Raw genomic sequence first — 288,358 nt, forward strand, 5'->3', positions numbered from 1 at the left:
AACAGCCTCATGACACAATTGGTTGCGAAATGAAACATTGACTGCTGCATATAACCGAAAATACTTGGTTTATTGCCGTGAATCCGCGTTCCTGGGAAAGAAGCAAATTAAAATTAGATGTATTTCGGAAATATCCTTCATTTGTTGAAATATATACACGAAATAAAAATGCAACCAGTACATGTCTGAAACACAATAAATTCCGTAGATGCGCAAAATCTCGAACAACATTCAGTGCCGGAGAAATTCAGTAAAACAAAAGGCACTTACTATGATTTGCACCGTGATGCCCAAATCAGCTCCCCGCCAACCCAGAGGTTGACGAGGTGGAGATACGTCTCTACCAGAGGAGGTGTAAGGTGCACCTTCCATCCGCTAGCCTGTGGGTTACCCTTGGGCAGGGTGTAGTACCTCAAACACGAGAAAATCTGCAGATGCTGGAAATCCGTTTCTATTTCCTGAGGAGACTGAGGTCCTTTAACATCTGTCGGACGATGTTCTACCTTTCTGTGGTGGCCAGTGCGATCATGTTTGCTGCTGTGTGCTGGGGCAGCAGGCTGAGGGTAGCAGACTCCAACAGGATCAACAAACTCATTGGTAAGGCCAGTGATGTTGTGGGGATGGAACTGGACTCTCTGACGGTGCTGTCTGAAAAGAGGTTGCTGTCCAAGTTGCATGCCATCTTGGTCAATGTCTCCCATCCACCACATAATGGACTGGTTGGGCACAGGAGTACATTCAGCCAGAGACTTATTCCACCCCACCGAGATGCAACACAGAGCGTCATAGGAAGTCATTCCTGCCTGTGGCCATCAAACTTTACAACTCCTCCCTTGGAGGGTCAGACAACCTGAGCCAATAGGCTGGTCCTGGACTTATTTCCTGGCATAATTTACATATTACTATTTAATTATTTATGGTTTTATTACTATTTAATTATTTATGGTGCAACTGTAACGAAAACCAATTTCCCCCGGGATCAATAAAGTATGACTATGACTATGACTATCCAAGGCAACACAAACAAAATGCCGGAGCCAGGGTGTATCTATGGAAAATAACGCCTATGGCAAGCACTGAAATTGAGTTACTGTCCAAACATCTGACACCCATCTTTTAGATAACTTTACCATAATATCAGAACTCAAAAATACAAGTCAAGCTTGTTAATCTTTTAATCAACAAACTATGGCAGTGCTGTACATGAAAATTATAACTGCGCCTTCCTTGCTTTCACTGATGCAAATTGGTCTATGATGTGATCAAATTCAGTTTTTTTCAGTTTCTTCTCAGAGTCTGCCTTGACCCATGGACGCTCTCAAATACGAAAGTAACACACATCAAAGTTGCTGGTGAACGCAGCAGGCTAGGAGGCATCTCTAGGAAGAGGTACAGTCGACATTTCGGGCCGAGACCCTTCGTCAGGACTAACTGAAGGAAGAGCTAGTAAGAGATTTGAAAGTGGGAAGGGGAGGGGAGATTCCAAAATGATAGGAGAAGACAGGAGGGGGAGGGATGGAGCCAAGAGCTGGACAGGTGAATGGCAAAAGGGATATGAGTCAACTGTACCTCTTCCTAGAGATGCTACCTGGCCTGCTGCGCTCATTAGCAACTTTGATGTATGTTGCTTGAATTTCCAGCATCTGCAGAATTCCTCGTGTTTGCGTCAAATACGAAAGTATTAGTTTTAACTTGCTGAATGATCTCTCACAGCTGGCGATGGAAACTGCGATGGTTAGCATTATCTGAATAGCAATGCGAAGATTGGGGAAGACGCTCTCATCTCCATACCGAACAATAAATTCAAGAAGCTCTTCACGTCTTGATATTTTCATGTTGACCCGCCTTGATAGCAACATTCTGCAATCCAAAATTTCTTCATATATGGTGGCATGCAAAAGTTTGGGCACCCCTGGTCAAATTTTCTGTTACTGTGAATAGCTAAGCGAGTAAAATATGAACTGATTTCCAAAAGGCATAAAGTTAAAGAAGACACATTTTAAAAAATATTTTAAGCAAGCAAACTTTTCTATTTCCATCTTTTACTGTTTCAAAATAACGAAAAAAAGGAAAAGGGCCTGAAGCAAAGGTTTGGGCACCTTGCATGGCAGTACTTAGTAACATCCCCCTTGGCAAGTATCACAGCTTGTAAATGCTTTTTGTAGCCAGCTAAGAGAAACATACCTTTGCTCATTGTGGCCAAAAAGTTCTATTTGAACTTTATCAGTCCACAGGACTTGTTTCAAAAATGCATCAGGCTTGTTTAGATGTCCTTTGAACCTTTTGAATAGAACTTCTTGGCCGCAATGAGCAAAGGTGTGTTTGGAGAGAAAAGGGTGCAGAATTTCATGAAAAGAACCACTCTCCAACTGTTAAGCACAGGGGTGGATCGATCATGCTTTGGGCTTGTGTTGCAGCCAGTGGCACGGGGAACAATTATTGATAGAGGGAAGAATTAATCAATTAAATACCAGCAAATTCTGGAAGTAAACATCACACCGTATGTAAAAAAGCTGAAGATGAAAAGTGGATGTTTTTTTGTAGCCAGCTAAGAGAAACATACCTTTGCTTATTGCGGCCAAAACGTTCTATTTGAACTTTATCAGTCTACATGACTTGTTTCAAAAATGCATCAGGTTTGTTTAGATGTCCTTTGAACCTTTTAAATAGAACTTCTTGGCCGCAATGAGCAAAGGTATGTTTGGAGAGAAAAGGGTGCAGCATTTCGTGAAAAGCATCCCTCTCCAACTGTTAAGCATGGGGGGGTGGATCGATCATGCTTTGGGCTTGTGTCGCAGCCAGTGGCACGGGGAACATTTATTGATAGAGGGAAGAATGAATTCAATTAAATATCAGCAAATTCTGGAAGTAAACATCACACCATATGTAAAAAAGCCGAAGATGAAAAGAGGATGGCTTCTACAACAGGATAATGATCCTAAACACACCTCAAAATCCACAATGGACTACCTCAAGAGGCACAAGCTAAAGGTTTTGCCACGGCCCTCACAGTCCCCTGACCTAAACATCATCAGAATCTGTGGATAGACCTCAAAAGAGCAGTGCATTCAAGACAGCCCAAGAATCTCACAGAACTAGAAGCTTTTTGCAAGGAAGAATGGGCAAAAATCCCCTAAACAAGAATTGAAAGACTCTTAGCTGGCTGCAGATAGCGTTTACAAGCTGTGGTACTTGCCAAAGGGGGTGTTACTAAGTACTGCCATGCAAGGTGCCCAAACTTTTGCTTCTGGCCCTTTTCCTTTTTTGTTATTTTGAAATTGTGAAAGATGGAAATAAAAAAAAGTTTTCTTGCTTAAAATATTAAAGAAATGTGTCATCTTTAACTCTATGCCTTTTGGAAATCTGTTCATCTTTTACTCGCTTATCTATTCACAGTAACAGAAATTTTGACCAGGGGTGCCCAAACTTTTGCATGCCACTGTAGCTGCTGTCTGTCAACATCAGAGCTGTACAATTCGCCCAAATTGTCACACTTCTTCTTTTGGTCGGTACTGTCGGTGCCATAACACAGTCCCTCAACTTCGAGAAGGAACCCAAACTTGGTGTCAGTGTCATGTAAACGAGCGAACCTTTCGTCCATTTCTCTGTGAAGACGGTCGAGTGTTCCCTTCATGACTCTTTCTATTTCCTCCTTAGCTGTTAACCCAGCGTCTCTCGAGTTCTCATCAGCCACTCTTTTCTTTTGTCTCTGACATCTTTCAATTTCCATATTCCATTCTTGACAGAGACCGACTCCTTCTTCGAATGACTCACTGACCAACACTTCTCTTTCATCATAAAAGTGATCTCGGAGGGCTTTCAAATCTAGGGCAGCATCGTGGAAGTTCATGCTAGGATCCTGCAGCCTCTTTTGAATACGGTCAATGCGAATGAGTACTTTGTTCCAAAATCCTAGCAAAATCAGAAAATCGTAACTCAACATGCTGTTGTATATCTGCCTTGCATCACTTCTTGCTTCACTGGTCTTGTTTTCATTGTCTATCATGTTCTGGAGAACTTGAAGTACTTCCTCATGTTGACGGGCTTCACTGCTTCTGTCCTTGCACTCCACCTGGTTTCGGACTCCAATTTAACAACCACAAGCACGGCGTTTTTGAGTTTTTCCAGCGCTGTTTGAATGACAGAAAAACACGTAGAGAGCTTCGATGGTTCCAAAAAACATGAGCAACATTGTATCCTGCTTGGCTGCACGTACACCCATCAAGTTGAGTGAGTGATTGTCGCAATTCACAGACACTGCCAGGTTGTTTTTCTCATTTATTCTTTGATGAACACCACTTCTGTGTCCAGCCATCATTGCAGCATTGTCATAGCACTGTGACCGACAATCTTGTAGCTCCATTTCGTCCTTCTCTAGCTGTTTCAAGATGTCTTCAACCAAACTCTCAGCATCCTTCTGGCTTATCTGGATAAAACCAAGGAAGGACTCTCTAACACGGACTGTATTCCTCTCAAGATCAACTTCCACATACCTCACTACTTCTGACATCTGCTCATGGTGTGCCTGATCAGGAGTCGAGTCGAACATGAGACCATAGCCCTTGGCTTTATGAATGCTTCTCTGTAAACTCTGGGGAACAGTGGATGCCATCATGTTGATGAATTCGTTCTGGACACCGGGTGAAAGATAAGACGTGAGTCCAGGATGACTTTTCAAATGAGTGAGGTGTCCTTTTATGACAGGGTCAAAGATGGCCAGTAGTTTCAGTAAGCCAAGGAAAATTCCCGCATTGGAGTCATCGTGAAGTGATCCCATGTCCATGCAAAGCCATGTTCTGAGTGGCAAGGAAATTTTATGTAGTGAAGGATTCTGGTCAAGCTATCACACACTTCTGCATTCCTTCTCAATCTGTGACTGAAATACCGCATCAGTAACTCCTCTATTTCCAGCTAAATTTCTTTCCATTTCTTTTCACTGTGTGAAGCATTCCCGATGATTCCTGACATTTTCATGAACAGTAATCCTTTCAGGTGCTTTCCACTGGTTGAATCTACTTTCCTGCTCCAATGAGGATTGATGGTCTAACTGGGAATAGAGAAGACAACAGATACAATCAGGTTCAATCTCGTCAGGTAAAATCCCGTCAATAAACTCAACATCACCACCACCACCATCGTCTTCCCCTCCTGTCATGTCCACGTTCTCTGTGGCAGCCTCACTCTTAATCTCGTCATACTCAGATTTATCCGACTTGGCTTCCTTCTCGGCTTGTGACTCATTTGTACTTGACCCACCTTCGAATTCTAACAGACTTGTAGCAGCTGCAGGCGACTTCATGGAACGTGTCAAACTACTTGTTCTGGGCTTTTCAAAGAAGGGCATGAAGAACTTGCTTGACTTCTTGGCTTCCTCCACCTCCAGCTTTCGTCTCTTCCGTCCGTCAGCTCCACTTTCCTTCTTCGTGAAGAAACGTTTCTTGGTCTTCTGACACAATGCTCTGAAATAAGGCCATCCTAGTGCTTCTCACCCATGATAATCAAAGACAGATCTTACATCTGATGAAAATTCTTTTTTCACTATCCGAGGATGGTTTGTCTGACTTTACTAGAAACTGCTCAGTGGTCCCCAGGTCACGTGCCATACCTTAGATATGCCACTGGCTGGAGGAAATTAGCAGACCAGGCAGCACTACTTGGCCGTTCCCCCCCTCCCGCCAAAATCGGGATTATAGGAAGCTATGGAAGCAGGTGGTGAATGGTCATATGAGCAGATGGTGCATATCACAAGTCCTGGCTATGCAACCATTAACGCCAGGCAGACAATCTCTGGATAGTATTGATAATATCTGGGATCACCCATCTTGTGAAGACACTGTCCAGAAGAAGGCAATGGCAAAGCACTTCTGTAGAAAAATTTCCCAAGAACAATCATGGTCATGTTAAAGTCGAATCTGAATAAAACTTGGGAGACCAGCTTCTTATAGTTACAACAGTTTATTGTGCACCCTCCTGCAGGAGTTTGAGACCCAGTTGTCAAAGGGAAGGCACATAAGTACTGCCACCATCGGACAAGTGGGCCCACTTAGTGAGGTTACAGCCACATATTTATACAAAGTAAGCCCCATACATTACTGTTGCAAGATGTCATTTGTACTGGTATGCCCACCAAGTCTGTTGATGCAAAACTTAGTTACAGATAAGAGAGGCTGCTAGATCAGGGCTTAATTACAGATGGATGTTCATTCCTGTCCTTATCGGTGAGTCCTCCTCCCCTACTCAAATGAGGGTACAATTTACAATGTTATCAAACTCCCTATGTCTCTCTGCATGTCACGGTCCGGTCCGTTGACTCCTCATGTCACGGACCGGTCCATGATGTCCACATTCCGGTTCATGGTCCAGTCCATGGATTCTGTAAACCAGTTATTCCATTTTTCCCTTTTTCCGTTGGGTACCTTAATTGAGGCACCTGATTCTCGTTTCAGGCTAACAACATAAATAGCTCTGAGGTCCAATGATTCCTTGCTTGACTGTCCTTGGCAGTAGCCTCGATAGTGTCCTCGTCAGTAAACTCGTCAATAACCTCGCCAGTAACCTCGTGTCCGCTGGGTAGGTCCGGCCGTTTTGCCGCTACACTGAGTGGGGAATTGTCTCTTCATGTTCTCATCTATGCTGAGTAGGTCCAGCTGTTTTGCTGCTACTCTGAGTTGGGAGCTGTCTTTTCATGTCCTGTATCCAAGGAGGTGCCCCGGCTCAGTGTTCCATGTCCTGTGTCTAAGAAGAGTCCCGGCTCTATGTCCTGTATCCAAGGAGGAGCCCTGGCTCAGTGTTCTGTGTCCTGTGTCTAAGTCAAGTCTGAGCCTAGTCTAAGTCAAGAGTCAAGTTCCAAGTCCAAGTTGAGAGTCAAGTTCCAAGTCCAAGTCGAAAGTCCAGTCCAAGCAAAGGTCGAGTCCAGTCCAAGCCAAGGCCAAGTCCAGTTCAGGCCAAGCCCGAGTCAAGTCCAAGCCAAGTCCTAGTTCCAGCCAAGAGCCAAGTCTAGCCCCTGGTGCCGAGTCCCAGCCAAGACCCGGGTTCCGAGTTATGTCCTGAGTTCCCTGTCGAGTTCTAGTCCCAAGTCCAAGTCCAAGTCCAGGTTTCCCGATTTGTTACTCTTCAACTTCCTTCATACTATCATTTTGTCCTCACTCCTTGGCTTCCCTAGCAATCTTAATAATCATAGTCCACTTCCTCGTACTTCATTGTCTGTGTCCGGCATTAGGGTCCGCTTCCATTGCCCTCTTATGACACCTCATTTCAGTTAATTTCCTTTTCCCCGTGTTCTACCGGGCTCCTTGATTAGGGCACCTGATCCTCATCTGAACCGGCAACATAAAAACTCCATCTTTCATCTACTCGGTGCTGGACCATCACACCAAAGCCTGTGCGGCAATGCACGTTCCGGGGCCGCTGAGAATGGACTCCTCAGCCAGTGAGGCAGTGCATGTTCCAGACCACTGAGAATGGTGGATTCTAGGTGGCTTCGGTGCCTGGGGTTGCTTCGGGAATTCTGTCTCTTTGTGTTCAGCTAAGTGATTGCCGGCTGTCTGCTGCTTCATGTGCTACCCCGTGTCAAGATACAAATTGTCTGTCATTGTTTGGTTTTGTCGTCTCGTGTCCACCTGAGGATTTCAGGCCATTTGCCGCTACTCCGAGCCAAGATATGAATTGACTGACGTTGTTTGGTTTTGTCGTCTTGTGTCCAGCTGAGTTTTGCTGGCCATTTGCTGCTGCTCCGAGACAAGATATGAATTGTCTGTCTTTGTTTGGTTTTGACATCCTGTGTCCCAGTCCGAGTCCAGGCTCCATGTCCAAGTCAAGTCCAAGACCAGGCTCTGAGGTACCTATCCGTGCCTAAGTTCAGGTTCCGTGTCTGAGTCCAGGCTCCATGGCCAAGTCCAATCTAAGACCAGGCTCTGAGGCCCCTGTCCGTGTCCAAGTTCAGGTTCCGTGTCTGAGTCCAGGCTCCGTGTCCCCTGTTCTGTCCAAGTTGAGGTTCCGTGTCTGAGTCCAGGCTCCGTGGCCAAGTCCAAGTCCAGGTTCCTCTGGTTTCTTGTGCAACGTTTACATCCATGTAAGCATCTTATCCTAGCCCTCCGGCCTTCCTGGAAACTATTAATAAAATACACTTCTGTTAATGTTACCTCTGTGTCCGTGTCCTGCACTTGGGTCCGCTCTCCAACGCCCAACTGTAACACTGCAAACCAAGGGAGAACTAGTATAAGCCGGTTTTAGCTAACTGCTGAAGACAGAGTTTACTTCAGTTCAAAAATTCCTATTCAGTCCCAATTATTCTTTTAGCCAGAGGTTATATAGGTTCAAAATTATTTTTTTAAATATTCCCAATTCCTCATTCCCTCCTCTTTATCATTTCATGATAACTCTCAGGGCCCAAAGGTTACAATCGGATCCTACGGCTGAAGCAGCTAGCCACCAGTGGCCACAAGCATCGCAAGACAAGAATGACAACAATTACAATAAGTACAATACTTCCATAATGCAATAGCATACCACCGATATTCCCAAAGAAGCTCCCAAATGACCACCATCCTGTCCTGCTGCCAAACCCATGCAACCTCTGTCCTACGTTATGAATCTTTTGTATTTCCTGGGTTATATGCTCAGAAAGGGATGATATGTTACTAGATTTGTCGGGTATGTAGGTACAGCATTCTTTTCCCATAATGGCGCATGTTCCTCCTTTTTCTGCCGGAATGAAATCAAGGGCCATCCGGTTCTGTAGGACTGTTACATTATACATTCAACATCTAGATAGACAGTCAGCAATCACATCTTTACCTTTAATATGAGTTATCAAAATATTATACTCCTGTAACACCAAACTTTGTTGCTGAATTGGAGTTTGATTTATTTCCTTAACTGAGCCTCGACCTACAACATAACCAAGGTAAATCACAGTGGCATGACCAAATTCACTTTTAGCTAAGTTAATAGTTAAGTTAGCTTTTGAAAGCCTTTCAAATAGTTTCTCCACCGCAGTAATACGTACTTCCCAAGTATAATTTCCTGTAACTAAATCATCAATATAGGCATCTGTTTCTTTTAACCCATGAATCACAGAATTAATCATCCACTGGTAAGTACCTGGTGCATTCTTCATCCCAAAGGGAAGAACATTATAGTCATATAACCCAGATGGGGTTACAAATGCAGAAATCTCTCTACCTCTATCTGTCAATGGAGCACACCAATAACTTTTTAACAAATCAATCTTTGTAAGGAACTTTGCTTTTCTCACTTTATCCACACAACCATCCACTCTAGGGATTGGATATGCATCAGTTTTTGTCACAGCATTCACCTTCCTGTAATCAGTACATAACCGAATACTGCTGTCTGGCTTAGGCACTGTCACCTACCCCGTGATGGGTTAAAGATCCAGCAGAAATGGAAAACACTTTGGACAGTACAGTACTACTATTACCTAATGGTATTTATTAGTAACTATGCAAAACAGTAATATAAATGCAGATAAATCAAACAGGTTAGCAATGATTATATATAAGTAAGTGTGGAAATATACGAAAACCAAGCTTCTTTGAGTCTATAGATATTCTTACGACGATGAGTAAAGTTCAGTTCAGTTCGAGGTATTGAGTTGAGTAGTGATGGAGAGAGTGAGCGGGAGAGATTTGAGTCTTCAGGTGAGCTGATGCTATCGATCTTCCCGTTGTCCTCCTAAATCCTTTAGAAGTCACTGACTGTGACCACAACCAGGGGGACCGTTCTTCTGTGGTGGAATTATCAACCCAGGTGAGGGTTGGCCACACAAATAACTCCCCACCGGTCACACCCTTTTCACACTGTGAGAGCCACTGATTGATCCACCTGATCAATCCTCCAAAACCCACCTTTTCTGTGGGCACAACAAAGCTCATTCAGTATCCAAAACCATGTGTCTGTAGGTCTAACAGCTGACCTTCTATTTATCTCCCCGTGCTGAATACTAGCTGTCCATCAAGCAGCTCCTTCCCTCTATCTCTGCAAGAACTTGGAAGCTGCCACTGTCCTTGTAAAAGTGTAAACATGCTGCCGAAAAACCATAACACCATCTCAAAGCGGGCTTCACCTCTCCCTTTCTCTCTCTTGCTTTCTCTCTCTTTTTAACAAGGTGTCTGGATTGGACATCCCTCTCTCTCTCTCTTCAAGAGCACAGTTCATAGGGGTAATTCAGGACACCGTCACAGTCACCATAACACATGGTGAACTCCAATTCAGGTCTAATTAGAAGGTCTAATGATATTATTCTCTAGCATATACTTAATTTTTTGTTCAGCAAGTTCACATTTTTCCATGTTCATCTGATATGGATGTTGCTTTATGGGTTTGGCATCTCCAACATCTACATCATGGGAAGCTTCTGTGGTTCTTTTAGGAACATCTGGAAATAAATCCCTATATCTAAAAATTAACTGCTTCGTCTGCTGCCTCTGTTCTGGCTGTAAATGTGCTAATTTCTCATTAATATTTTCCAGAATTGTTGAGTTTGGTGACCTGGCAGAAATAATGCTGGGTTTTAAATGAGTTTCAGATGAATCATCCATTAAGTTCCTAGCGGGATCAGACTCATTATTATTAACCACAGCAGTCATAGTAGCAGACTGTTTCTCATAATATGGTTTTATCATATTTATATGACAAAGCTGTGTTGGCCTTCTTCAGACTGGTATTTTCAATCACATAATCCACATCATTAACTTCAGATATAACTTCATAAGGACCATGGAATCTAACTTGTAAAGGGTTCGTTTGCACCGGTAAAAGAACCAACACCTTATCTCCAGGTTTAGATGACCTCATTCTAGCTTCCTTATCATACCAAGTTTTCATTTTCTCCTGAGCCGATTTTTAATTTTCACTTGTTAAGCTACAAGCTTTATGCAATCTTTCCTTAAATTTTAAAACATAATCCAGCAAATTAGTATGTACATCTTTATTAATCCACTCTTCTTTTAACAAGGCCAAAGGTCCTCTAACTCTATGCCCAAACACGTTAAAAAGGACTAAAACCTAGGGATTCCTGCACTGACTCCTGTACTGCAAATAGAAGTAAATGTACACCCTCATCCCAATCATTTTCATTTTCCACACAATACGTCCTAATCATAGTTTTGAGGGTAGAATGGAACCTCTCCAAGGCTCCTTGCGATTCTGGATGGTATGCAGATGACGTAACCTGTTTAGCTCCCAGTTTATAAACTATCTGCTGAAACAATCCAGACATAAAATTACTACCTTGATCAGATTGTATTTCCTTAGGCAACCCAAAATAAGTAAAGAATTTTATAAGAGCCTTTATTACAGTTTTAGCAGTTATATTCCTAAGTGGTATTGCCTCTGGAGACCTAGACACTGTGAACATGATAGTCAGCAAATATTGATGGCCAGTTTTGGTTTTTGGCAATAGGCCTACACAATCTACAATAATTTTGGAAAACGGTTTACCAAATGGGAGTAGGCTGCAGTGGGGCCACTGGAGTAACTTAATTAGGTTTTCCCACAATCTGACAAGTATGACACGTTCTGCAAAATATCGCTACATCTTTTCTTAAACTAGGCCAGTAAAAATGTTTTAAAATCTTCTTTGCAGTTTTCTTCACAGCTTGATGGCCACCCAAGGGCATACTATGAGCCATAGTTAAAATCTCATTCCGATAAACTTTAGGAACTACTACCTGGTTAAAAACCTTCCATTCCTCACTTGCAGGAATTGTAGGTGATCTCCACATCCTCATTAATACTCCCTTCTCAAAATAATATCCTACTGGCACCTTCTCAAGTTCACTCCCTGGAAGAGCTTGTTCCTTTAATCTGATAATCTCAGGGTCTCTACTCTGCTCTACTATCATCTCCTTCTGAGACAGAGAGAAATCTTCATGGTCAGACTTACTACAGGAATCTTGATCAAACAATGAAGGTAAGAAAGTTTCTGACATATCCTCAAAATTCGAACCCTGAGTTGAACAGTCATGGATAACAGACCCATCCTGAACATTAATCCTTTTAGCCATAGCTGGAGTTATAACACAGGAGGAATCCATGTTAGAATCCATCTTTGATTCCTCAGAAATGTGCTTTATTGTCAAATGCACTTCAGGAAAATCTTGTCCATCTGCTAAGTCATTTCCTAACAATAGAGAAACATCATTCACAGGTAAACTGGGTTGTAGTCCTACTTTAACAAGTCCTGTAACTAACTCTGACCTTAAATTTACTTTATGCAAATGTACAGGCATAAGGGCACTTCCAACACCGCGTATATAGTTTACCTCACCAATATCAGACTCATCACCAAACTTTAGAACACTGTCTAACATAAGTGACTGAGAAGCTCCAGCATCCCTAAGGATTTTTATTGGCACTGGAGTGGATTCCTCTTTCAAGGATACAAATCCTTCCATTATAAACTGATCATATCCCTTCTTAACTTGGTCAGACTCTGACAAAGCTTCATTTGTATTTATCAAACCCTGTGGATTTACAGGTGTTTCAATATGTTGCACACAAGCATCTGGGACTGCCTCTTTCTCCTTCTTTTTCAGTCAGAAAGAGTTAGCTATTACGTGACCAGGTTACTTACAATAATTACAAATAGAACCAAAATGTCTTTCCTTCACATGTTTCCCTTCATCCTTACTTTTCTCCCTAACTTCTGATTTAATTTCTGGTTTACCTAGACTCTCTGTGCTATTTTTCCTTTTAAAAGTTAACCTGGAGCAAATTTACTCTTATGGATTAAAGCATACTCATCTGCTGATTTAGCAGACTCCTACAATGTAGCAGTGTCCTTCTCATTTAAGTATATCCTTACTTCAACAGGGACGCTCCTTTTAAATTCCTCCAATAAAATCAACTCTTTTAATTTATTATACTCCCCATTCAAATTTTTAGAGGAAAGCCAACACTCAAAACACACAGATTTATTGTAGGCAAATTCATCCTAAGTTTTTCCACGGATTTCTTCAAATTTCTGAATCTTTCTCTATAAGCTTCTGGAACCAGTTCATACGCTTTTAGTACATGCTGCTTCACAATATCATAATCACGTGCTTGCTCAGCAGTTAAAGCTGTATAAACTTGTTGTGCCTTACCTCTAATTACACTTTGTAACATCACTGGTCATTTATCTGTCAGCCACCCTGAAATCAGAGCAACAATTTCAAAATGTTGGAAATATATGTCCACTTCTATTTCATTAAATGGAGGAGCCAATATAACTTCCTGACTAGCAACAAACTGCTTACTAGAACCAGAGGACTGATTCTCGGACTTTAATTCTGCCATCACAAATTCAAATTCCCTCTTTTAATTTGCTTCTCTTTTTTCAAATCCTCTCTGTTTATCGTAAACACAAAATACTCTGCAGATGCTGGCGTCAAAGCAACACTCACAAAATGCTGGAGGAACTCAGCAGGTCGGGCAGCATCCGTGGAAATGATCCGTCAATGTTTCGGGCGGGAATCGGCCCGAAACGTTGACTGATTGTTTCCACGGATGCTGCCTGACCTGCTGAGTTCCTCCAACATGTTGTGAGTGTCCCTCTGTTTATCAGCTTCTCTAGCTGCGAATTCCTTCAGTTTATTTGCAGCTTCTAACCGATTTTGTTCCAAATTGCTTTAACTTTATTTGTTCAATATGTAACATCTAACACTTCTTCATCAAAAACACCCGACTCTTCATAGTATGCCGTGATTTTTCTCTGAATTACTGGCTTTGTTGTAACCTTTGTAAATCCTTTAAGGTTCAATCTTCCAACAATCTCAGATACATCACTCTTTTTCACCTTCGCTAATAACTCCGGGTCTGGCAATGCCGTAAGCTCATCAATATTCATTGCTGCCGAATACCACCCACAGACCAATCAAACAAAAGAATCTGCTATTTTCCTTTTCCAAATCAGATTGATAATTAAACAAGCACAAGCTCAAAATCAGAACAATTCAGGACTAGCCCCCAATTTTGTCACATGACCAGCAACAATGAATATATAATTGAGTCAAGTTTTATAAACAAACATAAACATTTATTAAACTCTGCTCAACAATAGTGAAAAGTATTCGAACGACTAACTTAACCGGAAGTTAACTGCTATACGGCAATTCTGGAACAGTTCTTAAAGTGATAAATTTACTACTTTAAGAACTGTGTTTGAATTTACCACTTCAAGAACTGTTCCAGAATTGCCGTATAGCAGTTAACTTCCGGTTAAGTTAGTCGTTTGAATACTTTTCACTATTGTTGAGCAGAGTTTAATAAATGTTTATGTTTGATTATAAAACTTGACTCAGTTACATATTCATTGTTTCTGGTCACGTGACAAACAGCAATTCAATGATATCAAGTCAGAGCTCGCCAACGTCAATCATAAAATAGCGGTGGCAGAGACTGAAATTGAGAAGGTGGAAGATCGCGTGCAAAACGTGGAACAGATACTAAGTAAGATGATAAAAAGATTAAATCAACAAGAAAGTAAGCTGATTGACCAGGAGGGAAGATCACGATGGAAAAATATTAGGATAAACGATGTTCCCGAAGGAGCGGAGTGTTTGTCTATGATGGAGTTTGTAGGAAAGTTGCTGCGGAATGCGCTAGAGATTCCCTCTGCTATGGAGCTTGAAACTGAGAGGACACATCATGTGCTCATCCCAAGGCCTACAGGAGACAGAGAAGATAAGCCATGCTCAGTAGTAATTAGATTCCTTTGATAGAATACCAAGGCTGAGATCCTTCAAAGGGCCTGGGGTAAGAAGGGGGTGTTTTTGGATGGGAAATTAATATATTTCGATCAAGATTACCCCCGCCCGCGCTCCTGCAGAAACGTAAAGAATACTCTGCAGTAAAGCGAATATTAAAGCAAGGAAAGATTAGATTCTGAACTCCGTACCCTGGTAAACTGCGGGTATTTTATGAAGATGGTATGCAACTGTATTAGACAGTGGAAGAGGCGACTACAGACATGAGGAACAGAGGGCAGCCCGTCAGCGTGATCAAACCGAGGGAATGCCTGGCTGAGCAGTTATCCCGATCTGCTCGGAAAATAGTAAGAGAACCGAGAAAGCAGGGAACAGGGGGAGGGCGAGAGAATATCAGGAAGTGACTGTGAGTTTTCCGAAGATAGCCCTCACCCCCTCCAGAAGAGCCATAAGGTTTGGCTAACTTTAAAAGTGTTGATAAGATAAACAGAAGAAAAAATAGATGGTGCTATACCTATTTCAAGAAATACTTATTATAATGTGGATTTTATATTACTCGTTGTGTTGACATGTGGCGAAGTGGTTAAGGTGTTCGTCCAATGATCTGAAGGTTGCTAGTTCGAGCCTTGGCTGAGGCAGCGTGTTGTGTCCTTGAGCAAGGCACTTAACCACACATTGCTCTGCAACGTCACCAGTGCCAAGCTGTAGGCGTCCTAATGCCCTTCCCTTGGGCAACATCAGTGGCGTGGAGAGAAGGGACTTGCAGCATGAGCAACTGCCGGTCTTCCATACAACCTTGCCCAGGCCTATGCCCTGGAAACCTTCCCAAGGCGCAAATCCATGGTCTCACAAGACTAACGGATGCCTATAGTAGTATATTACTCATTTCTTTTTATTCATTCATTCACTCATTTTTCCCCACCTAAATGAGAATATATATATGGGAGGAATACACAAGGAAATCTTTTCTGTGTAATGGACATAGACTTTTTCAGTTACTTTTATGGGTACTGTAATGGGGGCCTCAACTCATGGGGGGGTGCGGGGGGGGGGGTTATCCCCCATGGCTAGACGTTTCCTCTAGCTCAACCCAGGGTCATCTACTAGAGACCTCAGCCTTGCAATCACACCTTTGTTGCCTTTTTTTTTATTATTTGTGTTTCTTGGTTCTTGTTTGTTCAGGTTTTATACTGCTAACTTCAATGATATGTTGACAGATAAATACAGATGGCTAAGGACAAAGTAAAATTCATTTCTTTTAATGTCAATGGGCTGTTAAATCCAATCAAACACAGTAAAATTCTATCCAAAATGAAAAAAGAACAAGCCCATGAGGTACATTTACAGGAAACTCACTTAAGTGATAATGAGCATGGAAAACTAAAGAGAATAGGCTTCACTAATTTGTTTGTCTCCTCATATAAATCAGGACACAGGAGAGGAGTTACTATTCTTATCTCAAGCAAGCTAAATTTCGAAAAAGTATTCGAAATGGGAGATAAGGAGGGCAGATACATTCTGGTAAGGGGGAATATAGATGGAAATTCAATTACTCTATTGAATATATACGCACCCCCGGGAAGTGATATTAGTTTCTTTCAGAAAATTACTGATATTATGGTAAAGGAAACAGAAGGTCTCTTGATATGGGGGTGGGGGGAGACTTAAATTTACAATTACAACCAAAGTTAGACTCTTCCAATAGAAAAACCTATGAAACAAAATCCTTACATAAGAGAGTTAATACACTTTTTGAGGATGTTGGTTTAATTGATATATGGAGGGAACTTTTCCCCGACAGAAGGGATTACTCTCATTATTCTGCCCCTCATTCTGTATATAGGAGAATAGACTATTTCATAACATTTGGAAAAGACAAAGACAAAATAAACACCTGTGGAATTGGGACAATAGATGTAAGTGACCATGCACCAATATATTTATCTGTTGATTTTGACCTACAAGCAAAGAATACTAATTTTTTTTTTAGATTATGAGAACACTCAGTCCTCTTTTATTGTCATTTGGAAATGCATACATGCATTAAGAAATGATACAATGCTTCTCCGGAGTGATATCACAGAAAACAGGACAAACCAAAGACTAACACTGACAGAACCACATAATTATAACATATAGTTACAGCAGTGCAAAGCAATACCATAATTTGATGAAGAACAAACCATGGGCACGGTAAAAAAAAGCCTCAAAGTCCCCGAGTCGATCGACTCCTGAGTCCCCAATAGTGGTGGCAAAAGGGAGAAACTCCCTGCCATAAACCTCCAGGCAACTTGCCGATGCCTTGGAAGCAGCCGGCCACAGCCGACACTGAGTCCGTCCATCCGAAAACTTTGAGCCTCCGACCAGCCCCTCCGATACAGCCTCCCGAGCGCCATCCTCTGCTGAGCGCCTTCGACCTCACCCCGGCCGCTGAAACGAGTAAAGCCGAGGATTCAGGGCCTTCTGCTCCGGAGATTCCGGTTACCACACAGAAGCAGAGGCAGCGAAGCGAGCATTTCAGAAGTTTTCCAGATGTTCCTCCATACTTTCATGTCTGTCTCCATCAAATCAGAATTGTGCATGATCCCCTACTTGACAGATAACAGATATTCATCACCAGAGAGGCCGCGTGCCGCCATCTTCTCCTCCTCCTATTTGGAAACTAAATTCATGTCTACTCAATGATCCCTACTTTAAGGAACAAATTAAAAGAGAAATTGGTCTTTACTTAGAATTCAATGATAATGGAGAGGTTTCACCTCCCATTCTATGGGATACTCTGAAGGCTCTCTTAAGCGGAAAATTATAGCAATATCTTCATATAAGAAAAAAATAAGGAATTTAACATTAGAGGAATTACAAAATAAGCTGAAGGAACTAGAAAAAACACAAATTGAATTTGGCACAGTTATATTAGAGGAAATCTTAAAAATTAGGAATGAAATTAATAGTTTGGCTACGCAAGAAATCAGGAAATTTTTTATGTTTCTGAAACAAAGACATTATGAAAGTGGATCTAAGTCTGTGCAAATATTGGTGTGGAAACTGAAGAAAAAGATAGCAAAAAATACAATTCATAGATTTAGGTACCCAAGAGTTGGATATGGTCCAACTCTTAGATTTGAGGGTGCCACCCTTGTGGCTACGGGGGTCAGGGGGTATGGAGAGAAAGCTGGGGCGGGGTTCTGAGTTGGATGAAGAGCCATGATCATAATAAATGGCGGTGCAGGCTCGAAGGGCCAAATGGCCTACTCCTGCACCTATTTTCTATGTATGTTTCTAAGAACAAAAATGATAAAACAAAAGCTAAGTGAAACTCAAGAAGCTTTTGAAGTGTTTTACAAAACTCTATATTCCAAAGTTCCGGGGGAAGCATAACCCAAATTGACACTTTTCTGAACTCTGTAGAGTTACCCACTTTAAGTGAAGAACAAAATAGATCGATGACAGCTGACATAACCGAAGTTGAACTAAAAGCTGCAATTAGTAGGCTTAAATTAAGCAAGTCACCAGGTTCAGATGGGTATACGGCAGAGTGGTACAAAGAATTTAAAAATGAGTTAATTCCTGTCTTACTCCCCACACTGAACTGGGCTCTAAAAAAGGCACAAATGCCACCCAGCTGGAAGGAAGCGATAATCTCAGCTATACCGAAAGAAGGCAAGGATAAAATGGAATGTGGGTCATTTAGACCAATATCTGTTCTTAATATAGATTATAGATTATTTACCTCCATCATGGCCAAACGATTAGAAGAGTTTCTACCCATACTATACATAAGGATCAGACAGGTTTTATACAACAACGCCAAACACAAGACAATATACAAAGGACATTTCACATTATGGATCATATAAAAAAAATAAAATCGAAGCGATAGTGATAAGCGTGGACACTGAAAAGGCATTTGATTTGGTTAATTGGAATTTTCTTTACAGAGTTTTACATAGATTTGGTTTCCATGACACAATTATTAAAACTATACAGGCACTATATGACAACCTTACTGCTAGGATTAAAATCAATGGATATTTATCAAATAGTTTTACCCTAGAAAGGGGCACGAGACAGGGTTGTGCATGGTCACCGCTACTCTTTGCATTATATCTGGAACTATTAGCTCAATACATCAGACAAAATGAAGATATCAGGGGAATTAGTATTAAAGGGACAGAGCATAAATTGGCCTGTTACGCGGATGACATTTTGATCTATCTAGAGCAACCAACATACTCTTTACCTAAATTGACGCAATCCTTTGAACGATATGGTCAATTATCAGGATACAAGATCAACATAGATAAAACCCAATTACTTCCATATGACTATAGCCCACCAAGAGAAATTGAAAGTAGATATCCTTGGGCATGGCAAACAGAGTATGTCAAATACTTGGGCATCATTATGCCAAAAGATTTGTCAAAATTATCCGAATGAAATTATCAGCCTACATATAAAAAAATTAAGGAATTATAACAAGATGGAACCTAATTCCTTTTTTCAGTCTCAGTTCAAGGATTGAATCTATTAAAGTGAATATATTGCCCAGACTACTATATCTCTTTCAGACCCTACCGATAGAGATTAATCAAAATCAATTCAATGAATGGAACATAATGTTATCAAGATATATATGGCAAGGTAAAAGGCCTAGAGTTCATCTAAAAACTTTGCAATTAGCCAAGGAAAAGGGGGGATGGGGCCTACCTTCTCTTAGAGATTATTATTTTGCAGCACAGTTGAGAGCTGTGATATGTTGGTGCAACCCATCATATGATGCTCAATGGAAAAACATTGAGTAGGGGATACTACCCATCCCCATACAGGCAATTTTGGCTGATAACAACCTACAAAGGTACATAAATACTATTGATAATCCATGGGTGAAATGGACTCTTAAAATATGGAAAACTGTTATAAAAGAATATAAACTAGAGGGAGATATTGCAATTTTTAAATGGCGTGCATATGACTCGGATTTTACGCAGAATAAACTGGATGCTAGATTTAAGGACTGGGCAGCTAAAGGAATAACAGTTCTTCGCAATATACTGAAAGAAGGAAAACTTCAGTTTTGAAATGCTTAAAGAGAAACACTTATTAGAAAAACAAGACTTTTATTGGTATCTAAAGATGCGACAGTATGTTGATAGGAGGGTTAAAAATGTAACCAAGGCAAGTACATGTTTACGGTCCAGCAGGTGGCGTGGCATGGCAGCAGCGGCCTTTCAGATCTGGTGCTACTTTAATTTGGTTTTTTAATCTAATTGTAAGGCACAATTAGGGTTTAGGGCAATGGATAACAGAGCGACTATCTACCATCACCAGATACCGCTACAATACGGAGATCGCCCAAAAACAAACCTTCATGAAGATCTGCTGGTTAAATTGCGCGACCTCGGCTCGCTGAGAGAATCAGGCCCACAGTCATCGGAGTCGCCTGATGCCAGTGGCTGGAGGTGGGGACGTTGTAAGCAGTGTGCGAGGAAGTGGAAGCGAGACGAGCGGGCAGGAGTCCGTGCCAGGCAAAAAGCAAGCCCTAGCCGGCCGGCTCTCCCGTCCATTCTGCTCTCCAATGGACAATAAATTGGACTACATCCGACTCCAACGAAATACTCGGCGGGAGTACAGCTGTTTGTTTATGTAACAGTTTTTCCCTCAAGCCATCGGACTACCAACCTACTGCCTTCCGCTGTGCCTATTGTCTTGTTTATTATTTATTGTAATGCCTGCACTGTTCTGTATACTTTATGCAGTCCTGGGTAGGTCTGTAGTCTAGTGTACTTTTTGTGTTGTTTTACGTAATTCAGTGTAGTTTTTGTATTCTTTCATCTAGCACCATGGTCCTGAAAAACGATGTCTCGTTTTTACTGTGTACTGTACCAGCAGTTATAGTTGAAATGACAATAAAAAGTGACTTGACTTGACTAGATAGAGCTATTTAGAAAAGCATATAATTCAGATAATTGTAGTAGAATAATTTTAAGGGTGAATAAGGGTTTGTCAAATCTTAAAACACATTCTACTTCATACATTAAAACAAAATGGGAGAAGGAAGGAGGGATAATTATATCTGAGGAAGAATGGACAATAATATGGAGGTATCAATGGAAGTGTACCAGTTCACAGAAATGGAGGGAGTTTGGATGGAAAAACTTGATATTTTATTAGACACTCTCAGAAATCCTATTATGATAGTAACCTCCCTGTTTGCTGGAGAAATTGTGGAAAGCAAAATGCAAACCATTATCATATTTTCTGGGATTGTCCTGTTATCAAAGACTATTGGAGTGGGATACACAGTACCCTACAAGACAATTTTAAATGTGAAATACCTTTAGAAAGTAAGACCATATATTTTGGGTGTGTACCTCAAGAATGGTTGAAAAGAGATAAATATTTCCTGGTATCTGTTAATCAGGAGTTAGAACACTTTGATTCATACTGGAAAAATGGTTCAACTACATAACACCTCATAGGCCTGATTTTATTCTCACAAATCAATGAATATGTTGTAAAAAAAAAGATCACTCCCTACTTGTACATAATTTTCTCCATTTGCTTGTTCTTTCTTTCCTCACTTTTCTATAGGTAAATATTATGTGGAGATTTGTGGCAAATATGATTATGCGATATATATGTACAATATCTGAGATACATCTTATGGAAATGTTTGTTTGATGATGAACTTCAATAAAAAAAACGCTCATTCTCAGTTATACCTCTCCGCTGCCTGTTCCAATGGAGGTGATCCTGCAGCTGGGCCAAGACTCTCAGATGGGGTATTAAATATGCTAGGTAACAACAGCCAGTCCACCTGCTGGGACTTTGCTGATCCCATCTGCTGGCAGTTTCCCTTGGGAGTCGATTTCCACACACCCAGTGGGTGCCATTTACTAGTTGGGAGGGACTGCAGTGGTATGGGTGATACAGCTGCGATTTCTCAGAAAAAAATGCATCTTCCCCTCCCTGGAAGTTACAGTAACAGGTGGCATTTACTACTCCGCTGCTGGGCACCTGCAGGATGGCCAGGATCAGTGGCCAATCTAAGGTATGGCAGGTATGGCACGTGCCCTGGGTGCCACTTGAAGGGGGGGGGGGGCGCCACTGAGCAGTTTCTATAAAAGTCAGACAAGCCATCCTCGGATAGTGAAAATAGAATTTTCTTCAGATGTAAGATCTGTCTTTGATTATCATGGGTGAGAAGCACTAGGATGGCCTTATTTCAAAGCATTGTGTAAGAAGATCATGAAATGTTACTTCACAAAGAAGAAGGAAAGTGGAGCTGAAGGATGGAAGAGATGAAAGCAGGAGGTGGAGGAAGCCAAGAAGTCGAGCAAATTCTTCATGCCCTTCTTTGAAAAGCCCGGAACAAGTAGCTCGACATGTTCCATGGAGTCCCCTGCACCCGCTACAAGTTTGTTAGAATCCGAAGGTGGATCAAGTACAAATGCGTCACAAGCCGAGGAGGAAGCCAAGTCAGATAAATCCGAGTATGACAAGATTAAGAGTGAGGCTGCCACAGAGAACGTGGACATGACAGGAGGGGAAGACGATGGTGGTGGTGGTGGTGATGTTGAGTTTGTTGACGAGATTTTACCTGACAAGATTGAACCTGACAACACTGAAGCTAGTGAAATGGATGGTGTCAAACAGCCTCGAACTGTCAAGTGATTGAACAGCATGACATTGGATTTCTGAAGTTCGATATGGATACTGGAAAAGCAATTCTGACTGACGCATTGAGAACAGAAATAATAAAGCTGGGTTCAAGGTATTTCCAGAACAGTGAGGGGCCTTTCCTACCAACAAATAACCGCTCAATGAACAAAACTTGGTTCAAGGGGAAATTGAGAAATGGTCATGGTGAGGAAGTGACTCGCTCATGGCTGGTCTATTCCCCTTCTAAAAAGTCTGCATTTTGTATCTGTTGTCTTCTCTATTTCCGGTCAGACCATCAATCCTCATTGGAGCAGGAAAGTGGATTCAACCAGTGGAAAGCACCTGAAAGGATTAGTGTTCATGAAAATACCAAGAATTATCGGGAATGCTTCACACAGTGGAAAGAAATTTAGCTGGAAACAGAGGAGTTATTGACATGGTATTTCAGTCACAGATTGAGAAGGAAAAGCAGAAGTGGCGTGATATCTTGACGAGAATCCTTCACTGCATAAAATTCCTTGCGACTCAGAACCTGGCTTTGCGAGGACACAGGGAGTCACTTCAGCTAGATGATGACTCTAATATGGGAAATTTCCTTGGCTTACTGAAACTACTGGCCATCTTTGACCCTGTCATAAAAGAACACCTCACTCATTTGGAAAGTCATCCTGAATCCACTTCTTATCTTTCACTGGGTGTCCAGAATGAATTCATCCACATGATGGCATCCACTGTTCCCCAGAGTTTACTGAGAAGCATTCGACAGCCAGGTACTATGGTCTCATGTTCGACTTGACTCTTGATCAGGCACACCATGAGCAGATGTCAGAAGTAGTGAGGTATGTGGAAGTTGATCTTGAGAGGAAAACAGCCTGTGTTAGAGAGTCCTTCCTTGGTTTTATCCAGATAAGCCAGAAGGATGCTGAGAGCTTGGTTGAAGACATCTTGAAACAGCTAGAGAAGGACGAAATAACATATTCTGCGCAACATTCGAACAGAAGAGGAGCGTCTCACTTCCTCCGGATGAACTGGACCTGGTGGCATTGAGATTCATCATCACCAAGGAGGATGTTAGAAGGGTCTTCCTGAAGATAAATCCAAGGAAGGCGACGGGCCCAGATGGTGTCCCAGGACGGGTTCTCCAGACCTGTGCAAGCGAGCTAGCTGGAGTGTTTGCTGACATCTTCAACTGCTCCTTGCTTCAGTCTAAGATCCCCTCATGTTTTAAGAAGGCAACAATAATCCCAGTGCTGAAGAAGACCAAGGTGGCATGCCTGAATGACTATCGACCTTTGGCTCTGACTTCAATTGCTATAAAGTGTTTTGAGAGATTGGTTATGGCACACATCAACCACAGCCTACAGGTCAACCTCGATGCTTTGCAATTCGCCTACCGGAGCAACAGGTCAATGGCAGATGCCATCTCTCTGGCCCTACATTCCTCCTTAGAACACCTGGAGAATAAAGATGCATACGTAAGGCTCCTTCTCATTGACTACAGCTCTGCCTTTAATACCATCATTCCAAATAAACTGATTCCTAAGCTCCGGAACCTGGGCCTTAGCACTCAGATCTGCAGCTGGATCTTCAACTTCCTCACAGACAGGACCCAGGATGTAAAAATAGGGGACAAGCTCTCCTTTACAATCACTCTGAGCACTGGTGCCCCACAAGGCTGTGTACTCAGCCCCCTGCTGTACTCACTGTACACCCACCTGTCCTGACGAAGGGTCTCGCCCGAAACGTCGACTGTACCTCTTCCTAGAGATGCTGCCTGGCCTCCTGCGTTCACCAGCAACTTCGATGTGTGTCCCGTAATTGTATAGCCAAGTTTCCATCAAACTCAATATGTAAGTTTGCTGATGACACAACAATTGTCCGCATCTTGGGTAATGATGAGTTTGAGTACAGAGAGGAAATTAAGAACCTGGTGGCATGGTGCGAAGACAATAACCTATCCCTCAATGTCAGCAAGACGAAGGAATTGGTTGTTGATTTCAGAAGGAGTAGCGGACTGCACGACCCAATTTACATCGGTGGTGTACAAGTGGAACAGGTCAAAAGCTTTAATTCCTCGGGCTCAATTAATAAAATTTGCCTGCCTTATACGAGTCTCCCAGCAGATTCTTTCCCGATCCCGTCAAGGTTATGTGATCAATCTTGGGCGAGGGACCGTGCCTCCAAAGGAACTAACAGAGAGCCACAAAAGGTAAAATACCTATTGGGCGCCCGGTCAGTCTCTGCAGTCCCGAGAGTGGTCCAGCCGCTTACTCAGCCCGTCGGCTTGGATATCCCTCTTTTGGGATCCTGTTCGTGACGCCAAGTTAAAGTCGAATCTGAATAAAACTCGGGAGACCATCTTCTTATAGTTACAACAGTTTATTGCACACCCTCCTGCAGGAGTTTGAGACCCAGTTGTCGGAGCCAAGGCACGTAAGTACTGCCACCATCCGACTAGTGTGCCGACTTTCTCTGGGGATTGTGGTACAGTACTGTAGTCCTTTGGATTGGAAGAAGACAAGTTGTTGTGCAGTTCATCTGTGGACACGGAGGTGGCTCTGCAGTCCCAGTCTGGAAGCGCAGACTCTAGCACAATGGGGGCACTGTTAGTCCGTTGATGTAATAATTGTGGCTGCTGTTCTGTGACGCCGCTTACGGTTTTCCATCAGTTTTTGGCAGTGCCTGTCTTCAAAACTGGTGTAGGCTTCATAGCACAGGGCTCGCTAGCGGGCTTTGTCAGCAGCCGCAGCTTCTAGTTCCCTTGGCTGGATGTCACAGTGGCGTAGGATTTCCTTCATAGCGTCTTTGTAGCGCTTGCGTGGACGACCTTGCGGTCTCTTTCCGGTCTCCAGTTCACCATAGAGCAGCTGGCGAGGCAAACGGTGGTCGTCCTTTCTGATGACATGTCCCACCCACAGCATCTGGGCTCTGATGATCAGGGACTCAATGCTGGTGGACTCCGCGCGATCCAAGACCTCCAGGCTGGAGACACGGTCTTGCCAACGAATGCCAAGGATGGAACACTCTCTGGTTACCGAGATATATTTATACATAGTAAGTCCCATACATTACTGCTGCAAGATGTCATTTGAACTGGTACGCCCACCAAGTCTGTTGTTGCAAAATGTAGTTACAGATAAGAGAGTCTGCTAGATCGAGGCTTAATTACAGACGGATGTGCTGTCCAGTCTTTATCAGTTATTCCCTTTGCTAGGCCCTGACTTAATTAACATATGGATGTTCATTCCTGTCCTTATCGGTGAGTCCTCCTCCCCTACTCAAATGAGAGTACAATGTACAATGTTATCAAACTCCCAATGTCTCTCTGAACAGAGGGTTAGTAATGAAAATTAAAAAAGGGCCCAATTCAAGGAAAAGTCAAAAGTGCACGTTGGAGCTCACTCAGTCGCCATTCTTCCACCATTGGTCTCCTCCGAGCTTCGCCTGCCTTTGGACCCTCAGATCCCAGTCCACTCCATCTGGTGGTCTACCAGCCCTCTCCACACATGTCTTCCCTCTTCATCTCTCCTTGACAAAGACCGTGAAAAACCTCCTTCCAGATTCACAAGACAGAGCAACAATCTCTGATTGGCTAACATGCATAACCACAGTCCTGTTATCTCCAGCCATAACCCAAACATTGCTGCTACAGAGAAACTGTTACCTCAGCAGTGAACATTACAGAGAAGCCATTACATTAGCCTTAGCAGTGAAACATTGCAAAGAAGCCATTACATTAGCAGTGAATCCTTACAGTGCATCACACATACTTGTCTTAATCTCAGTTTAAGCTTGTACAATATAAAGGATCTCCCCATCTATAACCCTTCTGTCCAGATGAAGGACTCAACCCAAAATGCCTACAGTCTATTTTGCTCCATAGATGCTGCCTGGACTTCCATATTCTGGCATCCACAATCTCATGTCAACTATTCTACTTTGGGAACTTAATGTTAAAAGAGGGCCTCCTTTTCCAAATGCGATTGTTTTTTTAAACACAGTGTTATTGCAGAAAACAGCATCCATCATAATGGACCCCCACCAACCAGGTCTTGCTCTCTTCTCAATATTGTCATCAGGAAGAATATGCAGGAGCCTCAGGACTCACACCACCAGATTCAGGAACATTTATTACCCCTCAACCATCAGGCTCATGATTCAGAGGGGAATAACCTCATTCAACTTCACTTGCCCCAATTACTGAAGTTTTCATAACCTATTGACTCACTTTCAAAGACTCCTTATCCCATGTTCTCAATATTTATTGTTTCTTTTCTTTTCTTTTTGTATTTGCACAGTTTGCTGTCTTCTACACACTGGTTATCCACCCTGTTGGTGCAGTTTTTCATTGATTCTATTATGGTTATTGGATTTACAGAGTATGCCCACAAGAATATGAATTTTAGGGTTGTATATGGTGATATATATGTACTTTAATAATAAATTTACTTTGAACTTCGGCACTCTGGCTCCATTGCCATGGATGCTACTTGAAGATGAACATTGATGCATATTTTCTGAGTACCACACTGGCAGGCCTGGCATGTGGGCATGGGACAAGGGGATTCCTGATCCTAGGCCTCTGCTCCATACTCCACAAGACCATAAGAACTTAGGAGCAGAATTAGGCCATCTGGCCCATCGAGTCTGCTCCGCCATTCAATCATGGCCGATCCTTTTTTTTAATCCTCCTCAACCCCAGTTCCTGGCCTTCTCCCCGTTTTTTTTTTCCCCATTTTGAAAATAGTCCATGCATTTATTTCTACCACCACAATGCATTACCATGCATTTTCCAACATTGTATTTCATTTGTCACTTTCTTGCCCATTCTCCTAATCTGTCTAAGCCCGTCTGCATCCTACCTGTTTCCTCAACACCACTTGCCCCTTGACCAATCTTTGTATTATCTGCAAACTTGGCAACAAAACCATCTATTCCATCATCTAAATCATTTATATACAGCATAAAATCTCAACACTGTCCCCTGTGGAACGCCACTACTCACTGGCAGCCAACCAGAAAAGGATCCTTTTATTCCCACTCACTGCCTCCTGCCAATCAGCCAATGTTCTAACGATGCCAGTAACTTTCCTGTAATACCATGGAATCTTAACTTGGTAAGCAACCTCATGTGTGGCACTTTGCAAAGGCCTGCTGAAGGTACAAATATACAACATCCACTGCATCCCTTTATCTATCCTACTTGTAATCTCCTCAAAGAATTCCAACAAGTTCATCAGGCAGGATTTTCCATGAGACCGTAAAACCATAAGATATAGGAGCAGAAGCGGGCCATCCAGCCCATTGAGTCTGCTCCGCCATTCAACCATAGGCTGATCCAATTCTTTCAGTCATCCCCACTCCCCTGTCTTCTCCCCATACCCTTTGATGCCCTGGCTAATCAAGAACCTATTTATCTCTGCCTTAAATGCACCCAATGACTTGGCCTCCACAGCCACTCGTGGCAACAAATTCCACAGATTTACCACCCTCTGACTGAAGTAATTTCTCCGCATTTCTGTTCTAAAAGGACATCCTTCAATCCTGAAGTCATGCCCTCTTGTCCTAGAAGACCCTACCATGGGAAATAACTTTGCCATATCTAATCTGTTCAAGCCTTTTAACATTTGGAATGTTTCAATAAGATCCCCTCTCATTCTCCTGAACTCCAGGGAATAGAGCCCAAGAGCTGTCAGATATTCCTTATAAGGTAACTCTTTCATTCCTGGAATCATTCTCGTGAATCTTCTCTGAACCCTCTCCAATGACAGTATATCCTTTCTAAAATAAGGAGCCCAAAACTGCACACAATACTCCAAGTGTGATCTCACAAGTGCCTTATAGAGCCTCAACATCACATCTCTGCTCTTACATTCTATACCTCTAGAAATGAGTGCCAACATTGCATTCGCTTTCTTCACCACCAACTCAACCTGGAGGTTAACCTTTATGGTATCCTGCACAAGGACTCCCAAGTCCCTTTGCATCTCTGCATTTTGAATTATCTCCGCATCTAAATAATAGTCTGCTCATTTATTTCTTCCACCAAAGTGCATGACCATACACTTTCCAAGCCTTCCCTGAAGGAAACCGGGCTGACTTCACACCATCTTGTCCTGTGTCACCAAGTACTCAATCACCTCATCCTTAGCAATTGAGTCTAACATCTTCCCAACCACAGAGGTCAGGCTAACTGGTCTATAATTTCCTTTCTGCTACCTTCCTCCTTTCCTATAGTGAGTAACATTTGCAATTTTCCAGTCCTCTGGCACCATGCCAGAGTCCAATCATTTTTGAAAAATCATTTCTAATGCAACCACAGCCTCTAATGCTACCTCTTTCAGAATCCTAGGGTGCGGTTCATCTGGTCTGGGTGACTTATGTATCTTTAGGTCTTTCAGCTTTTTGAGCACCTTCTCTCTGGTAATAGTAACTGCACCCACTTCTCTTCCTTCACACATTACATCAGGCATCACACATCAAAGTTGCTGGTGAACGCAGCAGGCCAGGCAGCATCTCTAGGAAGAGGTACAGTCAACGTTTCAGGCCGAGACCCTTCGTCAGGACTAACTGAAGGAAGAGTTAGTAAGAGATTTGAAAGTGGGAGATCCAAAATGATAGGAGAAGACAGGAGGGGGAGGGATGGAGCCAAGAGCTGGACAGGTGATTGGCAAAGGGGATATGAGAGGATCATGGGACAGGAGGCCCAGGGAGAAAGACAAAGGGGCGGGGGTAAACCCAGAGGATGGGCAAGGGGTATAAGTCAGAGGGACAGAGGGAGAAAAAGGAGAGTGAGAGAAAGAATGTGTGTATAAAAATAAATAACGGATGGGGTACGAGGGGGAGGTGGGGCATTAGTGGAAGTTAGAGAAGTCGATGTTCATGCCATCAAGTTGGAGGCTACCCAGACGGAATATAAGGTGTTGTTCCTCCAACCTGAGTGTGGCTTCATCTTTACAGTAGTGGAGGCCGTGGATAGACATGTCAGAATGGGAATGGGATGTGGAATTAAAATGTGTGGCCACTGGGAGATCCTGCTTTCTCTGGTGGACAGAGCGTAGGTGTTCAGCAAAGCGGTCTCCCAGTCTGCGTCGGGTCTCGCCAATATATAAAAGGCCACATCGGGAGCACCAGACGCAGTATATCACCCCAGCCGACTCACAGGTGAAGTGTCGCCTCACCTGGAAGGACTGTTTGGGGCCCTGAATGGTGGTGAAGGAGGAAGTGTAAGGGCATGTGTAGCACTTGTTCCGCTTACAAGGATAAGTGCCAGGAGGGAGATTATTTCTTATACTACGCACATTTAGATGCAACACCTTGATACAACACTCAAAGCTAGCAAAGTGGATATGTGCAAAGAATATCCATGGATGTTGGGGTGGCATGCACCATGGAGGAGGATTGGCGAGGGCAAGGGCTGGTGGCCCTCTGGTTCAGTAAATGCCCTCAAGTTGGCGTGTCCCAAGATCGGATGACCACCTAAGAAGGGGGTACAAGGGCCAATGACCATCTGAGTCTCCAAGTTGGTGCATTTGGAGTGCAAGGCCTGGAGTTTGGGTTGCTATCATCATCTAGTTTTGGAGTTGATACTAAATAATGAAAGCCTGAAGATCGATCTGAAGAACAGAAGTTGAAGGCTGGTGGCCGAAGCCCTGGTTCTACAAATCTGAAGTCCACCGGGGAGCTTAGAGGCCCGCTGTCTGAGAGTCCACTAGAGGCTGCAGGCTGGAGGCCCAGAGGCCTGTCGCGCTGTGGGAGGACTGTCTATGTGCGTGAGAGTGGATAGGAGGGAGGAAAAGGACTTGCTTTGCTGTTTCCTTCCACCCACTTTCTGCAAGGATCACTCCCTACGTGACTCCCTCATCTGCTCATTCTTCCTGGCACTTATCCTTGCAAACAGAACAAGTGCTACACCTGCCCCTTCGCCCCAAACAGTCCTTCCAGGTGAGGCGACACTTCACCTGCTAATTTGTTGTGGTTGTCTGCTGAATCTGGTGCTCCCAGCGTGGCCTCCTGTATACTGGTGAGACTTGACATAGATTGGGATACCACTTCGACGAGCACCTACCAGTCCGCGAGAAAAAGTCGGACCTCCCGTTTGCCACCACCCATTTCAATTCTACTTTCCCCCTCCCATTCCAACATGTCAATCCACGGCCTCCTCTACTGCGGCAATGAGGCCACACGCAGGTTTGAGGAACAACAGTTTATATTCCATCTGAGTAGCCTCTAACCTGATTGCACGAACGTCAATTTTTTGAAACCCTTTCACCATTCCCTGTTCTTTTTTCCCCTCTTTCACCTCATCTCCTTACCTACCATCACCTCTGTCTGGTGCTCCTCCTCCTTCCCTTTTTTTAATGGTCTTCTATCCTTTCCAGCCTTTAATCTCTTTCACCAATCATATTCCCAGTTCTTTGCTTCAGCCCTTCTCCCCTCCTGGTTTCACTTATCACCTTGTATTTCATTCTCTCTCCCACCCCCGCCCCGCCACCTTCCAACCCTGGCTTCTCCTCTTTCTTTCCAGTCCTGATGAAGTGTCTCAACCTGAAACATCGACTGTACTCTTTCCCATAGTCTGCCTGGCTTGCTGAGTTCCTCCAGCAAGCCAGGCACCCTGTTGTTGTTTTGTTGCTTGTTGTGTTCTCTGTAGTCATGCCAAGCATTGCGGACATGCTACATTGGCACTGGAATGTATGGTGACACTTGGAGGCTGGGCTGCCCCCCAGCACATCACTAGGTTCTAGTACAAAGGACACATTTCACTGTACATTTTGATGTATATGTGATAAATGTATCTCAATGCAGTGAAATCTAAACTCCTATGTACAAACAGTTGTGTGCACATATTTAATGTTGTTTGGGTAGCAGAAAAGCAATGGCAAAGAAACTTTTTTCTGTTAGATAAAAGAAAACAATTTATATTAATTGATAGTTATTAGCTTTTTTGAAAAAATTAAGGCAGTAAATATGAACCAAATAATTAATATAGCTGCATAAATTAACCTTCAATTAGCTAAGTCAAAAACATTTTTTTCACTAAGGAAAACAGATTCCTGTCACTCGGTGACTTGAGGAAAAAAATGAAATGAAAATCCAACTAATTCCTGGTTTCAGACAATGCCAAACTGTTTTAAATGTGATCTGATAATCTTGCAGTTTTCCTTGGATATAACGAGTAGTGATAACAACAAGGTGTTAAAGGCTAAAGATGTACATTTCAGATTTCTCGTTGATTTTGTGATTTAACAAAAAAAAGCGCACGCTGAATTAATTGAAAAACAGCAATAAATGTTATATGTTTACTTGTCCTTATTTAATACAGAAAAACACCCTGAAAAATCCATTAAATACAGACATTTAATGCTTCAAGGCAAATACATTTGTTTAAAAAGTTCATAAGGAGGAACATTTAAACTAAATATTTAATAACTTCTGGAAAACATATTTAAGAACTTAAGATCAGAAAATAAAAATGGCAGCGCAGATTTTAAGTGATCTTTCATAACTGGACTTTAGAGTTTGAATAGTGGGGAAAAAATCAGAATTTTATAAAAGATTTAATGCCATCATATTTGGTAAAGTATTAAAGGTGAAACATTTTGTATTCACAAATTGAATAAAAGTTGAGTAACTTACATGTTGTAAACATGAAAAACATAATCTAGTCAGGTAGTTTCTGCAAGTCCATAAAACAAAATTCTGTATCTCTTTATTACTCACAAAAGTCTCAAATGAAAATCCATAAAATTTCACCATGTAGCAATAGGAGAACAATGCTTGGAAACCAGGTTCATCGCCTCTTGATGCTTAAGTATAGTGGTTGGCCCCTGCAGATTTCCTCATCTTTCTTTTGTGCAAATTAGGAGGATCCCAGATACCCCATAGTGTGTGAAAGTCATGTTATTGAATGTATTGGAAACTTCCTCCAGTCGATCCTGAGATTTTTTTTTAAAAAGGTTGTTTTCCTTTCAACAATAAAATAGTCGCTGACAAAGTCATCACAATGGGGAATTCATCTTGCATTGGCACCAGCTGTTTCCTGCGTCCAATTGCTGATACGTAGTTCAGGGCGCGCTTTCTTACGAATACTGCGACCTGAAGAAATTAGATCAGCATATCCTTGTTGATGTGAAAACGCATAGGCTGATCGACGAACTGATGCATTCCGTTGGAAAGCAGTTGGCCGACTTGGTTTGGGCTTCGGTTCAATCTCATATTTTTTGCGGTTAATTTGAATCTATTAAGAACAAGATGATATTACTTAAAACACTGAGCCTCATCTCCTTGTAGAGATAATTCAAGTATAACAGAGCTAAGATAATTAAGACCATAAAATATAGGAGCAGAATTAGGCCCAGTGGCCCATTGAGTCTGCTCTGCCATTTCATCATGGCTGATCCATTTTAACTCTCAGCCCCAATCTCCTGACTTCTCCCTGTATTCATTCATGCCCTGACCAATCAAGGATCTATCAAACCCTTCCTTAAATATACAGAATAATTTGCTCTCCACAGCCACCCATGGCAAAGAATTCCACAGACTCACCACTCTCTGGCTAAAGAAATTCTTCCTCATTTCAATTCTAAAAGGATACCCCTCTATTCTATTCTATCCTCTGGTCCTGGACTCTCTCACCATAGGAAATATCCTCGCCACATCCACTCTATCAAGACCTTTCACCATTTGATAGGTTTCAATTAGGTCACCCCTCACTCTTCTGAATTTTAGTTAACTCATTGTATCCATGCTGTCTAAAATGTAGGTGCTAAGTTAGTTGTATTTCAATGCCCTCTACATATCATGGATCATCCCAATATAAGTGATCAATGTTTCTAATTTCATTAGCCACTGCAATTTTGGATGAGAAAGATTTTCCCCATTCAGCACCCTTAACCTTTCCCTTCCCATCTTCCAAATCTCAACACAAATGCTGCTTCCTTTGATGTAACATTCCTCCAACATAGCCCTCCATTTTTAGAGTCATAGAGTTATAGAAAAGTATAGCAGAGAGACATACCCTTCGGATCATCTAGTTCATACCAACCCATTTAAATCGTCTATTCCCACTGACCTGCACTCGGGCCATAGACCTCCATATCCCTGTACCTATCCAAACTTCTCTTAAATGTTAAAATCAAGCTTGCATGCACCACTTCTGCTGGTGGTTTGTTCCACACTCTCACAATCCTCTGAGTGAAGAACTCTCTCCTTGTACCCTTAATCAATGCCCTCTGGTTGTAGTCCCACCTAACCTCAATGGAAACAGCTTGCTTGCATTTGCCCTATCTATATCCCTCATAATTTTATATACCTCTATCCAATCTCCTCTCAGTCTTCTATGTTCTAAAGAATACAGTCCTAACTAATCCAATCTTTCCTTATAACTCAGGTCCCATCATTCATTTTTTTTCTATCATCCATGTGCCTATCTAAGAGTTTCTTTATTTCGCCATTGTATCTGCCTGTTCCATTACCACTGACACCAAATTAACCACAATAGCCATTTATGTCCTGGGTAAAATCTATGGCTGTTCACTCCACCTGTGCCTCTTATCTTCTTGTACACCTCTATCAAGTCACCTTTCATCCTCCTTTGCTCCAAAGAGAAAGCACTAGCTGGCTCAAACTATCCTCAAATGATATACTCTCTAGTCCAGGCAGCATCTTATAAGACCAGGGCAAGTATCCTGTACACATTTCTATAACCATCTCTTCCACCTGTCCTGCTATCTTCAAGGAACAAAGATCATTCACTCCCTCATCGTCAGCATTTTTTCTCTTGTTTGCATTCTCCAAACTTATTGGATGTTAATTACTTGAGACTGTCCACTTTTTAAAGCAAACAGTATTAGATTAGCAGTCTAGTCTTCCAGAACAACAACTGTAATACAAGAATAGTGATTGTAAATTTCCTCTTTATGTTTTGTTGAACAGAGCCTAGATACATTTTCTCTACTTTGGCAATTTATCCACCTTTAGAGATATCAGTCCATGTTTTCTTTGAAATCAAGATGGCGACACACGAATACAGCAGCCACTCTGGCTCCTAACAACGGCAACATTTCTTGTCTTGTTTGTCTTTTCTTCTACTGAAAAATGCTGCTACTGTTTAACTGCGTTGCTACATTTTTAATGATATATTTTTAACTTATTTATGGTAATATTTTGATTTATATGTGTGTGTGTGTGTGTGTGTGTGTGTGTGTGTGTGTGTGTCACACATACAGAATCATATGACAATAAACTTGAACTTTATATTAATCAATTTTCTGTGCGGAGTATTAATTTAAAACTGGTGCAGAGTATTAACTTAAAACCGTAAATCATTCCTATCTCGACACTTGGGCTACCACTTAACATTCCACTAAATGTTGCCCACCAGTTGGCAAGACACAAAAATAAAATCAAACTAAGCACTTGGATCTAGTTCTAGAGGGTTAGAAAAGTAAAATAAAGATGTTTTGTGTTAAACTTGTATAAGTTCTGGTTTGATGTGTATCCATTTCCATTTTTTGAACCTTCTCTATATTTTGTTCATTTCTCTTTTCATCCTTCTGCAGTTGCAGTTCAGCCTCACTCATTGATAGTCTGTTGAATTCACCGTGTGAATGAACCACAATCCAAAAGGTACACCAAGACCACAAAAGGAAATTTTGCCTTAAACCAACTCCATAATGAAAGGTCAACCTGCAGGAAAATTACTCCAAAGTTCAGACTGGTCTTCCTATGTTCTTATAATCCTCATTCAGGTCAAAGCCCTTATTGCCTGCAGGTCTACCAATTAGAAACAGAAGTTGGGCATTCAGCTCCTCTAGCTATATTGTAACATTTAGAAACATAGAAAACCTACAGCACAATACAGGCCCTTCCGCCCGCAATGCTATGCTGAACATGTACTTACTTAGAAATTATCTAAGGTTATCATTGCCCTCTATTTTTCTAAGCTCCATGTACCTATCCAGGAGTCTCTTAAAAGACCCTAACATATCCGCCTCCACCACCGGCAGCCCATTCCACGCACTCACCACTCTCTGCCTAAAATACTTATCCCTGACATCTCCTTTGTACCTACTTCCAAGCACCTTAAAACTGTGCCCTCTCGTGTTAGGCATAATGGTGTCCGTCATTTTCTGGACCAACAGAACAAGTCTGACTGAGTGGTTGTACAACCTGTTCTTAGCCTCCTGCAGGTTCTCAAACTGACCAATGCATGGTTGTACTGAGTGGGTGGGGGAGATACAGTCTCTGCATTGGAGCTTCACCATCAGTCAGTTACAATTGGACAACCCAGGGATTTAGTATCATGCCTGATCTGATTTCAACTTCAACTCCACATTCATGTCTATCCACTGCAATCTTTCTTAAGTATCTACCTCTGCCTTAATTGGATCACATGATCTGGATGCCACACTCACGTCTCCCCAAGGGTCAGTGAGCCCTTGGTGAGCAAAGGAAATGCTTCAAAGATAGCATCAATATCAGCCTGAAGAAATTCAACATTACGTCTAAAAACTAGGCATATATTACGTTCAATAGACACAGCCGAAGGAAATCTGTTCAACAGGGAGCTGGCCCTCAGGAGAACGACCTCTGCTTTGCCGCAGAGAACAAGTGGCAGCCATGAAAGGAGAGACTGAGCAACCAAAAGACCCGGCCACTTATCACAATCGCCACTTACTCATGCCTACACTGCACCAGAATATGTGGATCCCGGATCGGCCCCTGTAGTCATCTGAGGACCCACCCAACAGATAATCCATTAGGAGAACATCAAACTCAAAAACTCGACTCGAGTGATCACACCACTGCTAACTATATTCAGAGCTCCTGCTTCCAGCATGCCTCAGAAAGGAATTACGACACTCAACACCCACAGAAAAATCTGCTAAAATGGATAACTTTGAAACAATCACCCTTAGATTCTTACGTGAAGGGATGTATCATCTCAATATCTATCCTGTCACTGCCATTCATAAACTTACAAAGAGAACTTCTCTGTAAATTCATGATTTAGTTATTTGCTCTTTTATTTTTGTTAGCAAAGCACATCAAATGAAAATAAAAAGTTTAATAGATTCTAAAAATGAATTGTAATTGTCTTTATGTAAGTTGTATGAGGATAAAGTTATTGCTCAAACTGCGGGAGCAACCTAGTTACTTACTTTATCTGTTTCTGAGGGGCTCACAACCTGAGACATGAAACGAATAGCAACAACAGGGAGGAGACAGATTGCCACAGTTAAGATGATAGTCAACCATAGATATGGCTGTCGAAGGGCATTAGGAGCTGCACCTGTGAAGAAAACAGTTATATTATTACGGCAGTTCAATTTTAAAAAAGTGCATTTCTCTGACCAAATTTTGTAAATTCCACTACCCATTTTTGCCTTTTGTTTATTATGATAAATGTCACATCTGTTAGTAAATTTAAAATATCTACTTGGATTTTGTTTAGTTATTCTTTGATGCAAAAAGGTAGTTGGAAAGAAGAAGTCTGCAGCACAGAAACAGGCCCTCCAGTCCATCCCAAACTATTATTCTACCTAGTCCCAGCAACCTGCACCTGGACCATAGCTTTCCCATCAATATAATTATCCAAACTCCTTTTAAGTGTTGAAATCGAACCTACATCCATCACTTCCAGTGCCAGTTCGTTCCACATTCTCACCACCATCTGAGGGACACAGTTCTCCTTCATGTTCCCAAAAAACATTTCACCTTTCACCATTAATCCATGACCTCTAGTTCTAGTCTCACCCAATCTTAGTGGAAAAAGCCTGCTTGCATTTACCCTCTCCATACCCCTCATGGAAGGAGAAGATGGTGCCATGACAGCAGCGTGCGTGGCCTCTCTGGTGAATGATATCTGTAATCTGTCAAGTAGGGGACCGTGCACAATTCTGATTTGATGGAGACGGACGTGAGAGTACGGAGGAACATCTGGAAAACTTCTGAAATGCCCGCTTCGCTGCTGCTGCTACTGTGCAGTAACCGGAATTTCCGGAGCAGAAGGCCCCGAATCCTCGGCTTTGCTTGTTTCAGCGGCCAGGGCTAGGTCGAAGGCGCTCAGCAGAGGATGGCGCTCAGGAGGCTGTATTGGATGGGATGGTCGGAGGCTCGAAGTTTTCGGACGGACGGACTAGTGTCGGCTGTGGTCGGCTGCTTCCAAGGCATCGGCAAGTTGACAGTGCCTGGAGTTTTATGGCAGGGAGTTTCTCCCTTTTGCCACCTGCTATTGGGGACTCGGGAGTCGATCGACTCGGGGACTTTGAGACTTTTTTTTACCGTGCCCATGGTTTGTTCTTCATCAAATTATGGTATTGCTTTGCACTGCTGTACTATATGTTATAATTATGTGGTTCTGACAGTGTTAGTCTTTGGTTTGTCCTGTTTTCTGTGATATCACTCCGGAGAAACATTGTATCATTTCTTAATGCATGTATGCATTTCCAAATGACAATAAAAGAGGACTGAGTGTTCTCATAATCTAATTCTCCTGCACACCAGATTGCAAAGGCCCAACCAATTCAACCTTTCCCAATAACTCAGGTCCTCAAGTCCTGGCAAAATCCTTGTAAAATTTCTCTGTATTCTTTCAATCTTATTAATATCTTTCCTGTAGGTAGCTGACCAGAACGGCATATAAAAACTGTCAGCCTCAACTCAGGATTTCCAAATATTTGTACTTATTATATGTAATATTTTACATTTACTTACACTAAATTTCATCTATTTAGCTACCCACCGCTGGATTTTGTATAGATCTAACTGTATTGATTTTGCTGTCTGAACATTTTCAGCCCGCACCCCCCCAATTTTGGGTCATCTGCAAATTTTATTAGTTTATTTGTTTTGTACTTATCCATATCATTAATGTGAATTAAAAACAGCAGCGGCCCCAAAACCCATCCACATGGAACCCCACTTTTAACATCTTTTAACTATTGGAAAGTATTCCCTCACTTCAAAAACTGTATAATACTTCATAATGCTACTAACCAGTAAATGTAAAGGTCGACGGGAAGAGGATATGGATTCCTGCACTATGAAGGTCAAACATGATTGCAAAATATAACACAATGCTTCCGAAGACTGAAAAGGCATTGACAAAGGTCCAGTAAGAGGTGTCCAGAGCAATCTGGAAGAAAATAGTTAAAATATTTGAGACAAACATTCTGTATTGAATATTCTGCACTGAATACACTACAAAACATTCCGAGCAAAACACAAAATGTAGTTTCTGATTATGTAATGTTGGTCTTGATGAAAGTCCTTGGCTTGAAACATCGACTCTTTACTCCCCTCCATAGATGCTGCCTGACCTGCCGAGTTCCTCCACCATTTTGCGTATGTTACTTTGGTTCTGCCATCAGCTGTTTTCAATAATGAAGCGCACAAATCCAGGAATTCATTGCTCTCTGCATGTCCTCCCTTTGTTTCCCAGTATAACGCTTAAAGAATATAACTGTCATCAGAATATCCTTGCCAGGGAGCTACATCCTATGTTGTAGGATGTTATATAAATGACTACAAACAAAGTTGAGAGCTTAACATCTTTTCTCCTCTTATGTCTTTTTAGTTGCCTTCTGTTGCTTTTTAAAAGCTTCCCAATCATCTAACTTCCCAATATTATATGCCCTCTCTTTTGCTTTTATGCTATTTTTGACTGCATTTGTCACCCACAGTTGCCTCATCTTCCCTTTAGAATACTTATTCATGTTTGGTATATATCTATCCTGCACCTTCCAAATTGCTCTAGAATCTTCAGCCATTGTGGTTTTGCCATCATCCCTGCTAGTGTCCCCTTTCAATCAACTTTGGCTACTCCTCTGTAACAAAAGGTCAGGTAGAAAGGTCAAGGGGTTGGGGAGGCTCTGTTGATTAAAAAAAAAAATGAAATCAAATCCTTAGTGACAGAGGATCAGAAGATGTAGAATACTTGTGGGAAGTATTAAGAAACTGCAAGAGTAAGAAAACCCTGACGGGTGTTATATACAGGCCCCCAAATAGTAGCCAGAATGTGGGATACAAGTTACAAAGGGAGATGGAAAACGCATGTAATACGGGCAATATTATGATAGTCATGGGGGATTCAATATGCAGGTAGAAAGGGAAAATCAGGTTGGTGTGCGATCCCAAGAGAGACAATTTGTAGAATGCTTATAAGATAGCTTTTTAGAGCAGCTTGTTGTTGAGCCCTCTAGGGGCAAGCAATTCGAGACCGGGTGTTGGGTAGTGATCCAGATTTGATTAGGAAGCTTAAGATAAAGGAACACTTAGGAGACACTGATCATAATATGATAGAATTCACCAGGCTGTTTGAAAGGGAGAATACAGATGAGAGAGGAGCTGGCCAAAGCTGATTGGAAGGGAACACTAGCAGGGATGACGGCAAAACCGCAATGGCTGGAGATTCTGGGGATAATTTGGAAGGTGCAGGATAGATACATCCCAAACATTCTAAAGGGAGGATGAGGCAACCATGTCTGGGAAGGGAAGTCAAAAACAACATAAAAGCAAAAGTGCGGGCATATAGTATAGCAAACATTACTGAGAAGAGGGAGGATTTGGAAGCTTTTAAAAACAGAAGGCAACTTAAAAAGCTATAACAAGAGAAAAGACAAAATATGAAGGTAAGGTAGTCAATAATATAAATGAAGATACTAAAAGTTTATCAAACGTATAAAGAGTAAAAGAGAGGTGAGAGTGGATATTGGTCTGCTGGAAAATAATGCTGAAGAGTTAGTAATGGGGGAGAAAGAAGTGGCAAATGAACTTAAGTATTTTATGTCAGTCTTCACTATGGAAGACACTAGTAGCATGCCAGAAATTCAAGAGTATCAGGGGGCAGAACTGAGCGCAGTTGCTATTATTAAGGACAAGGTTCTTCAGAAGCCTAAAGGTAGATAGGTCACCTGGACCAGATGGACTGCACCTCAGTGTTCTGAAAGAGGTTGCTGAAGAGTACATGGCAGCACTAGTAATGATCTTTCAAGAATCATTAGAATAACCTGCTATTTACTCGTCAGTTAGCATCAAACCTGTAAGGTTGAGCTATTCAATTTTCAATTCACATCACCAGGTTCAAGAACAACTATTACCCCTCAAATATCAGGCTCTTGAGCCAAAGCAGATAACTTCACTGCACTTCATTTGCCCTGTCATTGAAGTGTTCCCACAACATATGGACTTATTTTCAAGGACTCTTCATCTCATGTTCTCAATATTTATTGATTATTTATTATTATTATTTCTTTTTTTTGTATTTGCATAGTTCATTGTCTTTTTCACACAGGTTGAATGTCCAAGTTGGTGCGGTCTTTCATTGATTATATTATGGTTGTTATTCTATTATGGAGTTATTGAAGCATGCCCACAAGAAACTGAATCTCCAGGTTGTATATGGTGACATAAATGTATTTTGTTAATAAATTTACTTTGAACTTTGAAGATGGTTCAAGGAGAGAGGGTAATGGGAAAACAGCTCCCTGGCTGTTAATATTGTCCACCCTTTAGTGTGGGCATGTGGCCAAGTGGCTAAGGCATTGGACTAGCAACCTGAAGGTCGTGAGTTCGAGCCCCAGCCGAGGGAACGTGTTGTGTCCTTGAGCAAGGCACTTAATTACACATTGCTCTGTGACGACACTGGTGCCAAGCTGTATGGGTCCTAATGCCCCTCCCTTGGACAACATTGGTGTCGTGGAGAGGGGAGACTTGCAGCATGGGCAACTGCTGGTCTTCCATACAACCTTGCCCAGGCCTGTGCCCTGGAGAGTGAAGACTTTCCAGGCGCAGATCCATGGTCTCGCAAGATTAATGGATGCCTTTACTTTACTTTACCCTTTACAATTTAAACAGGATGCTCCCTTTTTTCCCCCCACGTTTCAAAGGCCATTGTATTAGTGGGTTAACTGGTCACATGGGTGGCACAAGCTCACTGGGCCAGAAAGGCCTGTTACTGTGCTGTATTGCTAAATAAATTAAGTAAAAAATCTTCTTGTGATACTAGCATAACCAAGTTATAATCTGTGTTTGTATACCACATCTTAATCAGTAAATAAGAAGTCTCCATTTCTTACTGTGCATAGTCTGGATGTTAACAAAATATATATATTTTGCTATAACTTATCCCAAGGCACAATGCTTTTAAATTGAATGAGGTATTAAAGAACATGAAGACAATCCAAAAAATAACAAACGCTAAAATGTGGTGTAGGACTATAATTTACTTAAGAGCTCCACCCTGGTGTATCAGGACACAACCTGATGTGATAGCAAGTTACAGGCGAGGGAGGAGGTTCCAAAGCGTATGTATTTTCCTTTGCTGATGTCAGTCAGAGCTACAAACAAGATATGTTTGGCCTTGACAGCTTTGGGCAAGGGTGGAAAGGAATTAAAAAAGCAATGCTCAGTGAAACCCAGGGTGACATAGTCGTACAACAATGAGTGTAAGGCGTTACAGTGTCATCGGCCGAGGTTCAATTACCACTGCTGTCTGTAAGGAGTTTGTAATGCTCTTCTCATGACCATGTGGGTTCCCTCCAGGTGTTCTGGTTTCACACACTTTCCAAAGACATATCAATTAGGGTTAGTAAGTTGAGGGCATGCAATGTTGGAAGCATGGCAGCACTCGTGGGCTGCCCCAGCACATCCTCAGACTGTGGAGGTTGTTGACGCAAACATTTCATATTTCGATGTAGATGTGACATTTCTACTGGAAATCATGCAGAATAAAGAAAGGATATTGATATTGACCTCACATTCTCAAATGCTGCTACCACTGGTAAGGAATTCAAGGGCAACTGCACTTCAGATCATACCAAGAGTATATAACTTTGGAAAGATAGTGGAAGAAATCATGAAGCATCTACTTACCTGGAAATTCACAGCTATAATTAGAGCGGAGGCTGTGGTGACTGCAAATGACTGGTAATCTGTTGGTGCTTCACCATCTTGACCCATTGTTTGAAGGAAGGCTCCATATGGTACAAAGAAAATTATCATGGATATAATAATACCATGAAGCAAACTGAGAAAGAACTTTGTAAAATTGAAGTACGAGCCTTTTTGCCCTGCTATATAAAGCTTCGGAAACTGAAGACTCAATTTATCGGTGACATCCTAAAAAGAAGGGCAAAGAGGGGAAAACCGAGTTAAATAGAAAACTGTAATTGAAATCAATAAAGATGCACAAAACACAGTGGTATTGAACATTTGGATGGAACGTACCTGATCAAGCACCCCAACCACCAACACTGGAAGACTGGAGTACAGAACATTGTATAGTGTGATAAACCAATTCTCATATGCAGTCTGTGCATAAGAAGACAAAGGAAACATGAGATTTATTTACCTCTCTAACTTCTACTAGAAACATAAGAAATTAAATGTCTATCTCAGTGCATAAAAGTAAACTTACAAAAACTTATATTTACAAATTTGAACATTTAGTCTGTGCATGGAACAATTAGCAACTATTGAAATTATAAAAAAATTTATTTTCCGCAAGCATAAAAATTCAACACAAAAGTCTATGTCATCATATACTATCCTGAGATTCATTTTCTTGCAGGAATTCACAGTAGATCAAAGAAATACAACAAAATCAATGAAAAATGACACCCAAAAAACTGCCAAACAAACAGTTTTGAGCAGATTGAAGCCCTATACAACATGACCATTCCTGCTCAATGAATGACACCAATATTTAAATAGTCCTTGATGCCAGTACAGACATTGCCACAGCAAGCCACTAGGTGGATAAGTTAGGAGTTAACATGTTGGGCAGTAGGGCACTGAGGAGTGTGGTAGAACAGAGGGATCTGGGAATACAGATCCATAATTCCTTGAAAGTGGCATCACAGGTAGATAGAAGTTGTAAGGAGATCTTTTGGCACATTGGCCTTCATGCATCAAAGTAATGAGTACAGCAGTTGAGATGCTATTTCAATGTTGTGTAAGACATTGGTGAGGCCAAATTCACAGTATTGTGTGCAGTTCTGTTCACCTACCTACAGGAACAATATCAATAAGACTGAAAGAGTGCAGAGAAAATTTGCAAGGCTGTTGCTGGAACTTGAGTACCTGAGTTACAGGAAAGGATTGAGTCAGTTAGGATTTTATTCCTAAAGTAATATGCATAAAATGCTGGAGGAACATGCAGCAATGACGGAAATGAATAATCTGGCAGAGGATGAAATGTCAGACAGATCCATGACAGCGTGTAGCAGTATGATTGGAGATTTGATAGTGGTATACAAAATTATGAAACGTATAGGGTAAATACAAGTGGGCTTTTCCCCACTTAGATTAGGTGAGACTAGAACTAGAGGTCATAGGTTAAGGATGAAAGGTGCAAAAATTAAGTGGAACCTGAAGAGGAACTTCTTCACTCAGCCGGTGGTGAGAGTGTGGAATGAGCTGCCAGCGGAAGTGGTGAATGCTTACTTGATTTCAACATTTGAGAGGAATTTGGATAGGTACATGAATGGGAGAGGTATGGAGAGCTGTGGTCCAGGTGAAGGTCAATGGGAGTAAGCAGAATAATAGAATGGCATGGACTAGATTGTCTGAAGCATCTGGTTTCATTGCTGAGGTGCTCTATGACTATGTACATTGTTTAATTTTTTTGAAGGCTAAATAATCATTTTCCTTTACCATTCTAACATTTTTTCTGTTTAGTGAATCTTTCCAACTCTTGATACTGAAAGAGCTTTCTACCATTTGCCTTTACCGTGAGATTAAAAGACAATTAAAAACATAACTATTACGTTGCAGAGCTTTTTTCAAAAGAGTCAGTTTTTTAAAAAAATACTTTTACCTGTGCAGAAAATCCATTGAAAAAGGAATACCAGAAATGCACTAAAGTAAATGCAAAGTTTTTGTAGAAGAAGTACTTTAAGAACTTGCACATGCGGATGTACGACCACCTTCCATGAACCAAGAGCAGTCGCTGAAGGAACCGAAACTGTCCAAAGGCATAGTCACTCGACATGACAGCCTGCATGCCTTCCTGGCCACTGATTCCCACTCCAATGTGAGCAGCTGTAGCATTAGATAAAAGTCTAGAGTAATTTCAAGCTTCAAGTAACTTACACAACATTTTAACAAGTGATCAACATGCTCTCCAACCACTAGGTATTGGTGCATTAGGATCAAGGACCAACTTTACTCGCCATATACACTCAGTTGCCCCTTTATTAGGTATACCTACTTGTTAACCAGCCAACCATGTGGCAGAAACTCACTCCATCAAAGTATACCACTATCAAATCTCCAATCATACTGCTACACGCTGTCATGGATCTGTCTGACATTTCATCCTCTGCCAGATTATTCATTTCCATCATTGCTGCATGTTCCCCCAGCATTTTGTGCATATTGCTCTAAAGGGACCTTTTGGAAAAGGCAGTTTGCCAGTTGGGTTCATCTGCAATAGCTTTTCCTGCTCATTACTTTGTCCTGGACGCGTACAAGTCTCGTGGTGCTGATAAACCGCAGCCAGTGACCTTTTCTGCCAACTTGACAGTTCATTTGAAGTTCTTGTGCATTGTCAGAGGATGTTACACCAATCCAGACAATAATGACAGATAAGAGGATGCTCTCTATATCTGAAAAAAAAAACTCGTTTCCAAAAAAAAAAGCTTTAAACATTTTGTTTTTTCTTATTATTATTGATATACTGTTTAGCTTGGCTAATAGTTTGACTCTTATTACACATATTGATATATTGACTTGATTATTTTAATGTATTTTGTTTTGTTGTCGATTTTTAATAATAATTAATAAAAAGATTTAAAAATGACTCGTGTTGCATACTTTCGATAACAGATCTGTCCAGCCCAGTGAAGCTGTGTCACCCAATTACACATGTGACCAAGTAACCAACTCACTGATACGTCTTTGGACTGTTGGAGGAAACCAGAGCACCCAGAAGCAGCCCACGCAGTCACAGGGAGAACAGACAAACTCCTCACAGAGTGATGGACTTGAACCTTGGTCGCTGGTACTGTAATAGCATTTTGCTAACTCCTAGGCTACCCTGCCACCCATGCAATTTATACACTGCTTTCAAACATGCGATCAAAATGATTTCCTACCGATATTTTTTTTAGCACAGTACTGGTGCTGAAATGTACCTTGTGTTGTATAGTTTTAATTTCATAACATTTAAGTGAAGGATTAAAATCTACTGCTACCAATTCTGGAAAAATGAAGCGTATAAACTAGATGATATCTAGTTAAAACTGAATGTTCGTTTATATGGATTCCACTGATATAAAGTGCTGTTGAAATGCGCAGTGCGTGTGCTATGCCAAGCCGTCCCATACCCTTGATCTTATGGAGATGGCACCCATTAAAGTGCTGAGCATGGGTTCCATCGCATCACAGTCTGGTGTGGAGGGGCAAATGCACAGGATTGGAAAACGCTGCCAAGGTTTGTAAATTCAGCCAGCTCCATCATGGGCACTCGCCTCCCCAGCAGCCAGGACACCTCCAGAAGATGATGCCTCAAAAAGGTAGCATCCATCATTAAGGACCCTCACCAACCTCTTCTCATTACTACCATCAGAGAGGTGGTGCAGGAGCCTGAAGACCCACCCACATTTTAGAAACATCGCCTACCATTCTGCCATCAGATTTTCGAATGATCCATGAGCCTTGGACACTAGCTTGCTAGTTTTGCTCTCTTTCTGTACTACTTATAATAGATTTTGTGATATATGTTGGTCATAATAAACCTGAATCTGATTTTTCTGAATTGTGGGGGGGGGGGTGGCAGGAAGCGAATCCTCCTAGGGCAGTTGGAACATAGAACAAAAATTAATACCCAGGACATTGGTTCTGTACGGCACCTTTGGTCTTTTCAAAAGAGGTAGAACTGCAAAGATTTTTAAAGCTAATTTTGTGAAGTGAAATAATTGAGGAGATTGCAAGCCAGCCAAACAGCAGATCTTCACAGCAGCTAGTCACATTGAAGCCAAAATGGACAATATATTTAGCACCCAATCTAAAAAGGACAAAAATTAGGTTTCTGATTCATAACACAATTTATAACAATGCTAAGATGAGGAGGCATAATGTAAAAGGGACTGGAGGAAAGTATAGGGGAATGTCAGAGGCAAGTTGTTGTTTTTTTTACAGAGTGGTGGATGCTTGGAATAGCCTGGTGGGAGAGGCTGATACGTTAGGTACATTTAAGAGTCTCTTAGGTTGATCTTAGGGTAGGTTAAAAGGTTGGCAGAATATCTTGTGCAGAAGGGCCTGTACTGTTCTATGCGCTGTTCTGAAGTATGTTCCCCCATTTTCTAACGATGAGCAATTTTGCATCAAATTTAATTTGAAACTGAGTCTAAAACAATGACACAAGGTATTTTTGATGTCAATAAAATTGAGAGAGTATAGAGTTTTACTAAAATGTTGCCTGGGTTTCATCTCCTAAGTTACACAGAAAGGTTGAACAAGTTGGGTCTTTATTCTCTGGAGCGTAGAAGGTTGAGGGGGGACTTGATAAAGGTGTTTCAAATTATGAGAGGGATTGATAGAGTTGACGTGGATAGGCTTTTTCCATTGAGAATGGGGGAGAATCAAGCAAGAGGACATGAGTTGAGAGTTAAAGGGCAAAAGTTTAGGTGTAACATGATGGGGACCGTCTTTACTCAGAGAGTGGTAGCTGTGTGGAATGAGCTTCCAGCAGAAGTGGTTGAGGCAGGTTCGATGTTGTCATTTAAAGTTAAATTAGATAGATATATGGACAGGAAAGGAATAGAGGGTTATGGGCTGAGTGCAGGTCAGTGGGACTAGGTGAGAGTAAGAGTTCGGCATGGACTAGAAGGGCCAAGATGGCCTGTTTCCGTGCTGCAATTGTATATGGTTATGTGGTTATATTTTTGCAGCTACTGGAAATCCAGAGCATTACACACAAAATGCTGGAGGAACTCAGCAGGTCAGACAGCATCTGTGGAAATGCATAAACGGTCGACGTTCCGGAGCGTTATGGGCTGAATGCAGGTTGGTGAGACTAGGTGAGAGTAAGAGTTCGGCACGGACTGGAAGGGCCGAGATGGCCTGTTTCCGTGCTGTAATTGTTATATGGTTACGTGCTGAGACCCTTCGAGAGGACTGGAAAGGAAGGGGGAAGATGCCAGAATAAGGAGGTGGGGGGAGGGGAAGGAGAAAATGTTAGAGAGTGAAGCCAGGTGGGTGGGGGTGGGGAGGGGATGAAGTAAGAAGCTAAAACAATTATATAAATATTATAATTTTCTTTCCTTTTTTAAAAAACACTTTTTATAATGCTGGTTATATTGTAAATACGAGTATTTATTTATTTATTTATTCACACTTTATTGAATACCTGCCCTTTAACCTCTAACTTTATAAGTACAATTCTTTTCTTTATATTATTTTTGGTGAATGTTTTTTTGTTACATGTCGTGCCCTGACCAACACAGCACAGCAAACTGTTAATACATGTAAATGTATACGGTGAATAAAGTTGATCCTTGATCTTTGTTGGAATTCATATAACATGAAAGACATCAAGAAAAATATGACTAAAAATATTAGGTTAAAGTAAAAACAAAAGAAACCCATTTCAATTCATTGGGTAATGAACTGCGGTCAAGTCATAGGGTATACAGTGGATTCTGGTTAATAAGGCCATCGGGTAACCCGGGCAACCACTTATTTGGAACAGCACTCAAAGAACAAAAACTAATTGAGAAAATAGCTCAGTCTCAATGGGCCGAATGGCTTAATTCTACTTCAATGCCTCATTGCACTCACTTTTTATCATGTTAACATCATTAGCTCCATCTCCAATTGACAGTGTAATTGCTTTCTTGTATTTCTTCACCAAGTTGACAACCATGGCTTTCTGCTTAGGAGTGACGCGGCAGCAGATTACAGCCGAGCACTGACATGCCAAATCCACAAAGTCTCTCTGCCTCCGTTCTTTAGCAGCTTCATTATTTTGATCCATCTCCATTTGCATCTTCTTCTCATTCTCAGTTTTTGGTCGCTTGAACCATTTCTTTTTTCTTATTTTCTTTTCTCTGAGTATTTCATTCTGGAAAAGAAACGCACAGAGAAATGTGGGAACTGGACTAATCACTCTGGCCAATCAAGCCTATACTCCTAATTATTCTTCCCCCAGCTAGTTAATCTGATCAACCTGAAGCAACAACACCCAAAATGCTGGAGGAACTCATTCAGGACCTGGCCTGAAACGTCGACTATCTAAGGAGGTGTGAGGCACTCCTTCCCTCTGCTAGCCTTCAAGTCACCATTGGGCAAGGTGTAGCACAAGCTTAGCCCACAACAGAACCAACCCCCCCCCCCCCAATCAGGGCACTAGGTTTCCTCCCATGTAGTAGATTGTGTGGTGGGGTGGAGGTACGTCTCTACCAAATGAGGACAAGGTGTGGCACTTGCTTAGCCCCCTGGTCAGGGTCACATGTAGCCATGGGAGCAGGTGGTGGATGGTCATATGAGCAGCTGGTGCATATCACAAGTCCTGGTTACGTGACCACTAATGCCAGGCAGACAATCTCTGAAAGGTATTGCTAAAGGGTGGGGTCACTTATCTTGTAAAGACACTGCCCAGCAGAAGGCAATGGCAAAGCAGTTCTGAAGAAAAACTTGCTGAGGCCAATCATGATCACGGAGAGACCGTGATCGCTCACATCATCGACACGGCACAGAAGGAATGAACGAATTAACACCATCCCCATTTCTTTTTGATCTCATTTAATTCACCTTAAAGGTGTGACACTCTCATAAAAATAATATTTTCTTATTAAACATATCCTGTGTTTTAATATTACACCTTCCAGATAGTTTTATTAAACATGTTTAATTATAAGAGCAAATCACATTCTGGATGTCGATACACCCAAATTTATTCTCCGTCTACCTCAACGCAGAATAATTCCTGTTGGAACCTGCATCTAATCTATTCATCTTTCTTAAAGGTGGGTTAGAAATAACAAAACATTTCAATTTGGCCTGTAAGTTATCCACATGATCTACAAGTACTTGGATAGACATGGACTGATTAAGGATAGTCAGTATGGCTTTGTATATGGTAGGTCATCTGTAACCAATCTCAGAGTTTTTTGAGGAAGTTACCAGGGAAGTTGACAAAGGCAAGGCAGTGGAAGTTGTTTAGACGGATCTTAGCAAGGCATTTCACAAGGTCCCACATGGGAGGTTGGTCAAGAATGTTCAGTTGCTTGGCATTCAAGATGAGGTAGTAAATTGGATTAGACATTGGCTTGGTGAGGCCTAATTTGGAGTATTGTGTGCAGTTTTGGTCACACATCTACAGGAAAGGTGTAAATAAGGCTGAAAGAATACAGAGAAAATTTATAAGTATGTTGCCAGGTCTGAAGGACCTGAGTTATAAAGGAAGATTGAATAGGTTAGGACTTTATTCGTTGCAACGTTGAAGACTGAGGGGAGATTTGATAGAGGTTTACAAAATTATGAGGGGTATAGATAGGATAAATACATGCAGGCTTTTTCCTACTGAGGTTGGATGGGACTACAACCAGAGCTCATGGGTTACGGGAGAAAGGAGAAGGGTTTAGGGGGAACATGACGGGAAGCTTCTTCACTCAGAGGGTTGAGAGTGTGTGGAAGGAGCTGTCAGCACATGTGGTGCATGCAAGATGTATTTCAATATTTAAGAGAAGTTGAGATTGGTACATGCATAGTAGGGGTATGGAGGGCTATGGTCCTGGTGCAGGTCAATGGGAGTACATTGTTAAAATGGTATGGCATGGACTAGATGGTCCTGTTTCTGTGCTATACTTTTCCATAACCTTATGTACCGCAGCAGGCATTTCTGTGAAATGTAAAAAGTGAACAATGTCTATCACGTACCAACCAAGAGCCAGTGATTATCATTGCAGGGTTTCCCTCCTTTTTGAAGACATCTTTTATGTTGGCATTGGTTTCTCCAAGTGTCAGTTTTGTTCGTTGCATTTTGCTGAGCATGGAACTGAAAAAGTAATTAAGACCATAAGACAATGGAGCAGAATTAGGCCATTTGGCCCATCGAGTCTTCTCCGCCATTCAATCATGGCTGATCTTTTCTTCCTCTCCTCAGTCCCACTCCAAGTCTTCTCCCCGTAACCTTTGATGTTATGTCCAGTCAAGAACCTATCAAGCTCAGCACCTGTGGTAATAAATTCCACAAATTCACCACCCTCTGGCTAGAGAAATTTCTGTTTTAAGTGGATGCCCCTCTATCCTGAGGCTGTGACCTCTTAGTCCTAGACTAGACACCATGGGAAACATCCTTTCCACATCTACTCTGTCTAGGCCTTTCAACATTCAAAAGGTTTCAATAAGACCCCCCCTCACCCTTCGAAATTCCAGCGAGTACAGACCCAGAGCCACCAAATGTTCTTTGTATGATAACCCTTTCATTCCAGAAATCATCCTTGTGAACCTCCTCTGAAACCTCTCCAATACCAGCACATCTTTCCTTAGACAAGGAGCCCAAAACTGATCACAATGCTCAAGGTGAGGCCTCACCAGTGCCTTACAAGGCCTCAGCATCACTTCCCTGCTCTTGTATTCAAGACCTCTTGAAATGAATGCTAACATTGCATTTGCCTTCCTCACCACCAACTTAACCTGTATGTTAACCTTCAGGGTGTTCTGCACAGGTACTCCCAAGTCCCTTTGCATCTCAGATTTTTTGATTTTCTCCCCGTTTAGAAAATAGTCTGCACATTTATTTCTTCTACCAAAGTGCCTGACCATGTATCTTCCAACATTGTATTTCATTTGCCACTCTCTTGCCCATTCTCCTAATCCAAGTCCTTCTGCAGCCTACCTGTTTCCTCAACACTACCTGCCCCTCCATCAATCTTTGTATCATCTACAAACTTGGCAACAAAGTCATCTATTCCATCATCCAAATCATTGATATACAGCATAAAAAGAAGTGGTCCCAACACCGAACCCTGTGGAGCACCACTAGTCACTGGCAGCCAACCAGAAAAGGATCCTTTTATTCCCACTTGCTGCCTCCTACCAATCAGCCAGTGCTCTAACCATGTTAGTAACTTTCCTGTAATACCATGGGCTCTTAACTTGGTAAGCAGCCTCATGTGTGGCACCTTGTCAAAGGCCTCCTGAAAGTCCAAATATATGACATGCACTGCATTGCCTTTATCTATCCTATTCCATCAGATTCACCAGGCAACAGGCAACATTTTCCCTTAAGGAAACCATGTTGACTTTGTCTTATCTTGTTCTGTGTCTCCAAGTACTCCATAATCTCAATCTTAACAAATGATTCCAACATCTTCACAACCACTGAGCTCAAGAAATCTAGTCTATAATTTCCTTTCTGCTGCCTTCCTCTTTTCTTAAAGAGTGGAGTGACATTTGCAATATTTCAGTCCTCTGGCACCATGGCAGAGTCCAATGATTTTTGATGGATCATTACTAATGCCTCCACAATCTCTACTGCTACCTCTTTCAGAACCCCAGGGTGTAGTTCATCTGGCGAGGTTGACTTATGTACCTTTAGGTCTTTCAGCTTTTTGAGAACGTTCTCCCTTGTAATAGTAACTACACTCACTTCTCTTCCCTCACATCCTTCAACATCTGGCACACTGCTTGAGTCTTCCACAGTGAAGACTGATGCGAAATACTCATTTAGTTCATCTACTACCTCCTTGTCCCCTGTTATCATTTCTCCGGCCTCATTTCCTTGCAGACCTATATCCACTCTCATCTTTTTTTTTTACATACTTGGAAAAGCTTTTACTATCCTCTTTGATATTGTTTGCCAGCTTGCTTTCATAGTTCACCTTTAACCTCCTAATGATTCTTTTAGTTGCTCTCTGTAGGATTTCAAAAGCTTCCCAATCCTCTGTTTTCCCACGAATTTTTGCTCTGTTGTATGCCCTCTCTTTTGCCTTTATATTAGCTTTAACTTCCTTTTGTCAGACACTGTTGTACTAGTTTGCCATTTGAGTATTTCTTTGTTTTGGAATGTACCTATCCTGCACCTTCCTCATTTTTCCCAGAAACTCACACCATTGCTGCTCTGCTGTCATCCCTGCCAGCATCTCCTTCCAATTTACTTTGGCCACCTCCTCTCTCATACCACTAATATCATTTAAATTTACACCTAAAATTCTGCACCCTTGATACTAGTCACTTTGTACACAAGACAGGTTGGGGTGGAGACAGGTATCTTCTAAAGGAGGTGTAAGGGACTCCTTCCTTCCACTAGCCCGCAGTTCACCACAATCAGGGTCACGTGAAGCCACGGGTGCGAGTGGTGGATGGTCGTATGAGCAGCTGTTGCATATCAGAAGTCCTGGTCACAAGACCACTGATACCAGGCAGACAACCTCTGAAGAGTTTAGTTAAAGGCTACGGTCACCGATCTTGTAAAGACATTGCCCAGAAGAAGGCAATGGCAAGCTACTTGTGTAGAAATTTTGCCAAGAATGATCATGGTTATGGAAAGAGTGAAGACAAGGCAACAGTGCAACTTACACCTGCTTGAGAAAAAAAATAAATACAAGAGATTCTGCAATGATAGAAATCCAGAGTAACACACACACAAACTGCTGAAGGAACTCATCAGGTCTGGCAGCATCTATGGAAAGAAATAAAGAGTCGACATTTTGGGCTGAGACTCTTCATCAGGACCCTTTCCTCTCCCACACCCCCCACCCCACCCAAAGATGCTGCCTGACTAATATTTTGTGTGTGTTACTTGACAAAAATTTTTACAAAGTGGAAAATGCTTTAAAAAGATGCTATGTTACACACTCAGGTTATAAATGAGGAGTGCCCTTATGAAACAATTGGATATAACAACATTACTTAGCCTAAAGATGGAGAGTTGATATTTAATCCAATTCTTGAGAGATGAAATGTGAATTTTAAGTAAAGGTTATCAGAACAATATCTTCTGATACATTCATGCCATCTGCAAGCCTTTTACCTCTGAATAATAACACCTTGAATTCCACTGAAAAATTTCTCTCTAAGGTCCTCTAGGTTGATATTTATTGACAATTTAGACGAGACAAACAGTGGGTTTTAAAAAACTAGGCAACAAGATTTGGACATCATTAGTGGTTATCGGAACACTATATAAAAACACCAGTGATTGGAAGAACTGTTCAACTTGCATCGCCTTCACGCCAGAGTTAAGGGCACTCTTACTTCAGTCATTAAGCAAAAGAACACAGATGATTCTTGTGCTTACATACAGTCTAAAACAACTCACTGAAGACCTATTCACTTCAGCATGCAAGAGGACAACCCTTACACTAAACATTCACAGAAGTGAGCTTCCCTACCAAACTGCACCATATTCAGTCATCTGAAGGTTCGTGACAAGATTCTGGAAGACCTCCCTCACCTCTGGAATCACTTCTCAACTACAGCATACATAGACAAAACTCAACACTAGCCTTTGGCCATCTGTGGAAAAGAACATCTGAAGGCTGAGATCTCTAAGCCTCAAAGTCCATTACCTGCTTGCCAGCAGTGACGCTTGCTACCCGAGATAGAATCTTTCTACAGCAGATACCTTTATGCATTGGAAGAATTTTTTCAAAATCCTTCACACTTACAGGGCAACCAGATCAACAATATTCTCTTTAAGGTTAATAGTTCAACAAGAAATACTTAATTACGCTCATTTGGCACCAATGGAGCACTCATGTAGTGCACATACTCCTGAAACAGACTCTCTATTCAGACTTCCATCTTGGCAGAAGAGTATGAGGTGGACAAGAGGAAAATTTTTCTTTGAAAAATTCAATCATTTCTTACTTGTGACTGCTCAGTTGAAAACACCCAAGTTCATATTGTTTTTATTTAGCAATAGAGCCTGGTATAAAAAAAAACCTTCCAACCAAACAAGCCCGCATCATCCAATTGATCCAGGTTGCTGGTACTGCAATAGCGTTACGCTAACCACTATGCCAATCTATTGGTAGTGCATAGGAGCCCCTGGTAAATGGCACCATCTCTCAACCAACCCACGCCCTGCCTTATCAAGCACTTCCTGGTGTAGTTGTCCCCAAATGGCCTCACCAATCACCTCTGAGCTCGAGTGGAAGTTATCCTTAACCCTCAAAGCCTACCAAGGAGAACAGTAACTGTACTTTAAAAAGCAATCTCATTTCCTGTACAGTGCTTTGAAAATCCAAATACTAAACAAAAATGCCTTGTGAGTGAGCAGCATTTCTTACATTAAAGCTAAAAAAAAAAACTTACTTAATTTCCTCCCCATCATAAAGGGTCATGTCATTAGTTAGCAGTTGACAGGAAAAGCCAATGTTTTCAGCAGTTTCTAGTTGAGGGAAAAAATAATCTTTTATTAGAAATGCAATCTTATCTCAGTAAGATCATTGAAGAACATTTAGCCACAGGAAGAAGAAAAAAACTTGAGGTCCTTGTTGTGTGTTTTTATTTTTAAAGAATTAGCAGTTACCAGTAGGTCCAAGCTTTAGTAAAAACAGCTGCCTCTCCTCTCTTCACGCTGCTGCTAATGGGAAGGAGGAGAATTAGGCCCCACACCAGGAGGTTGAGGAACAGTTATTACCCTTCAACCATCAGGCCCCTGGACCAGTATGGACAACTTCACACACCTCAGCGCTGAACTATTCCCCAGCCTATGGACTCACTTTGAAGGACTCTACATCTCACGTTATCAATCCGATTTATTATTTAGTTATTATTATTATTATTATTATTATTATTGAGTGGGATGTGTGGGGAAAACATGACTGTGGGATAGTGGTCTAGGTGAAGACTGGCACAGAAGGCGAGCAGAAGGATGGAGGTCTTGGCCTCACAATTCTTGGACACACCTAATGTTCAATCAAAAGTACAGAAGTTGAGACCTGGAGGTCAGAACCCCGAGTCTGCAAATCTCCACGAGTCCACTGAGGAAGGAAGAGGCCCAATATCTGTGAATACACCAGTCTACTGACGGCTGGAGGCTGAGGAAGATGGCCTGACTCAGGGTTAGAGGACCGTGGACGTGCATAGGTGAGTGGGTACGTGGGATGGAGGGATAGGGCTTGTTGTTATTTAGTTGCTTGATGTGTTCTGTGTGGCTCTGCTGAACATTGCGGGCATGCCATATTGGTACCGGAATATGCAGTGAAAATGCGGGCCGCCCACAGCACATCCTTGGGTGTGTTTGCTGTTAATGCAAAAAGACGCATTTCACTGTATGTGTGGATCTATGTGTGATAAATAAGTGAATGAGTCTAAATCTCAGTGCAGAATCAATGGTCTGGGCCCTGCTCATGAAATAACTCCGAAACAGGTCTTCCGAGTGTTGTGAAGGGGCTGTTTTTGCATGAATGGCTGCTGAACACACCATTCCATGAAAATCTCATAAGTGACACACATCTGATAAGTCCTCAACTAGACCTCGACTATGCATGTCTTGTTTCCTCTGTGTTTTAGTAATAGCGGACCGGTGAGAAAAATTATAGACCTTAAAACTCACAGAGAGGTGGAGGGTCAAATAGTGTTGAGGAAGCAGTAAGGGAGGCTGCAGAAGAACTTGGACCGATTAGGATAATGGGCAAAGAAGTGGCAGATGGAATATAGCGTAGGGAGGTATATGGTCCTGCACTTTGGTATAAGGAATAAAATGTAGACTATTTTCCAATTGGGGATTGAATGCAGAAGGTGGAGGTGCAAAGAGATTTGGGAGTTCTTGGGCAGTTCCTCTTATTCATTAACCCTAAAGGCTAACTTGCAGGTTGAGTCAGCAGTAAGGAAGGAAATATTAGTGTTTATTTCAAGAGGACTAAAATATGAAAGCAATGATGTCATGCTGAGGCTTCATGAGGCATTGGTCAGACTACATTTGGAATATTATGTTCCGTTCTGGTCACCTTACTATAGGAAGGATGTGAAAGCTTTTGAGAGGGTGCAAAGAAAGTTTACCAGGATGCTGCCTGGATTGGAGAGATTGTCAACCTACAGCAAGCTAGAGCTTTTCTCTTTGGATCAAAGAAGGATGAGAGGTAACTTCATAAAAGTGTACAAGATGATAAGAGGCATGGATTAAGTTGACAGACAGACTTTTTCTCAAGGCTGAAACGGCGAATATGAGGGACCATAATTTTGAGGTGATTGGAAGGAAGTATGGGGGGCGGGGTGAATGTTCGAGATAACTTTATTTTTGCACACAGAGTGATAGGTGTGTGGAACACACTGCCAGGGGTGGTGGTAGTGGCAGGTACGTTAGGGCCATTAAAGCAACTGTTAGATAGGCACATGGATGATAGAAAAATGGAGGGCAACATGAAAGGGAAGGGTTAGAGCAGATTAAAAGGGCAACATGACATTGTTGGCTAAAGGTCCTGTACTATGCTGTAATGTTCTATGTGCTACATTGTTAACAGAATTTTAAATGTCCAATATCGATGTTGGAAATTTGAACCAGTGGTTTACAATCATCACCACAAAAATGCAAATATAATGCATAGTTACCTTTCTTGTCACCTGTTAGCACCCAGATTTTAATATCACCCCTTTTAAGAACATCAATAGTCTCTGGAACACCATCTTGCAATCTATCCTCTATCGCAGTGGCTCCCAGAAGCTGGAATAGATGATAAAATGAAAAATATGTTTGAAGGTGATAATCAAAAAGGCCCTAACATTGTCTGGAGGGTTACTGGCGTCAAATGTGTAATATCTAGAATTATACATAAATGATCGTTCAATTGAATTAACACAGACAAATGCTGGAGGAACTCAGTGGGCCAGACAGCATCTATGGAAAAGAGTAAACAGTTGACGTTTTGGGCCGAGACCCCTCATCAGGACTGGAATTCAATTGAGTTAGCCCACATTTATTTTCATCGTTATAAGGGAATGAATAGTGAGGGTTAATAACTCGTAAATAGGGATGTAGGTTGCGCTAACATGGTATCAGGGAAACACAGACGAAAGCAGATATATGAACATGGTATTGGAAACACAGACAAAAGCAGAGATATGAACATGGTATCGGAAACACAGACAAAAGCAGAGATATGAACATGGTATCGGAAACACAGACAAAAGCAGAGATATGAACATGGTATCAGGGAAACACAGACGAAAGCAGAGATATGAACATGGTATCGGAAACACAGACGAAAGCAGAGATATGAACATGGTATCAGGGAAACACAGACGAAAGCAGAGATATGAACATGGTATCGGAAACACAGACAAAAGCAGAGATATGAACATGGTATCAGGGAAACACAGATGAAAGCAGAGATATGAACATGGTATCAGGGAAACACAGACAAAAGCAGAGATATGGACATGGTATCAGGGAAACACAGATGAAAGCAGAGATATGAACATGGTATCAGGGAAACACAGACAAAAGCAGAGATATGGACATGGTATCAGGGAAACACAGACAAAAGCAGAGATAGGGAATGCAGCAATGGCAACACCCAAGTTTCAAAACTTCACTGATTACGTTATCACCCACATTACCTATGCCTCCCTTAATTACTATAAGGTCACCCTATATTTTCCAGCGTTCCAAGAAATAAATATGCAGCCCGAGCAAACCGGGTGATGCGAGTGTGGAATGAACTGCCAGGGAAATGGTGGACGTGGGCTTGATTTCAACACTTAAGAGAAACTCGGATAGGTACACAGATGGGAGGGGTAAGGTCCGAATGCAGGTCAATGGGACTAGGCAGATTAATAATCTGGCACAGACTAGATGGGCTGAAGGGCTTGTGTCTGTGCTGTAGTGTTCTATGCCTCTAACCTCTCCTTATAACTCAGGATTACAGCTTGAACGATTGCAAGCAGATCAGATATTCAACTGCATTCAATTTAAAGACCACTTCATTTCTTTTTTGTAAATTAAGTAATCTCCATTAAAAACTAAATCGAAGCAAAAACAAAAGCAAATTCTTAAAATCCTTCCACTTTGTAAATTATTTAAAAAGGTAAATTGCTTTGAACAATTTCTGCCTCTGGAGAATTCAGGGCCGGAATGTAGTCAGAATGATAATGGCAATCAATTGTGTGGAATATTGAGACTTTTCAACCTAATACACATTTTTTTTGTGATTCCCTAGCTTGCTGACAATTATAGGTGTAAATATTAGCATTTCTAAAAGAGCTGGTCCATACGGGGTAGTCAGCCAGTTTGAATTAACCATGGTATATTAAAGACCATCAAAAAGAAAATTATCCAAAAAAGCACAAGTACCAACAAATCCTTCTCAATTTCTTCATAGACTCTATCAAGTGTCTCATCACGATTGTTTGTGGAAATGCTGGCAGCTTTAAACTTTATATTCCACTTTGTAAATTCCCCTTCACTGATGTCCTTGTATGACAGGCACAGAGTTCTGAGCGTCTCATCAGCAAATTCCTATAAAATATAGTTATATCATTATTATTTTATTTTCAGACAAGAAATTAAAACATCACTTCTACCTCCAGGTGGAAGAGAAGTGCAAGTAAATTTGTTAATTTGTACAGTTAGTGAAATGAGCAGACCAGTGGTAGGTTTTACTGTGGAAGAGAAATGATTTGGAAACTTTAGTCCTTTACAAACTCGACCCATCTAATTATCAGGAAGATCTCTCTTGTGAACAGGTTTTCTGCCTCAGTTTCTCTCCTCCGTTTTAGGCAATTGTGACAAATGACATTAATCTTTTAAAACAGATTATTGAGTGCCCTGCATTTGCATTAGCATGTGCTCTGTGAGCACTGATTGAGAGGTGAAGCAGGGGGTTGAAGTGGGAATGGCCCCTGTGGAAGAGGTGGATATATTCCAAGGTTGTTCCAGACTGGATCCTTCAAGAGGACCACAACCTTGTCATGCTTTGGAGGATTGTCTACCTCAATGACCCAGAGAGCTATGTTGACTGGAGTCAGGGTTTTAATGCTTTGTCTCTTGGTAGGGTCACCCATGCCGAACAGGTCAAAGGGTGGAGGACAGACTCAGAGTGGTCCACCAGCCCTCCGGGTTTGGGGGTTCAGCTCAGGACTAACAACCCTGACCGGTAAAACAAAATTGTTATGGAAATAGCAATGAAGAATTCTTTTACATCTGAGTGCGATGGTATACCTGAGTCTCCACCCGGCACTTGCATGACCGACAGTAGTGAAAACCGAGAGGAAGCTACTGACATGATGAAGGAAGCCCTGAACACCACCAGAGTTGGAAGACCTCCATTGCTGCCCTCAACGGCAGTGGCGTAATGGGCAGTAAGTCCACACTGGATCTTTACTGGCTCGTGCATGTCAAGACACAAGAGAGCGATTACCTCCTCCACAGAGCTTCCTTCTTTCTGCAGCAGTGTCAAACCAGGTTCCAGCCAAATGCAAAAACATCATAACCATAGTATAATAACAGCTTTGTGATGCCCGGTTACACTAAGTTGTAATTAGGCAGAGCAGATTGCTTCATCTGTAAGATTCATGAGGTTTGCATTTACCTTGCCCTTTGATAGGCAAGTTCACCTCAGAGAAGTGTGAAGTGATTCACTTTGGAAGATTGAACTTGAAGGGACAGTACAGAGTGAACGGAGGGATTCTTAGCACAGGGAGCACTCAAAGTTCCTGAGCAAGTTGATAGGGTTTTTAGAAAGGCATATGGCGTGTTGGCCTTCATTAGTCAGGGGATTGAGTTCAAGACCTATGAAGTAATATTGCTGCTCTATAAAACCCTGGTTAGACTACACTTGGAGTATTATGTCCATTTCTGGTCACCTCATTATAGGAAGCACTTGGAAACTTTAGAGAGGGTGCAGAGGGGATTTACCAGGACATTGCCTGGATTGAGAACATTTCTTATGAGGATAGGTTGAGTGAACTACAGCTTTTCCCTTTGGAGCAAAGGAGGATGAAAGGTGACTTTACAGAGGTGTACAAGATGATTAGATGCTTAGACTTAGTAGATAGCCAGAGGTTTTTTCCCCAGGGTGGAAGTGGCTAATATGAGGAGGTATTATTTTAAGGTGATTGGGGGAAAGTATAGGAGATGTCAGAAGTGAGTCTTGCTTACACAGAGATGTGTGGGTGTGTAGAATGTCCAACAAGCAGTGCTGGTATGGGCAGATACAATAGGGCCATTTGAGCTCATGGGTGATAGAAAAATGGAGGGTTATGGAGGGGGAAAGGCTTCGATTGATTATGGAGTAGATTAAAATGTTGGCACAACATCACGGGCTGGAGGGCCTGTTCTATGGTCTATGTTTAAGCCTTTTTATCATTCCAGAATGTTCAGTATTCTATCCTCTATGTATTATGTACTATTATTGAAAGAGTACTGATCACAACAGGGAGAAATATGGAGGTTTGGGGCACGAACAGATCAAATCAGAGAACACAACACCAACAGAAGAGATGACAACAGCAGGAACAGAGGCTATAAGATGCATCATTAACTCTTCTATAGCCCAAGCCCTCTTTCAGCAAGCATCTTTGGCCTTGATAATGAACATTATGCATTAGCATTGTATTGGGTGGGATTGTAAAAAATAATGATTTTTCTCTATTCTACGCAATCGTTGATGCCCGATGACCAGAGCCCTGGGTTTGCGGATCTGTGCACATCCGCTAGGAAAGTCCAAGGCCCAACGATTGCAAATCCCTGAGTGCGCTGGTTGCTGGAGGCCAGAGGCTGCCTGTCCTGGGGTTCAAGTACCACACATGTGCATGGGTGAATGGGAGGGAGGAATGGGGCTCATTTTGCTATTGTGTTCTGTGTTGTTCTGGTGGGCATAGTACGTTGGCACTGGAATGTGTGATGACAATTGAGAGTTGTCCCCAGCAGATCCTTGGGTGTGTTAACACAAAGAACACATTTCACTGTATGTTTTGTACGGATGGAAAGTGTGCTCGGGGGGTGGCCCGACTTGGATTCGAACTCAGGAGCCTCCACTCCGAAGTCCGGCGCTGATGTCACTGCGCCACCAGCCGGCCATAAAATAATGAAATAATGATTTGACCACAGAATCAGAGCTTGCTCTTAAGTTATTTTCCAAAGCAGCCTAAATCTTTCACAGTGTGGTCCTGGCCCCCAATTGGGTTGCTTACACCTTAAAACTTGTACACGTAGAATTGAATCAACCCCTGCCAAAATCATGGATGAAAGTTTTCTCATTACCCCCCAGTCCCCAACACTCATTTAAAAAGTGGCCATCAGTAAAGTACGGACTTGTCATGTTCAATTCTTCTATGGACTGGGTTTCAATGGCTGCCCGTTACCTCTTCAGTGACATTAAACATGAACAAAGACTATTTTTGTTTCAAGAGGGCAAGAGGAATTATAACTCAGTAAACTCTCTCTACAATACAATGAGCTACAATGTGAAGCATATCAGGGTCATAGAGCCAATGCTTGTTTATCTTCTCTGCACTTTCAATCTCATTGACATCTTTCCTGTAGGTCAGTGAGCAGAATTGCACACAATACTCCAAATTAGACCTCAACAACATCTTATACAACTTCAACATAACATCCGAATTCCTATACTCTAGACTTTGATTTGTGAAGGACAATATGCGAAAAACTACTAGATTGAATTTTGTAAAAATAATTGAGAACCCTTCTAACTTCAACCTCTAAAGAATTAGATTTTAAAACCCAGGTAAAGTGTCATTCATGGGCAATTAATCCATGAATCTGTGATACACGAAATGAATGATACATTTCTGTGGTACAAGAAATGCATTGGGGTAAATGAATATATTTGTAAGAAATTTAGTTCTTTTCACCTTCAAAGCTTCTTCTGTAGTCTCTTTACTTGGGTTGTGCGGATGTAATCTCTCATAGATGACTGTATCAGCCCCTTTACAGTAGAGTTTGATTTTGCCCTCTGGCTCTCGCACTGCAAAGATACAATAGTTTGTAACTCACCTTCAGGCAAAGAAAGCATTTCAAATCAAGTTATAAGACTGTATCATAATGCTAAGTTCAATCGGATCAGAAGTGACTATCTTTTCAATGTAGCACACAAAATGCTGGAGGAGCTCAGCAGGTCAGGCAGCGTTTATGGAGGGGAATAAACTGTTGATGATTTGGGCTGAAAAGGGTTAAGAGGTGTTGCTCCTCCACCCTGAGGGTGGTCTTATTGTGGCAGGGGCAGATGCCATGACTGACATGGAGGAATAGGTATGGGATGTAGAATTAAAACAGGGAGCCACAGGCAAAACCTATCTGTTATGATGGATGGAGTGAAGGTGCACAATGTAGACTTCATGGAGGCTCACCAATGTAGAGGAGGCTGCATCAGGAGCACCGGATACAGAATATTGGATTGCTGCTTCCTCCTACAACTTCCATGTATTGAAGACTGGCATATTAAGTCATTTCTTTTAAATATAAGCATGATATGTTGGGCCCAGGATCTAACCAATAAATTTGTTGGAATTCTTTGAAGAAATAACAAGCAGGATAGATAAAGGGGGATCAGTTGAGGTTGTGTACTTGGATTTTCAGAAAGCCTTTGACAAGGTGCCACATATAAGGTTGCTTAACAAGTTAAGAGATCTTGGTATTACGGTAAAGATACTAGCATTAATAGAGCATTGCCTGATTGGCGGGAAGCAAAGCGAGGGAATAAATGGAGCCTTTTCTGGATGGCTGCCAGTAAATAATGGTGTTTCACAGAGGTCTTTGTTGGGATAGCTTCCTTTTATGTTATATGTCCATGACTTGGATGATGGAATTGATAGGTTAGATCACTTTGTGGCCAAGCTTGTGGATGATACAAAGATAGGTGGAGGGGCAGGTAGTGTTGAGGAAGCAAAGAGGCTACAGAAGGAATTAGACAAATTAGGAGAATGGGCAAGGAAGTGGCAGATGGAATACAGTGTTGGGAAGTGTATGGTCATGCACTTTGGTAGAAGAAATAAAAGCAAAGTCTATTTTCTGAATGGAGAGAAAATTCAAAAATCTGAGGTGGAAAGGGACTTGGGAGTACTTGTGCAGGATTCCCCAAAGGTTAATTGGCAGGTTGAGTCAAGTGTGAGTAAGGCAAATGTAATGTTAGCATTCGTTATGACAGGACTAGAAAATAAAAGCAAGGATGTAATATTGAGGCTTTATAAGGCATTCATGAGGCCTTACTTGGAAGTATTGAGAGTAGTTTTGGAACTCTTATCTAAGAAAGGATGTGCTAACATTAGAGAGAGTTCAAAGGAGTTTCACAAAAATGATTCTGGGATTGAAAGGCTTATCATATGAGGAGTGTTTGATGTTTCTGGGCTTTTACTCACTGGAATTCAGAAGAATTAGGGGGAATCTCATTCAAACCTATCAAATGTTCAAAGGCTTCAGTAGAGTGGATGTGGAGAGGATATCTCCTATGGTGGGGAAGTCTAAGATAAAAGATCTCTGCCTCAGCATAGTGAGATGTCTATTTAGAATGGAGATGAGGAAGAATTTCTTTTGCTAGGGAGTGGAGAATCTGTGGAATTCTTTGCCACAGGTATCTATGGAGACTGTGATTGTCTATATTTAAGGCAGAGGATGATAGATTCTTGATTGGTCAGGGCATGAAGGCATACAGGGAGAATACAGGAGATTGGGGTTGAGAAGGAAATGGATTAGCCATGATGAAATGGCACAGCAGACTCGATGAGCCAAATGGCCTAATTCTGCTCCTATATCTCATGGTCGTATATCGTTGCAGTTACTAAGAAGGTATGACAGCGGCTATATTTCATTAGGACTTTGAGGAGATTTGGTATGTCACCAAAGACACCCACAAATTTCTATAGCTGTACCATGGAAAGCATTCTAACTAGTTGCATCTTGGTCTGGTTTGGTGGGGGGGGGGGTCACTGCACAGAATTGAAATAAATTGCAGTTAGTTCCACCACAGGCACTAGCCTCCCCAGCGTCCAGGACATCTTCAAGGTGGAGTGCCTCAAAACAGGTGGTATCTATCATTAAGAACCCCCATCACTCAGGACATGCTCCCCTCTCAATGCTACAATCAAGGAGGTGATACAGGAGCCTGAAGGCACATACTCATCAGTTCAGGAATAGCTTCTTCCCCTCTGCTGTCTGATTTCTGAATGGACATTGAAACCATGAACACTACCTCACTACCTTTTTTCCCCCTCTTTCGCACTACTTATTTAATTTAACATTTTATATATCTATATATTACTGAAATTTACAGTTTTTATGTATTGCAATGTACTGCTGCCGCATACAACAATTTCATAACATATGCTAGTGATATAAACCTGGTTCTAAATTCACACTTCATTCATCCTGCTATCAAATGCACGTATCCTAATCTGCAGCAAAAAAAAACTTTTTTTTTGCATGGAGATGCACTCTAAAACCATATTTACTTCGAGTTACACAATTTGTCAGATTTCACTTAACTTATTGTGAACCACACTCGATATGCAACTTGGTGAGATTTGATCATATTTAGACTCTATCTTCAAATGTCTATTGCAAAGTGAGAAGCAAAAATAACGAAATTTCCTGACTTGTAGAAAATTTCCTCTGGCATTTAATACAACAACAGCAGACTTGCTCCAAAAGCAGGTTGCGCTTTATAGCGCCAGTTGTGAGATTGGAGTTGTAGTCCCACCGCTGTCCATAAGGAGTTTGTATGTTTTTCCCGTGATCACTTAGGTTTCCTCCTGGTGCTCCAGTTTCCTCCCACATTCCAAAGACGCACAGTTGGAGTTAGCGAGTTGTGCCAATGCTGTGTTGGCATCGGAGCATGATGACACTTAAAGGCTGGCCAGAACAATCCTCACTGATTTCATTTGATGCAAATGACACATTTTACTGTATATTTTGACATACAGTACTATACATTATACAGCTAGAGTGCCTAAGACTTTTGCACAGTACTGTATTTGCCAATGTGGAGCAGAAAGCGAGTTCGTAAATCTGGCAGGAGCAAAAGGATGTTGGGAATGGAGAGAGTGGAGCACTGTGGGAGGGGTGTGAGACAGGGGGCAGAGAAGGTGTGCCGGTGGTTGGGGAGGGGGAGGTGTGGGTGCAAGACACCAGGCAAGGTCACTTGATTCCAAACAATTGGTTTATTGATCATTACAGAATGTCTCTCTGGTGCTCCCCACTCCCTTCCCCTCTCCATGCCCCTTCCCACTCGCAGCCCATAATAGAGACCCATATCAGAATCAGGTTTACCATCACTCACATGCATGAAAATTGTTTCTATCTGTGGCATTAGTGTAAACATAAGATTTTTGTACAGTGCTGTAGTAATCTCTCTCTCTCCCCCCCACCCCCCCCAAATGTCAAGATGACAATCGAAGTGCCAAATCAGAAATAATTTTTTCTTCAGAAAATAGGCCTTTGCTTCGTTCCTGAAATTGCCTAAAACGTAGCACAAAGTTGATCAAGTGCCTGCAGCTGTATTTTAAATTCTAATGAAAGAAAAACAATCCTTCTTGACACTGACTGGTTGCAATGTATAATTCTTTACCAAATTGGTAGCCTAGTGGCTAGTCTAATTGCTTTACAGCGTCTGTGATCATCCATTGGGGTTCGATGCCTGCCACTGTCTGTAAGGGGTGTGAGGGTTTACTCTGGGTCCCTCAGTTTCCTCACACATTTCAAAGATGTATGGTTAGGGTTCGGGTTAGTGGGCATGATACGTTGGTGCCAGAAGCATGGCGACACTTGCCCAGGACAATCCTCACTGATACGGTTTGGTGCAAAATTACACATTTCACTGTACATCTCAAAGTATTGCAGGAAGGGGCCAGGGAAAGGAGAATCATGGTTGAGAAAAGGGGAAGGTGAAGGGGAGGGAGTGAGAAGCAGCAGAGAGATATTCTGTAATGATCAATAAACCAATTGTTTAGAATCAAATGACCTTGCCTGGTGTCTCAGGACTGGGGGTGTCTACACCCATGCCAACCCCTTGCCCCGGCACTCTTTCTCTGCCACCTATCCCACACCCCTCCCGCAGTGCTCCTCCCTTGCCAATCCCCACACCCTTTGCTCCTGTAATGAATTATTTAATTAAATAAAGCTCATCTTTCAAACACAGAAAAATTTCAAACAAGCATCTGTGTGAAATTCTACTTACAAATGATGGACATTCGCTTCCTGTCACTATTGAAATCTAAAATGGCGAGCACTTCATATGTCCTTTTTATCCCCAGTTCACTTATTGTGATGGAATTCTGTGTCCGGGAGAGAAAGGCAAATCCAAAATTCCTGGCTGCTGTGACAAGGGCTCCTTCATCAGGAGAAGCGGCTTGGTAGACAATTTGCCCTGTTTACAGAAGCAAAATAGAAGGTGATTGAGCTCTAGTTTAACACTAACTGTCACGATGTGCGCTGGCAATTTCGGAATCCAAGTGCGGAGGAAAAACAGACTCCAATGTAGTGATGGCGACCAAAGTTTATTCTTAAGAATTCTAACAGAATATCGGTGCCTTGGCTGAGTGACACTGCGCAACGTATCATTCTCTAAACTAGGACCCTGCATTAGTGCTAATCAGACATCCACTTAAATGGTACAAGGTACATAGAATCTCTGAGCCTATCAAAATAAACTTAACAAACTTATACAGAAATCACCAGGAGACCACATTACAGAGAGTGAATCACTTGAGAAAACCACAAGTAACTCTAAATGATTAATGATTCTCATTAAACAACTAATTAACTCAGGTGCCCTAAAAACATTGGAGTCCAATGTTCTCCAGCCTGAAGAGCTTGTTACAACTAACGTATACAATACCCCTGGTAATCCTTCATAAACTGATGGATGTCACAGGTTGGCCATAGTTGGAAAGATGGATGCTTGGAACTGAGCCAGGGGTGTGGGTGGCCATCATCATTCTGACCGCTGGGGAGGATGGTGGGACTGTTATAAAGGGCAAATTTGCAAGTCAGACTGCATTGGAGTATTGCAACCAGTTTTGGGCAGGAGGGCTGGTATTTGAGAGGGTCCAGAGGAGGTTCAATGAATGATCCCAGGAATGAAAAGGTTAACCTGTGAGGCGTATTTCATGGCTGTGGGCCTGTACTTGCTGGAGTTTATAAGGATGAAGGGGATCTCATTGAAACCAACCAGAAATTTTAAAAGCAACACATCCAAGATGCTGGAAGAACTCAGCAGGTCAGGCAGCATCTGTGGAAATCAATAAAGTTTACATTTCAGGCTGAGAACCTTCATCAGGACTCTAAAATTGAAAGGGCTGGATAAAGTGGATGTGGAGCTGATGTTTCCAATAGTGGGAGAGTCTAGGACAAGAGGTCACAGCCTCAGAATAGAAGGATATTCCTTTAGAACAGAATAAGAATGAGTTTCTTTAGCCAGAGGGTGGTGAATCTGTGGACTTTATTGTCACCGATGCCACTGGAGGCCAAATCATTGGGTATATTTAAAGCGGAGGTTCATAGGTTCTCAATAAGGGTGTCAAAGCCTATGGGGAGAAGGCTGGAGGAAGGGGGCTGCGATGGAAAATAAATTAGCCATGATCAAATGATGGGCTGAATGGCCTAATTCTGCTCCTTATGTCTTATAGATCTTTGTACAATACTTACCATTATTATCTTCCACCATCACAGTGTGACAGAGAGCAAGCAATTTAAAGAATTCTCCTGCTGATGGATCACGTCCTGAATTAATAAGTTGAGGCAAATAATGGTCATAAAATCTGAGTTTCCCATCAGCATATTCGTTCCAGCTGAAGTCCACAAGCTGCAAAAATATTTCAAGTGAAACTAGTTCTTTATCAGCTATTTTAAGTATGATCAGTCATAAGAACATAATTGCTTTGATTATTACAATGTTTAACTAGAAGCAATTTCACCTCATTCATACGTAGGTATACAAAAGCGTGAGAGATATAGATTATGTTATTTCTGTAACTCGAAAACATCAATCTAATTGAAAGCAAAAAGTTGGGAACCTAGGAATAATGTGGCTAGTTTTATTTTTACTTTTAGTGAGGTGCACACGTATGACATAATGGTGTGATGACGCAGGCCATTCACGTACTTTTACATATAACCCATAAAGAATTATTTAAACAAACAAGAATTCTTAATTTAATCAAACAATACATTTACAATATTACTGAAATATTAAATACACAAAAGACCAGGTTATTTGAAGTAAGTATTTTCCACCGAGGTTGGGTGAGACAATAACTAGAGGCCTGAGAATAAGGGTGAAAGGTGAAATGTTTAAGGGGAACATGAGGGGAACTTCTTCACTCAGAGAGTGGTGAGAGTGCGGAATGAGCTGCCAGTGGAAATGGTGGATGTGGTTTTGATTTCAGCATTTAATAGACATTTGGACAAGTAAATGGATGGGAGAGGTATGGAGGATTATAGTCCCAGATAATAAGACTATGTAGAGTAATAACTCAGCATGGACTAGATGGGCCAAAGGGTCTGTTTCTGTGCTTTAGGGTTCTAGATGGTGGGCAGAAGGAGTGGCAAGAAAATGTTATTGGCATGTATGTGACATCTGAAAACACTTCTCCTATGATTGTACCAAGGAGAGGATGTACATGAGCAAGAGGAACAGAAGCAGATTGGTTTGTAATTACTAAGTGCATTACTAAATCAGCCCTGCCTGTCAGTGCAGACACCAGATGGGACCAGACAAGGACAAATCTAGAGCAATACACACAAAACACTGGAAAAACGCAGCAGGTCAGGCAGCGTCTATGGAGAGCAGTAAACAGTTGATGAGAGTCTCAGCCTGACATGTGACATCTATTCCTCTCCATAGATGCTACCAGTTCCTCCAGCATTTTGTGCTTGTTGTTCTGGACGCCCAATATCTGTAGAACCTCTTGTGTTAAGGGTAATTCTAGTGAGCTTGATGATAGAAAAGGGGCACTGCAGGAAGAGGGCATGCTCTACAATGCCACTATCCTGCTGAATAACTCAAATACAGTGAAACCCCAATTTTACGCGCCCCGATTTAACGCAAATTCGGATATAACGCGATGAGTTATTGGACTCCATGTCCATGTCAATCCATACTCCCCCTTCTCCAGCCTTGTATCCCTTTTGCCAATCAACTTCTCAGCTCTTGGCTTCATCCCTCCCCCTCCTGTCTTCTCCTATCATTTCGGGTCTCTCCCTCCCCCTCCCACTTTCAATTCTCTTACTATCTCTTTTTCCATTAGTCCTGACAGAGGGTCTCGACCAGGTGCTGCCTGGCCTGCTGCGTTCCACCAGCATTTTGTGAGAGTCATTGGACCTTTTTTTTTGCTCCAAATAGAACAAACTGCTAGAAAAAGAAAACCTTTTCTGTGAAAGGTAAGCTTCACGCACTTGACGCGATCAAGACTAAAAGTCAAACTCAAGTCGCATGAGACTTCGAGATACCGGAATCAACACTTCGTGGCAGGAAATCTCACGAAGAAAAGTTACGCGCGCCGCTTTGCGAAGTTGAAGCAGGACTAAAAGCCAAACATATGAGCATCTGATGGACGCCGAGATCGTCTGTAACGTAACTATAGCATTGGCGGAGGCAAGTGTACCGGTTCTCAAGCCACAAGAAGATGATAATATAGTGTAGTGGGGTTTTTTTCCCTTCTCATTTTAAAAATTTAAAGTTTTTTTTCTCTCTCTCTCTATGAATTGATAAGAGGAGAATTAGCTGTCTTTTTTATTATATACTACATATTGCTTAATACTATGTACGATTTTGATAATGTCTATTTCACTTTGTATTGTTATTGATATATATATTTGAGATAATTCTCCCCTTGTTTGTATATATGCTCTTTTTAAATCAATAAAAAGATTAATAAAGAAAGAAGGTAATGAAGAGCCTCCACCCCCACCCCCGAAAGTGTCTGAAGCCATTGAATATCTCAAGCCCAGCCTCCGCTGGCTGGAGACCCAGGAGGTGGGCCACATAAAAAACCTCCAGCTCAGAAGTATTCTAGATTTTGCTTGCAGCCAGTGACATGATATGTTCAAGCAAGGAACACTCGATCACCTTTTTAAGAAATAAACTGTAAATGATGATTGCTAATATTCTTGAATGTTTTTATTTGTTGTTTTGTGTATTAAAAAGCTTTACTAAAAATTAATTTGTGTTTTAATTTCTACAGTAACAACAACCCTGATTTAGCGCGACCCCGTTTTTTTCGTGACGACATTTTATGGACCCAAATGATCACGTTATAATGGGGTTTCACTGTAGTTACAACATGCTTTCACTTGTATTCCTCACCAGGTAACTGTTTAATACAAATACAAATTATAATCTTCATATTTTATACTTGCCTCCACTTTGTCAGTTCTGTCTCCTGTGGCATTGCGCAATACCCCTGCAGAAGCAGCAGAAAATTGGATTTAGAACTTCATGTCAATCATTATCAGCCATCTACATGTAACGCGCTGTAAGGTTTCACCGCTAATGTAATGGCCTCTCTGTAATGTTTCATGCTGACGTAATGGTTTCTCTGTAGCAGCAATGTTTGGGTTATGACTAGAGATAACGGGGTTTTGGAATGAGAGCGATGTTGTTCTTTCTTGTGGGTCTGGGAGCAGGGATTTCGTAGTCTTTTCTCAGGGAGAGATGAGGAGAGAAGACGTGAATGGAGACAGTTGGTAGACCGCTGGATGACGTGGACTTGGAGCGAGGGTCCGAGGGTCGGCTACGCTCGGTGGAGATCGACGGGGAACAAGTGGACAGAACCGTGAGCTCCAATATTGCACATTAGACTGTTTCATGAGAATGGGCCCTTTTCTTTTTTGTTTCTTTACTAACCCAAGTGTCAAATTAAGAACTATAAAGCTCAATCGTTTAATCACATATTGTGTACTGTTTGTTATTTCGTGGTTCTGATTTGTAACAGGGGAACACATCATGCAGCATCCACCCAAACAAGATTTCTTAAGTTTGGCCGGGCTGAGGGATGTCTTCCTCTAGATTAAGCCGCTAGCCGAACCGAGAGTTACATACACACAAGCTCAACTGATAGTTCATCTGCGAAGATAAAGCTCTGCCTACTCTACTTGTATCTTTTCTAGCTTATAACACCTTCAGGTTGATAATACAAAAGGTCTTATGTCGGTCAGACTGCACTTGGAATATGGTGAGCAGTTCTGGGCCCATTATCGAAGAACAGGCGTGCTGGTATCAGACAGGGTCCAGAGGAGGTTCACAACAATGATCTTGGGATGGAATGTTTACGCTCAAGGAGCATTCAATGGCTCTGGGCTTGTACTTGCTGGAGTTTAGAACAGAGGTTCCCAACCTTTCTTATGCCATGGACCAATACCGTTAAGCAAAGGGTCCATGGAGCCCAGGTTGGGAGCTTCAGGTTTAGAAAAAAAATGATGGGGTGGGGGAGGGGGAGTGGGATCTCATTAAAACCTACCGAATATTGAAAGGCCTACACAGAGTGGACGTAGAGGGGACGTTTCCAATAGTACCTGAGTCTAGGACCAGAGGGCACAGCCTCAGAATAGAAGTACATCCCTTTACAACAGAGATAACGAGGAATTTCTTTAGTCAGATGTTAGTAAATCTGTGGGATTGATTGTCACAGACAGCTGAGGATGGAAAATCATTGGGCATATTTAAAGTGGACTTTGATAGGTTCTTGATTAGTCAGGACATCAAATGTTATGGGGAGAAGGTGTCGAATGGGATAATAAATCAGCCATGATAGAGTGGTAGAGCAGACTCAATGGGGTGATTGGTGTAATTCTGCTCTTAAGGAATATGGAATATGATGTAACTGGACGGATATGGATGATTAACAGGAAAAGGGTTTCAGTACAAATTGGCATCAAGATCAGCACGTGATGGGCTAAATGGACACTCCAGTGTTCTGTTCTACTGTTCTCTGTTATATCCAGGGGTTGGAGTAGCATTGTATGCACGTGGACCACAACTGGAGGAGAAGAGAACCTTGGGAGGAATTAACTGGAGATGGTCAAGCGTTGGAAGGTGAGAAGAAACCACATGACAGGGTGAAACATACCGTATGTTGTGCCATTGATACTACACTTCTTAAACGCCATGATGTTCTGTGTCAGAGTTCCTGTCTTATCAGAGAAGATATACTCTATCTGTCCGAGTTGTTCCGTCAATGTGGTCGTGCGGGCTTTGGCTGGCGTATCCTTCTCAGCGTAGTACATCTGGAGGTCCCAGTTTATCATGTAGCTTTGGCCCATACGGATCACTTCAACACTGAGAGAGAAACATTGCGTAGATCATTAGGCAACAGGTAACCTGCTTGCTCCTAATCTCCTCAAATAAAACGGTCAAGTAAAATATACACCCAGTGGCCACTTCATTAGGTACATCTGTACACCTGCTCACTGATACAAATATATAATCAGCTAATCAATCATATGCCAGCAACTCAGTGCTTAAAAGCATGCAGACATGGTCCGGAGATTCAGTTGTTGTTCAGACCCAAACATCAGAATGGGGAGTAAATGTGATCTAAGTGATTCTGACCATGGAATGGTTTAAGTATCTCAGAAATTGCTGATCTCCTGGCATTTTCACACAGGACACTCTCTAGAGATAAACAGAGAATATGCCAGAAACATATGCATCCAGCGAGCAGCAGGTCTGTGGGAAAAATTGTCTCATTAATGAGAGAGCTCAGAGGAGAATGGCCAGACAGATTCAAGCCGAAAGGAAGGTGATGGTAACTCAAATCACCACGCATTACAACAGGAGTGTGCAGAAAAGCATCTCTGAATGTACAACACGTTAAAGCTTGAAGTGAACGGGCTACAGCAGCAGAAGATCACATGGGGTTCCACTCCCGAATCTAATAAAGTGGCCATCATGTGCATTTGGCAACTTCATTTTTCCATCATGAACTAATACTGAAATCCAATGCTAATTAGTATTTAGTATGAATAGACTGGCTCTTAGCACTGACGCAGTGCCATTCAAAAACAACATTCCTAAGAATTTTAATAGAAACATTATTAAAGCTACACACCAGAGGCACATGAAAAGAGATAGTTAAAACATCACACACAAAATGCTGGAGGAACTCAGCAGGTCAGGCAGTATCTGTGGAGGAGGAGAAACAGTCGAGTTTCGGGCTGAGATGCTTCATCGGGTCTCAGCCTGAATCGTCGACTGTTTATTCATTTTCATACATGCTGACGTTTTGGTGATATCCAAAAAGAAGGAGAATCCTATCTGCAGGCTGAGAATAAACGGGGAAGACATAAAACAAGTACAGAACTTTTGCTACTTAGGAAGCTGGGTGACATCAGATGGCAGGTGTGACTTGGACATCAAAAGAAGAATAGGGACGGCAAAAGACACCTTTACGAGAATGAAGAGTATACTGACCAACACTAAACTAGGCATGACAACCCGCCTCAGAGTACTGAAATGTTACGTTTATCCAGTTATGTTATATGGCTCAGAATGTTGGACAATATCTAGTAACATGAGGAAACGAATCGAAGCAGCAGAAATGTGGTTTTTGTGGAGGATGCAAAGAATATCATGGACGAAACGAATATCTAACATGGATGTCATGAACAGAGCAAACACAAAAAGAGAAATAATGTATGAGATCATGAAAAGGCAACGTAACTTCATTGGACACGTGATTAGGAAAGAGGAGTTAGAATGCATGGTAATTATGGGAAAGATTGAAGAGAAGAAAGCAAGAGGAAGACAAAGACAAATGATGATGGAGACAGCAGCCAGAGAACTGGAAATGAATACCAATGAATTGATCCACTGACCCGAAACAGGAGTGTGTGGGCCATGGCAGTCAAAGCTCCGATGATGATCAGATGCTGCCTGACCTGCTGAGTTCCTCCAGCATTTTGTGTGTGTTGCTCAGAAATATTTCAGGTCTAAGAACCTTCATCAGAATAGCAACTGCTTCACATCCACAAATTCTGCCCAAGTATCTCTAGTACTGTCTGCTGGTATGATGTTAGACCTAGAGGTAGAACTAATATCACTTCCTTAGCATTGAGAAGGAACGTACCTTTCCACAAGACCATAAGACACTCAGGCTCATATGAATCAGGAACCATTTCCTTATATGAAGGCACAGTGTCAGTGGTGGAATGAGCGGCAATACTTGCAGGCTGCCCCCACCCCCAGCTCAACCTTAGGTTGTGTTGATTGTTAGATCAAACAACACATTTTACTGCATGTTTCGATGCATGTGTGATAAATAAATCAATTAACCTGAATCTGAATCTGAGAAGCAAGTCTGAAGCCCACCATTTACTGTGCTCTCAATCCAATCCTAGAACATTTTGGGCATGAAATGTTGGCCGTGGAATATGTGGCGGCACTGCGAGCTGTCCCCTGTACATTCTTGGGTTGTGTTGGCTGTTAATACAAATGATACATTTCACTGCATCGTTTGATGGACAGTACTGTGCATATGTATAGCTAGGATGCCAAAGGCTTTGCTCAGTACTGTATTTGCCAACATGGAGCAGAGAGCAAATTTGTAAATTTGACAGGAGTAAAGGATGTTGGGAATCGTGAGGGTGGAGCGCTGTAGGAGGGGTGTGGGACAGATGGCAGAGAAGGAGTGCCAGGGTGGTGGATGGCATGGGGGCTGACAGACCTACCCCTGAGACACCAGGCAAGGTCATTAGATTCCAAACAATTGGTTTATTGATCATTACAGAATGTCTCTCTGGTGCCTCCAGCTCCCTCCCCTCTCCCTTCCCCTTTTCCCAAACATGATTCTCCTCTCTCTGCCCCCTTTCTACTCTCAGTCCACAACAGAGACCCATATCAGAATCAGGTTTATCATCACTCACATAAGTCATGTCTATTTTTTGTGGCAGTAGTTCAGTGCAATCCATAAAATTACTACAATACTATACAAATGTCTTAGCCACCCTAGGTATATAAGTGTGCCTAAGACGTTTGCATAGTACTGTACACATCATAAATAAATGAATTTAGAACCGAACACAATTCCAACACTTACCTTACATAAAGTGAAATGGGTACCATGGTGTTCAAAACAATGATATAACCCCAAAAAGTAAGGAACCCTCTATACGTGGGTGTGTCCGTTTCCCCATCGTCGAGATACCATGACCGGCTGAAGTTGCCCAATTCACTTTGCCAGAATGTATGCCCAATGGCAAGACCAGTTGAGGAAAGTATGAGTAAAAGGAAGATCTAGAAGAAAATTAAACTGCCATGTAGGTCATTCTTTCCAGTGAAATGGAGATACATCAGATCTGCAGAGTAATGAGCATTTTTGTTACCATGTAGACCATGTAGTTCATCAGCTGGTCAATTTTGGTCCTCTTGAAGTTTGTTTTCCCACTGTTCCTCATGATTTTGGTGTCTGCCCCTGCCAGGTTTAATACAATATGCATCAGGATTATAATCTTTTTAAACAGATGAAGGCTTTTGACCAACAACACAGTAGTGTAGTGGCTAGCATAACACTATTACAGCACCAGCAACCCGGGTTCAAATCTCAGCCGCCTGCAAGGAATTTGTACGTTCTTCCTGCGACGGCTTGGGTGTCCCCGGCTTCTCAGGTTTCCTCCCACATTCCAAAGACGTACAGGTTAGTACGTTATTTGGTCACATGGATGTAATTGGACCGCACGGGTTTGTTGGTCCAGTAGGTCTTGCTGCTGTGGTGTCTCTCTAAAGCCTCCGTTGGTCTGGGTTGACCATGGATATTGTGTCCTCGCTTTCGAGATACACAGTTTGGCACCAGCAAGACGGTGAAAAGAATGAGAAGATACACCTAATATATCACTATTTTTGGATTTCAGTGTCCTATATTTTTATAATGTTTTGCTAAATTAAAGAAAGAGTAATGAAAATAATTCATAATTCACATAATGTTTGATAAACACTGAAAATTCCACCTCTAATCCTTAAACTATACTTGAAACCTATCTCTTCCCCATCCCCTGAAGCACAGGAGAATAAGGAGAAATCATAGACCGTTAGCCATAGGAATAGAGTTAGGCCACTTGGCCCATCAAGTCTGCTCCAACATGTGATCATAGCTGACTTGTTTTGCCATTTTCCTGCCCCCTCCCTGTAACTTTTGATGCCCTTACAAATCAAGAACCAATCAACCCCTGCTTTAAATATACCCAATGGTTTGACCTTCACAGCCGTCTGTGGCAAAGAATTCCACAAAATCACCACCCACTGGCGAAACATCGAATGGGCAGCCAGAGACTTCTACCCAGGCCAGAAGTTACTGACACCAGAGGGCATAACTTTAAGGTGATTGCAGGGAGGGAGGGGAATGTAAGAGGTGTTTTTTTAACACTGTAGGTGGTGGGTCTGTGGAATGCTCTGTCATGGGTGGTGGTAGAGGCAATTACATTTGCAGCATTTAAGAAACTCTGAGATAGGCACATGGATGATAGAAAGATGGAGTGCTATGTAGTAGGAAGAGTTAGGTTGATCTTAAAGCAGGATAAAAGGTCGCAACAACATTGTGGACCAAAGGGCCTGTGTTGTGCTGTAATCTTCGACACCCTATGTCCCAGCACACTACATTCCTTGAAATGACATCCCAGAGTCCACCATAAAATTAAATACCTGCAAATATTACAATTCCATGGGTTGTGTCTGTGTTGCGGACCGTGCAGCCACGTAGTAGGATTGAATTTACATCAAGCGGGTAACTTTGGTTCCTCCAGTACAGGGTGCCGGCAAACTTGTCCAGACGATTATTTGGCTCTTCACATTCAATCAAACCTGGAACAAAGACAATACCTTCTGTTTCACATTAACCAAAAATAATAACTTGTGGCACAGTAGCATAGCGGCTAGTGTTAGGGTTCTACAGCGGCTGTGACTGAAAGTCTGGCATTCAATGCCTGCTGCTGTTTGTAAGGAGTTTGTACACTCTCTCTGTATCATATGGGTTTCCTCTGGGTGCTCCGTTTTCCTCCCACATTCCAAAAGACAGATGGATAATAGTTATTAAGTTGTGGACATATTGTGTCAGTGCAAGAAGTGAGGTGACACTTGTGGGCTGTCTCCTGCACATCTTCAGGCTCTGTTGGCCATTGACGCAAACGATACACTTCATGGTTCAATGTTTCGATGTACAGGACTGTGCAAAAGTCTTAGCCGCATATATATAGCTGGGGCGCATAAGACTTCTGCACAGTATTGTAGTAATTTTATGTATTGCATTGTACTGCTGATGCAGAAGACAAATTTAGTGACCTATGTGAATGATGATAAACCCGACTCTGATAATGGTCTCTGTAGTGGACTGAGAAGGGAACAGGGCAGGGAGAGGGGAATCATGGTTGGGAAAAGGGGAGGGAAGAGGGGAGGGAGTAGGAAGCACCAGAGAGACATTCTGTAATGATTAATAAACCAATTGTGTGGAATCAAATGACTTTGCCTAGTGTCTCAGGGCTGGGTGTGTCTGAAGGCACATCAATACCCATCCCCGACACTCCCCCTCTGGCAGCTGGCCCACACACTCCCGCGGCACTCCACCTTTGCCACTCCCAGCATCCTTCGTCCTGCCAGAATTACAAACACCATCTCCGTTCCACACTGACAAATACAGTACTGTGCAAAAGTCTTAGGCACCCTAGCTCTATACAAGTGCCTAAGACTTTCGCACAGTACTGTATATGTGACAAATAAATTTAATCTCACTGATTTGATTTGATGCAAGCAAAGCAGCTCACTGTATGTTTTGATGTTCGTGTGACAAAAAACTGAAAAGTTGCAAAAAAAAACGGAAAAATTACACGTAACACCACCAAAGAAAGGGACAAAAATCTTGACTGCTTAAACCTTATATTTGTATTTCAGCTATGGAGAAAATATAGTTCCCAGTAATCAGGAAAGAGAGGCCAGGAGTTTAGAAACACCTAATACTAATCGTTAGAATTGAGAGTTCATCCACCTTGCTGTCAAAGCAAAAACAGACTTGCTCATTTCACGTGCCACGTGCCGCTTGGCTTGTGACATCATTAAGGGGCGGTGAATCAGGAAGGGCCTTCCCCATCCAGGACACGCCCTCTTCTCATTACTACCACTTATCATTATCATGTGATGTGGCCGACCATGGCTTTTCTAAGACCGTGATTGTTCTTGGCAAAATTCTTCTGCAGAATTCTTTGCCTTCTTCTCAGCAGCGCCTTTACAAGACGGGTGACCCCAACCATTATCAATACTCTTCAGAGGTGGTCTGCCTGGCGTCAGTGGTCGCATAACCAGGACTTGCGATGTGCACCAGCTGCCAATGTGACCACCCATCATCTGTTCCCATGGCTTCACACGATCCTGATTGGTGGTAAGAGGCTAAGCAGGTGCTACGCCTTGTCCAAGGGTGACCTGCAGGCTAGTAGAGGGAAGGAGCTCCTGACACCTCCTTTGGTACAGATGCATCTCCACCCCGCCGCTCCAATTACGACCATGAAGGTGGAGAAACTGAATCCTAAAGACCCACACTCAACAAATCAGAAACAGCTTCCTCTCCACTGCCATCCTATTTCTGAATTGTCCATGAACACCACAATGTTATTCTGTTATTTTTTTGCAGTATTTGTTTCATAATTTACAGTCATTTTATGTCTTCGTGGCATGGTAGTGTAGTGGTTAGCACAATGCCTTACAATTCCAGCGACCCGGGTTCAATTCCTGCAGCTGCCTGTAATGAGTTTGTACATTCTCCCTGTGAGCACTTCACCCAGTTGACAACAGATGGGAAAGAATTCCTGCTTTTCCATCTCACTCTACTGAGACAGCCTCTGGAGAGTTTACACCAGAGGTTCCTGACCTTCTTTATGCCAGGGACCAACACCGTTAAAAGTGTTCCATGGGCCCCAGGTTGGGAACCCCTGGCTCAGGTTTACCGGTCTTTGCTAAGTAAGGAGGCTAATTTCATTCCATTTACTTTTTCTAAGTAGAGGCAAGTGGAGTGAGCTTTGGGGATTGCAAGGATTACTGCGTGTACCTTCCCTGTGCTTGTGTGTTGATAATGAACCTGACACTGATTGTGGTCTGTTTTTAAAGTTCACTTTTTCAGATCACCTTGGAAATCCTTTTAAAGGGCCACAATAGGGGCAGAATTCGGCCATTCGACCCATCGAGTCTGCTCAACCCCGTTCACTTTAACCTTTGACATTCTAACTAATGAGGAATCTACCAACCTCCACTTTTGCTTGAGATTGAACTGCCTTCACTGAATTGATCCCTCTGGCTGAGGAGCCTCGAAGTTGTTTTCTAGCTCCAAATACCTCCCCGCAGTCTTTTCCGAAGTAACTCCACCAAAAAGATGTGCAATTCCCACTCAAAAGTATGGAATCACTGAAGTGTGCCAAAGAGCGAGAGCTCATCCTTCACCAGTAGCCACCGGGGCAAACTAATTAAATAAACATTTCTTGGAGGTTACACTGCTTTCAAAGATGTAAAACGTAGTTGCCCATTTGATGACTAATTTAATAGATTTAGCACAACATTATGGGCCGAAGGGCCTGTCCCTGGGCTGTACTGTTCTAAAGAGTCTGAAGGCCTGATGTGAGTGATTTTGTGTCACAACTAAAATGATCCCTCTACATACTGGGTTTTGTGAACATGTTCTGACCTTACTTGAGTAAGTTAAGATGCCCTGTATTGCCCACTAATAAAACCCATACTGAAAATACGTACTTCCTTACATGCTTCTTCATAGTATCATCTCTTACTCAACAATAAAAGACAAGAATAAGATATAGGAGCAGAGTTAGGCCATTCAGCCCATTGAGTACATTCTACCAATTGATCATTATGTTCTATGTGTGTTTAACCAATGTGACCACACTGATAGCTGTAAACATGCTCACCATCAAAAGTCTCCAAGTCCTTTTCATTCTTAAGTAGTCTGTCTGTAACTTCCAATGACATTTTAAACTTCAGATTAGTTTCACTGAAACATTAACCACAATTGAGGTCCATTAATCACACACAGCAATGGAAAACTTTCGACTTTGCAATATTAGATAATTTCCCCAAGTAGAGAAATATAGGTGGAACTCAAGATTAACACCCTATTTCTTTTATGAACTTTATAGCCCATTTTCTCCTGTTACGTGATAATCTTTTAATTGAAGATGAATTTTATGTGGCACTGAAAGGAGAAAAACACACCTTTGTCTCCAAAGGCAGCATGCTGGCACAACGCTATTACAGCACCAGCGACCAATGATCAGGGCCAGATTCCTGCCACTGCAAGTAAAGAGTTTGTACGTTCTCCCCACGAGGAAGATCATGTAGATTTCCTCCAGGTGCTCAGGTTTCCTCCCACATTCCTAATACGTACGGGTTAGGGCTAGTGAGTTGCGGGAATGCTAATTTGGTGCCAGAAGCATGGCGACACCTGCAGGCTGCCCCCACAGCACCTTCACAGACTCTGTTGGTTGTTGACGCAAGAGACGCGTTTATCTATGTGTTTTGATGAAAATATGACCAATAACGCAAATCTATCTCCAAAACTTAAAAAAGTCCTCATAATTCTATTGGCTGCCATTCAGTACCTGTGGGAACCACATTTTACAGAAGACCTGCACATTTGTGTCAATCGTTATGTCCCGTCAAATACATACTTGACCAGGCTGCCACAACGGGGATAAAAGGGGTGAGGAACCTTAGGGTTTCTAGGGAGTGTGTGAGGCACTCATAATCGATGGCAAACGCTGACAGGACTCTAAAAACAATGCCAACCAGCAGTGTGAATAAAACACTTCGTGGGTTGAATAGAACTGCCAAGAATGTAAGACTCGGTTGAAAGATGGCAATTACTTCGACCTCTAGACTAGTAGAAATTGTCAAAGAACAACACCATAAATAGATAACTTAAGTAACTGACTACATTGCACTATGTGTCAAGATACCACTCCCGGTTAAAGGCTTGGTCAAACAAATATTCTTACCCATCAAGTTCAGCTGTCTCTACGTAGCATAAACTGTTGGGCTCTGAACTCGACAGTAGCAGGATGTCAGCCTAAGTAAAATTAGAAATTAATTTTTATTTACACCATACACTAAAATGATCAAATTGTGAGTAACTACTTAATAATATAGTGGTTAGTATAACACTAGTCTGTTATGGTAGGGGACCGTGCACAATTCTGATTTGATAGAGACAGACGTGAGAGTACGGAGGAACATCTGGAGAAACTTCTGAAACGCCTGTTTCGCTGCCGCTGTTACTGTGTGATAACCGGAATCTCTGAAGCAGAAGGCCCCGAATCCTCGGCTGTGCTTGTTTCGGCGGCCGGGGTGAGGTCGAAGGCGCTCGGCAGAGGATGGCACTCAGGAGGCTGTATCGGAGGGGCTGGTCGGAGGCTCGAAGTTTTCGGATGGACGGACTTGGTGTCGGCTGTGGTCGGGTGCTTCCAATGCATTGGCAATTGTTGATGCCTGGAGGTTTATGGCAGGGAGAGTTTCTCCCTTTGACGCCTGCTATTGGGGACTTCGGAGTCGATCGACTCGAGACTTTGAGACTTTTTTTTTTTACCATGCCCATGGTCTGTTTATCAAATTATGGTATTGTTTTGCACTGCTGTAACTATATGTTATAATTACGTGGTTCTGTCAGTGGTTTGTCCTGTTTTTCTGTGATATCACTCTGGAGGAACATTGTATCATTTCTTAATGCACGTATGCGTTTCTAAATGACAACAAACAAGGACTGAGTGTTCTCATAATCTAATCTATTGCGGTGCTAGCAACCCAGTTCAATTTGGTGACTGTCTGTAAGGAGTTTGTATATTTTCTCCAACACAGTCTAGGTTTCCTTCTGGTGCTCTGGTTTCTACCTCCATTCCAAAGATGTACAGTACTGTGCAAAAATCTTAGGTGCTTCTATATAGCTAGGATGCCTATGGCTTTTGCACAGTACTGTAGTCATCATTGTGGAGCGGAGGGCGAGTGTGTAAATCCGGTGAGAGCAATGGCTGTTGGGAATGGAGAGGGTGGAGTGCCATGCGAGGGGTCCAGGACGGGTGGCAGAGAAGGCAGGTCAGAATGGGGTTGCTGCAGGTGCAGACATACCCAGCCTGAGACACCAGGCAAGGTCATTTGATACCCTGGTGTTTCCCACTCACTCCCCTCTCCCTTCCCCTTCCCCGAAACATGACCTCCCTCTCCCTGCCCCCTTCCCACTCTCACTCCAGAATAGGCACCCATATCAGATTCAGGTTTATCATCACTCACAGATGTCATGAAATTTCAAGCAACACACATCAAAGTTGCTGGTGAACGCAGCAGGCCAGGCAGCATCTCTAGGAAGAGGTACAGTCGATGTTTCGGGCCGAGACCCTTCGTCAGGACTAACTGAAAGAAGAGCTAGTAAGAGATTTGAAAGTGGGAGGGGGAGTGAGAGATCCGAAATGATAGGAGAAGACAGGAGGGGGGGGGATGGATCCAGTTGATTGGCAAAAGGGATATGAGAGGATCGTGCGCTGTCATGAAATATGTTTTTTTTGCGGCAGCCCTACAGTGCAATTTAAAAATTACTACAATACTGGTTTTAAAGTCTTAGATATTCTAGCTATATACAGTGCCTATAAAAGGTATTTACCCCCCTTGGAAGTTTTCATGTTTTATTGTTTTACAACATTGAATCACAGTGGATTTACTATGGCTTTTGACAACAGAAAAAGACTGTAACGTCAAACAGAAAACAGATCTTTATAAAATGATCTAAATTAATTACAAATATAAAACACAAAATAGTTGATTGCATAAGTATTCACCCCCTTTAATATGACACACCAAGTCATCACTGTTGCAGCTAACTGGTTTTAGAAGTCACATAATTAATTAAATGAAGATCTGTTTTTAGGGACCTGCGCATAGTTAAGGTGTTTCAATTGATTGTAGTGAAAATACACCTGCATCTGGAAGGTCCAACTGCTGGTGTGTCAGTATCCTGACAAAAGCTGCACAATGAAGACAAAAAAGCACTCAAAGCAACTTTGCAAAAAGGTTATTGAAAAGCACAAGTAAGAAGATGGAAGCAGGAAAATTTCCAAGTCACTGAATGTCCCTTGGAGTACAGTTTAGTCAGTCACCAAGAAAGGAAAGAATATGGCACAGCTGTAAATCTGCCGAGAGCAGGCTGGCCTCAGAAACTGAGTGACCATGCAAGAAGGGGACTAGTGAAGGAGGCTACTAAGAGACTAATGACAAGTCTGGAGCAGTTACTAGCTTCAGTGGCTGAGATTGTTAGAGACTGCACATACAACAACTGTTGCCCGGGTGTTTCAACAGTCGCAGCTTTATGGGAGAGTGGCAAAGAGAAAGCCATTGTAGAAAAAAAACTCACATGAAATCTCAGCTAGAGTTCGCCAGAAGGCCTGTGGGAGACTCTAAAGTCAGCTGGAAGAAGGTTCTATGATCTGATGAAACCAAAATTGAGCCTTTTGGCCATCAGACTAAACACTATATTTGGCATAAGCCAAACACTGCACACCATCAAAAAAAAACCATCCTGACTGTGAAGCATGGTGGTGGCTGCATCATGCTGTGGGGATGCTTCACTGCAGCAGGCCCTGGAAGACTTGTGAAGGTAGAAAGTAAAATGAATGCAGCAAAATACAGGGAAATCCTGGAGAAAAACCCTAGTGCAATCCTTAAGAGAACTGTGACTTGGGAGAAGATTTGTTTTCCAGCAAGACAATGACCCCAGCATAAAGCCAAAGCTACACAGGAATGGCTTAAAAACAACAAAGTTAATGTCCTGGAGTGGCCAGGTCAGAGTCCAGACCTCAATCCAATTGAGAGTTTGTAGCTAGACTTGAAAAGGGCTGTTCACTCACAATCCCCATGCAATCTGACAGAGCTTGAGCAGTTTTGTAAAGAAGAATGGAGAAAAATTGTAGTGTCCAGATGTACAAAGCTGATAAAGACCTATCAACACAGACTGAAGGCTGTAATTGCTGCCAAAGGTACATCTACTAAATACTGACTTGAAGGGGGTGAATACTTATGCAATCAATTATTTTGTGTTTTATATTTGTAATTAATTTAGATCACTTTGTAGAGATCTGTTTTCATTCTGAGACAGAAGAATCTTTTTCTGTTGATCAGTGTCAAAAAAGCCAAATTAAATCCACTGTGATTCAATGTTGTAAAACAATAAAACATGAAAACTCCCAAGATGAATACTTTTTATAGGCACTGTATATGTGCACTTCTGCACAGTACTATACAGGTTAGTAAGTCATTTGGTTACATGGGTGAAATTGGGCAGCGTGGGCTTGTTAGACATGAAGGGTCTGTAGATCTCCAAATTTAAAAAGTAATTTGCAGAAATGAAACTTACTGGAATAAAATCATCCCTCTTCAACCGTACAATATCTCCAACCTTGATGTTCCTCCATTTTGCTGGCTTAAATCTAAAAAGAAATGTTAAAATTAATTTGCATCTGAGCTGGACTAAGAGAGTTAGAAACTATCTGACTGAAACAGAGCAACACACACAAAAACTTCAACCTTGTAACTTCTATTTCATGGACAATATGCTTAATTGTCATTAGGGGAAGCCATCCTGTTCCCAGCACAGTCTACAGCTCTGCTTGGCTGTCTTAGTCAATTCTCTACCACCCACCCCACCCCCTCTCCTACCACCCCCCCCCCCCCCACCCCAGGCCCATTTCAAAACAAAAATGAACCCTTTGTGCAGGGGCAATTTACCTTGGCATTTAGAGTCCAATTTCTTAAACATTTTCTTGAAGACATAAATTTGACTCATTTGGATGTAAAGCACACTTTATCGTTGAGAGGCTCGAGAGAGAAACACCGACAACTGTGCACTGAGGATGTCGCCTCGACTAGTGATGAAACATCTGCAAGTTTATCACCATACTTGGCGAACACCACAACATCAAAACTCTTCAATTATTTTATACACAAGCTATGAAGATTATAAAATACCTTATAAAATGGAATTGTCCCATTGTGGATTTTTTTTAATTTGAGAAAGAAGTTAATAATAAAATGTTAATTCAGTGCAGCTTTGATGTACTTGTTGGAGAGGAATTATGTCATTTCTCATTGCGGCACCAGAGGGCAGCAAACACCATTGGTTTGAGACACTAGCTAAATGCGGCGTGCTGACTGGAATACACACTCTGATCCTATTGCTGGTAAATTTATATTCAGATAAATCTGGAATAAAGACCTAGGGCTGGTGATGGTGGCAAAGAAACTTGAGGAATTTCTGCAACAACTCTGCCATGCCAGTGTTCTTTAGAAAAAAAAGTCTACCATGTTACAGAGGCAGACAGTCATAGAGTACTACAGCACAGAAAGAGGCTTTTCAGCCCATCTAGTCCATGCTCACTTGATCTTCAGCTTAGTCCAATCTACCCATATCAGGACCCTATCCCTCACATCCATGTACCTATACTCTCTTAAATATAACAATCTGCACTTCCACTGGCAGCTCGTTCCACACCTCTCACCACCTTCTGAATGAAGAAGATCCCCCTTAGATTCTCCTTCAGATTTTCACCTTTTATCTTAAATCTGTGGCTTCTATTTCTATTCTCATCCAAACACTGGGGGGCGGGGGGCATGCATTTATACCCCTCAATTTTGTATAACTCTTTAAGATCTTTCTTCATTCTCCTGAACTCCAGGAAGTAAAGTCCTAACCTTTTTAGCCTTTCCTTATAACTCAGGTCCTCAAATCCCAGCAACATCCTTGTACATTTTCTCTGCACTCTTTCAAGCTTATTGATATCGTTCCTGCAGATAGGTGACTAGAACTGCACACAATACTCTAAATTTGTCCTCACCAACATCTTGTGCAACTACAACATAACATCCCAACTCCTGTGCTGTGTGTAATGGTGAGCGTATTGACTGGCTGCATCACAGCCTGGTATGGAAACACCAATGCCTTGGAATGGAAAATCCAACAAAAGATAGTGGGTTCGGCCCAGTACATCACGGGTAAAGCCCTCCCAACCACTGAACACATCTACAAACCCCATTTCCAGAAAAGTTGGGATATTTTCCAAAATGCAATAAAAACAAAAATCTGTGATATGTTAACTCACGTGAACCTTTAGTTAACTGACAAAAGTACAAAGAAAAGATTTTTGATAGTTTTACTGACCAACTTAATTGTATTTTGTAAACATAAACAAATTTAGAATTTGATGGCTGCAACACACTCAACAAAAGCTGGGACAGAGTTAAAATAAGATTGAGAAGTGCACAGAATATTCAAGTAACACTGGTTTGGAAGACTCCACATTAAGCAGGCTAATTGGTAGCAGGTGAGATATCATGACTGGGTACAAGAGTAGCATCCATCAAAGGCTCGGTCTTTGCAAGCAAGGATGGGTTGTGGCTCACCCCTTTGTACCAAAATTCGTGACAGAATTGTTAGTCAGTTCAAAAGGAACATCTCTCAGTGCAAGATTGCAGAGAATTTAGGTCTTTCAACATCTACAGTACATAATATTGTGAAAAGGTTCAGAGAATTCAGAGACATCTCAGTGCGTAAAGGGCAAGGTCGGAAACCACTGTTGAATGCGCATGATCTTCGAGCCCTCAGGCGGCACTGCCTAAGAAACCCTCATGCTACTGTGACAATTATAGCCACCTGGGCTCAGGAGTACTTCGGAAACATTGTCACTCAACACAGTCTGTCGCTGCATCCAGAAATGCAACTTGAAACTGTGTTACGCAAGGATGAAGCCATACGTCAACTCTACGTAGAAACGCCGGTGAGTTCTCTGGGCCCGAGCTCATCTCAAATGGACCGAAAGACTGTGGAACCATGTGCTGTGGTCAGATGAGTCCACATTTCAGCTAGTTTTTGGGAAAAAAACAGGCGTCGAGTTCTCCGTGCCAAGGATGAAAACGGCCATCCAGATTGTTATCAGCGAAAGGTGCAAAAGCCAGCATCTGTGATGGTATGGGGGTGCATCAGTGCCCACGGCATGGGTGAGTTGCATGTATGTGAAGGTACCATTGACTCTGAGGCGTATATTAGGATTTTAGAGAGACATATGTTGCCATCAAGGCGACGTCTCTTCCCGGGACATCCATGCTTATTTCAGCAGGACAATGCCAGACCACATTCTGCACAGGATACAACAGCGTGGCTTTGTAGACACAGAGTGTATGTGCTTGACTGGCCTGCTGCCAGTCCAGATCTATCTCCTATTGAAAATGTATGGCGCATCATGAAGAGGAGAATCAGACAACGGAGACCACGGACTGTTCAGCAGCTGAATATCAAGCAAGAATGGACAAAATTTCCAATTGCAAATCTACTACAATTAGTATCCTCAGTTCCAAAATGATTAAAAAGTGTTATTAAAAGGAAAGGTGATGTAACACAATGGTAAACATGCCTCTGTCCCAACTTTTGTTGAGTGTGTTGCAGCCATCAAATTCTAAATTTGTGTATGTTTACAAAATACAATTAAGTTGGTCAGTAAAACTATTGAAAATCTTTTCTTTGTACTTGTGTCAGTTAAATAAAGGTTCACGTGAATTAACATATCACAGATTTTTGTTTTTATTGCATTTTGGAAAATATCCCAACTTTTCTGGAAATGGGGTTTGTACATGAAACACTGTCGTAGGAAAGCAGCACCCATCGTTGGAGATCCTCACCTCCCAGGCCATGCTCTTTTCCTGCTGCTGCCATCAGGTTGAAGGTACAAGAATCTCAGGACTTGCACAAGCAGGTACAAGAACAGTTCCTACCACTCAACCATCAGGCTCTTGAAGAAAAGGGGATAACTAACTTTACTCACTTGTCCATCCATTGAGATGTTCCCATAACCAATGACCTCACTTTAAGGACTCTTTACCTTGTTATTTCATGTTCTCGTTATTTATTGCTATTTATTTATATTTCCATTTGCACATTATAATGCCCTGGTTAAAATTGTATTTCCACTGCTATGCTGGTAGGCATTTTATTTGAGCAGTTTTCTACAAATGCTGCGTGTTCTGTTAGTTAAGCTTCATAGGCTAACGTTTTGGCTTTGGGTGAGATAAGAAGCCATTTGCCCAACTTAGGAATGTTGTGTCAGCCAATTGGGTTTGTCTCGGTAACATGTTGTAAGAATTGAGAAGGCTGGGTGGCATTAGATTTCTGAAGGACAGTAGTCTGGTTTGGGGTCTTCTGTTAGAGGTGCTGAGAAGAGCACAAGGGAAGGTGCTTGGAGGATCCCACGCGAAGGGGAGACCCTGTTGCAAGAATTGTTTTGTGCAGATGAATGGTTTCAAGGAGGAAGTGCTGATACTGTTGAGTGAGCCAGTTTGTTCATGTTGTTCTTTGAGCAAAGTTCGATCTGCGGCTGGTGATGAGGATTCAGCGCTGTGGGTAAAGCAATCCACCCAACTAGTTCAGAAACTAGCTCCAGCGTTTATGTGCACACTTGGATTGGCTTAACTGGACTGGGCCCATTTTCATGCATTTATGGACCTATGTTTCCCAATCCCTCTGTTCTACCCCTCATCATGCAAGTTATACCCTGTATTTCCCTCCCAAAGTGTAACAGACAATTGTCTCCATCCAATTCTATTGGCCATTTTTTGGCCTGTTTTGCCAGTTGGTCCAGATCTTACTGCAAGATTTGATAGTCTTCCTCACTGTCCACTACATCCCCAATCTTGGTGTCATCGGCAAGTTTGCTGATCTAGTTCACCACATTATTATCCAAATCATTAATATTGATGATAAACAGCAACTGGCCCAGCTCTGATCCCTATGGCAGCTGACTACTGGCCTCCAGTTAGTGAGACAACCAGTTACTACCACTCTGGTTTCTGCCAGTATTAGATCCAATACAGAGATGCCTCTCCAATGTCAGTCCTGAATCATGGTTTCAACTGAAACGTCAACACATTTTTTCCTCACACACGTTCATTATCCCACTCGCACACATCACCTTCTCTTCCTACCCTCCCGAGCTGCTGTTGCTCACATATCCCTCATTGTTTCCTCTCCTCACCTCCTTCCATTGATTCATGGTCCACCATCCTCTCCTAACCAAATCCCATCTTCATCAGCCCTTTGTCACTTTCACTCGTCACCTCCCAGCTTCTTACATCTTTCCCACTCTCCTCTTCCCTCTCCTGGATCCACCCATCTCCTACCAGCTCTTGCTACATACATACACACACACCCCTTTTATACTGACCGTCACTGTTCCCTCTAAGCTGCACGGGTGTGTGGCCGTGCAGTAACTGAAATGCTCCCACGCACATAACTCTTGTTGCTGTGGAGCTGGAACTGAACACAACTAAAAAGTTTATGATGTGTGAAAAATTTTCTTTGTTGTACTATATTTCATTATACCCTTCAATTAATAAGCATGAGACTTTTCAATTTTCACTGTAAATATTCATGGAATGCATAATACAAAAAAAAACATTTAAAGTGCTGCACAACTTGCAGGCCGCGTAAACATTTCCTGCTCAGAACAATAGTTGGTCCATGCAGCTGTTAAAAAAAACTAGGGGGAGTATTCCTGGCCACCTCCCTTCTTGCTTTCTAGTCCAGGTGGAGGGTGTTAACCCAAAACATTGGCTGTCCATTTCCTTCCATAGATGCTGCCTGACAACAGAGTTCCCCCAGTTCCATCAAGTGTTGCTCCAGATTCAGTCACATTCATAATCATTTGCAAACTTAAACAAAGCACAAAGCTTTCCTCACTGCCTGTGATGAATCAGAGAATTTCTTGCAAGAGTTCAGGGTGCTTTCTCAAAAGCCTTGCAAAAATCCACAAAATATTCTCCAGCTATTCTGCCTCTCCTCTCCCCTCTTCGCTTATCCTCACCTGCCCATCACTTCCCTCTGGCGTCCCTCCTCCTCCCATTCTCCCATGGTTCACTCTCCTCTTTGTTACCTCTTCCACATACCAGTTCCAGGATTCTTACTTCATCTGCTCTACCCCACTTGTACTCCTTCCTCTCCCTCCCCAACCCTCTTCCACTTCCTTTTCCTGACCTGAAAGTTCTCGCTTCAAACACCAGTTCATTTCTCTCTGCAGATGCTACCTGAGAGCATTTTGTGTGTTACTCTCAGAGTATTATGTCGTCTACAACTGATACCTAAAGAGATGATATAAATGAGACACTGCTAGGGTACAGTGTGAGTGACAAGGGTTCAATTCCACAAGTGTCTGTAAGGAGTGTGTACACTCTTACTGAATGTGACCACATTCCTTCCATATCCCGGAGACTATTGTTTAGTCATGTGACGACAAACCAAGTCATCAGAAGATTGATGCTAATGAGAGAGGGATAAGGGAGATAATGGAGAAACATTCAAAATGCTAATAAGAGAGAAGAGAGAGATTAACAAGAAAGAAACACATTTCAGATATTGACAGACCAATTGCTTTGAACCTGAACTGTTTGAAGTTTGATGGACAGGCGATACCCCAGCAGGGAGATAAAAAGAGCAGGTTCGCTAAGGCACGACACACCACGAGATCACGAGATAATAAGACCCTGGAAGAGCAGTGTGCCCCCACAAGTTGGTAGGAGTTTGGAGGTCTGATTCGAGGGAACTGACCATAGACTGACAGGGTGAAAAGGTACGATCAGCGGGAACCTGGTGTGTGTGTCTGCTCTTGCCTGGGTGCCGGGATCACCGTGGAAGAACGGTCGTATCCGGAACGGAGGGGTCACAGTCGGTGACCACAGCGGGATAGAAGACATAAAAGGGTCTGCTCGAAAGCCAACTACGAAGAACATCACGGTCTGCTGAATCAGATTTGCACATCTCTCTCTCTTTCCAACAGCAATTACTGCGAACTGTACTCAGCTGAACTGAACTCTGCGTCACTTGAGACTGATCATTTTACCCCTAGACTGCGACAGAGCTTGGTTGATTCCTATTACCCTAGTTCTGTGTACATGTGTATTTTATCATTGCTAACCTGTGGCATTTATATCCTTACGATTAGATTACTGTGTTACTTATTTCTTTAATAAAACTTTACTAGTTTCTAGTAAACCAGACTCCAACTAATTGGTCCATTTCTGCTGGTTTGGCAACCCAGTTACAGGGTACGTAACAGTCAGTTCACGGTCACGGGTGTAATTGGGTGGTGTGGGCTTGGTGGGCCAGAAGGGAGTGTTACCGTGCCGTATCTCTAAATTATTTACCACAGTATGTAATTTAACATCCTCCAAGAGAACCACAACCTTATCGTCAGGTCCTCAATGTCCCTGAGAGCTATGCTGGCTGGGGTCAGGGCTTTATGCTTTGACTTGGGAGTCTTTGTGCAAGATATCCTAAAAGGTTAACCCATTCCCATTCTGACATGTCTATCCACGGCCTTCTCTACTGTAAAGATGAAGCCACACTCAGGTTGGAGGAACAACACCTTATATTCCATCTGGGTAGCCTCCAACCTGATGGCATGAACATCGACTTCTTTAACTTCCGCTAGGCCCCACCTCCCCCTCGTACCCCATCTGTTACTTATTTTTATGCACACATTCTTTCTCTCACTCTCCTTTTTCTCCCTCTGTCCCTCTGAATATACCTCTTGCCCATCCTCTGGGTCCCCCCCCCCCTTGTCTTTCTTCCCAGACCTCCTGTCCCATGATCCTCTCGTATCCCCTTTTGCCAATCACCTGTCCAGCTCTTGGCTCCATCCCTCCCCCTCCTGTCTTCTCCTATCATTTTGGATCTCCCCCTCCCCCTCCAACTTTCAAATCCCTTACTCACTCTTCCTTCAGTTAGTCCTGACGAAAGGTCTCGGCCTGAAACGTCGACTGCACCTCTTCCTAGAGATGCTGCCTGGCCTGCTGCGTTCACCAGCAACTTAGATGTGTGTTGCTTGAACCTCCAGGTTAAGCCAGTGGTGAAGAAGGTGAATGCAATGTTGGCATTCCTTTCTAGAGGTACAGAATATAAGAGCACGGATGTGGTGTTGAGGCTCTATAAGGCACTTGTGAGACCACACGAAGTATTGTGTGCAGTTTTGGGCTCCTTATTTTAGAATTGATATACTGACATTGGAATGAAAGGGTTACCATATGAGGAATGTCTGGCAGCTCTTGGGCTGTATTCCCTGGAGCTCAGGAGAATGAGGGGGCATCTCATAGAAACATTCCGAATGTTAAAAGGCCTGAACAGATTAGATATGGCAAAGTTATTTCCCATGGCAGGGGATTCTAGAACAAGAGGGCACGACTTCAAGGTTGAAGGACGTCATTTTAGAACTGAGGTGCGGAGAAATTACTTTATTCAGAGGGTGGTAAATCTGTGAAATTTGTTGCCATGAGTAGCTGTGGAGGCCAAGTCATTGGACATACTTAAGACAGAGATGGATGGGTTTTTGATTAGTCGGGGCATCAAAGGGTATGTGGTGAAGGCAGGGGAGTGGGAATGACAGGAAGAATTGGATCAGCCCATGATTGAATGGTTAAGCAGATTCGATGGGCTGAATGGCCTGCTTCTGCTGCTGTACCTTATGGTCTTATGGCTCTTGGTAGGGTCACTCATGCCAAACAGGTCAAAGAGTAGTGGTCAGCCTAAGAGTGGTCTACCAGTCTTCCAGATTTGGAGGTTCACCTCAAGGCTAACAACCGTGACTGGTAAAACAAAATTGTTCTGGAAACAGCAATGAAGAACTCATCTATATCTGCATGCGATGGTATTCCTGAGTCTCCAACCAAGAATTGACTGACAGTAGTGAAAACTGAGAGGAAGCTACCGACATGATGAAGGAAGCCCTGAACACCACCAGAGATGGAGGACCTTCACTGCTGCCCTAAAGTCCAGTGGCATAATGGACAATAAGTAGGAAAGTAATTTAACATCCAGATTTAGAAATTGATAATAATACCTGCCATTCTGTAGGACATCACACAACCGATTATTGATGATTTTGTCCATTTTATGCCTTGCCTGAAGAAGTAAAAGAAAAGTTGTCAGTCACATTGCTCACTGTAGATTATGGCTCCTTCATTAGTCAGAGAATGGTTTATTGTACGCAAGAGTCTTAGTTGGTAAAGCTCTGGAGGTTATGAATTAGACCATAAGACAAAGGAGCAGAAGTCGGCCATTCAGCCCATCGAGTCTGCTCCGCCATTTTGTCATGAGCTCATCCATTCTCCCATTTAGTCCCACTGCCCCGCCTTCTCACCATAACCTTTGATGCCCTGGCTACTCAGATACCTATCAATCTCTGCCTTAAATACACCCAATGACTTGGCCTCCACTGCTACCTGTGGCAACAAATTCCATAGATTCACCACCCTCTGACTACAAAAATTTCTTCGCATTTCTGTTCTGAATGGGCACCCTTCAATCCTTAAGTCATGCCCTCTCGTACTAGACTCCCCCATCATGGGAAACAACTTTGCCACATCCACTCTGTCCATGCCTTTCAACATTTGAAATGTTACTATGAGGTCCCCCCTCATTCTTCTAAACTCCAAGGAATACAGTCCAAGAGTGGACAAACATTCCTCATATATTAATCTTCTCATTCCCGGAATCATTCTGGTGTATCTTCTCTGTACCCTCTCCAACGTCAGCACATCCTTTCTTAAACAAGGAGCCTAAAACTGCCCACAGTACTCCGACTGACGTCTCACCAGCACCTTATAGAGCCTCAACATCACATCCCTGCTCCTATACTCTATTCCTCTAGAAACGAATGCCAACATTGCATTCACCTTCTTCACTACCAACTCAACCTGGAGGTTAACCTTCAGGGTATCCTGTACGAGGACTCCCAAGTCCCATTGCATCTCAGAACTTTGAATTCTCTCTCCATTTAAATAATAGTCTGCCTGTTTATTTTTTCTGCCAAAGTACATAACCATTCACTTTCCAACATTGTATTTCATTTGCCACTTCTTTGCCCATTCTCCCAATCTATCCAAGTCTCTCTGCAGACTCTCTGTTTCCTCAGCACTACCAGCCCCTCCACCTATCTTTGTATCATCAGCAAACTTAGCCACAAAGCCATCTATTCCATAATCCAAATCGTTGATGTCCAACAAGGACCCCTGTGGAACACCACTGGTAACCGGCAGCCAACCGGAATAGGATCCCTTAATTCCCACTCTCTGTTTCCTGCCAATCAGCCAACGCCCTATCCACGTAAGTAACTTTCCCATAATTCCATGGGCTCATTGTAATTTGTGACTTGTAAACCAGAATAATCCAGTCTTGATCATTAACGTACTCTTAATTGTGTTTTAGCCAAGACACCTCTAGCCCATGCACAGGTTGCTACCTCATAAGTGGTAAACCCATCAGAGAAATTTATCAGCAGGCCCCTCAGGATCCCTCCCATCCACCCACAGTCCCTTTGATCCCCTATGAACAGGCAGAGTATATTATAGCAGTCAGGATGGGAAACATCTTCTACCCTCAAGTCCTGAGACTACTGAACTCCCATGTCCCCACCCAGGTCTCAACACGTATGAAGTGTCACTAGTGTTATACCGTTTACTTTTTAAACTTGTGTTGTAAATACTGAATGTCAATGTTTTGGAATATTTTATTATTTGATAATTTTTTGTGATAATATTATTTTATATGTTGTGTGCGAGTTATATGTACAGCTTTTTGTACCTTGATCCAGAGGAATATTGCTTCATTTGGCTATAATATATATTTGAATGAACAATAAACCTGAACTTCAACTTGGGATCTGTGGGTCCCAATCCACATTATACATTTCCAACTGAAGCTCAGTTTTGTTTAACCTAGTCTAACCTCACTCTACGAACTGTTCACTTTTATTCTTGGAAATTTTATTCCTCAACCTCCCACATGCAACCTTATTCAACTTTACCCTTATTGGATCCAGCTTCCTTAATCCAAGATGGCTCTTCTTGGACCAACTTTTCTTTTATTTAAAAATCAAAATGAACAAAACAGATAAATTAAAATCAAACAACACACATCAAAGTTGCTGGTGAACGCAGCAGGCCAGGCAGCATCTCTAGGAAGAGGTACAGTCAATGTTTTGGGCCAAGACCCTTCATCAGGACTAATTGAAAGAAGAGCTAGTAAGAGATTTGAAAGTGGGAGGGGGAGGGGGAGATCCAAAATGATAGGAGAAGACAGGAGGGGGAGGGATGGAGCCAAGAGTTGGACAGTTGATTGACAAAAGAGATACGAGAGGATCATGGGACAGGAGGCCCAGGGAGAAAGAAAAGGGGGAGGGAGGGAAAAACCCAGAGGATGGGCAAGGGGTATAGTGAGAGGGACAGAGGGAGAAAAAGGAGAGAGAGAAAAAGAATGTGTGTATATAAATAAATAACGGATGGGGTACGAGGGGGAGGTGGGGCATTAGCGGAAGTTTGAGAAGTCAATGTTCATGCCATCAGGTTGGAGGCTACCCAGACGGAATATAAGGTATTGTTCCTCCAACCTGAGTGTGGCTTCATCTTTACAGTAGAGGAGGCCGTGGATAGACATATCAGAATGGGAATGGGACGTGGAATTAAAATGTGTGGCCACTGGGAGATCCTGCTTTCTCTGGCGGACAGAGCGTAGGTGTTCAGCGAAACGATCTCTCACTCTGCGTCGGGTCTCGCCTCATAAATAAATAAGCAATAAAATATTGAAAACATGAAATGGAGAGTCCTTGAAAGCTGGTCCATAGGCTCATCGTTTAGTCAATTGTAGAGTTTTCCACAAAAAAACTCCCCACCATTTGGACCTATTTTTTTTTGGAACCTGCCAATAGCAAAACGGGCCGTGCAGGGATAAGGGGTTAAACTTTACTCAAGGTGTTCGTCCTTACACAGCTAGTCACATAATTGACTGACTTCAAACAGTTGTAAGGAGCCCACTTGTAACTTAAGAGGGAGCATCCCTGCACTCTAATCGCATCCACTTTAGGAAAGATGGCACAAGAATCTATTCTGAAGCATGTGAAAGTATGTGTTTAGCTCTGGTATATTTTGTGATTTGAACCATTTTTCAAATCTGTGTTTCATTCAGCATATATTTTGACACTAGCTATTTCTTCAATCCACTCTCCCCTTGTTTTTGACAGTACCAAAAACCCCACGTATTCACTGTAGGTGAAAACTATCATAAGACAGGAGCAGAGTTAGGCCATTTGGCCCATCAAGTCTGCTCTACCATTGCATCATGGCTGAAATATTTTCCCTCTCAACCCCAATCTCCTGCCTTCTCTCTGTAACTTTTGATGTGCTTACTAACCAAGAATCTATCAACCTCTGCTTTAAATACTGTATACACAATGACTTGGCCTCCACAGCCATCTGTAGCAATGAATTCCAGAGATTCACAGCCCTCTGGCTAAAGAAATTTCTTCTCATTTCTGTTCTAAAGGGATGTCCTTCTAACCCCAAGGCTCTGCCATTTGGTCTTGGACTCTTACACTACAGGAGACACCCTATGTCCAATCTATAAAGCTTTCCAATGTTCAGTTGGTTTCAATGAGATCCCACCTCATTAATAAGGACATTGGGAACAGAGGAAAGTATGCATGAGTGACTTGAAGTTGTAACGAGACACAATAGTTTGTACGTGCTTATATCACTCAGTTCTTCTCAGCATGGCCTTGACCAATCATAAACACCAGAGATACTGGAAATCTAGAGCAACACACACAAAATGCTGGAGGAACCTGGCAGGGCAGGCAGCATCTACGGAGGGGAATATACAGTCAAATCCTGATGAAGGGTCTCGGTCCGAAACATGGACTTTTTATTCCACTCCATAGTTGCTGCCTGACCTGCTGATTTCCTCCAGTATTCTGTGTGTTACCTTGACCATCGTCTCTGCTGTGCCACATTATTTGTCGGGCATCCAATTCTGATGGGGAAACAAAGCAATGACAGCATTTAACACTTTGGCTCATTTCTTATTTCCTTTGTTTAATTAACTGTCGTCACACCCAGAATGTTCTCTTCTCTGGCAACCAGCTACTCCTCCAGCTGACAAGCCTCTGACATTGAGCCAAAATAGTAACAACATTCATGTCAATGCTTTTAATTAATTTGCAATTATATATCCAGCCTAACAGCACCGCTCCTGATTAGGAAATGGATCCTACCACTGAGCACATGCAGAACCATTCCAGAATCTACTGACTCTTGAAAGAGAATTACTAATGCCTCCACAATCTCTTCAGCTACCTCTTTCAGAACTCTGTGGTGTAGTCCATGAGGTCCAGATGACTTATCTACCTTCAGGCTTTTCAACTTCCTAAATAATTTCTCCTTAGTAATAGCAATGATACCCACTTCTGCCCTGTCACTTCCACATTTCTGGCATTTTGCTAGTGTCTTCCACAATGAAGACTGATGCAAAATATTTGTCTGCCATTTCTTTGTCCCCCATTAATACCTCTCCAGCGTAATATTCCAGTGGTCCAATATTCACCCTCTCTTTTACTCTTTATATATCTGAAAACAACTTTTTTGTATCTTCTTTTATATTATAAGCCATCTCATTGGCATTCTGCAAATTCCCTCTCTTGGGAATCAGCACCAACTGGATTTTCCCAATTTACCTGCATATTGAGATCCCCCATGACTATCATAGCATTGCCTTTTTAACATGCATTTTCTGTGTCTTGTTGCAATCTGTAGCCCACACCTTTGTTACTGTTCGCAGGCCGGTATTCAACTCCCAACAGGGTCTTTTACCTTTGCAGTTTCTTAGCTCTACTCACAACAGTTCTACCCACACCTTTTCATCCTGCAATTTTGCCCTATTACTTGCCTGTCCTTCCTCACAGTCTCACTATACATTGAGTATACTTGCCTACCTACTGTCCCATCCTCAGCCCTATCACTCCCGTTCCCATTCCCCTACCAAATTGGTTTAAACCCTCCCTCAGAGCTCTGCCTAGAAGGATATCAGTCACCCGTGGGCTTAGGTGTCCTTCTTGTACAGGTCATACCTTCCCCAGAAGAGAACTCAATGATCCATCAATCTGAAAAACTGCCCCCTGCACCAGATTTTCAGCCATGTATTCATCTGCAAAATCATCCTATTACCCTCACTGGCATGTGGCACAACCAGCAATCGAGACATTACTACCCTGCTCAAACTGCACAAAATCTCTTGCTTAATACTTTACCGGCATCCTTGGTGGTTTTTCTAGAAATTTCTTTCTTAGCAACTGACTTAGATCACACAAACAGCCACCTCGCGGACAGCAAAGTGACCAAGAAGCGGATATTCAGAAAAGCTCTCGATGCACATTGGTTTAGTTGGGATCATGTGAACAATGGCTGCTTCTGCAAACTTTACAAATTTGGGGCAAAGTTCCCAGAGCTCCTTTAGCTCTGGAATTTGTGCTTCACAAGTTCAAGTCTCTCTGCCACTGGTTCCAGCACATTATGACCCCAACATCTGGAATTTATAACAAACTTCCATTCAGCGACATCACAGAAAAAGCTCTCCTCACATTGAGCACATTTACAAGGAGTACTGCCACAAGAGAGCAGCATCCATCATCACAGACCACCACCATCCAGACCATGTTCTGTTCACGCTGTCATTATCAGGAAGGAGGTACAGGTGCCTCAGGACCCACACCACCAGGTTCAGGAATAACCATCGGGCTCCTTGACTGGTGTGGATAACTTCACTCACCCTAACTCTGAACCGATTCCACAATCTATGGGCTCACTTTCAAGGACTTTACAACTCACGTTCTCAGTTATATTTCTTTATGTATTTATTTTTTATTTTATTCTTTTCATTTACACAGTTTGTCTTCTTTTGTGCATTGATTGCTTGTTAGTCTTTGTGTATGGTTTTTTTTTAAAATAGATTTTATTATATTTCTTTGTTCTATTCTGAATGCCTGCAAGAAAATGAACCTCAGGGTAGTATATAGTGACAAATATTTATTTTGAATCTTTGTTATGTCATGAAATTTTCTGTTTTGTATCAGCACAATACATAAAAAAGTTAGCGCAACACTATTATAGCTCAGAGCGTTCTGGAGTTTGGATTCAAATCTGATGGTTTTGGGTGTGTCCCTGTGGAACGTGTGGGTTTTCCCCGGGTCTTCCGGTTTCCTCCCACAGTTTGAAAGTAGGTTACGTTCACGTGTAGGTTAATTGGTCGCTGTAAATTATCCTGTAATTAGGATTAATCGGAGTTTTGGGATTGCTGGGGTGGTGTGGCTCGAAGGCCCCGAAGGGCCTACTCAACGATATATCGCTAAATACATAAACTTCACAAGCTCAAGTAATCTGCTGCAAAGAAATCAAAGGTATAAAGTTCCAGACAGAGTTTAAACATGTGAATGGGCAAAGAGAATAAATGCTTACAATGTCATCCACCAGGTCCTTGACCGCTGTTATTCCCAACACCAGCAGCAGAGGAACAAGTGTAGTGTACCAAGCCAAGGTGGAGATCTGTGGAATCGCCTGGAGGCAGGAAAACACATTTCATTTATTTCACTGGTGCAAGCTTTTTGCCAACTTTGGAGACTTCAAAATTTAGGCAAATGCCTTCTTTGGTTGAAATAAGGTTTTTCCATACAAATTTGTGGTCAAGCATATCAAAGAAAAATTCATTTTGAAATATTTTCTGTTCTATTAACAAAGTTTTACAGGTCATAAGCTATACAGATTCATTTATTTATTATATGTATATTGAAACGTACAGGGATTTGCCCTAACAACCAACTCAACCCAAGGCTGTGCTGGGGGTCATCATCACATGTTCCAACGTCAGCATAGCACGTCCCCCGTGATCAGTGGAACAACAACAACAAAAGAACAACAGCAAGGCAAGCCCCTTTCCTCCCTCCTGTCCTCATATTCTCTCACCCACTCACACAGACAGTGTTCCAACCCAGGAGAGGCCAGGCCTGCAGCCTCCAGTGGATTCATAGATATTGGCCGCCAACTTGCTCGGTGGACTCTCAAGACTCAGGGCTACGGGCATCAGCTCTCAACTTACATAGGAACATAAGAAATAGAAGCAGGAGTAGGCCATCTGGCCCGTCGAGCCTGCTCCGCCATTTAATAAGATCATGGCTGATCTGGCCACGGACTCATCTCCACCTACCTGCCTTTTCCCCATAACCCATAATTCCCCTACTATGCAAAAATCTATCCAATCTTGTTTTTAATATATTTGCTGAGGTAGCTTCCACTGCTTCATTGGGCAGAGAATTCCACAGATTCAGCACTCTCTGGGAAAAGCAGTTCTTCCTCATCTCTGTTCTAAACCTACTCCCCCGAATCTTGAGGCTATGTCCCTTAGTTCTAGTCTCACCTACCAGTGGAAACAGCTTTCCTGCCTCTATCTTATTCATAATTTTTTAGGCTTCTGTAAGATCTCCTCTCATTCTTCTGAATTCCAGCGAGTACAGTCCCAGGCAACTCAATCTCTCCTCAAAGTCTAACCCTCTCATCTCTGGAATCAACCTGGTAAACTTCCTTTGAACCTACTGCCTCCAAAGCCAGTATATCCTTCTTCAAGTAAGGAGACCAGAACTGCACGCAGTACTCTAGGTGCGGCCTCACCAGAGCCCTGTACAGTTTCAGCATAACCTCCCTGCTCTTAAATTCAATCCCTCTAGCAATGAAGGCCAATATTCCATTTGCCTTGATAACCTGCTGCACCTGCAAACCAACCTTCTGTGATACACGCACAAGTACTCCCAAGTCCCTCTGCACAGCAGCATGCTGCAATTTTTTGCCATTTAAATAATAATCTGCTCTTTCATTTTCCTTCCAAAGTGGGTGCGCTTGCATTTAACACAACATTTTACTACATCTGCCAGACCCTTACCCACTCAGTTAACCTATCTATATCTCTCTGCAGACTCTCCGTATCTTCTGCACAATTTGCTTTTCCACTCAATTTGGTATAATCAGCAAACTTACATGCACTACACTCGGCCCCCTCTTCCAGATCGTTGGACCAACTTCTGGACCCTCGATCAACCCTTTGGCTTCAATCCTCAACATCATCCCCAAGACCTGCTGATGTTGGAACCCCAAACTCTAGGCTTCGAACTCTGAGCACCAAGACTCGTGCACCTAGGGGGTTACTGGCCTTCACACCTCCTGCCGCATGGACCTCAGATCACCCAGGGGTTTTTATCTACTCCCTTTATCGGCCTGACGTTTGTCCACAGATGTCATTTGTCCATGTTGTGATTGGCCTTCAAAGGTGGAATGGAGTACTAGCGGCTGGCCTACCCCCTAACTGCCCCACTTCTATGTCTGTAAACCTAACTACTCTCTGTCTCTAAAACCCTCCCTATGAACCTAAATAGAAACAAACAAGTTGAATCACGAGCTAAACGGAGACAACAGATCAGTGACCGAAACATGTTACAATGGGAGACAGAAAGGCATATAGCATGGGCAACGTTACAATGCACATGGGGGATTTCAATCTGCAAATAAATTGGAAAAATCAGGTTGGTACTGCATCCCAAGAGAAGGAATTTGTAGAATGCCCACAAGATGGCTTTCCGGAGCTGCTTGTGGTTGAGTCCACTTGAAAAAAGGCAATTCTGGATTTGGTGTTGTGCAATAAACAAGATTTGATTAGGAAACTTAAGCTAAAAGAACCACGAGGTCTGTAAATTTTTTTCCCATCAAAGTTCACAGACCCCATGGAATCTATCTATGGACACACCCTCCCCCTCTCCCAGGGGTTCAGTGGACTCCAGGTAAAGAATCCTTGCTATAGATATTAAGGTCATAAACATAAAGGGGAAGAATTAAGCCATTTGGCCCAGAGTCTAGTCCACTATTCCATAACTCTATCTATTAAAGCTTGAGTTAGCCAAATGACCAAGGGAGAAATTACAGAAAGCTCAGAAAACAAACGGAAGGTAGTGGGTAACTTCCGTATATAAAAAAAACTCAAAATACACCACGCCCAAACAAATGAGCAAAATTAAAAGTGGGTTTCTTTTTTTAGTTAATGCTGTCTGTGAAAATAGACTCAAAAGTTGCACTTGGATTTCAAATTTAGATTCTGATAGATAAACTGGTTATTCCCAATATTTTTCTTTTATTTCACAGTGGTTCTATATGCTAACAACAGCGATCGGTCAAACAGCTGAGGTTAGTTTATTTTCAATAGCAAGCCTAAGATTTACCTCACCACTTACAATAAACATTTGCTTTTTTGCCGAAACGCAGAGAACAAAATGAACATAGTCCAAGTACGCGCAGAATGTGGTAAACGATAATTTAAGCGACATAGAATATTTTAAATTATGTCTAAAACTGCATTTTTTCCCCCTTTTCGTACTGGGTCTAAGAAAGGTTTACAACATTCACAGGTGTTTTCATACAGGGAATTCTGATTTGTTTTGAATACCTACTTGCAGAATGAGGAGAGCCAGAAAGTAGGCATTGGCCGCCCGTTTGAACTGTTCCATCAGGTTAAACGGTAGGAAGGTGATAAAGTTGTATTTATATGTTCGGATCGCATTCCCCTGGAAAGGGAAATAAACAACTGTTACATATCAGGATAAACTTTATTCGTCATATATAGTACATTTACATGTATTAGGAATTTGCTTTGGTGTGTTGGGTTAAAAAAAAATAACATTCAATAATTGTAAAGGATAAAGGACTATATAAAAATAAAGTTAAAGGTTAAAGTACGGACATGGAATAAAATGTGCAAAAATACATAAATAGCAGCATGTATTTACTGCAATAGGGTGGTAGATCACTACAGCACAGAAACAGGCCCTTTGACCCATCTAGTCCTGCCAACCTGTTGTTCTGCCTAGAAACAAATTATAAAAAGTAGTTTAAAGTGTTCACATTTCTGTCCAGTGATGGGGTGAGCGAATAACTAGAATGGTTATCAGATTAACCGTCTGCTGGAAGATTTCCTGAAGTCAGAAGGTGGATACAAATATTTGCCAGCTTTATATATTCTCTCCAATCTCAGAGGTGAATTTGGGCTAAATAGTGCCGAACTTCAAAATTAAACATATTCAAATCCCAGTCTAGAGCCACAAGACTGAAATTCTTCGTGGACGTTCCGGTAGAGCCAAGGGGATGCTTTCTGAGCTGCTGTTTTTCAGATGAGCTCACAACAAAGGCCCAATCTGCTTTCTCAGATGGACTTTAAAGATTCCCTGGAATGATTTTGACAAAAAGCAGGGAAGTCATTAGTTCTGTTCCATCCACAACAGACAGGATTTTCCAGTGGCCAACCACTTTGATTCCATTCCCATTCCAACATATCAGACCACAGCCTCCTCTGCTGCCAGGACGAAGCCACTTTCAGGTTGTAGAGTGTTCGCTCTGTTGTCATATTCAGTTATTAATCTTCAAAATTTAAGTCAGAGCAGCACATTTCTCCTTGTTGGGAGCTTGCTGTGCATGGATCTGTCATGTTCTCGAACATGCAAGAATATACTTTAAAATAAGTGAAAAACAGTGAATTGGTTAGGAACACCCCAATATTTTGGGAAGGAATGCAAAATAACAATCCTTCTCTCTGAAAACCAAGGAAAATGCAGAGATAATAATGATGCTTCAAGGTACATGAAAACCATCCTTCTGCAAACAACATCGACCCATGAGGAACACAAAATTCTGCAGATGCTGGAATCCAGATTAACACACACAACATGCTGGAGAAACTCAGCAGGCCAGACAGCATCTTTTGAAAGAAATAAACAGTTGACATTTCAACAGGAGCCTTCTACAGGACTGAAAACCAATTTCCCTCGGGATCAATAAAGTATGACTATGACTATGACTATGACTAAAAGCCAAGGGGAAGAAGCCAGGAAGGGAAGTACAGGCTGCAAGGTGATAGGGAAAGATGGAGGGAGGTGGGAAATGAAGTGAGAAGCTGGGAGGTGATAGGTGGAAAAGGTAAAGGGCTGAAGAAGAAGGAACCTGATAGAAGAGGAGAGTGGACCATGGGAGAAAGTGAAGGAGGAGAGCTTCCATGGGAGGTGATAGGCAGTGAGGAGAAGAGGTAAGGAGGGAGCCAAAGTGGGGAATAGAAGAGAAGAGGAAGGGGGTAGAAATGACCAGGTTAGAGAAACTGATGTTCAGTTTATCTTCAACTCTATCAATAAAGAATACTCACCGAGTATTTGCTTTCTCTAAAGCAGCCAAATTTCCTGACAGTGAACTGATCGTAAAAGTTTCGGTCATTTGCTTTGACTTTCCATGTGTACTCTGAAACAGAAGGGAAAATGACTAGGATTGAAAAAGAATTGAAATATCCAGATCTTTTGCTTTCATCTTCATGATGTTAGCTTGGCTTTGCTCAGCTCTTAGATTATTCAGTAAAATAAGTTCAAAATAAATCTGTTATAATCAGAGTCAAAGTAAATTTATTCTGAAACTACATATATGTTACCATATACTACCTTAAAATACATTTTCTTCAGTCACTTACAAGAAAATAAAGGAATACAATATAAATACACATAAGCAAAAAAGGATGAATAGCCAATGTGCAAAAGACAAATTGTGCAAATGGAAAATTAAATAACACTGACAATACGAGTTGAGGAATTTTTGAAGGAGAGTCTAAATTATCTGAATAATCAGGATTCATCAAATGGTTTATGCCCCATTTTCTTTATTAATCATTAGTAACTACAGTATTTTGCAGAAGTCTGAGGCACATATATATAGCTAGGGTGTTTAAGATTTTATGTATTGCACAGTACTACTGCCACAAAAAAAATGGCATTTGTGAGTGATGATATAGGTCTCCATTGTGGACTGAGAGTGGGAAGGGGAAGGGAGAGGGGAGGGAGTGGAAAGCACCAGAGAGACATTCTGTAATGATCAATAAACCGATTGTTTGGAATCAAATGACCTTGTCTGGTGGCTCAGTGCTGGGTGTGTACACCCAAGCCACACTCCCTGCCCCTGGCAATGCTTCTCTGCCACCTGTCCCACACCCTTCCCCGGCACTCCACCCTCCTTATCCGCGAGTTCCGCATGCGCGAATTCAACCAACCATGAATCAAGAAAACCCAGAAGTGCTCTTCCAGCACTTGTTGTTTGACCATGTACAGACTTTTTTTTCTTGGTATTATTCCCCAAACAATGCAGTATAACAACTATTTTACATAGCATTTACATTGTATTAGGTATTATAAGTAATCTAGAGATGATTTAAAGTATATGGGAGGATGTGTGTAGGTTATCCTGGATCAGGATCGGAAAAAAAACGAAAGTTCTCTTACTAAGTAAGTCGGAACAGGTACACCCAGTATTATTTAGTGTCAGTTAGTCAAACGCTTGTCTTAATATAGAGTATATATTTTGCCTTTCTATGCATATAAAACACTTAAGAAACGTTATGTTTCAGAGCCAGGCTCGGGAACGGAAATTCCCGAGTTTGATCCAGTGACAGATCGTTCCCGAGAGCACTCTCCATCTGTGCCGCATTGATGTGGAGGATCAAAAACCCAAAACCCCAAAACCCAATAATTAAACCACTGCGTTGCTTAGTAATAATTTTAGCTTTCATCGGGGCAGGGCCTTTCTCACTTTGTCCTTAAAAATTGTTCCCATTGTTGATCGACTGAAGCCTAACGCTTTTCCAATGACCAAGGGCGTTTCACCTCTTCCTGACCGCTTTATCATTTCCACTTTATTTTTAATCGTGATCGTGATTATTTTCGTGAACACAAACACTGCGGATTCAGAGCTCTGCCGCCGGGTCCTAATGTCCACTGTACTGAGACAGGTTAAATGAGGTCCGGAGTTCCACTGGGTCCTAAGATCCACCGCATTGGGACAGGTTGAATAAGGGGCTAGAGCATCTGCATTTTTTGGTATCCGCAAGGGGTCCCGGAACCAATCCCTTGCGGTTAAGGAGGACCGACTGTATTCTAAAGATCCTTTGCTCCTGCCAGATTTACAAACTCAGTCTCCGCTCCAAGTTGACAAATACAGCACTGTGCAAAAGTCTTAGGCACCCTAGCTATATATATCTGTGCCTAAGACTTTTGCACAGTAATGTATGCCATGAGATCTTCCCGACCTCCCTCCCCTTTCAACCTTACCCTTTCCTTCTTACCCGTCCCATCACTACCAGTCCACAATCACTCCAATTCTCAATGTAACACTCAAAGCTCAAAGTACGAAGTATGCATATGTAACTAGGTGACTATTGAATATCATTTCTTTTATTGCTAAAGAGAAAATGGTTATGTCATTTTGCATGGGTGGAGTAGAACGAAGTGTTGATGTGTTCTAGAGAGAACAAAGTTTGAGTGCTTTCCTCAGGTTTGGTGAGGAAAGATTTTCGCGAGTAAAACTTATCAGCGTTGGATTGCATGATGGGGTGACATTCCTTATTGGCCTCTATGAGCAGGAGAACTCATTTCAGGGTCTACCCTATATGTGTTTGGAAGTTAAGCTTGTGTGCGCCAAATAATTGCCACTGCCGTACAGATTTTGTTTTATTTTCATACTGCATACGTAACAAGGGTGTGGTCCAAAATTAAACTGGGATTGTAACTGCAGGAACTGTGTTTCTTTTTTAATTTCATTTTGTCGTTTTTATTTCAAATCCTCCTTTCTGCATTAAAACATCTAAAACAGATAAAGGAGAACGTCTTCAAAAGCCGGTGCCTCACGGCGGCAGCATCCGTCCTGAAGGACCCTCACTATCCATTCTCCTTCACTCCAAAGAGAAAAGCCCTAGCTCTCTCAACCCATCTTCAAACAGTACTTCTCCTTACTACCAGCAGGAGGAGGTAGAAGAGCCTGAAGTTCCACACTCAACGTTTGTTTATTGTGATTATTAAAATGTATTGCATTCTACTGCTGCTATAATGCAATAAATTTCATGACATTCTGTACATTAGTAATACTAAACCTGATTCTGAAATGCCCTCACAAGTGGTTGAAAAGATGAAATATTCCCCCCCCCACCCCCCACCAGCTCAGGTGACCCAGATACTGAGCCAGGATGTTTTGGATCTTCACTTACCCCACTTCAACTGTTCCCTTAACCAATGGGCTCGCGTTCAAAAACTGTTCATCTCATGTTCTTGACATTTATTGCTTATTTATTTATTATTATTATTTATTTTTGTATTTGCACCATTCGTGCCTTCTGCACTCTGGTTAAACATCAAAGTTGGGCAGCCTTTCATTGATCCTGTTATGGTTATTATTCGCAAACACGAGGAAATCTGCAGATGCTGGAATTTCAAGCAACACACATCAAAGTTGCTGGTGAACGCAGCAGGCCAGGCAGCATCTCTAGGAAGAGGTACAGTCGACGTTTCAGGCCGAGACCCTTCGTCAGGACTAACTGAAGGAAGAGCTAGTAAGAGATTTGAAAGTGGGAGGGGGAGGGGGAGATCCAAAATGATAGGAGAAGACAGGAGGGGGAGCGATGGAGCCAAGAGCTGGACAGGTGATTGGCAAAAGGGATATGAGAGGATCATGGGACAGGAGGCCCAGGGAGAAAGAAAGGGGGAGGGGGGAAGCCCAGAGGATGGTTATTATTCTATAGTTTTACTGACTATATCTGTAAGAAAAAGAATCTCAGGGTTGTATATGGTGTCATATGTATACTTTGACAAGAAATTTATTTTGAACTTTGTTACACCTGGCTATTCCACTACTTCTGAATTACCAACATTTCAAATAACTTAAAATTAAGGCCATTCAAAACTCTGCTACTCAGATGCTAACATGCACCATTCTGTTCATGATTTTCTTGTTTAATAGAAACATTAAATATGTTCTTGTTTAAAGTAAACAGCTTCACCTAAAGCAAAAGGTAGGGGTTGGTCTTCCCTGGCCAATACTGGCCCATTTGTCATGGTGCTTACTCAAGTTCCCAGTGCAGATTTCCATTAGGAGCCTGACTCCCAGCAAATGACAGTGTCCCAGTGTAGCTGAGAGGCCATCTCAGCACGGGTCACTGACAGCAGTCACAAAACTACTGTCACTGGAAGCACTGAAACCTATGCAATGGGCTGTCAAAACCTGACCATATGGTCAGTGAATTGCAGAATATTTGTGTACACAGTATGGCATTTATAAACATTCAGCAAGGGTAGGAATGTGTCTTTTTTTTTTGCTCCAATGTCTTTTTCTTTTCACTGTCTTGTATAATTTGTGTAAAATTTACGTACAAAGGTGAATGGAGGAAAGTATGGGGGGATACCAGAGGTAAAGTTATTTTTTCTTTTCACCGAGAGTGGCAGATGTGTGGAATACACTGTTAGGGTAATAGTAGTGGCCTTCTGGGGCATTGAATTCCACAGATTCACCACCCTCTGACTAAAGAAATTCCTCCTTATCTCTGTTCTAAAGGCTAATCTAAAGGCAAGCGGTAAAAATAGGGGACAAGCTCTCCTCTAAAATCACTCTGAGCACCGGTGCCCCACAAGGCTGTGTACTCAGCCCCCTGCTGAACTCACTGTACACCCATGATTGTGTAGCCAAGTTTCCATCAAACTCAGTATATAAGTTTACTAATGACACAACAATTATGGGCCGTATCTCGGGTAATGATGAGTTTGAGTACAGAGAGGAAATTAAGAACTTGGTGGCATGGTGCGAAGACGATAACCTATCCCTCAACATCAGCAAGGTGAAGGAATTGGTTGTTGATTTCAGAAGGAGTAATGGACCGCGTGACCCAATTTACATCGGTAGTGCGCAAGTGGAACAGGTCAAAAGTTTTAAGTTCCTTAGGGTCAATATCACAAATCACCTGACTATGTCCAACTAAACAGAGTCCACTGCCAAGAAGGCCCACCAGTACCTTTACTTCCTGAGAAAACTAAAGAAATTTGGCCCGTCCCCTAAAACCCTCACTAATTTTTATAGATGCACCGTAGAGAGCATTCTTCTATGGTGTATCACAACCTGGTATGGAAGTTGTCCTGTCCAAGACTGGGAGAAGCTGCAGAAGATTGTGAACACAGCACAGCACATCACACAAACCAATCTTCCGTCCTTGGACTCACTTTATACCGCACGCTGTCGGAGCAGTGCTGCCAGGATAATCAAGGACATGATCCACCCAGCCAACACACTTTTTGTCCCTCTTCCCTCCGAGAGAAGGCTCAGGAGCTTGAAGACTCATACAGCCAGATTTGGGAACAGCTTCTTTCCAACTGTGATAAGACTGCTGAACGGATCCTGACCCGGATCTGGTCCGTACCCTCCAAATATCTGGACCTGCCTCTCAGTTTTTTTGCACTACCTTACTTTCCATTTTTCTATTTTCTGTTTATGATTTATAATTTAAATTTTTAATATTTACTATCGATTTGTAATCCAGGGAGCGGGAAGCGCAGAATCAAATATCGCTGCGATGATTGTACGTTCTAGTATCAATTGTTTGGTGACAATAAAGTATGAAGTAAAGTAATCCATATATTCTCAGGCTGTGTCCTCTGATCCTAGACTCCCACATGAAGGGAAACATCCTCTCCATGTCCATGCAATCTAGGCCTACCAAAATTCAATAGGATTCAATGAGACTTTCCCACCCGCATTCTTCTAAACTCCAGCGAGTACAGGCACAGAACCATCAAGCCCTTCTCATACGTTAACCCTCTCATTGGCCATCTACCCTTGATGCACTCAATCCTGATACAAGGCATCCAGAGGCTGCTTAACCCACTCAGTTCTTCCACCAATTTGCTCTTCCTGGCACTTGGAACTTACCTTGCTTCTGAGAAATTATTTCCAAGAGCCAAAGTATTTGCAAGTTGCTAGCTTATTTTGAATGCAATCATTTTTCTTTGATGGATTAAATTCACAACTCAGAGTTTCAAACCTTCCAATCAATTTTCCCCAAAGCAATTTCATATAATTGAAAATCCTACTTCAATTGTGACTCCTTACAAAAACTAGAACAAGATAATATTAGACCATAAGTCATAGGAGCAGAATTAGGCCATTCAGCCCATCAAGTGGATGAGTCTCAAATCAGAGGGCACAGCTCAGAATGTAAGGACGTCCCTTTAGAACAAAGATATAAAGGAATTTCTTTAGTCAGAGGGTGGTAAATCTGTGGAATTCATTGCCACAGACAGTTGTGGAGGCCAAGTCATTGGGTATATTAAAGTGGAGCTTGATAGGTACTTAATTAACAAAGGTGTCAAAGGTTACAGGGAGAAGGCAGGAGAATGGGGTTGAGAGGAATAATAAATCAGTCATGATGTAATAGCAGAGCATATTGATGGGACGAATAGCCTAATCTGCTTCTATATCTTGAGGTCTCATGGCCTATCATTGTAGATGTGCTGGAGTGGAGAGGGTCCAGAGGAGGTTCATGAATATTATTCTGGGAATGAAAGGGTTAACATATGAGGAGCATTTGATAGCTTTGGGTCTGTCCTCACTGGAGTTTAGAAGAATGAAGGGGGATGTCATTGAAACATATTGAATACTGAAAGGCCTAGATAGAGTGGATGTGGAGAGGATATTTCCAACAGTGAGAGAGTCTAGGACCATAGGGCACAGCCTCAGAATAGAGGGACATGCATTTAGAACAGAGATGGAGAGGAACTTCTTTATCCAGAAGGTGGTGAACCTGTGGAATTTGTTGCCACAGGCACTGTGGAGGCCAAGTCATTGGGTATATTTAAGTAGAGGTTGATAGGTTCTTGATTAGTAAGGATGTTAAAGGTTATGGGGAGAAGACAGGAGAATGGGGTTGAAAGGAATAATAAATTTAGCCATGATGGAATGGGAGAGAAGATCAATGGGCTGAATGGCCTAATTCTGCTCCTATGTCTTATGTTCTAATTTTATGTTCTAGGCTCTCTAAGGAGTCACAAGACAGTGATCTAATACCTCACATATCAATTTGATTTTTTGCCTTAGTCTGAAATGATTGTTTGCGATTCAGACTCACCATTTTTCAACTGCCGCCGATCAGGATCTTGCTGGACAATTTCGTTCTGTTCTATATCGTTCAGTCTTTCATTGGAACTATCCAGTTCATTGTCCGTCTCGTCATCGCTGTACGGAACCACATCATCATACCCTCGCTCATCTTCGCTGAAGCTGGACAGTCCGTCGGTACTCATCACCTTGGTGGCCTCTGAAACAGAAGTCAAAGTCAGCAAGAAAGGTACCAATAGGGTTGCCACTTTTACAAGCAAGTGATGGAAGGAAATTACAAAAAATGTTCACTAAACCATCAGCATCTTACAAACCATCAATACTATTAACAAAAAAAATTTGACCACATAGTCAATGGTCATTCCTTTGACACTTTGAGATGACTGACTACATCTCTTCCGAACCCCTTTTGTTTTCTCCATTGGAACATCATTTAACTGTATGTATTTATTGAGAGACAGCACAGAATTTTAAGAGACTTTAAAAGTCTTTTAAAATTCTTTTAAAAGTCTTTTACAAGATTCTTAGATAGGTACATGGAGCTTAGATAAATACAGGGTGATGCAGTAGGGAAATTCTAGTCAGTTTCTAGAGTAGGTTATACGGTCGGCACAACATTGTGGGCCGAAGGGCCTGTAACGTGCTGTAGATTTCTATGTTCTATGTTCTAATAGGCCCTTACAACCCTTTGAGCCGCAAGGCTCAGCAACCTTCAATTAAATCCTAGCCCAATCATGGGACAATTTACAATGACCTATTAACTGGTACATCTTTGGACTATGGGAGGAAACCGGAGCACCTGGAGGAAACCTATGCAGTCATGGGGAGAATGTACAAGCTCCTTGCAGACAGCGGTGGAAAATGAACGCAGGTGGCTGGAACTGTAAAGTGCTGTACTAATATGCTACCATGCTGCTTAAAGCTGTCAGAGTTGCTGGTAGAGGCAGGGACAATAATAACATGCAAAAGGCTTTCTGCCCAAAGTGACTGGTTTTACGGCGCCAGTAAGCTGGCTTTACCCCTTCTCCTATCAGTAGAAACTGTTCCCCTGGGCTTAGAAACTAAGCCACACTTGAATGCCAGGAGCTGGTCTTGGTTGTCAGAGGCTATCTGAGAAGCACGCTGTTGGGAGCATTTAATGGGGAGTGGGAGCTTATCCCCACTACCACTCCCAGCTATAACAACTTAAAGGAACATCAAGGTAGTGCATAACAGTGCAAAAACTAGAGAAAGTGCAAGGCAGCCTGGACAATAACAAGGTTGATTATAAGGTGAAGACTCTGCCTTTTTGTATGAGGGAACCATTCAGTAGTCTTAGAACAGTGGGTGGAAGCTGTCCTTGAGCATGGTCACTCTTGCAAATAGATCCACTGGTGTAGTAGGCAGCTATTTGAAGAAACTCCAGTATTATTGGAAATAATACATTCTTTTTTTACGAAATTACTCAATTATAGTGGTTAAATGGGAAGGCCATGCATTGATTAAGTTACTTGACCTGTTGTGTTGATCCAAGGGCAAGAGTTCAGATCCCCTCTATAGCAGCTGGAAATGTAATTTCCAAGTGAACTTGGAGTTGAAATTTATTATTAATAGAGTTGGCCTTAGATAGTCATAAAAATTACATCTGCTCCACTCTGAACTGCTCTGGGAAAGGAAGAGACACACACAAGTGCTGGAGGAACCCAGGGGGCAGCATCTATGGAGAAAAAAGGACAGTCGATTTTGGGTCACAGAGTTACAAGACAGCTCTTCAGCCTAACTAATCCATGCTGATGAGGATATCCTATCCAGCCCAGTGCTATTTTCCAGTGTGTGGCCCATACACTTCTCAACCTACCCTATCCCCGTACATGTCCAACTGTCTTTCCAAAGGTGGTTACACCTGCCTCAAACACATCTGCTGATTGCTCATCACATATAGAGGTTGCCCATTGTGTAAAAAAAAGTTGCCCCTCAAGTTCTTATTTCAGATCATTCGTCTGGATGAGTCCAGATGAAGGGTCTCAACTCCAAATATCAACTGTTGACTTGTACCATGTAACTTTGTGATAGATAGTCACTGTCCTGGACCAGGGGGCCTTTGTTTTATTTCTCCTGTGGTGATATGACGTGTCTGAACGTGATTGGAGAGAGTTCTGAGCATGCACAGAAATGTTAGAATGATCTGGAACATGGCTTGGTAAAAACGTAGTTTGGTTTTGTTGTTGTAAATAAAAGTTCTAGTTATTCCAGAAGATGATTCTTTATTGTTAAACCCACAGTATGTATAAATATAAAGGACACAACATCTCCGAGTTCAGTTTTCTATATACTTGTAAAGATCAAACAGTGTTTTTGAAAAAATTGTACTTTCAACCAATATTCTTTCTTTACTTCTGGTCATAAATAGGAGCCAGTCTTCAGTTCTTATGGTAAATGGCAAGCAGTAATCAGTTTGAAGTTAAAAGACAGCTTTGCGGACAAGCACTGTCTACAACACAGGATCATAGTCACAGCACCCGTGTTAACTGCTGAAGAGGTGCAATACAAGACAATGGGTTATTTAACTTGGCTTGTTTCAAACTAGACAACAGCAACTAAGTTGTTTAGTTCAATGAAGTTTGAAGACTAGATTGAAATGATCACATAGCATATCATTAGCTGATTTATTAATAAGTTGGAAGGTTTGTGTACTGAAGGAATAGGCTTCACAGTATTTAATTCTGGACACCTGGGAACTCTGTCTTCAGAAGCTTTGACACTGTTTGTGTTGAAAGGTATTTGAAAAAAAAATATTTTACGTGTGTGAAGTCACCCATGTGGCAGAGAAACAGTACAAGTGTAGTCAACAGTTCAGACTTATTAGGAATGGCTAAAGAACATTGAAGGACAGGGTGAACTAGAATCCATTCCTCTCCCTTCCATTTCTGTTTGGACAACTGGTTTGTCTGCAACTTGTTAATAGAATGTTGTTTGAATTTAAATGTGCATGACCAAAAGTAAATGAACTGTGTTTAAAATACTTTGTAGCTGGTAGCATCTTCTCTTTGGTAGGATGTGGCGGGGGAACCCAATACTCAAATAGTTGGTATTGGCAGCCAAACTTACTGTGGTGGATAAACAGGAAAGTGAGCTAGCCTTTGAAGATTGTGTAGTTACAGTATAACCTCCCTTATTGCACTATTTACATTGGATAGGGCTAAAGGTTTTCATTTGAGTTCAGAACATCGCGGTCAGCAAACCCAATACCATCATACGTTGTACTGTGGAGAGCATTCTAACTGGTTGCATCACCACCTGGTCTGGAGGGGCCACTGCACAGGACCAGAAAAAGCTGCAGAAAGTTACAAACTCAGCCAGGTCTGTCATAGGCACCAGCCTCTGCAGCATCAAGGACACCTTCAAAAGATGATAACTCAAAGGGGTAGAATCCATCATTAAGGACCCCTATCAGCCTGAACATGCCGTCCTCTCATTGCTACCATCAGAGAGGAGCACAGAGCATCAAGACACACACTCAATGTTTTAGGAACAGCTTCTTCCCCTCCACCATCAGATTTCAGAATGGACAATGGAGCTACGTATACTACGTCCCCATTTTTTCTTCTCTCTTTTTGCATTACTTACAGTATAGAAATATTTATTATTGGAATTTATAGCATTTTTTAAATTATGTATTGCACTGTACCGCTGCTGCAAAACAACAAATTTCACGTGGGTTTCCTCCAGGTGCTCCTGTTTCTTCTCACAGTCGAAAGCCGTACCAGTTGATAGCTTAATTGGTGATTGTAAATTGTCCCATGATTAAGTTAGGGTTAAATGGGGCTGGAAGGGCCTGTTCCACTTATATCTCTAAAATTTTGAGACCCCTTGCTTAATGATATTGGTCTCTGGCATAAAAAAGGTTGGAACCCTTGCTCTATATGATCAAATAAATGAATAAACCAGCGAGATTAAACTGGATTCTGATTCCCTCCACAGATGTTGCCAGTCCTGCTGATCCTCCAGCACCTTGCTCCAGATCACTACCATTCTCTTGTGTCTCCAGGTCAAGGAGCCTGTTTGGGATTGTGGATGATAAATAAACCTAAATAAGTACTGGACTATTTCAAAAGCAGCTTCTCTGCTTCAAGACGACAGGGGGTAGCACAGTAGTGTGGGGTTCAATTCCCACTACTGTCTGTAAGGAGACTGTATGTTCTCATCGTGACCGCGTGGGTGTCCTCCGGGTGCTCTACTTACATCGCACATTCCAAGTACGCATGCTTAGGGTTAGGAAATTGTGGCATTGTTACGTTGCCGCAGGAAGCATGGCGAAATTTGCGGGCTGCCTCAGCACATCCTCAGGCTATGTTGGGTCACTGACACAAAATAATGCATTTCTCTGTATGTTTCAGTGTGCACGTGACAAATAAAGCTAATCTTTTATTACCCTTTGACCCAAATAAACTCACATGTCAACAAGGCTTGCATTATGTTATACAACAAACAATAATGCATCACTAATGTGGGTCTCACAGAATACTACAGCACAGTGCAGGTGCTTTGGCCCACAATGTTGTGACGACCTTTTAACCTACTCTAAGATCAATATAACCCTTCCCTTCTACACAACCCTCCATTTTCCTATCATCCATTTGTCTATCTTGGAGTTTCTGAAATTTGTCTAATGCATCTGCCCCATCACCCCAACGTATCCACCACTCTCTGTGTAAAGAACTTACCGCTAACATCCCCCTTTACATTTCCTCCAATCACCTTAAATTTATGTCCCTGGCAGTTCAACACTCGGAAAATGTCTCTGACTGTCCACTCAATTCATGCTCATCATCTTGTACATCTCTATCAAATCACCTCTCATCGTCCTTTGCTCCAAAGGATGAAAAAAAAGGAAATAGATCCCAAAAGCTTTGACAGGTTTGAAATCCTACATCGGAGAATGACAAAAAATAAGTAATGCATTCACAGTTACTAGTAATTCCATGAAACTAGTTGTTGCAAGACATCAACGATGTGAAAAACCTTTGAAACCCTGTGAAATTAAGTTGAGGTTTATAGGATTTGAAACAGTTAGTGAACAAATTGAACTAAGTGGGTTAGAGCAGCTAAAAGCAGTGATCACAGTTTCAAACAACTACGAACAACAGCAAGATGACTCTGTCAGACAGTCACACTTCACATCACAGTTTAGCAAATTAAGTAACAGATACCCTGCAACTTTGTGAGAACAAGGGATGCAACATCGGGTTTGGGATCTGTCCATTAACTCAGTGGCCACTTTATTAGGTACACCTGTACACTTGCTTGTTATATAATCAGCCAGTCATGTGGCAGCAACTCAACGCATAAAAGCATGTAGACATGGTCAAGAGGATCAATTGTTGTTTAGACTAAATATCAGAATGGGGAAGAATTGTCATCTCAGTGACTTTGACTGTGGAATAATTGTTGGTACTAGACAGGGGTGTTAGAGTATCTCAGAAACTGCTCATCTCCTGGGGTTTTCACATGCTACAGTCTCTTGAGTTTATAGAAAATGGTATGAAGAATGAAAAAAAATGCAGAGAGTGGCAGTTCTGTGGGCTAAATGCCTTGCTAATGAGAGAGATCAGGAGGAAAAGGCCAGACTGATTCAAGCTGAGGGTGGCTTTATGCAGGTTATTAAATTATGAGGGGCCTAGAAAAGGTGAATGGTCAGTTTTTTTTTATCCCTCAGGGTAGGGGAGTCTAAAACCAGAGCAGAAAAGTTTAATGGAAAGATTTAAAAGGGATCGAAGTGGTGGGGGGGAGAACAACTTTCCTTAAAGGGGGTGGTGGATACATGGAACAAGCTGACAGAAGGAGGATGAGGTAATAGAGGCCCATAAAATTACAATGTTTAAAAATATTTGGATAGGAACCTGGATGGACAAGGTTTAGAGGGATACATTATCACAAGAGATTCTGCAGATGCTGGAAATCCAGAGTAATACACAAAACATGCTGGAGTAACTCAGCAGGTCAGACAGCATCTATGACAGGGGGTTCCCAACCTTTTTATGCCATGGATAACTGAGAGGTCCATGGACCCCAGGTTGGGAATCCCTGATTAGGAGGGATATAGACTGAACAGAGGTAAATGGTATTAGAGTTTATAGGTGACTTGACCAGCATGAATGAGATGGGCTGAACAGCCTGTTTCCGTGCAGTATAACAGACATTTAATGTTCTAAAATGAAATACGAAGCCTGGGGGTTGATCTAATCCCTTTTAGATAGAAATCTCAGTTAATTAATTTCGGCAAGATAACATCATAAGGATACAGCATGGAGAAAGGATGGATCAGACCATCGAATCCATGTGGAACATCAGTAATCACTTGTTTAAATTCTCCCCAGACTTCTCATCAACCCCCACCAAATTCTACCACTTGTCCTCTCATTTGGAGGCAGTGGCATAATTTCCTGCGACAAACCTCAAACAGGATAAAATATGCAATCCTGAATTTAAAAATTACTCCTTCGGGATCGAAAGGGTTAATGTGTAAGAAGCATTTGACAGCTCTGGGCCTACATAGAACATAGAATAGTACAGCACAGTACAGGCCCTTCGGCCCACAATGTTGTGCCGACCCTCAAACCCTGCCTCCCATATAAGCCCCCACCTTAGATTCCTCCATATACCTGTCTAGTAGTCTCTTAAACTTCACTAGTGTATCTGCCTCCACCACTGACTCAGGCAGTGCATTCCACACACCAACCATTCTCTGAGTAAAAAACCTTCCTCTAATATCCCCCTTGAAATTCCCACCCCTTACCTTAAAGCCATGTCCTCTTGTATTGAGCAGTGGTGCCCTGGGGAAGAGGCGCTGGCTATCCACTCTATCTATTCGTCTTATTATCTTGTACACCTCTATCATGTGTCCTCTCATCCTCCTTCTCTCCAAAGAGTAAAGCCCTAGCTCCCTTAATCTCTGATCATAATGCATACTTTCTAAACCAGGCCTGCACTCGCTAGAGCTGAGAAGAACTGGGGGGTGGGATGAAATCTAATTGAAACCTATCGAATGTTGAAAGATCTAGATAGAGTGGATGTGAAGAGGATGTTTCCTACAGTGGGGGTGTCTGGGACCAGAGGGCGCAGCCTCAGAATACAACGATGAACATAGGTGAGGAGGAACTTCTTTAGCCAGAGGGTGGCAGATCTGTGGAATTCATTGCCGCAGACCAAGTCATTGAGTGTATTGAAAGTGAGGATAGGTTCCTGAATACTAAGGGTGCCTAAGGTTACAGGGAGAAGGCAGGAGAATGGTGTTGAGAGAGATAATAAATCAGACATGTTGGAATGGTGGAGTAGACAGATTGGTCTTATTCGATCCTATGTCTAATGGAAATACTAAGCCTGGGGTTGTCCCAGTCCCTGTCAGATAGAAAATCCAGGTCTTAGTTAATATATTTGAACAATATAGACTCATGGAGGAATTGATCATGGAGAAAGGATGGATCAGTCCATGGAGTCCATGCAGATCTTCAGCTGCTCACTTTATGTTTAAATTCTCCTCAGATCTTCTTCAACTTCCACCAAGTCCTACCAATCACCCAAACACTTGGAGACAGTCAGATGAGTTCCTATGGCCAAACCGCAAATAGCAAAAAAAATTACGCAGTCTTGGATTTAGTTAAAAGATAACGTCAAAATCACTTTGGAGCAATTCAACATGACATCTAAAAACTGGAAGACATGGCACTCAATAGATACACCTGGAGGAAATCTGTTCAAGATGGAGCTGAGTTGCATGAGATCGACCTCCACTGTGCTGTAGAGCAAAAGCAGAGACTGAAGAACTAAAAAGCTAACCACAAACCACAGCCACCACTTACTCCTGCCTACTCTGCACCAGAATATGTGGACCCCAGATTGGCCTCTTCAGCTACATGAGAGCCCATAAATAGACGATCTCCTGAGGAGAACATATCTGACTGTACTACTATCATATATGTAGTTCTCTTCAAGTTCAAAGTGAATGATCAAAGTTCATATATGTCACCATATTCAACCCTGAGATTCACTTTCTTGTGGGCATTCACAGTAAATACAGGAAACACAATAGAATCGATGAAAGACAGAACTTAACATGACGGACAAACAACCAAAGCACAAAAGACAGCAAACTGTGCAAATATAAAACGGAAATAATAATAATAATTAAGCAATAAATATTGAGAACATAAGATGAAGAGTCCTTGAAAGTAAGCCCTTTGGTTGTGGGAACATTTCAATGATGGGGCAAGAGAAGTTGAGTGAAGTTATCCCCTCTGGTTCAGAAGCTGATGCTTGAGGGGTAATAATTGTTTCTGAACCTGGTGGTGAGAGTCCTGAGGCTCCTGTATCTTCTTCCTGATAGCAACAATGAGAAGAGAGCTTGGCGTGGGGTGGTGAGGTTCCCTGATGATGGATGTTGCTTTTCTGCAACAGTGTTTCATGTAGATGTGCTCAATGGTTGAGAGGGCTTTACCCGTGATGGACTCAATGATTACATGTTCTCATTACAGGACATTTATTCAGTCTGCATTTAAATTGATTATATCTTTTAACTAAAAATCACCCTAAGAGGTTTGCTTTAATAATAAATGAGATTTAAATGAAATATTTGACATGAGGTTGAAGTGTGACCGTGATTGTTTACTTCATGCATTGGAAATTGATTCTTGGATGATAAATAGTTATAGTAATGTTTAGTACCCGTATATTAAACCACATTCAAAATATGTTTCAGATGACAACAAAGTATCATGATTGTACAACTTCCCTATTATTAAGCTACTTAGGAGTAAGTAGTGAAGGGCTTTCAGCAATATTTAAACTTATAATACTGGCTTCATGAGCAAACCTGGAACTGAACAGCAACAGAAAGGGTCCTGGCTTTATTCAACGGTCATCAGGAAATTTAGATGCTCTGTTCCTGATAACAACCTGTGGCCGTTTATATAAAGATTGTATAGTTCACTTAGTTTCCAATGCAATCCTATAACAGGGGAGTCCAGGAACAGAGGGCACAGCCTCAGAGTGGAAGGACGCCCTTTTAGAACGGAAATGAGGAGGAGATCGTAAACACGAGGAAGTCTGCAGAAGCTGGAAATCCAGAGCAACACACACAAAATGCTAGAGGAACTCGGCAAGTCAGGCAGCATCTATGAAAATTAATAAACCGTTAAAGACCAAGACCCTTCATCAGGACTGAGGAAGCATTTCATCAGGCACAGTGTAGCAAATCCATAGAATTCATTGCCACGTTCAGCTGTGGAGGCCTAGTCTTTGGGTATATTTAAAATGGAGGTCTTATGGTCTTATCAGATCAATGTTTGGAATAACGGAAGGACAATGGAAGGCCCAAAGGAAAATATGACCGACAAAATGGTGGCCTATCACTGCAAAGGCAGTGTTTTTAAACTTCCAATGATTAATTGCATTTAAATCCAACAATTGCCATGGTGGGAGTAGGGCTCTTAGCAATGTCCATGATCCTTCCCATCAGTCCAACAATTGCTTTGACCTCCTACCATTAGGTAGGAGCTACCAAGCATCAGGAGAAGGACTGTTATGATAAGAAATAGTTTCTTCCCCTAGGCCACGTGACTACTGAATTCCCTGCCACCACCCAGGTCTCACCACATATGAAGTGCCAGTAGCGTTATATTGTTTACTTTTTAAACTTGTTGTAAATGCACCTTATTTGTTAATTTATTTGTGGTAACGTTACGTTATGTGTTGTGTGTGAGTTATATGTAGTGTGTTGTGCACCTTGGTCCGGAGGAATGTTGCTTCACTTGGCTGTGTATGTGTAGATGTTTCAATGACCCGAAACTCGAATTTGAACTCGTCCCTGGATTGCTCATCCAAACCACAAGTTTACCCCAAAGAGGTCTGAGAACACCTTTGTCTTTTTCTTTGTCCACCTGATAATCTTTTGACATAATTAACAGTGGAAAAAGTGAGTCCATTTGGGAGTTTGGTGTTATGCATGTGGCCTGCCCATGGATGCCAAGCAGATGCTACACCTTTCCCAAGGGTAACCTGCAGGCGAGCGGAGGGAAGGACTGCCTTGCACCTCCTTTGATAGGCGTATCTCAACCCAGCCACCTGACGTCATACATAGGGAAACTGCAGGGAGCAAAATCAACCTCATTTACTTTGTTGAACTCACCTCACCCCATTCTAGAAGAGGTGTGGAGCATCCTCCTCAAATTTGGCTGCCTACAGAAATTCAAATCTATTATCACAGTAAACATGTTACCATCTACTACCTTGAGACTCATTTCCTTGCAGGCACTTACAGGAGAAAAATTACAATAGAATTTCTATTGTAAAGGCTAGACATAGATAAAGACTGACAAACAATCAATATGCAAATAAAATAATACTGATAATGAGTTGTAAAGAGTCTGTGCACTGTTGAATCAGTTCGGAGTAGTGTAAATGAAGTAATCCATACCAATTCAGGGGCATGATGATTGCACAGTAGCATGGCAGTTAGTGTAACACTTCATAGTGCCAGTGATCAGGATTCAATTCTCGCTGCTGTCTGTAAATTCCCCTCCTGACTAAAGGCCAATTTATACTTCTGCGTCAAATCTACGTCGTAGGTAAGGCATAGCCACGTATCCTATGCCGTAGCCTGACGCGCACCTCCTCAAAAATGTAACTACGCACCGCAGCGACGCAGACCGCAACAACTGTGATGGGACCGCTTGGTAACATCGCATTTCCTCCTAAGCTTCCCATTGGGTGACTGAAGGGCAGGGAAGGAACTCTGGCTGCAATGCTTTCTATAAAGCTTTACAGACCTCCGAAATCATGGGGGACCCTGTGCTTGATGCTAGTTTGTAGCTAGCTGCTACAGCCTGTTGACTTCCACCTGAAGCTAAAACTCGACTGGTGATTGCCAGTCTCAGAGTATACTGTGCGTACACTGATGCGAAATAAATGGTTGGAGGTGATGAACCAAATCATCAAATCTACCTGCTGACATCTGAAAATATTTAAAATGAATTTCCTCGTCCATGTCTCTCAGTAGCCGGACAAGCACAGAAAATACACTCTCCTTCAGTTTCAGTCGCCATTATTTGAAGTTTGAGTTTCTTCGTGTTGAGTTTCAACACAAAGAAGCTCAACACAGTGGCATAGAAACTCTACCGCTAACTAACGTTTTGGCGGTGAATTGCAGAGCGATGCAGACACACCAACGCACAATTATAAATGCTCACAATGGCGTAGGCCACTTGTGTGGGCTACAGCGTAGGCTACTACGCGGAAGTATAAACCTGCCTTAAGGCTATGTCCACACTAGTCCAGATAAATCCGTAACCAAGGCTTTTTCTCTTCGTTTTGACCCTCCGTCCACACTGAAATGGCGTTTTCCACCCCCCGAAAGCGGAGCTTCTCTAAAACGCTCTCCAGAGTGTTTAAATCTGAAAATGTCAGTTGGGCGTTGTAGTGTGTACAGGGTAACCGGAAGTTTTAAAAAAAACTGTCATCCCTTTCATCAGTGAAAAGACTATGGCTGTAGGAAATGTTTCCAGGGTGACCCCTCTGTGGGAGTGGGGAAGATGTTGGTGGGGCCACCCGGGGGCCTGTGTATCCGTATGTGTAGCTATTGTAGTGGCTGTGAGGCTGGTATTGTGGCAGTGAAAAGTACTGGGGGGGGAGCCATCATATTCCTCATCATTGCAAATCCCTCTGCAACAGAGTTAGTCAGTTTTTCAATGTTCGTCGTTAGCCGGGTCATACTGTCTGTGAGCTCCCTGTCGGTTGCCTCCATACGCTCCAGTATTTGTTTTTTTTTAATTTTAAGTCCTCCTGTGCGAGAGCCAACAGCTGTTCCTCATTTGGCAATTTTGTTTTAAGTTTTTCTAGTCTGTAACTGGACAAACGCGCACCAAATATACCACTTCCCCGTCGCTTGTTTTCTGTAGATGTGTCCTGCGCATGCCCAGTAGGAGGAGATTCACCCAAATACCCGTTTTAATGGGGACGGAGGTATTTTCAAAAATGCCTGGCGTGGACGCCTATCGTTTTTACGCGAAACCGGCGTTTTCAAGATTATCCGGTCTAGTGTGGACGTGGCCTCAGTGGGTTTCCTCTGGGTGCTCTGGTTTCCTCGCACATTCGAAAGGCGTCTGTTTTGGGCAGGCTACGCTGGTGCCGGAAGCATGGATTGTGTTGGTCATTGCTGCCAACAGAACATTTCACTGTACGCTTTGAAGCAACAAATAAAGTTCATCCTTCAACAATGCTCCTAAACCTGTGAAATTGAAGTTCTAGACAGATCTGAAACAGTTAATGAACAAATTGAACTAAGTGGTTTAGAACAGCCAAAAGCAGTGATCACAGTTTCAAACAACTACAAAGCCACTTAAGTGTTAGAACAGCAAGATGACTCTGTCAGACAGTCACACTTCACATCTCAGTTTAGCAAATTAAGTAAGTGATACACTGTTGGAAGTTTTGACGGACAGGTGGTTACAGGAATCTGCCTCACTATTTAGACTTCATTGTGAACATTAATTGTTGCAGAAGCGGGGACAGGTTGGTCAAGGCCTTTTGATTAGCAGCAGTGCAGAGACCATCAGTTTGTTGATAATAATTTACATGGAAACCTTTTAGTTTACAAATGCAAGACACTTGTGTGCTCTGCGAAATGACTGCTGAGGCTGTTTGTGGATGCAGGCAACCTCCAGCACAGGTTGACAGGTTTGTAATTTTAAGGGTGTCAAAAGTTATGGAGAGAAGGCAGGGGAGTGGGGTTGAGAGGGATAATAAATCAGCCATGATGGAATGGCGGAGCAGATGCGATGGGCCAAATGGCATTATTCAGCTCCCATGTCTTTTGGCAGTATTCCAAATGGGAAGGGTGTTGAAGACGAAGTTCAGTCATGCAGTGGGAAGGGTTGACAAAGCATCAGGGCAGTAACACAGGCTTACTTGATATTAGGCTGCAATGGGGTTGGATTTTTTCTTCATCCACAGATTATGATTTGTAGCCACTGTGATGTGCCAAATCTTTGCAAACTTCAAAGAAATTAGAGAGCTCTCATGCTTTCTTTGTGATGACACTTAAGTGCCCGTCACAGGACAGATCCTCTGATACATTAATGAAGGGGAATTTAAAGCTGCTTTGTGAGAACAAAAGATGCAAAAGAGTTTGGGACCTGTACTTACCTCCGTGGACACTTTATTAGGTACACTTGCACATCCATTCATTAATTTAAATATCTAATCAGCCAATCGTGTGACTGCAACTCAATGCATAAAAGCATGCAGACATGGTCAAGAGGTTCAGTGCAAAAAACAAAACAAAACATTGGGCGAGCAGCAACTCCGTGGGTGAAAATGCCTCATTACTGAGAGAGGTCAGAGGAGAATGACCACACTAATCCAAGCCAACAGGAAGGCAACAGTAACTCAAATAACCAAGCATTACAACAGTGGTGTGCAGAAGAGTACCTCTGAATGCAGAACACGTTAAATCTTGAAGTGGATGGGCTACAGCAGCAGTTTAGTTAAACAAAGTTATTTAGAGTTTCCTCCTCTTTCATCCCCGGCTTCCCATAATAGCCTGGTTACGAAACAAAAGGCAAGGTGACTTCTTGATTCCTTAAATTTCAAAGATGGTAACACTGCTTCCTCAACATTTATCCCACTCAATTTTTCAAGTTTCTCTTGATTAATTTGTACTTAAAGTGGGCCAGCTACAGGAGCCTTAGGTGCTGTACCGCCAGCTTCAAGAACAGTTGTTACCCTCCAATCATCAGGCTCCTGAGCCAGCGTGGATAACTTCACTCAACTCATCTCTGGACTGACTCCATACCCCATGGACTCACTTTCAAGGGCTCCAGACTTATGTAATCGGTGTAATTAATTATGTAATTTATTTTAGTTGCTCATTGATTGTCAGTTTTTGTGTGTAGTTTTTCATTGATTCTATTGTATTTCTTTGCTTTACTGTGAATGCACGAAAATGAATGTCAGTACAGTATATGGTGACATATTTGATACCTTGATATAAATTCACTTTGAACTTTGATCGTGGAGAACAAATCAATATTTCCTTAGCATTCAGAATTAAAAAGGGTTAAATATGGTGTCAGACAAGTCACATTGCCCTTTGTTGGAAACACAAAGCACCTCAAAATGAAAATGATAAAGTTTAACTAATCCATTTGTCAAACACATAGCATTTCTTTAATGGTTCCTCGGAATAAAAATGGTACACGGGTTTTGTAACAGTGAGCATGATGCTTTTGCAGCTCGGATGTCCGGGGTTGGGAGTTCAATTCCCATACTGAGCTTTTATGTTTTCTCCATGACCCCGTGGGTTTCCTCGGGAGCTCTGGTTTCCTCCCACGGTCCAAAAATGTACTGGTTACTCAGTCAATTGGTCATTGTAAACTGTCCTGTAACTAGGCTAGGGTTAAATGAGCAGGCTGCTGGGCAGGGCAGCTCGTTGGGTCAGAAAGCCTCCTGCCAAAAGAGCATCTGCAGGCATCCTGGCCTCTGCAAGGGACTGGCAGCTGTTGGTGGACCTCGAAGGGCAGCTGAAGTTCCCCAGCCATATTGCAGCCACCACCCTGCGACCAGACATTGTCCTAGTGTCTGAGTCTACTAAGCAAGTGGTGCTGCTGGAGCTGACAGTCCCATGGGAAGATCGCTTGGAAGAGGCCTTTGAAAGGAAGCTCTCCAAGTACGCAGGACTGGTCAGCAACAGTCAGCAGGCTGGATGGAGAGCGAGGTGTCTCCCAGTGAACATTGGTTGTAGGGGATTCATAGCCCGTTCTTTAGTTAGAGCCTTCAGCAATTTGGGCATCGAGGGAGAGAGGAGGAGGAGAGCCATCCGCAGTACCACTGATGCAGCAGAGAGGGCCTCAAGATGGCTGTGGCTCAAAAGAGGGGAGCCATGGAGTCATAAGTAGCTAGGCATCTGGACACAAGCTGGGGTCTGATCAGCCCCGGCTGGGTCACCTGGAGGAGGTTGTATGATGTTGAAAGACCCGAAACACCCGATGATTCCAGGAACATCACTGAAGATGTGTCCAGAAGCATCAATAGATGTATGTACACAGCAGTTCCTTAGCAGACAGAGGGAGACAGAGACTTTTTAAAAAAAAAAGTGTAATCACCAGAAGTTTGAAGGAAGAAAAAAGCAGGGTGAAACCTTCCTAATTGAGCTTCGATGGTTAACTGGGGGAACAGGACCAGACATAAATGCCTTCATCCCTACTTGGCCACAATTACATGAACATAGAGTAGCTAGTAATTGATAGCAGGTAGTGAGCCCATCAGCCTGTCTGAAGTTTCCGTTTGCTGCCAACATACTTAACCTTCTAGTCCATCATTTATATCTGACAGATCACTTCATGGCGGTGGAGTGACACCTAACCACGTTTGTTTATTAGGATAGGGTAAGTGTTATTTATCCATTAATTATATGCATCTATTAATTGATTATTTATTTATATTTATTGACATACAGGGCAGAATAGGACCTTCTGGCCCTTCGAGCCACGCTGTCCAGCGATCTCCCAGTTTTAACCCTAGCCTGATCACGGGACATTGTACAATGACCACTACCACAGGTAGGTCTTTCAACTGTGGGAGGAAACCACAGCACCTGGAGAAAACCAATGTGGTCATGGGAAGAACATACAAACTCTTTACAGGCGGCAGCAAGAACTGAACCTGGGTCGCTGGTACTGTAAGAGCATTGTGCTAATCACTATGCCACCGTGCTGCCCATTTATGTCTGTTAATCATATTGATTAATATGATTATTCAATCATATTGCATTTGCACTGTTCATCTTGGGGGCAGAGTACTGACATGGATTGAAAATTGGCTGGCTGACAGAAAACAAAGAGTAGCGATTAACGGGTCCCTTTCGGAATGGCAGGCGGTGACCAGTGGGGTACCGCAGGGTTCAGTGCTGGGACTGCAGCTGTTTACAATATATATTAATGGTTTAGATGAGGGAATTAAAAGTAACATTAGCAAATTTGCCGATGACACAAAGCTGGGTGGCAGTGTGAAATGTGAGGAGGATGTTATGAGAATGCAGGGTGACTTGGACAGGCTGGGTGAGTGGGCAGATGCAGTTTAATGTGGATAAATGTGAGGTTATCCACTTTGGTGGTAAGAACAGGAAGGCAGATTATCTAAATGGAGTCAAGTTAGGAAAAGGGGAAGCACAATGAGATCTAGGTGTTCTTGTACATCAATCACTGAAAGCAAGCATGCAGGTACAGTAGGCAGTGAAGAAAGCTAATGGCATGCTGGCCTTCATAACAAGGGGAATTGAGTATAAGAGCAAAGAGGTCCTTCTGCAGCTGTACAGGGCCCTGGTGAGACCACACCTGGAGTACTGTGTGCAGTTTTGGTCTCCAAATTAAAGGAATGACATTCTTGCTATTGAGGGAGTGCGGGGTAGGTTCACAAAGTTAATTCCCGGGATGGCGGGACTGTCATACGTTGAAAGATTGGGAGCGACTGGGCTTGTATACTCTGGAATTTAGAACGCTGGGAGGGGATCTTATTGAAACATATAAGATTATTAAGGGATTGGACACGCTGGAGGCAGGAAGCATGTTCCCGCTGATGGGTGAGTCCAGAACTAAAGGCCACAGTTTAAGAATAAGGGGTAGGCCATTTAGAACGGAGTTGAGGAAAAACTTTTTCACCCAGAGAGTGGTGGATGTATGGAATGCTCTGCCCTAGAAGGCTAGGAGGCCAAGTCTCTGGATGCTTTCAAGAAAGAGATGGATAGAGCTCTTAAAGATAGCAGAATCAAAGGTTATGGGGATAAGGCAGGAACTGGATACTGATTGTGGATGATCAGCCATGATCACAGTGAATGGCAGTGCTGGCTCAAAGGGCCGAATGGCCTACTCCTGCACCTATTGTCTATTGTCTTCTTTTGCACATTGGTTGTTTGTCAGACTTTGTGAGTAGTTTTTCCATTGATTTTGTTGGGTTTCTTTGCTCTACTGTGAATGCCCACAAAAAGTTGAATCTCAGGGTTGTATATGGTGACATATATGTACAAACTTTGAACTTTTGACACTTGACACGTGGGATAGAGGTACTGATATACAATGGGTACTTTAGAGGCATAAGTAGATATGGGTGACTGATACTAGAATTGTATTAAAAATAAACAAGGCATGAAAATCACAAGACTGACAGAAGTAGCTTTCAGTTGATATGATCGAAAGATACGGCTCCTGAACAATATGTTCAGTTGAGATCTACTCAGACATTACCTCAGGGAAAATAAAAATGGGGGAAAGTGCTTTGTTAGTCACAGTTTTGAACAATTTAAAACATTGATAAGAAAGAAAAACAGGTGAAAGATTAGCTTTGTCACGTGGACATCAAAGCACACCCACAGAAACGTGTCATTTGAGTAAACGACAAACATATTCAGAGGATGAGCTGGGGTCAGCCCGGAAGTGCCACCAGGACTCCAGTGCCAACATGCCATCCCAATAATTTACTAAACCTAAACTGTCTTTTTGGATTGTGTGAGGAAACCAGAATAATCAGAAGAAACCCATGAAGTCTCAGGGAGAACGTGCAAGCTCCTTGCAGACAGCAGAGGGAATTGAACATCAGTCATGAACACTGGAGCTGTAATGCGTTACACTAACCACTGCTCTACCGTGTTGGCCACCGCACCTCCCCCCCGCCCCGGAATCCTGTTACATGCTAACTGCCTTTTCTTACAATTTTGAAATAGACTCTATCCTTGTCAAAAACAGCAGTTGAAAAGTTCAGGCTCTGTCAAATAAAAGGTGTACTGGAGCATAAAATAATTGCAGGGATCACTATGTCAGCTTCTGTGATGCGTAGTACTTCCAGATCTGGGCTCATCAGTCAATCAACAGCACCGTTTAAAAATTCAAGGAACTGAAAACCAATTCTACAACCATCATTCTGCTTTCCAAGCACCTGAATATGAGCAGCTACTTTGTATAAAGACCAAGTGCTTTAAGACAAACTAAGAATTTTACAAAAAATTCCAGTTATTTTCACATAGACCCCGCAAGGTGTAGCTCTGGGATATTTCAACATCCAAGATAGTTTAAAGTATTTCCAGTCATCATCGTTATGTGCCATGTCATATTACGTCGGCAAATTTTTCACATTGCCTTCTTTTGGGCGTGTCTTTACAAGCCGGGTGATCCCAGCCATTATCAACATTCTTCAGAGACTGTCTGCCTGGCATTAGCGGTCACACTGTAGGGCAGTGCAATGAGTGGAAACATGCATAATTAGCAACCACTGACATTGAGTTGGGGTTCATTTTAAGAGGCTGTTCGGACAGGATAATGTAACGACAGGAAGTTTTTTTTTAAAAACCAGATTTTATGTTTTGTGTTTGTTGGAAAATAAAGGAGTTGTTCCGGTTTCCCTTAAACCTAAGATGCATCTGCCGTTTTATTTACGAAAACCTACAGCATGACCAGGACTTGAGATCTGCACCAGCTGCTCTCACGACCACCCACCACCTGCTCCCATGACTTCATGTGACCATGATTGGGAGGGGGGACTAAGCAGGTGCTACACCTTGCCCCAGGCTGGCTAACAGAAAACAAAGAGTAGCGATTAACGGCTCCCTTTAGGAATGGCAGTCAGTGACCAGTGGGGTACCGCAGGGTTCAGTGCTGGGACCACAGCTGTTTACAATATATATTAATGATTTAGATGAGGGAATTAAAAGTAACATTAGCAAATTTGCTGATGACACAAAGCTGGGTGGCAGTGTAAAATGTGAGGAGGATGTTATGAGAATGCAGGGTGACTTGGACAGGCTGGATGAGTGGGCAGATGCAGTTTAATGTGGATAAATGTGAGGTTATCCACTTTGGTGGTAAGAACAGGAAGGCAGATTATTATTTAAATGGAGTCAAGTTAGGAAAAGGGGAAGTACAACGAGATCTAGGTGTTCTTGTACATCAGTCACTGAAAGCAAACATGCAAGTACAGCAGGCAGTGAAGAAAGCTAATGGCATGCTGGCCTTCATAACAAGGGGAATTGAGTAAAGAGCAAAGAGGTCCTTCTGCAGCTGTATAGGGCCCTGGTGAGACCACACCTGGAGTACTGTGTGCAGTTTAGGTCTCCAAATTTGAGGAAGGACATTCTTGCTATTGAGGGAGTGCAGCGTAGGTTCACAAGGTTAATTTCCGGGATGGCAGGACTGTCATATGTCGAAAGATTAGAGCGACTGGGCTTGTATACCCTGGAATTTAGAAGGCTGAGAGGGGATCTTATTGAAACATATAAGATTATTAAGGGATTGGACACACTGGAGGCAGGAAACATGTTCCGGCTGATGGGTGAGTCCAGACCCAGAGGCCACAGTTTAAGAATAAGGGGTAGGCCATTTAGAACCGAGTTGAGGAAAAACTTTTTCACCCAGAGAGTGGTGGATATGTGGAATGCTCTGCCCCAGAAGGCTGTGGAGGCCAAGTCTCTGGATGCTTTCAAGAAAGAGATGGATAGAGCTCTTAAAGATAGCGGAATCAAAGGTTATGGGGATAAGGCAGGAACTGGATACTGATTGTGGATGATCAGCCATGATCACAGTGAATGGCAGTGCTGGTTCGAAGGGCTGAATGGCCTACTCCTGCACCTATTGTCTTTCTTTTGTCCAAAAAGTGAAGATAGGCTGTACATAATAATGAACTTTTGACTATTCTCTGTACGGCCCCACATACGCTTTCATTAAGATAACTACCTATATTAAATTCACAAAAAAATTAGCTTACACAGTAATTACACATGTTTCCTAGCCTAAGGTTTTGCAATGCAAACTGAAATCAATAAAGGGTTCTCTGTATCATATCCAAGTACACAGTCACTGGACTACAATCGAACTGAAATACAGGTCGAAGACATCACAAATATCACACACACATTTGGTGTTTTTAACAAAAGACTTTCCTTTCACTCAGGTGACTAGTTTCCACTTCAGTCAGACCATTATATCCCGGCAGTAACTACGCCTAAACGTTGGCAAGGTTGCACACACCAACTCTTTGACAAACTAAAACAATTAAAATCAAAAATAGTAGACTTGCACTTGGATCAGTCTTCACTGTGGAAGACACTAACAGGGTGTCAGGTATTGAAGGGTGTGAGGGAAGAGAAGTGAGTGCAGTTACTATTACAAGGGAGAAGGTGCTCTAAAAGCTGAAAGACAAAGGGCACACAAATCACCAGGACCAGATGAATTGCACTCTAGGGTTCTGAAAGAGGTAGTGGTAGAGATTGTGGAGGCATTAGTAATACTCTTTCAATTAGACTCTTGCTTGGTGCCAGGGGGCTGGAAAATTGCAAATGTCAATCCACTCTTTCAGAAAGGAGGAAGGCAGCAGAAAGGAGATTATAGATCATTTAGCCTGATCTCAGTGGCTAGGAAGATGTTGGAGTCAATTGTTAAGAATGAGCTTATGGAGTACTTGGTGACACAGGACAAGATAGCACAAAGTCAGTATGGTTTCCTTCAGGGAAAATCTTGCCTGATGAACCTGTTGGAATTACTTGAGGAGATTACACATAGGACAGATGAAGGGGATGCAGTGGATATTGTATATTTGGACTTTCAGAAGGCCTTTGACAAGGTACCACGAGGCTGCTTACCAAGTTAACAGCCCATGGTATTACAGGAAAGTTACTGGCACGGTTAAAGCACTGGTTGATTAGTAGGAGACCGCGAGTAGGAATAAAAGGATCCTTTTCTGATTGGCTGAGTGACTAGTGGTGTTCCACAGGGATCAGTGTTGGATCCACTTCTTTTTATGCTGTATATCAATGACTTGTAGCCAAGTTTTCAGATGGTACTAAGATTGGTGGAGGGGCAGGTAGTGTTGAGGAAACAGGTAGGCTGCAGATAGACTGAGATTAGGAGAATGAGCAAGAAAGTGGCAAATGAAAAAATTCATGGTCATGCACTTTTGTAGACTATTCTGTAAATGGAGAGAAAATCCAAAAATCTGAGGACTTGGGAGTCCTTGTGCAGAACAACCTACAGGTTAACTTGCAGGTAGAATCAGTGGTGAGGAAGGCAAATGCAATGTTTGCATTCATTTCAAGAGGTCTAGAGTACAAGAGCAAGGATGTGATGCTGAGGCTTTATAAGGCACTGCTGAGGCCTCACCTTGAGTATTGTGAACAGTTTTGGGCTCCTCATCTAAGAAAAGATGTGCTGGTATTGGAGAGAGCTCAGAGAAGGTTTACAAGGTTGATTCTGGAAATAAAAGGGTTATCATACGAGGAACATTTCTTAACTCTGGGTCTGTACTCACTGGAATTTAGAAGGATGAAGGGGGATCTCATTGAAACCCTTCAAGTGTTGACAGGCCTAGACAGAGTAGATGTGCAAAGGATGCTTCCCATGGTGGGGGAGTCGAGGACAGGAGGACACAGCCTCAGGATAGAGGGGCGTCCATTTATAACAGATATGGAGAAATTTCTTTTGCCAGAGGGTGGTGAATTTGTGGAATTCACACACAGGCAGCTGTGGAAGCCGGGTCATTGGATGTATGTACGGCAGAGTTTGGTAGGTTCCTGGTCAGACACGGCATCATAGGTTAGGGAGGAGGCTGGGGAATGGGGTTGAGGAGGGAAAAGTATGATTGAATGGTGGAGTAGACTCGATGGGCCATATGGCATAATTCTGCCCCTTTGTCTTACGGTCTTACAAACAAATGGCAGTTCAAAGTTCAAGGTACAATTATCAATGTATGCATGCAAAAGAACAACCCTGAAAACTGTCTTCTCCACAGACAGCCATGAAACAAAGAAAACCATGTAACCCCTTGAAAGAGAAACATCAACCCCCTCCCACGTGCAAAATAAAAACAAATTGCACAAGAATGAGTGAAAACACAGAATATAAAAAAAACAAAATTGAAAGAATCCAATCAAACTACATTCCAATCCACAAACTGCAGGCCCACAACTTGTCATATAGAGCACTCTCAATTAGAAGACTGCCCATGATTCTGGCACATTGAAAGCAATATGTAAAATTTGCTCCTGAAGAACAAACCAGGAAAGAAAGGGTTAATGTATCAGGAGCATTTGATGGCTCTGGGCCTGTACTCACTGGAGATTAGAAGAATGAGGGAGAATCTCATTGAAACCTATAGAATATTGAAAGGCCCAGATAGAGTGGGTGTGCAGAGGTGTCTCCTGAAGAGGACCAGATGGCATGGCCTCAGGATAGAAAGACATCCCTTTAGAAAATAGACGTGGGGGAATTTCTTTCGCCAGCGGGTGGTGAATCTGCAGAATTCATTGACATAGACAGCTGTGGAGGCTAAGTCACTGAACATATTTTAAGCGGAGGTTGATAGGTTCCAGTAAGGGCGTCAAAGATTATGGGAGATGGCAGGAGAATGGGGTTGTGAGGAAAAATAGATCAGCCATGTTTGAATGGCGGAGCAGACTTTGTAGAACAAATGGCCCAGTTGTGCTTTTATATCTTATGGTCTAAAATTCCAACCTCCATTGACATTCTGTCACTTTTGCTTCACTGGGTTATCTCTATGCAACATCCATTTGAATTTATGTTGTCGAATTACCAGGATATCAGGATGGGAATGGTATCCCTCAAGAAAGTATACTAAATTTTGATTAATGCTGCTACAATTATTTTTACAATAGATGACGAAGGTGGCAAGATATAGAACTTCACCTAATAAACCAGGAAATAGGTTTGCAAATAAACCTCTTGGCACATCAGCCTTTATAAACCAAAGTATTAAGTACAGGAGATGAGATGATATGTTGAAGTTGTATAAGACATTTGTGAGGCCTAATTTGGAGTACTGCTTGCAGTTTTGGTCACCTACCTACAGGAAAGATGTAAATACGGTTGAAAGAGTGCCGAGAAAATTTACAAGGACGTTGCTGGGGCTGGGGGACCTGAGTTATAAGGGAAGACTGAATAGGTTAGGATTTTATTCCTCGGAACACAGAAGACTAAGGGGAGATTTGATAGAGGTTTCCAAAATTATGAGCGGTATAGATAGGGAATATGCAAGCAGGCTAATTCCACTGAGGTTGGATGGGTCTGCAACCAGAGGTCATGGGTTTAGGGAGAAAGGAGAAAGGTTTAAGGGGAACATGAGGGGACACATTTTCACTCAGAGGATGGTGAGAGTGTGGAATGAGCTGCCCGCACAAGTAGTGCATGTCAGCTTGGTTTGAATGTTTGAGAGAAATTTGTACAGGTACATGGACAGGAGGGGTATGGAGAGCCATGGTTCTGGTGCAGGTTAGTGGGAGTAGGCAGAATAAGAATACAGCACCAACATGATGGTCCGAAGGATCTGCTTCTGTGATGTACTTTTCTATGACTCTAATGTGACTAAAATAATCAAAAAGGTCATGTATACAAATTCAGGCTAATTCGATTAGCAATGATTGAGGATTGATTAATTTCAGAATGAGAATCAAGTTTAATATCACTGGCATATGTTGTGAAATTTGTTAAATTTGCAGTAGCAGTACAATGCAATGATAACAGAAAGAAAAACTGAAATATATAATAGGTAGTGGTTAAATTAAGTAAGTAGTGCAAAACAAAGGAAATAAAAAAGTAGTGAGAAAGTGTTTATGAATTCATTGTCTGTTCAGAAATCGGATGGCAGAGGGGAAGAAGCTGTTCCTTAATCATTGAGCATGTGCCTTCAGGCTTCTGTACCTCCTCCCTGATGGTAGCAATGAGAAGAGGGCATGTCCTGGGTGGTGGGGGCCCTTAATGATGGATGCTGCCTTTCCTTGAAGATGTCCTGGATACTATCAAGGGTAATGCCCATGATGGATCTGACTAATTTACCAACTCTCTGCAGCTTACTTCGATCCTGTGCAATAGTCCCTCCCATACCAGAAGGTGATGCAGCCACTTCGAATGCCCTCCACGGCAGATCTGTGGAAATTTGCAAGAGTTTTTGGTAACGTACCAAATCTCCTTAAACTCCTCATGAAATATAGTTACCATTGTGCCTTCTTTATGGCTGCAGTAATATGTTGGCTCCAGGTTAGATCCTCAGAGATTCCAGATCGGCAATTAAAAAAAAAAATTTCAATACCTTAGCTATTATTTTGCCATAGCTCAAGCTTGCAAAAGATATCGATAATCAAACAGTTCGCATTGGAAAAACTTACTAATTTTTTTCCAAAGTTGTGGCTCAGAATGTAATGGTACTTTAAAGATATTTGAAACTTTGTACAGTGAAAGACTAACCTGTTGTTAAATTTCAAAATCTTACAGTAGACAAAGTCAAATGCAAACTCAGCCACTCATTAAGAGGCGAGTACAATGGAAAGAAACTGTGCTGGAATAATCACTCACGTTACTCACAAATCTGTCCCATTCAAATTCAGTTCTTCATGCCCGGATGAGAATGCTTACACCTCACTTCATGACCATCCCACATACAAACTGAGCAGATCTAAAATGGAACGTTGTTGCATGAAAGCAGCATCTATCATCAGGGACCCCTACCACCCAGGTCATACTCTCCTCTCGCTGCTGCTATCAGGGAAAGAGGTACAGGAGCCTCTGGTGTCACACCAAGTTCAGGAGCAGTTATTACCCCTCAACCATCAGTCTCTTGAACCAAATGGGATAATTTCACTCAACTTCTCTTGCCCCTTCTTTGAAATGCTCCCACAAATTGGGGTTATTGGGGTCGCCCTACATTCTGTCCAAGACCTCTTTCAGAGTCGATGCCTCCAGAAGACATGGTACATCATTAAAGACCCCTCACACCCTCTCCATGGACTGTTTGTTCTTCTGCCATCAGGCGAACGTCACAGGAGCATCAAAACTAAAACCACAAGGCTACTAAACAGCTTCCTCCCACTGGCAGTCAGACTGCTAAATAGCTGCTCCACCTGACTCTGCTTTTGGACACTTTTAACTTGCACTGGACACTTATAACTTGATTTTAACTGACATGTGGCTATTGTGTTTTACTATTTATTGTTATGTTTATTATTTAGTGTTGCGTTTGTTATGTTATGATTGCCCTGCTCCTGGGAAACGCTGTCTCATTCTGCCCTGCAGAGCTGATGTACGGTTAGAATGACAATAAAGTTTTTTGAATCTTTGAATCAACTAATGGGCTCACTTTCAAGGACTCTTCCATCTTATGTTCTCGATATTTATTGCTTATTTATTTATTTTTCTTCTTTCTTTCTGTATTTGTGCAGTTTTTTTTGTACACTGGTTGAAAGAACACCCAAGTTACTGCAGTCTTTCATTCATTCTATTATGGTTATTACTCTATTGTTGATTTGTTGAGTATGCCCACAAGAAAATGAATCTCAGGGTTGTATATTGTGACATATATGTATTTTGATAATAAATTTAATTTGAACTTTGAAGCATGACGATTAACAATCCTAGGTCAGAATTTGTGTGGAACTGCACAAGAAATGCTAATGAATAACAATATGAAGATGTAAATGAAAGGTTATTTGCAAGTGTTTAATTGATAATGGGACAACTGTGGTTCATGGCATGGTAAGGCAGCATAACATTTCACAGCACCGGCTGTAAGATTGTTTTCAGTTCCTGCTGTTACCTATAAGGAGCTTGTAAGTTTAGCCCACGACTGTGCGGGTTTCCCTGGGTGCTCTGGTTTCCTCCCACGAAGACGTACACGTTGGGGTCAGCAAGTTGCTGACTTCAAAACGTTGCTGTGACTGAAGGCGCCACTTTGAGTTACGTACAGCAAACGTACATGCGGTGACAAGAAGCCAATTGAAAAGCAAATTGTTGCTGATGCTTTCAGGTCAGATATGACCACAAATAACAGCAGGCGGGGCACCACCTCTGGAGGGAGAAACAGATTTTATTGTTGCCGCTCAGTGGCCTGGTGTGGAAACAGCAATGCCCAGGAACAGAAAAGCCTACAAAAACTGGTGGATTCGTCCCAGTCCATCACAGGAAAAGCCCTCCCCACTGTACAGCACATCTACAAGGAGCGGTGCGACAAGAAAGCAGCATAGTTGCAGGCCATGCTCTCTTCTTGCTACTGTCATCGAGAAGGGGGTACAGGAGCCTTGGGTCCCACACTACCATGCTCAGGAACAGCTTTTTGCCTACAACCATCGGGCTCCTGAATCAGCACAGACAGCTTCTCTCACCTCAACACTGGACTGATTCTACAACCTATAAACTCATTTTCAAGGACTCCACAACTCATGTTCTCAATCTTATTTATTTATTTGCTCAATTTTCTTCTTTTGCTCGTTGGCTGTTTGCGTGTAGATCTTCATAGATTCTATAGTATTTCTTAATTTCTGTGAGTGCCTGCAAGAAAATGAATCTCTGGGTAGCTAGCATACAGTGACATATTTTGACTTAGATAACAAACTTACTTTGAACTTTGAAACTTAAACACTGTTTCCCTCTCTCCAGATAGTTTCAGCACAACCAGTAATGAATGGCAACTTGTTGAATCACGTTAAAAGATCCGACAGGATGCTTATTTGCCAAACTCCCCCCTCAGTTTTATTATTTAGTGTATCTGAAACAGAATCCCAGAGTTATCGAACCTCGAAAACAGCCCCTTTCATCTACTGTGTCCATGCCAAAGAAATTGCCTACCTGAGTTAGTCCTATTTGCCTGCATTTAAATATTAAAGAGTAGCTTTATTCATATGTACAGTAAAATGAGTTGTTTGCATCAAATCAAATCAGCACTACACTCGTGTGACCAATGAACCTACAAACCTGTGGACGTGCGTGTGAGTCGGTGGCTGGGCATGTGGAACAGGGCTTGTTTTGTGGTTGTTCTGTGAACATGGTGGGCATGCTATGGTGGCATCAGAATGCGTGACAACATTTGAGGGCTGCCCCCCCAGCACATCTTCAGGTCGTGTTGGTAATGCAAACAACACATTTCAGTGTATGTTTCAACGCACGTGTGATAAATAAACTAATCTGAAACCTTCTCACTTTAAATTCATGTCCTGGTTTGGGAGGAGGGGGTCTCTAAATCTCATGGGATAAAGACTGAGACTATTCTCATATTTTATATAAAAACCCATGCATTCCACAATAAGGACGTACAGAGGCTCTTTACAGAGGACACTAGAATTGAACTCCGAGTTTCCGATGCCCCAAGCTGTAATAGTGCCATGCTACCTGCTATGCTTCAGCCAGCTCCATCATGGACACCAGCCTCCCCAGCATCAAGGACATCTTCAAAAGGTGATGCCTCAAAAAGGCAGCATCCAAAATTAAGGACTACAATCACCCAGGACAAGCCTCATTGTTACCATCAAGGACGTGGTACAGGAGCCTGAAGACACACATTCGATGTTTTTGGAACAGCTTCTTCCCCTCCGCCATCAGATTTCTGAATGGACAACGAACCCGTTACACTACCTCACTTCTTGTTCTCCTTTTGCACTACTTATATAATTTAATTTTAATACTAGAAATGACTTTATTACTTACATCCTTCACATACATGAGGAATAAAGATCTTTATGTTATGTCCCCGTCTAAATGTGCAATGTATTATATTTGTTATATAATTTATATTATGTATTGCACTGTACTGCTGCCACAAAGCAACATTTCACAACATATGGTCAATGATATAAACCTGCATCTGATCATTGTTTTATTCCATTGCCTTGGATATATTAATAATGTGGGTTTCAATATATCCCTTTCATCTCCTCAAATACCTCATCAACTCAAATTATATTCACTATTGCAAGTCATTCACTCCTTAACATTGACAATAGGGATGCGTGATAGGGTTGAATATATTGACCAGACCAACAGGCTTCATTTATTTTACATACACACACACACACACACACAATGCTGGAGGACTCGACTCAACAGGTCAGGTAACATCTATGCAGAGGAATAAAGAGTTGGTATTTCAGGAAGAGACCCTTCATCAGGACCAAAGTGTCACCTCTTTATTCCTCTCCATAGGTGCGGTCTGACCTCCTGAGTTCCTCCACATTTTGTGTGTGTTACTCTAGATTTATTCATTCATTTGGAGATACAGCACAGTAGCAGCCCTTCTGGACCATGATAATGCACCACCCATTCACACCCACGCGACTAATGAACTTACAAACTCGTATGTCTTTGGAATGCAGGAGAAAACTGGAGCCCCCAGAGCAAACCCACATAGTCACGGGGAGAACGTACGACCTCTTCATAGGCAGCAACAGGGACTGAACCCAGGTCACTGGCAACCTATAGCATTACGCCAACTGTTACACTATTGTGCTGTCCAATAGCATCTGCAGAATCACTTGTGCTCATCATTTGTTATTAACTCATCAATAACCTCCCAGGGTAGAAGCAGAAGACAAAGTAGTCAATATTCAATATTGGTGATGATACAACTAATTTTAAAATTGATTAAAAATAAAATCACAAAAGATATCACCATGAAAGGATTAAGAACCATTGAAGGTTCTGTCTTCTCACTGAGATAAATAGGTTTATCATGGTGAAAACTGAACTTCAGAAATAATTAACACATTACTGAGTGATGTCTCTCTGGACAAAATGACTGCCATTTCTGAGCAATGGTCTGATATTTCATCTTTTCAGTTCCTGTGCATTTCCAGGTGGGGTGAGTCTTCAAGTTTAACCCATCTATTATCCTGCAGTAAATTCAACCCAGTCACTCATCACCATTGTCAATGCCGAGGACTCAATTACTTACACGATTGAATACAATTTGACTAGATACAGACATTTGAGAAGATGCTTGAGCTGTATTTTCTGGCAATATAATGAAGCTGGAAAACATAGACATTTCTTCTGATGTCTTTCTACATCAGAAGGAAGCACTGAATCGGCAGCTGATGATTGCTAACATACTGAGTGCTCCAATCTATGCTATAAAATACCCAAGACATTGATACAACTGCAATTCATACGTATCAATCACACACAATCAAAAGGCAAAGTGACAAATATTTGTCAGCAGTGAACATACCTAAAGAGAGCACTGCCACAAAAAAGCAGCATCCATCATCAAGGCCCCACACCATCCAGTCCACGCTTTCTTCTCGCTGTTGCCATCGGTGAAGAGGCACAGAAGCCTCAGGGTCCACGCCACCAGGTTTAAGAATGGTTATTACCCTTCAACCGTCAGGCTCCTAAACCAGCCTGACAGTCACCTCAACACTGAACCAATTTCACAACCTATAGACTGACAATCAAAGACTCTGCAACTCTTGTTCTCAACATCATCTCTTTTGCACATCGATTGCTTTTCAGTCTTTGTGTTTAGTTTTTCATAGATTCTATTTATATACCTGTTCTACTGGGAATGCCTGCAAGAAAATGACTCTCGAGGTAATTATATAGTGACATATACATACTTTGATAATAAATTTACTTTGAACTTGACCAATACAGTCCCTTTCAACAAGATTAACTCCTCCTCTCAGGAGAATTTATACACAAGGACAAATAAATATTTAAAGCTGCGAGTCCCAGACCCCCTTTCTGAGTCAGCAGTGAGGAACCTGGATGTTATTACCTCTATGGTCACTCTCAGGTTGGAGGAACAAACACTCATATTTCGTCTGGCTAGCCTCCAATCTGACGGCATGAACACTAATTTCTCCAGCTTCTAGAAATTTCTCACTCCCCCCCCATTCTCTCCTTTTCCATTCCCTCTTACCCTTTTCTCTTTTTCTCATCTGCCCATCACCTCCCTCTTGCGCCTCTCCTCCTTGACTTTCTCCCTATAAAATCTTCCTCACTAGCCACAACTCTGCCAATTTTTGTGTAGCCTACAAATGTAATCAGCTCACCTACATTATCGTCAAGATTCTTTGTGTTCCACAAGCAGAGTTCCCATCACTGGTCACAGATGAGTACAGTAGTTAGAATGGCACCCTTCCACTACTGTATTTTTCTATGGCCATGCCAATTTTAAGTGCAGTCTATCAAGTCCCATGGATAGAATAGAATTATTGTCATTGCTCAAGGGCAATGAGATTGTGCAAAATTAATTTACCATGCAGGACAGATATTTACAATGCATGCAGTATGGCTTAATTAAAATTCCATATTTATATGGAACAAATTACTTTGAAAGTCTATAATACTCAAAGGACATTGGCAAGCAGGGGTGTAGCGTTATTCAGCTGCACAGCAGCTCCAGGAAGAAGCTGTTTTATAGTCTTGGCTGTTGTTTCTGTATCTCCCACCAGATGACAGGTGATTGAACAGATAGTGTCTGGGATGGGTTGGGTCTTTAATGATGTTACCGGTGTGCCAAAGGCATTGAGAGTTTCCATGTCCGGTAATCAAGAACAGTTGCAAAACATAGGGCAACATTATTAGTGAAATAAAAGTTGACTCGCAAACATCATCTTTAAAAAATAAAACAATGCACTGAGTTTTCTATTGCCTTCACATTTGATGACCCATGTTATTTTCAGCCCCTTAAAGCCTTTACCCCAAGGTGCCAACTAATTATATTGCCAAAGCCATTTTGACAAAGCACATTAAAAATTATTTCATCATTTAAAATGGCTGAGGTTTCCAAGATTCAAAGGGGATCAACAAGCACAAGAGCCAACACACACGAAATGCTGGAAGAATTCAGCAGGTCAAGGCAGCATCTACAGAAATGAATGAATAAGCAGCTGACCTTTCAGGCTCTGACCCTTCTTGAGGACTGAAATTGAAGGGGGAAAGATGCCAGTATAAAAAGGTGGGGGAAGAGAGGAAGAAGAATGAGCTAGAAGGTGATAGGTGAAGCCAGGTTGAAGAAGGAAGTATCTGATAGGAGAGGAGAATGGACCATAAGAGAAAGGGAAGCGGGTGGGGGACCCAAAGGGAGGTGATAGGTGAGGGGAATAGGAGGAGGAGGAAGGGGGAGGAAAAAAAACTTACTGGAAGGAGAAATTGATACTACCTAGACAGAATATGAGGTGTTGCTTCTCCACCCTGCGAATGGTTGTGGCAAAAGAGGCCATGGACCAATATGTCAGAACAGGAATGGGGATAGGAATTAAAATGGTTGGCCAGCAGGAAAATCCACTTTTTGGCAGATGGGGTGGAGGTGCTCAACGAACCAGTTCCCCAATTTATGTCAAGTCTAACCGAAGTAGAGGTGGCAATATCAGGAACACCAGATACAATAGACTACCCAACTGATTTGCAGGTGAAGTGTTGTCTCACCTGGAAGGACTATTTTGGGGCCTGGAATAGAGCCAAGGAAGGAAGTGAATGGCGAGTTAAATGCCAATGATAATTCGATAGAAATTGATTTGGTTAAGAGTTCATTTTTAATGGGCCTGTTCCTGTGTTGTACTGTTCTATGTTCTTCTACGTGCTACAATAGAACTGTAGAATTTACTGGAACTGAACACAGAGTTCATGTATGGTTTAATTGCAGGGGGTCAACATGCCACAATGCCAAGATTAGAACAGTGTCTGGATTGAGCAAAATAGTTATCATTAATCAATTGTTATCTCATTATGATCTTCCACTTTATTGTTTACCTGCACTGCACTTTTTCCATTTTTACATGTTATTCTGCATTGTTACTGTTTTACCTTATTCGAGGTCAATGCATTGGGTAATGATTTGATCTCTATGAACAGGATACAAGACAAGCTTTTCACCGTATCTAGGTACCTGTGACAATAATAAACCAACACCATCCTCTGGGGAACAGAAACATTGATTCAACAGCACCGACTATGAAGCAAAAAAATACCTGGACATGTTGAATATGATGAGTTTAATTCATTACATGTACATTGAAACTCACAGTGATACACACAATGTACTGGAGGAACTCAGCATGTCAGTCAGCACCTATGGATGGGAATAAACAGTTGAAGTTTCGGGCCGAGACTCTTCATTAGGATTCCTCAGGCAATGACAGGCATGACCACGACAGGCAACTCCTGTGGCACTATATCAGTGTCTGCCATTCCTTTGGTTCATCAGATGCTTGAAGAGGGGGAGCTTGCTACATGGGCAACAGCTTGCTCTCCATATGGTACTGCCCTGGCTTGCATTTCTAAACAGCTAGGACACAACCGCCATGGTCAACCCTGACCAACAGAGGCCCATGATTGTTTATGAACCTTGCTCTACTTCAGTGCACTGTGTAATGATTTCAATGACAAAGTAAAATTTGTTCTCAGAGTGCATACATGTCACCACATACAACCCCGAGATTCTTTTTTCCTGCAGGCATACTTAGCAAATCTATAGAACTGTAACTGTAAACAGGATCACTGGACAACAAACTGTGAAAATGCAAATATAAATAAATACTAATAAATAACGAGCGCATGAAAAAAAATATCAAGATAATGACTCCTTAAAGTGAGGCCATCAGTTGTGGGAACACCAGAAATAGTTAAGCGACGCACACAAAATGCTGGAGGAACTCAGCAAGCCAGGCAGCATCCATGGAAAAGAGTAAACAGTCAATATTTTGGGGGGCGGGGGGAAGATATGTTCGTGGTGGGATCCCACTGGAGGTGGCAGAAGTTACAGAGAATTATGTGCTGGACGTGGAGGCTGGTGGAGTGGTAGGTGAGGACAAGAGGGACCCTATTCCAGGTGAGATGGGGTGAGAGCAGAGGTATGTGAAATGGAAGAGATGCGGTTGAGGAAGTGTTGATGGTGATGGAAAGGAAGCCCTTTTCTATGAAAATGGATGACATCTTCCTTGTTCTAGAATGAGAATCCTCATCCTGAGAGCAGACATGGCAGAGACAGAGGAGTTGAAAGAAGGGGATGGCATTTTTACAAGTAACAGGGTGGGAAGTGGTATAGTCAAGGTAACTGTGAGAATCAGTGGGTTTATAAAACATATCAGTAGATAAGTTGTCTCCAGAGATAGAGACAGAGAGATCAAGAAAGGGGAGGGAGGTGTCAGAAATGGACCAGGTAAACTGAGGGCAGGGTGGAAGTTGGAGGCAAAATTGATGAGGTTGACGAGCTCCACATGTGCAGGAAGCAGCACCAATGCAATGGTCAATGCAGTGTAGGAAAAGTTGGGGAGTGATACCAGTGTAGACTTGGAACACAAATTGTTTCACATAGCCAACAAAAATGTAGGCATAGCTGGATTCATGTGAATTCCCATGGCTACACCTTTTGTATGAAGGACGTGGGAGGAGCCGAAGGAGAAATTATTGAGAAGGAGGACGTTCCACCAGATGGAGGAGAGTGGTGATGGAGGAAATCTGGTAGGGTCTGGTGTCCAGAAAGAAAGAGAGAGCTTTGCCATCTTCCTGATGGGAGATGAAGATGTATAGGGACTGGTAAAAATAAGATGATCGGGACCAGGGAACCTGAAATCGTTGAAAAGATCCAGAGCATGTGAAGTGTCAAAAGGGGATAACCAGAAATAGTTATCCCCTTTTGTTCAACGGCCTGATGGTTGAGGGGTAGTAACTGTTCTTGAACCTGGTGGTGTGACTCCTGAGGCACCTGTACCTTTTACCTGATGGCAGCAGCAAGGGAAGAGCATGGCCTGGGTGTTGAGGATCTTTGATGATTAATGCTACTTTTCTACTGCAATGTTTCATATAGATGAGCCCAATTGTTGGGAGGGTTTTACCCATGATATATAGGGTCGAATCCACTACCTTATGTTCAGTTTTCTGCTCAGATACATTGGTGTTCCTATACCAGGCTATAATGCAGCCAGTCAGTACACTTTCCTCTGCACATCTGTAGAAGGTTTGAACTGTATGAACAGAATGCAAGACAAGCCTTTCAGTGTATCTCAGTACTCGTGACTATAGTAAGTTCAACCTTATTTCTAGCGGTGACAAGACCGCCTACAGAGGAGACCTTAACAGCCTGACACAGAGGTGTCGAGATAACAACGTCTCCCTCAATGCACAAAAAAAACAAAAGAGCTGATCATGGATTACAGGAGGAACAGAGTCAGTCTCACCCTGATCAGCATCAATGGGACGGCAGTTGAGAGGGTGAGTAATTTCAAGTTCCTCAGTATACAAATCCATGAAGATCTCACCTGGACTGTACACACCGGCTGCGTGACCAAAAAAAAGCACAACAGCGTCTCTTCCACCTCAGGCGACTGAAGAAGTTCAGCATGAACTCCCAAATCCTCAAGACCTTCTACAGTGGCACCATCGAGAACATCCTGACTGGCTGTATCACTGCCTGGAACGGAAATTGCACTGACCTTGATCACTGGGCACTGCAGAGAGTGGTATGGACAGCCCAGCACATCTAGGGATGTGAACTTCCCTCCATTGAGGATATTTACAGCAGCAGGTGTGTAAAGAAGGCCTGGATCATCTGCCAGAGACACTAGTCACCCCGACCATAAACTGCTTCATCTCCTTCCGTCTGGCAAACGGTACCACAGCATTAAAGCCAGGACCAACAGGCTACAAGGCAGCTTCTTTCTACAAGCCATTAGACTTTTAAATTCACATGTCTGTACATTGCGACTGAGTCGTAACGCAAAGATTTTTACCCCCTCACGTTGTGGGAAGTATGTAAGATTTAAATAAATTCAAAATTCAAACTAACAAGCCCCAAGCTCTTCCACAAATGGGAGACAGACAGGCGAATGGGTAGTGAGCTTTTCAGGTGACGCAGTATGCCCTGCCCATTCTCAGGCTGCGTTTCCTATGTACGTCGTTCCACAGGGTGACAATATTTCACAACATTGAGGAAGAGCGACGGCTTTGAATTCAAAGTGCAGCTGCGTAAACAATTTGTTCAACCTGCAACTGCAATGCTACACAGACAGCAGACATCTGGCAGAACAAAGAAGTCCTGGAAAAGAACCATCGTATTTTTTGCAATTATTTGCTCTCAAAACGTGCAAGCATATATGGTAGCACTTATGTTGGGACAGAGAAAATGCAAAGTGACCACAAGCTATTCTGGGATGATTGGTTAATAACGTTGGGAACATAACAGACTATACCATGACAGATGAGACAGGGATATGCTGGTTAATTTTTTTTGTCCTCTCCAGTGGTATTTTCCAGCTGCACGTTCATGATTTTGGGGCAGGAGAATCAAGAATGGACTGCAACAAGGTATGAAGAACACCAAAGGGCTAAAAACAGCCATGAATGGCCAGGCAGTAGGGATACTTCTGGGGTTACGATCTCTACCAGCTGAAACCAGCATGGACAACTTCACTCACCTCAACTCTGATCTGATTCCACAACCTATGGACACGTTTTAAAGGACTCTACAACTCATGTTCTCAGTATTTATTTATCTTAATTTTCACATTTTGTCTTACATTCTTTATTTTACACTTTGTCCTCCAAATATCCGGACCTGCCTCTTGGTTTTTTTGCACTACCTTACTTTCCATTTTTCTATTTATGATTTATAATTTAAATTTTTAATATTTACTATCAATTTGTACTCCAGGGAGCGGGAAGCGCAGAATCAAATATCGCTGCGATGATTGTACATTCTAGTATCAATTGTTTGACGACAATAAAGTATAAAGTACATATTTGTTAGTCTTTGGAGTTTTTCCATCGATTCTATTGTATTTTTGTTTGCCTGTGAGTCCATAGGTTGAGGGAACATTTCAGTGATGGGGCAAGTGAAGTTAAATAAAGTTATCCACTTTGGTTCAGGAACTTGATGGCTGAGAGGAAGTTACTATTCCTGAACATGGTGGTGTGAGTTCTGAGGCTCCTCTACATTCTTCCTGATGGCAGCACTGAGGAGAGCATAACCTGGGTAGTGTGGGTCCCTGATGATGGATGCTGCTTTCCTGTGACAGTGCTCCGAGTAGATGTGCTCAATGGAGGGAAGGGCTTTAGCCATGATGGACAGGTCCATATCCACTACTTTTTGTAGGGTTTTCCATTCAAGAGCATTGGTGTTTCCATACCAGTTTGTGATGCAACCAGTCAATATACTCTCCACCACACACCTACAGGAGTTTGTCAAAGTTTAAGATGTCACGCCGAATCTCTGCAAACTCCTAAGGAAGGAGAAGTATTGCCAAGTTTTCTCATAATTGCACTTTGGTGCTGGGCCCAGGACAGGTCCGCTGAAATGACCCGATGTATCTCCCTCTACCACCACCCACGGCAAGGCATTCCAGGCACCCACCATTCAAAGTCATCGAGTCATTGCAAAGTACAGCACAGAAACAGGTCCTTTGGCCCATCTGGTCCATGACAAACCATTTTAAGTGCCCAATCCCATCAACCTGCACTGGGACCATAGTCTTCTATACTCTTACCATCTACGTAACTATACAAACTATCCTTAAATGTTGAAATCGAGCTCACGTGCCCCACTTGCACTGGGATCTCGGTCCACACTCTCACGACTCTGAGTAAAGAAGTTTCCTCTCATGCTCCCCTTAAACTTTTCACCTTTCAGCCTTAACCCATGATTTCTAGTTGTAGTCCCACCCAACAATGGAAATAGCCTATCTATTCTCTTCATAATTTTGTATACCTCTGTCAAATCTCTTCTCAATCCTCTACATTCCAAGGAATAAAGTTTAAACTATTCAATCTTTCCATATAACTCAGGTCCTCCAGACCTGGCAATGTCCTTGTAAATTTTCTCTGTAATGTTTCAACCTTATTTACACCTTTCCTGCAGGTGGGTGACCAAAACTGCACACAATACTCCAAATTAGGCCACACCAACGTCTTATACAACTTCCTCATAACATCTTTTCCGATGTTGGGGAAGTCCAGAGTGAGGGATCACAGTTTAAGGATAAAGGGGAAGCCTTTTAGGACCGAGATGAGGAAAAACTTCTTCACACAGAGAGTGGTGAATCTGTGGAATTCTCTGCCATAGGAAACAGTTGAGGCCAGTTCATTGGCTATATTTAAGAGGGAGTTAGATATGGTCCTTGTGGCTAAAGGGATCAGGGGGTATGGAGGGAAGGCAGGTACAGGGTTCTGGGTTGGATGATCAGCCATGATCATACTGAATTGCGGTGCAGGCTCGAAGGGCCGAATGGCCTACTCTTGCACCTATTTTCTATGTTTCTATGTTTACCTCTGACATTCCCCACCCCGCTCCTATAATTTTATCCAAACACCCTAGAGTAATGCTGCCTCATATATCCATTTCCACCTTGGATGTCTAATTGATCATCTTGTACACCTCTATCAAGTCACCTCTCACCTTCCTTCCCTCCAAAGATCCTCACTAACACATAAACTCCTCCAATCACCCTCTTGCCCTGTCAGGTACCATCTGTCCTCTATCTGCGGTTCTCACCCTGTCTTGTTAGCCCCGAGTGTCCGATAATAAAACTGGATTGGAAGAAGGCAATCCTGAACCCTGAGGAACTGTGTAAGAAGAGAGTGAGAATTAAGATACCTGGCACCAATGGAACACATATTCTAAACATCTTCTCCGTTAAACAAAATAGAGCATAGTATATCCCCAAAACATACTTCATCTCAGCATATCGTATTCAGATTCATTTATTTATCACATATATATCGAAGCATCACCACCAGGTCTACATGTCATTCCGAAGCTTCTTTCCTGTAGCTATCCAGCTTCTCCACAAAACTCACTCAGGTGTAATACCCTGACTGTCCCTGAACAACAAAAATTAAATGGTCTTTCCTGTTCTCCTTGTTCTGTTGATAATTAGAGTCTTTTCATATTTATTTAAGTTTGATTATTAACGTTTGCATATGTGACTGTTCTGTTAATTGTTGTTTGCTCATGACTGTTTACACTATTATCTTGTAAATCGTTGGTGCTTTTGTGTTGTCTGTTATGGTATTGCCCTGAAGTTTATACTTGGCACCGAATCACAATCAATTCTGGTATGTTTAACAGAGTGGCAAAAAAGCGATTCTAATTCTGAAGTCCATCGTTAGTGTCAACAACCAACACAACCTAACAACATGCTGGGAGCAGCCTACCAGTATTGCCATACACTCTGCTACTCATAATTTGAGCACCTCAACTCATCCGCCAGTGGTGGAACATTTCAATACTGATTCTAATTCCCATTCTGCCTCCTCGTGTACCACAATGAGCCCATGAATAAATCTTTGTAACCCTACAATCAATTTGATTGCCCAACATCCTATAATTAAGAGGCTATTATGGTACAGAAAATCAATTTGCCTTGTCCAGTGATGAAGATGGAGAGATGCAGTGACTTTAAATTCCTTGGCATTATTCAACATCATAATTCCCTCTAAACTTGACAAGAAGTTCAGAGACCTCAGCCTTCATCCTGCCTTGTACAGCTGGATCCTGGATTTCCTGTCAGATCGCTGGCAGGTGATAAGAGTGGGCTCCCTCACCTCTGCCCCTCAACATAGGAGCCCCTCAGAGCTGTGTCCTGAACCCCCTCTTTTATTTATGACTGTGTTGCCACCCAGAGCTCCAATCTTCTAATTAAATTTGCTAATGATATTACATTGATTGGCCCTATCTCAAACAATGAGATGGCCTACAGAGAAGAAGTCATCACCCTGACACAGTGGTGTCAAGAAAACAATCTCTCCCTCAATGTCGCAAAAACAAAGGAGCTGGTCGTGGACTACAGGAGGAATGGAGACAGGCTAACCCTAATTGACATCAATGGATCTGGAGTTGAAAGGGTGAACAGTTTTAAGTTCCTTGGCATACACATCACCGAGGATCTCACGTAGTCTGTATACAGTGGCTAGAATGGCTGTGTGGTGAAAAAAGCACCTCCTTCACTCAGACAGTTGAAGAAGTTTGGCACGAGTCCCCATATCTTAAGAACTTTCTACAGGGGCACAATTGAGAGCATTCTGACTGGCTGCAACACTGCCTGGTATGGGAACTGTACTTCCCTCAATCGCAGGACTCTGCAGAGAGTGGTGCAGACAACCCAGTGCATCTGTAGATGTGAACTTCCCACTATTCAGGACATTTACAAAGACAGATGTGTAAAAAGGACCTGTAGGATCACTGGGGACCTGAATCACCCCAACCACAAATTGTTCCAGCTGCTACCATCTGGGAAACGGTACCACAGCATTAAAACCAGGACCAACAGGCTCCGGGACAGCTTCTTCCACCATGCTGATACAATTATATTTCTATGCTATATTGACTGTCCTGTTGTACATACTACTTATTACAAATTACTATAAATTGCACATTTAGATGGAGACATAATGTAAAGATTTTTACTCCTCATGTATGTGAAGGATGTAAGAAATAAAGTCAATTCAATTCTTCTTTGTATATTGCACAGTTTGCTGGCTTCTGCACTTTGGTTGAACCCCTACACAGGCAGTTTTTCACTGATTCTGTTTTGGTTATTATTCTATATATTTACTGATTATGCCCACAAGAAAATGAATCTCAGAGTTGCATATGGTGATAAATGTACTGTGATAATAAAATTAACTTTGAACTGTGATATCAGAAGATCTGTCCTGGGATCTGCACGCAAGTGCCATTTCAAAGGAAGCACAGCAGCACCTCTACTTTCTTAGAGGTTTGCATAGATTTGGCATGCCATCTAAAACTTTGACAGACTTCTACAGATTCACTGTGGACAGCATCCTGGTCTGGTATGGAAATCCCAATGCCCAAGAACAGAAAAGTCAACAAAACATCTCCAAAAGAGCATGGCCACAAGAACATAGCATCCATCATCAAGGACCCCCACCATCCAGGCCTGGCAACTGGATCCTTGACTTCCTCATCGAGAGACCAAAGTAAGTGCAGATCAGTAATAACATCCCCTCCTTGCTGATAATCAACACAGGTGTATCTCAATGTTGCATGTGTAGCCTTCTCTCTCATGACTGTATGGTTAGGCACAGCTGAAACACCATCTATAAATTTGCAAATGACACCACTGTTGTGGGCAGAATCTCAGATAGCAACAAGGAGGCATACAGGATTGAGATAGATCAGCTGGTTGAGTGGTATCGCAACAGCAACCTTGCATTCAAAGTCAGTGAAACCAAAGAATTGATTGTAGACTTCAGGAAGGGGATGTGATGAGAACACAACGCCAGATCTCACCCACGGATCAGCAATGGAATGGGTGAGCAGTTTCGGGTTCCTGAGTGTCAACATCTCTGACAATCTACCCTGGGCCCAACACTTCGATGCGATCACAAAAAAGGCACGCTAGCAGCTACGTTTCATTAGGAACTTCGGGAGGCTTGGTGTGTCACCAGAAATTCTGGCAAATTTTTACAGATGTACCATAGGGCATTCTAACTGGGTTCAGCAACCTCTGCTATGGAAGCTCCAATGAACAGGATTGGAAAAAGCTGCAAAAGGTTGTAGAGTCAGCTAGCTCCATCATGGACACAACTGTCTCCAGCGTCGAGGACATCTTCAAAGGGCAGTACTTTAAGAAAGTGGGATCCATAACTAATGACCCTCCCCATCTGGGACATGCAGTCTTCTCATTGCTACTGTCAGTGGGGAGGTACTGGAGCCCAAGGGCACAACCTCAACATTTTAGGAAAAGCTTCTTTCTCTCCATCACATGAACAGTTCATGAACTCATCAATACTATCTTGCTATCACTACCTTTTCTGTTGTAACTTATTGTAATTTTTACATCTTACACTGTACCGCTGCCACAAAAACAAATTTAATGGCATATGTCAGTGATAGATAATAAACCTGACTCTGATTCTATGACAGGGGGCTGTAACTGAATGGTTCCTCTTTTGCTCCACCAAATTTTCGAACTCCATCCACTCCACCAAGGATGCACCTATACTCCGTCCGCCAGAAAAAGCTGAATCCCCCAGTGGCCACCCATCTTAATTCTACTTCCCATTCTGACATGTCCATCCATAGCCTCCTCCATGGTCTACAAATCCTTTTGACTTATGGATTGTCCATCCTCATTTATCTGGGGTGGCAGCAAAATTGGACTTCAGGTAATAAAATTAATGGAGTCAAGGACAGAGTTCTGGACTAATCTGAAGTTCTTCTTTTCACTAGTGTCAAATTCTGTATTATGCTTTTGTTTTTCTCCACTCGGGTTCTTTGAAACTCAGTTGCCTGTTTTGATAGGATAGATTTATAAATTATAAGTTGAAATCCATCTATTGTAGACAATTTTTTTTGCAGCGGGGGGTGGGGGGGGAGTAAAGATCGTGGTTTGGTGGATGGTTGAAAGGAAGAGAACACGTATGAACCACAAAATCATCACCATTATGTGCCGTGTCGTATGACATGGGCGATCACGGTCCTTCCATGACCGCGATTGTTCTTGGCAAATTTCTTTTCAACAGAAGTGGTTTGCCATTGCCTTCTTGTGGGCAGTGTCTTTACAAGGTGGATGACCACAGCCATTATCAATACTCTTCAGAGGTTGTCTGCCTGGCATCAGTGGTCGCATAATCAGGACTCGTGATATGCACCAGGTGCTCATACGACCATCCACCACACGCTCCCATGGCTTCACGTGGCTCTGATTGGGGCAGCTAAGCTTGCCCAAGGGTGACGTTCATGCTACAGGAGGGAAGGAGCGCCTTACACCTGCTTTGGTAGAGACGCATCTCCAACCTGCCACCCAGCAGAAAATAGCATGTAAAAATTAAAATACAGCTTGGCAAACAAAACCTCTTGCTTAAAGAAATGAACAACCACATTGTGAACACCACCCTCCTCATTTGAAAGTGCTCAAAGTTGTTGCAGCATCTAACTTGGAACCCAACATTTCATACTGTCACAACTCTGTCTAAAATGTCTAGCAGTTAAATAGATGTTTGCATAGCAGGGGCACAGGGGGTTCCACGGAAAAAGACAGGCATGATCTTAGGCTCAGTGGCCGCTGTATTAGGTACATGTGCTTGTTAATGCAAATATCTAATCAGGCAATCATCTGGCAGTAACTTAATGCATAAAAGCATGCAGACAGGGTCAAGAGATAGAGTTGTTTTTCAGATCAAACATAAGAATAGGGAAGAAATGTGATCTTTTACTGGAATGATTGTTGGTGCTAGACGGGGTGGTTTGAGAATTTCAGAAACTGTTGATCTCTTTGGATTTTCACACCCAAAAGTCTCTAGAGTTTACAGAGAACAGTGAGAAAAACAGAACAAAATCCAGTGAACACGAGGAAATCTGCAGATGCTGGAATTTCAAGCAACACACATAAAAGCTGCTGGTGAACGCAGCAGGCCAGGCAGCATCTCTAGGAAGTACAGTCGATGCTTAGGTCCTGACGAAGGGTCTCGGCCCGAAACATCGACTGTACTTCTTCCTATAGATGCTGCCTGGCCTGCTGCATTCACCAACAAAATCCAGTGAGTTGCAGTTCTGTGGGTGGAAAAAAAACCACCTTGTTAATGAGAGAGGTCAGATGAGAATGGCCAGACTGGTTCAAGCTGACAAGAGAGTGACAGTAACTCAAATAACTAACGTTACAAAAGTAGTGTGCAGAACAGCATCTCTGATTGCATAACCTGTCAAACCTTGAAATGGATGGGCCACTAGCAGCAGAAGATCACAAACATACATTCAGTGGCCACTTCATTAGTTCCCTAATAAAGTGGACATTGATTGTAAGGGTTCTGGGGAAAAGGCAGGTATGTTCTCATATTCAAATTTCTGAGGTGCTTACAATTACATCCAAAACTGTGGGATTTTATTAAACAAAATATTTACAATAGCACCGATGTTCCTCGTTCCTTTGCTTTGACCGTCATTAGTTATGACACAGAAGGAAGAGGAAGATTTGCAGGGAGAATATCAACATGTCATTACAAAGTTCATAAGTAAATTTACATTTTCTCATGGGCAATCACAGTAGATACAAAGAAACACAATGCAACCAATCAAGACCTACACACAAACTAAGATGGACAAATGAACCAATGTTCAAATGACAAATAGTGCAAATACAAATAATTTTTTAAAAAAATCAAGGACATAAGTTTTAAAATCTTTGAAAGTGAGTTTATAGGTTGTGGTATCACTTAAGTGTGGGAGTGAGAGAAGTTATCTGTGCTAGTTCAGGAGTCTGATGGTTGAAGGGTAATAATATTACAATCAAAAAGTTCTTAATCTAGAATGATTAAACACCTATTCTACTCCAAGTCTTTCCTACACCCCGAGGAACACAATCTTGAGCCACTCTGCAATGGTCTAGTTCATGGCAGTATTAATGTAAAACTAAAGCCTCCTCAAATTTTCAATCTTATCCTTGGTTCTCTTCTCCTTCACAAGCATCTCATTTCTTCGAACACAACTCTACCATATGGTCTGTCTATTCCCTGCTGTCGCAGATTCCCATATTCTCCCCATCTCTATCTAAATGGAGGGCATTCCCATAATCTCCCCATCTCCATCTAAAGGGGAGTCAGTTCCACTGTTCTCCCCATCTCTATCTAAATGGAGTACGGATCGGAGGGACCCTGGTGTTAAGATCGTATGCCAGAAGACAGGGGAGCAGAATTAGGTCATTCAGCCCATGGACTCTGCTCCACTATTTTATCATGGCTGATCCCGGATCCCATTCAACCCCATACACCTGCCCTCTCACCATATCCCTTAGAATCCTGATTGGTCAGGACATCATCAACTTCCGCTTTGAAGATACCCACAGACTTGGCCTCCACTGCAGCCTGCGGCAGAGCATTCCACAGATTCACTATTCTCTGGCTAAAAATATTCTTTATTACTTCTATTCTAAAAGATCACCCCTCAGTTTTGAGGCTGTGCCCTCTAGTTCTGGATCCCACTCCCCCACCGTACATCCACCTTATCTAGTCCTTGACAATGCTCCAAGTGCAGCCTGACTAGTGTCTTATAAAGCCACAACATTATCTCCTTGCTTTTATACTCTATTCCCCTTAAAATAAATGTCAACGATGCATTTGCCTTCTTAATGACAGCCAACCTGTGAATTAACTTTTTGTGAGACTTGCACAAGGATCCTAAGTCCCTTTGTACCTGTTTGATTTTCTCCCCATTTAGATAATAGTCTGCACTATTGTTCCTTTTACCCAAATGCATTATCATACATTTCCCAACACTGTATTCCATCTGCCACTTCTCAAAGTCTGCAATGTCATACCGACCAATCCCTAATTGCGCCACAAGTTCATCCACTTATTTTGAATGCTAAGCGCACTTAAATACAGTACATTCAGTCCTGCATTTTTTTCTCCTTTTGAATTTTCCTCTGTGGTACAATTTAGCTCTTTACTCTGTCAGCGTTCAGAAGCATCACAGACCTGGCACCTGGGAGGCAAATTACCATCCATGTTTCCTTTCCATGTCCACAGAATCGCCCATCTGTTCCCTGACTATAGAGTGTCTGACTAAGGTAATTTTTCTGCATCTCAGTTCTAAAAGGACTTCCTTCAATCCTGAAGTTTGCCCTCTTGTCCTAGAATCCCCTATCATGGGAAATAACTTTGCCATATCTAAACTGTTCAGCCCTTCTAACATTTGGAATGTTCCTATGAGATCCCCCCTCATTTTCCTGAACTCCAGGGAATACAGCCCAAGAGCTGCTAGACGTTCCTCATACAGTAACCCTCTCATTCCCGGAATCATTCTCATGAATCTTGTTTGAACCCTCTCCAATGTCAATGTATCCTTTCTAAAATAAGGAGCCCAAAACTGCACACAGTACTCCGTGTGGTCTCACGAGTGCCTTACAGAGCCTCAACATCACATCCCTGCTGATATATTCTATACCTCTAGAAATGAATGCCAACATTGCATTCGCCTTCTTCATAACCGACTCAACCTGGAGGTTAACCTTTAGGGTATCCTGCACAAGGACTCCCAAGTCTCTTTGCATCTCTGCATTTTGAATTCTCTCCCCATCTAAATAATAGTCTGCCCATTTATTTCTTCCACCAAAGTGCATGACCATACACTTTCCAACATTGTATTTTATTTGCCTGTAGCTCCTGTCTATCACGTCTTCACTTTCCCTAACAAACAGAAGGTTATCCAGCTGCACCTCCAGTTCCCTATCTCGGTTTCTAAGGAGCTGCATCTTGATGCACCTGGTGCAGATGTGGTAGTGTCCCAGAAATCCCACACCTGACACCCAGAACAGATATGTACGAAACACAGAAGTTAGCCAGCAGGCCCAACAAGTCATTAAGGCAACAAACCAACAATTTTAGTCTTTATTGCCGAAAGGTTGGAATTTGAAACTGAGGAGGATTTGTTGTGTTTGCACAGGGTGTTGATCAAAGCCACTCATGTATAGTTTATTTCCCTAGCTTAAAGTATATCGTGGCATTGGAGGCAGTTCCAAGGAAGATACGCCAGCCTAAAGGAGATACAAGAGGCTGCAGCTACTAGAATCTAGAGCTAAAACAAACCCAGAGTGCTCAAAGAGCTCAGCAGGTCAAGGAGCACATGTGGAGGCAGTTGGACAGTCAGCATTTCTGTTAGTGATTCTGTCTCATCTCCAGGGATTCACGGACCAATGGGACAGACATGCTGTATGTTGAAGTATGAGGGAGAGATGGGGTAGAGGCTCATTGGTGATACTCATGTCTCTTCCCCATTCCAACCAGTCAGTCCCTAATAATCCTTCCCTCCTCCTCCTGCATCTATCTAACCATCATTCTTCCAGGCTCTGGTTTTCTCACATGTTCCAAATGCGTACAGGTCAGTGAGCTGTGGCCATGCTCTGCTGGTACCAGCAGCATGGCCACACCCGCAGGGTTGTCTTAGTATATTCTCAGACTGTGTTGATGCACATGACAAATAAGACTAATCTTTCAGAAGTGATCACTCTAGTCCATGGTTCCTCTGAGAGGCGAACACACACTCCACTCGGTGGCTACTTGGTGAGATAACTCCTGAACCTCGGGGTGGCCACTGAGCATATGGTTTGCGTTTTTTTTTGCCGTATTCAATGTTTGATGTGTTGTGCGTTCAGGGACGCTCTCCTGCACACCACTGTTGTAATGCGTGGTTATTTCAGTTTCTGTTGCTTTCCCCATCACCTTGAAACAGTTTGGCCATTCTCCCCTGACCTCTCCCATTAACATGGCATTTTTACCAACAGAACTGCTGCTCACTGGATGCTTTATTTGTTTCTTGTGCCATTCTCTGAAAACTCTAAGAGACCCCTGTGCGTGAAAATCCCAGGAGACCAGCGGTTTCTAAGATGATCAAACCACCCGATCTGGGCCCAAAAATTATTCCACAGTTAGTCACTTAGATCAGGTTTCTTCTCCATTCTGATGTTTGGTCTGAACAACAACTGAACCTCTTGACCATGTCTACATCCTTTTATGCATTGAGATGGTGCCACGTGATTGGCTGATTAGATATTGGCATTAACAAGCAAATGTACAGGTGTACCTAATAAAGTGGTCACTGAGTATATACTAGTTCTGTTAGGAAGATCATAAATCAGTCAGATTATTCCAGACATTCGTAGTGGGAGGAACTAGAAAAGATGGTGCAAGAGGTTTTTGCAGACCCAGACAACTTTTTCCAGTTCATCAGGGAAACAGCTTATTCTTCTTTTCTTACCTCTTTCTTTTCAAAGTGGCTGGGTTCCTGTCAGAGTCTATAAACTACAGCTGCATTACAAACTACGGTTCTCCATGAGCAGTGGATTCTCATTTCGGATTCATTGTGTGGCCTGGCATTTCGATATCTCCATGTGCGGCCTGGAAGACGAGCGCCTTTGGGGTGTGGCCCCGTGGGCGACCAAGTCCTCACTGATGTTGCTGACGGATGGATTGGGGCAGAGTGAAACATCAAGACAGTAGGAAGTGTGCGCTGCTGTCAGAAGGCGGACCCTGTACTTGAGTGATCCTCCCTCTCTCTCTCTCCCTCAATGGAGGATGAGAGCCTGTCAATCCTCGAGTCGGGGGTCTAGGAGAAGCAACATGGCAGACTGTGACATTGAAACAATGAGCTGCTGATCTTCTGCTCTTCTGCTGCAGGAGTGATGTCTCTCTCTCTCTCTCCCCTGTTAGTGATGGGGCCTGTCTGAGATACCGAACTGTTGGGTTACGGACTGTAGTTTCTGGCAGACTCCAGATGAAGGTTTTGTTGGGAGCTTTGCTATTGTTTGCATAGTGGGTGGTGGGGGGTTGATACTTTTGCTGGAGCAAGTGGGAGAGGGGAGGAAGAGGGGGAGGGTCAATGATTTTGCTTCTGCTTGTGCTGGGGCAGCTTCGGGGCTCTGATATTTCTGTTATTCACTCTTTGGGGTTTTTTCTGTTGCATGGATGTCTGTGAAGAGTAAGAATTTCAGGTTGTATACTGTATAGATTTTCTGATATTAAATTGAACCTTTGAAATTGTTGACAGATCAAACTGTTAATCACCAAATACAAGCCCTTTGTGGGTGCTCACCACCCACAACACTGATCTTTCCCACTAAGGAAACAAAGAATATTTTTGCTTCTTTTCCAGTCTCGTTGTCAAACCCTTGGACTTTAAAGTAGCGGGAGTCAAATCCTTGAGGCAACCAAACTCCTGAGGTAAACAACTGACGTCACTGCATCACGTGACCAATCTGAGACTTTAATCTCCACCTACACAACTCTCAAACCTCCTCCGCTCCAATAAATATGCAAAGTATGTTCGTAACTTCTTCTGCTTTCTTCTACCAGGAAACAGTTCGAAGTTTTAAAATGGTTTCACTGATGCAACATGTAAACCAGCAATTCAAGTTTATGGTTTTCCTCTAAGGAATGTGCACATATTTCTCAGGGCATAGAGTTTACAGCACAGAAACACGCCCTTTAGTCCATCCGGTCTGTATCAAACTGTTACTCTGCCTAGTCCTATTGACCTGCACCCAGTCCATACCCCTCCCATCCATGTACTTAACCAAACTTCCCTTAAATGTTGAAATTGAACTTACATCCACCATTTCCACTGGCAGCTTTTTCCACCCTCAGTAAAAAAAAAAATACCCTTCATGATGTTCCCCTTAAACAGCTCACCTTTCACCCCTAACCTATGATGTCTAATTCTAGTCTCACTCAACTTCAGTGGAAACTGCCTGCTCGCATTTACCCTATCTATACCCCTCATAGTTTTGTCTACCTCCATCAAATCTTCCCTCATTCTTCTACACTCCAGGGAATGAAGTTTTAATCTATTCAACCTTTCACTATAACTCAGATCCTCAAATCCCGGCAACACCCTCGTAAATCTTTTCTGTACACTTTCAAACTTATTGAGACCTTCTCTGTAGTCTGTAGGTAGGTGACCAGAACTGCACACAATGCTCTAAATTTGGCTTCACCAACGTCACGTACAGTTACATTTTTCCTTATTCAATATGAGTCGGCGGGAGGAGAGAGAGCAGCGCGCCACGCGTGCGCAGTCCTCCGGTGAAAAATGACATCGTATTCGTTAAATAGGGGCCGTGGACAATTCTGATTTGATGGAGACGGACGTGAATGTACAGAGGAACATCTGGAGAAATTTCTGAAATGCCAGTTCGCTGCTGTCGTTACTGCGCGGTCGGGAATCTTCCGGAGGAAAGGCCTCAAAATCCTTGGCTCTGCCTGCTGTTGCCGACTGACATCGAGGTCGAATCATTCGGACAGAGATGGCGCTCAGTACTCGGTGTTGGAGAGCTGATCGGAGGCTCGAAGTTTTCGGATGACTCAGATTCGGACTGTGGTCGGGAATGGCAGGGAGAGTTTTTCTTCCTTCTCCCGTCTGCGTGAGATGTGGGACATTTGAGAGACCTTGAACTTTTTACTGTGCTCATGGACTTCTTCATCAAGTTATGGTATTGTTGCACTGTTGTAACTATATGTTATAATTATATGGTTTTGTCAGTTTTTTCAGTCTTGGTCTGTCCTGTGTTTTGTGATATCACACCGAAGGAAATACTGTATCATTTCTTAACACAGGCATTACTAAATGACAATAAAAGAGGACTGTGTGTCTTCATAATCTAATCTATTGTTTGGATTATTTTCCTTCCCTCAATTTCTGTATTTAAAAAACAAAGCCTTTCTGTCCTGTGTTTCATAAGACCATGAACCATGGGGATATAATTAGGCCATTTGGTCCATTGAGTCTGGTCTGCCATTTAATCATTTAGAGATATAGCGTAGAATAGGTCTTTCCAGCCCAATGAGCACTGCCCAGTGACCCACCTATCTTACACTAGTCTAATCACAGGACAATTTACAATGGGACCAAGTAATTCTCCATCTCAACCTCACTCTCTGGCCTCTTCTCCATATCCTTTGATGGCCTTATTAACCAAGAGTCTATAAACCTGCACTGTAAATATATCTAATGACTTGGCCTCCACAGCCGTCTGTGGCAATGAATTTCACAGATTGACAACCAGTAAATTCCTCCTCATCTCTGTTAGGAGATGATGATAAGCTTCTGTGGAGCTTCAAGTCATCCTTTGCTCAACTAATCAATTAAGTCTACAAGCATATTTTTCTATCACCCAAAATTTCACTTCCAATATCCCTGAATCCATGAATATTGCAGCAGTCTGCGACACATCTTGTCTTACGCCGAGTGAACACACGAGGGCAGTACCAACTCCAGCATGGATGCAGTGAGCGCTACCCTGACTCCGGTGGAGCACACTGACTCGGACGCATTTCTCCTGGACACCGCGGTGAGGCCTCGTCCTTGCAACGTTCGAGGCCATGCAGCTCCCTCACCATTCACTAATAAAACGGTGAATCGGACCGCAGCATTCCACATTACCAGTGTCCAACAGAGTCATGCAACCACAAGCAAAGTGACGTCGCAAGTCAAGATGACCACATCTTGTTTAACTGCACACTGCCTTCATGTACAACACCTCTCTGACGTTGGCTGCAACGCGATCCACACCTAGTCCAGCTCCTTCAGTTTCCCCACCAATGGACAATTTGCTGATGGCATAGACCTGCAGTACCTTAAGTTCGTAATATCCAGCAGGGTCTTGTGACCATGGTAAATGTGTTTAAAAAAAGACAGTAACACCTTTGCTTGGGACTGTAGAAGATGCTGTGTCCGAGCACACCGCCATCTGACTGGGCTCCATACGCGAATATAATCTTGTGGTAGACAATGACAATACGTGCTAACTTGCTCTTCTTTCTATGTTGTAGAGGCTTGGCTGCAAGGACATCTGCCTCAGGCAGGTGCTATCGTGCCAATTCCCAAGGCTCACATATTGTAATTGGAATGTATAATTGCCATATCTTTTTCCTTGTCAATGGATCAGTTCCTCCTAGTTCCTACACAGCTGCATTGCGACATCACTACCTTCGGAGTGAAATGTGATTGAGTCACCAATGTTTTAGGCAAGCCCTAATATTCTTCATGTAATTCATTTTTCTGCAGCTTATGATACTTGCATCATACCACTGCACAGAGAAGCTTCTCAGAGGAGGGCATCAGATAGTGTTGCAGTTAACACTATTACAGTGCCGGTGATCAGGGTTCAATTCCCACCACTGTCTGTAAGGAGTTGATACACTCTTGCCATGTCCATGTGGATGGTCCGGTTTCCTCGCTCATTCCTAGCACATACAGGTTAGGGTTACCAAGTTGTGGGCATGTTATACTGCATCCATGGGCTGCCCCCAGCACACATTCAGGCTGTGTTGGTCATTGACGCAAATGAGGCATTTCACTATGTTTCGACGTACATGTGGCAGGTAACGGTAATGTTTATAAACTAGCAGGGGAAATGGATGCTGGTATAAGTAAAGCAGAAAGGAAAATCAAGGGAACAGTACAGGCAAGTAACTAATAAATAACCAATTAGGTTTGTCACCTAAAACACTCGAAAACTTCTACAGATGTACCGTGGAAAGCATTCTGACAGGCTGCATCACCCTCTGGTATGGTGGGGGAGGGGGAAGCTATAGCATGGGATCGATAAAAGCCACAGATTGTAAATTGTAAAATTAGTCAGCTCCATCATGGGTACTAGTCTCCGCAGAATTCAAGGCATCTTCAAGCAGCGATGCCTCAGAAAGGCGGTGCCCATAATTAAGGACCCCAATCGCCCAGGACGTGCCCTTTTCTCATCGATACGGTCAGGAAAGGGGTACAGAAGCCTGAAGGCACATACTCAGCAATTCAGGAACAGCTTCTTCCCCTCTGCCATCCGATTCCTAAATGAATATTGAACCCATGAACACTACTCACTTTTCTTTTTATATTTCTGTTTTTGCACTACTTTAATTTAACGATTTAATTTTATATATATAGTTCGAGCCCCAGCTGAGGCAATACGTGTTGTGTCCTTGAGCAAGGCACTTAATCACACATTGCTCTGCGACGACACTGGTGCCAAACTATATGGGTCCTAATGCCCTTCCCTTGGACAACATTGGTGTCGTGGAGAGGGGAGACTTGCAGCATGGGCAACTGCTGGTCTTCCATACAACCTTGCCCAGGCCTGCGCCCTGGAGAGTGAAGACTATCCAGGTGCAGATCCATGGTCTCGCAAGACTAACGGATGCTTTAAAATAAATAATATAATAAAGGCATCCGTTAGTCTTGCGAAACCAAGGATCTGCGCCTGCACACACACACACACACAGTGGCATGCAAAAGTTTGGGCACCCCTGGTCAAAATTTCTGTTGCTGTGAATAGCTAAGCCATTCTCTTTTCATCTTCGGCATTTTTTTTTTAACGACAGCGTGATGTTTGCTTCCAGAATTTGTTGGTATTTAACTGAATTCATTCTTCCCTCTACCAGTAAGTGTTCCCCATGCCACTGGCTGCAACACAAGCCCAAAGCATGATCGATCCACCCCTGTGTTTAACAGTTGGAGAGGGGTTCTTGTCATGAAATTCTGCACCCTTTTTTCTCCAAACATACCTTTGCTCATTGTGGCCAAAAAGCTCTATTTTAACTTTATCAGTCCACAGGACTTGTTTCCAAAATGCATCAGGCTTGTTTAGATGTTCCTTTGAACCTTTTGAATGCATTGGTGGTGTAACCATCGGCCAATATTGTCTTGGTTTAGTGATCAATTAAAACCAAATTTCCTTTGCAAACTGCTTAAACCATCAAATTAGGCTCATGATTCATGACAGATGAAGCAAAGGATGGGATGGAAATCAACTTGGCATGGATGCCCAATGTGCAAGATCTTCCATTCTATTTGAGAAAATTCCTCATGTTAGAACAAAATATTTTGCTGCAGGGAAAATTATTCCTTGACAGTAGTGAGAAACACTTGTTCTAGTTAAAGTATCACAGCAGAATAATAATATATTGTATTTTCTTCCAAATCTTTGTATGATACCATCAACTGAGACATTTCAGAATATACAATGTTCTATTTCATAATCAGATTACTGCATGAAACACTGAAGTTTCAAACCTGGAAAATGTTTGTATTTGATATCCTTTCTGATAAATAACAATTTGGCATAAATAGACCTCATTTAGGCTTCTAAATGATCATAGAAAACTGTACACAGAGTGACTGAATACTTGTCAAATATATTTTCTATCTAAAAGCATATACATGCTACAGCATCAGAAAGGGACCAGAGAAGGGTGATGAAATTAATCAAAGGAATATGAGAAGTGTTGTAGGGCTCTGGGCCTGTACTCACTGGAGTTTGGAAGAAGTGGGGGGGGGGGAGATCTTACTGAAACCTATCAAATATTGTAAGGCCAACATGGCGTGGATGTGAAGAGGATGTCTCCTATAGTGAGGGAGTCTAGGACCAGAGGGCAAGTTCAAAGTTCATGGTAAATTTATTATCGAAGTACATGTACGTTATCTCTATCATTCTATGTAATTAAATTTGAAAATTGAATTTAAAATTTTTTTTAAAAGTACATATATGTCACCACATACAATCCTGATACTCATTTGCTTGTGGCCATACTCAATAAATCCATAAAAGAATAAGAATCATAATAGAATCAATGAAGGACCACACAAACTTGGGCACTCAACCAGTGTGCAAGAGATAACAAACTGTGCAAATACAAAAACAAATAAATAATAATGTCAATAAAATTAATAATAATTTATTATTAATAGAAATGATAATAAGTAAGCATCAAGAACAAAAAATGAAGAGCCCTTGAAAATGAGACCATAGGTTGTGAGAACATTTCAGTGATGGGACAAGTTTAGTTGAGTAAAGATAACTCCTCCAGTTCAAGAGCCTGATGACTGAAGGGCAATAACTGTTCTGAAGCTGAGGCACCTGTACCTTCTTCCTGATGGCAGCAGCGAGAAGAGAGCAAGTCCTGAGTGGTGGAGTTCTCTGATAATGAAAACTACTTTCCTGTGACAACACTACATGTAGATGTGCTCAGTAGTGTGGAGGACCTTACCCATGATGGACTGGGCTGTGTCCACTCCTTTTTGAGACACAGCCAAGTCGTTGGGTATACTTAAAGCGGAGGTTGCTCAGTTCTTGATTAGGCAGGATGTCAGAGGTTATGGGAATAAGGTAGGAAAATAGAGTTGAGAAGGATAATGGAATTTCAGAGCAGACTTGATGGACCAAAGGCCCGAGTTCTGCTCCTACATCTTATGGTCTAAACAACAGGATTTATGTTAATAGTTCTATTCTGACCATCAAGTACCCCAACTATATTGAATTTTTCCAGCACCTGGTCTTTAGCCTTGTATACTTTAATGGTTCAAGGGATTTTCTGTTTCTATTTTCTACTTCCATTTTCTATTTCTTTTAAGTAAACAAGTCTTATTTTAAAATAACTACCACAAGGGAAAGTATTGCTCACGATTTGGAAGTACTAGCTCACATCTGGACATGATTGCTATTTCCAAGTATTTATGGTGAATAGGTAAGATCAGCTATGCACAAAAGTTCAAGCATTAATCGTGACAGACCAGATTCTGAAAGTTATAACCTCTTAAATCTTAAGATATGTCTTCTTTTGAACATTGGTTCTCAGTCTTTATGTATAGTTTTTCATAAGTTCTTTATTTTCTTGTAAATTACTGAAAGAAAGTGGTATATGGTGACATACACGTACTTTGATAGTAAATTTACTTTGAATTTTCTCAGAATGAAACAGAAACAGTGACAATAGCAGCAGTTGTAGGAGCATGTGACTGTTCAAGCCTCTCCTGTCATTCAGTACAATCAGGGATAGTCATCCAAATGCAGTTCCCTGTTCCACACTTCTCACCTTATTCTTTGATCCCTCTTACCACAGAGAAATATCAAAATTTTGATTATATTTAGCAATTTGGCTTCAATTAAACAGTGGTAGAGAATTCTTACGTTGCCAGAAAGAAAAAGTGATCACTTAAAAGAAAACCTCCACGAACCGCAGGGGGCTTGGAATCTGGAGAAACTCATTCTAGTTTTGAACAATGCACACATTCCACTGTGGACTATGCTTGTCGAAACCAGTTTCTCTGACCTTATAGGAAAGGCTGATTGTTTGTGAAGAAACCCAACCCAGTTATTACTTAGGGCTACATGCACTGATCCAGAGTTTCAACATCATAGTGTATTCTTTGTGTCTTAAAAACATAAAGCAATCAGTATTCCTCCATCTCCTGCAAGACAGTAAAAGGCCACTAATTCTAAATGGTGCACTATGAAGTATTACAAACTCGGAGTCAATCTTCACTGCACTTGTAAGCTTCAATATTAAAGAAATGTTTATTTTGAGGTTACACAAATGAAAGCACAAAAAATCATCTTAAGTATCGAGTTAATGAAATATCTTGCAGATTTTCCCAGAGCACATCTGACAGAGAGAAATGGAGAGGTGGATATTTTCCATTATTTCACAACTATTAAGCAGTGAATGAGATACACAGGTGCTTCACCCCTTGCTCTAATCGCTTTACGCTCAAGACCATGACTAAGCACAGCTCCAATGCCATATTCAGGTTTGACAACTCAAAAGTGGCAATGAATCAGGAGAAATATGGGAGAGAGAGATTGAAAATCTGGCAGAGAGGTGCCATAACAGGAATCTCTTAATGCCAACAAGACCAAGGAGCTCATTGATGACCTTAGGAGGAGGACCAGAGGTGGAGAGGGTCAGCAACTTTAAATTCCTTGGTGTTACTACTTTGGGGGACCTGACCTGGGGCCCAGTGCAATTATGAAGAAAGCCCAGCAGTGCGTCTACTTCCTCAGGAGTTTGTAGCGATTCAGCGTGACATCTAAAATTTGGACAAATTTCTATGGATGTTTAGTGGACAGTATATTCACTGGCTGCATCACAACCCTTGAACAAAAAAATCCTATAAAGTAGTGGATACAACCCATCCTGTCATGGTTAAAACCATCTCCACCATTGAGCACATCTACACAGAATGTTGTCGCAGGAAAGCAACCTCCATCGTCAGGAATACCTGCCTCCCAGGACACGCTGTCTTCTCACTGCTATTACAAGGTCCTCAGGACTCACACCACCAGGTTCAAGAACAGTTATTACCCCTCAACCATCAGTTTCTGGAACCAAAGGGGTTAACTTCACTCGCCCCATTATTGAAATGTTCCTATTACCCAAGGACTCACTTTCAAGGACTCTTCATGGCATGTTCTCAATATTTACTGCTTATTTACTTATTATTATTATTTCTTTCTTTTTGTATTCGCACCGTTTACTGTCTTTTACACACTGGTTGAACGCCCAAGTTGGTAGTCTTTAATTAATTCTATTATGGATATTATTCTATTATGGACTTATTGAGTATGCCTAGGAGAAAATGAAACTCAGGGGTTTCATTTACGGTAACATATACTTTGAACTTTTGAAATACATCATTTGTGTCAAGTCAAATCAGTCAGGATAGTGCTGGGCATCCCATAAGTGTCGCCATGTTTTTGGTGCCAATGTAGCATGCCGACACCTCTCTAACCATACAGGACCACAAGTGAGAGGTGCAGAATTAGGCCATTCGGCCCATCAATTCTCTCTGCCATTTGGCCCATCAAGTCTGCTCCGCCATTTTATCATGCTTGATCCATTTTCCCTCTTAACTCTATTCTTTGGCCCTCTTCCATAACCTTTCACACCCTGACTAATCAAGACCCTATCAACCTCCACCTTAAGTACATCCAATGACCTAGCCTCTGCAGCCATCTGTGGCAATGAATTCCACAGATTCACCATGCTCTGGTTAAAGAAATTCTTCCTCACCTCTGTTCTCAATGAACGCCCATCTATTCTGAGGCTATGTCCTCTGGTTCTAGACTCTCCCACTATCAGAATCATCCTTGCCACATCCACTCTAGCTACGCCTTTCAACATTCAATAGATTATAATCAGATTCCTCCTTCATTCTTCTGAATCCTAGCGAGAACAGGCCCAGAGCCATTAACCACTCCCCTTATGATGGCTCTTTCATTCCTGGAGTCATTCTCATGAACCTCCTCTGGGCCCTCTCCAATGCCATCACACCTTTGCTTAGATAAGAAGCGCACATTGTATTGATCACAATACTGCGAGTGAAACCTCGCCTTATAAAGCTTCAATATTACATCAGTATTGCTTTTGTATTCTAGTGCTCTTGAAATGAAAGCTAACATTGCTTTGGCCTTCCTCACCACTGATTCTGATTTTTGAATTTTCTCCCTGTTTAGAAAACAGTCTATGTTTTTGTTCCTTCTACCAAAGTGAATGACCATACATTTCATGGCACTGTATTCCATCTGCCACTTCTTTGCCCATTCTCCTATTCTGTCTAAGCCCTTCTGCAGTCTCTCTGCTTCCTCAACATTACCTGTCCCTTCACCTATCTTCGAACTGTCAGCAAACTTGGTCACAAAGCCATCAATTCAGTCGTCCAAATCATTAATATATAACATAAAAAGAAATAGTCCCAACACCAGCCCCCGCTGAACACCACTAGTCACTGTTAGCAAATCAAAAAAGTCTCCCTTTATCCCCACTCTTTGCTTCCTGCCAATCTTCTAACGAAGCTAGTATCTTTTCTGTAATACCGTGGACTCTCAGCTTGTTAAGCAGCCTCATGCGAGGCACCTTGTCAAATGCCTGCTGAAAATCCAAGTACACAACACTCACCAACTCTCCTTGTCTATCCTCGCAACACACACAAAATTCTGGAGGAACTCAGCAGGCTAGGAAGCACCCATGTCAACAGTCAACGTTTCTGGCCAAAACCCTTCGTCAGGACTGGAGTCTATCCTACTTGTTATTTCCTCGAATAATAGGTTTTTTGTGTCTGTATTTACTAAGGAAGCTGGCATGAAATCTATGGAATTGAGGGAATCAAGTAGTGAGACCATGGAAACTGTACAGATTGAAAAGGAAGAGGTGCTTGCTGTCTTGAGGAAAAGTAAAGTGGATAAATTCCCGGGACCTGACAGAGTGTTCCCTCGGACCTTGAAGGAGACTAGTGTTGAAATTGCGGGGGCCCTGGCAGAAATATTTAAAATGTCACTGTCTACGGGTGAAGTGCCGGAGGATTGGAGAGTGGCTCATGTTGTTCCGTTGTTTAAAAAAGGATCGAAAAGTAATCCGGGAAATTATAGGCTGGTGAGTTTAACGTCAGTAGTAGGTAAGTTATTGGAGGGAGTACTAAGAGACAGAATCTACAAGCATTTGGATAGACAGGGGCTTATTACGGAGAGCCAACATGGCTTTGTGTGTGGTAGGTCATGTTTGACCAATCTGTTGGGAGTTTTTCGAGGAGGTTACCAGGAAAGTGGATGAAGGGAAGGCAGTGGATATTGTCTACATGGACTTCAGTAAGGCCCTTGACAAGGTCCCGCATGGGAGGTTAGTTAGGAAAATTCAGTCGCTAGGTATACATGGAGAGGTGGTAAATTGGATTAGACATTGGCTCGATGGAAGAAGCCAGAGAGTGGTGGTAGAAAATTGATTCTCTGAGTGGAGGCCTGTGACTAGTGGTGTGCCACAGGGATCAGTGCTGGGTCCATTGTTATTTGTCATCTATATCAATGATCTGGATGATTATGTGGTAAATTGGATCAGCAAGTTTGCTGATGATACAAAGATTGGAGGTGTAGTAGACAGTGAGGAAGGTTTTCAGAGCCTGCAGAGGGACCTGGACCAGCTGGAAAAATGGGCTGAAAAATGGCAGATGGAGTTTAATACTGACAAGTGTGAGGTATCGCACGTTCGAAGGACAAACCAACGTAGAACATACAGGGTTAATGGTAAGGCACTGAGGAGTGCAGTGGAACAGAGGGATCTGGGAATACAGATACAAAATTCCCTAAAAGTGTCGTCACAGGTAGATAGGGTCGTAAAGAGAGCTTTTGGTACATTGTCCTTTATTAATCGAAGTATTGAGTATAAGAGCTGGAATGTTATGATGAGGTTGTATAAGGCATTGGTGAGGCCGAATCTGGAGTATTGTGTTCAGTTTTGGTCACCAAATTACAGGAAGGATATAAATAAGGTTGAAAGAGTGCAGAGAAGGTTTACAAGGATGTTGCCGGGACTTGAGAAACTCAGTTACAGAGAAAGGTTGAATGGGTTAGGACTTTATTCCTTGGAGCGTAGAAGAATGAGGGGAGATTTGATAGAGGTATATAAAATTATGATGGGTATAGATAGAGTGAATGCAAGCAGGCTTTTTCCACTGAGGCAAGGGGAGAAAAAAACCAGAGGACATGGGTTAAGGGTGAGGGGGGAAAAGTTTAAAGGGAACATTAGTGGGGGCTTCTTCACACAGAGAGCGGTGGGAGTATGTAATGAGCTGCCAGACGAGGTGGTAAATGTGGGTTCTTTTTTAACATTTAAGAAGAAATTGGACAGATACATGGATGGGAGGTGTATGGAGGGATATGGTCCGTATGCAGGTCAGTGGGACTAGGCAGAAAATGGTTCGGCACAGCCAAGAAGGGCCAAAGGGCCTGTTTCTGTGCTGTAGTTTCTATGGTTCTATTTTCAACAGAGGTTTTAAAAAAGGTTTCCTCCTTTATATTACTGGCTAGCTTACCTTCATATTTAATCTTTTCCCTCCTTAATGCTTTTTAGTTATCTTCTGTTGGCTTTTAAAAGCATCCCAATCCTCTAATTTCCCACTAATTTTTGCTGTATTATATGCCCTCTATTTTGCTGTTACGTTGGCTTTGACTTCCCTCGTCAGCCACAGTTGTGTTAACCTGCCTTCAGAATACCACTTCTTAAAATGTCATAAATCCTGTGCCTTCCGAATTTTTCCCAGAGCTTCCAACCATTGCTGATCTGCCATCATCCCTGATGGTGTCCTCTTCCAGTCAGCTTTGGCCAGCTCCTCTCTCATGCCTCTGTAATTCCCCTTACTCCACTGTAATGCTGATACATCTGATTTTAGCTTCTCCCTCTCAAATTGCAGGGTGAAGTCTATATTATGATCACTGTCTCCCAAGGGTTCCTTCACCTTAAGCACCCTAATCAAATCCAGTTCATTACAAAACACCCAATCCAGAATAGCCTTTCCCCTTGTGGGCTCAACCACAAGCTGCTCTAAAAAGCCATTTCATAGACATTCTAAGAATTCTCTCTTTTGGGATCCAGCGCCAACTTGCTTTTGCCAATCTACCTCCATGTTGAAATCCCATATGACCATCATAACATTGCTATTTTGATATGCATTTTCTCTCTCCTGTTGTAATTTGTCACATCCTGGCTACTGTATGGAGTCCTGTATATAATCCTCATCAAGGTCTTTTTACCCTTACAGTTCCTTAACTCTACCCATAAGGATTCTACGTATTCCCAACTATGATCTTCTTTCAGCCATGACCCAGTGATGCCCACAACATCATACACGGTCATCTTTCTTATTCCATATACTGCACGCATTCAAATATAATACCTTCAGTACTGTATTCATTACCCTTTTTGATTTTGACCTCAAGTTACATTTCAACTCATCCTACGGAATGCAATTTAGCCCTATCATCTGCCTGTCCTTCCTCACAGTTGCACTGCACATTGCATCTACTTGTATCTAACCTGCACCATCCTTAACCCCAACACTCTGGTCCCCATTCACCCGTTAATTTAGTTTAAACCCCTCCCAACAGCTCTAGCAAACCTGCCCCCAAGACCTGCCCAAGAATAATGTACCCCCATCCCTTCTGGACAGGTTATACCATCCCCAAAAGAGATCCCAACGATCCAGAAATCTGTAGCCCTGCCTCCTACACCAGTTCCTCAGCCATACATTCATCTGTCAAATCATCTATTCTTACTCTCAATGGCACGTGGCAAAGGCAACAATCCAGAAATTGCTACTCTGGAGGTCCTGCTTTTCAACTCTCTAGCTAACTCCCTAAATTTTCTTTTCAGGACTTCCTCCAATTTCCTACCTGGTCATCCCCTCTTTAGAAAACTGTGGACCTAATCCGAGACATCCTTAACCCTGGCACCTGGGAAGCAACATACCTTTTGTGTATATCTTTCACGTCTGCAGAATGTCCTGTCTATTCCTCTAACTATGGAATACCTTATCACTAATGCAGTCACCTTCTCCCCGCTTGCCTTCTGATCCACAGTGGCAGACTCAATGCCAGAGACCTGGTCGCTGCAGCTCCCCTGTAGGTCGTTCCCCTCAATAGTATCCAAAGTGGTTTTCTTATTATGAGGGGAATGACCACAGGACTGGTCCAGTTCTCTGGACTGGTTGACTCATTTCATTTCCTTTCCCTTTCCTGACAGTCACCCAGTCTCCTGGAACTTAGCTCTGACTCCCTCTCTGTAGCTCCTATCCATCACCTCCTCAGTCTGCCATACAAGGTAGGGCTTAAGCTAATGTCCAGGCATGGATAGTTTACAGATAGTGGGCAGTCAGCCTGGGCAAGAGACCTTTGACGAGCAAGGCTCCGACAAGAGAAATATTCAAACAAAGGATTCTCGGGTGACACTTACTGTTGGCCAGTTACTTAGTAATTGAGATATTATTGGCCTTAAACATGGAGAATTTATTGGCTATCAATATGTATTTTTATAGTGAGTGATGATGGTCAATCTTTATGTTCAGTTATTCATAAGTTCTACTGTACTTTAGATTTCCTGTAAATGCCTGCAGGAAAATGAATCACAAGGTAGTATACTTTGATAATAAACTTACTTTGACTTCTATTGTGTAAATAAAGAGCTTATAAACATACACAATGTCTATATCCAGGTAGTCAATTTCTGTATAAAATGGCATTTCTTTGTTCAAACAGTTTTGTGATGGCCCATGGTGTTGTTGTTCTTCTACACAAATAAATAGTGTGGTTGAGGAACGAGCGCAAGTTTTTAAAAAAAAGAGTCCAGTTAATTGGTGACAACACCACCTCCTTTTGCACAATTTATTTTTATTGTAACTTATAGTAACTTATGTCTTGCAAAGTACTGCTGCCACAACATAACAAATTTATCAACATGTCAGTGATAACAAACTGGACTAGAATATAAAAATAAGGATGCTAGGTTGAGAATTTATAAGGCACTGCTGGTGCCTCACTTGGAATATTGTGAGCCCCTTATCTAAGAAAGGATGTGCTGGCATAGGAGAGGGTTCAAAGAAGGTACATGAATATCCAGGGTTGGATGGATTATCATATTAGGAGCGTTTGATGGCTCCGGGCCTGTACTCTCAGGAATTCAGAAAAATGGGGGGGAATCTCATTAAAACTTATTAAATGTTAAAAAGCCTCAATAGAGTGGATGTGGAGAGGATGTTTGCTATGGTGAGGGAGTCTAAAGCCACAGGGGACAGCTTCAGAATAGAGGGGACCTTCATTTAGAACGGAGATGAGGAGGAATTAATTTAGTCAGAGAGTGGTGTATCTGTGGAATTCATTGCCACCAGTGGCTGTGGGGAATAGGTCATTGAGTGTAGTTAAGACAGAGGCTGACAGTGTTTTGATTGGTCAGGACACAAAGGGATATGGGGAGAAGCCAGGAGATTAGGGCCGAAAGGAAAATAGATCAGACATGATGAAATGGTGGAGCAAACTCCACAAGCCAAATAGTCCAATTCTGCTCCTATATCTTATGGTCATGACTCTGATTCTCCTCTCTTCAGTTGTCAAAAGGTTACACTGAACGTGGTTGTGGTCTCTGTGCAGACAGACATCTGATCAGATGAGCAGATTCAGATTTATCACATTTACATGAAAAACATACAGTAAAACACGTCATTTGCATTAACAACTAGTACTGGATGTGCGGGGTGCAGAATGTCAGTGTCGCCACACATTCCCGCATCAAAATATGTCTCCGACATTTCATGTAAAAATACAAATTACATTGCCGCAAAACCACACCAGAACTTGAGTGCAGACTGCGTACGCTAATCTGCTCCAGTGGCATCGACCCCATGGATTTTCTGACTCAGTACCGAGATCACCGCGATTTCAACATTGCGTTAGACTGCCACGTTAAATTTAAAACAATCAAGCTATGTTCATTTGACTGTCTATTAGAAAATCTTGTAAGATTTCCAGCGCCGGACAACCTAATGCTAGTCAGCTGTACAGGTTAGCTTGGGACTGCTGTTCATTTCGAGAAAAAATAAGTCACTGCTCTGGCTGGATAGCACTGACCACCAGTATCACACAAACAAACACTTACCAGGAACTGACAACATGCGCCTCAAATCCACGCAACAGTTGAACTTTCCTCAGTCAGAGACAAGAACAGATTCCACTTATCTCATCTGTCAAGCTCATTATTTGTGCTTAGTTGATTATAGGCAAATTTATACTGGTCTTCTTTGCTCGGTGGTTAGCAATAAACTTATTCACGACTTTTACTTGACAAATACACCGACGATTCACTGCACAATACCACTTTCAACATACAAACCACACCTTACATTGATGTAAGGTTAACGATTCAACGTGGTTAATCATTAAGAATAAAAGATTGATCTTTTCTAAATATGGAAAGCATCAGGGCAGGGCAGAGGTGACATCTTTTGCAATACCTCCAAAGATAATGCTGTATTGACCTGAACCAATCAAGGGACTGCACCAGCACCAGGTTGGTTGGGTACAAACACACCAAGTCCCTCCATACCAGGGGACATATTGAGGGGCACAACAGCAGCTATATCATTAGGAGTATGAGGAGATCTGGTAAGATACAAAAGTTTCTACAGGTGTACCATGGAGAGCATTCTAACTTGTTACATCACCATGTGGTATGGAGGGACCATTGCACAGGCTTGGAAAGAGCTGCAGAAAGTTATAAAGATGGTCAGCCAGCTCCAGCATGAGCACTAACCTCCCCAGCATCGAGGAAACCTTCAAAAGGTGATGCTTCAGAACAGTGCAGGAATTGAACTCTAAACTGGAGTGCCCTGAGCTGTTGTCCTTCTCACCAAAGAAAGAAAGTATTTTAAAATGTATTGCCCAGGGATGAAATGGAAAAGTGTCAATTAGGTAATTACTTAATAAAAAGTGTCTTTAAAATTGTATTTTTCCTGCTTAAATTTAAACTTCCATACCATCTTTTCTGATCCTTCACATCTTAAGTAGTCCCTGATGTTGGCATAGCCGTAAGTATAGAGTGGATTATTTGCTTTTTCATCTCACTGTTGTGTGTGCAGAGTTTACATTGTGGATCAGCTGCCAATTTGCCCACATAACAAATCCCACACCTGCTTGTTAATGAAAATATCTAACTAGCCATCATGTGGCAGCAACTCAATGCGTAAAAGCACACAGACATAGTCAAGAGGTTCAGTTGTCGTTCAGACCAAATATCAGAATGAGGAAGAAGTGTGATCCAAGTGACTTTGATCGTGGAATGATTCTTGGTGCCAGACAGGATGGTTTGAGCATCTGAGAAACTGCTGGATCTCCTGGGATTGTCACACAACAGTTTCTAGAGTTTATAGAGAATTGTGTGAAAACTGAAAAAAAAATTCAGTGAGTGGCAGTTTGGTGGAGGAAAATGTCTTGTTAATGAGGGAGGCCAGTGGAGAATGGCCAGACTGATTAAAGCTGACAGGAAAAGTGACAGTAACTCAAATTACCATGCGTTACACCAATAGTGTGCAGAAGAACATCTCTGAATGCTCAACTTCAAGTTTAATTGTCATTCAAGTATACACATGAATACCCATGAACGCAGCCAAGTGAAAGAACATTACTTTGCAGTGGGTGGTCTACAGCAGCAGAGTAGCACAGTGGGATCCTCTGCTGTACCCAATAAAGTGGCCGCGAGTGCAGATTAAGTTCTCTTAGCCTGCATTGTCATTACAGTTAGGATCTGAGATGGACCTGAAGAACGTACATATTATACCTGACACAGTGTGTTTTACAGTGCAACAATTAACATGCAGTTAAAAATCATTCAACATGTCTTTGGATTGAGTTGACCATTCAACAACTTAACAAAACTGTTAGGTTTAATTTTTAAACTTTTAACTTGGCAGGCATTAGATTTCATGATACACTTTACATTACCTGCATCTTAGTCAAAAGATCTTACATTATCCTTCATTAAAGATGCAGAATGACTTCAATGGACTGTAATGGGAGAACAGAGTCCAACACTACCTACTAAACACATCTAAATTTACTTGTACCTTAACTAATTGGTCAAGAACATGCCAGCTGGAAACACATGCTTGCTCTCTTCCTATCAAGGCTTTTGGTTATTCTTTACTTAGTCAATTTTAACTACAATGTAACAATGACCTGTATTAGATTTATCACATGTACATTGAAACATACAGTGAAGTGCGAGATTTGCGTTAACAGCCAACACACCTAAAGGTGTGCTGGAGGCAGTCTGTAAGTGTCACTGCACGTGCCGGTGCCAACATAGCATGCTCACCGTGCTTGGGTGCCAGGGTGGCATAGCAGTTAGCGTGACGCGATTACAGCTGGGGTTCAGAGTTCAATCCTAGCATCCTCTATAAGGCGTTTGTATATCCTCCCCCATGGATTGCATGGATTTTCTCTGGGTGCTCTGATTTCCTCCCACAATTCAAAGACGTATGGGTTGGTAGGATAATTGGTCATTGTAAACTGTCCTGTGATTGGGCTAGGGTTAAATTGGGGGTTGTCAGGGATTGCTGGGTGGCGAGGCTTGAAGAACTGAAAGGGTCTATTCCAAGCTGTATCACTAAAATAAAAATAAAGCGCAGAAAATGCAACAACACAGGACAAACCAAGCAACAACGGTAAAACAAACTCCATTCCACCCTCCCTCTCCCCTCACCCACACGTACACACAGTCCTCTAACCCCAGGACAGGCCACCTTCAACCTCTAGCAGACAGGGGATTTTCAGACGTTGGGCCTCCAGTTTCCTCAGTGGACTCACAGAGATCAGCAGACTCAGGTCTCCAACCAAAAGACCTCAACTCCTGGATTTTCAACTGACCTTCTGACTTCGATCTTCAGTATTGACCTAGGACAAGCTGATGAAGATGAATGAGATCCCCGTGTGCGGGCCCAGACTCCATGCCTTAAGCTCCAGACTCGCTGATCACAGGCCTCCTAGCCTGACATACAAACATGCCCACATCATTGGTTTTCAAACATTGAGTGGAGGCTCGAAGCTTGGCCTGTCCTCCGATTTCCTCATATCCCTGTCCCTAAACTCTAACCCAACTCCCAAGTCCCATTTCTGCCCCCAAATACATTCCTACAAACCTAAGAATTAAAATTAGAATTAGCTTTTTTATTTCTTACATCCATCTCACAACATGAGGGAGTAAAAGTCTTTATGTTGCCTCTCCATCGCTATGTGCAAGCAATAAGGGAATCAATGTAAAAGTGTGTCATAAATCAGGTTTAATGACAAGAAACACTGAGACATCGTGCTTATGTCAACGACAGAGGAATCTTGGAGTCCAAGCCCACACCTCCCAAAAAGTGGCTACACAACTTCAGACTGCATATATATCACCATATGCAACCTGATATCTGTTTTCTTACTCAAAAAATACATACAATAATAAAAATAGCAGAATCAATGAAAGACTGCGCCACTTTGGGTGGCAGCTGGAGTGCAAAAGACAACAAACTGTGCAAATACAAAAAGAAAGAAATTATAATAAGTAAGTAATATGAATGTGAGATGAAGAGTCCTTGAAAGTGAGTCCATAGGTTGTGGGAACATTACAATGATGGGGCAAGTGACGTTGGTGAAGTTATCCCCTTTGGTTCAAGATCCTAATGGTTGAGGGGTAATAACTGCTCCTGAACCTGGTGGTGTGGGTCCTGAGGCTCCAGTACCTTCTTCCCGATGGCAGCAGTGAGAAGAGAGCTTGTCCTGGGTGGTGGGGGTCCCTGATGATGGATGCTGTTTTCCTGCGATAACACTTTGTGTAGACGTGCTCAATGGTGGGGAGGGCTTTACCTGTGATGGACAGGGGCCGTATCCAATTCTTTTTGTAGGATTTTCTGTTCAAGGGCATTGGTGTCCCCATGTCAGGCTATGATGCAGCCAGTCAGTATATACACCAAAAGTTTGTTGAAGTTTTAGATATCATGCTGAACAAGGTGGCAGAGACAGCATACAGCATGTTTAACTTTCAGTTAACTTCTTAGAGTTCAAGAGTGAGCAAGTTACGTTGCCATTTTATAAAAGTCTGGTAAGGTCACACCTGGAGTATTACAGGTCGCCCGATTATAGGAATGATGTGGAGGCTTTGGAGAGCATGCAGAGGAGGTTCACCAGGATGCTGCCTGGATTTGAAAGCATGTGTTATAAGGAGAAACATAGAACATTACAGCACAGTACAGGCCCTTCGGCCCACAATGTTGTGCCAACCTTATAACTTACTCCAAAATCAATCGAACCCTTCCCTCCAACATACCCCTTCATTTTACTTTCATCCACTTGTCTATCCAAGAATTTCTTAAATGCCCCTACCGTCTCACCACCGGATCTGGCAGCATGTTCCATGCACACATTATCGTGCGTAAAGAACTTATTCTCCATCCATACTTTCCTCAAATCACCTTAAAGTCACTGGCTGCCCATGCTGTCACCTTGTACAATTTCGCAAATCACCTCAAAACAGTATAAATGTTAGAAAGCATTGGGGAATGCTTGGTAGGGCAAGGGGAATGACAGGAAGACAGGGGGAAAGAAAGAAGAACTACAATTTATTCCTGAGTCTACAGTTTCTGCGACCAGCAACTTGTTCATCTGCAACTCGCTGGTATCTTCTTTTATTTTGTAAGAACCATACCTGTGTTTGGAAATCCTTATAAATCTTTTGTAATTCAGAAATCTTTTAATAATCAGAAATCCCCTGTATTTTAAATGTCTGATTAGAACTATTTGTCTAACTTTAAACGTGTATATTAAAAATAAAATAATTTGTGTTTAAACTTTATTAGACGGAGACATCTCCTTGGGAACCCGCCACTAAAATAGCAGGTATTGGTGGCTCGACCTCACCAAAGACACTAGAAAGTACAGTAAACTAGTCCTTGAAGGGTAGGTGGATACAGTTTAACCTCCCTAAAATGAGGGTACCTGTAAATATCTGTATCAGATAGGGCTTAAAATCTCCTTTTGAAGTAAGGGCTTTGTGAACAGTGAACCAAATACCATCACAGGGTTTGCCTACAGTGAAATAGTATGCTGCTGGCCCAAATTAGATTAGATTAGATTCAACCTTATTGTCATTGTGCCAAGTACAGATACAAAGCCAATGAAATGCAGTTAGCATCTGACCAGAAATGCAAAGAATAGTGTTATTTACAAAATAACTGCGAATAAAAAGTAAGTGCTACAGCACACAAATATAAAAGTACTGAGACAGTACAATACGGGTGCAATACTGCTTAGCGCTGTGATGTGAGGTTCAGCAGGGTCACAGCCTCAGGGAAGAAGCTCTTCCTGTGCCTGCTGGTGCGGGAGTGGAGGCTCCTGTAGTGCCTACCGGATGGGAGGAGAGTAAAAAGTCCATGGTTAGGGTGAGATGCATCCCTGATAATGCTTTTCGCCCTGCCCAGGCAGTGTTTATGGTAGATGTTCTCAATGGTGAGCAATTGGGTGCCGATAATCTGCTGGGCAGTTTTCACCACACACTGGAGTGCTTTGCGGTCCGATATGGGACAATTGCCATACCACTCTGAGATGCAGTTGGTGAGTATGCTCTCAATGGTACAGCGGTAAAAGTCCGTCAGTATCCTGGGACAGAGGTGAGCTTTCTTGATGTTCCGCAGGAAATAAAGGTGCTGTTGCGCCTTTTTGATCAGGATGGAGGAGCTTGTGGACCAGGTGAGATCCTCGGAAATGTGGACACCAAGGAATTTGAAGCTTGATACACGCTCCACTACAGCTCCGTTGATGTAGATGGGGATGTGAGTGTGACTCCTGGCATGCCTGAAGTCCACAACGATCTCCTTGGTCTTCTGGGTGTTAAGGGCCAGGTTGTTGTCGGCACACCACGCGGCCAGGTGCTGGATCTCGTCCCTGTAGGCCATCTCATCATCCCCTCTGATCAGGCCCCCCACCGTGGTGTCATCTGCGAACTTGCTTATGGAGTTAGAACCATGTACAGGAATGCAGTCATAGGTGAAAAGTGAGTACAGAAGAGAGCTCAGCACACAGCCTTGAGGCACGCCAGTGTTCGGGGTGAGAGTGGAGGAGAAGAGGTTGTCTAACTTAACTGATTGGGGACTGTTAGTCAGAAAGTCCAAGGTCCAATTGCAGAGGGATGAGCTGATACCAAGCTGGCAAAGTTTGGCCATCAACTTGGAAGGGATCACAGTATTGAATGCTGAACTAAAGTCAATAAACAGCATTCTGACGTAAGAGTTGGGGCTGTCCAGGTGAGTCAGGGCAGAGTGAAGTGCCGTGGAAATGGCGTCCTCTGTTGACCTGTTGGTGCGATAAGCAAATTGATGGGGGTACAGGGTAGTGGGCAGACAGGATTTCAGATGTGATAGAACCAGTCTCTCAAAGCACTTTGCAATGATGGGGGTGAGTGCAGCTGGGCGGAAATCATTCAGGCCTGTGGCAGTGGAATGCTTCGGCACTGGCACAATGGTGGCGATCTTGAAGCTTGTGGGGGCAACTGCCTGGGCCAGGAACAGATTAAAAATGTCTGTGAAGACCCCGGCCAACTGCCCTGCACAGACTCTGAGCACACAGCCAGGTATTCCATCCGGATCAGCTGCCTTCCGTACATTCACCCTGCTCAGGGTGGTGCAAACATCGGAGGTGGAAAGTGAGAGAGGCAGTTCACCAGGTGGGAGATCCGCTTTGAGGGTGATCTCCTTGTTCCCTCGGTCAAAGCGAGCATAGAAGTAATTGAGCTCATTGGGGACGGAAGCAGAGCTGGAAAGGGGAATAGTACTAGATGGTTTGAAGTCTGTAATGACCTGTATGCAATGCCACATGCACCGGGGGTCCGAGGAGTTGAAATACTCCTCGATTCTCTGTTTGTATACTGCATGTGTTTAGCCTGAGTGATTCCCCTCCTCAGGTTGGCCCTGGCTGAACTGTAAGCCTCCCGGTCTCCAGACCTGAAGGCTGAATCTCTGGCTTTGAGCAGGAGGCGAACTTCTCTGTTCATCCACGGGTTCATCCGGGAGAAGGCTTAGGAGCTTGAAAACTCATACGGCCAGATTTGGGAACAGCTTCTTTCCAACTGTGATAAGACTGCTGAACGGATCCTGACCCGGATCTGGGCCGTACTCTCCAAATATCTGGACCTGCCTCTCAGTTTTTTTGCACTACCTTACTTTCCATTTCTCTATTTTCTATTTATGATTTATAATTTAAATTTTAATATTTACTGTCAATTTGTAATCCAGGGAGCAGGAAGCGCAGAATCAAATATTGCTGTGATGATTTACATTCTAGTATCAATTGTTTGGCGACAATAAAGTATAAAGTTCTGATTGGGGAAAACTTTTGCTTTTGCGATGTCACTATCTACACTCTTGTTGACGTGCTCAAGGACAGAGTTGGTATATAAATCAATGTTAATCTGAGAGTCTGTGATGGCATGGGCAGCAAACGCTCTCCAGTCTGTGTGCTGAAATTGGTGCTGAAGATTAGACTCAGCACCCTCCAGCCAGATCTTCACTAAATTACAAGGAGAAATGATGCAATTTGTTATTTCAGAGATAGCAAGAAGCAGCACCCAAGTGGAATTAGAACTCGGAATTCTGACAGTATTGTTTTTCACCTGTTCAGTATCCACAATTTGTTTATTTATTGAGATACGGCACAGAGTAGGCCCCTCTGACCCCGAGCTGCACCACACAGTAATCCCCCAATTTAACACGAGCCAAGTCACAGGACAATTTACAATGACCAATTAACCAACTAACTGGTATGTCCTTGGACTGTGGGAGGAAACCGGAACATCTGGAGAAAACGCACCGTGCCGCCCTTAATGGCAAGTCCTACTTAAGACAATTCAAACATAATGTGCTTTTCTTCGTAACATGCCTGTCGCACAAATCAGACTAAGCATGTTGCTCTTAATCTGCTGCATCACGTCTGAAATTGGGGGTGGCGGGGGGACATTGCACGGGATTGATATAAGCTGCAGAAAGTTGCAACCTCTGTCAGCTCCAACATGGGTAGCAGCTTCCCCAGCGTAGGGCAGCTTCAAGGAGCAATGTCTCAGAAAGGTAGTTTCCATCATTAAGGACCGCCCCCCCCCCCCAAGCACCCAGGACATGCCCTCTACTCATTGCTAACATCAGGATGGAGGTATCTGTGCCTGAAAGCACACACTTAATGATTCAAGGATAGCTTCTTCTCTGCCACCAGATTTCTGTATGTGCATTGACCCCATGAACACTACTTTACTGCTATACATCACTGTAATTTACAGTTTTTATTATACATTGCAATGTACTGCCACCACATTACCACAATTTTCACGACATATGCCTGTGATATTAGACCTGATTCTGTCCTCCTGGAAAGAAAGGAAGCAGCAGAAGGGGGAAGTGGTTGAAGAAAGGGAAAACAGTAAAGGCAACATTTACAAGAAACTTTTTAAAAAAACACACCTCATCACCCAATTTACAGGATGGATGTCTTCTTCTCAGTTTGTGATTACTTTCAGGTGGTGCCTACCAGAACAACTTTATGGAATTTTGCCTTTTGTGATCAGATATTATTAGTGTTCAACAGAAAAGAAATTTAAGTCTTTTCTATTTCGTGATGACACACAAGTCACTTACGAAAAGAGATTACCCTACCCAAAGGATAACCTTTGAAGCTGAAATATTTGTCAATCTTGCCAACTCAGAGTAACTGGGCTCTGCCCAAGAAACCAGGAATTGAAGACTATAATCCACAATGTGGTCCTGAGCATCCACAAGATAAGAACAATAAATACAAATATCCTCTTCAATATGTCAAGATAAACAAGAACTATTTATGGAAATCGCTGTTGATGGAACTTGGAGGAGCCGAGTTACAGGGAAAGGTTGAATAGTTTAGAACTTTATTTCCCAGAATGTTGGAGAATGAGGGGAGATTTGATAGAGACATACAACATTAGGAGGGGTACAGATCGGGTCAATGAGGCTGGGTGGGACTAGAACTAGAGGTCATAAGTTAAGAGTGAAAGGTGAAATATTCGTCATTCAGAGGTTGAGGTGAATGTGGAATGCGCTGCCAGCTGAAGTAGTGGATAGGAGTTTGATTGCTATTTTTTTTTTGTAAGTACATGGATATGAAAGGTATGGAGGGCTATGGTCCAGGTGTGAGCCAATGGGACTGGGCAGAGTAGGAAGTTCGGGACGGACTGGACTGGATGAAGGGCGTATTTATGTGCTGTCGTGCTCTATGAATGGAATATGCCTTACTGTCCAATCCTCAAGAGGGACAGAGTGAAAGGTGCATGCCCAAGGGAATAAGACAGATTAGCAGTACAACGTGGACAACGTGGGCCAAAGGTACAAGAGTAATATGGTAGATTAATGGTTCAAAGTGAAATGTGTCTAAAACACAAGCCATTTCATGAAACCTCTGGGGTACATGTCTGACAACCAACACTGCCCAACTTCATGCAGTATGTGAGCTGTACAACCAGAGGGGAGAGGACTCTGGATTTGATGTACGCTAACGTTAAGGATGCTTACAGCTACTCTCCCCTCCCCCTGCTGGGAAGGTCAGATCACCACCTGGTGCATCTAAAACCCTGCTACGTGCCTCTGGTGAAGAGTAAACCTGCAACCTCGAGGACAGTGAGGAAATGGTCGGAGGAGGCTTATGAGGCGCTCCAGGGTTGTTTTGAGGTGACAGACTGGCAGGCACTCTGTGAGCCACATGGAGAGGATATTGATGGGTTCACAGAGTGCATCACTGATTACGTTATCGTCTGTGTGGACTGCAATGTTCCGAAAAGAACGGTCCTTTGTTATTCAAATAACAAGCCATGGGTGACAAAGGACATCCTGAACGCTAAAAAGAGGGCGTTTAGAGATGGAAATAGGGAGGAGCTGAGGGCAATACAGAGGGACCTGAAAGCCAGGATCACGGAGGCTAAAGATAGGTACAGGAGGAAGCTTGAGTGCAAACTCCAGCAGAACAACATGAGAGAGGTCTGGAGGGGGATGAGGACCATCACTGGGTTTCGGCAAACTAGCAACAGAGGAGCTGAAGGCAGTGTGGACAGGGCCAATGAACTTAACCTGTTCTTTAACAGATTTGACATTGTGACCCCTGCCCATCCCCCACATGAGCCATCTGTTGTCGGCCCCCAACCAAGACATATTCCACTCTCCCCTCCTACCCCTCTTCACAGTCCCCCACCCTGCTCTCATGACTATATCCCTCCCCCACACGAAACCACCACGGTGTGCTTCACAGCTGAACAGGTGAGAAGACAGCTGAAACGTCTCAACCCAAGCAAGGCTGCAGGACTGGATGGTGTCAGTACCAGGGTGCTCAAAGCCTGTGCCCCTCAGCTATGTGGAGTACTTCGCCATGTATTCAACCTGAGCCTGAGGCTCTGGAGGGTTCCTGTACTGTGGAAGACATCCTGCCTCGCCCCTGTGCCGAAGACGCCGCGCCCCAGCGGCCTCAATGACTACAGACCAGTGGCATTGACCTCCCACATCATGAAGACCCTGGAGAGACTTGTTCTGGAGCTGCTCCGGCCTATGGTCAGGCCACACTTAGCTCCCCTCCAGTTCGCCTACCAGCCCCAACTAGGAGTTGAGGATGCCATCGTCTACCTGCTGAACTGTGTCTACGCCCACCTGGACAAGCCAGCGAGCACTGTGAGGGTCATGTTTTTTGACCTCGCCAGTGCTTTCAACACCATCTGCCCTGCTCTGCTGGGGGAGAAGCTGACAGCGATGCAGGTGGATGCTTCCCTGGTATCATGGATTCTTGATTACCTGACTGGCAGACCACAGTACATGTGCTTGCAACACTGTGTGTCCGACAGAGTGATCAGCAGCACTGGGGCTCCACAGTCTCCCTTTCTCTTCACCATTTACACCTCGGACTTCAACTACTGCACAGAGTCTTGTCATCTTCAGAAGTTTTCGGATGACTCTACCATAGTTGGATGCATCAGCAAGGGAGATGAGGCTGAGTGCAGGGCTATGGTAGGAAACTTTGTCACATGGTGTGAGCAGAATTATCTGCAGCTTAATGTGAAAAAGACTAAGGAGCTGGTGGTAGACCTGAGGAGAGCTAAGGCACCGGTGGCCCCTGTTTCCATCCAGGGGGTCAGCGTGGACATGGTGGAGGATTACAAATACCTGGGGATACGAATTGACAATAAACTGGACTGGTCAAAGAACACTGGGGCTGTCTACAAGAAGGGTCAGAGCCGTCTCTATTTCCTGAGGAGACTGAGGTCCTTTAACATCTGCCAGACGATGCTGAGGATGTTCTATGAGTCTGTGGTGGTCAGTGCTATTATGTTTGCTGTTGTGTGCTGGGGCAGCAGGCTGAGGGTAGCAGACACCAACAGAATCAACAAACTCATTCGTAAGGCCAGTGATGTTGTGGGGATGGAACCTGACTCTCTGACGGTGGTGTCTGAAAAGAGGATGCTGTCCAAGTTGCATGCCATCGTGGACAATGTCTCCCATCCACTACATGATGTGCTGGGTGGGCACAGGAGTACATTCAGCCAGAGACTCATTCGTCCAAGATGCATCACAGAGCGTCATAGGAAGGCATTCCTGCCTGTGGCCATCAAACTTTACAACTCCTCCCTTGGAGGGTCAGACACCCTGAGCCGATAGGCTGGTCCTGGACTTATTTCATAATTTACTGACATAATTTACATATTACTATTTAACTATTTATGGTTCTATTACTATTTATTATTTATGGTGCAACAGTAACGAAAACCAATTTCCCCCAGGATCAATAAAGTATGACTATGACTATTAATGCTAATAATTATAACTACATTGAATACAGGTAGATGTAGAGCTGTCATGTCTGTCAAAGAGAAATAGAATCTCCCCAATGATCCAAAGTGCAAAATAGTGATATATTGTTCACGGACCATTCAGACATCTGATGACAGATGGGAAGAGGCTGTTCCTAAAATGCTGAGTGTATGTTTTCAGGCTCCAGTACCTCCTCCTTGATGGCAGCAATGGGAAGGGAGCACGTCCTTCACAATGCAAGGTGCCCATTACGAAGCTGGCTAAGTTTATGGCCCTCTGCAGCCTCTTTCTGATTTGGGCATTGGCATCTTCAATATGAATGAATGAAAGAATGAATGAAAGAAAGAAAGAAAAATTTATTTTGGTCAGTACAACATAACAAAAAGCATCATTTTCAATGATGATTTCATAGGACAAAATTACAACAAAAAACATAGATATTCTTTAAAACAGACCGAAAGGGTGTAGACTGAAGCTACAGCTTATTACGCCTACCCCCTTACTTACACAACAACACATTTGGCGTCAATTTATCACATCAAAACAAAAAATTTCATGTTCTTTTAACAGAAAATCCAATTCCAAGCATCATTTATTGACATTATTCCCATTCATTTTAAATCATGTATTTTATATTTGTTCTATTAGAGTGAGTTTTTGGGCAGATGATTCATTTACACTTAAATGACTCTGGCCACCAGTCTTCTGTTTGACAAAGTACTGTGGATTGTGTTCACGACATGCATTTCCTAAAAGCTATGAATATCGGAATGCTAGCCAGATGCTGCAGATGGAAGTGTGAAGTTTACAGTTAGATTTGAAGACAGTATTATCTATACTTTATAAATATGAATTGTCCTCTATGTTAGCGTGTAAAATACCAAATAAATGTATTGTTGCTTTGACTTGCACTCCTAAAGGCTGTGAGTACCAACCCAGACATGTTGGTGTTAGGAGGAAAGGATGAAGTCAGAAGGTGTGATGTTTTGTATGTAGCTTCAAAAGGAAGCATTGTCTATTCATTGTCTATAACATTTTAAGTAGAGATTGCTTTTGTGTTTAGCATATAAATATCGAGCTCACATTGGGCTAGCAGACCTTCCTACCGAAAGTGTCTCCGTCCGTATGATGCCTGCTGCACCTTGTTGTGTCGAATACAGAAGCTGCTTTGTATCTACCAGTGACTCTGTCTCTCCAGTGATTTCATCCACGCTACAACAGTTCATTAAATTACTTTTAAATAAATTTTTAAACTTGTTAAGTGTGGTGCATGTTTTTAAATTCTCACTACAACTGTTCCATAGATTCACCCCTCTGATTGAAATACAATGATTTTTTATATTTGTTCTTATCCTTTGTTTTTGAAATATACATGTTCTTCTCAAATCAGGTTGACTTTCTCTCATTTTAAACAACCTTTGGATACTTTGTGGTAGCTGTCCATTTTTTACTTTATACATAATTTGTATTATTTTAAAATCAATGAAATCTCTGAATTTTAAAATATTTAGTTGAATAATTATTGGCACTTCCCATGACTGCTTTATTTTGTAATATCTCAGTACAATGTGTGATGATCTAATCTGTATAAACAGTATGCAAGACAAGCTTTTCACTGTATATTGACACATAACAATAATAATATACCAATTTAATAATAACAAATCACTTGCACAAAACAGGAAACATTTAATAATAATCCTTTGTTGCATAAGATGATGGTGGATATTGGGGGCTCAGGTTGGGGTATTTGATGTTGTGGTATTCATTCAACTCGGCAATTAGCTTGCAGATGTTTCATCACCAGTCGAAGTGACATCCTCATGTGGCCCAAATGAGTAGGTTTGCGAGCCAATAGAATTCAAAGGTCCATTGAAGGGGTAGCCAATCAGGACCGAGGGAAGTGAACAAGGGGCTATATAAACATGAACAACACTTCCAGAGAGAAACACCAACAACTCCACACTGTGGATGTCACTACAACTGGTGATGGAACGCCTGCTAGCTAATTGCTAAGCTCGGCGAACGTCTCAACATCAGATCGCTTGTTGTGTTCGGTGGGGAGTTCATGTGCTATAGTTTACCCTTGCTGCGTAATTATTGACTCAGCTGTGATACAAGGGGAGTTTGAAAACTTGGTCAACACCGAGAAGTATGGTTGAGTGCTAACATTTCCGGGAGCAGCATCTGTGGGGATTTTGCAATCTCCTGATTGCAATAAAGCCTCAAGACTTTCTATTGATTTCTTCACTCCTTGGTAGATTTCCATCCTTATCTTGTTCACCAGCCATTGCAAAACTGGGTTATCGCCTCCCCCCACCTTTTCATTCCAAAGGTCTACACCGGTCCTTGTTTTGGTGAGCTTTAAAGTATGCAAACTATAAAAATGTGTATTTGGGAACATTTTAAAAAAGACTTCTTGAAATAGAATACATTTAGTTTTGGGCAAATCATTGTACAAATCCAAATACTTTTTAAGACAATGTGATATACAGATTGCTGACAGAAGGCTAGACCTATGCAACCAACAAAAGCATCCGCTGCTATGTATTTCATTAGTGCATTGTTGTGTGCAAACAGGATGCAGCAAAGACACATCTGAAATATTTCATAAACACAAGAGATTCTGCAGACGCTGGAAATCCAGAGCCGCGCGCGCGTGCGCGCGCGCACACACACACACACACAGTGCTTGGGGAGCTCAGCAGGTCAGGCGGCGACTACGGAAAGGAATAAAGAGTCAATGTTTCAGTCCAAGATCTTTCATCAGGGCTCTTTACTTCTAACCACTGGAGACTATAAGCCCAGGCTACACACCGCCTCAGAAAAGATGCAGAAGAATAACAACTTGGACACATATAAAAAGGATAAACTGCCTGGAAAATAATAAACACGAGATTCTACGGTTCTGCCAGTTTCTCCACATATTCCGGTGCCAATATAACATACCCAAACCAAGCCCCGTTCCTCCCTCCCTCTCAGCAGCCCCCCCCCCCACACACACACATGCACAAGCACAATCTTCCATCTCCAGGACAAACCAACTTTTTCAGCCTCCGGCCTCTACCAGCAGACTCATGGGATCATAGACATTGGGCTTTCCCAGTAGCCTTGCAGAGATTTGCAAACTTGGGGCTCTGGCTTTATGCGAAAAAGACTAAGGAGCTGGTGGTAGACCTGAGGAGAGCTAAGGTACCGGTGACCCCTGTTTCCATCCAGGGGGTCAGTATGGACATAGTGGAGGATTACAAATACCTGGGGATAGAAATTGACAATAAACTGGACTGGTCAAAGAACACTGAGGCTGTCTACAAGAAGGGTCAGAGCCGTCTCTATTTCCTGAGGAGACTGAGGTCCTTTAACATCTGCCGGACGATACTGAGGATGTTCTATGAGTCTGTTGTGGCCAGTGCTATCATGTTTGCTGTTGTGTGTTGGGGCAGCAGGCTGAGGTTAGCAGACACCAACAGAGTCAACAAACTCATTCGTAAGGCCAGTGATGTTGTGGGGAGGGAACTGGACTCTCTGACAGCGGTGTCTGAAAAGAGGATGCTGTCCAAGTTGCATGCCATCTTGGTCAATGTCTCCCATCCACTACATAATGTACTGGTTGGGCACAGGAGTACATTCAGCCAGAGACTCATTCCACCGAGATGCAACATAGAGCGTCATTGGAAGTCATTCCTGCCTGTGGCCATAAAACTTTACAACTCCTCCCTTGGAGGGTCAGACACCCTGAGCCAATAGGCTGGTCCTGGACTTATTTCCTGGCATGATTTACATATTATTATTTAATTATTTATGGTTTTATTACTATTTAATTATTTATGGTGCAACTGTAATGAAAACCAATTTCCACCGGGATCAATAAAGTATGACTATGACTATGACTACTGTGACGAAAAACCAAGTTATCAGAAGATTGATGCGGATGAGAGAGATAAGAGAGACAAATAGAGAAACGTTCAAAATGTTAATGAGAGAGCAGAGAGATTAACGAAAAGAGACTGAGTTCTGAGTATTGACAGACCGGTTGCTTTGAACCTGAACTGTTTGAAGTTTGATGGACAGGCGATACTCCAGCAGGGGGATAAAAGGAACAGGTTCGCTAAGGCAAGACAGACATCACAAGATCACGAGATAACGAGACCCTAGAAGTGCGGTGTGGCCCCACAAGTTGGTGGGAGTTTTGGAGGTCTGACGCGGGACCGACCATAGACGCACAGGGTGAAAAGGTACGATCGGCAGGAACCTGGTGTGTGTGTCCGCCCTTGCCTGGGTGCCGGGTTCACCGCAGAAGAACGATCGTATTCGGAATGGAGGGGTCACAGTCGGTGACCTCAGAAGACATTAAAAAGGGCTCGCCCGAAAGCTAACTGCGGAGGAACATCAAGGTCCGTCTGAATTCGATTTGCATCATCATTTGCTCTCTCTCTCTCTCTCTCTCCCCCCAATGGCACGACAGCGATTACTGTGAACTGTACTGAGCTGAACTGAACTCTGCGTCACTTGAGACTGATCATTTTACCCCTAGACTGCGAGAGCTTGATTGATTCCTATTATACTAGTTCTGTGTACATGTGTGTTTTATCATTGTTAACCCGTTGCATTTATATCCTTACGATTAGAGTACTGTGTTACTTATTTCTTTAATAAAGCTTCCTTAGTTCCAGTAATCCAGACTCCAACTAAGTGGTCCATTTCTGCTGGTTTGGCAACCCAGTTACGGGGTACGTAACACTACTACTAATAAGTAAATAAATAATACTGAGAACATGTATTGTAGAGTCGCTGAAAGTGAGTCTGTAGGTTGTAGAATCAATTCAGTTCAGTGTTGAGGTGAGCCAAGTGTTGAGGCAGCTTTAAGCCTGTACTAACCAGAATTTAGAAGAATGGAGGGAATCACTTTGAAACCTACTGAATGTTGAAAAGACTAGATAAGGTGGATGTGGAGAGGATGTTTCCTATGTGGTTTATCCAGAACTAGAGGGCACAACCTCAAAATTGAGGGGCAACCTTTTATAGCAGAGGCAAGGAGGATTTTTTTTAAGCCAAAGAGTAGTGAATCTGTGGAATGCTCTGCCACAGACTGTGGTGGAGGCCAAGTCTGTGGATATATTTAAAGTGGAACTTGATAGTTTACTGATTGATCAAGGCATCAAAGGATTTGGTGAGAGGCAGGTGTGTGGGATTGAGTGGGGTCCGGGATCAGCCATGATGGAATGGCAGAGCAGACTAGACAGGCCGAATGGCCTAATTCTTCTCCTATGTCTTATGGTCTAAGTGGCCCATGCTGGTTCAGGAGTCTGATGGTTGAAGGGTAATTAAGGGTTTTGGGTCAAGACCCTTCATTAGTTTCTCTCCATAGATGCTGCCTGACCTGCTGAGTTCCTCCAGCATTTTCTGTGAAATGTTTCATGTCGGTGTAAAAAACATAAGAGAGCAAGACAAAAAAAATCCTTCCACATCCAGAATGATGTTTTTTCAAAAACAAGATGTTATTTAGTTGATCGTAATCACCAGGGTTACACATCTCACTACTCCTTGCTTTTATTGAGAAGTTTAACCACCAGCAGCACAACAAAAGCTTTCAAATTCCACTTTGTATTTCTACTGTGTGAACCAATTTCAATGATCACAGCTAGTTTCTGTATATTGTTAAAGTAAGAATTTCCAGTACTAAACAGAAACAGCAATGATACTTCCACCTCAAAAACTCAAGAGATTCTGCAGATGCTAGAAATGCAAAGGAACACACACGAGATCCTGATGGAGGATCACAGCCCAAATCAGGTGTTTACTCCTCTCCATAGAGGCTAACCTGGTGAGATCCCCCAGCATTTTGCATGTGATGCCTCCACATCAATGGCCAACAAGTCCAAGACCCTCAGATCCAAAGGCGGCAACATTAATTGGTTGGTTGTTGCACAATATGCTGAGTGGATGAAAATGGTTAAACTAATCTATTGGTGTCTCTGTACCGATGAGATAATGAGCAAACAATGGGGGAAGATTGTCAATTTCTAGAAAGCTTGTAGCACAATTTGACCAAGGCAAAGACACAGAAATAAATGCACATGAATATAGAACAGTACAGACCCTTTGGTGCACAATGTTGTGCCAATCATTTAACCAACACTATGATCAAACTAAAACTTCTCTCCCACATAACGATACAATAGGGTCTTTTAAGAGACTCTTGGATAGGTACATGGAGCTTAGAAAAATAGAGGGCTATGGGTAAGCCTAGGTAATTTCTAAAGTAGGTACATGTTCGGCACAACTCTGTGGGCCAAAGGGCCTGTATTGTGCTGTAGGTTTTCCATGTTTCTATAACCCTCCAATTTTCTTCCATCCATATGCCTTTCTAAAGAGTCTCTTAACTCTCCCAAATGTATTTGCCTCTACCACCAGCACTGGCAGCGTGTACCACCTACCCACCACTCTCTACGTATAACATTTAGCTCTGATGTCCCCCCCCACCCCCCCCCAAAGGTGCTGGCTGTCAACTATCTATACCTCCCATCTTAAATACCTCTATCAAATCACCTCCCATTCTCTTTTGCTCCAGAGAGAAAAGCCCTATCACAACCTACCCTCATAAAGGATGTGGAAGCTTTACAGAAGATGCAAAGGGGATTTACCAGGACGTTGTCTGGACTAGCGGCATGTCGCTGATGAACAATCTTGAAAATAAAAACTTGTATGTACCAACTTGTAAACATAATGCACAAGTTGTCTTTAGAAGCTTCTTACAGGCCCTAAATATTTAAAATATTAGAGCCAGCAAAGATCAAAGTTCTATATGCATTGCCTCAGAGTTAATGCTAGAGGAAGACACTGTGACAAGTTGCACATACAGACAAGTACCCTGATTACAATGCCTGACTTGGGCACCCGTACATACAAATAAGCTCTGATAACATTATTAGACTCAGTCTAATGTAGATACAGATGTGGAAAGCATTTTAAGTGGCTGTATCACTGACAGCGGTGGGGGGTGGGGGAGGGGGTTGCTACTGCGCAGGATCGAAGTAAGCTGCGGTCAGTTGTACACTTAGCTCCATCATGGGTGCTGGCCTCCAGAGAAACCAGAAGATCTTCAAGGAGCGATGCCTTAAAAAGGTGGCATCCGTCATTATGGACCCTCATCACCCAGGACACGCCCTCTTCTCATTGCTACCATCAGGAAGGAGGTACAGAAGCCTGAAGCCACACACTCAGTGATTCAGGAACAGCCTCTTCCCCTCTGCCATCCGATTTCTGAATGGACATTGAACCCGTGAACACTACCTCACTACTTTTTATTTCTATGTTTTGCAGTATTTATTTAACTATTTTATATTACCGTAATTCAATTTTTTTCTCTATTATTATGTATTGTAGCAAAGCTCAACAAATTTCACAACGTATGTAGGTGATATTAAACCTGATTCTGAGATGTTAGTTATGCAAACTGTGGTACTAGTGTTTCCTCTCTCTACTTCTAGTGATTGCTGTTTCTTATCAGTCATGTGCTTTTGAGGCTTTTTATTACAATACTGCAGAAGTACCATTACCACAGAACGAGCTTTGTGCGTTTTCCAAGTTATACACAAAATTGACATAAGGGACTTCTGTAAAAAAGTAGAATCAAGGAAGTCTTGCATTGCTAATAAATCTCCTCATTCCAGGAAGGGGAAAAATTACAACAAAACCACAATTCATAGCAGTGGACATCCTGGTGAAGGGTCTCGGCCCAAAACATTGACTGTTTACCCTTTTCCATAGATGCTGCCCGGCCTGCAAATTTCCTCCAGGAATTTGTGTTTTCTTTGATTTCCAGCATCTGCAGATTTTCTCTTATAGGTGTTGGAAGATTATTATTTTGTAAGGATTTGTTTAAGATGAGGCACAATGCTTCACATCTCCAATGAACATTTGACATGATATGTCATAATAATTGTAATTTCTTTGTCTGAAGAAATCAGACAAAAATATCACACAGAAAAGATGAAATACATTTTTTCTGGTGTATTTCAATTTCAAACAAATACATCACTCTCCCCCTCCCGCCCCATAGGATTTGTCTTTTATACAAGAACTAGCTGTCTTCAAACATGGGTTAATTAAGTTATAACTGAAATTATAGCCTTTCAAATGAGCTTACTCATGACTGAACTATGGGCTGACTAGTCTATAATTACCTGGTTGATGTTTTCAATGATTTGGAATGATTTCTGTAAAACTTCCTAGCACAGTCCTCACATTCCACGTAGTAGTAGATTGCCCATTATGCCACGGCCGTCCATGAAGGCCCTCCACCTCTGTCTGTCCTTGGCAGCCACGCAAGTCCCGGGTGGAGACTCGGGAATGTCGTCACACCCGGACGTAGAAGTATTCTTCATTACTGTTTCTGTAACAGTTTTGTTCAACCGGTCAGGGTGGTTGGCTCTGAGCTGAACCTGGATGATTAGTGGACTCGTGGACCACTCTTTGCCTGACTTTGTTTGGCATGAAATACTCAGCATTGTCAAGGACCCCTCCCATGCACACAACAATCTCCTTCGCCTGCTGTCACTGGGCAGAAGGTACCGCAGTATAAACACAAAGACCATTAGACTAGTTAATCGCTCCCCCCCCACCCACCCCACGCTGTCCAATTTCTGAACACATAGTCATACTATATTGATCCCGAGGGAAATTGGTTTTTGTTACAGTAGCACCAACCAAGAATAGAATATAAATAAAGCAATATAAAACCATAAATAATTAAATAGTAATATGTAAGTACCAGGAAATAAGTCCAGGACCAGCCTATTGGCTCAGGGTGTCTGACCCTCCAAGGGAGGAGTTGTAAAGTCTGATGGCCACAGGCAGGAATGACTTCCTATGATGCTCAGTGTTGCAAAGGAACATTGCTTCATTTAGCTGTAGACACGTGTACAGTTCAATGACAATAAACTTGAACTTCAATAGCCATTACAGCCAGGATCCTGAAGGCATACTGGAGGGGTTGGAGGAGGATAGGAAAAATGAAGGGAAATGTCAGCAAAGCCAGGAGGGAAGGAGGAGAAGATGGCGGCGCAACGCAGCGCACGTGGCCGTTCCGAATGATATCCATATGTGTAACTAGGGGGCCGTGCACAATCCAGATTTGATGGAGACAGCCATGAGAAGCGCAGAGGAACATCTGGAGTAACTTCTGAAATGCCTACTTCACTGCCGTTGCTGCTGTATGATCAAGAATCTCCAGAGATGAAGGCCTCAAATCCTTGGCTTTGCGTATTGCCTGTTGCCAGGGCTGGGGTCGGATCACTTGGCAGAGATGGTGCTCGGTGTCGGGAGGTGGTCGGAGGCTCGGAGTTTTTCAGACGGACTCGGAGTTGGACTGTGGTCGGATGCTTCTGGGATGCTGCACCAGCAAGTTGGCGGCACTGGAGGTTTACCGTCTGCATGAGATGATGGGACTTTCGAAAGACTTTGAGACTTTTACCGTGCCATGGTCTGTTCTTATCAAGTTACAGTATTGCTTTGCACTGTTGTAACTATATATTATAATTATGTGGTTTTTGTTAGTTTTTAAGTCGGTTTGTCATGTGTTTTCGTGATATCATTCTGGAAAAACATTTTATCATTTCTTAATGCATGCATTACTAAATGACAATAAAAGGGTACTGTGTGTCCTCATAATCATTATCATAGTAAAAGGTTTCACCATCGAGAGAAAGAGCGCACCCTGACGTGCAGCTGTACAACCAAAGGACAAAGCAGATGAAATCTTACCTCGGTTGGAAGGCTCCATTCAGTCTGTGATAAGCCAGCCAGCAGCCTAACCATTACTACAGGTTAGGTTGGGCAATCATTTCACACAGATTTAAGGTAGCAAAGAAATGAAATGCAAAAGGGTCAATAGTTACAGAACCTAATCTATTGTCCTCTCAGTAATTAATATACTGACTTACAGATTACTTTAGTGTACAATATTAATTTCCCCAAATTTTGTCCGTCTTGGTTGCAAGGTAGCCACAAAATGTTTTGAAATTCAATATGCACATAGGGTGGGGCCAGATATATCTCTCAATTGTTTGGAGTTCTGCTTAAAATGTCAGTGACTCCAATCATTCAGCTCTTGGCAAGGAGGAGAATCATACACCATGCAGGAGATTTAAAAACTGCAATACAATTAGCAAGTGGAAGGGTTGTTAGATAAAACATAGCCCTATAAGTTTAAAGGTGGCAACTGTATTTCTCTGCAAAGTTAACACAAAAGACTCTGCAAATGCTGGAAAATCCAGAGTAATGTGAGCACAATATCATACCAAATAGTTCTCAATCCAGGACATTATTCAAATCAACACACACAAAATGCTGGAGGAGCTTAGCAGGTCAGACAGCTCCTATTAGAAAATACAATGTAAAATTTATGATCAGAGTACGTACACGTGACCACGTACAACCCTGAGATTCTTTTTCCTGTGGGCATACTTAACAAATCCATAGAACAATAATTGTAAACCAGATCAGTGAACAACAAACTATGTAAATGCAAATATAAATAACTATCAATAAATGATGAGTATGAAATAACAGGATAAAGAGTCCTTAATGTGAAACCCATACAAAACACATACAAAATGCTGAAAGAACTCAGCAGTTCGGATAGCCTCTAAGGTGAGGAATAAACATTTGACGTTTCAGACTAAGACCCTTTGAGCCGAGTCCCGGTGAAGTGTCCCAGCCTGAAACATCGACTGTTTAGTCCTCTCTATAGATACTGCCCGCCCTGCCGAGTTCCACCAGCATTTTGTATGTGTTCATCTTTCCAAATTTACTTGCTTATTCTATTCTTAAACCTTAGTGGATAACCTCCCGCTTTAAGACACTGCATTCCAGTCCTCCCATCCTCATTTCAGAGTTTCTGCTGGGCAAAAGTCAGGAAATTCCCTGGCCGAGTGGAATTTTTTCATCATTGAATGGTGTTTTCACAGCTTTAAAAAAATGTCTTACTCAATTTGGCATTGTTACGCTTCTGAAAAGAAGATATTCAGGAATGTGCATATCTTAGTCCAGTCCCACCCAATCTGGGAATATCATACTACATCACATTTAATCACCAATGCCTAAGGCCCATCAATATTCTCTGTATATCCATTCCATATTTACATCATATAATTAACTGTGCCCTTACAAAAGCAACCACTTGGAGCTCAATTCTGATCATAGGAGCCATCTACATATTAAAGACTTTTACCATATTAGAAATATTTAATAGCTGAAAATCTTGAATTTTCCAATGGACAGAAGGAAGATAAATGTTGGTCCAGGTGCAAGTAGTAATGGTTGTTATCTGTGACAAACCTAACATATATAAACTTTTCAGCGGGATCGTTAAGAAGCTTCCCCATAATCAGTTTGACAGCAAAAGGGACACTGGAGATACGTAAGAACACACACAAATTGCTGGAGGAATTTAGCAGACTAGGCAGGGCTGGAGATATGTAACATTTATTTATTGAGATACAGCACAGGATAAGCTCTTCTAGCCCTTTGAATTGAATTGACTTTATTTCTTAATCATTAATACATGAGGAGCAAAAATATTTACGTTATGTCTCCGCCTAAATGTGCAATCATAGTAATTTATTATAAATAGAACAGTCAACGTAACATATAAATCAGCATGAGTTAATCAGTCTGATGGCCTGGGGGGAGAAGCTGTTCCGGAGCCTGTTGGTCCTGGCTTTTATGCTGCGGTACCGTTTCCTGGATGGTAGCAGCTGGAATAGATTGTGATTGGGGTGACTCTGGTCCCCAATGATCCTTCAGGCCCTTTTTACACACCTGTCTTTGTGCAAAAGCTTGAAAACACGTACCACCATGCTGAAGGACAGCTTCTACCACACTGTTGAGGGTATTGAATAGTCCCTTAGTACAAAAAGATGGACTCTTGACCTCTACCTTGGGATGGCCTTGTACCTTATTGACTATCTGAAATGTACTTTCATTCTGCATTCAGATATTGTTTTACTTTGTACTACCTCAGTGCATCGTTGTAATAAATGGTATGCAACACGTTTATCACCGTACCTCAGCATGTGACAAAAATAAATCAATTTTGGCTTGTCCTAAATAGTGCTATCACCTACTTTTCTTGCAACTGTGGTAACACAGTTAACAGCATTCAATTCGTCATTATGCTTCTAATAAAGGACTTTGGACATTCAATAATCAACTTGGAGCAATTCATTTGGAATGTCTAATATCAGAGGGCATGCATTGAAGGTGAGAGGGGGTAGGTTCAAGCAGGATGCAAGAGGTAAGGTTTTTTTTTAAACTCAGTCATGGATGCCTGGAATGCACTGCCTGGTATGGTGGTAGAGGCAAATACATTAGAGGTTTTAAGAGACATTTAGATAGGCACATGGATGTAAGGAAGATGGAGGGATATGGACATGGTGTAGGTTGGAAGGTTTCGTTTTTTTTGGGGGGGAGGGGTGTTGATTTACTTTTTATCTAGTTCAGCACAACATTGTGAGTTGAAGGGCCTATACTATTCTATGTTTTATGTTCCAAGAGTTTAAATTTTCAGAATGAAGGCACTTTAGAAATTCCACAAATAATGTGGAAATATGATTTATTTCGGAAGAACGGATTTACAAGCACCATTTGCTTAAGCTTGAACGGGAATATTTCCAAATGAGAATTACAAAGTTCGAAGTAAATTTATAATCAAAGTAGGCATATGCCACCACATACAACCCTGAGATTCATTTTCTTGCAGGCATTCACATTAGAACAAAGAAATACAAAAGAGTCAATGACAAACTGCACATATACAAAAACTGACAAAGAGCTAATGTGCAAAAGACAACAATCACTACAAATACAAATAAATAAATAACTAAATAATGTGACAGGCAGTCCTTGAAAGTGAGTCTGTGGTTGCAGAATCAGTTTAGTGTTGGGATGAGTGAAGTTATCCAAACTACATAAACTCTGGATAATTTTTATCCATCAAAAACAGCATTTTGCTAGACAGGGTAGGAAACTAAAAAAAAAATCACAGCAGCAAGCAGAAAACTATTCTTGGTTTGTTCAGCTGTTTTCCTTATAACCAGTCCATCAGAAAGGAGAAAGTTCATGCCAGGTAACAGTTAATTCATCTCTGAAGTTGCATCAGAGGTTTAATGAAGAGACTGAGACTGGCTTCACGGCTGTGAATGGGCAAGGTGCATTTGGGATGGTATCGAGAAGCTCAAATAGGGAGGAGAGGGAAGAGAGAGCTGATCCTGGAGCTAAGCACATATAGCCAGTCTTGGATGCCACAAATCTAGCCCTCAGCAGACTGTGGCTCTCCTGGTTCACAAACTGGCTTGGGAAACTCAGTATGTTCTCAAAGGCACACACCCATCCATGCAGGTCTCGATAAAGTGGGTGACAGATCAACACGTGATGCATCCAGATAGGATTCTTTCTGTGCTGTATAATAAAATTTGGTGAGGATTAATGGGAATGTAGCAACTTTCCATTACCTTCTGATGATGCTGGTGTGCTTTCTTGGGCAAAACATCTTCATGGATGGACCAAGATACATTGTTGAAAATTACACCAAGGAACTTGAAGCTCTCAACAATCTCCATCTCAGCACTATTGATCCAGGGAGGTGAATGCACTGTGCCCACTTCCTGAAGTTCCTTGTTGTGTATTTAATATTTCAATAATATTTGAGTCATCTTGTATGTATATATACTGGTTGACTAAGCATTGTTTCTCATCCAGACTGTTCTTGTTTTTATGCATCAGTTTCTCCTTCCTGATTTTAGAAAATCAAGAGGATGCTAGATGGGTGGATGGGTGGGATCCTTAATAATACTAAGGGCCCTGCGTACACAGCGTTCCTCATAAAATGTCCCCAATGGATGGTAGGGAGACCCCAATGATCCTCTCAGATGTTCTCACAGTCCTTTGTAGGGACTTCAGGTCCGATACTCGGTGGCTCCTATACCAGATGGAGATGCACTTGTCAGAACGCTCTCAATGGTGCTCCTGTAGAACACAGTTAAGTTGGGTGTAGGAGCCATGCTTGTCTCAATCTTCCAAGGAAGTGGAGACGCTACTGTGCTTTCTTGTTCAGGGAGGTAATATTAAGGAAGCAGATAACGCCATTTATGATGTGAACTCCCAGGAACTGGGTGCATTTAACTCTCTCTACGGAAGAGCCATGCATTCACAGAGGGGGATGGTTCACCTGCACCTTCCTGAAGGCCACAATGCTTTCCTTTGTCTTCTCCACATGCAGGCTTGGGTTGCTCTTCTCACACCAATCCACCAGACGCTGCAATTCCTCTAGCCTCTATCTCATCATCATTGTTGATAAGGCCAACAGTGTTGTGTCATCCGCAAACTTCATGACATGGTTTGAGCTGGATCCTACAACACAAAAAAGTGTAACCAGCTGTGGGCTAAGCACACAGCCCTGGGGAGCTTTAGTACACAGCGTAATGGGATGAGGGATGTTGCTGCACACACAGACTGATTGTGGCCTTCCTGTTAAGAATTCCAGTATCCAATTGTAGAGGGAGGTGTTGAGATCCAGCAAGGAGAGTTTCCCCACCAGCTTCCGGGTATGATGGTGTTGAATGCCAAACTGAAGTCTAAATGAACAGCAGTCTGGCTTTTTTTCCAGGTGGGACAGGGCAGAGTGGAGGGCAAGAGGCTATTGCATCATCAGTGGACTGATTTGAGCGATAAGTGAACTGGAAAGGGTCCAGTGTAGCTGGGAGAAAGACTTTAACGCACTCCATAATCAGCCACTCAAAGCATTTCATAATGGTGGATGTTAATGCCACCAGACAATAGTCATTTAGCCAGGTTACTGTCACCTACTTTGGTCCTGGATAGATGGTTGCTACCTTGAAAACCAAAGGAACAATGGATTGTTCCACAGAGATGTTAAACATATCCTTCTCTGATTGGCTGTCGGTGACGAGTGGTGTTCCCCAGGGGTCGGTGTTGGGACCACTTCTTTTTATGCTGTATATAAATGATTTAGAGAATGGAATAGATGGCTTTGTTGCCAAGTTTGCAGATGATACGAAGATTGGTGGAGGAGCAGGTAGTGTTGAAGAAACAGGTAGGATGCAGAAGGACTTAGACAGATTAGGAGAATGGGCAAGAGAGTGGCAAATGAAATACAATATTGGAAAATGCATGGACATAGTAGAAATAAATGTACAAAGTATTTTTTAAACAGGGAGAAAATCCAGGAATCTGAGATGCAGAGGGACTTGGGAGTCCTTGTGCAGAACACCCTGAAGGTTAACTTGCAAGTTGAGTTGGTGGTGAGGAAGGCAAATGCCATGTTAGCATTCATTTCAAGAGGTCTAGGATACAAGAGCAAGGATGTGATGCTGAGGCTTTATAAGGCACTGGTGAGGCCTCACCTTGAGTATTGTAAACAGTTTTGGGCTCCTCACCTTAGAAAAGATGTGTTGGCATTGGAGAGGGTCCACCAGAGGAGGTTCACAAAGATGATTCCAGGAATGAAAGGGTTATCATAGGAGGAATGTTTGATGGCTCTGGGTCTGTACGCGCTGGAATTCAGAAGGTTGAGGGGGGATCTCATTGAAACGTTTTGAATGTGGAAAGGCCTAGACAGAGTAGGTGTGGAAAGGATGTTTCCCATGGTGGGAGAGTCTAGGACAAGAGGGCATAGCCTCTGGATAGAAAAGGCGCTCCTTCAAAACAGAGATGCAGAGAAATTTCTTTAGCCAGAGGGTGGTGAATTTGTGGAATTTGTTGCCACAGGCAGCTGTGGAGGTCAGGTCGTTGGGTATATTTAAAGCAGAGATTGATAAGTTCATGATTGGACATGGCATCAAAGGTTACTCAGTGAAGGCCAGGAACTGGGGTTGAGGAAGAGATAGAAAAAAAAAGGGTCAGCCAAGATTGAATGGCGGAGCAGACTTGATGGGCCAAATGGCCTAATTCTGCTCCTATGTCTTATGGTCATATATCTGCCAGAACTTGCGTCAGCGTCTTTCAGAACCCAACCTGGTATATTTTTGGACCCGCAGTTTTGCGTGGTTGACTCTGGCCAGGGTCTTCCTCACCTCAGCTTCAGCCAGACGGAGTGCCTGGTCCCCAGCACTTTGTGCTGCACATCAAACTGTGCGTAGAAGATATTCAGCCTCTCAGGGAGTGAAGCATTCCAGCTACTGACATGCAGGGTGGACTTGTAGTCTGTAATCCTCTGAATTCCCTGCCACATACACCTCTGTTCTCTGGCTGTAAATTCTCTGAGGATGCCCCCATTTTGGTTTCCTGATGAAGTGGAAAACACAGGCCTTGTTTCCTGTCGCATCCCCTGATTTGAAGGCAACATCACCATCTCTCAGTCTGGCACCAGGGGCGGCGCTAAGGTGGTGCTAGCTGGTGCTATTGCCCCAGCAGAAATTGCAATAGCACCAGAGTAGCACCACCAAGAAATTAACTGAAATTTCACATACAAATTGCAGCTGCTTTGCTTTCTCTGTATAGTTTTGAATACAGGTTTCCCCCGCCATCCGAAAGTACAGCGTTTCCTATGAAATGGTTCGTAAGCTGGAATGTCTTAAAGTGAAGAAGCAATAACCATTACTTTATATGGGAAAAATTTGTGAGCATTCGCAGACCCAGAAATAACCTACCAAATCATGCCAAATAGCACATAAAACCTAAAATAACAGTAACATATACTAAAAGCAGGAATGATATGACGACTACACAGCCTATATAAAGTAGAAATACTTTTCCACAATCATTGCCGCACTGTTCTCCATAGTGAAAATCTCACGCAAGCGCTCTCAGCAAAAACACGGCGCAAGCACTCTCCAGTGACCTTTCAGCTATGAAGCTGCCAAATCATACCAAATAACACGTAAAAATACACAGCCGATATAAAGTATTAATAATGTATATACAGTGCAGTATCACTTACAGGAATTGGGACAGCGCCGAGCACACTGATGATGGTGTGTTAGGCTGAGTCGTTGGAGGTTGAGGTGGTGCAGTGGCCCCCACCCTCCGGGCAGTGGCCCGATACCGATCCGTGAAGCATGCAGTGGTACAGCGGTAGCTGGAACGCACTCAGCACATCTTTAAGAAAAAAGCCGAAATAAACCAGCTAATTAATTAGGTGCTGGCCGGCACGTAAATGTCAGCCCAGATCAGAGGCAACGCAATCGGCAATCGCCTCTGCTCTGGGCCATTTACGTGCCGGGTGGCACCTAATTAATTAGCTTGTTTATTTCGGCTTTTTTTCTTGAAGATGTGCCAGGTGCATCCTGGCTACCGCCGCATTCTTCGTGGATCGGTACCTGTCCGCGGCCCGGGGGTTGGGGTGGTGGAACACTGGGGTGTCGGAACACTGGGGTGTCATCATATCGTCGATCAGAGCAGGCAGGTCATCTTCTTCTATGTCTGGCTGCCCCGATATCGAAGGTCGAGGTTTGTCGTCGGCTGAAGGCTTGCTTGACTACTTAGCCTTGCGCATTTTTAGATCATACAGTTCTTTGTAAGGACTCAAACCATCCTGCATATATACCCTAAACTGACGTACCCTTTCAAAATTAAAGTCGTACTTTATCATTGCAGCGAAAATCTCACGCAGTTGCTTCACGTTCAGTTCCTGGACGAATTCACTTTCGGTCCATTCGCTACTGCATTCAGTTTCTATTGTTATCCTTTCCTCTTCCAATTGCATCAGCTCTTCATCTATCAGTTCTTGGTCATGAGATGCCAAAACCTCTTCAACATCATCTTCGTCAGCTTCCACAAGCCAAACTCACTTTGTCCTTACTTCGTTCACCACGATCGAACCGCTTAATTATGTCTAGTTTTACGCTAAGTATAACACCGTTACGAGCTCTTTCAGGCTTTTCCGATACAGTACCTTTGAACTCATCTTGCAAACGGCTACTCACAGGCACGTGTTTAAGCAATGGCGGCGAGAATGCCATTCTGAATCCGGGGGAGAGCGGCTGCTCCGGGGCATGCGCTGCTTTTTATTGCACACTGTCTTTTTTCGTGCGCTTTTTTCATAACAGTGAGAACACCTTCTGTTAGTGAAAACAGGGAACTAATGTAGGTCTCTCATAACGGTGAGGTTTCGTAAAGCGAACGTTCGAAAAGCGGGGGACACCTGTACAGCTTGTTTCTCCAGTTGATCTAGTGAAACAGCACCCCCAATTACCATAGCACCCACGCAGCAATAAATTTATAAACTCTGTCAGATCCACTCTACACTTCTGCTTATTCGTTTGTTGCAATGTCTTGCTGTTGCTGTCCTCAGATCGGTTAAGCTGATCTAAGATCATTTAAGGTGGTGATGTCACTCACTCTCACTTACACGAGAGACTGATAGTATACATCCAGGCGCAGATCCATGGTCTCGCGAGACTAACGGAACACACACACACACACACACACAGTGCTTTTACAAGCTAGCGTGGGCCTGGCATGTGCATTATTTTGGCCAGCGTGAAAAATGGGTCGATTTCTAGTGAGAAAACGACCTCATCCAGAGGATTTACTGGTGTCTCAGCTTGAGCATGTCTTAATTGAAAGTGACATGCAGAAAGGAGTAAGTGGGGATGAGGACGACAGCAGTTCATCGAAGGAGTGTGAGGGTGAAGTAGAGGGACAAGAAATGGAGCGGGATTTGGAAGAGAACGTGGATGAAGCTGCTCTTAGTGCAAGTGGGAATACTGTTAGCGATGTTAGCCAGCAGCCTGAGGAAGGACCCCGTCAGCCAGCATTGAGAAAGTACCCTTTGCTGCTCACAACAAGTTTGGTAAACAGCAAAGGAGTTTTATTCGTGGCTGGTTTGACTGACTGGAATCTTCGATCATGAAAGATACTACAGTCTGCTTCGCATGCAGGCATTTTCTGTGTGGAGGACATGTTTTCCATTCTGAGTCTACCTTCACTGTCACCGGTTACCGCAACTGGTGGAAAGCTACAACAGCTTTCAAAACCCACCATGTAAGTGCAGCTCATAAATTTGCGATGGAGGTATGGGCCGAATCCAGATTGAGGAAACAAGACAGTTCAAGATTGGGAAATATGCTTGATAAAGGACATGCAAAGATTGTCCAAGAAAATCGTGAGTATATGAGAGCAGTGGTTGAGTCTCTAGCAAGGACAGACAGTGAATGACACAGTGGAATTTCCAGCTGTAATGAGACCCTACCGCGATGCATTTATAGATTTATACAAACTAATCTGCATATCACTGACTCTACCTGTGACATTTGCCTCATGCGAACGGAGTTTCTCTTGCCTCAGACGCCACAAAAACTACCTAAAGAATAGCAGCGGTGATGCTCGGAACAGCAACTTGGCCCTGTTGGCCATAAATTGCCGAAGGACCAAAGCACTTGACATCCAGAAAATCATTGATGCTTTCGCCACCAATCACAACAACAGATAATTGTGCTTCTCTAAAAACATCAATGGTGAGTGCAGTTGATTTTTTTAAAAATTTGGGCCAAGACTAATGCTGATTATTATTATTATTTTGTGGTGGATACCCCATAGTCATTGCGTTTCCTGCAAATCCTAAACTATTACATTTACTGCTATTAGGCCTACTGGTTTTGCTTAGACGTCCAAGCAGTGATTTTGTTGATTTTTGTTTTAAATTCAGTAGCCGAATTAATTGAGGTATTGCATGGTCAGAGTACGATTTGTCCAACTCCTGGTAAAGCCTTGCATCTGTTGTTTGCCTTATTTGACTTTAATAACAGTGTATCTTTTGGCATTGTCTGTCTATGTAATGCGAATAGCAGTGGACATTGTGGGTTAGTGTGTTTTTTGGTTGAAAAGCATGCATTTGACGCTGATTGCGGGATTGGTGCGTGATTCTCGTTGTGCGCTGTGGGTCGGATGCTCTGTTGGTTTGTTTGTTTATGCTCTGTGTAGCCCGGGTTGTCTCCAATGCTGTTGACACTGTCACAGTTCACTTCTATATTATATTTATCAATTGCTGTTGATTGTGAATCAACAGAGGCATTTATAGTAGGCACATAAGCTTGAAAATGACTTTTAAATGCCACACATCTGGCCTTGCGAATACATATTACCATACAGCACATCCCTCAGCACCATCACTGAATAATTCAGCCCCACTGTAGCACCAGCAAGAAAAAATCTCTGGCGCCGCCACTGCCTGGCACGGACCTCCGCAGGAGGCCATGGCTTCTGATTTGCCGTCATCCGGATGTGCTCCATGATGGTAACATCCTCAGTATAGTTCTCCGTGTAGCTGGTCACACAGTCCACAGATTCCTTGATGTTCGCATGGTTGCCATAGGTAGTAGCCTCTCTGAGCATTCTCCAGTTCGTATGATCAAGGCAGAGATTGCACCCTACGGCCAGCTATTCACCATCTTTAGAAGGGGTTTGACATGTTCAATCACTGGTTTGTATGCTGGAATTAACATTACAGATAGGTGAACTGAGAGCCTAATGTGGGGACGTCAGACCCTGCAGAGCACTGATTCTTTACACCGAGGTTATTCAATTCTTTACTGAAATTTTTAAAAATGACAAAAACCCATTCCAAGCAATACTTAAAACTTCTCAAGAGCAGATGCCATTACAGTAAACATTCAATCAGCAAATGAAAATGCTTTGTATGCACTCTGAGCCACTCACAGCCAATCAGGTATTAGTTCATGCTCTACCTCCTCTGCATGTATAAACGTCTTTACTCCCTCGCCAATTTATTTCATTTTTTCTCCACCCATAATGTCCAGAAAATGGACTGCAACTTCCATTGAGGGTAGTACATCTAAGATATCTAGGAAAAGCATTAACATGGATGTGAAACTGCAAGTGATATGGTGTTTGGAAGCTGGTGAGCATCAGGTTGATGTTGGCACCTCTTTGAAATTGGCTACATCAACGATCAGAACAGTTATAAAAAAATGCAGACAAGATAAAAGCTTCTGCATCAATGACCTCAAAGTTGTTATTGACGAAGGTGATTTGTTCACGGAGCCATTTGCTTGAAAAAAATGGAAAATAGACTAAATAATGGGTGGATGACCAAACACAGTGGAAACTGCCCATAAGCTATAATGGAAAAGGCAAGAAGCATCTTCAATCATATTCAAGAAGAAGATATGTTGGAAACATTCACAGCCAGCAGATGTTGCTTTGATAAATTTAAACAACACAGTAACCTCCACAGCATACTTATCTCTGGGGAAGTGGCTTGTGCAGACAGCAGGCAGCCCAAGACTTTCCTGTAACACTCAAGGCCATAATCGAAAAGGACGATTATCCTCCCGAGCTTGTCTTCAATGTGGATGAAATGGGCCTATTTTGGAAAAGAATGTCAAGCATCTGGCTATAAGGCTACAAAGGACCAGTTAACTCTCTTGCTAGGAGGCAATGCTAAAGGAGACTTTAAGTTAAACCCTATGATCATTTATCACTCTGAAACACCACGAGCAATGAAAGGCATTTTAAAGTAAGTCTATCAGTCATTTGGAAATCAAACAAGAAAGCCTGGGTGAGGATTAATGTTTTCCAAAATTGGTTGGTTTCACATTTTTGACCAGCAGTGAAGCAGTATTGAGAGGTGCATGACCTTGAAACTGAAGCATTGTTGGGGCTTGGTAATGCCCCAGGCCACCATGAGAATCTTGACACACTTCAGATCTGCATTCCTGTAGAAGTGGTTTACCTTCCACTCAACACCACTCCATTACTCCAACCAATGGATCAAGGAGTAATATCCTACCTTTGTCGCACATTTAAACAAATTGTAGAGAAAACAAAAGGTCAAGACAAACAATCCATTAGGCAATTTTGGAAAAGCTACAATGTCATGAAAGCTGTGGACAATATCAGAGCAGCCTAGGATGAAATAACTTCAAACTGCATGAACGGAGTGTGGAAGAAGCCACGGCCAGAAGCACGCAATGACTTCCTAGGATTTCCGGCGGAACCAGTCATCTAAAACATCATTGAGCCGACCAATCAAGCAGGATTAGAGAATGTTAATGATGACGATGTTGAAGAGTTACTACATTTCCATGGTGATAGCCTTAGTAACGAAGAGCTTCAAGAATTGGCATAGCTACGCATCTTGGGTGAATCTGAGGACACAGATGGGGAAGAGGAAACAACAGCAAGAAAACTCACCACAAAATTCCTCAGCACTAACATCACCACGATCACACAAATAATGCATCAGCTCAGCGATATTCACCCTGACTGGGAGCAAAGCAATAAGGCAAACAGGTGTCCTTGACATGATTTTCCTGCTACCGAGAACTGTTTCATGAGAGGAAACTTAAGGCAATAGAAGCTTGATGCCTATCTGAAGAAGCCAAAGTTAGAGAAGGACCCACAGTCTGGTCCCTCCTCTGAGATGTAACCACCATCCACTTCCCTCTGCTGCGGCTGCCATGTGTTGCTGCTGCACTAATGTGCAGGTTAGGCCTATTTGTGTGTTTGTTACTCCATGAATTACTGTGCATACATAAAATAATATCAGATATCTTGGGTTTGATTTTTTTTTAAATCAGGTACACATGTCCATTTATGTAATGTTATAATATCCCCGCATAGCGTTCCACCTCCGAGGAAGGCATCCCTAGCGTTAAATGGGGTCTGAGTGTATAGACACCTGGTATGGTGTAAACCTGGTCGAGAGTATTTTCACCCCTGGTAACCAAATCAATGTGCTGGTGGAATTAGGCAGGGTCTTAATGTTTAAAATTGCCTGCAATGATGAAGATACCATGGCGGTGTTTGGTATGAAAGTCACTGATGGTGCTGGAGAGCTCACACAGTACCTCACCAGCATTAGTGTGGGGTGGTGGGGGATATATACAGCTACCAACGTAATTGTAGTAAACACACTCGGTAAACAAAATGGTCTGCACTTCACAAAAATGTACTCATTCATCAGTGAAAAATGGGATGCCACTGCTAAAGTGTCCGTATGCCAGTTCCTATTTATTAAATACAGATTCTGCCACCAGAGATCACTGGACTCCTATCAGCCCCAAGAGCGATGAAAACCTCCGGCTGGATGGCCGTGCCCAGGAAGGATTCATGAAGCCGCAATTCCATGAGAGAGAGTGCACAGATGTTTTTCTCTCGCTGGTTCAGTCTCAGGAGCAGGTAGTCCAGTTTACTTCCAAGTGAGCAGATGTTTGCCTGTAAGAACAAGGGGCGAGCCACCCTGGGGCTTGGACCTTAGTCGTTCCCGGATTGCAGCCGTTTCCCCCTTTTATTTCCCTTGCACCCTCTTCCTGCAGCATCACTCACAGAGGTCTGAAGCAGGCAATGTCGTACGCAATAAGCTCAAGCTGTGGAGCTCCCCTGCAGTCCAACAGCTCACTAGCAAGATGGAATTGCTGTGCACAGTACTTTTAAGAGCCAGCAGTGTTTTCCAATCATAAAAAAGGACATACAGGATGTGGATGAACTCTCACACCTAGAGATAAAGGGTGGCTGCTTCTAAACGCACCGCCATCTTACCTAAAAGGTCTACACTGGATGCAATCTTATCGGCTCTCCACTCTGCTCAGGAGAACTGAGACACAAGCAAAACATTCTTCAGGTTGCTGTTTATTGCAGCTCAGCATTCAACAGCATCATCCACTCAGCATGAATCACCTCACATCACCTTCTGGAACTGGAACCTCAATTTCCTCATCGGGAGACCACAATCACTAGGATTGGTGATAACATTTTCTCTTCACAAATATTCAACACAGGTGCACCTCATGCTTACTCCACTGGTCTACTCTTTCAAAACTCACGATTGAGTTAGACAAGCACAAAGCAAATGCCATCTATAAATATACTGATGTTGACACTATTGGCAGTGTCATCATGAATGACACTCAACAAGAAGGCACACGAGAATGAGATGTCAACATCAGTAAAACAAGGAATTGATTATGGACTTCAGGAAGGGAAAGCTGGGAGAGAACACACCAGTCCTCATTGAGAGGTCAATGGTGGAAAGGCTGAGCAGTTTTAAGTTCCTGAGTGTCAACATCTTGGAGAATCTATCCTGGTCCCAACTTTAATGCAATCACAAGAAGGCACCCTAGTGGTTACACTTCATTAGGAGTTTGAGGAGATATTAGATGCTGAAGATAGATATTAGATAGACAGACATTAGAGAGATAAAACGGTGAACATGAAATGAAGAGTCATTGAAAGTGAGTGCATGGGTTATAGAATCAGTTTAGTGTTGGGATGAGTGACATTATCCACACTGGATAATAGTTATCATCAAAACAGCATTTTGCTGTGCAGGGTAGGAGACTAAAAAAAACTATCACAGCGGCAAGCAGAAACTATTGTTAGTTTGTTTAGCTGATCCCTTATTACCAGTAGGTTAGATACGAGAAAGCTCATGCCAGGTAACATTTAATTAAATAGCACTTCCACCAGTGACCCCGGCTAATTTGCTTTGGGGAAACACCACCAAAGAGTCATGCACAGCTCTGGCTTAAGAACCCAATCGGTTTATTCATCACCAACTTAATATTCTGAAATTTGTCTCTGGAGTTGCATCATCAGATGTTTAATGCAGGCATCCCACCTCTCCCGGAAGTTCTGGAAATCTCCTGTATATTGATAGTGGCTCCCTGATGCCCGGAAATTATATACAATACCCCGCAAATCGATTTTTTTTGAGAGCGAGAGGGAGAGGAAGAGCTAGAGCAAGCATCCTGATTGGTCTCTCTTTGTGCTAAGTAGACCTGTCAGTTTTCTCTGTGGGCGAGTTTTACAGTCGACCTCAAAAATAATGACAGTGTTGCTCGCTGCTCTGTTTGCAACAGTGACTTTTCTACTGCCCATGTTGGATTAAAATGTAAAAGACATGTTGAGGTGAGTTTTAACAGGTGTCATTCGTTCATTAGTGTAGCTAACGTTATTTAAACTAGCTGGCTAGCTGCTAAGGAGCTACTCTATTGATGTCCAACGTGATGACGCCAAACTCCCTGTAGACTTGCTTAAAGTTGCAATAGAATAAACGTGATAATATAATATAAATACATACTTTAATGTCACATTTTCTGCAAATACCCAACTTGGTTTACAGATTAGACAAAAATCACTAAACAAATTATTACATACACCCTTGGAGGTCGAGCGGGGTGGGTGGGGGTGAATATGGGGCTGCGGGGTGGGGGCAGGGGTGCTACCTCCCTGAAATGAGTTTTTACAGGGTGGGAGCGTAGGACTTGATCGAGGTATTTAAAATTATGAGGGGGATTGATAGAGGTGACATGGATAGGCTTTTTCCATTGAGAGTGGGGGAGATTCAAACAAGAGGACATTAGTTGAGAGTGAAAGGGCAGAAGTTTAGGGGTAACATGAAGGGGAACTTCTTTACTCAGAGAGTGTTAGCTGTGTGGAACGAGCTTCCAGCAGAAGTGGTTGAGGCAGGTTCGATGTCATTTAAAGTTAAATTGGATAGATATTTGGACAAGAAAGTTATGGAGGGTTATGGGGTGAGTGCAGGTTGGTGGGACTAGGTGAGAGTAAGAGTTCGGCACGGACTAGAAGGGCCGAGATGGCTTGTTTCTGTGCTGTAATTGTTATATGGTTATATGATGTCTGTTAATGAGAACAGGGATGACTGGCTTTCGTGAACTTTAGTTCTGGATACTGTTTGATTACTTTTATTGTTTGCACAATCTGGTTTTTTCTGCACTTTGGGTGTTTGACAGTCTCTTTTTTTTAAATGGGTTCTATTGGGTTTCTTTGTTTCGCGGGCTGCCGGTAAGGAGACAAATCTCAAAGTTGTATATAGTACACATATTTCGGTAATAAATTAACTTTGAACTTGTTGAACTTTGAAAAGAGTTGTCACTTCCCCTTACTCAAACCCAAATCTCAAGGATAAGTACAAGCATGGAATTTTCAGAAAGGTTGCAACGTTCTGTTCAGAGACAGCGGCATCAGTCAATTAATAGAGAATTATCTTCCCCTTCTGCCATCCAATATCTGAATGGACATTGAATCCATGAACGTTGCCCCACTACTTTTATAGATTTTGAATGAAATACATTGGATATAATAAAGTAGTGCTGTAATAATTCACCTCATGGCTTTGTGGTCCAAAGGTGCCTAGCTAATGTGCCACAATGCATCCAAATGCAGATCACAAGTCCTGGCTATACAACACTGACACCAGGCAGGCAATATCTGAAGAATACTGACAATGGCTTGGGTCACCCCTCTTGTAAAGACATTACTCAGAAGAAGGCAACGAGAAACTACTTCTGTTGAAAAATTTGCCAAGAGTAATTATGGTCATGGAAAGACCATGATCACCCACATCATATGACATGACACATTATAAATGAATCAAACTATTCTCTCTAGTAACTACATACAGAGTCGAAGGTAGGAATAAAGTGTCTGATGATGAATAAATAAATAAATTGAATTGACTTTATTTCTTACATCCTTCACATACATGAGTAAAAATATTTATGTTACCTCTCCATCTAAATGTCAAGTCAAGTCCCTTTTTATTGTCATTTCAACCATAACTGCTGGTACAGAACATAGTAAAAATGAGACAATGTTTTCCAGGACCATGGTGCTACATGAAACAATACAAAAACTACACTGAACTACGTAAGAAAAAACACAAAAACTACACTAGACTACAGACTTATCTAGGACTGCATAAAGTGCACAAAACAGTGCAGGCATTACAATAAATAATAAACAAGACAATAGGCACAGTAGAGGGCAGTAGGTTGGTGTCAGTCCAGGCTCTGGGTATTGAGGAGTCTGATGGCTTGGGGGAAGAAACTGTTACATAGTCTGGTCGTGAAAGCCCGAATGCTTCGGTGCCTTTTGCCAGATGGCAGGAGGGAGAAGAATTTATATGAGGGGTGTGTGGGGACCTTCATAATGCTGTTTGCTTGTGGATGCAGCGTGTGATGTAAGTCTGTGATGGTGGGAAGAGAGACCCCGGTGATCTTCTCAGCTGACCTCACTATCCACTGCAGGGTCTTGCAATCCAAGACGGTGCAATTTCCGAACCAGGCAGTGATGCAGCTGCTCAGGATGCTCTCGATACATCCTCTGTAGAATGTGGTGAGGATGAGGAATGGGAGAGGGACTTTTCTCAGCCTTCACAGAAAGTAGAGACGCTGCTGGGTTTTCTTAGCTATGGAGCTGGTATTGAGGGACCAGGTGAGATTCTCTGCCAGGTGAACACCAAGAAACTTGGTGCTCTTAATGATCTCTACGGAGGAGTCGTTGATGTTCAGAAGAGAGTGGTCGCTCCATGTCCTCCTGAAGTCAACAACCATCTCCTTTGTTTTGTTCACATTCAGAGACAGGACGTTGACTCTGCACCAGTCCGTTAGCCGTGGCACCTCCTCTCTGTATGCTGACTCATCGTTCTTGCTGATGAGACCCACCACGGTCGTGTCATCGGCGAACTTGATGATGTGGTTCGAGCTGTGTGTTGCAGCACAGTTGTACTGTGCAATGTGCAATCATAGTAATTTATAAAAAATAGAACAGTTAATGTAATATAGAGTACACTCAAATCAGTGTGAATTCATCAATCTGATGGACTGGTGGAAGAAGCTGTTCCGGAGCCTGTTGGTCCTGGCTTTTACGCTACGGTACCGTTTCCCAGATGGTAGCAGCTGGAATAGATTGTGGTTGGGATGGCTTGGGTCCCCAATGATCCTCCGGGCCCTTTTTACACACCTGTCCTTGTAAATATCCTGAATCATGGTTAGTTCACAACTACAGGTGTGCTGGGCTGTCCGCACCACTCTCTGCAGAGTCCTGTGATTAAGGGAGGTACAGTTCCCATACCAGGCAATGGTGCAGCCAGTCAGGATGCTCTCAATTGTGCCCCTGTAGAAAGTTTTTAGGATTTGGGGGCCATACCAAACTTCCTCAACTGTCTGAGGTGAAAGAGGTGCTATTGTGCCTTTTTCACCACACAGCTGGTGTGTACAGACCACGTGAGGTCCTCAGTGATGTGGATGCCGAGGAACTTGAAGCTGTTTACCCTCTCAACCCCAGATCCATTGACGTGAATAAGGGTTAGCCCGTCTCCATTCCTCCTGCAATCCACAACCAGCTCCTTTGTTTTTGTGATGTTGAGGGAGAGGTTGCTTTCTTGACACCACTGTGTCAAAGATGTGCCTACCACGTGAAAAGCAGACATGCATCCACACTATCACGCACCTCCTGCCAACTGCACATACTGGTCTCACAAACCATCTTAGAACCTATAGAACTGGGACAACATCTGGAATGACTGCTGAAGAAATAGAGGTCAGTAATTATTTAATATAGTTGACAATACTGTCAGTAACATCACGAAGTTTTCCATTCAGCCTACTCACGGACTGGGTCCCACTCCTATCAAGGAGGAGACTATGTAGCATCCACCACAGGACCGCCAGACTCAAAAACAGTTACATTCCCCCAGCTGTAAGGCTGATCAACCCTCCACCCACGAATCCCCTACCACCACTACTTTATCATCTCTTGTCAGAGCCACCTTATGTACAGATACTCAATTGATGGGTAGCATAGTAGCGAAGTGGGTTAGCACAACGCTTGACAGGACAGATGACCGGGGATCAATTCCCTCTGTAAGGAGTTTGCACAATCTCCCCGTGACCGCATGGGTTTCTTTCGCGTGCTCTGGTTTCCTCCCATAGTCCAAAAACATACCGGTTGCTAGCTTAATTGGTCATTGTAAATTGTCCAGTAATTAGGCTAGGATAAATGTTGGGGTTTTGCTGGCTGGCGTGGTTTGAAGGGTGGGAAGGATCTATTCCACACTGTACCTCAATAAATAAATAACTCCTATAGCTAGAGTCACTTTATAGACTTAAATTCAATTTATATTGGCTATTTTATGTTTTTATATTTATCGGTGCTTTTTGTTATTGTTTTTATTATCTTGTACTTCCTATAGATATGCTGCATCGGATCTGGAGTAACAATTATTTCATTCCCTTTTACACCTTTGTGCAGGAAAAGATGTTAAGCAATCAAATTTACAAAATTCTCTCTCTTACGAAGCACAAGACTTTTAAGGATAAAAATTGTTTCCCCACCAGTTATCTACAAAAACCACAAAAAAAATTAACTCATAAGTATGAATGTCTATAGGAATCAGCTCTAGACCTACACAAGACACAGCCAATTTTAAAAAAATACACAATCACGGCATCAAAAAAGGCAAACAGGCCAAAATAAGAAGTAGATATTTGTGCAAAGGCTAAACATTCTTTTTGATCTAAATGGCACATTTCAAGTTCATAAATACTCATTAGCTATCTGCAGGCAGATAGACTTCAACTTGGCATCTACTCAAGTCACAAATGTTCTTGTAAATCGATGAACACTCACAAAACAAATCTGCTGAGCACAAACTAAACTTCATATTGTTCCTCCCATGACCTATTGTTATCTTAAGTCACAATAAAGTCATTTGCAATCATTACTCTGCACGGCTGCCTTCATCAATTTCGACTTAAGCATTGCCCACATTGTTAACATTCTTTGTTTCAAATCTTGCATAGCCTTACACCTCTATGAATAATCTCCCAGAGATCTGGAATCATCCAGGCAATCTCCAGTTCTGATCTAATTCACATCCCCCAATTTCTCTTCTTACAGTAATTATACTGTCAGCTCGAGGCCCTAAACACTGAAAAATTTCCCGGAGACCCCAATTCTCTTCGACTTCCTTTAAAACACTGTAAAGGCCAATTCTGAGCAAAATTTGGCGGTCTTCCCCAACATGTTGTGTGAGTTAGTGCCAAATTTTGTTGGACAGACATCCAATGAAAATTTTTTCAGCAATTCAACTTTAAAGACACCATACACAGTTGTCACCTGGTTTAAGCACATCTCAAGCACAATTTTTAAAAAAACTTGTAGAGGTACAGTCATCTTTAAACCACATAGCTATTTAAGAAAATAATGTAAGCTGTCACAGTATATTTTGGCAGGCACGTAAATAACAAGTCTTACTTCAAATCTTAATAGTCATCACCAACTCTCTCAGCTTCTTTACAATTTAAAGTTCTAAATCAAAAGCTTACTTGTTAAACATAAAATACTTTTTAAAGACTATAAAATACACTTACAAAATCAACTTAAGTACCTTTAGCAGACTCCCTACAAGTTAAAATGTCCTCTCCCACTCTTCAGGATTGTAATATGCACGTTCTGAATTTCACCTGAAAAAAATGCTTCTGGGATAATGGCTGATTTAACGTAAGCAGCTTGCCAAACAAGTTCTCCAGCCTTTCTCCCCCTTCTTTTGCTCTCTTCCACGGCACAAACAAATACTTGTGTCACCTCGAGACCCAACGAAACGCATACAAAAAGCACTTCCTACTTCGTTGAAGCTGGGATGGGACCGAAGTCACGTGACTCCAGGTGGAGGCAGAAACATCACTACTGTTGTTTCTCCTGCACAGTACTCCGATTACTAAGGTTTCATTTGAATGTTCTAGGGTTACAACTGCGAATTAATTAGTGCATTTGTTACAGTGATGAAGTGGCAAAGCTTTAAAGAGTAGTAGTACCTATGACCAAAAATTCTTTCCTGAGAACAGGGCTGAAAACAAAGGGTGTGAACAGCTGCAGCTTTTAGCATTTGGAAGTTAAATTGCCTGCAGGTAATCATAAACAATTACGTGGGAAAGACTTAGATAACAAGGAATGCTGAGATTTTGTTGCGTGTAAAATTAAGCTTTTCTTCAATGATATGACCTTTTCCCAGTTTTGCTTGAAAAGGTGGTGCTCAGGTGTTGTTGCTAGGAAACCAATGGCCCCCTGTTTGTAAAGTTGAGACACTGGTTTGTAGGAAGTTGTTGGCTGAGTCTGGAATCTCAAAGGCTGCTGATTGCCGGAGAGGTGTGGGAAGGACGGCAGTGCAGGGTGCTTCTGCTGCTGAGGAGAGCAGGGGCTGGGTTGGGTGAGGAAACCCCTCAATAATTGGAGTAGTGCCAAGATGGAGCCACCCTCAGAGTGGAGGAGCAACACCTTATATTCCCTCTGGGTAGCCTCCAACTTGAAGGCACGAATATTGCTCTCTCCTTCCTGTTAAAAAAAATTCCCTCCCCCTCACATCTTCTTCTATTCCTCACTCTGGCCTCTTCCCTCTCCCCACCTGCCTATCACCTCCCACTGGGTTCCCTCATCCTTCTCTTTTTCCTATGGTCTGCTCTCCTCTCCTATCAAGTTCCTTCTTCTCCAGCCCTTTACTTCTCCCACTGACCTGGCTTCACCTTCAACCTATCCTCCTTCCCCGACATCCACCCTTTTATTCTGGCATCTTCTTCCCTCCTTTCCAGTCCTGAAGAAGGGTCTTGGCTCGAAACGTCGACTATTTATTCACTTCCGTTGGTGCTGCCTGATCTGCTGAGTTCTTCCAGCATTTTGTATGTGTCAGTTTGGATCTGCAGACTTTCTCATGTTTCGTATACCCAACCATGTTTCCTTTGGCTAAGTTCTCGTATGGTTGAATGATTGTTAAACTTGAACTTGGACCCAGGGTCACATGAGTGACAGGAGCGTTATTGATTCAAAGTACATTTATTATCAAAGTATGTATACAGAATACAACTCTGAGATTCTGCCTCTAGCAGACATCCACAAAACAAAGAAGTCTATTCAACAAAACATCAATCACCTCATGCACAGAGAAAGAACAAATGGCACAAATGGCAAAAAAACAAGCTGACAAAACATAGCATATAAAACCTCAAACCAGGCATCAAGTAGGATTCTGTTAGTTCAGTTCAGCGTAGCGCCACTAGCCCACTGCGGGCCACAGGGCAAAGCATTCTTCGTGGAAGCACCCCAGATCTCATTGTTCACCCTGACCCAACTGCTCAAAAAAACAGCAAAAAAGTCGCCCAAGTCAGGAACACATCCACCAAGGAAGTTTTCCAGGAGAGGTTCATGAACCTGTACCTCGTCAGAGGATCAGAGATGGAGAGGGTTAGCAACTTTAAACTCCTGAGTGTTCCTATTTCAGAGAACTACCAGGTTCAAGAACATTTGCTACCCTACAACCATCAGGCTCTTGAACAAAAGGGGATAACTACACTCACCCATCCAATGAGATATTCCCACAACCAATGATCCCATCTTAAGGACTCTTTATTTTGTAATTTCATTATTTATTGCAATTTATTTATGTTTGTATTACACTGTGTGTTGTCTTCTGCACTCCGGTTGATCTTTCATTGATCCTGTTATAGTTACTATTCTACAGATTTGCAGAGTATGCCCGCAGGAAAATTAATCTCAGGGTTATATGTAATGACACACATGTACTCTGATAATAGAAATTTAGTTTAAACTTTGAACATGCAACATGAAGCCTGAATTCCCCCAAAATGAGCCTTCAGCATCTCACTGATCAATCCTTGCAAGGTAGGACCCAAGGCTCCTGCATTGATGTGTAGGAATGTAATAGAACTGTACTGAAAACATTGACTATAAATGAAAAGGCATTGCATGGTTTATTCTTGTAATTATTTTTAACATTTTGAATAAAGGTTATTTTGATTTTTAAAATACCCAGGGAAACTATGGGAGATCAGCAGGGTGGTGAAATAACAACTTTTCCCATAAGTTCAGTCAAAAATCTGATCGTGACTTCAGGAAGGGCAAGTCGAGGGAACACATACCAGTCCTCATAGAGGGATCGGAGGTGGAAAGAGTGAGCAATTTCAAATTCCTGGGTGTTAATATTTCCACTTGGACCCAACCTATTGATGCAGTTACTAAGAAGGCAGAACAGTGATTAGTTTGAGGAGATTTAATTTCTATTTTTGCACTACTTATTCAATGTTAGTTAATATAACTGTTATTTATACTTACTATGATTTACAGTTTTCTTCTGTTATGTATTTCATTGTACTGCTGCTGCAAAGACAACAAATTTTGTAACATTTGCCGGTGATATTAAACCTAATTCTGATTCTGATTTTTTATTATTCTTAGTACTTGGACAGAAAACAGTTTCCAGGTAAGACACAGTAATTTGATTACCAGTTACCTGTAAATGGCCTTCACTGCATTGGATTTAACAATGATTGACTGGAAGTCATTTGGGAGCAGCGTCCAATTGAGCTGAGGTTGAACTGGTCACCATCAAGGTTTGTCTTCTATTTCTCATCTACATTCTATAACTTGCTAATAGTGTTTCAGGGCAAAAGAAAAACCTGCAAGGCTATTGATCATCAGAGCTGAAAGAAGCGGGATTAACACTTCAAGTTCAACGCACACAAAGCTCTGGAGGAACTCTGTGGGCCAGACTGCTTCTATGCAGGAAAGTGAACAATCAACGTTTCAGGCTGAGAGCCTACATCTGGATTGCGTTTGCTGGCTCTGGGCCTGTAATTGCTGAAGTTCAGAAAAATGATGGGGGATCTCATTGAAACGTTGACTATTGAAACAGTTAGCTAGGAGTGGATGTGGAGTGATGTTTCCTGTAGTGGGTAGAGAGAAGGACCTGAGAGCACAACCTCAGACATCCCTTTAGAACAGAGATAAGAAGGAATTTCTTTTAGCCAAAGGTTGGTGAATCTGTGGAATTCATTGCCACAGACAGTTGTGGAGGCCAAGTCATTGGGGATCTTTCGAGCAGAGGTTGATAAGTCCTTGATTAGTAAGGGCATCAAAGGTTATGAGGAGAAAGCAGGAGAATGGGTTTGTGAGGGATAATAGATCAGCCATGATGGAATACTGGAGCAGACTCAATGGGCTGAATGGCCAAATTCTGCTCTCTTGTCTGATGGGAGGGGGCGTAAGACATAGGAGGTGGTCTTCAGCTGTTTGCTTGCTTTTGTTGTTTGCACAATTTGTTTTTTCTCTGCTTGACTGTCACCTTTTTAATGAGTTCTATTGGGTTTCTTTGTTTTATGACAGCCTGTAAGAAAATGAATCTCAAGGTTGCATATAGTATTCATACTTTGATAATAAATGTACTTTGAACTTTGGTGAAGGGTCTCAACCCAAAACATTGACTGTTCATTTCCCTCCATTAATGCTGCCTGGCCTGCTGAGGTTCCTCCTGCATTTTGTATTGGCTGTAATCCAGATTTCCAGTGTCTGCCAAATCTCCTCTGTCTCTGTAACAGGAGACAGGGAGTACAGGAGCAGGGAGGTACTACTGCAGTTGTACAAGGCCTTGGTGAGACCACACCTGGAGTATTGTGTGCAGTTTTGGTCCCCTAATCTGAGGAAAGACATTCTTGCCATAGAGGGAGTACAAAGAAGGTTCACCAGATTGGTTCCTGGGATGGCAAGACTTTCATATAATGAAAGACTGGATCAACTAGGCTTATACTCTCTGGAATCTAGAAGATTGAGGGGGAATCTTATTGAAATGTATAAAATTCTAAAGGGATTGGACAGGCTAGATGCAGGAAGATTGTTCCCGATGTTGGGGAAGTCCAGAATGAGGGGTCACAGTTTGAGGATAAAGGGGAAGCCTTTTAGGACCGAGATGAGAAAAAACTTCTTCACACAGAGAGTAGTGAATCTGTGGAATTGTCTGCCACAGGAAACAGTTGAGGCCAGTTCATTGGCTATATTTAAGAGGGAGTTAGATGTGGCCCTTGTAGCTAAAGGGATCAGGGAGTATGGAGGGAAGGCTGGTACAGGGTTGTGAGTTGGATGATCAGCCATGATCATACTGAATGACAGTGCAGGCTTGAAGGGCCGAATGGCCTACTCCTGCACCTATTTTCTATGTTTCCATGTAGCAATTCAGGTTGAAAGTTCTACTTCGGATAGTTTATTTTTGTGCTGTATGTCTCTGTGACACTATTTCAACAATCCTTTTCTGGGGAATGACTAATAAGCTGGCGATTTAATAGCAACAAGTCAGATTTACATAGTGCTGATGAAGGGTCTCGGGCTGAAACGTCAAACATTTATTCCCCTCTGTAGACGCTGCCTGACCTGCTGAGCTCCTCCAGCATTTTGTCCGCGTTGCTCTGGATTTCCAGCATCTGCAGAATCTCATGTGTTTCAGAATTATGTTTATATATCATCGGCATATGCTGTGAAATTAGTGGTCTTTGTGGCGGCAGTGCAATGCAATACATAATAATAAAAATGTGAATTATTGTAAATATATATTATATATACACATATAAACAGTTGAGGCCAGTTCATTGGCTATATTTAAGAGGGAGTTAGATATGGCCTTTGTGGCTAAAGGGATCAGGGGGTATGGAGGGAAGGCTGGTACAGGGTTCTGAGTTGGATGATCAGCCATGATCATACTGAATGGCGGTGCAGGCTCGAAGGGCCGAATGGCCTACTCCTGCACCTATTTTCTATGTTTCTATGTTTCCTATATAATAGTTAAATTAATATAATTATATTAGTAGTGCAAAAATAGAAATAAAGCAGTAGTTAGGTAGGGTTAACAACAGGAATTCTGCAGATGCTGGAAATTCAAACAACACATATCAAAGTTGCTGGTGAACGCAGCAGGCCAGGCAGCATCTGTAGGAAGAGGTGCAGTCGACGTTTCAGGCCGAGACCCTTTGTCAGGACTAACTGAAGGAAGAGTGAGTAGGAGATTTGAAAGTTGGAGGGGGAGGGGGAGATCCAAAATGATAGGAGAAGACAGGAGGGGGAGGGATAGAGCCAAGAGCTGGACAGGTGATAGGCAAAAGGGGATACGAGAGGATCATGGGACAGGAGGTCCGGGAAGAAAGACAAGGGGGGGGGGACCCAGAGAATGGGCAAGAGGTATATTCAGAGGGACAGAGGGAGAAAAAGGAGAGTGAGAGAAAGAATGTGTGCATAAAAATAAGTAACAGATGGGGTACGAGGGGGAGATGGGGCATTAGCGGAAGTTAGAGAAGTCAATGTTGATGCCATCAGGTTGGAGGCTACCCAGACGGAATATAAGGTGTTGTTCCTCCAACCTGAGTGTGGCTTCACCTTTACAGTAGAGGAGGCCATGGATAGACATATCAGAATGGGAATGGGATGTGGAATTAAAATGTGTGGCCACTGGGAGATCCTGCTTTCTCTGGCGGACAGAGCGTAGATGTTCAGCAAAGCGGTCTCCCAGTCTGCGTCGGGTCTCGCCAATATCTAAAAGGCCACATCGGGAGCACCGGACGCAGTATATCACCCCAGTCGACTCACAGGTGAAGTGTTGCCTCACCTGGAAGGACTGTTTGGGGCCCTGAATGGTGGTAAGGGAGGAAGTGTAAGGGCATGTGTAGCACTTGTTCCGCTTACACGGATAAGTGCCATGGTAGTGTTCATGGGTTCAATATCCATTCAGAAATCGGATGGCAGAGGGGAAGAAACTGTTCCTGAATTGTTGAGTGCCTTATGATTCACATTGCACTTCCATATTGTGGATCAGCCCAGTGATTCATCATGTTCAAGTTTACAAATGTATACAGCTAAGTGAAACATCCTTACTCTGGGGCCTGTTATGTTTTGTAACTTCAAAACTTTAAACTAATTGCAATAAAGACATAGGAGTCTGAAATGATGAGAGTCTTAAGTTTGTTCTTTACTTTAAGCAAGGCACACATATATCATGTAGTAGTGTCATAATGTATGTTATTCATTTATTATTACATAAAGTTCATAATGAATTATCTAAACAAAATGCTTAATCAACAACATGTTTACTAGATTACTCAAATATTACTGAAATATTAAATACATAATAAGCCCATGATGCAAAACATGGTACATATTGTCACACACAGCGCATATAGTTACAATCCAGCACATACAATCTCAAAATAATATTATCACAAGGATCAAAATCAAAGGTAAACATTCTCTGACGTATAAATTTACATGCATTAAGAACTTTCCTTGGTGTGTTGGCATAGCATGCACCAAAAAATGCATTCAGCAATTATAAGGAATAAATAATTATATAAAAATAAGCTTGGAGGTATAGTATGGTAAATACCTGTCTGTATTTACAATGTAAATTGCATTATAAAAAGTGGTTTAACACGTTTACAGTGCAGTGACTGAGGTAATACATAAACGGGGGTGGGGTGTGGGTGCTAACTAGAATGGTTGATCAGTTTAACTAATTAATACACACAAAATGCTGGAGGAAGTAAGCAGGCCAGGCAGCATCTATGGAAAAGAGTCCATAGTCTCTGGAAAAGAGTAAGCAGTCAATGTTATGAGCTAAAACCCTTCATCAGGACAGGAAAAAGAGATGAGAAGTTGGAGTAAGAAAATGGGGGGGGGAAGAGAGGAAGAAGTGGAAAGTGATCAGTGAAACCAGGAGACAGGGAGGGGCTGAAGTAAAGAGCTGGGAAGTTGATTGGTGAAAGAGATAAATAAAGGGCTGGAGAAGGGGGAATCTGATAGGAGAGGATTGAAGGCCATGGAAGAAAGGGAAAGAGGAGGGGCACCTGAGGGACGTGATGGGCAGGTAAGGAGATAATGTAAGAGAAGGAAACAGGAATGGGGAATCTAGAAGGGGGGAAGCAATTGTCGGAAGTTTGAGAAATCAATATTGTTTGTGATCAGCTTAGTTGCCTGGGAAAAGAAACTTATAAGATGCTATGAAATTTTTGTCTTAGTAGCCCTATAGCACTTTCTAGAAGGCAGCTTTCAGAAAAATCAGTTTGTATATCTGATATCATAATGATGATTTCAACCACGAACTCTGTTTCCTGGCAACTGACTCCACTTCCTCTCTTGTGGGCTGACAGCCACAGCAGAACTTCAGTTCTACTTCTTCCCCAAACCTGAGGCCAGCTCCGTTCTGATCCATAATGCCTATTGTCATTACCGGTGCCTTATGACATGCTGAAATCTTCATCGGTGCCTCTGCCATCTCTGGATCTTATTCTTCCAATGAAAAGTACTCCAACTGTTGTTCTCTTCACTCTTGAATGCATCCATCGCTGAAGTGTATGGTCATGCATTTTGGTTGTTGTTGTTCGTCCATCGTTGACATCGACGAGGACCTCGACACCATTATGATGGTGTCGAAACTAGCACGTGATTTGGATTTAAGTGAGGGAGAGTTGCGCAGCGTCAGCCTCACTCTCTCTTCCCAATTCCCATCTGGGTCCAGTGGCAAGACAGAGTCTAGACGGCTGGAGATGGAAATAGGCGCAGTGGATGACCAGGACATCTTCTGTGTCTTGTCCTGCTCTACACATTCCACGACGCTTGCAGGGACCACCTTCTTGACTGTAGGACCCTCCATTGGTCTCGTCTGCTCAATCCACCGGAGTCTGTCTTTACATGCCGGGATAGACAATTTCCTATCTCACCGAGGGTTTGAGACCCGTCGGCTACCCTCACCTGGTTTAGTCGGCTTGTCGAAGCCGATGCCCGGGGTGTGGCCGCTGTCGCATTCAAACAGCTACGGGGAGCCACAGGTGAGAGCTGAGTGCCAGGTGGGGACCAAAGGTGGACTAACCGCCCTGAAAAGGACGCGACGTTCCCCCACCAGAGGTGCTACCCCTCCCTGACACCCCATATACCCCATTTTGGTAGAAGGAATAAAGCAACAGACTATTTTCTAAATGGGGAGCAAATTCAGGAATTGGAGGTACAAAGGGTCTTGGGTGTCTTAGAGCAAGATTACCTAAAAGTTAACTTCAGGCTGAGTCGGCATTCATTTCAAGAGGACATATAAAAGCAAGAATGAACTACTAAGGTAATGCATTGGTTAGCACTTGGAGTATTGTGAGCAGTTTTGGACTCCTTATCAAGGAAAGGATGTGCTGGCATTAGAGAGGGTTCAGAGGAGGTTTATGAGAATGATTCTGGGAAAGAAAGGGTTAATTCAGAAAGAACATTTGATGACTCTGGGCTTGTAAACATTGGAGTTTAGAAGAATGTGGGGGGGGGTTGTGGTTCTCATGGAAATCTATCAAATGCTGACAGGCCTCAACAGAGTGGATGAAGAAAGGATGTTTCCTATGGTGGGGGAGTCCAGCACCAGAGGGCACAGCCTCGGAATAGAGGGGTGTCCATTTAGAATGGAGTTGAGAAGGAATTTCTTTAGCCAGAGAGTGGTAAATCTGTGGAATTCTTTACCACAGGCAGCTGTAGAGGCCAAGTCATTACGTATATTTAAGGCGGAGGTTGATAGATTCTTGATTGGTCAGGGCATGAAGGGACACGAGGAGAAAGCAGGAGACTGGGGCTGAGAGAGAAATGAATCAGCCATGCTGAAATGGTGGAGCAGACTCGACGGGCCAAATGGTGTAATTCTTTTCCTATATCTTATGGTCTTATGGTCTCAGAGCTCAGTGGTGGAGCTAATGGAAGATGATGACACATCACAAAGACAGTGAAGGCAGAGCATGTTTTTTGACTTCTCCAGTGCATTCAACTCCATCCGCCCTGCTCTGCTGGGGGAGAAGCTGACAGCGATGCAGGTGGATGCTTTCCTGGTGTCATGGATTCTTGATTACCTGACTGGCAGACTACAGTACGTCTGCTTGCAACACTGTGTGTCCGACAGAGTGATCAGCAGCACTGGGGCTCCACAGGGGACTGTCTTGTCTCCCTTTCTCTTCACCATTTACACCTTGGACTTCAACTACTGCACAGAGTCTTGTCGTCTTCAGAAGTTTTCTGATGACTCTGCCATAGTTGGATGCATCAGCAAGAGAGATGAGGCTGAGTACAGGGCTACGGTAGGAAACTTTGTCACATGGTGTGAGCAGAATTATCTGCAGCTTAATGTGAAAAAGGCTAAGGAGCTGGTGGTAGACCTGAGGAGAGCTAAGGTACCGGTGACCCCTGTTTTCATCCAGGGGGTCAGTGTGGACATGGTGGAGGATTACAAATACCTGGGGATATGAATTGACAATAAACTGGACTGGTCAAAGAACACTGAGGCTGTCTACAAGAAGGGTCAGAGCCGTCTCTATTTCCTGAGGAGACTGAGGTCCTTTAACATCTGTCGGACGATGCTGAGGATGTTCTACGAGTCTGTGGTGGCCAGTGCGATAATGTTTGCTGTTGTGTGCTGGGGCAGCAGGCTGAGGGTAGCAGACACCAACAGAATCAGCAAACTCATTCGTAAGGCCAGTGATGTTGTGGGGATGGAACTGGACTCTCTGACGGTGGTGTCTGAAAAGAGGATGCTGTCCAAGTTGCATGCCATCTTGGACAATGTCTCCCATCCACTTCATAATGGACTGGTTGGGCACAGGAGTACGTTCAGCCAGAGACTCATTCCACTGAGATGCAACACTGAGCGTCATAGGAAGTCATTCTTGCCTGTGGCCATAAAACTTTACAACTCCTCCCTTGGAGGGTCAGACACCCTGAGCCAATAGGCTGGTCCTGGACTTATTTCCTGGCATAATTTACATATTACTATTTAATTATTTATGGTTTTATTACTATTTAATTATTTATGGTGCAACTGTAATGAAAACCAATTTCCCTTGGGATCAATAAAGTATGAGTATGACTATGACTATGACTATGGAAGGCTGCAGCAATGAAAGGTCCCCAGTCATTTTGCACCCCAGGCCACTGGACCCTGACCCCGATCTGTCGAGGACGGTGAGGTGGCTGCCCGTGTAACAGCCTCCCCACATCAAACAAAGTCACTCATAGGGGTTCTCTATTCACAGAGTAACCCTTTAGGATAACATCATGCTCAGTTCGAGTGGTTACACTACTAATGGTTGAGCAAAAGATGAGGTTTAAGTGACATGGCTCAAAGCCAGTATTTTTTGCACCTTTTTGAAATTAATGATTCATGCTCCTGTTTCCCCATCAGTGGAGGAAGTTTCACACTGTAGGTCTGTCTCAGAAGTCTTCCTTGTGTGTGGCAGAGGACAGATGTAATTGCAATAAAATAAAACCATAAAACTTACTTGGAAATCTGAAACTCTGTAAATATTTACAGATTAATCGAGATCTTTTCATTCGGGGTGAAGTTCTGCTGAATGAGTTTGAAATATCCGAAAGCTTGAACTCTGAGCTCTGCTTAACTGATGCAAGGAAGATTTCATCAGATAAAGAGCCTTTCTGGAGCCAAATTGCTAAAAAGTAAATCCATTACTATTGTGCTTTTATTGCTATTTCACATGGAAAGTTAAAGGAAGATAACATTGAGGTAAAGAAACAGCAGATGACTTGTAAAGCCAAAGGCCAGGTATAGATATAGTATAAAAATAAATTTCAATTATTATGATTGAGATAAGCTTATTCAGGGCAGATGTCAGATGTGTTTTTTTAACACAGAGTGTTGAGTGCCTGCAACACTGTTAGGGGAGTGAAAGGGGTGCTGGTGGTGGAGTTTGATACAATAGGGACATCTAAGAGTAGTGGATAAGGCTCAGTCCACCACATTAAAGCCCTCTCCACCATTGGCACATCTACGCAAAACACTGTTGCAGGAAAACAGCATCCATCATCAGGGACCCCCACCACCCAGGGCACGCTCTCTTCTCACTGCGGCCGTCGGGAAGAAGACACAGGGGCCTCAGGACCCACACCACCAGGTTCAGGAACTGTTATTACCCCTTCACCATCAGGCTCTTGAACGAAATGGGATAACTTCACTTGTCCCATTGTTGAAATGTTCTCAAAACCTATGGACTCACTTTCAAGGACTCTTCATCTCATGTTCTCGATACTTTTGCTTATTTATTTATTACTATTACTTCTTTATTTTTGTATTTGCACAGTATGTTGACTTTTGCACAATGGTTGAATGCCCAAGTTTGGCAGTCTTTCAATGATTCTGTTTTGGTTATTATTCTATAGATTTACCGAGTATGCCCACAAGCAAATGTATCTCAGGGTTGTATATGGTGACATATATGTACTTTGATATTAAATTTGTTTGAACTTTGATAATACATCTACTTTGAACTTTAAGAGACTCTTTGTTAGAGAGGTAGTGGTAGAAGCTAGTAAAATATGGACATTTAGATAGGCACAAGGGCAAGAGAGAAATGGAGGCTTATGGGATGTGTAGGAGGAAAGGGTTAGATTGATCATGAAAGTTACCTCCCATGCTAAATTGGCACATTGGGCAGCAAACTTGCTGTTTCTTTAGTGTTTGTCTGTTTTATGAGGCCAATCAACACGCAACCCAGCTCGAGCAGAACTCAGGCAAGGAGCTGGCCAGCTTCAAACTGGGTCCTCTCGCTTCAAAGTCTGGTGTGGACACTATTGCAGCACCAGCACAGACTTAGATTGATCATGGAGTAAGTTAAAAGTTTAGCACAACATTATGGGCCAAAGGACCCATACTGGGCTGTACTGAACCACATTCTATGTTTATTCTCTCTTGTAGGCCCACTAACTCCTTTTATATTTGATAATTTTACTGTTTAACTGCAATCTGGGCAATTTACTGCAGTCAGTTTTCCCACCAGCACACCTTTGGGATGTGGACGGAAACTGGAGCAGCTGGTCTATGCACATTAATGTAGCAGTTAGCGTAACACTTTACAATGCCAACGATCGCCAGTCGGGGTCCCATTCCCGCCTCTGCTAGTGAGGAGCTTGTTCATTTTTGCCATGACCACATGGATTTCCTCCGGGGTGCTCTGGTTTCCTCCCACTTTCCAAAGATGTACGGGTTAAGGTTAGTGAGTTGTGGGTACACTATGTTGGCATTCAAATCATGGCGATACTTGTGGGCTGCCCTCGGCATATCCCGGCTTGTGTTGGTTGTTGGTATCAGTGACAGATTTCATTCTGTGTTTTGATGTATCGATGTGACAAATAATGCTAAACTTTAATATTTAAATCTTTACATAAATTCCACTCAAACTGTACACAAGGTCAGAATCCAACACAGATTTCTGGAGCTATGAAGCAACAAAACTAATTTTCACCCATGCTTTATGCCTCCTGTTTGAGGATAATGATGATGATAATAATGATGATGGCATCTATCTGTCTCAAAGGACAATGGAAAAAGCTTTTCACAAGCTTGGGCGGAAGGTACGGAGATCTTGGGATGCCCAGTCAACAAGATCCTCCTCTCGCTGTCACCTGTGTAGTCCAAACGAAAGAGAAGCAATATGTTTGGCACCAGCTCGACTGCAGGAGCTGCCGGAAAGATATTCAGTGGCATCCAGCCGCTATAGGGGCTCCACTCCAGATTTGCTCTGGGTTTACTCCCGTAGCCTTCGCCTCTTCCGAGGCTGCCCACAAGGCAGCAGGGCTAAATACCCATAGCTGGGGATCTGGTTCACGAACACCAGGGCTTGCCCATGCACTGGGGGGGCCTGTGTGCCACTGCTGAGGAAATACAAAATTTGTAATGCAAGATATGCTTGCATCATATAATTGTTGTCTGTATCATTTAAAAGTTTGCAAAGACCAATTCTTCAATTACAGGACCTGACTGGTTGACAGCAACAAGCTGGTCAAAACTTAAACAACAGCTAAAGAGAGGTAAAGTTTAGCTTTATTTGTCACCAGTAGAGTCGTCAAGTCATAGAGAAGTATAGCACAGAAACAGGCCCTTCGGCCCATTTAATCCATGCCAAAACTGTTTAAGCTGCCTACACCCAACTACCTGCACTGGAAACATAGCCCTCCATATCCCAGCTATCTGTGTACCTATCCAATCTTCTCTTAAATATTGGAATCGAGCTTGCATGAGCCACTTCTGTTGGCAGCTCAATCCACACTCTCACAACCCTCTGAGTGAAGAAGTTATTCTCCCTAATTTTCTCACCTTTTACCTTTAAACCATGACCTCTGGTTGTAGTCCCACCCAATCTCAGTGGAGAAAGCCTGCTTGCATTTACCCTGTCTATACCCCTCATAATTTTGTATACCACCATCAAATCTCCTCTCAATCTTCTAAATTCCAAGGAATAAAGTTTAATCTATTCAATCTTTCCATATAACTCAGATCCTCCAGACCCGGCAACATCCTTTTAAATTTTCTCTGTACTCTTTCAACCTTATTAACAATACTCCAATACTCCAAATTAGGGTCTGAGGGAACACCTTCTCAGGCCCTGGGGGATTTATCCACACTAATTTGCCCCAAGGTAGCAAACACCTTATTCTCTGTAATCTATACAGGGTTCATGAAGTTCATGCAGCTTTGCCTCACTTCTATAGATTCTGTATCTGCCTCCTGAATAAATACAATACAAAGAATGCATTCAAGATCTCTCCCATTTGTCTTGACTCCACACGTGGATTACCATTCTGGTCTCTCAAAGGACCAATTTTTGTCCCTAGCAATCCTTTTGCTCTTAACATACCTCTAGAATCCCTTAGGATTCTCCTTTGCCTTGTCTACTAGACCAACTTCATGCCTTCTTTCAGCCTTCCTGATTTCTTTCTCAAGTGTTCTCTTGTATTTCCCGTACTCCATAAGCACCTCGTTGCCTATACTTGCCTATACCTGCAATGCACCTCCTTTTTTCTCTTAACCAGGGCCTCAATATCTCTTGAAAACTGACATTTTGTCAGTGTGCATTGAAACGGACTGTGAAATGTGTAATTTGCGTCCAGGCAGCCCACAAGTGTCACCGTGTCTCTGGTGCCAACACACTCACTAACCCTCACTCGTTCATCTTTGTAGTGTAGGAGGAAAGCGGAACACCCAGAGGAAACCCATTCAGTCAATCTCCATACAGACAGCAGCAGGATTTGTATCCCCAATCTAAAAGCAGGCACAGTAAAGCCTTGTACAAACTGCTATGCAAGCATGCTGCCCAGAACAGAGGAAGCTATTCAAAAAAAAAGAATTTAGTTTAACATCGGCCATATAAATTCTTCCAGAATAAGATCTCCCAAACAATACATATTTTTAAAATTTCACTAAAGTCACCCTACAGCCCAATTTTTATATCTTTAGGTGCCATCATCATCACTATGTTTGTTACACCGCTGGCGTTTCGGGCAGCAATGAAGGTTCTCGTTGCTGTCTGTCCTTGACAACCATGCAAGTCCTGGGTGGAGACTTGGGAATATTATTGCATACAGATGCGAAAGGATTCTTCATTGCTGTTCCCGTAACAGTTTTGTTTTACCAGTCGGGGTTGTTAGCCCTGAGCTGAGCCCCCAAACCTGGAGGAGTGGTGGACCACGCTTAGTCTGGCCTCTACCCTTTGATTTGTTTGGCACATGCGACAGCCAGCATAGCTCTCTGGGTTGTTGAAGCACGTAAGCCTTGTTTAATTCTTCCAAGGTTGTGGTCCTCTTGGAAGAATTAAAGGGATACCATGCCTTAATTTAGTATAGATAATAGACCTGATAATGGCAGTCGCTTACACATTCACCGGCCAATTTTTTAGGTACAGGAGTGGAACCTGTGTGATCTTCTGCTGCTGTAGTGCATGCACTTCAGCGAGGACCAGTGGGCCACTTTTTGATGGCTTCTACCCTTTGACCTGTCTGGCATGGGTGACCCTACCAAAAGCCAAAATATTCATGGGTTCAAGGTCCATTCAGAAATCGGATGGCAGATGGGAAGAAGCTGTTCCTGAATCATCTAGTGTGTGCCATCACACTTCTATACCTCCCTCCTGATGGTAACAATGAGAAGAGGACATGTCCTAGGCGATGGGGGTCCTTAATGATAGATGCTACCTTTTGGAGGCATCACAGAGTCGAGTGCTCATGATAGACTCTGACTCCAGCCAGCATAGTTCTCTGGGTCATTGAGAGATGTAAGTCTCCAAAACATGATACGTTCGTAGTCCTCTTGGAGGACCTTTAGGTGTCGTAACTTAAAAATGGAAAATCTGAGGGTTGCAAAGTTAATTGATGCTTTACTATGATAGAAGAGAGAGCCTTGTATAGGACTGATGACAACTAGGAGAAGAATGCGCAGAGATTAAAAGTCAGAAATGCCAAGTACTTTCAAGAAGAGCTGATCAATGGGCTTCACGTTCAGTAACTCATTGTTGCATTTCTAATGTGGTTGTCAAATGCTTATTGTATTCATGTCAGATCACTGTCATGTGCTCTCCTGCTGGTATGGTATTTGATTACCTTTCTTGGCAATGCCTTTGGAAAACAATGTTGCAAATCTCACCATGCAATTCATTCTGCAAGAAGATTGCTAGGACAGTGTCTCATTCTATATTTGATAGAAATATGAACTATTATCAAGCACTTAAATACTGTGTGTGATTGATTGAAGATAAAAGATCATGTTTGCAGATAATGTGTCAGGAATGTAATGTTGAGGCTTTATAAAGCACTGGTGAGGCTTCATCTGGAGTATTGTCAGCAGTTTTGGGTCCCTTATCTAAGAAAGGATGTACTGAAATTGGAGAGGGTTCAAAGCAGGTTCACAAAAATTTTTCTGGGATTGAATGGCTCTCGGTGTCGACTCACTAGAATTCAGAAGAATGAGGGGCGACTTCTCTGAAACTTTTTGAATATTGAAAGACCTCAACAGAGTGGATGTGGAGAGGATGTTTCCTGTGGTGGGGGAGTCTAAGACTAAGGGGCACAGCCTCAGAATAGAGGGGTGTCCTTTTAGAATGGAGATGAGGAGGAATTTCTTTAGCCAGCAAGTGGAGAATCTGTGGAATTCTTTGCCACAGGTGACTGTGGAGGCCAAGTCTTTATGTATATTTAAGGCAGAGGGTGATAGATTCTTGATTGGTCAGGGCATGAAGGGAAATGGGGAGAAGGCAGGAGATTGGGGCTGAGAGGGAAAATGGATCAGACATGATGAAATGGTGGAGTGGACTTGACTGGCCAGATGGCCTCATTCTTTTCCTATATCTTATGGTCTTTTGATCTTAATAGAAACAGAAATGATTCTGTAGATGCTGCAAATCCAGAGTAAGACAAAGTTCAAAGTAAGATTCATTCTCAGAGTACATGCATGTCACCACATACAACCATGAGAGTCTTTTCCTGTGGGCATATTCAGCAAACCTATAGAACAGTAACTGTAAACAGGATCAACGGACAACAAACTGTGCAAATATAAATATACGTAAATAAATAGCAATGAATATTGAGCATGAAATAACAAGGTAAGGAGTCCTTAAAGTAAGACCATGGGTTGCAGGAACACCAGAAGTAGAATGAGGGTAGCTATCCCCTTTTGTTCAAGTGCCTGATGGTTGAGGGGTAGTAACTGTTCTTGAATCTGGTGGTGCAAGTCCTGAGGCTCCTGTACCTTCTACCTGATGGCAGCAGTAAGAAAGCAGCATGCCCCGTGTACATGGCTTTATCCTCTTTGGTCTTTGGTTTTGGTCATGTTCTGTATTGAAACATTATTGGAAATCTACTTTTTCTACAATTTCTAAAGCTTTAAAAATCAATTTACAACCTAATAAGTTGACAGTTTTGTTTGGTATAATTCCTCGATATATTCACGGTATTTCTATATCAGACCAACACGTAATTGCATTTGTCACATTATTGGCTGGAAGGGCTATTTTATTAAAATGGAAAGATGCCTCTGCTCCCACTTTGATACAATGGTTCTCTCAGGTGATGTTATGTCTTAGTTTGGAAAAAATTAGAAGAACAAAAATCTAGAATTTTGATCCTAGATTTGACTTCGAGAAAAGGTGGGGTTCTTCTGCCCGTTATTATCATTTGATTTGAGTTAATTAAGATGGTCCTTTTCTGATGCTTGGGTATATGGATTTGGTTGGCGGATTGATGACTTTTTTTATGGAAGCTTGTATGGCGTATTAGCTCCGGGTTTGTGCTCCAAATGGTTTTATTCCCCCCTTTTTTTTGCTATTAGGGTTTTTTTTTCCTTTTAGTTAGTAGGGGTTCTTTTTTCTTTCTTTCTTTTTCGAAAAAAAAGCTTTAACATTTTGTTTTTTTATTATTATTGATAAACTGTTCAGTTTGGTTGATAGTTTAACTCTTATTCTACATATGGATATGTTACCTTGATTATCTTGATGTAGTTTTCTTTGTTGTTGATTTTAAATAATAATTAATAAAAAAGATTTAAAAATGAAAATGAAAGTGAAAATGGCTTTGTCTGAGGACACACGCAATGTGCTGGAGGAGCTCAGCAGGTCTGGCAGCAACTTCGGAAAGAAATAGAGTCGATATTTCAGGCTGAGACCCTTCATCAGGACGGGTCCTGATTAGTATCTGAAGAAGGGTCTCAGCACAAAATGTATAAATGTCCATTTCCATGGATGCTGCCTGAACTGCTGAGTTCCTCCAGCATTTTGTGTGTGCTATGAACATAAATGCTTCCTCTGAAGCAGTACAATCACCAGGTAATGAGGAACTTAAACATGCTATCTGATAATTATCATGCAACAGCTATTGACTGACTGCAGTTTATTCAAGATTCAGGATTCCACATTGTTTAGTGTCATTTCCAATGCACAGTGTAAACGAAAAGAAAATTATGATTACTCCGGATCTGATGCAGCACAAAAAGAACTCTATTAAAGAATACAATGCCCATTTTATGGTGATAATGTTACTTGGGTGATCCAATGTCATAAGACCATAAGATACAGGAGTAGAACTAAGCCATTCAGCTCATCAAGTCTGCTCCACCATTGAATCATGGGCTGATCCAATTCTTCCAGTCACTCCCACTCCCCTGCCTTCATCACATACCCTTTGAATCCCTGGCTAATCAAAAACCTAACTATCTCTGCCTTAAATATATCCAATGACTTGGCCTCCACAGCCACTCGTGACAACAAATTCCATAGATTTACCACCGTCTGACTAAAGTAATTTCTCTGCATCTCAGTTCTAAATGGACATCCTTCAATCCTGAAGTTGTGCCCTCTTGTCCTAGGCTCCCTTACCATTGGAAATAACTTTGCCATATCTAATCTGTTCAGGCCTTTTAACATTCAGAATGTTTCTATGAGATATCCCCCCCCCCCCACCTTCTGAACTCCAGGAAATACAGCCCAAGAGCTGCCAGACGTTCGTCATATGGTAACCCTTTCATTCCTGGAATCATTCTTGTGAATCTTCTCTGAACCCTCTCCAATGTCAGTATATCCTTTCTAAAATAAGGAGCCCCAAACTGCACACAATACTCCAAGTGTGGTCTCAAGAGTGCCTTATAGAGCCTCAACATCACATCCCTGCTGTTATATTCTATACCCCTAGAAATGAATGCCAACATTGCATATGCCTTCTTCACAACCAACTCAACCTGGAGGTTAACCTTTAGGGTATCTTGCACAAGGACTCCCAAGTCCCTTTGCATCTCTGCATTTTGAATTCTCTCCCCATCTAAATAATAGTCTGCCCATTTATTTCTTCCACTAAAGTGCATGACCATAAACTTTCCAACATTGTATTTCATTTGTCACTTCTTTGCCCACTCCCCTAAACTATCTAAGTCTCTCTGCAGGCTCTCTGTTTCCTCAACACTACCCGTTCCTCCACCTATCTTTCTATCATCAGCAAATTTAGCCACAAATCCATTAATACCATAGTCCAAATCATTGACATACATCGTAAAAATCAGCGGTCCCAACACTGACCCCTGTGGAACTCCACTGGTAACTGGCAGTCAGCCAGAATAGGATCACTTTAATCCCACTCTCTGTTTTCTGTCAACCAGCCAAAGCTCCACCCACACTAGTAACTTCCCTGTAATTCCATGGGCTCTTATCTTGCTAAGCAAACTCAAGGTGTGGCAATTTGTCAAATGCCTTCTGAAAATCCAAGTACACCACGTCTACTGCATCTCCTTTGTTTACCCTGCTTGTAATTCCCTCAAAAAATTGCAGTAGGTTTGTCAGGCAGGATTTTCCTTTCAGGAAACCATGCTGGCTTTGGCCTATCTTGTCATGTGCCTCCAGGTACTCCATAATCTCATCCCTAACAACCAATTCCAACAACTTCCCAACTACTGTTGTTGGGCTAGCAGGTCCATTGTTTCATTTCTGCTGCCTCCCACCCTTCTTAAATAGCAGAGTAACATTTGCTATTTTCCAGTCATCCAGTACAATGCCAGAATCTATCAATTCTTGAAAGGTCATTGTTAATGCCTTTGCAATATCTCCAGCTGCTTCCTTCAGAACCCAAGCGTGCATTCCATCAGGTCCAGGAGACTTATCCACCCTCAGACCATTAAGCTTCCTGAGCACCTTCTCAGTCGTAATTTTCACTGCACGAACTTCACTTTCCTGACACTCCTGAATATCCGGTTTACTGCAGACTCTGTATCTATCATTACAGTATCTCCAGCGTCATTTTGTATTGGTCCTATATCTACCCTCGACTCTCTTTTACCCTTTATATACTTAAGAAAGATTTTAGTATCTTCTTTGATACTAGTCGCCAGCTTCCTTTCATAATTCATCTTTTCCTTCCGAATGACCTTCTTAGTTTCCTTCTGCAAGTTTTTAAAAGCTTCCCAATCCTCTGTCTTCCCACTAGTCTGGCTTCCTTTTGCTTTTACATTGGCTCTGACTTCACTTGTCAGCCACGATAGTGTTCTTCTTCCCTTTGAAGATTTCTTCTTCTTTGGAGTATATCTGTCTTGCACTTTCTCATTTTTTGCAGAAACTCCAGCCATTGCTGCTCTGCTGTCCTTCCCACAAATGTTCTGCCAAATATCATGCCAATTAGTTCTCAATCCATGGTTTTATTCAAATCAACACACACCCAGAAAGTTGTAAAGTTAGTCAGACCCATCATGGGCACTAGCCTCCATAGTATCCTAGACATCTTCATGGAGCAGTGCCTCAGAAAAGTGGCATCCATCATTAAGGACTCCCATCAACCAGAAAATGCCCTCCTCCCATTGCGACTATCAGGAAGAGGTACAGAAGCCTGAAGGTGCACACTCAACAATTCAGGAACAGCTTCTTCCACTCCGCCATCGGACTTCTGAATGGACATCGAACCCATGATCACTACCTCACTACTTTCCTGTTTTTATTTTTGCACTACTTATTTAATCTAACTATCTAATACATATATTCATACTGCAAATCACAGGGGTTTTTTCTTTGTTATTATGTATTGCAATGTACTGCTGCTGCAAAGACAACAAATTTCATGTCATATGTCGGTGATATTAAACCTGATTCCGATTCTAATTGTGACTCCGACAAAATGCTGGAGGAACTCAGCAGGTTGGGCAGCATCTATGGAGCGGAATAAACAGATGACATTTGGGGCTGAGACCATTCATCATTTTATTCAAATATCTTGTTGGTGAAAATAGGGTCTTCCAGTATTGCTTGAGCATGTTATAGATCATACTCAACAGAGTTTCCCTCAGCAGTTGCAACATTTTGCACCTGTAGCACTGTAAAATGTCTGAACAAACTGTATAGAGGTTGTTCCTGTTTTGACATTGAGCTAATTAGATAGATGTTAGATCAGAATTAGAATTAGCACCAGATTTGTTATCACTGTCTTATTTATTTATTTATTGAGATACAGCGTGGTTTAGGCACTTCTGGCCCTTTGAGCAACGCTACCTAGCAATCCACCAATTTAACCCTAGCCTAATCACAGGAAAATTTACAACGATCAATTAATCTACAAATCAGTCCATCTTCGGACTGTGGGAGGAAACTGGAGCACCCGGAGTTCCTTATGGACAGCAGTGGGAAATGAGCCCGGGTCACCTGTACTGTAAAGCGTTGTGCTAAGCACTGCATACTGTGATGTGAAATGTGGTTTGTGACACCAGATCATTGCAACATTGCTATAAATTACAAAATAAGTAAATCATGCAATGGAAGGGTACAGTGAGATAGCGTTCATGGGTTCATGGGCAGTGTTAGAGTGAGTCTTTGGGTAGATGATTCATTTACACTTAAATGACTCTGGCCACCAGCCTTCTGTTTGACAAAGTACTGTGGGTTGAGTTCACGACAATGCATTTCCTAAAAGCCGTGAATATCGGAATACTAGCCATACGCTGTACCTTGTGTGGAATAAAGAAGCTGCTTTGTTTCTACCAGTGACTCTGTCTCTCTGGTGATTTCATCCACACCACAACAGGCAGTTCAGAAATCTGTTGTTGGAGGGAAAGAGGCAGTTCTGAATCATTGAGTGCGTGTCTTCAGGCTGCTGTGCTGTGGTAACAATGAGAAGACGGTACGTCCCAGATTGTGAGTGTTCCTGACGATGGATGCTGCCTCCTTGAGGCACCACCTCTTGAAGAATTCCTTGATGACGGGAAGGGTTGTGCCTGTGATGCAGCTGGCTGAACCTGCAACCCGCTGTAGCCTCGTTTGATGTTCTGCACTGAAGCCTCCATGACAGGACATGATGCAGCTAGCCAGAAAGCTCCCCCAGCTAAAGAAAATCGGGACATCAAGTTCAAGTTCAAATTTAATTGTCATTCAACCATACATGAATACAGACAGAAGAAACAGCGTTACTCTGGGGCCAAAGGTGCAGAACGCAGAACCAACAGCCATACACAGCACAAGCACACACAGCACATATAAAATAGCGGTTAAATACAGTCACACAAAAAATATGGTCCAAGACCCAGAGCCTCTGAATGTTGCAGCAGTCTGCTGTGGAACATGATACAGCTTGTTTCCTCTGAGGGAACACTGGGAAGCAGCACCAACTCCAGCCTGGGCATCGTGCCACACTCCCTCCAGTGGAGTGCACCAACTCCGACACAATTGGAAATACTTCAGCTGGGCAACTGAGTTGGCACAAATGAGTTGGGCCAAATGGCCTGTTTCTACGCTGTGTCATTCTGACTCATCGATATAGTGTAGGCATACTGCAATCTTAAGGGTGATTTGCACGTACGGTATTCAAATTGTGGTTTGAAACTTGAAAAAAACACACATACAATCAGATAAAGAAGGTAAAGAGAAAGATCAGTTTTATTTGTCATATGCACATCGAAGTATGCAGTGAAATGCATAGCTTGTGTCAAATCAAATCAGCAAGCGTTGTTTTGAGTGGTCCATAGTGTCGCCACGCTTCTGGTGCCAACATAGCTTGCCCGCACCTCCCTAACCCTAACCCCTAAGTCTTTGGAATGTGGGAAGAAACCCACATGATCATGGGGAGAACGTGCAAACTCATTAGGCAGCGGTGGCAATCGAACTCTGATCTTGTAGCTGGTTGCGGTAAAATGTTGCACCAACTGCTATAGTGGAGTTGGTTTGACTGCTGAAGGGCCCAATTCTGTTCCTACGTCTTGTGGTCTTAGGTGCCATCTTTCAGATGGAACTACAGATGAATCACCTCTCAGGTAGAAAGCCTTTGGCACATTTGAAGGGAAAAACTGAAATCAGAGTCAGAATCACTTTATTGCCAGTATGTAAAACATACCAGAATTGATTGTGGTTCTGTGCCAAGCATGAAACACATAACAGACAACACAATCGCAACCACCAATTTACAAGGCAATAGTGCAAACAGTCATAAGCAATCAGCAATTGGTGCAAACATCAATAATTAAACTTAAATAAATGTGAACATGGTGGTTACCCGTCATGTCTGACGATGACAGGAAACCTGTGTGGGAGAGTTTTGAAGGTGGAAAAGCTGTTGTACTGGAGGAATTCCACTTTCCTGCCCTCAGAAGTTCAGGTCCAGTGGTACGAACAAGCGTCACAAACTGAGGTCTTCCTTGGTTGCAGTGGATGACCACGAAGTCTTCTGTGCCTTTCACTCTCAGGGGGTGTTGCAGTACCAGATCCCTGGGCGTTGGATCTGACCGTAGATCTCATCCAAACATTCTGACTTTGCGTGCTGGGACAGGCGTGTTCCTTTCCCGCCGGGGTTTGGGACCTCTGGATTCCCTCACCTGGTTTAGCTTGCCTGTCGTAGCAGTGTACCAGGGTGTGGCCGCTGTTGCAGTCAGTTACTTGAAGCCACTGGTGAGAGCTGAGTGTCCAGTGGGGACCAAAGGTGGGTGTGTTGCCCTGGAATGAATATGATAAACCCCTTCACTAGATTAGATTAGATTAGATTAGATATGAGGACACGCAGTCCCCTTTTATTGTCATTTAGTACTGCATGCAATAAGAAATGATTCAATGTTCCTCCAGTATGATATCACAGAAACACAAGACAAACCAAGACTAAAAAAACTGACAAAAACCACATAATTATAACATATAGTTACAACAGTGCAAAGCAATACCGTAATTTGATAAAGAACAGCCCATGGGCACAGTAAAAAAAAAGTCTTGAAGTCTCTCGAAAGTCCCATCATCTCACGCAGACAGTAGAAGGGAGAAACTCTCCCTGCCGTGAACCTCCAGCGCCGCAAACTTGCTGACGCAGCACCCTGGAAGCACCCGACCACAGCCGACTCTTTAGTCTGTCCGAAATCTTCGAGCCTCCAAAGAGCCCTCCAACACCGAGCACCGAGCACCATCTCTGCCGAGTGCTTCGACCCCAACCCCAGCAACAGGCAATAGGCAAAGCCGAGGATTTGGGGCCTTCCCCTCTGGAGATTCTCGATCGCACAGTAGCAGCGGCAGCGAAGCAGGCATTTCAGAAGTTTCTCCAGATGTTCCTCTGTGCCTCTCATGTCCGTCTCCATCAAATCAGGATTGTGCACGGTCCCTACTTAACAAATATGATATCATTTCGGAGCGGCCGTGCATGCTGCGTCACGCTGCCATCTTCTCCTCCCCTCCTTAGGGGTACTACTCCTCCCTGGACACCCCATGCATCTCATGTGAAAATATGAATAATCTAAATAATTATCAACAGAACAAGGAAAGCAGGAAAGATCATTTACAGGATGTTCAGGGACAGTTAGGGCATTACACCTGAGTGAATTTTGTTGAAAAGCTACAGGAAAGAAGCTTCTGAGATGTCGTGTAGTCCTGGTGGTGTCTCCCTGATGGTAATTTGGTGAATAGGTAACATTTGCAGTGGGTGGAATCAGCAGTAATTTTTACAAATTTCATTATATATGTGAGAGGTGATAAACCTGATTCTGATATGGGTCTCTATTGTGGACTGAGAGTGGGAAAAGGGGAAGAGAGAGGGGAGGGAGTGGGAAGCACCAGACAGACATTCTGTAATGATCAATAAGCCAATCTGGAATCAAATGACCTCTCCTGGTGTCTCAAAGCTGGAGGTGTCTGCACCCTTGCCACACCCGCCCTGGCACTTATCCCACATATCTCCCAAGGCGCCCCACCCTTGCTATTCCCAGCATCCTTTACTCCTGCCAGATTTACAAACTCGCTCTCTGCCCCGCATTGACAAAAAGAATACTGTACAAAAGTCTTAGGCATCCTAGCTATATATTTGTGCCGAAGACTTTTGCACAGTATTGTAGACATGAAGAAGGATGGCAGACGACTACCAATGCGGTTCATTGCCAGGTCAGGCCAGCTCTCACAACATAAGCAAACTACAGCGAAATGTTGGGTCAGCAGATCAGGTCATCGGCTGCAATCTACCATGACAGAAGACTTCTACGTGTCCAGAACAAAGAAGTGAGCAGGAAAAATCATATGCATGAGAAAGTCTGTAGTTGCTGGAAATCCAAAGCAACACACACAAAACACTGGATGAAATCAGCAGATCAGGCAGCATCGATGGAAAAGAATAAACAGTTGATGTTTCAGGCCAAGGCCCTTTCATCAGGACTCAATCATTGCAGGTACAACCCATCCTGCAAACTACTGTTTGCCAAAGCTCCCTTCTGGAAAGAGCAATAGGGCTATTGAAAGAAAAGCTTCATGCCGTCTTAAAAATTTTTTCTCTCAGGCAATTTCTTCCCTTCAACCCAAATAAGCGTGAGGTGGTTCATTTTGGTAGGTCAAATATGATGGCAGAATATAGTATTAATGGTAAGACTCTTGGCAGTGTGGAGGATCAGAGGGAGATTGGGGCCTGTGTCCATAGGACACTCAAAGCTGCTGGGCAGGTTGACTCTGTGGTTAAGAAAGTATATGGTGCATTGGCCTTCACCAACTGTGGGATTGAGTTCAAGAGCTGAGGTAATGTTGCAGTTGTATAGGACCTTGGTCAGACCCCACTTGGAATATTGTGCTCAGTTCTGGTCACCTCACTACAGGAAGAATGTGGAAACTATAGAAGGATGAAGAGGAGATTTACAAGGATGTTGCCTGGATTGGGGAGCATGCCTTATGAGAATAGGTTGAGTGAACTTGGCCTTTTCTCCTTGGAGCGACGGAGGATGAGAGGTGACCTGATAGAGGTGTGTAAGATGATGAGAGGTATTGATCGTGCGGATAGTTGGAGGCCTTTTCCCAGGACTGAAATAGCTAACACGAGAGGGCACAGATTTAAGGTGCTTGGAAGCAGGTACAGAGGGAATATTGGGGGTAAGTTTTTTTAACGCAGAGAGTGGTGAGTGTGTGGAATGGACTGCCAGTGACTGAGGTCTTTTAAGGGACTCCTGGATGGGTACATGGAGCTTAGAAAAATCGAGGGCTATGGGTAACCCTAGGTAATTTCTAACATAAGTACAAGTTCAACACAGCATTGTGGGCTGAAGTGCCTGTGTTGTGCTGTAGGTTTTCTATGTTCTAGTTAATCTGTTCAGTCAGTCCAGTTATCCCCCTGCCTCCACCCCCTCTACCTATTACCTCAGTCACTGCACTGTGTTGTAAACACTTTAAACTACTTTTTATAATGCTACTTACATTATAAATGCATATTGGTATTTATATACTTTTACATGTTTTATTCCATCTCCAACCCTTAACCTCTAAAATTATTTTGTATAATTCTTTAATCCGCTAATTGTTGAACATTGGTTTTTGCTTCATGCTGCGCCATGTCACCATAATAATTCCTGATATATGTTAATGTATTCAATGAATGAAGTTGATCCTTTTTTTAAATTGGTGAAATAATTTTATTTTTTATATAATTCTTTATAACTGTCGAATGTGGTTGTCTTTTCTTGAATGTTGCACCCTGACCAACACATCACAGCAAACTCCTAATTCGTGTACTTGTGTATAGCGAATAAAGTTGATCCTTGATGCTTGGAAGTTGATCCAAAGCAGATTCAGATCCTACTCCTGCCTTCCCAGCCTCTCTAAGCTTCCAGAATTAGTATGAGTAAAGAAGGCAAGACAGTAGCTATACTTTATTAGGAATTTGAAGAGATTTGGTATGTCAACAAATACACTCAAAAACTTCTACAGTTTACCATGGAGAGCATTCTGACAGGCTGCATCACTGTCTGGTATGGAGGGGCTACTGCACAGGACCGAAAGAAGCTGCAGAAGGTTGTAAATCTACTCGGCTCCATCTTGGGCACTAGCCTACAAAGTAACCAGGGCATCTTTAGGGAGCAGTGTCTCAGAAAGGCAGCGTCCATTATTAAGGACCGCCAGCACCCAGGAACTTCATGGTCCAGTCCATGAAGTCCGTATTCCAGTTCACGGTCTGGTCCATCGACCCTTGTTCCAGGTTTTCCTGTCTACCCTGTTTCTGTTCCTGTTGAGCACTAATTGAGGCAGCTGATTCTCATTGGGGCTGGCTGCATAAATACCTCCAGAGACCAGGGCGTGGCTGCTGGATTATTCTTGTCTTTACTCCTTGTATCCCTTCCCCTGCCTCCTGTTTCCTCGCCTGGAGCCTAGCCTTGTCTTGCCGGTAACTCTTGCCTCGCCTGAATTTCTTGTCTCGCCTTGCATTACCTGAAGCCTTGCCTTGTCTTGCCGGTAACTCTCGCCTCACCTGAAGTTCTTGTCTCGCCTTGCATTACCTGAAGCCTTGCCTTGTCTTGCCGGTAACTCTCGCCTCTCCTGAAGTTCTTGTCTCGCCTTGCATTACCTGAAGCCTTGCCTTGTCTTGCCAGTAATTCTCGCCTTGCCTGAAGTTCTTGTCTCGCCTTGCATTGCCTGAAGCCTTGCTTTGTCTTGCTGGTAACTCTCGCCTCTCCTCTCCTGAGGTCTTGTCTTGGAGCCACCCTGTACCTAACTCCCTTCCTGTCCCTTGCCTCCATTGGGTAAGTCAGGCCAGATTGCCGTTACCCTGCAGTTGGTTCTGTCCCTTCCTGTCCCTTGCCTCCGTCGGGTAAGTCAGGCCAGATTGCCGTTACCCTGCAGTTGGTTCTGGCCCTTCCTGTCCCTTGCCTCCGTCGGGTAAATCAGGTCAGACTGCCGTTACCCTGTGGTTGGTTCTGTCCCTTGCCTCCGTTGGGTAAGCCAGGCCAGATTGCCGTTACTTTGCGGTGGGTTCTGTCCGTTCCTGTCCCTTGCCTCTGTCGGGTGGAGATCCACGCCCTGCCCAGGTGTACCACGCCCTGCCCAGGAGGAGCTTCAAGACCCCAAGCCTCTAGCCAAACCTTGCCTCAAGTCTCTAGCTGAGCCTTGCCCCAAGCCAAGCTTCAAGACCCCAAGCCTCAAGCCTCAAGCCTCAAGCCTCTAGTCTCAAGTCTCTGGTCGCCAGCCTCACCTCAAGTCTCTGGTCTCCAGCCTGGCCTCAAGTCTCTAGCCAAGCCGGGCCTCAAGTCTCTAGCCAAGCCTGACCTCAAGTCTGAAGACTCCAGCCTCGTCCTGCCTGCCAGCCAAGTTACGTCTTTGCCTGGTTCTGAGGGTCCGAGCCAGAGGCAAGACCCAGGTTCCAGGTCCTGGTCTAGTCTCTGGCTTGGAGTCCAAGCCCTGGCTCCTAGCTCTCTTGTCCAGTCCTGTTCCGGGTTCCCGGCTTTCTTGTCCATGTCCTAGCCCTCACCCTGTATCCTAGTCCTGTTCCTGGTACTTCAGTGTCTGTGCCTTGCACTTGGGTCTGTTCCCAGCCGCCTCCTTATAACAAGGGCTGCCTTTTTCTCACTGTCACCGTAAGGTTGCAGGGACAGAGCCTGAAGGCAAACACTCAGCAATCAGGATCAGCTTCTTCCACTCTGCCATCTGATTCCTAAATGGATATTGAAGCTTTGGACACTGTCTCACTTTTTTTAAATGTAAATAAAAAATAAACAAATAAAACAGTATTTCTGTTTTATGCACATTTTTTAATCTATTCAATATAAGCATACTGTAATTGATTTACTTAATTTTTTTTTTCTCTCTTCTATATTATGTATTGCATTGAACTGCTGCTGCTAAGTTATCACAATGCCGGTGATAATAAACCTGATTCTGATTCTGAAAGGGAAGGGGGGGAAGAAGCCAGAATAAGAAGGTGGGAAGAGGGGAAGGAGTTTAAGCTGACCACGGATGCAGAGTAATGAACAATGAGAGATGGTCTCATTGAACACCTGTGGAAGAGAAGGTTTAACACTTAGCGTAGGGATACCTCAAAGAGAGTTTGTTGTGGAGCAGCAAGACATAAACACAAGACGTTCTGCAGATGCTGGAAATCCAGAGGAAAAAACTAAAAATGCTGGAGGAACTCGGCAGAAGGAAGTTACTTTTCCAGCTGGGTGGCCAATAGAGGTGACTACAGTATTAACAAAAGAATCTGGAAGAGAGGAAAAATTGAAAAAAAGGAAGGTGTGGTAGCATAGTGGTTAGCACAGCACTAACACAGTGCCAGTGACCTGGGGTCAATTCTCGCCACTGACTGTAAGTAGTTTGCTTTTTCTGTGACCAGGTGGGTTTTTCTCTGGGTTCCTACCACATTCCAAACACATACGGAATGGGTGTAATTGGGTAACGTGGTCTTGTTGGGCTGGAAGGGCCTGTTACTATGATGTATCTCTAAATAATATGCATCACAGCCTGGCATGGAAACACCAGTATCCTTGAATGGAAAATAGTACCAAAAGTAGTGGATACAGCCAGTCCATCACGGGTGAAGCCCTCCCCAGATCTGAGCACATCTACATGAAATGCTGTCCCAGGAAGGCAGTATCCATCATCAAGGACTCTCATAGAACCATAGAACACTACAGCACAGAAAACAGGCCATTCGGCCCTTCTAGTCTATGCTGAAACATTATTCCGCTGGTCCCATTGACCTGCATCCAGTCCATAACCCTCCAGACCTCTCCCATCCATGTACCTATCCAATTTATTCTTAAAACTTAAGAGTGAGTTCGCATTTACCAGGTCAGATGGCAGTTCATTCCACACACCCACCACTCTCTGAGTGAAGAGGTTCCCCCTAAACCTTTCCCCTTTCACCCTAAAGCCATGTCCTCTCGTATTTATTTCTCCTAATCTAAGTGGAAAGAGCCTATTCACATTTACTCTGTCTATACCCCTCATAATTTTGTAAACCTCTATCAAATCTCCCCTCATTCTTCTACACTCCAAGGATTAAAGTCCTAACCTGTTCAATCTTTCCCTGTAACTCAACTCCTGAAGACCTGGCAACATCCTAGTAAATTTTCTCTGCACTCTTTCAATCTTACTGATATCCTTCCTATAGTTAGGTGAGCAGAACTGTACACAATATTCCAAATTTGGCCTCACCAATGTCTTATACAACCTTCCCATAATATCCCAACTCCTATACTCAATACTTTGATTTATGAATGCCAGGATGCCAAAAGCCTTCATCACCCAGGACATGCTCTCTTCTTGTTGCTGCCATTAGGAAGAAAGTACAGGAGCCTCAGGACTCACAGCACCAGGTTCAGGAACAGTTATTGCACCTCAACCAACAGGCTCTTGAATCAAAGGGGATAACTTCACTCAACCTCACATGCCCCATCATTGAAGTGAACACCGCAGACCCACAAAAACGTAGGAAAGGTGGATGATAGTGCTGAAGATGAGGTAGCTGACAGAGGCAATGTGTAGTGAGGAGGGTCTGTTGAAAGGGTAAAATTGCAGTCAACAGGATGAACTGCAACGTAAGAGGTGGACACATTCATAAAGGGTGAAGGTAAGACTGAAGGTGTTATATTTTAATGCATACAGTATAGGGAATAAGGTCGATGAACTTGCAGCACAGTTGCAGATTGGCATTGATGATGTTGTAGGCGTCACTGAAACTTGGCTGAAAGAAGTCTATAGCTGGGAGCTTAATGTCTAAGGATACACAATGTATCAAAAAGACAGGCAGGAAGGCAGAGTGGGTGGCATTGCTCTGTTGGTAAAAAGTGAAATCAAATCAATGGAAAACTGTGACATAGGTTCGCAAGGTGTTGAATAGAGCTAAGGAACTTCAAGCATGAGAAGACCCTGATGGGAGTAGGTCACTCCACTCTTCCAGAAGGGAGAGAGGCAGAAGAAAGGAAACTATAGGCCAGTTAGTCTGAGGTCAGTGGCTGGAAAGATGTTGGAGTCGATTAATAAGCATGAGATCTCAAGGTACTTGTAGGCACATGATAAAGTAGGCCATAGTCAGCATAGTTTCCTTAAGGGTAAATCTTGCCTGACAAATCTTTTGGAATTCTTAGAAGAAATGATGAGCAAGATAGACATAGGAGAATTGATTGATGTTGTGTACTTGGATTTTCAGAAGGCCTTTGATAAGGTGCCACAAGCTATTTTGACAAGGCTTCTTAACAAGCTACGCATGCATAGTATTACAGGAAAAATTCTAGCATGGATAAACCAGTGGCTGATTGGCAGGAAGCAAAGAGGGGGAATAAAGGAAGCTTTTTCTGCTTGGCTGCCAGTGACTAGTGGTGTTCCACAGGAGTCTGTGTTGGGACCAATCCTTTTAAATCATATGTCAATGATTTAGATGATGGGATTGATAACTTTGTTGCAAATTTTTCAGGTGATATGAAGATAGCTGAAGGGGAAGGCAGTTTTGAGGAAGTAGAAAGGCCACAGAAAGACTTAGACAGATTAGGAGAAAGGACAAAGAAATGGCAGATAGAATACAATGTTGGGAAGTGTATGGTCGTGCACTTTGGTAGAAGAAATAAAAGTGTTGACTATTTTCTAAATGCAGAGAAAATACAAAAAACTGAGGCACAAAGAATCTTGAGAGTCCTTGTGCAGGATTCGCTAAAGGCTGATTTACAAGTTGAGTCTGTGGTGAGGAAGGCAAATGCGATATTAGCATTCATTTCAAGAGAACTAAAATATAAAAGCAAAGATGTAATGTGGAGACTTTATAAAGCACCGGTGATGCCTCACTTGGAGTACTGTGAGCAGTTTTGGGACTCTTATTTTAGAAAGGATGTGCTGAAACGGGAGAGGGTTCAAAGGAGGTTCATGAAAATGATTCCAGGATTGAATGGCTTGTCATATGAAGAGCATTTGATGGCTCTGGGCTTGTATTCACTGAAATTTAGACGGCCTAATTGACACTTACCAAATAGTGAAAAGTGATAGAGTGGATGTGGAGAGGATGTTTCCTTTGCTGGGGGAGTCTAAGACCAGAGGACACAGCTTCAGAATAGAGGGGTGTCCTTTTAGAATGGAGTTGAGGAGGAATTTCTTTAGCCAGCGAGTGGTGAGTTTGTGGAATTCATTGCCACAGGCAGCTGTGAAGGCAAAGTCTTTACGTATATTTAAGGTAGAGGTTGATAGGGTCTTGATAGGTCAGGGCATGAAGGGATACGGGGAGAAGGCAGAAGATTGGGGCTGAGAGGAAAATGGATCAGACGTGATGAAATGGTAGGGTTGTCTCGAGACACTGAGTGGTCTAATTCTGCTATGTCTTATGGACTCCATGTTAATCACCAAATTTGTTTAATTCAGAAGAAACAAGATTTGAATAAGAAAGGCCCTCATTGTTTGTTAATGGTAATGAAGTCAGAGATGAATGCTAGTGGAAATAATAAATAAAATTACACATACAAAATGCTCAAGTTCATATCTGATGAAGGGTCTCAACCTGAAATGCCAATTGTTTATTTACCTCCATGGATGCTACCTTACTTGCTGAGTTCCTCCAACATTTTGTATGTATTGCTGAAGATTTCCAACATCTTGTGTCAAATAATAAATACTTCATGTTCATGAAAAAAGAGACAAGGTATTTTTTTGAAGGTTCAGTTTCCAGATGACGGAACTACCATGTTAGCTTTCCAACAGTCAAATTCTATACTTTATCTTATTGACCACGCTATTTCTGATCTCTAATTTCCATTATGATTCAATGATTTTGGAATTCAATCTTTTAAATCCTGGTAACACATAATATAGGACATATTATATGTCCTGGTTTCGAGGCCCAAAGACCTAACTCGTGATCGATGAGTCCTGGTGCAATACCCAGAGATCAGTGAAGCTGTCTGGGTATTGAGGCCCTATGTCTGTGAGTTTGACAGTCCGAGACCAAAGACTGGAGGCCCGGAGGTGGTCCATCTTGGGTTGGAGGCCAATCTGTGTGCATATGAATGGATGGGTGGGAAATGGGATTGTTTTGCCGTTGTTTGGTTTTGTAACCATTGCTGCTTGTGCTGTTCTTCTGAACATTGTGGGCATGCTACGTTGGCACCGGAATTTGTGGTGGTATTTGCAGGCTGCCCCCAGCACAACCTTAGATGTGTTGGTTGTTAACACAAATGACACACTTCACTGTATGTTTTGAATTTGAATTTATTTAAATCTTACATCCATCCCACAATGTGAGGGAGTAAAAATCTTTGTTCTATAACTCCATTGCAATGTACAGACATGTGAATTTATAATTCTAATGGCTTGTTGAAAGAATCTGTCCCATAGCCTCTTGCTCCTGGTTTTTAATGCTGCAGTACCATTTGGCAGACGGAAGCAGCAGAAACAGTTTAGGGTTGGGGTGACCAGTGTCCCCGATGATCTTCCAAGCCTTCTTCATGCACCTGCTGCTGTAAATGTCCTCAGTAGAGGGAAGTTCACATCCACAGATGTGCTGGGCTGTCCATACCACTCTTTGCAGTGTCCAGCAATCAATGTTGGTGCAGTTCCCATACTAGCCAGTCAGGATGCTCTCAATTGTGCCCCTGTAGAAGGTCTTGAGGATTTGAGGGTTCATGCCAAAATTCTTCATGTGATAAATAAATCTGAATCATGGTACTTTTTCCTCATACCACAAGGTAAGAAAATACTTTTGGCAAAAACATAATAATGCTCCTCAATCTCTCCCTGATTAATTTGCAATGCAGAAAATGGAATCATTTCAAATGATTAGACAAATAGTAAGACTACTACTATTCCTGCTAATAATGTTATTTCAGACTTCAGCACTAATAACTTGTACTAACAAATCACCCCTAAAATAAAGTTTTATGTTGTATTGTTTTTATTCACTGCCATATGACTTTGATAACACATGACTAAGATGATCTGCATTCAATACCCTGACACATTATGTTTTAATAGTAGGGCTTTCAGTCTTGGTATTATCTGTGGCTACATCTTGTATTGCTTCACGATTGATCATAATGACACTGCTGTTTTTCTCCATAATCCTACCACACCCTATGCTATAACTGTAATTTTTATCTTGACTATTTCTCCTCCATGAAGTATGTGCAACCCCAATGTGATATATCTCATCAGACCATAAGATAGAGGAGCAGAATTAAGCCATTCGGATCATCGCGTCTGCTCCGTCATTTCATCATAGCTATTCTGTTTTCCTCTCAGCCCCAGTGTCCTGCCTTCGCCCTGTATCACCTCACGCCCTGACTAATCAAGATCCTATCAAACTCAGATTTAAGTACACCCAATGACTTAGGCCTTCACAGTCGCCTGTGGCAATGAATTTCACAGATTCACCACTCTCAGGCTGAAGAAATTCCTCCTCATCTCCATTCTAAATGGATATCCCTTTATTCTGAGGCTGTCTGGTCCTAGACTCCCCCACCATAGGAAACTTCCTCTCCACATTCCACTCTATCAAGGCCTTTCAACACTCAATAGGTTTCAATGAGATCCCCCCTCATTCTTCTGGAATCCAGGGAGTACAGGCCCAGAGCCATCAATTGGTCTTCATATGATAAGCCTTTCATTCCCAGAATCATTTTTGTGAACCTCATTTGAACCGTCCCCAATGTCAGCACATCCCTTGTTAGATAAAGGGCCCCAAACTGCTCACAATACTCCAAGTGAGGCCTCACCAGTACCTCATAAAGCCTCAGCATTACATCCTTGCTTTTATTGAATTGAAGTGAATTGATATTATTTCTTACATCCTTCATATACATGAGGAGTGAAAATCTTTACGTTTCATCTCCGTCTGAATGAGCAATGTGCAATTTATAGTAATTTGTGATAAATAGTATGTACAACAGGACAGTCAATATAGCATAGAAATACAGTTGTGTCAGCATGAGTTAATCAGTCTGATGGCCTGGTGGAAGAAGCTGTCCTGGAGCCTGCTGGTCCTGGCTTCAATGCTGCGGTACCGTTTCCCAGATGGTAGCAGCTGTTGTGCCCCACTGCAGAATCCTGCGATCGAGGGAAGTGCAGTTCCCATACCAGGCAGTGATGCAGTGGTGCAGACAGCCCAACGCATCTGTAGATGTGAACTTCCCACTATTCAGGACATTTACTGAGACAGGTGCGTAAAAAGGCCCGAAGGATCAATGGAGACCCAAGTCACCCCAACCACAAACTGTTCCAGCTGTGTCATTTGTGTTAAGGTATTCCTACGGGGGCACAATTGAGAGCATCTTGACCTTAGGATTTTGGAATCATGCCAAACTTCTTCAATCGTCTGAGGTGAGAGAGACACTGTTGTGCTTTTTTTCACCACACTGCCGGCATGTAAAGACCACGTGAGACCTTGGTGTTGTGTATGCCGAGGAGCTTAAAGCTGTTCACCCTCTCAACCCCAGATCCATTGATGTCAATAGGGGTTAGCCTGTCTCCATTCCTCCTATCGTCCACAACCAGCTCCTTTGTTTTTGAGACGTTGAGGGACAGGTTGTTTTCTTGACACCACTGTGTCAGGGTGATGACTTCTTCTCTGTAGGGTGCCCTGATATTATTTGAGATGAGGCCGATCAATGTAGTATCATCAGCAAATTTAATTAGCATATTGGAGGACTATATTGTAGTCCTCCCGATATGAATGCTAACATTGCATTTGCCTTCCACACCACCGACTCAACCTGGAAATTCACCTTTAGGGAATCCTGCACGAGGACTGTATTGGTATACAGTCTTGTACTCCCAGCCAGTTGTGGAACCAACAAGATTTTGTTAATTATGTTGTTAGATGACTGACAGAGGATACTGCCAATGCTGGACTCCTGTCTCAGGTAAGAGCATTAGAAACACACATACAGAATGCTGGAGGAACTCAGCAGGTCAGGCAGCATCTATGGAAAGGAATACAGACTTGACCCTTCCTCAGGACTGTAAAGGAAGGGAGCCGTAATAAGGAGGTGGGGTGATGGGAAGACGCACGACCCGGCAGGTGATAGGTGAAACCAGGTGAGGGGAAAGGTGGGTGGATGGAAGAGGAGGGATGGAGTGATAAGCTGTGAGGTGACAGGAGGAGGAAGTAAAAGGGCTGGAGAAAAAGGAATCTGATGGGAGAAAGGAAGAGGGGCACCAGTGGGAGGTGATGGGCAGGTGTGGAAAATAGAAGTAGTAAGAGGAAGGCCAGAATGGGGAATGAAAAAACAGAAAAGGAAGTGGAGAGAGAAGGGGAAGCAGGGAGAAATTACTGTAAATTAGAGAAATCAAAGTTTATGCCTTCAGGTGGAGGCTACCCAGACCGATTATGAGGTGTTACCCATCCAGCCTAAGTTCAATAGTTCCATTTAATATCAGAGAAATGATTCCAATATACATTCTGAAATTCTTGTTCTTCTCAGACATCCACAAAAACAGAAGAGTGCACCAAAGTATGAGAGACAGTAAAAACATTAGAACCCCAAAGCCCCCGTACTCGCCCTTCCCATGTATAAGCAGTAGCAGGCATCAACCCTCCCCCCCCCTCCCCACTTAGTACAACACAAAGCATCAGCACTCTCCACCCAGCAAGCAAGCAATAGCAAAGCCCGCAAGAGAGACCATGATCTGCATTACAAATTCGACATACCATAGGCTCTCTCTCTCTTATAAAGGGGCAGAGAGGAGTCACTCAGCGAGAGGGGAGACTTAAATAAAACAACTCACTGATTTGTGATGATAAAGTCTGCCATGCCGCTTTTCTCTCCCCAGTTCTCCGACCCGAGAATTGACAAACTCTCCCCACCAACGAGAGAGAGTGAGGGTGCGCGAATTGAGTGCAGAGCCCCCCAGCAGCTGTTTCCGATAGAACCATAGAACCATAGAAACTACAGCACAGAAACAGGCCCTTTGGCCCTTCTTGGCTGTGCCAAACCATTTTCTGCCTAGTCCCACTGACCTGCACACGGACCATATCCCTCCATACACCTCCCATCCATGTATCTGTCTAATTTATTCTTAAATGTTAAAAAAGAACCCGCATTTACCACCTCGTCTGGCAGCTCATTCCATACTCCCCCACTCTCTGTGTGAAGAAGCCCCCCCCCGATGTTCCCCTTAAACTTTTCCCCCCTTACCCTTAACCCATGTCCTCTGGTTTTTATCTCCCCTTGCCTCAGTGGAAAAAGCCTGCTTGCATTCACTCTAGCTATACCCATCATAATTTTATATACCTCTATCAAATCTCCCCTCATTCTTCCACGCTCCAGGAAATAAAGTCCTAACCTATTCAACCTTTCTCTGTAACTGAGTTTCTCAAGTCCCGGCAACATCCTTGTAAACCTTCTCTGCACTCTTTCAACCTTATTTATATCCTTCCTGTAATTTGGTGACCAAAACTGAACACAATACTCCAGATTCGGCCTCACCAATGCCTTATACAACTTCATCATAACATTCCAGCTCTTATACTCAATACTTCGATTAATAAAGGCCAATGTACCAAATGCTCTCTTTACGACCCTATCTACCTGTGACGACACTTTTAGGGAATTTTGTATCTGTATTCCCAGATCCCTCTGTTCCACTGCACTCCTCAATGCCTTACCATTAACCCTGTATGTTCTACGTTGGTTTGTCCTTCCAACGTGCAATACCTCACACTTGTCAGTATTAAACTCCATCTGCCATTTTTCAGCCCATTTTTTCAGCTGGTCCAAGTCCCTCTGCAGGCTCTGAAAACCTTCCTCACTGTCTACTACACCTCCAATCTTTGTATCATCAGCAAACTTGCTGATCCAATTTACCACATTATCACCCAGATCATTGATATAGATGACAAATAACAATGGACCCAGCACTGATCCCTGTGGCACACCACTAGTCACAGGCCTCCACTCAGAGAAGCAATTCTCTACCACCACTCTCTGGCTTCTTCCATCGAGCCAATGTCTAATCCAATTTACCACCTCTCCGTGTATACCTAGCGACTGAATTTTCCTAACTAACCTCCCATGCGGGACCTTGTCAAAGGCCTTACTGAAGTCCATGTAGACAATATCCACTGCCTTCCCTTCATCCACTTTCCTGGTAACCTCCTCGAAAAACTCCAACAGATTGGTCAAGCATGACCTACCACGCACAAAGCCATGTTGACTCTCCCTAATAAGCTCCTGTCTATCCAAATGCTTGTAGATTCTGTCTCTTAGTACTCCCTCCAATAACTTACCTACTACTGACGTTAAACTCACCGGCCTATAATTTCCCAGATTACTTCTCGATCCTTTTTTAAACAATGGAACAACATGAGCCACTCTCCAATCCTCCAGCACTTCACCTGTAGACAGCGACATTTTAAATATTTCTGCCAGGGCCCCCGCAATTTCAACACCAGTCTCCTTCAAGGTCCGAGGGAACACTCTGTCAGGTCCCGGGGATTTATCCACTTTAATTTTCCTCAAGACAGCAAACACCTCCTCCTTTTCAATCTGTACAGTTTCCATGGTCTCACTACTTGATTCCCTCAATTCCATAGATTTCATGCCAGCTTCCTTAGTAAATACAGACGCAAAAAACCTATTTAAGGTCTCCCCCATTTCCTTTGGTTCCGCACAAAGCCGACCACTCTGATCTTCAAGAGGACCAATTTTATCCCTTACAATCCTTTTGCTCTTAATATACTTGTAAAAGCTCTTTGGATTATCCTTCACTTTGACTGCCAAGGCAACCTCATGTCTTCTTTTTGTCCTCCTGATTTCTTTCTTAAGTATTTTCTTGCACTTCTTATACTCCTCAAGCACCTGATTTACCCCCTGTTTCCTATACATTTCATACAACTCCCTCTTCTTCTTTATCAGAGTTGCAATATCCCTTGAGAACCAAGGTTCCTTATTCCTATTCAATTTGCCTTTAATCCTGACAGGAACATACAAACTCTGCACTCTCAAAATTTCCCCTTTGAAGGCTTCCCACCTACCAATCACATCTTTGCCAGAGAACAACCTGTCCCAATCCACGCTTTTTAGATCCTTTCTCATTTCTTCAAATTTGGCCTTCTTCCAGTTCAGAACCTCAACCCTAGGACCAGATCTATCCTTATCCATGATCAAATTGAAACTAATGGTGTTATGATCACTGGAACCAAAGTGCTCCCCTACACAGACTTCTGTCATGTGCCCTAATTCGTTACCCAACAGGAGATCCAATATTGCATCCCCTCTAGTTGGTCCCTCTATATACTGATTTAGAAAACTTTCCTGAACACATTTTACAAACTCTAAACCACCTAGACCCCTAACAGTATGGGAGTCCCAATCAATGTATGGAAAATTAAAATCCCCTACCACCACAACTTCATGTTTCCTGCAGTTTCCTGCTATCTCTCTGCAGATTTGCTCTTCCAAGTCTCGTTGACTATTGGGTGGTCTGTAATACAATCCCACTAATGTGGCCATACCTTTCCTGTTTCTCAGCTCCACCCATAAGGACTCAGTAGATAAGCCCTCTAATCTGTCCTGCCTGAGCACTGCTGTAATATTTTCCCTAACAAGCAATGCTACTCCCCCACCTTTCATTCCTCTGCCTCGATCACATCTGAAACATCGGAACCCTGGAATATTAAGCTGCCAGTCCTGCCCCTCCTGTAGCCAAGTTTCACTAATTGCTACAACATCATAATTCCACGTGTCAATCCACGCCCTCAACTCATCCGCCTTCCCCGCAATACTCCTGGCATTGAAATATATACACCTCAGAAGATTTTTACCACCACTCACAACCTTTCTATCAGCGGATTTGCTTAAACTTTCAACATCATTTATTTTCAACTCAGCCACACTGTCAGCTCTGGCACTCTGGTTCCCATCCCCCTGCAAATCTAGTTTAAAGCCTCCCACGATTCATTTTCTCCCACGATGCTTCAGTGAATGGCACCAGAGTCGAGTCGGCTTGTCCACAGGGCCGCAAAGCCTCGGAACCCCAAAGGCCCGCTCGTCTTCTAGGCTGTGTCCTTGAGATTTCAAAAAGCAGCCAGTCGTGAGCTGCTGGGGGCGGGCCCCACCACCACAAAACACCACAGTCTGAGTGTAACTCCAGGTCAGGGCCTCCAACAAAAATTCATCCACCCTCGAAAAGGAAAAAGAGAGGCACCAAGATAGAAATTAAGCCTGTTTCTGCGGATGAGCTTGAAGGAGTTGCTGTTGACATCGTAGATCTGCCCTCATATAGTGAGAATGGCTTCATTATTAAGTGAGAGCCATCATGGTAGTAGAGGAGGCCATAGACTAATGTTGGAATGGGAATGGGAATAGGGATTAAAATGATTGCCACCTGCTCGTTGCCAATGGAGTGAGGGTGCTCAACCAAGTGGTCCCCCAATCCAGGAGGCCGAACTGGGAGCACCGGATACAGTAGGTGACCCCAAAAGACTCACAGGTGAAGTGCTACCTTTTTTCACCATCTGTTAAAACAATGCATTCCAAAATCCAACTTCCTTCTGTGTGAAACAGGAATAGGCCTTTCAATCAGATCGTGGCTGATCTTTTATACCTCAGCCCTACTGTCTTGCAGTAACACCACACTGTTATCAGAATTAGTCACCTGTACCGAAATACACTGAAAAGCCCTTCATGAATACCGTTCATACAGATGAAATAATTGCATGGTGTATTGAGGTAGAAGAAGGTAAATCCCTTGACTTCTCTCGTATCTAAAAAATCTACTTAGTGGAGAATTTCAAAGATTCACTACCCTCTGACTGAATTGTCAGCTCCTTATTTGGAAACTGTAACTCCTGGTTCTAAAGACCCCAGCCAAAGATTACTACAGCAACTCTATATCCACATTGCCAAGCCCCTGAAGAAATTTTAAATTTCAGTGAAATAGTGTCAAAGAGTTATGATTTTGTGCAGCTTAGAAGTAGGCCCTTTGACCCAGCAATTTCTATCTACACAGATCCCACTTACCCACATTAGGCTTGAAGGCCTTGAAGATTCAAATGGCTGATTTGATGCTTCTTAAAAGTTGAGAGAGCCTCTTCCATCCCTTTAATTATGCTCCCTGGCATTAGCCATATCCACCCTGGGAAAAAACCTCATTCCATGTTCCAATCACTGTCTATGTGAACAAAGCTCCCCCTTAGAGTTCCACAAAACCTCCTACTATTCAGGGTTACCGTATATCCACTTGCTTTTGATACCCCTGGCAGGGGACAACATTCTTACTCCTACCCTATTTATCCCCCTTATAATTTTATATATCTGTACCATGTCATCCCTCAGCCTTCTATGCTCCAGGAAAAACAAAGCCAGCAACTGCACAGTTCCGGTTTCCACTGTATAGGAGAGATGTCAAAATGGGAGGTGTATAGGAAGTATGAAAACATTGTCACAGGTAAGAATGAGATATTGATTAGACTAGATTAGGTTTATTTATTAATCATGTACATCAAAACTTACAGTGAAATGTGCCATTTGCGTTCACAGTCAACACATTCTGAGGATGTACTGAGGGTAGCCCACAAGTGTTGCCACACATTCAAGTGCCCACTTGGGCTAAAAGGTGGCAGATGGAGTTCAATCTGGCAAAGTGTGAAATGATTCACTTCGGAAAGTTGGACTTGAAGGCCAGAGTGCAGGGTTAATAGCAGGATTCTTAACAGTGTAGAGGAACAGAGTGTTGGCGCGTGGCCAAGTGATCTGAAGGTCGCTAGTTTGAGCCTCAGCTGAGGCAGCGTGTTGTGTCCTTGAGCAAGGCACTTAACCAGACATTGCTCTGCGACGACACCGGTGCCACGCTGTATCGGCCCTAGTGCCCTTCCCTTGGACAACATTGGTGGTGTGGAGAGGGGAGACTTTCAACATGGGCATAATTCCATACAACCTTGCTCAGGTCTGCACCCTGGAAATCTTCCAAGGTGCAAATCTATGGTCTCACAAGACTAACGGATGCCTATATAAAAGAGGAACAGAGGGATCTTGAGGCCCATGTCTATAGCTCTCTAATTTGTCACGCAAGTTGCTAGAGTGCTGAAGATGGTGTATAGTGTGTTGGCCTTCATTAATCAGGGGATTGATTTCAAGAGCTGCAAGGTATTGTTACAGTTCTATAAAGCCCTGGTTAGACCACACTTGGAGTATTGTGTTTAATCTGGTCACCTCATTGGAAGGAATTGGAAGCTTTAGAGAGGGTGCAGAGGAGATTTACCAAGATACTGCCTGGATTAGAGAGCATGTCTTATGTTGAGCAAGCTAAAGCTTTTCTCTTTGGACTGAAGGAGAATAGGAGGTGACTTAATAGAGGTGTAAAAGATGATAAGAGGCATAAATCTTAGAATTATAGAATTATTAATAGAATTGTTAGAGTGATTTTTGGGTTTAGGTCATTTACATTTAGAAAATGACTTTGGCTACCTGTCTCCTGTTCCTTGAAAATGTAGTACGGACTTAATTTGGAACAATGCATTCCTAAAAGCTGTGAATCCCAGTTCAGACGATGCTGGTGTCTGTGGGATGGATGCGAATCAGGAGGTGTGAAGTTTGTATGTAGTTTCAAAGAAAGCATTGTCGATACTTTATAAATATGGAATTGTCCTTTATGTTCAGCACATGAATATCGAGCCCCACGTTGGGCCAGCAGACCTTTCCACTGAAAACGTTTCCGTATGATGCCTGCTGTACTTTGTTTTGTTGAATAAAGACGCTGCTTTGTATCTACCAGTAATTTTCTCTGGCAATTTCATTCCCGAAACAGAAGAATTATAAGGGGGATAAAAAGGGTAGAGAGTAACAATGTTTTCCCCAGCCAGGGGTATCAAAAGCAAGTGGATATACGGTTACCCTGAGTAGGAGGAGGTTTCGTGGAGGTCTAAGGGGGAGCTTTGTTCACTCAGACAGTGATTGGAATATGGAATGAGACTTTTTCCCAGGGTGGAAATGGCTAATGCCAGGGAGCATAATTATAAGGTGATTGGAAGAAAGAAAAGGGGGAATGTTGGAGGCAGGTTTTTTTACACAGTGAGTGGTAAGCATGTGGAAAACACTGGAATGAGTGGTGGTAAATGCAATTACATGAGAGAGATTTAAGAGAATCTGCTCATGGATGAAAGAAAAGTGGAGGGCAATGTGGGAGGGAAGTGTAGTTTAAAGGGTCAGCACAACATTGTGGGCCAGAGGGCCTGTATTATGCTGTAGTGTCCTATGTTCTAAAGTGATACACCTAACGTGCTGAAGGAACTCAGCAGGACAGGCGTCATCTAAGGAGAGAATTAACAGTCGACGTTTTGAGCTGAGACCCCTCATTGGGACTGGAAACAATGGAGGAGGATGCCAGAGTAAGAAGGTGAGGGGAGAAATAGGTGTACAAGCTGGCAGGAGACAGGCGGAGCCTGATGAAGGTGAAAGGTAGGTGTGAGAGGATGTGTGGATGAGGTGAGGAGCTGGGAGATATGGTAAGTAGTCAGTATAGCTCGGACATGTCTAAAACAAGGGTACAGGGTGAGGGGTAGGAGGTTTGGAAACGATCTGAGCTGGATGTTGTTCACACAGAGAATGCCTGAGATCTGGAATGCCCTGCCCAAAACAATGCCACTCACTGCCACGCAATCTCATCCTTCCTGTCAAAGTGCACATGATACTCCAGGTGAGGTAAAACCAATTGTTCATGAAGTCATAACATGGTGTCCCTGCTCTTCTCTGCTGTGCCAAGGCTGATGAAAACAGAGAGCACACAGACCTTCCTCACCACATCTTCCACCCGGGCTGCCATTTTCAGGGATCTTTGGACCCCCGTTCATTCTCTCTGCTGAGCACCCTACCATTTATTGTGTGTCTGCTTAGCCCACTGCTCTACTCTCCCTATGCTCATAACTGTGTGGCTAGGCACAAGTCAAACACCATCTATAAATTTGCTGATGTACTGTACTAATTTCACAATATACTGTATGCCAATGATAATAAACCTGATTCTGATTCTTATCCTTACTTTACCTTCCAAAATGCATGACTTTGCACATAACAGGATTAAATTCCATCTGCCATTGCTTCACCCTACTTATCAACCTGATTACTATCACACTGTGGCCTGAGACAATCATTAGAATATAAAAACACGGAGATAATGCTGAGCTTTTATAAGTACCTCGGGTCAAGAATGATGAATTCGGAGAAGGACATAAAGATACAGAAGGCGCTGGCGTGGAGGGCTATGAACGACATGAAGGAAATCTGGAAGTTGAACCTGACCAGAGGGCTTAAAAAGAGGATCTTCATAGCAGTCATAGAGTCCAATCTCACGTATGGATGCGAGACGTGGACACTCACCAAGACTATGCGAAAGTCTCTAGATGGTTGCTATACACGAATGCTCCAGATGGCTCTTGATGTGAGTTGGCAACAGCACATGACGAACATTGAGCTCTATAACAACCTACCGATGCTCACCACTAAAATCGAGGTGAGAAGACTGCAACTAGCGGGGCACTGTCTACGCCACCCTGAGCTACCTGCCAGCCTAGTCATCATATGGGAGCCCAAGCGTGGGAGGATGAACCCTGGGTGCCCTCCCAAGACTATGGTCAACACGCTCCTAGAAGACAGCGGCGCGGCTAATGTAGATGAACTGAACACACTGATGAGGGAGAGGGAGAAGTGGAGAGTCCGTCATCGTGCCCGACGCCGGCCCCCTAGGCCTGAGTCGATGTAGTAGTAGTAGTAGTTTTATAAGACACTAGTCAGGCCACACTTGGAGTTTTATCAACAGTTTTGTGCCCTTTATCTCAGAAAAGATGTGTTGTCATTGGAGACAGTTCAGAGGAGCTTCATGAGGATGATTCCAGGAATGAAGTGGTTAACGTATGAGGAGCATATAGCAGCTTTGGTCCTGTACTCACTGGAATTTAAAGGAATGCGGGGGGGGGGGTACTCTTATTGAAACCTACCAAATGTTGAAAGGTGGATGTAGAAGGGATGTTTCCTATGGTGGAGATGTCCAGAACTAGAGGGCACAGCCTCAAAATTGAGGGGCGACCCTTTAGAACTGAGGTAAGGAGGAATTTTTGTAGCTAGAGAGTAGTGCATCTGTGGAATACTCTCTGTGGACACCAAGCCTGTGGGTATATTTAAAGTGAACATTGATAGTTGCCTTATTGGTCAGGGCATCAAAGGTTATGGCAAAAGAATGGCAGAACAGACTCTATGAGCTGAATGGCCTAATTCTACTACTATGTCTTATGGTCTTATTCTCCCTATGTACAGCAAAGTTTCATATTGTCTGCAAACCTAGTACATCCTACACGCACATCTCCTATTTTTACAAACTCTGGAGTACAGGGCCTGGCTGCTCAATTTCCATTCAAATAAAAATTCCTGGGTAGCCATGGAATGAATAAAAACTTATGTATTTTATTCTTTCTTAGGTCAGGAGACCAGACCCACATACAGTACTTGAAATATGAAAATCTAAAATAACCAGGTAGGATGCATAGTGGAGAGTATCCTGACTGGCTGCGTTATGGCCTGGTGTGGAAACACCACTGCTTCGGAATGGAAATGTCGACAGAAAGTTTTGGGTACAGCCCAGTCCATTGCAGGCAAAACCTTCCCAACCATTGCACACATTTGTGTGGAGCACTGCCCCAAGAAAGCAGCAGCCATCAGCAGAAACTCCCGCCTTTCAACCCCTCTCTTCATAATCTTACCATTGGGTAAGAGGTACAGGAGCCTTAGGCCCCAGACCACCAGGTTCAAGAACAGTTATTGGCCTTCAACCATTAGGCTCCTGAATCAGTGTGGATAGCTTCAGTCACCTCTACTCTGAATTGATTCTGCAACCTATAGACTCATGTTCTCAGTATTGTTTTTTTTAATTTGCACATTGTTTCTCTTGAGCATTGGTTATTTGTCAGTTTTTGTTTAAGTATGGTTTTCATAAATTCTATTGTATTTCTTTATTTTCCTGTAAATTCTTGCAAAAAATGAATCTCAGGGTAGTTAATGGTAACATATATGTACTTTGGTAATAAATTTACTTTGACTTTTACTTTAAATAAAATGATTGGAAATACTCAGGAGGGCAGGCAGTATCTGTGAAGAGAGAAACAAAACTAATATTTCAGACCAATGATCTTTCAGCCTGCTTTCCCTCCCCACAAATACACTCTAATCTACTGAGCTGTTTCAACTATCTCTATTTATCAAATGTGGTGTCTCTGTGGCCCTATATAATTAGGAAGATATTTTTTATCCCCCTACTCTCAAATCCTCTGCAACAAAGACCAATATATTAAGCAACACACACAAAATTCTGGAAGAGCTCATCAAGTCAGGCAGCATCTATGAAGGGGAATAAACAATCAATGTTTTGGGCCGAAACTCTTCATCAGGATTGGAACAGAAAGGAGCAGAAGTCAGAATAAGAAGGTGGGGGTAGGAGGAGGAGGAGGAGATGAACAAGCTGACAGGTGATAGGTGAGACCAGGCGAGGGGTAAGGTGGGTGAGTGGATGATGAAGTGAGACATTGGGAGGTGATAGGTGGAAGAGATAAAGGGCTGAAGAAGAAGGAATCAAATAGGAGAGGACAGTGGACCATGGGAGAAAGGGAAGGAAGAGAGGCATCAGAGGGAAGTGATGGACAGATGAGAAGAAGGGAAGGGGTAAGCATAATGAGGATTGGTAAAAGAGAAGACAGAAAGGTGTAACTACCGGAAATTAGAGAAAATGATATTCACTCCGTCATGTTGGAGCTATCAGGTGTTGCTCCTCTAATCTGAGTTTGTCTTCCTAAGTACTTGCTAAACCTATTTGCTATTTTTTCCAGAAATTTTTAGAATATCCAGATCCCACTGAAAGCCAACACCTACCTATTTCCGAAAACCTTGGTGCAACTTCCAGGCGTGTCAACACTGTGGATTCAGTGGCTGCATCTCCTCATCTCATTTGTGATGAAGTGTCTGTGGAAGACAATTTTTTTCAGGTCCTCATCTCTATTGTTCATTTCTCCTTTAATGCAAATTACCTACTGGGATTGGATTCCATTGAATAATGGAATTTAGATGCCCTGCACCATGAGAACGTTATCAGACAATGACTGTTTAAAAACAGCATGTTGCTGAGGTATTTCCAACCCTGGTCCTAAAAGTGATGTCGACAGGAGAAGGCTGAATTTTATGTGTTGTTTATTCTTTATCCAGACGTGGGCTTTACTATTCCTAACTGCCCTTGCTAAGGTGTTGTCAGTTGTTAGTGAGGGAATTTCAGGATTTATTTTTGTTTGAACCATTTGCCTTCTTTTGCATGTTGATTGTTTGTCAGTCTTTATGTATAGTTTTTCATAAACCTTTCATAAAGAATTGGAAGAGGTTATCAACAGCACTTTCATGCAGCATCTACGCTTGTTCTTGGCAATAACGTGCTTACGAATGCCCAGCTTGGGTTCCGTCAAAGCCACTCAGCTCCTGACCTCATCACCTCCTTTGTCCAAAGATGGACCAAAGAGCTAAATACTAGAGGTGAGGTGAGTGTGATAGCCCTCGACACCAAGGCAGCTATTGACTGAGTATGGCATCAAGGTCCCTAGCTAAAATAGTGTCAATGGGAATTAGGGGAAACCCCTCCGCTGGTTGGAATCATACGTGATGCAAAGGAAGATGGTTGTGGTGGTTGGAGGTTAATCATCTCATCCTCAGGACATCACTGCAGGAGTTCCTCAGTGAAGTGTCCTAGGGCCAACCATCTTCAGCTACCTCCTCAATGACCTTCCATCCATCATAAGGTTAGAAGTGGGGACCTTGGCTGATGACTGCACAATGTTCTGCACCATTTGTGACTCCTCAGATAGTGAAGCAGTTCATACCCAAACTCAGAAGGACCTGGACAATACCCAGGCTTGGGTTGACAAGTGGCAAGTAACATCCGAGCCACACAAGTGCCAGGCAATGACTATCTTCAACAAGAGAGGCTCTAACCGTTGTTGTTGACACTCAGTGGCATCACCATTGCTGAATCTCCTACTATCAACATCCTGGGGGTTGCCATGGACAGGAAACTGAACTGGCCTGGTCATATAAGCACCGTGGCTGCCAGAGCAGGTCAAAGGCTAGGAACCCTGCGGCGTGTAACTCACCTCCCGACTGTCCAAAGCCTGTCCACCATTTACAAGGCTCGGGTCAGGAGTGTAATGGAATACTCGCCACTCTCCTGGATGAGTGCAGCTCCATCAACACTCGACACCATCCAGTACAAGGCAGCCCACTTAATTGGTACTCCTTCCACAAGCATCCAATCCCTCCACCATCAATGAACAGCTGCAGCAGTGTGTGCTATCCACAAGATGCTCTGCAACAACACACCAAAGCTCTAAGTCAGCACCTTTCAGGCTCACAAACTCTACCAACTAGAGCATATACCTGGGAACATCACCACTTGGAAATCCCCCTCCAAGTCACTCGCCATCCTGACTTGGAAACATATCACTGTTCCTTCATTACTGCTGGGTCAAAATCATGGAATTCCCTCCCTAACAGCACTGTGGGTGTACGCAACCCTCAGGGACTGCAGCGGTTCAAGAAGGCAGCTCATCACCACCTTCTCAAGGGCAACTAGGGCTGGCAATGCCCACTGCCCATAAATGAATAAATAAAAAGAAATTCTATTGTATTTCTTTATTTTCCTGTAAATGCCTCGAAGAAAATGAAACTCAAGGTAGTATATGGTGACGTATACGTAACTTGATAATAAATTTACTTCGAACTTTGAGGATTTAATCCTCAAATGATGATGAAAGACCGGCGATATCCTTTCAGTTAAAGTGGTGTTGGACTTGGAGGGACGTTTTCCATGCGGTCACTGCCCTTGTTTTTCTTGCTGGGTTACGGTTCTAGGTTTGTTTACTTGCTTACTTGGAGATACAGCACGGTAACAGGCCCTTTTAGCCCAACGAGTCTACACCACCAAATCACACCCACGTGACCAATTAAGCTACTAATCTGTCTTTGGAATGTGGGAGGAAACTGGAGCAAGCGGAGGAAACCCACATGGTCATACGAACTCTTCAGTGGCAGGCAGCAGCAGGAACCAAACCCAGGTCTCTGTCTCTGTAATAGCATTGTACAAAACGCAACGCTTCCGGTTTGGGAGGTGTTGAAAGAGGAAATAACTGCAAAGCATTTGCAGATAGTGGAGAAGCGAATAATATTTGTAGATGAGGAACCAGTCACCGGGGCTGAGTGATGTTGAGTTTCTTGAGAGCTGTTGGGACTGCACTCATCCAGGCAAGTGCAGGTAGTAGGCCTTGTCGATTGTGGGAAAGCCTTGACGACTCAGGAGGTAAATTGTTTGGCACAGGATACAATCTGCTTTTTCTCACCATATTATTTATGTGGCCTGTATAGAGAATCTGATACCCTGTTTAGATGATGCTTAAACGATGCTAATCAATTTCTCGTCTAATTATTCCCCTATGGTATTCACATTTCTGATATTTACACAATTGTATGTGTTAAGCTCCCTGAGATCAAGGTCTGTTTGGGGGCTTTTGCTATTCCTTGCAGGGTGGGTTGTTGCATTAGTTTGTGCAAGTGGGGGAGGGGGGGGGGCGATGTTTCAGCTGCTGCTTGTTCAAGGGAGGGGGAGGAGTGGCTTTGGGGTTTTGATATTACTGTCATTAATTCTTTGGGGTTTCTCGTTTTGTGGATGTGTCGGTGAAGAGTAAGAATTTCAGGTTGTATCCCATATACATTCCCTGATATTAAATTGAACCATTTGAACCCTTTTATATTACCATTGGACTAATATCATTAAATACATTAAATACTCCTTCAGAGGGTTGTGTGAGTGTGGCAAAATGTGCCACAGAACTGGTGGATGGAGGTTCAATTTCAATATTTAAAAGAGTTTGGATAAGTACATGGATGGGAGGGGTATGGAGGATAATGGTCCAGGTGCAGATCGATGGGACTAGGAGAATAACAGTTTAGTATGGACCACTGTAGCTAGGCTGAAGGGCTAGTTTTTATGCTTTAGTGCTCTGTGGCTCCATGACTTTGCATCAAAATTCCTCTCAAAAGAAGTGAGGCTTCATTTAGTTGAACACATAATTCTGGTCTCATATCAGTAGCAGCGGTTTGTTTCTGGAGATGGAGAGGAACATGTCTTTGAAGATTAGCTTTATTTGTCACGTGTACATTGAAACATCGAAACACACAGTGAAGTGCATCATTTGTGTGAGATCAAATCAGCAAAGGATTGAGCTGGGCAGCTTCAAGTACCACCATGCGTTGCGTGGCAACATGGCGGTACAGTTGCCTAGCAGTTAGCGTAACGCTATTACAGTGCCAGTGACCCGGGTTCATTTCTGCTGCTCTCTGTAAGTAATTTGCTCATTCTTCCTGTGAACACGTGGGTTTCCTTTGGGTAAGCATTCTAAAGACTTACACATAAGTAGGCTAATTGGTCATGTTTGTATAATTTGGTGGCACAGGCTCACTGGGCCGGAGGGGCCTGTTACCGTGCTGTATCTCTAACTTAACTAAAATAGCACGTTCACAAGTCTTCGTAATGTGGGAGGAAACCAGAGCACGTGGAGGAATCCGACACAGTCACAGGGAGAATGTACAAACTTCTTATAGACAGCTGCAGGAGGAATGGAGACAACTAAATTCAATTGAATCTCAGTTGCACATCACTAGTGCTGTAAATTAAAAACACAAGAGATTCTGCAGATGCTGGAAATCCAGAATAACACACACAAAATGCTGGAGGAATTGCCAAGAGCAATCATGGTCATGGAAAGGCCATGATCACCCACGTCATACGAATGAAAGATGCTTTTAAATTTGTTGCACCCTTTAAATTTTAATGCAGTCAGAAAATCATAGCGCACAGCAACACAGAAACAGGCCCTTCAGACCATCTGCTCCATGCTGAACTGTTATTCAAAGATCAAGGTAAATTTATTATTAAAGTATGTACTGTATATATTACCATATAAACCCTGAGATTCATTTTCTTGCAGGCATTCAGAGTAGAGCAAAGAAATACAACAGAATCAATGAAAAACTACACACAAAGACTGACAACCAACGTGCAGAAGAACACAAACAGTGCCAATACAAATGAAACAAATAATAATATTAATAAATTAATATGTAAATAAAAATAAAGAGAAGATTAATTGCAGAGTCCTTGAATCTGTAGGTTGTGGAATCAGTTCAGAGTTGGAGTGAAGTTATCCATGTCAGTTCAGGAGCCTGATGGTTGAAGGGTAACAACTACCTTGTCCGATCAACCTGAGTAAAAGTTTTTGAATATTTTTCAATCTTCTTTTTGGATTTCATGTAGCTTTTACAGTCATCATTCAATAGTACATGTGATGCGGACGTCTCTGCATTTACTGCTTGGGCAATGACGTTATTTAACAGATGTATCTGTCTGAAATGGGTGAGCTGCCACCTGCCTCTTTGATGAACCAGATTCACAGAAGGTTGAGTTCCAAACATTCGGGGGAGGCTTCCATTCCATTGTGAGCTTGCTTTTGGAATTTGAAATTAAGATTGGTTTACTATTGTCAGATATATCAAGATACAGTGAAAAGCTTGTCTTTAGTTCTATTGATACAGATAGAATGAACAAGGGAATGAACAGACAAACAGAACAAGATAAAGCTATAACAATACAGAAACATAGAAACCTAGAAAACCTACAGCACACTACAGGCCCTTCGGCCCACAAAGCTGTGCCGAGCATGTCCTTACCTTAAAAATTACCCGGATGCAGATGCTGGAAATCCAAGCAACACAGACAAAATGCTGAAGGAATTCAGCGGGCCAGGCAGCATCTATGGAAATGAGAACAGTCGATGTTTTGGGTCAAGGCCCTTCAGCAGGACTGGAGAAAAAAAGATGAGTAGAGTTAAGAGGTGGGGGGAGGGAAGGGAGAAACACAAGGTGAAAGGTGAAACCGGGAGCGGGAAGGGTGAGATAAAGAGCTGGGAAGTTGATTGGTGAAAGAGATACAGAGCTGAAGAAGGAGGAGCCCAACAGGAGAGGGCAGAAGGCCTCGGAAGAAAGAAAAAGGGAGAGGAGCACCAGATTATGTATTGCATTGTACTGCTGCCACACAAAAAAAAACAAATTTCACAACATATGTCACATTTCAAATTGAATTTATTACCTAAGTACATATATGTCACCATATACAATCCTGAGATTTATTTTCTTGCAGACATTCAAAGTAGAACAAAGAAAAACAACAGAATCAATGAAAAACTACACACAAAGGCAGACAAACAACCAATGTGGTATATTCAATAGCCACTTTAGCAGATACGTCCTTTTGGTCTTCTGCGGCTGTAGTCCAATCACTTCTAGGTTAAGTGTGTTGTGCATTCAAAGATGCTCTTTTGCACACCGCTGTTGTAACGCATGGTTCTTTGAGTTGCTGCTGCCTTCCTGTCAGCTTGAACCAGCCTGGCCATTCTCCTCTGACATCTCTCATTATCAAGGCATTTTCACCCAGAGAACTGTGTGTATGGAACCGGAGGAGATAGCAGAGGTACTTAATGAGTACTCTGCTTCAGTATTCACTATGGTAAAGGATCTTGGCAATTGTAGGGATGACTTACAGCAGACTGAAAAGCTTGAGCATGTAGATATTAAAAAAGAGGATGTGCAGGAGCTTTAAGAAGGCTTCAAGTTGTATAAGTCACCAGGACCGGACGAGATGAACCCTAGGCTACTGTGGGAGGCGAGGGAGGAGATTGCTAAGCCTCTGGCAATGATCTTTGCATCATCAATGGGGTCAGGAGAGGTTCCGGAGGATTGGAGGGTTGTGGATGTTGTTCCATTATTCAAGAAAGGGAGCCAGGAAATTATAGACCAGTGAGTCTTCCTTCAGTGGTTGGTAAGTTGATGGAGAAGATCCTGAGAGGCAGGATTTATGAACATTTGGACAGGTATAATATGATTAGAAGTAATCAGCATGGCTTTGTGAAAGGCAAGTTATGCCTTACGAGCCTGATTGAATTTTTTGAGGATGTGACTGAACACATTAATGATGATAGAGTAGTAGATGTAGTGTATATGGATTTCAGCAACGCATATGATAAAGTACCCCATGCAAGGCTTATTGAGAAAGTAAGGAGGCATGGGATCCAAGGGGAAATTGCTTTATGGATCCAGAACTGGCTTGCCCATAGAAGGCAAAGAGTGGTTGTAGACGGGTCATATTCTGCATGGAGGTTGGTGACCAGTGGTGTGCCTCAGGGATCTGTTCTGTGACCCCTACTCTTCATGATTTATATAAATGACCTGGATGTAGAAGTGGGGGGATGGGTTAGTAAATTTGCTGATGACACAAAGGTTGGAGGTGTTGTGGATAGTGTGAAGGGCTGTCGAAGGTTATAGTGGGACATTGATAGGATGCAAAATTGGGCTGAGAAGTGGCAAATGGAGTTCAACCCAGGTAAGTGTGAGGTGGTTTATTTTGGTAGGTCAAATATGATGACAGAATATAGTGTTAATGGTAATATTCTTGGCAGTGTGGAGGATTAGAAGGATCTTGGATTCTGTGTCCATAGGGCACTCAAGGCTGCTGTGCAGGTTGACTCTGTGGTTAAGAAAGCATATGGTGCATTGGCCTTCATCATTGTGGGACTGAGTTTCGGAGCTGAGAGGTAATGTTGTAGCTATATAGGACCCTGGTTAGACCCCAGTTGGAGTACTGTGCTCAATTCTGGTCGCATCACTACAGGAAGGCTGTGGAAACCATAGAAAGGGTGCAGAGGAAATTTACAAGCATGTTGCCTGGATTGGGAATTATGCCTTATGAGAATAGGTTGAGTGAACTCGGCCTTTTTTCCTTGGAGCAACAGAGGATGAGAGCTGACCTGATAGAGGTGTATAAGATGACGAGAGGCATTGATCGTGTGGGTAATCAGAGGCTTTTTCCCAGGACTGAAATGGCTAACACAAGAGGGCACAGTTTTAAGGTGCTTGGAAGTAGGTACAGAGGAGATATCAGGAGTAAGTTTTTTACTCAGAGAGTGGTGAGTGCGTGGAATGGGCTGCTGGCGACGGTGGTGGAGGCAGATATGATAGGGTCTTTTAAGAGACTCCTGGACAGATATATGGAGCTCAGAAAAATAGAGGGCTATGAGTAACCCAAGATAATTTCTCAGGTAAGGACATGTTCAGCACAGCTTTGTGGGCTGAAGAGCCTGTATTGTGCTGTAGGTTTTCTATGTTTTTCTGTTTCTAACTGCTGCTAATTGGATATTGTAAACTCTAGAGACGGTTGTGCATGAAAATTCTAGGCGATCAGCAGTTTCTGAGGTACTCAAGCCTAGCACCAACGATCATTCCATAGAGAAAGTCACCTTTAATGACACTTCTTCCCCATTCTGATGTTTGGTTTGAACAACAACTGAACCTTTTGACCATGTCAGCAAGCTTTTATGCATTGAGTTGCTGTTACATGACTGGTTGATTAGATATTAGACCACAACCGTTATCAATACTCTTCAGAGATTGTCTGCTTGGCATCAGTGGTCGCACAACCGGGACTTGTGATATGCACCAGCTCATACGCCCAACCACACCTGCTCCCAAGGCTTCATGTGACTCTGATGAAGGGGCTAAGCAGGTGCTACATCTTGTTCAAGGCTGACCTTCTGGCTAGCGGAGGGAAAGTGCACCTTACACCTCCTCTGGTAGAGACATATCTCCACCCCATCACCCTTGTGTACAGGTGTATCTAATAACTTGAATTGAATTAAACTGAATTGACTTTATTTCTTACATCCTTCATATGCTTATATATGAGTAAAAATCTTTACGTTTTGTTTCCATCTAAGTGTGCAATGTGCAATCATAGTGATTTGTAATAATTTATAATAAATAGAACAGTCAATGTAACATAGAAATACACTCAAATCAACGTGAGTTAATCAGTCTGATGGCCTGGTGGAAGAAGCTGTCCCGGAGCCTATAAACTAGCTTTTATGTTGCGGTACTGTTTCCCGGATGGTAATAAAGTGGCTACAGACTGTATACGTCAATGAAAATAAATCTGATTCAGATTCAGAGACTTTGTAGCAAAAGTGACCTCCTTTTACACTAAGAGCTCTGTCTGTTCAGATATAGTACGTGGCATTCGACTCAGAAAAAGCCTCAAGAGACTCATACATAAATTCAGATTCAGATAGAGTCATGGAAAAGTACAGCACAGAATCATCATCATCATCAGCTGCCGTGCCCAGTTTGAGCTTTGACTGCCATGGCCCACACACTCCTGTTTCGGGTCAAGTGGATCAATTCAATGGTATTCATTCCAGTTCTCTGGCTGCTGTCTCCATCATCATTTGTCTTTGCCTTCCTTTTGCTTTCTTTCCTTCAATCTTTCCCATAATTACCGTGCATTCTAACTCCTCTTTCCTAATCACATGTCCAATGACATTACGTTGCCTTTTCATGATCTCATACATTATTTCTCTTTTTGTGTTTGCTCTGTTCATGACATCCTCGTTAGATATTCATTTCGTCCATGATATTCTTTGCATCCTCCTCAAAAACTATATCTCTGCTGCTTCAGTTCGTTTCCTCATGTTACTAGATATTGTCCAACATTCTGAGTCATATAACATAACTGGATAAACGTAACATTTCAGTGCTCTGAGGCGGGTTGTCATGTCTAGTTTAGATAAGTACTCAGTTTAATCAGTATACTCTTCATTCTCGTAAAAGTGTCTTTTGCCATCCCTGTTCTTCTTTTGATGTCCACATCGCACCTGCCATCTGATGTCACCCAGCTTCCTAAGTAGCAAAAGTTTTGTACTTGTTTTATGTCTTCCCTGTTTATTCTCAGCCTGCAGATAGGATTCTCCTTCTTTTTGGGCATCTCCATACATTCTGTCTTTTTGCAATTGATAGACCCATTTTTGCACTTTCTTCAACAACTATATCAGTTAAGTTTGTAGTTCCTCCTCCATACTTGCAATTAACACAGAGTCATCTGCATACCTGAAATTATTGATGTTTTCACCGCCAACTTTGATTCCCAAGATGTCTCTTATTTTTTGTAATATTGTTTCACTGTACACATTAAACAAATCAGGGGAGAAAACACACCCTTGTCTAACGCCTCTCTTGATTTTCATAAACTGACTCACTTCTCCATCTACTCTTACAGCGGCAGTTTGTTCCCAGTACAGATTTCTGATTAGGCACAGGACTTTCAAATCTAGATCTGGAGTTTTCTGTAATATTTCAAATAACTTATTGTGCTTCACTTTATTAGATGCTTTTGTGTAGTCGATAAAACAAACAAACAAATCTTTTTACACTTGAATAGCTCGTTCTGATAGTATCCTTAACATCAATATTGCATTTCTTGTACTTTTTTCTTTCGCAAAACCACATTGTTTGAAAGCAAAGGATGGTACCATCATCATGGAAAAAGATCAGATTATGAACAGGTGGACTGAGTATATTCAGGAATTGTTTGAAGAGGATTGAGGTGAAAAACCAAAAATTAAGAAAAACATTGAAGGTCCAAGTATTTTAAAATCTGAAGTTCGTAATGCAATAAATAAGATGAAGAAAGGAAAGGCAGCAGGTCCTGATGAATTAGTAATAGAACAAATTACTGCCCTTGAAGCTTATGGAATTGAAAAACTTAAATTTAATCAATGACATTTATGAGACTGGAATAATACCAGAAGTGATGAAAAAAATCAGTATTTATCACTCTTCCAAAGAAACCTGGAGCAATTGAATGTGAATTGCATAACACCTTAAGTTTATTGAGTCATATCACCAAGATACTTCTAAGAATTTTGATGACAAAAGCTAAAAGTAAGATACAGCACAGAAACAGACACAAAATGCTGAAGGAACTCAGTAGGCCAGGCAGCATCTATGGAAAAGAATATAGTCGATGTTTTGGGCCGTTTCAGAGTGATGTGGATCAAACAAATCCTCCTACATGTCCATACTTGGTCAAACTAAGGAAGTATTGATCAGTCAATCTTTCACCAACAGGAGGGAGAGGAGCCAAACAGTGCGGCCAAGATGAGGTTCGGTAGTAGTATACTAGTAGCAGCAAAAATGTAACTTCCATAGTCTGTATGACCTTGGCCGTTGGCAGATCCTTCATTCTTGTGTTATGATTAAAAAATGGTCTGATGTGATGATGTAATGACGTGACTTTTTTTTACCACGCTTAATGTTCCGTATTTAGTTGATATTAAAGGAGTTGTTACTTTCTCTCTTTTTGCTTTCATTATCCTGACTACACTTTTACCCCTACCCTTCTCCTCACCTGGTGCCCCTCCTCCATCTCCTTCTCCCATGGTCAACTCTCGTCACCTTCTTCTTCAGCCCTTTACCTTTTCCACATATCGCCTCCTAGATTCTCACTTCACCCCCCTCCCCTATTCTGGCTTCTGCCGCCTTCCTTTCCAGTCCTGATGAAAGGTCTCGACTGTTTACTCCCCTCCATAGATACCTCCTGACCTGCTGTGTTCCTCCATCATTTTTGGTGTGTGTTGCTCAAGAGGGTGCCACAGTAATGTACAGCTCAGGGCTCAGAGCTCCTCTTTAAGGAGTCGATACGTCCTCCCTGTGGAATGTGTGGGTGTCCTCCCAGTGCTCCCGTTTCCTCGCACGGCTCCAAGGCATACCGGGAAGGTTAATTGGCCATTGTAAGTTGTCCCATGATTAGGTTTGTCAAGGGTTGCATGTGCTGCGTGACTTGATGGGCTGAAAGGGCCCATCCTGCACTGTATTGTAAAATAAATAAATCAATACATCTCCAGCACCCACAGAATCTCTTGTGCCTCTGATGTAGCCCATGGCTCTCTCTTGATTCTGTAGTATTTCTATATAAACTGCACCGTTCCAGACAGTCATTATATCAACCTGGCATAACCTGTAGAAAATCTGTTTCTCAACCAGGGACTTGACAGTGCAGCACATTTGGCATTGTTCTCATGAATATGCACATGTCAGCTGGTTATTATTTCATTACGGCAGTATCTATCTCTCTTCTTTTCATTGTGTACAGCCTTGCCTGAGAACGTGGACAGTCGAGTTGAATGACGCTGAAGACTAGCGGTATTCGTTTTATATTTAGTTATTCCTTTCAGCTGCGGTGCTGGCATCTAGTTTTCCATTTGAGAGTTTTTGTTAATGGCCCTATTTAGCCTTGCGTTTATTGTTTTCTTTTCCCTTGAAACTCTGTTTGCATTAAAGTTTGTGAGCTATCGACCTGCTTCAGTATCTCTCTCTCTCTCTCCGCATTGGGCCTTATCTGAACGAACTGACAATCTGTGTTGAATTCATAAAACAAGAAGAAGATTCAAATGACGAACATCACTTTCATTCTTATCAATGTTACATTTTCATTTATTGATGTGCACTATCTTGTATTGGCTTGTTCGTCTCTGCAGATCGATCAAAATAAAACAGGTTTCAGTATTGCAGTCTACTGCACGTTACGCTGCTGATGTTTCCGGCGGCAATGAAGGTCTTTCATCTCTGATGGTGTTCAGGGTTTCCTTCATCTTGTCAGTAGCTCGATTTTCACTCAGTCACACCCAGATATAGAGGATTCTCCATTGCTGTTTTCCATAACAGTCAGGGTTGTTAGCCATGAGTTGAACTCTCAAACCTGGAGGACCACTCTTAATTTGTCCTTTACCCCTTTACCTGTTCGGCATGGGTGACCCAACCAAGGCCAAAGCATAAGGCCCTGATTCCAGTTGCCATAGGTTTCCAGATCATTGAAGCACGCAAGCCTCCAAACCACAATCAAGTTGTGGTCCTCTTGGAGGTCAATATTACACAGCTGGGCTTTATTACAGAATGGCTAATAATTCAAGTGAGTATGTTTATAAAGAGATATATTACTGTTTGACTTGCTCTTTGCACACCACATTGTCACTGGAAATTGGGTTCGCAATGTAAGTCTTAAGAACTTCAACACAAACCTGTTTTGAGGTTTTGAAACAGTTAAAAATTTTAACTTCTTTTGGTTTAGTAACTGTTAATAATAAAACTGAAGTAATACACAACATTGCATACGTTTTTTAAAAATAAATAGTCACCCGTCTGAAAACATCAGCAATTGGAGAAACACATATAAAATGCTGGAGGAACTTAGTATCTAAGTCAAAGGCAAAGTAAAATTTATTATCAGAGTACATACATGTCACCATGTACAACGTTCAGGTTCTTTTTCTGCCAGCATATGTAGCAAATCTACAGAGCAGTAACTGTGAACACGGTAACAAACTGTGCAAATGCAAATATAAATAAATAACAATCATTAACAAGCAAGTCCTTAAATTGAGGCAATCGGTTGTGAGAACACTAGAAGTAGAATAAGTGTAGTTATCTCCTTTTTTCAAAAGCCTGATGGTTGATGGTCTGATCCTCCAATGATTACTGGTTCATGGACATCTGGTTTCCATCTCCTGAAGTCCACTATCAGTTCCTCGGTCATATTGACATTAAGTGAGAGGTTATTGTTATTACGCCACTCAGCCAAGTTTTCAGTCTCCCTCCTGTATGCTAATTCATCCCACCTTTGACACAGTCCACAACAGTGGGGTCATGAGCAAACTTGCATATGGTGTTGGAGCTGTACTTAGCCACACAGTCACATGTGTAAAACGAGTAGAGCATGAGGCTAAGCACACATTCCCGTGGTGCTCCTGTGCTGATGGAGATTGTGGAGGAGATGCTTTTGCCAATTTGAATTGAGTGGGGTCTACAAGTGAGGAAATCTATGGAGGGGAGTCAATAGTCAATAGGTAGGTTAAAAGGTTGGCACACAATCATGGGCCAAAGGGTCTGTACTGTGGTGTATTGTTCTATGTCCTACGTTCCTCCAGTATTTTGTGTATGTTATGTTGGGAGAGATGAAGGCCAAGGGAGTAAACCCAGACAGCAAATCCAGAGTGGATCTCCTAAGGCGGCTGAACATCATTGAACATCCTTCTGGAAGCTCCTGCAACCAAGCTGGGTGCCAAACTTATTGCTTCATAGGCTTTCCATTGGACGACACTGGTGAGGCTGAGAGCGGGATCTTGATAACTGGGCATCTCAGGATCTCCATACCTTTCGCCAGACTTGTGATGATCATCATCACCTATTGTCCTTCGAGACAGACGGATGCCAACCAACCATTCGGGTTTTCCAGCATCCGCAGAATCTCCTGTGTTTGGTAATTGGAGAAGGAATATTCTATTAGAAAGGGTGAGAGTTGAGGAAACGGGTATCAACATGGACTAAGCAAACATGCAATATATAAAAAATTATCGCTTCTTTTTTGCTGGATTTTTCCTTGCACTCTCACGAAAGCTGATTATGATTCTGAAGATAACTCCCTTTTGCACTTGACAATTTTTCATGTACTAATCTGAACAGATCAGATTACAGCTCTGTTGAAACCAGTTCTCTGTTTCCACATGCTACCTTTTCTCCCAGGGAACAGTGAAGTGAATCTCATTTGGCTTTCACTGTTGAAGCTGGTCAGCAATACTCAACTGAATTAGCATGAAAAGCCTTAGATCCTGCGTGAGACAAATTCTTGCTATAACCAAACATTTTTCCAGAGAATCAGAGAGTTTAACTTTAAGGCAAAGGGTGTGGTTGATAGAAAGGTATAAATGAGATTTAAGAGATTTGTATGCATTTATTGGAATGTGCTGCCAGCGATGTAGTGAGCAGCAACTAGAAACAATCTTTAAGAGGCTCTTAGACAGACACACATACAGGTAAGGTAAAAAGGGGTGCAGACCATGCGCAGGTTAATGTCACATCATTGTTAGCACAGATTCTGTGGGCTGAATGCACTGTTCCTTTGCTGTATTGCACTATCCTCTATGTTTCATAATCTTAAGGAGCGATGGAGACAGGCTTGGAAGAGTAAAATTTCCATGTACGGCCAAAGGTCAAAGTCCCATGATTGGCAAGTCCTGGCATGGAGGCCCTAGGGTCAAAGTCCTGTGATCTGTAGTGCCAGGGGTGGTAGGAAGCTCGATGTCTGTGAGTCTGCCGGTCTGGGCCAAGGACTGGAGGTTGGAGGCCTGATATCTGCAGGGATGAGAGTCCGGGGCCAAGGACTGGAGGCCCAATGGTAACATTTCCTGGAACGGAGGCCTTTCCGTGTGTGAGTGGCTGGAAGGGTAGGAAAGGGGTTTGTTTGGCTGTTGATGTTCTGCTCAACATTGTGGCTATGCCTCTGTATGTTGGAGCTGGAATGTCTGGTGACACTTGCAGTCTGGCCCTGCAGCACATCCTTTGGTTATGTTAGTTGTTAACACAAATAGTACATTTCACTTTATGTTTCGATGTATGTGATAAATAAATCAGAATATGAATCTCCGCTATAAACCATCAGACTCTTAAATTCAACCCAACACTGAACTGATTCCACAACTTATGGTCTGACTTGTAAGGACTCCACAACTTGTACTTCCAATATTTATTGCTTATTTATTATTATTCTTTTAATTTTCTTTCTGTATTTGCACCATCTGTTGTCCTCTGCACATTGGTTGGTTGTCCATCTGTCGTTTGTTGTTCTATTTTGTTTCTTTCTATTTACTGTGAATATCCACAAGAAATTGAATCTCAGGATTGTATATGGCGATATACCGTATATGTATTTTGATAATAAATTTACTTTAAACTTTGAATTCTCTTTGACAGTCTCTCAGGGTGGAGAATACTTTCCATTCTGGTTCAAGAATTCTCAGGTGTCTGATAAAACACTGTGGGTACAGCAGACTCTTTCTTAGACGGGTCACATGGATACTGCAGGGTGGTGAGTGGACAATCTGTTATGTTCCTCCTTTCGCTTATTACAGGCCTACTTGTTCTCCCAAAATATGACCTTGAGGTTCTCAAAACCGTCCCAGATATTGTTCCTCCACTTTGAGAGGTCAAGGACCAGCGACCAGCTTTGCCTCAGATGAGCAACCACACAGAATTGTAAAGGATAAGAGAGGCAATATTTCAGCTCTGTAAAACACTGGTTAAACCATACTTGGAGTATTGAGTTCAGTTCTGGTTGCCTCATTATGGGAAGGATGTGGACTCTTTAGAGAGGGAGCAGAGGAGATTTACCAGGATGCTGCCTGGATTAGGGACCATGATTTATGAGGAAATGTTGAGTGAGCTAGGGCTTTTCTCTTTGGAGTGAAGGAGGATGAGAGCTGACTTGATAGATGTGTAAAAGATGATAAAAGGCATTGATGGCGTGGACAGCCAGAGACTTTTTCCCATGACTATTACAAGAGAGCTTAATTTTAAGGTGTTTGAAGGAAAATTAGATTAGATTATGAGGACACTCAGTCCTCGTTTATTGTCATTTAGTAATGAATGCATTAAGAAATGATACAATTTTCCTCCAGTATGATATCACAGAAACACAAGACAGACGGACTAAAGCTGACAAAAACAACATAATTATAACACGTAGTTACTACAGTGCAAAGCAATACCGTAATTTGATGAAAAGCAGACCATGGGCACGGTAAAAAAAGGTCTCAAAGTCCCATCTCATGCAGATGGTAGAAGAAAGAAAAACTCTCCCTGCCATGAACCTCCAGCACCGCAAACTTGCCAATGCAACACCCTGGAAGCACCCGACCACAGCCGACTCTGAGTCCGTCTGAAAACTTCGAGCCTCCGACCAGCCCTCCGACACGAGCGCCAAGCACCATCTCTGCTGAGCGCTTCGACCCCGGTCCCGGCCGCCAAGCAACGGGCAAAGCCAAGGATTTGGGGCCTTCCCCTCTGGAGATTCTCGATTGCACAGTAGCAGCGGCAGCGAAACAGACATTTCAGAAGTTTCACCAGATGTTCCTCCGTGCTTCTCACGTCCGTTCTCCATCGAATCAGGATTGTGCACGGCATCCTACTTGACAGATAACAGATATTCATTCCGGAGTGGCCGCTGCGAGCTGCGTCGCACCGCCATCTTCTCTTCTCTCTTCACTATAAATACAGTGCGATGTCAGAGATAGTTCTTTTACAGAGAGTGGGGGGTGCATGGAAAGGTGGTAGAGGCAGGTACATCAAGGGCATTTAAGAGACTCTCAAATTGACATCTGGATGTAAGAAAAATGGAGAGATATGTGGGAGGGAAGAGTTAGATTGACAGGAGTAGTTTAAAAGGTCAGCATTACATCGTGTGCTGAGGGGCCTGTACAGTGCTGTAATGCTTGATATTCTAATGTATGTTCCCTATTCAAAATTAGATTATCTCACACCATAAAAACAGAAATTTATTTTTTTATATCACAACAAACCCAGCCTTTGTTTGGGAGTTACCTACTACATCCTTACCGCATTGTTATCTTCATCATTATCTTCCTTTATTTTTCCAGATGCAATAAATGCTATAATATTAGAACAGGATAAAAGGTTGACACAACATCATGGGCCAAAGTGCCTGTACTGTGCTCTACTGTTCTGCGTTCTCTGAAAGTGTGCGCTATGGTAGCATAACGGTAAGCGCGATTCTATTGCAGCTCGCGGCATTCCAGAGTTTGGAGTTCAGTTTGGTTCTGCTCTGTAAAGAGCCTCTGTACATCCTCCTAGTGGAATGTGTGGGTTTTCGCTGGTTGCCCCGGTTTCCTCCCACAGTCCAAAGACGTGCTGGGTGGGTTAACTGGTCATTATAAATTGTTCCGTGATTAGGTTAGGGTTACTTGGGGTTGTGGGGTTGCTGAGGGACTATGGCTCGAAGGGAAGGGAGGGCCTACTCCCTAAAATTGAAAATAAGATAGTGCAGTTTTGGTCACCTACCTACAGGAAAGATGTAATTAAGACTGAAAGAGTACAGAGAAAATTTACAAGGATGTTGCCGGAACAGGAGGACCTGAGTTATAAGGAAAGATTGAAGAGGTTAGGACTTTATTCCTTAGAACGTAGAGACTGAGAGGAGATTTGATAGAGGTATACAAAATTATGAGGGTATAAATAGGGTAAATGCAAGCAGGCTTTCTCCGCTGACATTGGGTGGGACTACAACCAGAGGTAATGGTTTATGGGTGAAAGGCGAGAAGTTTAAGGCGAACATGAGAGGAAACTTCTTCACTCAGTGGGACGTGAGAGTGTGGAGTGAACTGGCGGTGTAAGTGGTACGTGCGGACTCAATTGAGCAAAGTTTGGATGGTAGGGTTCTGGAGGGCAATGGTCCTGGTACACGTTGATGTGATTAGGCAGTTTAAATAGTTCGACGTGGACTAGATGGGCCAAAGGGCCTGTTTCTATGCTGTACTTTTCTATGACTCTAATAAAAATAAAATATTTCAACCCTTTTGCACTTGGGTCTATTGTATGTACTAGCTCTTCACTAGAGCTATCCAGCAAAGCATCAAACAGCTGGACCTTTCCTAAGAGCATTTTGGTTAACTACAGAACAGAAACAGACCCTTCAACCTCTCCAGTCCATGCTCAGCTGATCTTCTACCTCGTACCACTCACCTGCATTCCAAACATATCAAAGGTTCAAAGGTCAAATTTAATGTCAGAGAAATGTATACAATATACATCCTGAAATGCTTTTTCTTTGCAAACATCCACGAAAACAGAGAAGTACCCCAAAGAATGAATGACAGTTAAACGTGAGAACCCCAAAGACCCCCCCCAGCTCCCCCCTCCCACGCGTAAGTGGCAGTGAGCAACAATCCCCCCTCCCCCCACCAGCAAAAAAGATGCACATTGGTACTATCACCAAGCCCAAGCCTGTGCTAAGCAATAGCAAAGACACAGACCAAAGTTACCCCAAAGGCCTCACATTTCATCCAACAATTGACAAACTAAAGGTTCTCTCTCTCCCTGGCAAGGGAGAAGGAGGTCTCCCCCATTTTCTCGCAAGCCGGAGACAAAACAACAACCCGCTGGTTTACGATGTTAAAAATCCGTTTCATCGCTTTTCTCGAGCTCTGTGTCTGAAAATCGCAAAGACCTCGGGTCTTTGGGCCCACAGCAAAAGATTTTCCGGCTTCCCCGACGACGCACGAGTCTGCTGCCATGACACTGACCCTCGATCCGCCCGTCTCCAAAGCCCCAAGATCTTAGGCTTCCAAACACAATCGAGACCCTCAGGCCGAACCCTTGGCATGTCGAATAACGGCCAGTCGTGGAACCCCAAGAACGGGTCCCATTCCCGCAAAGAACCAAAGCCTGCGTGTAACTCCAGGTCAGGGTCTTCAAAAGAAAGGGAAAAATAGAACCCTGAAATATATATACCTATATTTACCACTATTCATGCTTTTTCTCTGATATTATGAATTGCAATGTACTGCCGCAAAGACAACAAATTTGCCAGTGATATTAAACCTGATTCTGATTCTGATTCATACGTACATTAAAACTTCAGAGAAATATGCCCACAACTTACGATCCCTAACCCGTATACTTTTGGAATGCGGGAGGAAACCAGAGCACCTGGAGGAAACCCACATGGTGACGGGGAAACTGTACAAACTCCTTACAGACAACAGCTGCAACTGAACCCGCTTCACAGTCGTTGTATTTTTACGCTAATTGAAATGTTACTATGTTGCCCACAAGAAACATTAATCTGTCTGCTGTTGCTTCTTAGCAATCAAAACTGTGCAATGTCATAGTCAGCTGTCCTTTGTGTAAAAGTTCTTCCATGCCAACATCTTTGACCACGCAAGCCCATCAGGCAGTGGTCGGCATGAAGCGTCCTGCAGGCACTGCAGAGGAAGGACTCAATGGACACAGTGGGGTGGTTTCCTGAGCAGACCAGCCAGACCATCTGGCAGAATGGTTTATTGCCAGACCTCGGAAACAGGCACCAAGACCTTGCCTGACTGGCAGCGAGAGGGGTCCTTCCTACTTGCTGTAACATCACTCCCACTGTGTGCTGCCCACAGAATGACCGTAGTATGATATACTGCGTCCGGTGCTCCTGGTGCGGCCTTCTATGTATTGGCGAGACCTGACGCAGACTGGGAGACCGTTTCGCTGAACACCTATGCTCTGTCCGCCAGAGAAAGCAGGATCCCCCAGCGGCCACACATTTTAATTCCACGTCCCATTCCCATTCTGATATGTCTATCCACGGCCTCCTCTACTGTCAAGATGAAACCACACTCAGGTTGGAGGAACAGCACCTTATATTCCGTCTGGATAGCCTCCAACCTGATGGCATGAACATCGACTTCTCTAACTTCCATTAATGCCTCTCCTCCCGTTGTTACCCCAGCCTTTATTTATTTATGTGTTTGTTTGTTTGTTTGTCTGTCTGTTTGTTTATCTATCTATCTATCTATTTAGTCATATAGTCATAGTCATAGTCATACTTAATTGATCCCGAGGGAAATTGGTTAATTTATCTATCTTTATCTATCTATCTATCTATGTATCTATTTATTAATTATTTTTTCCTATTTTCTCTCTCTGTTCCTCTCACAATAACTCCTTGCCTTCTCTCCATCTTCCTCTGGCGCTCCCCTCTCCCTTTCTTTCTCTCTAGGCCTCCCGTCCCATGATCCTCTCCATTCTCCAGCCTTGTATCCCTTTTGCCAATCAACTTTCCAGCTCTTAGCTCCATCCCTCCCCCTCCTGTCTTTTCCTATCATTTTGGATCTCCCCCTCTCCCTCCCACTTTCAAATCTCTTACTATCTCTTCTTTTAGTTAGTCCTGACAAAGGGTCTTGGCCCGAAACGTCGACTGTGCTTTTTCCTATGGATGCTGTCTGGTCTGCTGCGTTCCACCAGCATTTTGTGTGTGTTGTAGTGCGACAAGATGGTTGCTCACCTCTTTGTAGACTGTGGGTTTGTGAAGAGAGTGTGGAGAAAGAAGCAAGGGCCTGTGTAACAATTCATCCTGAACAGCAGCATGACAGAGGACTCTCTGAGCTATGGCTGTTCTCGGGGACGCACATAGAGACGGACATCAAGTACTGCTGGCAGATCATCAGCTTGGTGAACGACGACTTTTGATCTGCCCAAAACGTGTTGCTTTGCCAGCACGTCGAGATGTCCATGGAGGAATGCTGCTGACTGGCACATCCCAAGCTGCAGGAGCACGTGCTGAGGAACACACTGAGGCTTCGTGAAGCCACCGCAGGAGCTTGTTTGGGGGTGCACCACAGTGTCAAGTTCTTCTGCAACTGGAGAGGGAGGTGGCCAAATTGAGTTAGGAAGTCCCCCAATCTTGGAGGGGAGGAGAAGATGGCGGCGCGACGCAGCGCGCACGGCCGCTCCAGAATGATATCTGTATTTGTTAAGTAGGGTACCATGCACAATCATGATTTGATGGAGACAGACGTGAGAACCACAGAGGAACATCTGGAGAAACTTCTGAAATGCCTGCTTCACTGCCGCTGCTACTGTGTGATCAAGAATCTCCGGAGGGGAAGGCCCCAAATCCTCGGCTTTGCCTATTGCCTGTTGCCGGGGCCAGGGTCGAAGTGCTCGGCGAGATGGTGCTCGGTGCTCGGTATCGGAGGGCTGGTTGGAGGCTCGAAGTTTTCGGATGGACTCAGAGTTGGCTGTGGTTGGGTGCTTCCAGGGTGCTGCATCGGCAAGTTTGCGGCGCTGGAGGTTCATGGCAGGGAGAGTTTTTCTTCCTTCTACCGTCTGCGTGAGATGATGGGACTTTTGAGAGACTTTGAGACTTTTTTTTACCGTGCCCATGGTCTGTTCTTTATCAAATTATGGCATTACTTTGCACTGTTGTAACTATATGTTATAATTATGTGGTTTTTGTTAGTTTTTCAGCCTTGGTCTGTCTTGTGTTTCTGTGATATCATACTGGAGGAACATTGTATCATTTCTTAATGCATGCATTACTAAATGACAATAAAAGAGGACTGTGTGTCCTCATATTCTAATCTAATCTAAATTATTGTAGTAATGCCCCACCCCAGAGGACCACACCGGGATGCAAGTAGGAGGTACCAGTATGGGCTGATGCTCCACACCCTCCACTTCCTTGCCCTTGTCCACTGTTCCGACACACCATGGTGGTTGGTCTTTCCACCTAGAGGTGAGGGAGATCCCCAATGGAAGTCCCTTTATGAGAGAATTCTTCCCATGCACCTGGGGAATCTGGGGCGGAGGCTGCTGCATAAAGCGGGGCCCTGCAATAAGTTCTTTAGTCTGTACATGGATCTCCCAGCCACAAGTCACTTCTGCGGGCTGGGGGAAACCAGTACCACATGTACGTGGAGTGTGTGAGGCTGCGGCCTCTTTTTACGTATCTGCGTAGGCTGTTTCTTGCCTTCTGGTTGCATTTTAGCCCCACCTTATTTATATAGTCACCCAGTAAGGAGGGGGGCATGGAGGGATGAGGATATCCTTGTCAACTTGCTTCAGGGGCTGGTGAAATCAGCCATCCATGGGTCTTGGAAACGGATGGCAGAGGGATCTGCCCGGGCAGACTGCCTAGCAATGTCTAGGAGGAATGTTCATGCCCGGGTAAATATTGAGAAGGAGCACACCCTGTCCATGGCAATAGAGGTGTTCCGGGACCGTTGTGCTGTGCGGGGGGGTGGGGGGGGTCGGTTATTGCCATCATTGACAGAGATGGAAACATTTTAGTTTAATGTGTATTGTCTATTAGTAGTGAAGTAATTGTGATAGAACCATAGAACACTACAGAACAGAAAACAGGCCATTTGGCACTTCTAGCCTGTGCCGAAACATTATTCTGCTAGTCCCATTGACCTGCATCCAGTTCATAATCCTCCAGACCTCTCGCATCCATGTATCTATCCAATTTATTCCTAAAACTTAAGAGTGAGCCTGCATTTACAACGTCAGATGGCAGCTCATTCCACACTCCCACCACTCTCTGAGTGAAGGAGTTACCCCTAATGTTCCCCCTAAACCTTTCCCCTTTCACCCTCAAGCCATGTCCTCTCGTATTTATCTCTCCTAATCTAAGTGGAAAGAGCCTATTCACATTTACTCTATCTATACCCCTCATAATTTTGTATACCTCTATTAAATCTCCCCTCATTCTTCTACGCTCCAAGGAATAAAGTCCTAACCTGTTCAATCTTTCCCTGTAACTCAACTATTGAAGACCCGGCAACATCCTAGAACATCTTCTCTGCACTCTTTCAATCTTACTGATATCCTTCCTATTGTTAGGTGACTAGAACTGTACACAATACTCCAAATTTGGCCTCACCAATGTCTTAAACAACCTCCCCATAACATCTCAACTCCTATACTCAATATTTTGATTTATGAATGCCAAGATGCCAAAAGCCTTCTTTACAACCTTGTCTACCTGTGATGCCACTTTCAGGGAATTATGTATCTGAACTCCAAGATCTCTTTATTCCTCTGCACTCCTCAGTGCCCTACCATTTACTGTGTATGTCCTACCTTGATTTGTCCTTCCAAAATGCAACACCTCACACTTGTCTGCATAAAATTCCATCTGCCATTTTCTGGCCCATTTTTCCATTTGGTCCAGATCCCTCTGCAAGCTTTGAAAGCCTTCCTCACTGTCCACAACGCCTCCAATCTTAGCATCATCAGCAAACTTGCTGATCCAGTTTACCACATTATTATCTAGATCATTGATATAGACAACAAACAACAATGGTCCCAGCGCAGATCCCTGAGACACACCGCTAGTCACAGGCCTCTAGTCTGATAAGCAATCATCCACTACCACTCTCTGTCTTTTTCCCTCACAGCCAATTTCGAATCCAGTTTACAACCTCTCCATGGATACCTAGTGTCTGAACCTTCTGAACTAAACTCCCTTGTGGGACCTTGTCAAAGGCCTTACTAAAGTCCATGTAGACAACATCCACAGCCTTTCCTTTGTCTATTTTCTTGGCAAACTCCTCGAAACACTCTATAAGATTCATTAAACATGATCTACCACACACAAAGCCACGCTGACTATCCTTAATCAGCCCTCGGCTGTCCAAATACTTGTATATCCGATCTCTCAGAACACCTTCCAATAATTTACCTGCTACTGATGTCAAGCTTACCGGCCTGTAATTACCTACTTTACTTTTGGAGCCTTTTTTAAACAACAGAACAACATGAGCTACCCTCCAATCCTCCAGCGCCATACCTGTGGCTAAGGACATCTATATACTACTAAAACCCTCATGCTCTATCTGTCTGTTTGTCTGTTTGTGACCTCCAATTAGTGCAAACGGTGCATTACAGCGGCGCTTTCTTTTGGCTAAATCGAATTAAAATGCACTAACTTACAAAATGCAGGCAAAGTTCAGGGTTATATTTTCATATAAAATTGCTCATCCACCAAAAATCAACAGGCTAGCTTTCACCCAAGACCCAATTGGCCATCATGGAAATTAGGATGCGACAGCCCAACACATGCACACGGCCAGCCTCAGCAGCGACACCTACTGGAACAAAAGGGCAGGGCAGCTCTATTTCGAGGGGTCACATTCTGCCGATCACCATCAGCATGTGCAGGATTGGGACAGATCTAACTGCCACCCATCAATAAGAGATAATTAAATCTTATTGTAATGACGTAATTCGAGACACCCATCAAACCCTTTGCTGCAGTCAAAGGATAGTGGTGACTATATCACGTCCATTTAGGAGAGTGCCAACCACATCATCAAGAATAATCAGCATCCTTTGGTGTTATTGCTTCGTATCTTCTATTCAGCATTAGGTTTAAAAGAAATGGTCAGCCTAGTTATGCCACGTGGAAAGCGAAGAGGGACATTATGGTCAAGAGATGACGCCAAACATCGTCGGAAAGCGGCAAGGAGAGGGACAGAACAAGAATCGGATGAGGCCAGGGCCACACAACTCCGGGATCAAAGAGTCAGGACAAAAAAGATGAGAGAAGAAGAGACAGAGGAGGAGAGGCATGCATATCTTCAGGATCAGAGACAAACAACAAACAGCAGAAGAGATGAAGTGACGGGGGATGAAAGGACTGCACGTCTCCAGAATGACAACGAGAGGCACGAGGGTGGCAGATAAACCAGAAAAGTGTCCTTCGTTAAATGAGGAGGAGCTTTGCTGCGCATCGTTCTTCTTTAATAGACGGAGGTATTCTACTTCAGTTTCCAGAGCAAAGCGATACCAATAGCATTCAGGAAAATTTAATGTTCATTCTGGTCACATCAGACTGCACTACCCTTCTGTCAAAGGGTGCCCCAATGGGTCACCCCATCGTTTAGTTTTAAGTATTTCTGCCAGGGTTCCTGCAATTTCTACACTAGTCTCTCTCAAGGTCCGAGGAAATATCATGTCAGGCCTGGGGGATTTATCTACCTTTATTCGCTGTAAGACAGCAAGCACCTCCTCCTCTTTAATCTCTATATGTTCCATGACACTGCTGCTTATTTCCCTTCCTTCCATATATGCTATGCCAGTTTTCTGAATAAATACTGCTGCAAAAAAATTGTTTAAGGTCTCCCCCATCTCGTGAAGCTCCACACATAGCCGACCACTTTGATCTTCTAGGGGACCAATTTTGTCCCTTACTATCTTTTCACTCTTAATATACTTTTAGAAACCTTTCGGGTTTACCTTCATATTATCTGCCAAAGCAACCTCATGTCTTCTTTTCGCCTTCCTGATTTCCTTCTTTAGTATTTTCAAACATTTTCTATTCTCTTCAAGTGCGTCATTTGTTCCTTGTTGCCTATAAGTGCTATACACCTCTCTCTTTTTCTAAAGCAGATCACCAATATCCCTTGAAAACCAAGGTTCCCCATGCCTTTTAACTTTCCCTTTAATCCTGGCAGGAACATGCAAACACTGCATTCTCAAAATTTTGCCTTTGAATGCCTTCCACTTACTGAATGCATCCTTGCCAGAAAGCAACTTATCCCAATCCACTCTTCCTAGATCCTTTCTCATTTCCTCAAAATTGGCCCTTCTCCAAGTTAGAACCTTAACTCGAGGACCAGACCTATCCTTATCCATAATTAACTTGAAACAGTGTTAGGCACTGTTTTGTATATATAGCACTGAATTTGTAATAAAGATATTTTGTATATTAAAAAAAAGAGGACCACATGAGTGGCAATAGTCATATTGGTTTTAAGGAATTTAAAAGGACACTATGAAAGGATTCAAGATTCAAGATTGCTTAATGTCATTTCCAGTACACAAGTGTAAAAAAGAACAAAATAATTGTTACTCCGGATCTGATGCAGCACAAAAAAAAATAAATACATAAGATAACTTATATACATAGACTGCTTTATGTACAGAAAATCACACCAGGCACGGAAATGTCTGTACATAAAGTGATTCTGACAGGAAATGACAAAGTACTGATGGTTGGGGGTGTGGAGGGGTGGGTTATTGGGCGGAGGTGTTGATCAACCTTGCTGCTTGGGAACAGTAACTGTTTTTGAGTCTGCTGGCCCTGGCGTGGATGATACATAGCCTCCTCCCCAATGGGAGCGGGACAAACAGTCCACGAGCAGGGTGGGTGGGATCCTTCGTGATGTTACTGGCCCTTTACTGGTACTGTTCTATATACTATATATGTACTTGGTGGCGGGCAGGCTGATGCTGGTGATGGGTTGGGGAGCTCTGACGAATTGTTGTAGAGCCTACCTGTCCGCCACGGTGCAGTTTCCGTACCCAGCACCGATGCTCTCTACTGCACACCTGCGAAAAGACGTGAAAAGTATTTGTTTATTTATGTGTGATCCATCTGTAGATTTCATCCTTACTTTCATAAGTTCTTATGTGTTTTAAGTATGCTACACCCTGGTTTGGAGAAACATTGTCTCCTTTGACGGTATACATGTATATAGTGTAATTATAATAAATTTGACTTGACTATGATAGTAAGAATGAAAAGGCACTGCACAGCTTGAGGTTTATTTTATTTTAAAAATAATTTTAAAGGTTGT

General features: G+C 42.7%; 1 protein-coding gene across 4 annotated transcripts; it reads right to left on the minus strand.

Moving 5' to 3' along the window:
* Nucleotides 1-31,695: 31,695 nt before the first annotated feature.
* On the minus strand, nt 31,696-215,774 carry atp8b1 (ATPase phospholipid transporting 8B1). Of its 4 annotated transcripts, none has more exons than XM_072251748.1 (28): nt 215,620-215,774; nt 111,162-111,350; nt 104,388-104,479; nt 102,649-102,762; nt 99,620-99,718; nt 93,178-93,239; nt 84,660-84,732; nt 81,262-81,332; nt 80,176-80,258; nt 76,919-77,077; nt 75,607-75,695; nt 75,321-75,517; nt 72,354-72,562; nt 70,645-70,688; nt 67,933-68,089; nt 66,464-66,652; nt 62,148-62,260; nt 58,627-58,791; nt 56,886-56,997; nt 54,645-54,720; nt 50,262-50,379; nt 48,162-48,444; nt 44,197-44,420; nt 42,606-42,689; nt 42,252-42,497; nt 38,376-38,514; nt 36,539-36,669; nt 31,696-32,613 (listed from the first exon to the last, which is right to left on the minus strand). In XM_072251748.1, exons 2-28 carry the CDS (start codon nt 111,334-111,336, stop codon nt 32,389-32,391), a joined length of 3,729 nt encoding a protein of 1,242 aa, XP_072107849.1. In that variant the 5' UTR covers nt 111,337-111,350; nt 215,620-215,774; the 3' UTR covers nt 31,696-32,388. The 4 variants fall into 4 exon arrangements, with proteins under 4 accessions (XP_072107849.1, XP_072107847.1, XP_072107848.1 ...); XM_072251746.1 differs by having other exon boundaries at nt 215,544-215,774; XM_072251747.1 differs by having other exon boundaries at nt 215,527-215,774.
* Between the last annotated feature and the right edge of the window lie 72,584 nt (nt 215,775-288,358).

Source organism: Mobula birostris, chromosome 3 (assembly GCF_030028105.1).
Source record: "Mobula birostris isolate sMobBir1 chromosome 3, sMobBir1.hap1, whole genome shotgun sequence".
NCBI lineage: Eukaryota > Metazoa > Chordata > Chondrichthyes > Myliobatiformes > Myliobatidae > Mobula > Mobula birostris.

What these genes read in the sequence shown, in the direction of transcription:
- atp8b1 (XM_072251745.1), bottom strand. An exon ending in TGGAATTGTAATATTTGCAG is followed by an intron (nt 75,696 to 76,918) that starts GTATTTAATTTT and finishes TAAACCTGGCAG; the next exon opens with GGGCAGACACCAAAATCATG. An exon ending in GATGGTGGAAGATAATAATG is followed by an intron (nt 66,653 to 67,932) that starts GTAAGTATTGTA and finishes TTCTGTAAACAG; the next exon opens with GGCAAATTGTCTACCAAGCC.